Source organism: Tenrec ecaudatus, chromosome 14, assembly GCF_050624435.1.
Source record: "Tenrec ecaudatus isolate mTenEca1 chromosome 14, mTenEca1.hap1, whole genome shotgun sequence".
NCBI classification, from domain to species: Eukaryota; Metazoa; Chordata; class Mammalia; order Afrosoricida; family Tenrecidae; genus Tenrec; species Tenrec ecaudatus.
The window spans coordinates 62,168,051-62,456,408 of NC_134543.1; the positions used below are offsets into that span (position 1 = coordinate 62,168,051).

General features: G+C 37.4%; 1 long non-coding RNA gene and 1 pseudogene across 5 annotated transcripts; one reads left to right on the top strand and one right to left on the bottom strand.

Moving 5' to 3' along the window:
- Nucleotides 1-931: 931 nt before the first annotated feature.
- Nucleotides 932-4,339, bottom strand: LOC142426591 (zinc finger protein 639-like; annotated as a pseudogene).
- A 34,486-nt stretch (nt 4,340-38,825) lies between these two features.
- Nucleotides 38,826-169,963, top strand: LOC142425772 (uncharacterized). 5 transcript variants are annotated; one of them, XR_012779698.1, is made up of 7 exons: nt 38,826-39,083; nt 45,064-45,109; nt 55,902-55,967; nt 71,582-71,768; nt 74,012-74,068; nt 155,859-156,009; nt 168,661-169,963. It is a non-coding gene; the product is annotated as an uncharacterized LOC142425772 (long non-coding RNA). The 5 variants fall into 5 exon arrangements; XR_012779697.1 differs by lacking the exon at nt 168,661-169,963 and adding an exon at nt 158,758-159,112; XR_012779699.1 differs by lacking the exons at nt 74,012-74,068; nt 168,661-169,963 and adding an exon at nt 158,758-159,112.
- Nucleotides 169,964-288,358: the final 118,395 nt, after the last annotated feature.

Genomic DNA, 288,358 nt, shown 5'->3' on the forward strand with positions numbered 1-288,358 from the left:
ATTGAATTATTTCTTTTTTATTGTTCGCAGCGATGTATATTGTATTTGAGGCCAATGAGCTACTACTGCCATCTTTTTTTTATGTTTATTTCAGACATGAAACCAGTTTTGCCATTGTCAAAATAATTTATACATTATCATGGTAGCAGCCCCTTTCTTTCCAAGATCTTTTACACATTACAACAATCCTTCAGTGCATTCCAACTGATCATTTAACACCAGGAGTTTGACCCGAAGTTTGCCGTGAACACCGAACACCAAATGCTGACATGTTCTGAATGAGTTATGAAATGGCTCTTTTCCTTTACTGTCTGGGCCCTCACCATGTTCATCTCTCCACGGGGACATTTAAAATGACTCAGCACATAGATAAAGGCTTAGCAACAGTACTAACAGAAAGCTAGAATTACAGAAAACCAGAGTGTCTGACAAGAATGGGGTCTTTTCTTTCTGCAATAGCATTGACCTGTTCGTGTTACTATGTGCCCACTGATGCCATAGGGGTACATACTAGTGGGGAATGTGGAAGGGGACCAGCACCACAGGGCATCATCATATACAGTGGAGTGCTTTCAGATCGGGTTGAGTGCTGGACTTCAATGACATCCTATGTGAAGTGATTTATCACCGAAAACCAAGGTTGTCTTCTCAAGAGCAGCTATCATAACAGAAGTTGCTTCAGTATATATTTTTAGACAACTCATGGAATTGGAGCACATGCAATAGAAAGTCACCAAAGTGGTGAAAACTACCATGGAATCAAAAATACCACATTTCAGATAAATTATATGCTGGCAATAACAATGCCATAAAAACTGAAAATTAAAAACATTCTTGTTAAAGGCAATTCCCTTAAATTATCTTTAAAACCATCCATTTCAACATCCAAAAACAAACCCCAAACCCAAAATTTATTTTATACAGACATTAATCAAGTTGTCTCATGAGCTGGAAGGTGGCTAATTAATTCCCTTTCATATCCAAACCTCATCAAGCGGTCACTACATTTATGAGGTAGGTCAGCTGAGTGCTTTGCTCTGTCCTGTTGAGCATTCACAATGCTGGCATAAATAAATCCCCTCAGATAAATGTGAATTTAAATGCTTGCAATATTCTAGCATACTTGAAAAGCCTTTCCCATAGTCATCACAAACACGAGGAAAAATGTTAGTGTGTTCAATAGCAACATGCCTGTTGACATTTGTATGAAGTCTACTCTGAAACCCACATATTTGACATACAGAGACGTTTTTACATTTGTCAAAGGTAATTTTGCTTAAGAGGCTGTATTGTCCATGCTCTCCATGGTTATATTGCTTAACTCTATTAATTTACATGCGTGCTCATTTACCACGTGGTTATGAAAATCTTCCGGGCCATTCGTTTCATGTTCACAGAACTGGCACAAGTACTCCTGGTCACAGCTGTGCTCCTGGAGAAGTAAGTAGAGCTCACTGCTCGAGGAGAAGTGCACACCACACTGCTCACACCAATAGAGGTGATCGCTGAAATGGGTATCTGCGATGTGCTGGCTGAGGTTCTCAAAAATCACGGTTTTATAATCGCAGTATTTACAAATGTAGGGATCCTTCTCGTGCAGTTTGGCATGTTAGATCAGAAGCATGTGGGTCGAGAACGTTTCTTTGCACACTCGACACGCATTTGAATCAGTGCACTTATGCTTCAAGATCATGTGCTGCTTTAAGTCAGAAAAATACTTGCTGTTGAACTCACAAAGTTTGCATTTATAGAGACCCCTGCTATTAGCTCTCAGTAACGACCATTTCTGCTGGGCAGACACATTCAAAATTTGGCTCCTGTCAAGAATTTTACAAAGCTTGGCTGGTAGCTCTTCATCAGTTTGGTCCTGGAGACTCTCTGAGGAATTGTTTTCTGCCTCTAGATCATAATGACTGGAAGATGTCAGGGGAAGCCAGCCCCTAACACATCATTACTGGTACAGTAGGTGCAACTGTACAGCGATAATAAGTAAAGATTATAGTAAAGTTACAGAGAGCATGAGAGAAAGAATATTGAAATACATGGAGTCAGACACAATTCATGGTAGCATGCTCACCTCAGCCCTGCTTGGTGGTCCACGTGGAGGGAGAGAGATTGATCTTTAATGCTAGCCTAGGCTTTTATATTCTCTGGGGACATGCAAGCCCCTTAATTACAGGTGAGTACCCACATCACCGGAAGGGGCTGTGCTATAGGTTATAGAGCAATGAGAGGGGGTGGTCTAGGGAAATACACGCAATAGGAAGAGGAGGGGTTGGGGGTATACATGTGACAAGATGGGCGGATTCTAGATTTAGGATAGCAGCCTAACCTTGGTCATCCTTGGGCGGGTTTACCTCTCTGGTGTCTCCTACAAAGAAACAGACAACTACTATCCTTATCAGAAGGGAGTGGGCCCTACTTGTGGGATAAACAGTGGTGTCTGCTTGCTCTAGATGGCTGATAGCTCTTAGGGAGAATGACCCCTGATCTACTCCTGATGCCCTCCAAGTGTACAGTCATTCGCAAGCAGCTAAGTTTGGAATATATTTGGAAGAGACAGCTTGAGAGAAATCTTTCTGTTTCCCACAGGGGGACATCCATATTTGTAACTATTTCAAAGAAAGGTAATGAAACTGAGTGTTTGAATTAAAGAACAACATTATTAATATCTCATGTACATCATTTTATTTTCTGAAGATCATCCAACAATACCAATCATAGCAGTACACTGACAGGAACGGCCGAGGATTCAGGCCAGATTCAGAAGAGAAAGTGTAGCAAGGGCTAGCCTTGCTGATTTCAGATGGATCTTGGCTCAAAGCAGAAAATAACAGAAATATGCTTTTTTGTGTTTTATTGACTATGCCAATGTACTTGACTGTGTGAATCATAACCAAATATGGCTAACCTCGAGAAGAATAGGGATTGCAGAACCCGTCACTGTGCTCCTGCAATACGTGTACGTGGATCCAGAGGCAGTTCTCTGAATGGAACAAGGGAGACTGCGTAATTTAAAATCGGGAAATGTCTGATTTTGTAACTTTCCACCATCTTATCCAATCCGTATGCTGATCAAATCATCAGAGACTCTTGTATACACGTGGAAGCATGTGGCATCCAGGCTGGAGGAAGGTTTATCAACAATATAAGATGGCCCACTCTTGCTGAAAGTGAGGAAGACATGATGCACTTGCTGATGAAAATTAAGCACTGCAGCCTTCAGTATGGATTACCACTCAGTGTAACAGTGAGGAAGACTGAAGAAGAATCAATGCACTTGAATTGTGGTGCCAGCAAAGGACTTGACATTTCTAAGGATCGCCGAAAGAATAAAGAAATCTCTCCTAGAGGAAATACAGCCAGGATTCTCCTTAGACACCAGGGTAAGTAGGCTTCCTCACACATATTTTGGACAGGTTATCAGAAAAGACATGTTCCTAGAGAAAAACACTCTGCTTACTAATGTGTAACTCACTGCCTTCTAGTCGATGCTGACTCACAGCTACCCTATAAGACGTGGTAGGACGCTCCCGGCACGTTTCTGAAAATGTAGCTCTTCGTGGCATGAGAAAGCCTTATTTTTCTCCCATTGAGCAGCTGGTAGTTTTAAAGTGCTGACCTTGTGGATTACAGCACAACATATAACCTCTATGCCAACTTGCTAATGTATTAAAAAGTCAATACAAAACAAACAAGTAAAACCCCCGCACTGCCATTGAGTCAATGCTGACTCACAGTGACCCACCCGTCTGTCGATTTCTGAGACTGTAACTGTGTATGGGAATAGAAATCTCAGCTTTCTCCTGTGGAGCTGCAGGTGATTTCCAACTTCTGACGGTATGGGTATTAGCCCAACTCATAATCACTGTACCTCCATGGTTCCTCGCTAAACTATATAAGCAGATCCAAGGTCGAATATCACGATTAAAAAAACAAATTGGCATAGTGTCTGCAATAATGGCCTTAAAAATTACAATGGTGAGGATGGTGCAGAACTGGGTAATGTTTCATTCTAATATATGTGGGTCACTATGATTTGGAGCTGACTCCAGGGCACCTAACCAACAACAACAAAAAAACAATAACAACAACTTTTCCAGCACTCTAGCCCTGAACTTATACTCCATCTTCAAATTTTACATCATGATTTAATGCCTGACATTGCTGTACATCAGTTTAGTGTTAAACAAGTTTCACCTTGTCCCGGCTGCCGGTAGTCCCAACTTACAAACCTCACAGTCATTTCAGGCCAGATAAATATAGCATCATGAACTTTTCTCTAAACCTTGCCGTACCTCCTTCTCTTCTTGCTCAGTCCAGTACTCAGTTCAAACATTAGCACCACGAAGTACTTTCTGTAGCCATCCTTTACCCAGTCTCTATTATTTTTGAGTCTCAGATAGTCTTAATTTCCCTTCAATCTAGTAAAATTTTATACTTATGTTATGAATCTGAATATTAGGCTCCTCCCTCTATAAACAGCAGCAATTTGAAAGACCATTAGTTTTTCCGTTGATTTGATTTGTAGATCTGGGAGAAAGTGTCTGAATGACTGGAGCAATACACAGTTTGATTGGACGCACTACAGAAGGCAGAAGTACTCCTGGCTAAAGCAACAATGTGAGAAGAAAGGTCAACTCACTTCTCTGAGGCCTTTGTTGTATCTCCAGCCAAGCCATTACCCCATTCATTTGTGACTGCAGGATTGTGTCCTACAAACACATATTAATTGAAAAAGTTCTCATATTTTCTATATACATAATGCCCAAGTACTAAGAGGTGAAGGTTACATAAGGGCTATCAATACAGATCTTGCAAATGATGAAATATAACTATATTCCTTAGTTGAAAACTAGCAAGTGTCCTCAATTCTTTTCTTCCTAATTTTTAAAAGTTTCAACCCCTTTTCCTTTCCTTCCTATAGTTCTCCCCCACCTCCACACCCGCTTCTTTTCCTTCCTTACTAGTAATTCACTAATCTAAATACGCTACCAAAATAATTACATCTAGTGTACAAGCCAATTCTGACTTGTGGCAACCCCATGGGCTTCAGAGCAGGCTTGTATGCCCTCGGGTTAGCAGGGCTGTGGGCCTTCATAGAAGAGGAAGCCTTGATTCATGGAACTGGCGGGTAGGTTCAAACTACCAACCCTCAGAGGAATAGTAGAGAGTTTAGTCACTGGCATCACTGAAGGGCTCTTTTAAATGCATCAATTTTTATTTTATTAAAATTATACATGAGTGAAATTTAAAGAGTGAAATGGGTTTGCATAGTGTGTTGTGAAGATCGGCTGGTGCGGATAACTACATTTTTTAACCTTTTTTTAATTTGGATTTTTGCAACTTTAGATATTGGGGTTACTTTCATATCCTATCAATTAGCCAATGCAATAAGACATATTTCATTATATCTACCACTTAAGGTATTTGGTGACAAAAGGCTTTCCATAAGTCTGTTGTTTATCGTATAGCTAAAATTTGAATTAAATTTTCTTTCTAGTATTTATGTAGATTATAAGAATTTTAAAAATGATTCTAATTTCATGGGAGCTTGTATACTAAAATTTGAATTAGATATTAATGTAAAAAGTTTTTATTCTAAATATAAGCATTCATTCATGCATTGCATTCATCCAGGAAATAAAAAGTAGCTTCAAAACTTTGTGAAAATTCTATTATAATGTATTTCATTTTAAATAAAATTTTGAAGGTCCCTTGCATTTATCTATTGTCTACCATGTATTTAGAATGATTCTCCTGTGAGGTAGTTTATTGTGCCAACCTGGGCGATAAACACAAGTGGGGTTAATTGAAGGGGGGAGGGATAAATGACTCAGTGAGCCTCGCCTTATGAGTTCTTGGGTCTACTGCTTTGTGATGGTCGCACCAGAGTGCAGCTGCCTTAGCCAGTTCCCTGGTTTGGCTGGCAAGGCTTACTCCCTGCAAGACATCCCTGAGGAGAAGCCGCATAGACTTAACCCCATGAAGCCCTAGGTGTTGGAGCAGCCATGTGGAGACCCCTGCCAGCACTGAGATGTTAAAAAATTCACTGACTCAGCTTTCCTCTTGCAGTTGGCATCATTGTGTCTGTTTTGTGAGATGGAGGAGGACTTTGTGGATTGGTGTTGAACATATGGGTTAATGGGTTCATGTTGGACTTGTGGGTTTGGGAAGCACTGAATTGGGATGTTTTATTGATGCACATTTAACTTTTATATAAAACTATCTCATACATGAATTTCTGTGGATTTGTTACACTATCACATACTGTGTGTATATAATGACGTATAAAATAGCTGAACAACCAGGAAAAAGAGTTCACATACATTTTTTCCAGGCTAGAAATACTATTTGCTTTATGTGATTCTTAACAATTCATCTTTACTATTCAAAAGTTGAATGTTTTAAAGTTAAAATCTGAAACATATAAGGAATATTGTTATTTTAGTTGTTTAAAAATCACTGAAAATAAATATATTTGTTGATGGTTTTAAAGTTAATGATTGATTGTTATATTATCAATATATCAGATAGTTCATCAAATAGTGTTGATTTAATATAAAAACTAATCCTAAGCACATTTCTCTAGCATTACATCTGCATAAAATATGTAAACTGTACATCCAGATTCTACTTTTTAAAACAGAAACAATAATTTTTATTTTGGAAAAAAATGCTTGGTTTTATGTTGACATAAGTATTGCTTGTAAATTTTCATTTATAATTTTTAGATATATCTGGTGCTTATTAGTGTCATGTTTTATTCTTAAATATGAGAGTAGGTTTAAAAAGCATTGTTCCAAAATCACAGATAACTTTATTAAAGAAAAATACCAAAATGTACAGCTATTGTTTTGAGACATATTCTCTATCTGTCCTCACACCTCTGAAGGCAATGTTTTCATTTCTCTAATTCTTCTGCAAGGAATTGTACACCGTGATTTATACCACATCAAAATGGAAGTTTTGATACCTTTAAGGCACACAACTTCTATTCCTTTTAAGTATTCTTTGAATTTTGGAAGTTTAAAAAATGTGATGTGAGAAGATAGAGGTTGTAATGTGGGTAGACAAAACATCCCAATGAAATATTTTCTAGCACAAACTTTACTACCTTCCAAGAATGAGCAAACATATTGTTATGGTGGAGTGGAAATACCACAGCAAAACTTTCCCGGCCCTTTTCCCATCAACAGTTTTAAAATTTCTTAAAAGTTCTTTATAATAAGTCCCTGTGTTAGTTCTGTATCATTTGAGAAAATATTTGAAGGGAACCCTTTGAAATCTCCAAGAAGACGTTTGCTATAATCTTCTAAGCTGACCTCTCTGCTTTGGATATTACTGGCCCGGCAGATCGGAGAGTCAGCCACTGTTTTTGTGAGACCTTGCTCTCTGGATCATATAGATAAATCCAAAAGTAATTCCCACTTAAGATTTCCTACAGAAAACTGTCTTCCTTCATGTCACTCTTGCTTAAAAGACTGATGCAAAGATCTTACAGTGTTTGAACTAGTTGATCTTCACACGACGCTTTTGACATCACCTTGACAGCTTGTTGAACCCAAGATGTTCGCTTAACATTTAATATGCAGAACCATGTGAGATTCAACTTCAGCCGCTATCAAGTCAATGGTATTTCTCCAATCTTCTTTTACCAGATTCTGTGCTCCTTTATTCATCAAAAGTGAAGATAGTCTGCCCTCTCTAAGCTCATCTGTGAGGACTTCCTCACCTTCCTCAAAAGCGCGATTCATTTAAAAAGTCTTATTTCACTGTAGTCCCAGAAACTGATTGTGAAGCTTCAGTGAGTCATGGACAACACTGTAGCAAAACAAATACAAGTGTATTTCTAAGAGAATTTGTCTGCAACCAGCCACGGGACACTAGCATAAGTTTAAACAGTTTTGTATGGCATAAATTCATATATGTGATGTAGTAGTTACCAGTTGACCTTCTAACTACAAGGTCAACAGTTGGAAACCACCAGCCACTCCGCAGGAGAAATACAGGCTTTCCAATCCTGTACAGAGTTACAGTATGAGAAACCCCAGGGATGGTTCTACCCCGTCCAACAAGGTCACTCTGAGTAAGCCGACTAGACGGCAGTGAGTTTGCTTTTTTAATGTATGACTTAAAACCATAGAAACAATAGTTTTGATTCACACAAGTAATTCAATTTAGAGTTTTAGAAAATTTTCCCATTTATAAATTTGACCTTATTGACAGCAACTTTACAAAATGTAATCTTTAAAGATTAATATCTAGGAAGCATATAAATACACGTGCATAATTTTATATTCAAAGAAGTATAAATGTCACAATATAAAAATATTTCCCTCTAATTCATCTGATATGTGGTGAAATGCAAGAGTGATTGCTGTAGTAAAAGTAATATATATTAATTAATTTAGCATATTTCACACACCCTAATGTTCTATTATGACTGCAAAAAATGTTAATTGAAAAATATTTATATTGCTAATTAAGTGCTGGCACTTGAAAGGCCCTTGTTTTTAGTCTAATCAACATTATTTATTATTTGACTTAAACAGAATAATTTCATATGGCACTTTTAACTTCTCACTTATAAGTCTTTTTTGTGTCTAATATACAAAATGCTGATACATTTCCTTCTATCACATTGTCTAAAATTGAAACACTTTTCTTTTTCAAATTACTTTTTCTATAAAAATGTCATTTAACACTTTAATTCTTTACTTATATTTCTGGCTATTTTTTAACAAAGTTTACTCTAGAAATAATATATTTATCTTCACTATCTTATTAAAAACCTTGCCATTGCTTGGGTATTTATCAAAACAAAGAAAGGTGGAATACTTCTAGTGCTATATTCAATCATAAAAAATTTCTTAATTCCTGTGATGTCAGTCACTAGGTTATATATACCTAATACTCTCAGACCAATTACTATGTATTCAACGACCTGTATTCTCCACTCCTGGAAGGAGTTACAGGCTTAGAAATGCACAAGGACAGTTTTACCTTGTCCTACAGGTTGCCAGGAATCAGAATTGATCCGATGACAGTGAGTTTGAGTTTGGTTATACTAAACAAATTGGACTATCTAAGGAAGGAAGTGACACCGGGATCGGAAAGGACTCATTAATAACTTGAGACAGGCAGGTGACATACTCTTGCTTGCTGAAAGGACTTGAAGCAGTTGCATGGAATGAAGATCAAAAACTACAGATTTTAGTATGGTCAGTGATACCTCAAATTAAGTAAATACAACTGCACCCAGAATCTACATCAAAATGAAGAAAAGATTAAAGATGTCAAGAATTTCCTTTTACTTCGATCTACAATTGATACCCACGGAAGAGAGTCAGGAAACCAAACTATGCATTTTACTAGACAAGTGTAGTACAAAGATATCTTTACAGTGTTCACAAGTAAAGATGTTACATTGAGGACTAAGTTAAACCTGACCCAAATCATGGTATTTTCAATAACCTCAGATGTATACAAAAGCTAAAAAAAAAAAAAGAAAGAAAGAAAATAGAAGGCCTATTTATAACCCATGCCTTTAAATTATGGCCTTAGTGAAAAAATCTTAAATATAACATTGACAGAAGAGCAAACAGATCTTCCTTAGAAGAAGTAGAGCTAAACTCATGCTCTTCATAAAGTCGATTCTTCAGATTTCGTCTCACAGGGCTTTGTTAGTTATCCAGAGTGATCAGTGCCTAGCGAAGAACATCACACTTGGAAAGGAGAGTGTCAGCAAAGGAGTGGAAAAGCCTTATCAAGGCCGACTGACACAATAGCAGGATCAATGGGCTCCAGCACCACTAAGATATGTTGATGATGTTTGCTTCATTGTATATAGGGCTTTATGAGTCAGGCCTCCCTGAAATGAGCTTCAAAAAGTTCATTGGTAAAACTAATAGAAAGATCATGATATTCTTCCATTAAATTGTGAAACAGCCCCATATATGCATGTGTGTGCATATGCATATATGTATACATTATTGATATGTAAGCACTCACAACTACAGATAGAGATCAGTTATTTATAAAATATGCATTATCAACATATGAAAATATGTGCACAATACATATTATACTATACAGGACAAGCCATTAGCTCTCTTGGGGATTTATGCAATTTTATGTTTGAATCTAATAATTTGAAACTTAAGTAGAGATGTCTGTAACAGATAGCAATATTCAGGACACAAGTAAATTTGTTTCTTGTTGTGTAAAATCTGGAAGCTCATAACAGTAAATATGACTGAATAGAGCAATGAGAATTAGAAACCATGTTATTTCTATATTTTATTGAAGATATTATACCAATAATGTGATTAAAATTTGAAAAATTATTTTAAATAGTCAAATTCTGAGGCAGATAGTGATAAAGATACATCTATATTTCACTGTTTAAGTAAGAGATGGATATTGATTCAAATGGCTGACTTAGCAATTTGAACCTAGAGAAAATACGGGTCTGAGGAGTAGAGAAATGTCAAACCATAGGGTTTCGATATATTTTGATTATGCAGTTGTATCAGGCTGGATTCGCTAGAGAAATACAAGCAGGACACCCATATATGTATAAGAAAGAGCTTTATATCAAGGAGTAATTTTATATCAAAAAGGCACCCCAGTCCAGTCCAATTCTAATCCATCAGTACAATGAAAGCCAGGGCCCTCTTCACACTGATAACATAGAAATATGAAGTGTGATTTAAGACTGCAGACCAGTGACTGCAGACATGTGAATCCAAGGTCAATGGTAAGATGGCAGTGTAGCAACAATCCTCAGGGTCCTGGGACCTACATGAGAATTGGCAGGGAAGCAGACTCCCAGCAAGCAAGAGGGGAAGGGACAAAGCGAGAGGGGGGAAGTTCCGTTTCTCCCTTGTAAGAAGGTCACACCCTCAAGGGGGCATCAACAGGCTATGACCTGATTGCGTTGTTAGCACCCCTAGACATTCACACACAGGGTCAAGTTGACATAAAACCTAATTGTGACAGCAGTACAGCGAGGGGAAGAGCAACCTAGGGTGGTTTTTGTTGTTTTGCTTTGCTTGTTGGACCCATGGTGAGGATCTATTTTGAGGTGTGGAATAAGAACAAAGTTCAAATTTGGAAGCATGGAAATATTTGATTATTTTCAGACGTACTCCAAAACAACTAGGCATGTGGTAATGTTCGATGGATGGTAATTGCAGACTTAATAAGAGGGACCTGTAAAATGTTCGTTGAAAAAAAATGGAATTAAAATATAATGAATTTTCTCCACAAACTAAAGATCCCTCCCTCATAGCTCTAGAACTCAATCCTAACATCTGAGCTGGAAGGTAAAAGCTTGACAATCATAGATGTTTGGCAAAGGCCACACATCTACTTCCAGGAAAAAATATTGAACCCTTATGTGTTATCAATAACTTTGTCTGTATTTGCCAATCTTCATAATTCTCTTTCCTAATTATGGTGACTATTTCCTTTGCGTAAGGTTTGTGTTAAATGGCTTTCCCCCTGTTTTAACCATCAAAGCAGGGCTTTATTAAGTCTCCAGGAGAAGCTCATTGATAAGTGCAAATAAGCTTTAGTTTGTGATAATTAAACCAACAGTTCATTCTTTTCATTTTCAGTGGGAATCTGTTCAAATCAAAATTCATCTGATGTTAAATTTATTGTTTATAAGAAAATGTTGGTTGGAGATGAATCAATTGTATGAGTTAGAAGCATTTTAGAAGATAGTTTTTAATTAACACAAGGCAGACACCAATATAATGGTCTCCCATTTCTATGTACTGGTTAAAATATTGATTTCCTTTAAAATTTATTGAAACATTCTATGAAATTAAGAGAATCCATAAAAATTAAGACAGATCCTCAACTTTTACAAATATTTCTTATAAAAAGTACTGTATCCTCTTGTTTTCCTGTACACTAAAACTAAATAATGCAACAATATTTTGTTCTAGCTAATAGTGGTGGCTGCGCAGTGTTACATGAATTGTCCTATGACTGCTTTAGCTTACCATATCCTACTGAAAGCTTTTCATGTTACAATAAGTTTCCTGTAAGTCAGAAATAATTTTAAAGTGATATCTGAAAAAATAAACTAAAAAATTCATTTGTTGTCCTATTATGTTTGACCTCAGAGAATTCATGTAGGATCATTTGGTGCTATTTTATAAAGGCAGAAACTGACTTTCAAAGCTGGTAAACTAAATCTACTCCAATTAAGAGGATTCCGGAGCATGGATATGAAAATGTTCTAAGTTTACCCCACTCCATTGTGTAACTTACTTACTTGGAGCTTTCTCCAAAGGAAGGTAAAGGGCTGATTATAGTCCAGGGAAGGTGATATTTTCAAGAATGGCAAATCTGAGTTTCTTTCCTGAGACAGTACACTGCAAACTGCAAGAGAAAGGGCAGCCTTGCTCCATATGCATGGACATACAGCATGCTTATGGGTAGTTATTGGTGGTCCTAGTTCCCAAGATACAGAAATATAAGCAAAATAAAGTGGTAAGGAATAAAAAAATAAGAGAAAATGGGGGACAGATGATGTTTTCGGTGTCCTCCAGTTGATCTGAAGAAATATATTCATTTCTTTTTGAGACATATTACATTATAGTTCAGGCTTCCTGAGCTCTGATAACCAAACAATAACTTTGATATGGATTTTTATTTATGTTTACAAATTCCCTAACAAATACAGTTTTCTTTTAATACAAATTTGGAAGCAACATTTTTGATACTCTCCCAATCTTCATTTATTATAAAGGACAAAACACCTGTTGCAATATCCACTGGAATTAGATTAAGAAAAAAAAATATCACTTGCCAAAACAGACAAGTTACTATTCACAAAAGCAAATCATATAAAAACCAAAAAACAGAAAGTGAAAGGAACAAGCAAACAAAAATCAGGGTGCTAACCTCGCTAGTATCAGGTCAACCCCACTAAACTATACCACCGGGGTTCACCTGTAAAGTAATGCCTGGTTTTACAAAAAGCATTAGCAGAGCATTCCCAATAAAGAGCCCATGTGTTTAGATGTGAGGTGAGCCTAGCTATTTCTGGAAAAAAAAAGATATTAACATGTGTGTCAAATATATACCTTTATTTTTAAAAGTTTATCATGTACTTATTTTTTTATCATGTACTTATTTTAGTATGGAAAGACCTTCCCAAACATTACTTCCCATCTTTCTTACTCAACTCTATTTCACACTTATGTTCTTCTTCTGTCCGTCTGTCTTTTCATTTTATTTTCTCTCAATCCTATTTGCAGTTATTATTTGCAACATAACCACTACTCTAATCATCTAGTGGGTCAGCCCTGAAAATAATTTCTCTGCTTGTGAGGGAATAAGATAAATGAAGACCTTGTACTATCTTAGGTCTGAGGGGATAGCTACCACCAGAGTGTCAATGCTTTTTGGGGTATGAAAAATTTCACATTTTCATTATGGAAAACAGACAGGACAATCCTAAGGTAAGCACACCTCAGAATTCCTCGCCACCCCATATTATGCAGCAGCATTTACACAAGTTCAGAAGAGTTAACAAGGAGAGGTGGAATCAGAACATGGGGGGAGGAACTGGAGTAAGTGAAGTTACACTGAGGGCACTGCAATGAAAAGATGAAAGAACATGTGTGTAAGTTGTGGAGAGTGAAATTGATGAGCCGTTTTGTACACCTTCACTCAATTCACAATAAAAGTTTTAAAAACCATTACGAGTCCAGCATAAAGAAGGAGAAGTGAGGCAGGTGAAGTGGGGTGGAGAGAAAGTGGGGTGAGGGAGAAGTGGGGTGGGGAGAAACTGAGTGGATGGCATGGGGGGAACAGGGCACTAACCCACCCAGGGGAGAGTATTGGTTGTGTCCCCACAGAACTGGAACATGCATACGGACCCCACCATCACACACCAAGCCAGGAGAGCAACGTAAAGTACGGAGGATTACACAAAGAGACTGGACCATTCGCTGGCCCCATCCAGAATTAGCCCGACCCCACCATTGAAGGAAGTACCACAAAAAATGAAAATAGATCGTCTGGTGTGGGAAAGAACTGACCTACCACACCACACCCAGAAGGAAGCTGAAGCAAAGGAAGGAGGAAGAACGGAACGGAGCACACGTGGGCCCACCAAGCTCAAGGTCGATAGACCAGCTAGAAGAGCCCCTTGTACAGAGAGGACCATACAGTTGGCCACACGGCAAGATGGGACATACTGCCCATGGCCCTACAAGGGACAGCACTTGAGACACAGAGGGAGATGAGTGACTGAGCTAACCCAACCACACTGAGGCAAACACTGGGGGTGTGCAATGGAGCAGCAGGGGAAGCAGAGCAAGGAGATCATGAGGGATGGACTTTGATGCCAGGACATGGTACCCCACCAGACTCATCCGGAAAACACTCCTAAAGGCCAACAAGCAGACCTCGAACTACTAACAGAATTTTTTGTTTTGCTGTCTTTTTGTTTTGTTTTTTTCTTGTAAAATTTGTATGTGAGTGGCTTTTTTGTCTGTCAGCGTGTCGGTGTTGCTGCTGTCGATGCCATGTTTAGGTGCCACTTGGGTGCTGTCAAAGCCATCTGCATTTTATGCACATATTATTCTATCTGCAGGTCCTCCTAGATATGATAGACTGGACAAACAATGCGAGAAGAAAATAACGGGACCAACGGTCCCGGAGGGACATGAGAGCGTGGGAGTAGGGGAAGGGAGGAGGTGTTGGCCAACACAGGGACAAGGGAACAATGAGTGGTTCAAAACCAGTGCTAAGGAGAAGGGAGGACTGGTAGGGAGTGACTAAGGGTGAGATAACCAAGAGGAATTACAGAAACCAGAATGAAGGCTGAACATGGTAGTGGGACAGGAGGAAAGCGTAAGGAAATAGAGGAAAGGAATAGGAAGCAAAGGGCATATATATAAGCCTAAATACAGACATGTACATATGTAAATATATTTATGATTATGGGGGAAATAGACCTATGTGTATATATTTATAGATTCAGTAATAGGGTAGCATGTGGACACTGGGCCTCCTCACGCACACTCCCGCAATACAATAGCACCTTGCCCAGATAAACTGTCATTCCATGATACCCACCTTTCCAACATGATTACTGAAGACATAGCAAACGTGGTGAAGAAAGCTGATGGTGCCTGGCTATCAAAAAGACATAGCATCTGGGGTATTAAAGGCTTGAAGGCAAACAAGCAGTCATCTAGCTTGGAAGCAACAAAGCCCACAGAGAAGAAGCACACAGCCTAAGTGAATACAAGGTGTTGAACGGATCATGTAGCAGACACCAAAGAACAAAAACCATCTTTGCGTGATAACCCTCATCACATAAACACTGGACTAATGTGTGCATAAATAAATGTGCTGAAGAAGGCTGATGGTGCCCGGCTATTGAGATATATAGCATCTGGGACTTAAAGCTTGAAAATAAACAAGTGGCCATCTAGCCCAGAAGCAATAAAGCCCACATGGAAGCAACACACCATGTGTGATCATGAAGGGCCGAGGGGACCAGGTTTCAAGCAACAATGTCAGGGGGTGAAAAAATCACATCACCGTGAATGACGGAAGTGCATGATGGGGACCCAATGCCCATCTGTAGACAGCTGGACATCCCTTGAAGAGAGGTAATGGGGAGGAGATGGGCCACTCAGGGTTCAGTGTAGCAACAATGAAACTCAAAACCTTTCTCTAGTTCTTGAACGCTTTCTCCCCCCAATTACCATGATTCCAATTCTATCTTGCAGACCTGGTTAGACCAGAGAATGAACAGCGGTGCAGTAGGGATCTGGAAACACAGGGAATCTAGGACGGATGGAGCCCTCAGGACCAGTGGTGAGAGTGGCAACACCAGGAGGGAAGGGGCTGTAGAAAGGGAGAACCGATCTGGGGGATCTAAGTGTAACCTCCTCTCTGGGGGATGGACAACAGGAAAGTGGGTGAAGGAAGACGCCGGGCAGTGTAAGATAAGATAAAATAATAATTTATAAACTATTAAGGGTTCATGGGGGGTGGGGGAGAGGGGAGGGAGAGGAAGAGGAAGGGAAAAAAAGTAAAATGAGCTGAATCCAGGAACCCTAGTGAGAGGCCAATTTTGAGAATGACGAGGGCAACGAATGTATAACGGTGCTTTACTCAATTGATGTATGTATGGATTGTGGTAAGAGTTGCATGAGCCCCAAAAAATGATTTATTAAAAAAAACATTATGAACCTATCAGTTCATTATAGAATCACCTACATTTTATACCAAATTATATTACATTATATAACACTGACTTAGAAAGAATAAAAAGTGTAAAAATTATAAAATATTGTGTTACAACCTCATATTGTTTGATAAAGACTGAGCTTGGAGATTTTTTTCAAGAATCTCCTCTAGTGCAGAAAATTTTATATTAATAAATCTGTCTTTATACTGCAGAGCATAGATTATATAGTTATAAATGTCTAGAAGAATAAATTATTAATGTAATATACTTTAATAGAAAACAATTGTATTGTTGGCAGGTTAAACATTAGTATCCATAGAACCTCTCTAGCCTATTTTAACCATTACTAGGTAATATGTCTATTAAAAATTCATATGGACTTATGAAGACAATTATTGCCCTATTTATGCAAAATTTAACATTTATGCAATTTTACACTTTATACTCCATAGGAAAATTGTTTCCAAGATATTCTGGGTATTTTCCTTTTTAAAAAACTTTTTAATTGTTATTTTCCTGAACTCTCCTTCCTTTATTAATCTATATTAGGCTTCTATGCTGTGTGTTTTATTTTAAGAACCTTAAGTGTATCAGTACCAGGAAGTTTTCCACATTTCATGTTCATTTACTCATATTTCTGTATTTAGCAATATTTTTAAAAATTAAACTTGCCCATGCTGTGCATTTCTGCTGACACATATTGGCACTTCTGCAAAAACAGCTAAACCAAATGAAAATCTGCTTGCCTATGCAGTAAAAGCATTTTCTACACAGTTTTTCGTAAGGGGAATCCTAGAAGGAAGTATAAGGTTTGAACTTTTATTAAGATGCAATGAAGACCAGATTTTCCTCTATTGGAAACTACATACAAATGAAATGTCTTATGATCAAAGTTGGCTTCCATAATTTTGTTTTACAAGAAAGCGAGGAAGGAAGTCTAACTCTTTATTCTGTGTCTTTGCAGCCTTGTTGTAGAGGTCAGATGACCAGGAGTGAATCTGACCCACTGGGACCTTATACAAACAGAACCCCGCACTGCTCAATCCTGGACCGTCCTCACAGGGTTCCCATGTCCAGGAGTGAATCTGACCCACTGGGACCTTATACAAACAGTACCCCGCACTGCTCAATCCTGGACCGTCCTCACAGGGTTCCCATGTCCAGGAGTGAATCTGACCCACTGGGACCTTATACAAACAGTACCCCGCACTGCTCAATCCTGGACCGTCCTCACCGGGTTCCCATGTCCAGGAGTGACTCTGACCCACTGGGACCTTATACAAACAGTACCCCGCACTGCTCAATCTTGGACCGTCCTCACAGGGTTCCCATGTCCAGGAGTGAATCTGACCCACTGGGACCTTATACAAACAGTACCCCGCACTGCTCAATCCTGGACCGTCCTCACAGGGTTCCCATGTCCAGGAGTGACTCTGACCCACTGGGACCTTATACAAACAGAACCCCGCACTGCTCAATCCTGGACCGTCCTCACCGGGTTCCCATGTCCAGGAGTGAATCTGACCCACTGGGACCTTATACAAACAGTACCCCGCACTGCTCAATCTTGGACCGTCCTCACAGGGTTCCCATGCTTGAGCCCATTGCTGCAACCACTGCTGCAGTCTAGACGGTGTCCAGCTGCCCTTATAGAACACTGATCAATGACTCTACAGAAGAAGCCTCAGCAAAAGGAGAAAATTTGGAACAAAATTGCAATTCTAACGAACTCCAGACATTCTCAAGCCACAGAGGCTGAATGAACCCCTCAGACTATTTTCTTGAGATCATTTGGTAAAATTTAAATGAAATACATTTCCCTAAAAACCAAATAACAGTTTGCATTAATATTTTATAATGTATTCATTAAGCATAATGCTCTTTTAAGAACTATCTGAATGGAATCACAGGGTCAATAGCAACTCAAAAAATTAGACAGAAACCTAGGAAGAGAGTGAGCTTATGAGAATTGTGGGACAGAATCATGAAAAAAGAGGCTAAGAACATTTGCAAAACTCAAAGAATTTGATCAACATCACTAAATTGGTCATGTGAAATGGTTGCATTGATGTATGTTTTGCTGGCATATTATCAACAATAACAATAAAATACAATTTAAAGATGCGTCTTTTTTCAAATCTTGTGGGAGCAAAGTTGTTTGTTCCTTAGGCAAACAGGGCAGGACCACCACCTTCCGTGGTTCAAGGCCCATGGGAAACACTGGTGGCTCAAACATGGGAGCTGATGAAGCAGTGGCTGGCCTCTCTCTCCACCTGAGATAAAACAGACACTTACCCTTCTGCTCAATGACTAAAGCTGCAGAAGCAGCAGTGTGAAACTTAGAAGTTACCTCCTTTTTCCTTACCTCCCCTCTTGTCCATGAACAGCTTGGCTGATGTGTTAATGCTTCTTTGTGTGCCCTAAAATAATTGTCAACTGTTCCTTTGTGTAAGCCTGTCACGTGTTGAAAGCTACATGGAAGGAGTGTACTTAAACTTGCCTTGAATCAAATTCTGGGCCCTGCGGTGTCTATAATGCAGGATTCCTGGCACCCCAACTACATCTATCCCTTTTTTCTCGTATCTCAAAGTTTTCTTCAAAGATTTGTATGATACGGGCTCAACTCTGTATTTTCCTACAAAATAAGCCTTTATATGGATCACATAGCCTCATTTTGTCATCCACCACTGGCTAAGGTCCAATATTTCCCACATCACTACCATTCACTTCTTTATAGTTTTCAGTCAGAGGGAAAAATCAGCAATATGGCGATTGCATTTGACCACCACAAGGCCTCTGTTAGCTCAAAGTATTAAGAAGTAAAGTATCTGTGAGGGAAGGGAGACAACGGCCAGCGTAAGATATGAAAATAATAATAATTTATCAAGGGGTCACTAGGGTGGTGGCAGAGCAGGAGGGAAAAAAGAGGAGCTGATACCGAGGGCTCAATAGAAAATAAATGTCTAGAAATAATGATGGATGATGGCAACATATGTACAAATATGCTTGATACATTTGATGTGTGGATTGTTATAGGACCTGTAAGAGCCCCAATAAAATGATCCTTTAATAATATATTTTTTTAAAGTAAATGCTCCCTTTTCACAAACCAGCAAAGAACGGTGATTTTCAAGGTAAGAAAGTGGTCTTTGCAAAATATTCATTTAACACTAAACTAAACTGTATTTTGTCTTACACTATTATGGACTGATTTGAAAAACAAAAGAAAAACAAAACACAACCATAACGCTATTGAGTCAATACTGACTCATAGAGTCCCCATAGGCAGGTTAGACCTGCCCCTGTGGGTCTCTCAGAGGGTTATCTTTACAGGAGTAGAAATCCCAGTCTTTCTCCTGAATAGTGGCTGATGGTTTTGAACTGCTAACCTTGCAATGGTAGCTCAATTTGTAACCATGATGTGGTCATCAGGGCTCCCCTTACACACTGAGACCCTGTAAAAATATGAAGGTTATAGTGAGAAAACTAAGTTAAAAAAAAGAACAACAATGAATCAAATAACTAGTAAACTTGGAAATGAACTTTAAAAATCAATGTGACTAACATAAGGGAATTAGGAAAATGCCTTGCATGCATTAACTATTCCAGAGAGTAGAATTATTTTAATTTAGGCTTTAGAGAAATATTTTAGCATATGTTTCAGGTAAAAACTGAAATTTGGAGACTAATACTCATTAAAATATTATTTTATGAAAATATCTTTAAATATGTTGGCATTTTCAGCCAGTATTAACTACATAAAATATGTTAAACCCCCAAATTAAAAAAAAAACAAATATCTAAGCTATCTGCTATTTCTGAAATACATTTTTTGAAACATAAAATTAGACTGTAAGAAATTTCTTGCTTTCTTGCCAGCTTATAAAATTCTCTCTTTAGGATAGAAGTAACTAACTGATCTTGCAATTAATGTATAAAACATCAATAAATGGTACAGAGTAAGATTCCCTTTCACTCTTCCAGTAGGGATACATAAAAACATTGACTATTTGAATAATTTCTTTCAGTTGCATTTCATCAAGCTGATTCTAAATTGTTTTTATGTACTAAGGGTAAAAGCTTTATGAATGCCAATTCAAATGTTAAGATTAATCAAACTCATTTGATTCTTCACTGTATAATAAATATTGTAAAGTAATTGCAAAAGCAGAAATATACTCCTCATTGGAAGTCTGTGTATATTTAACATTTCTCTGTACTAAGTTTTACACAATACATTTAAGGGGAAATTTCATAAATAAGTAGAGGTTACTTCACTACTGTAAAGCAGAATGAGTCCAATATATTATACATTTAAAAAATTATTCTAATCAGGTGCCTCAAAGTATAAACTAGTCATTATATATAAGAAAACTTCTAGAAGTATTTGGCAACCCAAGTTATTGAAATTATTCTTTTTCATATTAAAATGTAAGTAATTAAGAGAACCAAGTCATCAATGACATATCTTTTGAAACACATGAGCATTATTTTTTCCTCAAAAATAAACATTTAAATGTTATTATTTCCAAAGCAATATACAAACACAAAACTCACAAAAGATAAGCTGATTTTGACTCATGAGGACCCCGTAGTACATAACAGAACTCAGGATGATTGTCTTTTCAGGAACAGACAGCTCTGCTTTCTCTCAGGGGGAATCACTGATTTTTTTTCTGAGCATCTAAATGCTTAACCCCTTAAAAACCAAACCTAAAACAACAGAGTCCAAAATAAACAGTCATTTTAGATCCTATAATTATATAAGATTGAACTATGTATTTTTAAATAAAATATTAATACATATAAATATTTCTGAGTACACTTGGTACTCAGTATCTGTTGAGTGGATTTCAACATGTAAATTCTGTTTATGTACTTCATTATTTAAATTTTATCTGACAAAATTGGTGGCTGTAAAATACGCACTTTTGATTTTTTTCATGTAATGGACATATACATGTCACAATTTGTGCTAATCTGTGAAGGACTGGATTGCTAAATACATGCTTTTATATATGAACTGCTTTTTTCACACTAATAACTTAGATCCAATTTATCTGTAATATTTGATAAATGATTAAATAGGAAAAAAACAAATTTCTCTGAAGTATATAAGCAGGTATTTGAAAAACGTGTTCATGTCCCAAACTGTTAAAAATAACTCTACAAATGAAATATTAATCGATAGTTCTATAAGTAGTGATGTGCTATTTCTATTCCTTCATTAAATAATAATAAAAATACAGAACCTAGGATGCTCTAGTGCCTTATAGCTGTAATTATTTCTCTGGTCAAGGAGTATCCAGCCCTAAATTTCCTGACCCTTTTGGCAATATGAAAACTCAACTAAATTAGGCACTTTGAGGATTAAGAGTACCTGATGAGGTAGCCCTGGTGGTGTAATGGCTATGTGTTAGGATGTGGTCTACAAGGTGGTTGGATGAAAACCACTAGATGCTCTGAAAGAGAAGAAAGACAAAAACAAACTCACTGCTAACAAGTCAATACTGACTCACAGCGACCCGATAGGACAGGGTAGCATTGGCCCTGTGAGTTTAGAAGACTGTAACTGCTTACAGTAGAGAGCCCCAACTTTTCCCCAAGAACAGCTAGTGGTTTCAAACTGGCCACCTTGCGGATCACAGCATGTGCAACCTTCTAAGCCACAAGTGTTCACTCCTGTAAACGTTACTGTCTCAGTGTATTAGTCTGGGGAGTTTAGAGAAACAAATCCACAGAAACTCATGTATAAGAGAGGTTTATATAAAGGTTAAGTGCACATCAAGAAAACATCCCAACCCAGTGCTGTCCAAGCCCACAAGTCCAACATTAACCCATATGTTCAACACCAATCCACAAAGTCCTCCTCCATCTCACAAAACAAAGGCAATGATGCAGACTGCAGGAGGAAAGCAGTGAGTGTCAGTGAATGTGTGAACATCTCAGCATTGGCAGGGGTCTCCAAAAGGTTTCTCCAGCACCCAGGGATGCATCGGGATAAATCCATGTGGCTTCTCCTCAGAGATATCTTACAGGAAGTGAGCCTTGCCAGCTGAACCAGGGAACTGGCTAAGGCAGCTGCACCCTAGTCTGACCATCAGAAAGCAAGACACCCAAGAACTAGAAAGGCGAGACTCACTGAGCCATTTATTTCTCCTCCCTTCGATTAACCCCACATGTGTTTATCGGCCAAGTTGTCAAAATAAACTGACTACCTCACTCAGAAACTCACAGAGGTCGCTGTAAGTTTACAACATCCTTGTTTACTAAAATTTCAGACTTAAAGTGACCCCTAAATTCTAAATTCTTCTTTCATGGTTAACTTGTCTTATCTACCATTAGTCCTCATGATTAAAACTTTAAACAAAGCTCAGCAAACTTTGGCCCATATGTTTTTCATGACATGTTCTTGCAAACCCTTAACACAAGTTTTTATAATTGACAAATGTCAGTCCAGTTGCAGTCAATCTTCTAAGAAGCTATTTTCAGTGTCAAATCTGGCTTAAGATATTAGGAATGAGCAGACAAAAAATGTACTATTTTGCATAAGAAAACCAAGTCAAACCTACTGGCATGAAGTCCATCCCTACCCATGACTCACTGTCAAGGCCTCAAGGTCTATTCTGACTTAGAGTGCCTGTGCACAACAGAGTAGAACTGCCCTTGTGAGTTTCCAAAGCTGTAACTCTGGGTGGGTAGAAAGACTCATCTTTCTCCCTCAGAGCATCTAGTGGTTTTGAACTGTTTGCTTTTTGAGTAGCTGTCCAATACATAGCCAGAACACTCTCAGTGCACCAATAGTCCTACTCTTAGTGACATCGAGTTGCTGAAGCCAGAAAACCTTACACAAACAGGTGCCCTCTTCTTTCTCCCTAAGAGTGACTGATGGGTTTGAACTGCAGTCAACAGTCCAGCGCTCACTGCACAGCACCACGAGAGACCCGTCATCTCAGGAAAGAGGTGAGAAAATACTGTCGGGATTTTAAGAACAGGTGGTACAGGCTTTGAGAGCAACCTTATTAACACTAGAAGGGTAATTTCAAAGTCTGCCTCTTAGTGTGCTCTGTTTAGAGAAAACACTAAATGAAGGTTGGTTAGGTTAGTGATTGACTAGCTCCCTGAGGGAGGAGGAGTAGGGCATTAAATTGAATCTTCTCTCTCAAGTGGAAAGGGTAGAGGATGATATTCTGTTAAAAAGGGTGGGTTTGCAGATTGAGAGGACTACCTTATATCCCATGTTATTAGCCACCTTATTTATTACCTGCCTAGTGTAGAAAAATCACTGAAGTAAAGCAGATGTAGGGATATGATTATTTCCTCATGTTACTCATTCCAAAGACATAGTCTAGATGTATATATGGCATATACCCCTGCCGATGGGCCTCCAGTGTAAAAGAAATTCAATTCTTTACACTTAGAGGCAAGTGCAGTAAGGATTAGAGACAAAAAAAAGAGGAAAGCAAAATAGATACATAATCACATAAATCATCTAATAAAGAATGATTCAACAATCCATCCATTGTGTCTGAAGCTAGTCCATACTAGTACAACTTCCTTTTTTCAATAGTGTTTTAGATCCTATACTCTTAGCCCAAATAATGACATTATCAATGGAGTTTCCTTATGTCCCAGGGGGATTATTTATAATGTTCTTTATCATAAAATGATAGTGATATCTCTAAAGTGAACCAAAGACCTATGTAAACCATAAATCTAACAATGATTTGGGATGTACTTAATTCTAGCACCAGTCTAAGGACACTTAGTTCTTATGAGCTGGCGCTGCCCAACTGTCACCCTCTGATGAGCTCACTGAAGATGTGGGTGCTATGGTAAGGTGTGGTGATCATGCAGGTAGTGCCGGATATCTGCAAGAACAGAGGCTAGGGTCTTACGGTTTATCTTCAAACAAGCAGCCATCTAAGTGAGTGTGGTAGTTACATCATATGATATCAACTTGCAAAGGGGCGGGGTCTAGCCTGTCAGCCATATTGCAGCTTGATGACCTCCTTGGAGGTACCACAGTCATAAGTAGCTTACTGGAGGCCAGGTACACACAGACTCTCCCTGAGAGACATTCCTGCTGACAATCCACATGGAGCTAAGCTGATATAGCCAGAGTCCTGGAGCTGGAGGAGGCAAATGGAGACCCACACCAGCACTGAGATGCTTCCACCCCACTGGATCCTCAAGACTTTCCAACGACTTGCCTGTGATCTTCTTTCATTGCATGGCTGCATGAGTCTAAAGAAGAATTTACAGGCTAGTATCAATATACGTGGTAATATCATACTTATGGACTTGATCTGGACTGGGCTGGGATGTTACCATTACATTGTCTTGTTCTATCACATAATAACTAACTGGTCTAGAACTAAATATTATTTTATAAATAATAATTGACTGGTATTTTATACAACAATAACAATACTCTGTTATCACAGACAGCAGTGTATTTCAAAATAGACCTTAGAATTTTCTTCTGGATGATGACTGTGACACCATTTCTCTTGAATGTATGCACGTTTCCTAGAATAGCAAATAATATGAATGTTAGATTCTAAATAGCCAACATCACTCTTTTTGCTGATTAATGCCTACGATATTATCTATTTCATTTCCTTTTAAAAACTTCACCTTTTCCCAGATTCAGACTTTATATATTCCACATTATGATTATTAATGGAGGTCTTCAACTCTTTCTTCTCATTTTGACTCATGCACCAGAAGCAGAAGAATGTCCCCAAAGCGTTTCCCCATTCCCATCATAAAGCCAACTTTACTTTGACAATCAGCTCACTCTCAATTATATTTTGAATGCCTTCCAAATGGAAGGACTAATCTTTGGGCACTAGATCACACAATATGCCACTGCTTTTCATAAGATTTTTAATAGATGAACTATAAGGTCAGTAGGTTGAGATTAACACCTACTCTGTAGGAGAAATATGAGATTTTCTGCTCTAGTAAAAACTTACCATCTCTGAAACCCACAGGGGCAGTTCTACTCTGCCACAAGTGTTAATTAACTCAATGTCAGTGAGTTTTGAATTAATCCCTAGTAGTGAAGTGCTATTCCCTCTTCCTGGTCTATTCTTAGCTTGTAAACTCTACTGAAATCTGTTCGCCGTGGGACAATCTGCTGGTCTTTTAAAACAGAAAGCATAGCTTCTGGCACCACAGAAAAGACGCAAGCCACCACAGCCTACAAATGCATCCATTACGAACTCAGACACTTTCTTCACATTCTTTTCTTAGACTTCTAGCATAACTTATCTCAAATGAGAATTATATCTTAACCCCCCCAGACCATGTTAATACTTTCTGCATACTTTCATTTTAGTGTGTTAAGCAATGCATTCAAATCAACATGATATATTTGTATTTATGTGCACTCAAATGAATATAAGATATCTAGAAACATGTCAAATAACTAACGTAAAAAAGTTCAATAAAAATGAAATCACTTGAGATGTTTTAAAGATATAGGCAATACCAGTTTATTGAATAATTCTAGATGCTGAATTTCCTGTGGGGAGTAAAAAGGCATTCAAACCTAAATGAGTTATGCAAAATAAATCCTAATTCTATGCAAAAGTTATAAGGAAAAATACTCCAAAATGTAGAAGCTATATTCATTAGAGTTTGATATGATATTTTAAATGAAATATTTCATCTTCTTTTGAACTCATGAAAAGGCAATGCATGGTCCATTCTGCTATTGGAAAGTATTTAGAATTAAACATATCACAAAGAATATATTTTGAAGTTCAAGATATATTTTTAATTGCTAAAATAATAGATTTATTATAGGAAAAGCAGTCTGTTGCACCATTATTAACAAGGTTGGTAACATCAGCATAGAAAAACTCTGTATTGTAATAGGTGACAAGAGAATAATTCTATCAGGGAAAGATCCTACTGACAGTTACCATTACATTAGTTTAGAAGGTTTTGTTTTATGTGTTTAGGGTGTAGGGTAGAGGGGTTAAGCGATCTTAATAGCTGATCTCAAAAAAGTGAAAAATGATAAAGATTATGCAGAAATTTTGCGAATCAAGAATGTACTTCACTCGGCAAATTATCTTTCTTCATTCTTCTCTATCAAGTAAACAGAAAATGTTCAGTTACATGAAACTGGCATGCTTGACAACATGAGCCCAATGATTTTACTCTTGTGAAAACAGAAAATGAATATTACATCATTTTTCTTCTTCCTTTTGCCATCTTTTATTGGCTTGTCACATATAGTAAGGAAAGATAAGTGTGAGAAAAATCCTAAATAGATGAAGAAAATGGTTAACACACATTGAAACATACAAGACTCAAAATAGTTTGATTAGCAGATTCTTCGCAAATGACTGCAGGTTCTGGCCATTGTATTTCCACGTTGTTGAAGTCATATGCAGACTCATATTCACTGTGTGCCAACCCTATTTTAAAAACTACACCACAGAATCGTCGTTTTGTTCTTCTGGTCTTAGCTTATAACAAAGAAAGAAAAAGAGAGTGAGATGGTATGTATATTTAGCATTTCTACATAAGCAAAGTGAAATGAAATGTAAATAAATTAACATAAGAAAGTTCAAGAGATCAAAGAGAGATGGAATGCTACAAAGTATCATTTGTTTAATGTAATAGAGCATTTATTTTTCTTATTATAAATTTATTATTTGAATGTTCTGAGCTATTGGTGAATTCAAAAACAATTCTGACACTCACTTTTCCTCTCAGAGCACTCTACTTCTCTACTGGGCTTGAGAATACATTGCAAACGCCACACAGATAATACACATGACTATGGGGTGTTTAATAGGGAAGTTACCAGGCTACCACAAGTCAAGATCAGAAAACAGTAAGGATACAGTCATTGGTTTCCAGCAGCACTCTCTCTGGTTCTCAGTCTCTCAGCTACATGATCTTTTGGCCTCTGTCTCCATGAGTCAGGAAGTCTGCCTATGGATCAGTCTTACTGCTTCACAGTCCTGACAGCACTCCTCTGCTCTATTTGGGTGTGTTTCCTTAGCTCAGTCTCAAGTTTTCATTGCCACAGCTTCCGCTGCCTCCCCCACTTCACACCAGAATCCCCTATGCACTCTGCAAGTGGATTTTCTTTATTTATTGTCCTGAGAGTCTCTCTCCTTGATTCTGATGATGGTCTTATACACAGAAAAAGGGTAATTTGACCAATTCCCTGCCTCTCTTTGTCTTTCATATACCCTATTTACATGTCCCCACCTCATTTGGTAGGAGTTACAAAGATATGTATAGACATTCCAAGAAATTTCACTTTACCCTACAATGTTCTTTCTATACCTTTTGGAGTATGCTGCTCATTTCCAGAAATTACAGTGGGAGCCACTATGCTAGTTCAGTAATTAAAAGTCTAGGGTTGTGAACTAGGTGCATTTCATCTCACCTGCATAATGCATACAATAATTTTGGGCTTGTGGAAGTCTCCTACATAGCAGAGTATATTTGAAAAATAATAAATATTTACTCTGTGGAACATGGTAAACTGAACTGGTCTAAGATGCCAGGCCTCCTAAACGAGCCTCACAAAAAAGAAAAGCAACCAGAAATCTGTATTTCAATTCACTAAGAATTCTTAAACTTAAGCAGACGATTGTTTTCTGCTGACACAAGAGAAAGGTGATTTTTAAGTGATTAGCAAAACTTTGTTTTCTATTGTTTCCCTCCTCCTTCACACAAGGTAGTCAAATGACAACTACAATAGAGGAAGATCATTGTTTGAATTCTCAGAGAAGGGACCTAATCTTTGGCTCTGGAATAAAGAGTTCAGACTGCTGAAAGACTCTTGAGTGTGTCAGTTCTCATCTTCCTAGGCGATGCATGAAGGAATGAAACTTCTGTATGAGACTCATTGAAGCTCTGACAGGCTTTGGGAGGGGCTAGAACACACTGCTAGGAACTGAATCTGCAAAGTGGCCACCTGAGAGTTTCTGGCAGAAACCAAGGCTTTTTGAAGCATTATGTGTACAAGAGAATTGAGAAAGTCACTTATCTGCAGAGTTAGTGCATTGTAATGCTCTGATTTTCTGACACTCATTTCAACAATAATCGCAAGACATATGAAAGAACTGGTAATGATGGCATTTAAAAGAAAACAATAATGGAAAAGAAATTGTTTCTTTGGAAGCCAAGTTAATAGACTAAAATGCCTTAAAACAATAATATATAAATGCACTTGAAGAACTAAAGGAAAATAAGGACTAAAACCTACAGTTGATTAGGAAAAGAAGACAAAACAAGAATACCAGTGAAAATTGACATTGCAGAAAAGAACCAAATATAATTACTATAGCTGAACAAATATAATAATTAAAATGAAAAATTAAGTGGAGGAGGTCAATAGAAAATTTTAGTTAGTGGAAAATAAAAATAATGTTCCAACTAGAGGATATGGCAACAGAATTTATTGATTGTAAAAAGCAGAGAATTTTAAAAGAACATGAAACACTGAGCAAAGAGTAATGAAAATTGTAGGACAACACATTTGAACAAATAATAGTGAAACACTTTCTACATTTGACAAAGGACATATCTACAAATCCAAGAATCTCAGTAAACACATAAAACCAGGCATCCAAAATAAGATACTTAATAATCGACTTCTCAAAAAATAGAGATAAAAGGAATCCTGAAAATACAACAGAAATAAAGAATCCTCCATAAGAGTAAGTGGCAAGAGACTAACTAATCTCACTCAAGAAGAAATAGAAAAACTCAAGAGACTAAGAAGTAGAGTAATTTACTCATCAATAAAAATCCATGGAACTTAAAGAAAGTAAGAAAGGATCTTGGACTACATGGCTCCACTGAGAATTGTATTCAACATTTAAAAATTTGGCATCAATCCTTAAAGCATACTAAAATAGAAGAGGAAAAAAACAAAACAAAACACTTTTTGACTAATTCAAGAAGCTCAGTATTATTCTGCTCCTAAAGACACAAACACCACTTATTTGTCAGTTTGTCCTACCATGGTGATTTGTGTGTTGCTGTGATGTTTGAGGCTATGCCACAAATATTCCACGTGCCATCCGGATCATCAAAAGCGAAGAGGTTTCAGCAGAGTTCCCAGATTAAGAAGAGAATACAAAGAAGAAACAGACTGACAACTTCTTAGTAGTTAGCCTTGTGAAACTTTTGGCCACAATGAAAACACTTCAGAGTCTGAAAATCTTATGAAATGTGAAAACGTTGTCAGAGATAGTGCCAGAAGATGAGTTCTTCAGATAGGAATTCACTCAAAATATGACTGAAGAAGAGCTGCCTTTTCAAACTAGATTCAACCTGTGTGACTACTCTCAGACATCTCCAGATGGAATATGCAGAAATCAAATTGACTACAACTGTGTGATGAGAGAATGGAGAAGTTCACAATCAACAGGTATAATGAGACCAGGGACAGACTGCAGAACCGACCATCAATTGCTCATATGTAACTTCAAGTTGAAGCTGAAGAAAATTAAAATCATACTACCAACGTCAAATACCATTTTAAGTCTATCCCACCTGAATTTTGAGAACATCTCAAGAACAGATTTGACATATTGCCCAGTAATGATAGAAAAACTGATGAGCTATGGGATCACATCAGACCATCATACATGAAGAGAGTAAACGATCATTAAAAAGAAAGGGAAGCGAGGAAGGATCCTCATCAGAAGAGACTCGGAAATGTCCTCTTAGAGAGAAGGTAAGGTAAATATAAGAAACGATGAAGGCCAAAAGCTGAGTAGAAAAGTTCCAAGGCAGCTCTGGAAGACAAAAGGAAATCTTGTAATGTGCAAATAACTAGAATTAGAAAACTGAAAGGGAAGAAAGAATGCGCTAAGCAAATCTTACACAACTGAAAGAACTCCAAAAAAAAATTACATCTTCAGATGCAATATTGAAAGATTCTCTGGGCAAAATGCTAAATGGTGCTGGAAGCATTAAAAGAAGATGGAAAAATATAGAAAGTCACTGTATCACAAACAAAAACCCAAACCTGGTCAACATTCAACCATTTCAAGAGGTAGCATATGAGCAAGAAACAATGACGTTGAGAAAGAAGTTTAGGTTTAACTGAAAGCATTAGCTAAATCAAGGTTCCAAGAATCATTGGAATACCTCTTGAAATGCAAACACTCATTTGTCTATGCCAAGAACTTTGGAAAACAGCAATTTGGCTAATTGTTGCATATTTGTACCTATTAGCAAAGAAAGGTGAACTAATAGAATGCTCAAATATAACAATACATTAAAATCACATGCAAGTAAAATTTTGCTGAATATCATCCAAAAATTGTTCCAACGGTACAATGACAGGGCACTGTCAGATGTTCAGGCTGGTATCAGAAGAGTAAGTGGAACAAGAGATATCATTGCTGATGTCAAACGAATCTTGGCTGAAAGTAGAGAATACCAGAAATATGCTCACGTGTGTTTTATTGAGTAAGTCAAGGCATGTGACTCTGTGGAACATAGCAAACTATGGTTACCTTTGAGAAGAATAGGGCAGAGGGTTAAAAATGGCAACCCGATAGGACTCACCCGTCCGAAGCTCCTGCTGCCACACCAGAAAATTGAGAAGTAAGGTGAAGGAAAAGGGGAGGTGGAGTCCTGAAATTAAAACTAGGGTACCAGGATCTCTCCTGAACCCCTGTTCGCATGGGATTTCCACTCACAAATCAAACCAAGTATGTTCTAAAGCAGTCTAGTTTTGGCGAGCCCTTGGGCGCCGGCTGTGCCCTAGCCAGGAGCAGCGATTTCTGCAGGCAGATGCCCGAGAGGGTTCAGAATCCCAGACACCAGGGGAATCCCATGATGGAGCTCTCTGCGCAGTGGCTGCCTTGAGCTCATGGCATGGGGAGTGGTGGCGGTGAGTAGCCATAATTTAGAGTAGAAGAAAATGCAGATTATTACCTGAGGTAGATCGCAGTGTGGGAGAAAATAGGCTTAAATTCAGGAGTCCAGGGAACAAATTTAGTTTCAATTGGTCGAGAAGGAAACACCCCTGATAAGCTGGATTTCCCCCTCTGGGGAACAGCCTGACAGCCCCAAAAACAGAGAACATCACAAACATAATAAAAAAGAGAAGATGAATATATATATATATATATATATATATATATATATATATATATATATATATATATATATATATATATATATATATATATTTGGTTTAAAACTTAAACCCAAGTGTGGTTGCTCAGCTCCAAGGAGCACATAGGCAGCAGAAGCCCTTAACGAAAATCAGCATAAGAAGAAACCTAGCTAAGGAATGCCAGAACTCAGCTATAGGGTCTGGCAGCTTTTTGCATAGCAAAGACCCACTGTAGCAAGTGTCAGCTTTAAACAGCACAGAGCTTCAGCCCATTTGTGAGACAATTTGGTTTTATTCTAGCTGGCCAGGGGGATAAATAAATAAAATCCTCTGATCTAGTAAGCACCAGCAGACTAGATAGGACAATAAGCCCAGCTTCCCTCTCAATGATTCTACACATAGCTGGAGAGGCCCTGCCTGTCTTGGGGCCCTAGAAGGGGCTGTATGAACACTCCAGTGTCCCACTCACTGCCCCTGCTACAGTGCTACATACAGCACAAGACAGGTACACCAGCGAACTCCAGCATCCAAGTGACGCCTGGCCACAGGCGTGACCTTGCTTTTGAAGTAATCCCACACAGCATCTGTGGGATTACATAAAATGGGTACACCATGCTGCTACCTTGAGGAAAAGTTGCAACTCCTCCAGCCTCACAGGCAGGTGATCAATTCTCAGTTATCTCCTTACCTACTACTCTATTTCTTCTCGCTTTATTCAGTAGCACTTCTCTCTTTCCCACCACACTCAGTCTCAACACGCTCAGATTTGTATTGGGTTTTATTTTATCTCTTTCTTCTTTTTCCCCCCTTTCTCCTCTTCTCTCCCACTCTCTCTTCTCATATGCTAGTACTGGCTTCCAGGTCACTACCCTCCGCTTAGGGTAAATCAATCCAAATAGCAGGAAGAATTCAAGCCTGCTCTCCATTGGGAGTGCTGTACACTACACAAGTCAGCTGAGACAAACATCTACACCGCGCTGCGCTGCTGAAGAAACCTCCGACAGACCTCTAAGGCAATCTTGTCAACTAAAGCAATTCTACCCAGCACCACTGGGTCGTGGCATTAAAACTACTCACCAATCTGCCATTTTGGGGCAGGGTCTAAACTACTCTGGCCACACATTCAAGCAATCAGGGATCAGCTATTTCTTTATTCCCTCCTTCTCTCCTCTCTCCTTACCATCACAGCCAATCTTAGTGAACTCTTGGGTTTATTTCCTTCTTTCTCTTTATTCTCTTTTTTTCTCTCTTCTTTCTGTCTTTGCTCTCTTCGCCTCTCTCTCTGCTTGTATGACTCTCTCTGCTCCCTCTCATTCCTTTCACAGGCCACTGTGGTTCCCAGAGCCCTGCACTCGGCCTAGGGCAACCCTGTCCTCCCAGTGGACAGCCTGACACAGTGCTGCACACAGGACGAGTCAGTGCTAACACAGACCAGCATGGGGTCAGCTATTATTTCTAGAACTATTTTGGAAATTCTCTCTCCTTCTCCCTCCTTTTCTCTTTTTTTTTTCTTTCATAGCGTTCTTCTCTTGCGTTTTCTTTTTTCTGTTCTTCTAGCTCATCTCTATTTCCTACCACAGCCTCGCCAGATTTAGTTCTCCTTTTTAGTTGTTTCCTTTTTTTTCTTTCTTTCTTTCTTTCTTTTACGGTTTTCACCTTTGTTTAAACTGTGCATTTCAGTTGTGCGTGGGTGTCAGTTTGCTTGGCACTATTGCCCCAGTCTGTATCTTCCTCTTTCTCTCTTTTTCCTCTCCTTTCACTCTCTGTCCTTTCACAAGCCACTAGCAGCCTCCAGGCCACTCTCCTCTGCCTAGGGCAACTCTGACGGCCCAACTTGGGAGCTCCTACCCGCATTTATTGGGTGGCAAGCAGCTGAGGAATTCACGCCGGTCCTCTTCCACACACCAAGCAGCAACTATGTAAATTTCAATTTATAGTGCATTCTCCCATGAGACATTGTATTGATGAATCTTCTCAGTACAATAAAAAAGAAAGAACAGAAATACAGATGTTGAAAGAAAACTATTTCTCTTTCAGGAAAATGTGAATGAAAAATGTTATAAAATTGATTGTGGGGATGATTGTACAGCTCTTCTTGATGTGACTGAACTATTATTAACTTGTATGATATGTGAATTATATGTCAATCAAACTTGAAAAAAATAAAATAAATTTAAACCTAAAAAAAGGAGAGAAGAATAGGAATCCCAGAACACTCTTTTGAGTTCAAGTGACAGCCCCCAAATCAGACACTTGTATATGGTCAAGAGGTAGTTGTGTGAACTAGTCAGAGGAATATTGCATGGTTTGCAATCAGGAAAGGTATGCATTAGGTGGGATTAGGAAAGGTAAAATGGCGTCATCTCACCATATTTATTCAATTAGTATACCAAGGAAAGCATCAGAGAGTCTAAAGTATACGAAGATGAATTGGATATCAGGATTGGAGGAAAGCTTATAAACAACCCAAATACACAGATAAGACAGCTTTGCATGACAAAGTTGAAGAGGACTTGAAACAGTGTGCATAAAGATGAAGGACTATGGCCTTCAGTATATATAATAACTCAATACAAAGAAAATAACAGTCCTCACAACTGGACAAATTGCAGTAAGCGAGGACATGAAGAAAAGATTTAAATTGTCAGGAAATTTGTCTTGCTCTAATCTACAATTAATACTCATGGAACTGAGAGATCAAATGATGCATTGCCTCATGTCAATCTGCTGCACAAGACTCAATCTTCTGCACAGGACTTCTCTAAAATGTTGAAAAGCCATGATGTTACTTTGAAGGCTAAGATGAACCTGACCCAAGTTTAGGTATTTTGTCACCTCACTTGAATGTAAAAGATGGGCATTAAATAAGGAAGACTGAAGAAGAATTAATGCATTTGAATTTGGGTACTGGTGTAGAATATTCAAAGCACCATAGACTACTAAAAGAGCAAATCAATCTGTCTTGGAAGAAGTATAACTAGGATAGTCCTTAGAGACAAGGATAGTGAGGCTTTTTCTTGCCTACTTTGGACATGTTGCCTGGATAAACTAGGTCCTGGGGAATGACATGATGCTTTATAAATCGCAGGGCAGTGACACAGGAGACTTTCAATAAGATGGCTGCTGAAACATAAGAACAATTGTGAGGAGAGCCCAGAACAGGGCCGTGACATAGGTTGTACATGGTTTCACCATTATTGGAAGTGACTCGAAGTCACCTAGAAACAAAAATAAAGCTCCAACACACACACACACACACACACACACACACACACACATAAACATTTAAAACTACATACTACTATCCTTACAGACCAATATAAATGTTAAGTCTTCAACAAAATACTAGTTATCCACATTCAGGATCATATTACAATGACTATATACCAGGACTAAGTGAAATTTATTCCAAAAATACAAAAGTGGCCTATCATTAGAAAAAATAAATATACCACATTAATATATCAAAGGAAAAGAACCACATGGCCATATCAATCAATAGAGGAAAGCAATTTGACATGACCCAATAATATTTAAATATCTTAAAAATACAAGAAACTAGAAATAAAAGGTGCATTTCTTAATCTGACAAAAGTACTTTATGAAAAACCCACCGCTATCATCACACTAAATGGAGAAAAAGAGTTTTCTCTAAAGCTGGGGCCCAGGGCAAGTATGCCTGCTTTTGCCACTGGGGCTCAGCATTGTGTGGTAGCACAATCCATGGCAATTAAATAAGAAATAGGCATCTAAACATGCAATTTGGGAAGGAAAGTAAAACTGTCCCAGTAGCAGATGACACAATCTCATATATCAAGAATCCAAAAAAGAACTCGGTGTAGTAAAGGAATTCCACAAAGTTACAAGAACAATATGCAAAACCCAGCTTGGTTTCTTTACATCAACAGCTTGAAAAGGAAATTAAGAAAACAATTGTATTTATAATAGTTCTTCAAATATTAAAATACCAATAATTAATTTAAAGGAGATGAAATTTAATGAGAAGAAACACCTAAACACTGGATGTCATACAAAGTTGGTGAAAGAAATTAAAGGAAACATTAATAATTTTAGGGGAAAATCTGTCTTCTTGGGTTGCAAGGTTTAATTTTATTAAGATTTATTATCACCCAAAATTGTATATATTCATTGTACTAACTACCAAACTCTCATTAGCCTTCTATATATCAATAGAAAAGCCAGTTCTTCAATCAATTTATAATTATTAGAGGCCTCTAAAAGTTGACCTATCTTTAAAAAAAATGTTAAATGGACTCACACCAAATACACTATTAGTTTACATTATTGAGAAAGTTTGGAACTAGTAGAAGGTTATACATATAGACCCATTAAATACGGAGTGTTCAGAAATAAATCAGTGTATGTATGGTTAAAACAATAAACATGTGAAAAAGATGTTGAATATTATTTATAATGCTTAATGATATAAAACTACAATCCATAATACGATGTCACTTCACCCCCACTAGAATGGCTACGATCATCAAAACAGAAAATAACAAGTGTACACAGGATGTGGAGAAATCGGGATCCACACCGAAGGATGACTGCATTGCAAAATGAACTGGCAGCCATAATGAAGTTTATTCATTATTCAAAAAGTTAAATACAGAACTACAGTGTGACCCAGCAATTCTACACTCGATATCCTCAACATACTTGAAAGCAGGTGTTAAAATAATTAATTGTACATGAATATTCATTTCAGCATTTTTCACAATAGTCAAAAAGTATATACAACCCAAAAGCACTTACCAGATGAATAAAAAACCAAAGCTGTAAAAAGTAGAGATACATGCAACTTGGATGGCCCAAGAAAACATTTTTCTGAGTGAAGAAAGTCAGATCCATAAGTAATATATGTTCACACTTATATGAGTTATCTGGAATAAGCTAATACATAAACCAAACATCTAAGCCTACTGCCATCAAGTTGATTCTGACTCATCACTAGAACATATACAGTTAAAACAAAAACTCTGAAACTTACTTGCATAGAATCGATTCTGACCTATAATGATCCTATAGGGCAGGGTAGAAAACCTTTGTGGGTTTCTGAGAGTACAACTCTTTAAAGAAGTAGAAAGCCTCATCTTTCTTCTGCAGATCTGCTGGTGGTTTCAAACTGTTGACCTTTCAGGTAGCAGATCAACACGTAATCACTGCCACCAGGGCAGCACATGCATTAAAAAGTTGTAATTCAGAGCAAATTAGCCTGGCCTTTGCCAAAGGATGGCACACATTTGCAAAGCATATGCTGTGTTAATAAGACTGTAAATCTCAGAGAAGCAAGCAACCTCATTTTTCACTTGCAGAACAACTGGCTGGTGGGTTTGAACAATCAACATTTAAGTAAGCAACCCAACCCAAGGTACCACCGCAAATTCTTAAGCTAAATTGATTATTAAATGTCTCTAACAAGTGAGAGAAGGGAAGAAGGAATTAATACTTGATGTGTGTTAAGAGGGAAGAAAAACTTTGGGAAAACAAATGATGATGGTAGTGCAGGATGATAAACACAATTAGTGTTCTAAATGACAAATGTTCTATTATGTATATATATATTGTCACAATAAAATAAAAGACAAGGAAATGTTAAAAAGTCAAAATCCAGAGACGGAGGAAGATGGTATCTAGTTAGATTCACCTGCCCAGAGCTCCTGCTGCCAGACCAGCAAATTGGGATGTATGGTGATGGAGACTGGGAGGCCAAGTCCTGAAATCAGGGTATAAGGGACTGTCCTGAATCCTGCTTCTTTGGATTTCCACTCACAAAGCGAACCAGGAATGCACTAAATCACTCTAGGTTCAGTGAGCTGGGCTTGTGGGTTCCGCTGAGTAGCTACCAGCACCCTAGTTCGACAGGAGTAGCGATTCGGCCAGGCTGACGCCCTAAAGGGGACGTGCTCTCAGACAGGAGAACACCTTTGAAAGCTAATTACAGTACCCCAGGCTAGAGCTCCCCATGCTGTTAGCTGCCTTGAGCTCATAGCCTGGGGATCGAGGTTGGTGGGTAGCCATTGATTTTGGAGCAATTGAAAAGATGTAAGGAAATTTACCTGAGTCAGGTCGTGTTGTGGTAGAAAATAAGTGGATGGTCATAGTCCAGGGGGTGAATTCAGTTCCATTTGGAGAGGGCAAAACAACATCTCTGATAAGCTGGATCTCCTACTCTGGGGCTCAGAGTGACAGCCCCCAAATCAGGGCACTCCATAAGCCCAATATAAAAAAGAGTGAAAAAAGATTTTCTCCGTAAAAACTGAAAATCCCAGGCTCATTGTTTAACTCCAAGGCAACTGGTAGACTGAGTCCTTTAATATACAATAGCAAAATAAAGGAGCCTGTGCAAAGGAAGGCCAAAAGTTAGCTACAGAGCCCAGAGGCTATCAACATAACAAAGACCCCTTGAGCAAGTCTCAGTTTCAGAATAACTTAATTCAATTCCAGCTGGTGGGGGGAAGGGGGGAGCCTCTGAGCTATTAGAGCATCCATGGTCCTAGGAACAAGCTAGGACAAGTCCAGCTCTGCTCTCGGTGATCCTACACGCATCTTGGGATGTCCTGCCTGTCCTGGGGCTTTACATGGGGCTGAAGGAACATCATGCTTGGTTAAGTAGAGGGTCAGCAAAAAAAGACAAGAACTTTGACAAGATGGTTTGATATGGTAGCTGAAAAAATAGGTCCATATACAGGAATAATTATGAGATGGGCCTAGGACCAGGCAGTGTTCATTTTGTTGTACAAGGTGATATGAGTTAAAGCTGACTTGTAGGCATGTAACAACACAACAAAGCATCAAGGTCTTAAAAGTACATAACTTTCAATGTTATTATCATGTTATTACAATGTGTAAAATAAAGTTCTAGAAACCAATGCTATTAAAATGTTCAGAATGCTTCAAAATCATTCTGTATTAATAAATTAGTCTTAAATGCATGTTCTCTGGATATCTCAAATAAAATTAAAAGTGTTGGTAACTGGCTTAAATATCCAGGATGGCTTATTAAAACTCTAATTCGAGAGAGAGCGAGAAGAGCGCCTCCGACCTCGGTACCTGGAGCGCCTGAGGCAGGAGAGAAAGACGCGGAGTCTGGGGAGCACCCAGGCTGCAGGCCGGCGCTCAGGCTTCGGAGCGTGAAGAGCGTGCCGCGCCTGGAAAAGGCAGGGGCGTCTGTGGTTGGACTGCACTCGGCTGAGAGGGGAGTTCGAGGCCACAACAAGGGGCTAACTACCCGACGCAAGGTGGCCAGTAAGGAGAGTAAGAGGCCCTGCAGGGCGTCGCGCGTGGGCTGCGGGGGGCCGGGGGCGCGCCGGGCCTGGCACGCGGCGGGGAAAGGCGCGAATCTGCGTGCCGAGCGGGGCGGGGCCGGCGCGAGGCGGGGCGTCGCTCGCTCAAGGGCCCTGCGCGGGACAGGCCGCCGCGCCGCGCAGAGGCCGCCGGGCACTTCCGGCGCGGGAACGGCGGCGCGAGCTCCGCGCGCGCACGCGCCCACCGCCTCCGGGTTAAGGCCCAGGGCCTCGGGGTTTCCGGCGGGAGACGGGCCTGGCGCTGCTGGGGCTGCCGCGAGCGGGCCCCTGGGTATCGGCTGCGTGCGAATTTCTCTTCCCTGACGGGTTGGCACAGGTGCGGAAAGAGGCCCAACAATTTCTCATCTCGGTCTTGGCTTGAAGGCCGGGGGAATTACCGAATTCTGTAGACGCGGACAAGGTATCGATCTCAAAACGAGTGCGTAAATAAATTTGATAAATAAAAAAAACAGAAAAGCTCTAATTCATAAAGTTAAGCATCTCAGTATGTGGTTGACTACTTCCAGGTTTAGCTTGGCTCATTAGTTACATAAATGTAGGGATAAAAGGAAAGTGTCATGTCTACAAAATAGAAAAAGCAAAAAAGTTATATTTAGTAAGGCTACATTTATTTTCTCATGGGAAACACCAATTCACGTAGTGATCTATAAGGGAATGCTATTTATTTATTTATGGTTCAGTAATTCTTGACAAAGAAGCTTAAAGTAATCATTTAAAGCCTTTCTTACGCACATTTATGTATCTCACACTTACATGGGGTCTAAGTAGTGCAATAACTCTCACTTGAATAGGATGAATTCTATTCTAGATTAAGCATAAGATAACTTTAGAATTTATGTTGAATCTAGAGATGATGTGTGGTAAAGGACTTCGTATCTTTTAGAAATGTCAGGCTATAGAGTTTAGTAGAGTTGTGCAGTCTTGCTCTCTTCCTCACAGAATAATTTGCACTCTTCCATCTAAACTATAAACTAACCAAAAGGAATTGAAAGGTAGCCCTTACCCCTGCCTTAGTAGTTAAGAATGTCCCTCTGATATATACAATGAAGTTTATCTTATTTTCAGTGGAGAATGGTTGATCTTAATTGATAATTTATGTTAAATCTTAATCTATTATTTAAGCAGCCAGAATAATAAAGAGAAGGGAAAACTGTGTTGAGCAAGTCCTGGATCATACAGTATTATAAAAATAATATAATGACATTTGGGATCAGAAATAACAAACTATCCTGCAAGTTGGTCCCTTGATTATTTATTTATAATTAAATTTTAATTTTAAATTAGAAGATTAAATAATACAGAGGAATAATCCAATTACATTTTGTTGATTTATTTAAATATCTTTTGAGAGAGGGAACATAATATTTTTATACTAATAATTCAATATGAAATAAGTTGTATTTGTATATATACCTATAGTATTTAGGCCTTCCTATTGTATGAGTCATTAAAAAATAGTGTCATAATTCTAATTTTAAGGTACCCTAAATTTAAGCAGTCCACTGTGTTAGGAATTTTCATAAGTTTTTTTTTTTTTACTTTATCTGCCCTCTTGACCAATGCTTACCATTTTTGAGCATCAGAACATATTTACCAAATTCACTCCAGATTAATTCTCTTAGCAGTATTCAATAAACTTCCAAAATATTGTTTTCCCCTTTAGAAAAAAAGCCACCTGTTTGTAATCACATTGTAATATAACCTATAGGATCAATGAGTTCTGCCTATATCCATTCTCTTATCTGTGACAGAAAAGTACCCTCTTCCCTCAGCTGGATGTCTTAGTTAGACTGCACTGTACTTGCTTGCTAACTTTTCTCAGGTGGCAGAGCACTTTAATGCTGATGCCGACAAGAAAGCTTACCTTTTTATTCCATTTCACTATTTTATTGCAAATGCATATTATCAGATACATTAGAAATTGGACCTACATCTGCTTCCCTTATATCTCCACAGCATATGGATAAAATGAATGAGTGGGTTTTCCTTTCACTTGAAATAATCAATGTATATGACTTTGGCACAGAGTTGTAGCTATGAACAGAATGCATGAAGATTCCGCATTGCTCAAAGACGATGTTATAGAAACTCGGCCTCTCACATTTAGAAAATATGTATTCTGAAAATATTCTATCTAGAACTATAGACATTTACACAACTCAGGTGATATTTATGAAAAAATATGTATGTGTATATATGGCTAAATCTGTGAAAAATATAACCTGGGTAAAGGGGAAATCTCTCAGGGAAAGAAATCTCAGATATTTTCTATTAAACAAGTTATAGAAACGTGGTAGGACTATATATTATCAGTTGGAAAACGGATGAGATTCAAAAAAACAAGGTAGTCCTGGAAGGTTCCAGTTCTCCTAAATATTACTGTATATAATACAATGATATTTCAGAATGTTCATGTAAAAATTCTATTATGTCTTAGTACAATTTTTCCACCAATTTTAAAGTCCCTTCTTATTTATACACTATCTCATACTTTTAAGAATTCATATTTTGGTCAATTAAAATAAGTATCTCTTTTGACATGAATGAAAGTGACTGGGGTGAAAAGTGAAAGAGTTTAAAAACTACAGAGCCTCGTTCTTGGTTGATTGTGATCAGACTGAGAAGATCTGACAAATGGAATACCACACATCATTAAATAATAATGTGAAACACCTAGTGATGTGCATGGATATGTGAGACATTATGTTGAATGAAACTAGTCAATCACAAAGCACAAATACTGTATCAGACAACAGTTTAAAAAATTCAAGGTAAAGATTTTCATGTTTATAAACACATACATACATCTATACACACATACAGTTATACATATGTATATAAAACACATATGTATATGTATATTTGCCATCTATCTATCTATCTATCTATCTATCTATCATACAACATCAGACTTATAGTTACAGGGATGAAGGGTGCTAACTTGGGTGAAGAAGAGGATCATACACTACAAAAAAGCAGCGTGTGGTAAAATGGTTGGGGAGGGGATAGAGAAGCCTTTGGGGAATGTGATAACTTGTATAAGTAAATGAATAAACAAGGATGATCTTATATGTAAACCCCCATCTGATTCACAAAAAAAGTAAGAAGTCTGCGAAAATCTAAAACATCTGTTTCCCCATACACCATGCCATATACAGAATATATCAAATCAATAAGCACTTAAAGCCAGCTACAGGATGGATTAGTTACAAATTTCTTCCTCTCTGTCCATTTTCTTTCTAAGACCAATTATGTTGATACACATTTTCCAGTTAATAGTCCTATAATTTTTAATAATCTTTATATCTCTCTTATTTTGTTGTTTTCTTATTTCTTCTTATTTGGCATGATGTAAAACCTACAATATATTAATGAGAAATATCATAGGCATATCCTTGCTCTCATGGGTGTGTTCTGTTCTTATGTTCTTAATTAGAGCAATTGATCTATTAACAATAATCAAGTCGCCCTACAATTCCTATAATTTTGGTTTTGGAGGAGGGGAAGAAAGACCCAAAAGAGATTAAAAGAGGTTTATATCCAGTTTTACTTTTATGGTGAGGTATAGCATACTTACAGTTTGGGGGTTCTATTATAAACAAAAATATGAAGAAAGTAAAACACTAATACAGGTTATAACATCTCAGTAAAATATTCTCAAGTAACAAAGGAATGGAAAGGAAATGTGGGGTTGTTTGTAATTAATCAAGTTCCTTTAAAGTCATCAAGTATATTTGACATCAGATCTTAATACAAGAAAACTTTAAAGGGGAAAATGGAATGAAAATATGATGGAAAAATTTCCATAAGTTTTTGGGAACTTTCCTGTATTATTTCCAAACCCTACTGAACCCATTAAAATATACATAAATGACATTAATCCCAATATAGTTTATAATTCATATAAAATAAAAAATTTCATTCAGTGAAATTACTTCTTTCCATCCAATATGGGTATTTTTATGAGTCTGGTGTATGTTTATGATAAAATCTATATTAAAGAATTATACTAGATAGCATTTAATTTTTAACTTAATAATAACCTTAATCAAGACTGGATATTGAGACATGATGTCCCTCCCTGACCTATAGTGCTACAGTGGACAACACTGGAGAAACAGTGCTGGAATTGTGTCTGGTCTGACCCAACCACACAGGGGTGTAACACTAAGGGAATAAAACAGAGCAGCAAGGGGAGCAAAGCAATGAAATCTCTATGTAATACCAAAAAGAGACTTTGGGGCCAGAGCGTGGCAACCCATCACACCGGAAAACACTCCTAAAGATCAACAAACAGACCTGGAATCATTTATAGGCTTTTCTTTTTTTCTCATTCGTTTTTGTTGTTTTGTTTTCTTTTGTTTTTGTAGTTTTTGCTCTGTATTGTTTTTGTGCTTATTATTGTCTTTGCATGTCTATCTAGATAAGATAGGTGGGATAAACCATCCAGAGGAGAAAACAAGTGGACTGACAGTTCCAGGGAGACACGGGGGAATAGGAGGTAGGGGAAAGGAAGGGAGTGTCAACAAACCCAGAGACAAGGGACCAACAGTGATCTAAAATCGATGGCGAGAAGGTCATTAGATGCCTGATGGTGCTTAATCAAAGACAATGTAGTCAAGAGGAATTACTGTAACCTGAATTAAAGCCAAACATGATAGTGGGACAAGAGGAAAGTAAAAGGAAATAGAGGAAAGAACTAGGAGGCAAAGGACTTTTATAGAGGTCTAAGTACAGGCATGTACATATATAAATATATTTATATAAAAAAATAGGGAAATAGGTTTATATACATATATTTATATGTTAAGTATTAAGGCAGCTGACGGACATTGGGCCTCTACTCAAGTACTCCCTCAATGCAAGAAGACTTTGTTCTAATAAACCGGTATTCTGTGAAGCTCAGCTTCCCAACACGATAACTGAAAACAAAATGGGTGCATAAGAAAATGTGGTGAAGAAAGTTGATGGTGCCTGGCTATCAAAAGATGTAGCAACTGGTGTCTTAAAGGCTTGAAAGTAAAAAAGTGGTCATCTAGCTGGGAAGCAACAAAATTCAAATGGAGGAAGCACACCAGCCTGCGTGATCATGAGGTTTTGATAGGATCAGATATCAAGTACCAAAGACCCAGAACAAAAAAAATCATATTAATGCAAATGAGAGGAAACACCAAGTGGATACCTAAAGCCCATCTGTAGACAATTGGACATCCTCTCACAGAAGGGTTACAAAGAAGACAGGAGCCCATCAGGGTGCAGTGTAGCACCGGTGAAACACAACTCTCCTCAAGTTCTTTAATGCTCCCCCACCTTCCCCACTCTCATGATTCCAATTTTACCTTACAAATACAGCTAGACCAGAGCATGTACACTGGTACAGAGAAGAACGCAAAACACAGGGAATGCAGGACAGATTAAACCCCTCAGGACCAATAATGAGAGTAGCAATACCAGGAGGCTAAAGTAAAGGTGGCAAGCGATCACAATGATTGACATATAACCCCCTCCTAGGGGGCCGAACAACAGAAAAGTGGGTGAAAAGAGACAGCGGTCAGTGTAAGACATGAAAAAGAATAATAATTTATAAATTATCAATGGTTCATGAGAAAGGGACTGTGGGGGAGGGGGAAATGAGCTGATACTAAGGGCTCAAGTAGAAAGAAAATGTTTTCAAAATGATGATGGCAACATATGTGCAAATGTGCTTGACACCATGGATGTATGTATAGGTTTTGGTAAGAGCTGTAACAGACCCCAATAAAATGATTTTAAAAAGACTGGACATCTACAATGTTAGCTAATAAAATGGTAAAGAAAAGCAAACATCTAATGAAATATATAATTAATGTACTTCAGGCTAAGTCATTTTTGAGTTACCAATGAAGGCTAATCATTTTGTGTTTCAAAGTACATTTTATTGCTTGAGTTATTATAGTCTATTCCCTTAAGAAGAAACTCTACTAAGCCAGTTCTTCAATAAGTGATTTTGTCATCTTGTTTTAGACAAATTAACAGTGGTTTATTTTAGTTAATAGTTTATAACAATAACTCTAACTGATCATTGTAAATCAAAATGTCTGTTAAAATATCTCATTTAAAAGGAATTCACATTCACAAATGATACGTGTCTTTGAGAGGTAATATTATAAGTAAAATAATCAAAGTTTGAAATTTCTTATTTGCTTTTAAAAGTTTTTTTTAAAGCAACCTATGGATTACATAATTAATAATGAATTGTGTTCCCTAAAAGGATCCTGGCTTTGGTCTCCAGTCAGTGTTGTACTGGTAAGCATAAGTCTGTTGAAGGAAATGTCTGTCTGTTCTTTTAAATGTTCATAAAGTGTTGGTTTCTGAAGTGGGACATATCTTTACATCTGCAGGGGCAGTTGGTGGGTTCCAGCTCTTGACCTTGCAATTATCAAACGAGTAAGTAACCCACTGTTTCACCAGGTGGCTTTAGCTAATGCTTCTGAAAAGCTCCTCATGCTTCCTTGACTTGAAGTCTCAATACCTAACATGCCAAACCCCATTTCTGGTGAATTGTGTCGACACCTAAATTAGATCATTTAGATGAAATGTCACACTGTTGTGTGTGGAATATAACTTCATGAACTGTCAGAATGGAATCCTCCATGGAATAACTGGTATCACTGTTTAAGATAATTATGTAAACTGCTTTACTAGTTCTTACTGTTGCCCTGAGTATTATTAATACTGTCTCACTTTACTCCCCTAAATGATGACTGGAGGAAAAGCTTTTGTGGTATTGATAAAAGGATAAGCAGATGGATAAATAGAACTCATGAGAGAAGTCAGTGATAGATGCAACGATATGATGTGGTCAGTTGATATTGAATCAAGGTAAAAGCATTCAATGGAGATGGCCACCAGGTAGCAAGCCTAGGTCGAACTCCTCTGTGATTCCCAGAGTGGTCCCATCGTGAGACTGTCCTTTCTTCTTGAACTTAAAGTGTCAGCTGTAAAGATAAGTGTGAGTCTGGGTGGACTAGAGAAACAAATCCATAGATAGACATGTGTGTAAGGAAGTGGTTTATATACAGAGCAATTTGTACATTGAGAAAGCATCCCAACCCTGTCCAATCCAAGGCCATAAGTCTGATATTAGCCCATATGTCCAATACCAATCTATAAAGTCCTCTTAAGACTCATGAAACACATGCAATGAAGCCAAATGAAGGACGATTACAAGCCAGTGGGTAGGAAGCCTTTGGGTCCAGTGGCGTGGCAAGCAGCTCTGTGCTGGCAGGGGTCTCTATGTGGCTTTTCCGGCTTCTGAGGTTGCGTGGTTGCATCCATGTGGCTTGTCTTGTGCTATGTCTCCCAGTGGGTAACAGAGAGAGGTGTTTTTCGCCTCCAAGGAGCAAGTACTGGATTTCCCAGAATTCTCAGGAGAAGGTCATGCCCACATAGAGGTCTCAGTGGCTATCTCCAGATTGACAGGTTAGACTCCACCCCTACACTCTTAATCCTCAAATTGACACCTGACTACCACATGCACCAAGTTGTGTGTGTGTGTGTGTGTGTGTGTATTTCCTCCTAAGGAAAAAACAATCAAGATAAAAGCATCACAGGCAGAACTTTTTGCACCCCTCTCCCAGCCCCCAATTGAAGTATGTTTGAGCCACTTCTGAGTGTTCTGGTCTTTTCTGTGGCAGGGCCAAATCCTTCTAAAACTCTCTTCCATAGGATTCAGTGAAGCCCCTCCCCTCACGGGCACCCAGGAGGCCCGCGTGGAGGGTAGACTTCCTGGGCAGCCTAGCACAGACTTCTCCACAGCTCAGGCAACAATTTCTGTCATCTTTCTAAGTTCCCTTAGATTTCCTTAAGCTGTTTACCCTCAGCATCCCTCCCCTCCCAAGCAGACTTCATGGTCACTTCTGACAGACCAGCCTAGGTGCTGACCCAGTGAAAGAAGGAAATGGTCTCCACCCAAATCACAGGTTTTTTTTTTTGCTCCTTGGCTTTTACATTTGCCTTTTATTTTTATTATAAATTAATTTACTTTTGGGGGCCCTTCTTTCATGTCTTCCAGGGCCTCACTCCCTGCAGTTGCATTTCTGCAGGCACTATGGTTCTCTCAAAAAGCTTACTGCTAACACTCTGATTACCGAGATGTTACCAGATGTGAGAATGTTGTTGTTCTTCACATTGAGTGTAAACAATACTGAAGACTGCAATCCTTGATCCTCACCAGCACGTTCTTCAAGTCCCCAGCACATGGAAATACCCAAATTCAAGCCTCTGTGGAAGGCCCAATCTAAAATTCTTATTTTTAAACTAGCAATATTGTTTAAATGCCAATCAACTCCTGTTTCTTTCTTATTCAAGTTTCCCCAATTCTCCTAACCCTAGAAAACCTAAGAACTGTAGTGATTATGTATTGGGTGGTGATCCACATGGTGGGCAGTTTGAAACCACCAGTAGCCCTGCAGGAGAAAGACTGGGCTTTCTATTCCCATAAACAGTTGCAGTCTTGGGGACGCACACAGGGTCACGAGTCAGCAGTAAGTTTGTTTTTTGGTTTGGGAGCCCTGGGGGCACAGTGGAGGGTATGCATTGGCCTCCTAGCTACAAGTCAGCAGTTCAAATGTACCAGCTGTGTTGTAGGTGAATAAGGGAGCTTTCTACCTTATCTTTCCAATGAAGAGTTACAGACTTGGAAATTCACTGGGGCAGTTTTACCCTGTGCTATAGGGTCACTATGAGTTAGACGCACCTGGATTGCAGTGAAAGAGATTGCACACACTCTTCTTTGAGGCCTTAACTCACAATTGTTAATAATAAAACCAGAGCCCTTTGCCTATGGTTTCCAATGTGCTATGTGCTCTACCATCAAAGAGCAAACTGAAAAAATTAATTTAAAATTTATCACAGAGATTAAGTACTATTCTGTTTTAATTTTTAAACTTGTGATTGTAGTTCCTGTTCAAAAATATTTTATGCACACTGAGACACACACGGGGTTAAAAATAATGCTACAAACTCTAGAAATATTTTAAACCAGTGCAAAATATTAATCTAATTTTACTGATACATTTTCCATTTAGATCTACACTTTTCTGCAGGCAATGCTACAGCTCTCTAACTCAGCTCATAAAAACTGCGATCTGATTTACACTGGCAGTTTGGGTATCCTCAGAAGACACAGACAGCTTCCTTTTCAATGTTCTTTGAATTGAGGAACAATTCAAACAAAACTATTCAAAAATAAGCCTGAAGATGCAAGATAAAAGTTTTTGTAAGGAGGATAAGGTTTTCCAAATAAATTTTCTTAGGATACCACTGCTACCTATGCAGGACAAACAGATATATTGTGATGGGGGATGGGAGTGTGGAATTCCCTTGGCCAAATTTTCTTGGTTTCTTTTTCTCTAATGTAGTTTCCAGTTTTCATAAAGCCACTGTGATGGCCCTGTGTCCCTTGAGGAAATCTATGAAGAATATTCCTTTGGAATACCCCAATACAGTTAGCATAACCTTCTGAACTGACCTCTCTTATGAATTTAACTGGCCCATCGGGTCCTCTTGGAAGTCGCTGTTTTGATAGGACCTTGCTCTCTGTATCATATTGGTAAATTAAAGACCTATCTCAAGTTACAAATCACTCCATAAAATTATCTTCATTAGCTTCTATCTTGTTTAAAGATTAACAGAAAGATCAGCTTTTTGAGCTAACTGATCTTTGGGAACCCAGCCAGTTGAAGATTTCCTAACGACACTGTGAGTAGGAATCTACCCAGGCTTCCTAGAAGAGAAGACCAGGCAACGTACTTCCTTAAAGATGGAAGTCTCAGGGCAGCTCTGGTCTGTCATCTGGGCCCATCAGGAGTCAGACTCAACTGAAAGGCAACCTGCACACCTTTAGGTGGCGGCAGCTTCAAAGAGTTTGTGGAAAAAATGGAATGAAGAGATACTAATGGAATTTCTCAAAGACACTTTGGAACCACTGTGTGTGTGTGTATGTGTGTGTGTGTGTGTGTAGCTCGTATGATATTCAGCTTAAATATTGGGCTGTTAACCTCAAGGCCAGGAATTCAAAATTAGTAGTTCCTCCAGGACAAACCTATCAGGGCATCTTCTCCCATTAAGACTTCCAGTATCTGAAGTCCGAAGGGTGGAAGGGTGAGTTCTATTCCGTCCTATATGGTCTCTATTAGTGGCAATCAATTTGATGGTGGGAGATATATATATATATATATATATATATATATATATAATCTCATACATGTAAGGTTTGGACTCAAGCAGAAGTAAAGACATCCCTAAATGGTCATATTTGTTCTAAGTATCCATTTATTATAAAAACAAACACCAGTTTCTAAATTGCTGTGAATTAACTGCTATACATGGCAACTATCTGTGTATCAAAGCAAATCCGAGTTTAAGTGAGTTTTCAAAGCCGGATTTTGATGAGTCTCCTCATCTCAGGAATATCTGGGAGAACAGGAAGTGCTAACTTTTCCGTTAGCTAAGAATGTAGGCAACAAAAATAGTAAAAATAAACTCTATTTCTATTTATTTATTTATTTGCATATTCAAAAATATCTATGAAAGGCAGCACATGATATTAGAAATGATGGTTACTTGGGTGGCCGAGATGTAGACTGGTGTTAAAGAGAAAGCAGGGGCTGATCAATTAGTCACAATATGAGCTAATTGACTCAATGGAAGTGAATTTGGTTTGGGCTTTAATCTTCTTTCATTTTCATTGTAAGAAAATGTGCTCTCAGGGAGGAGATGAGCCAGTCAGAGTGCAGTGTAGCACCAATGAAACATACAACTTTCTTCTAGTTCCTAATTGCTTGCTTCTCCCGACTATCCTGATCCCAATTCTACCTTATAAATCCAGCTAGACCAGAGGATGGACTCTGGTACAGATCACAGCTGGAAACACAGGGAACCCAGGACAGATAAACACTTCAGGACCAATACTGAGAGTTGAGATACCAGGAGGGTACCAAGAAGGTGGGGAGAAAAGGGGAACCAATCACAAGGATCTACATATAACCCCCCCCTGGGGGACGGACAACAGAAAAGTGGGTGAAGGGAGACATAGGACAGTGTAAGACATGGAAAAACAATAGTAATTTATAAATTATCAAGTGTTTGTGAGGGAGGGAGGATGGGGAAGGCTGGAGAAAAGTGAGACCCTGATACCAAGGGCTCAAGTAGAAAGAAAATGTTTTGAGAATGATGATGGCAACAAATGTACAAATGTGCTTGACCCAAAGGATGGATGGATGAATTGTGATAAGAATTGTATGAACCCCAATAAAATGATTTATATAAAATAGAAAACATTGTGATTTTTTAAATGTATTTCCTATTAAAATTAAACACTTTAAATGTGTCATTTATTCAGTTTTGACTATTTTTCTTTCACTGATATGAACATCATTTATAAATATATATCTGCATAAATTTTTCTTAGGAGTGATTAATCTAATGTAGTACTATTTAAATGTGTACTTTTCAAAAAGATAGAAATAGAAACATCTGGGAAGTTGTTAAAAATACAAATTATCACTTTCCACCCCAGGCAGACTAAATCAAAATTTGAATAGGTGAGACTCAGGGCTCTGTGTTTCACAATCTCTACAGTTGATAACGTATTCCTGCTAAGTGAAAGGAAACATTTATGTACATTACACTAAGCTCTTCTTTAAGACAAGTATTAGTTTACCCTTTTAAAGCAAAACGTTTCTCACATGGTGAAAATATTATAAATATTTGGCATTTTATAAACTAATAGTTGAAAACTTCATAGTGTAATTTTGGTGTCTATTTATACTATTAAGGTTATACCCGTGTTCATACATTTAAAAGTCGTTCGTATTTTACTTCTGGTATTCTAACTTTATAAATTAATCGATACTTTATATAACTGAAATTATATAGCACAACCACATTTACATCTGTCTGATTTGTTAAACCTTTATTGCTGTGTCTTGTTGTAGCTCATTCGTTTTTCATTTATGTGAATGTACCAACATCTATTTATCTATTCAAATGATTAATGGTAGTTTGGTGCTATTATACATGGAGTGCATTCCATCACATGTTTTTGTAAATATATTAATCCTGGTTATATTGTGGACACATCTTATCCTTGAACATTCTGTATGAATTTACTGGCCTTGGTAAGTACTGACAAATAATATTTCAAAGTGGTTATAGCAAACACACCTGGACCTATGTACCTATGTAGGGTTTGTCTGTCTTTCTTTCTTTTCTTGATTTCTTGCTTTTTTCTCTTTCCTTTTCTTTCTTCAACCATATGTTTTCTTATTGTTAGGACTAGGGCATTGATGGTTTGCCTAATTATATGGGTTGGACATGGGAGGGAAGCTCAGGGAGAAGGCTATGGGGTCAATGGCCCGGAAGGTAGAGGTGGAAAAAGGAGGTGGGGAGAAGGGTGTGGTGAGCAGACAGCCTTATGGACAGGCAATCAACTAGGGAAGTGGAACCAGCATCTAATACAGGGTGGAGATCCTGTGAGTATTCGAGCAACACCAAACTAGTGGTTAGGAAACACTAAGAGATGGAGAACTGGGAAAGTGATGGTGGGGCAGGAGGAGGCAAAAGGAAACAGAGACAAGCTCGAGGAAGCAAAGGCATAGATAGGGAGAGCAACAGGTGTGCACCTATGTAAATAAATACATTAATCCATACCAATAGTGGTATTGCCTACGTACGTATATTTAAAAGGCAATTCACTGAGGCTGCAGATGGGCCTTGGGCCTTGGCTCATACCTTCCTTCAACACAAGAACACTTTGTTCTAATTGACATTATGTGATGTTCACCACCACTCCACCCCCACTACATGATCACTGAAGACAAAGTGGGTGCATAAGCAGATGTGGTGAAGACAGAGGATAGTGTAAGTCTATTAAAATATATAGTGTCTGGGTCCTTAAAGGCTTGAAGTTAAGCAAGCGGCTATCCAACAGTGAAGCAACAAGCCCACATGGAAGAAGCACATCAGCTGGTGCAATCTTGAGGTGTCATCAAGACCTGGCAATGGGCATCAGAAGATTCACAACCAACAGCAAGCAAACAAACAAACAAACAAAAATGCATTGGTGAGAATGGAGGGGGTTGTGAGCAGAGACCTAAAGCCCCTCTATGGGCAACGGAACATCCTCTCACAGAGGGTTCACAGGGAGGGGGTGAGTCAATTATGGTGCAGTACAGCACTAATGGGTCATGTAATATACCTCTGATCCCTTCAGGCCTCCTCATGCCCCACTATCATGACCCCAGTGCAGCTTCTCCTAGATTAGACTGGAGCATGTACATAGGTACAGGCAAAAGATAAAACTCACAACACATAGAACCCAGGAAAAGGAATGGGAACAGAGATAACAAAAGGGTAGGGGGGAGGGGAGGAGAGGTGAGAAGGGAAGGGAACACCAACCACAATAAATGGCACATAACCACATCCCACCATTCAGAGGGGAGGACAGCAGAAACCAGAGGGGAAGGGAGCCAGTGGTCTGTGTGAATTTTGAAAATAATTAAAATCTAAAACCTATCAAGGGACCATGAGAGTTGGGGTTAGGGGTAAGGGAGAGAAAAAAAGAGGAACTGATCCCCAGGGCTCAATGGAAAGTAAATGTCTAGAAAAGAACGATGGAATATATGTACGAATATATTTGATACAATTGACGTATGGATTTTAACAAGAGTTGTAAGAGCCCCCAGCAAAATGATTTTTAAAATTACTATCATATTAGCAGTGCAAGCAAGTTCTTTACTGTTCCAAAGCCTTAACAGCATTTTGTGTACCAGCCTTTTTTAATTTTGGCCCTTCCTGTGATGTGTACTTATCTCTCATTTAAGTTTAATTGCATTTTGCCTATGACTAATAAAGCTGACCATTTTTTCAGGCTTGATTTTAATATCTCTTTAAATGAAGTGTTCGTTCTCCAGGGGAGGCCATACCTATAACCTATGGTTGGGTAATAGGAGGTACACTGTCACCTACCTTCATTACTGCACACTGAACACAACTCTGAGAGTGGGGGTCCAAACCCACAGGCCTCCATGGAGTGAGGAAAACCTAGGTTGTAACTAACTGCTCCCTCATTCAATGTATCCTGAAAAATCTGAACTCCATTTCTTGCACTTATCTCCAAGAGTAGGACACATTAATCATTTAAATGAAATTTTTTATTTAAAATATGCTTCTAGGAACCTCAACCTATCCACAAGCCCCAGGCACAGTCCTAACACAACCCCCAAAGTTTTGGAACTCTATGACTTAGCCATCATCTGTCATTGAAGGGTCACACTAAGTCCTAGCTCTATTTAAGAATAATTAGTCACACAGGCTGGTGTGTTTCCTCCATGTGGGCTTTGTTGCTTCTGAGCTAGATGGCCGCTTGTTTACCTGCAAGCCTTTAAGACCCCAGATGCTATATATTTTGATAGCCGGGCACCATCAGCTTTCTAATAATAAGTTAATAAATTATCAAGGGTTCATGAGGGAGGGGGGAATGAGGAGGGAGGAGAAAACAGGAGTTGATACAAAGGGCTTAAGTGAAGAACAAATATTTTGAGAATGCTGAGGTCAATAAATGTACAAATGTGCTTGACACAACTGATGTATATATGGATTGTGATAAGAGTTGTAGGAGCCCTCAATAAAAAGATTTTTAAAAAAAGAACAGTAAAACTCACATCATGACCCTGCTTGATACCCTCAGGAAGGGAACACCGAAGATAAGGTTCTATAGCACAATGTGGAAAAGGAATTAGATGGGGCCCGGCTATCAAAGTAGTGTCCGGGGTCTTAAAGACTTGTCTCCAAACAAGCAGACTTCTAAGCGAAATGTCAACTAAGTCTACATGGAAAAAGCACACCATCATCAGTCACCAAAGGATTGTAAAGAATGCAAGCTGAAATCAAAGGAGGGATTAGGATCAGCGGGACCCCAAGATTCATGTATGAGAACTACACAGGAAATAATTCTCTGATGAACTCCATCTATCCACAACAGAAGGATGGGAGGAAAGTGGTTACTAAACAGAGTGCATTGGAGAGATGAGCATAGAAGATCAAAGGCATAAATCAGACTTGAACAGGTTCAGCTCTGTCAGTCGATCCCCTTCTGATGCATGCTGAACCTGATCTGATTTTCAATATTTTCTGTATTTTTGTTTTGTTTTTGTTTGTTCAGATCTCACTGGAAAGGGCTTAGACACAAATAAATGTATGGACCATCTTACTATGTGTACATCTAGTAAAGAAAACCTAAGGGTAGATGGCTTTATAGATTTCTCTAATAAGCTCTCCAAATTATTTAGATCAAAATAACTTAATTTGTAAATCCTGAAAGATAATTTCATTTTGTAACCTAGAATTATATAATGCATATATGCAAGTTGAATGTAATATTAGGAAATAAAACAGTGTAATTCATTATGCTAATAACTGGTAACAATTGTGCAACACTGCTATATGTGATTGAACCGTGGAAGGTTATGATATCTGTAAGAGCTCCCAATAAAATGATTAATTTTATAAAAGAAAAAATACTTTTCTATTATAATTTCTATCTCTAAGAAAAATATATGAACATTTTCTTTTTAAAATTTTTGTGTGTGTGAGTGTTCATAGAACAGCTTATTAGATCATACATTTGTCATTCATGCACACTTTTCATCTCATTCATTGCAATCCCTTTAACGGACCATTCCTTATGCCGCTTCCTCCCTAACAATGTCTATGTCTTTATTTCTCTATTTTCTTTTTAACCTTTTTCAACTCTATTCTTGGGTAAATGTTGCCCTTTCAGAAGTAAATAATTATTATAAAGTTTATATACCTTGTTAATGATAATGTTCCCTGTGGTAATTACAGAATTTTATATCAAACTAAAGTTCAGGCATGGAGTCTAGCCTGCAAATCAGATCTCAGCCTGTTTGTGTCTTCTTGTGGGCATGACCTCACCGTGAGGGTCCTGGGAGTCTCCCCTATCTCTGCCTTCACCTTCCTGCTGGTGACCTGGAACCTTCCAGAACTCTGTGAGGCTTCCACTGCCATTGGATCCACAAGACCTTTCACCCAGTGGCATGTGATCTTCCTGCATTTTGCATCATTGCATGTGGCTGTGTGACTCTAAAGAGGGCCGTTTGGACAAGTGTTGGACATATGGACTTGAGTTGAACTTGGCTTGGAAATTTTATTAATGTAAATGCATCCTTGATATAAGGAGGCACAGGGAATCCAGGGTGGATGATACCTTCAGGACCAAGGGTGTGAGGGACGATGCTGGGAGAGTGGAGGGTGAGTGGGTTGGAAAGGGGGAACTGATTACAAGGATCCACATGTGACCTCCTCCCTGGGAGAGGGACAGCAGAGAAGGGGGGGGGGGGGGTAAGGAAGACTCCGGATAGGGCAAGATAAGACAAAATAACGATGTATAAATTACCAAGGGCACATGAGGGAGGGGGAGGGAGGGGAAAAAAAAGAGGACCTGATGCAAAGGGCTTAAGTGGAGAGCAAATGCTTTGAGAATGATTGGGGCAGGGAATGTACAGATGTGCTTTATACAATTGATGTATGTATATGTATGGACTGTGATAAGAGTTGTATGAGCCCCTAATAAATTGTTTTTAAAAATCTCTTTATTATACATATATGTCCTTGGCTTTGTTTCTCTAGTCAACCTGGCCTATCACACATAGAGCAGTTTGTTGGGTGATGACCTAGTGGTTAGAACACATTGGGCTGCTAATCATAAGGTCAAAGATTTGAAAACATCACCCAGCTCCTTGGGAGAAAGATGAGTCTTTCTAATCCTGTACACATTTAGTCTCAGAAATCCACAGATCCTGTTCTACCCTGTCCTATAGGGTCACTATATATTTGAATGAACATGATGGCTGTGAATATTGTTCGACTGAAAATAGAGCTGCATGCCTGAGGTTAGTCTCAGATCTGAAGGATCATTAAGGGCTATAATTTCAAGGATCCCAGCAGTCACCCATGGCCTTTTTTATAATTATGAGTTTTATCCTATAATTCTCTCATACTGTATGCAAGACCGCCTAAAGTGAACATTTTCAGAAGAGTTGTCAGTGGAAGCTGGTTACTAATTCTGGTTTCAAGGTTCTGGAGACAGGTGTTTATGTGCTCTTTAAGTCCAATTATTTCCATACATCACTTTTCATTACTCTTCTTTCTTCAGGACTAGAAAAACCCACAGTTGCCTCGTGTATACGCCACGAAAGTCATGCATGTATCTACAGCAAAGGTAAATACACATATACAAATATATTCATAGCTATGTTCCCAATCTCCTTCTGACATTCATTCAAGCTGTGTGCCTATCTACTCACCAGTCAGTTATTGCAGGATTGTGCATATAACTGTATTTGCGTCTGTTGCCTTTAGCTATTACAAACTTCCTAGTGCCTTAGCATAATGTGCTCCTGGCTCATCCATGTTATGTGCTGTTTGGCATATTTATTGTTATTCTTTAACATTGCTTAGTCTTCAATTATTTCTTTGAATAAAAGTTTACCTGATCTTATACCATTAAAGTTGTTTTCATATTTTTGATATTATTCATCGTGAATATTCTGTAATGAACATGGATCTACCTAAATCTATTTGTGTGGTAGTCCTCATTTCTCTAGGGCATATAGCAAACCACTGATAAATTTAACACTGTTATAGATTTTCTAATGATAATTTTAATTCCAGAATATAAGCTATTGTTTGCACCATGTGTTTTTATTACACTTAGCTTTCATATTTATCCTTTCGGACATTACCCATTCCCCTCACATTCTCTGGAATCATATTTCTTCTTCCTGAAGAACTTCTCTGTTTTCATTTTAGTGCAAGCTCATTAAGCTACATCAATCATTTCTCTTGTGAGGCAACTTTAGCTATTATTCTTGCTCCTTTGAAGATAATCCATAATTTTTGTCTGCATGATTGCACATATCATTATTTGACTTGTATTGCCTTCATATCAGATTCTTAAAGTTTGCATTTCTCTTTTTTTCTTCCATTGAGGTTTCTAGCAATCCTTAAATATGTATTTTGATGCTTCCTTTCATGTGTCAAAATCCTTGATGATAATCTCTTTTAGAATTGCTCATCTCCCGTACACTTTCCCCTTTTCTTTTGTGACTTAAATTTTTTTCCATATGAATATTTTAATTGCACATTGTCTCTTACTTATAAGATTTTGGTTCCCCTTTCTTTTCCTCATTCAATGTTCATATTTTAGTAAGTTGTACATCAATTATTAACCCTTCCATATTTTCAGTTTAACTTGTGGTTAAACCTACTTTTTAATTTGTTATTCTCACATTGCTGCTTTATTCTATAGTTTCCATCTGAGGTGTTAAATTTCATTTCTTACATAAAATACTATATCTTGCTATTTCTGACTTTGACCATATCAGTCGAGGATATTTTAGGTCATGTGTGAAACCTTGTGATTTATATCTTCGGAAATTCATATCTCTTTCTATGTTTCCCCTCTTTGTGCATATACCTCAGGAGGCACTGTGAATGCCAGTAGCTATTGTGTATTTGAATGGCACTTGCTATTAAAATTTTTCTCCTTTATCATCTATTGTTTCTGCTACAACAAATACTCATGATAGAATATATTTAAACAATAGTGTATTAGGTTTGAGCTTATTTGAAGCTAATACAGTTTTTGTAAAATCTGGTCTATTGATAATATGTCCTTACTCCCTTTGCACAGTATTTCAGCAATTCCAAGTGGATGTATGGGTTTTACCAGAGTCATTGATATTTTTGGTATGTTCTAAAATCCAAAATTTTTAGCTTACCATTATGAGTTAATCAAAAACTTTGCTTCACTTCTCAGATTCTTATCATTTGCTAACAAAGAAAGCAAATCTATCAAGGTGAAAATCGGCTTTCAATCTCAAGGTCACTTCTCTGTGCTTGTTTTTTCTTTCTTTAAAACTGTCCGACAGTGTATGACAACACAAAACAATAATGATTTACAGGTTATCAAGGGTTCACGAGGGAGGGGGGAGGGAGGGGAAAATAGAGGAGCTGATACGAAGGGCTCAAGTGGAAAGCAAATAAAATGAGTATGACAATGGTGACAAATGTACAAAGGTGCTTGACATAATGGATGTGTGTATGGACTGTGATAAGCGTTGGATGAGCTCCCAATAAAATGAATAAAATAAAAAAGAAAGAAAAAAAAACTGTTCTCTCTAGTTAGATCCCTTGGGATTTCAATTTCAACTTCATTTCTCTAGTTACATGACATAAGAAACTGTTTAGTTTCCCCATGTTATGTCACTGCTTTCTTGCAGGTTTTTAAAAAAATCTTGATAACTACCTAGTTATATACACATGTACATACACATATGCTTGGGCCCATTGTTCTAGCCACTGAATCCATTCATCTCATGAGGACCCCTCTCCCTATTTTGCTGACCCTCTGTTTACCAATCATGATGTCCTTCTCCAGGGACTGGTCTCTCCAGACAACATGTCCAAAGTACACAAACAAAGTCTCACCCTTACTTCTAAAGAGCACTCTGGCCTTACTTCTCCCAAGACAGATTTGTTTGTGTATTTAGCAGTTTATAGTGCTTCCAACATTCTTTACCAGGACCACAGTTTAATGCATCAATTCTTTTTCAGTATTCCTTATTCAATATCAGTATTTCACATGCATAGGGAGCAATGCAAAATACCATGGTTTGGGTCAGGTGTAGCTTAGACCTCCAAGTAAGATCCTTGCTTTTCAACACTAAAGAGATCAAGTGCAGCACGTGTACCCAAATCTGTGCAGCAGATTTACCCAAACCTCTTGACTCCTTAATTGATTTCTTGTCTACTGCTTCCATGAGCATTGATTGTGAATCCAAGCAAGACAAAATCCTTGACAACGTCAACCTTTTTTCCTCTTAGCATGGTGTTACCTACTGGCCCAGTTGTAAGGTGTTAGGTCTCCTTTAAGATGAGTTGTAGTCCACACTGAAGGCTGTGATTCCTGACTTCATCAGTAAGTGCTTCAAGTTCTCCTGACCCACAGCAAGCAAGGCTGTGTCATCTGAATACCCCGGGCTGTTAATACGGCTTCTTCTAATCCTGATGTCACACATTTCTTCATATAAACTAGCTTCTCTGATAATTTGCTCAGCATACAAGTGGAATAAATATGGCAAGAAGACACAACCTTGATGCACACATTTCCTGATTTAAACCACGCGATATTCATTTACTCTATTTGCACAACTGCTTCTTAATATAGTCAAAAGTTTCAAATAAGCCCAATGAAGTGTTTGGGCATTCTTACTCTTCTCAAGTCTATCCATATTTTATAATGATCTACATAGTCGAATGCCTTTCGATAGCCTATAAAACACAAGTAAACATCATTCTGTATTCTCTGCTTTCAGCCAAGATGCATCTAACATCAGCAATGATATCTCTTATTCCATGTCCTCTTCAAAATATGGCCTGAATCGCTGGAAACTCCGTTAATGGATTGCTGCAACCATTGTTGGATGATCTTCAGCATAATTTTACTGATGTGATATCAGTGATATTGTTCAATAATTTGAGAATTTTGTGGGGTCAACTTTGTTTGGAATTGATATAATTATGGCTCTTTTCCAGTCAGTCAGACAAGAAGCTGTCTTCCAAATTTCTTCCCATCGATAAGTCAGTGCTTCCAAGCGCGTCATTAGCTTGTTGGAACATTTCATTTGACAATTCCTGAAGCCTTGTTTATGGCTAATGCTTTCAGAGCAGCTTGAACTTCTTCCTTCAGCACCATTGGCTTTGCTCTAATCCTGTCACCTGAAATGTTTGAATGTTGACCAGTTAATTCATTTTTTTTTGCCCTAATCATTTTCTTTCTTTCTTTTTTTTTTTAACAATTTATTAGGGGCTCTTACAACTCTTCACAGTTCACACATATACATACATCAATTGTATAAAGCACATCTGTACATTATTTGCCCTAATCATTTTTTTCTCCTCTTTTCTTTTTTTACATTTTATTAGGGACTCATACAACTCTTATCACAATCCATACATATACATACATCAATTGTATAAAGCACATCCATACATTCCCTGCCCCAATCATTCTCAAAGCATTTGCTCTCCACTTAAGCCCTTTGCATCAGGTCCTCTTTTTTTCCCCTCCCTCCCCCTCCCTCATGTGCCCTTGGTAATTTATACATCATTATTTTGTCTTATCTTGCCCTATCCGGAGTCTCCCTTACCCCGCCCCCTTCTCTGCTGTCCCTCTCCCAGGGAAGAGGTCACATGTGGATCCTTGTAATCAGTTCCCCCTTTCCAACCCACTCACCCTCCACTCTCCCAGCATCGTCCCTCACACCCTTGGTCCTGAAGGTATCATCCACCCTGGATTCCCTGTGCCTCCAGCCCTCATATGTACCAGTGTACAGCCTCTGTCCTATCCAGGCCTGCAAGGTAGAATTCGGATCATGGTAGTTGGGGGGAGGAAGCATCCAGAATCTGGGGGAAAGCTGTGTTCTTCATTGGTACTACCTTGCACCCTAATTAACCCATCTCCTCTCCTAAACCCCTCTATGAGGGGATCTCCAGTGGCCGACACTTGGGCCTTGGGTCTCCACTCTGCACTTCCCCCTTCATTTAATATGGTATATATATATATATATATATATATATATATACATACACACACACACATATATATACACACATATATATACATATATATACACACATATATATACACACATATATATGTACATATATATATGTACATATATATATACACATATATATATATATACACATACATACATACACACAGATATATCTTTTTTTTTTTGCATGGTGCCTTATACCTGGACCCTTGGCACCTCGTGATCGCACTGGCCGGTGTGCGACCAGTTAATTCTTGTTGGTACCGGTGATTCTTTCCATGTGCATATGTGTGTGTACATCATATATACTGTAGAAAAAAAATTAACCAAATCCATGATTAGTCACAATATATTCTCTCTCTCCACAGCATTTTGCTCAAGGTCTTCACAGTTGTTTTAATAATTCTCCAGTGTTTTCAAATACATGCTTTTGGGTATTTTTCCAAGTCTTTGCTTTTCAGTGATAATTTTCCTTAGATCAGTTTATAAATCCGTGGTTGTTACATAATCCAGTGTGAATTTGAGGATTAAGAGTGTAGGAGTGGAGTCTAGTCTGTCAATACAGAGATAGCCATTGAGGTTTCTGTATGGGAATGGCCTTATCCTGAGAATTCTGGGAACTCCTGTATAATTTCATTCTTGGAGGTGGAAGACACTTCTCTCTGTCTGCTCACTACCTTGGACCTTGGAGACATTTTATTGACAAGCCACATGGCACTAAGCTGATAGACCCCATGCCCCGGGAAAGGGAAGAGACACACATGGAGACCCCTAACAGCACTGAGATGCTTACAACACTACTAGATCCACAAGACTTTCTACCCACTGGCCTTTGATCATTCTGCAGTTGGCATCATTGCATGTGTTTTCTGAGTCTGAAGAGGACTTTAAAGTTCAGTATCAGATATATGGCTAATATCAGACATATGGGCTTTTACTGGACTGGGTTGGGATGCTTTTTTAATGTACAATTACCCTTTATGTAACACTCTCTCTTATACACATGTGAGTGTCAATGAATTTGTTTCTGTAGTGTGCTTGGATGGACTAACATAATATCATAACCAGATGTTTTATTTATTGCTGAACAATCTTTACTTATCTATTGTTGAGATTTTTTTTTTAACATCTCTTACTACTTCCTATGCTCCACCTCATCCTACTAATCCCAAATTCAAAACCTACTGCCTTCAAGGTGATCTTTACTGGTACTAACACGATAGAACAGCATACAGCTACTCCTTGGCTTTCCAAGACTGTAAATCTTTTGTAGAGCAGAGAGCCTCATCCTTTTACCTTGGATAGACTGGTAGATTTGAACAGCCAACCTTGCAGTTAGCAGTCAAATGCTTATCCTACAGCACCATTAGGGGCTCTTTTTTCCCTACTAATTCTGCTTTAATTTGTATTAAATTTGACACTCTGATGTATTTTTTGAATCTCAGGATTATATTCTCTTCATTTCCCTGAAAATGGTATATAATTAACTTTGTGTAATTTTCTTTATTGCTTTTTCATCTCTTTTGGTGAGAATAATAGAAAATGTTATTTTAAACCACCATCATTCTAGAAGTCTTCAGCTATACTTTACGGTGGTTCATATATTTCTCATTATATACAATACTATTATTGACTGGGATGAGAAAAACAAACATAACAATTCCAAAAATATCTAATATGACTTTCAGTTAGATGGAAACAGTGATGCAAAAGGTATCTAATACTTGAATCTTATTTATTAAGCATTTATTGCTTGCTAGATTCTGTGAAAACAAGCATGATACAACTTTACCTTAAAGAAATGTAATGTGAGACATATATAAATACAAACATATTTACATTGTGTATCTTACAATATCTACTAGGTATCAATACAACAAAGGTGAAGTTATTTAACGTAGGAATTTGACTTCAAATATATTGAGATTCTGACACCATATTATCATGTTCTAGGTTTGTAACTTTCAGCCTTGTATTTTTCCTAAGCCAAGATTTTATAATCTGTAAAATTAGGTTTGTATCATTAACATTTGAAATACTTAGAATAGAATATTTTTATTATTTAAAATATAATTTTATTGGGGGTTCTTACAGGTCTTATAATATTCCACACATAAATTTTATCAAGCACATTTTACATAGGTTGCCATCATCATTTCCAAAACATTTTCTATTTGAGACCTTAGTATAACTCCTCTTTTTTCCCCTCCCCACCCTCCTACCATCATGACTACTTAATCAATTACACAATGCCATTATTTTATATCTTACACTGTCTGTTGTCTTCTTTCACCCATGTTTATGTTATCTGTCCCATTCAGTGGGGCACCTATATATCCAACCTTGTGATGGGATCTACCTTTCTCCCAATTCCCATTCCCAGACTATCCCCTGATCCTCATGATTTCACTACTTCAACTGCTGCTCCTGAGGGTTTTATCTGTCCTGAATTCCATGTGTCAAGAGCTCTTATCTGTACCAATGTGTGTTCTTTGGTCTAGCCAGATTTGTAAGGTAGATCTGGGTCATGGTAATGGGGGGCTGGGGGAGGAAACATCAAGGAACTGGAGGAATGATGTATGATTCTTCATTGCTATACTACAGCTTGGTTGAATCATCCATTCCTTATACCCCTTCTGTGGGGGAATATCCGAATGTGTATAGATGAGCTTTGGGTCTCCACTCCAACCCCCCTCATTCACATTGATATAGTTGTTTGTTTTGAATCTCTTGATTCCTGATACCTCCTAATCCCATCAACACCTCATGATCACACAAGCTGGTGTGCATTTTCTATGTCAGCTTATTTGCATCCTTGTTGCATGGATACTTGTTTAACTTCTAGTCTTTAAGACCCCAGACACTATATCTTTACATAGCCAAACACCATCTTCTCTCTTCACCACATTTGCCTATACACCCATTTTTATCTTCAGCAATAGTGTTCGGAAGGTGAGTGTAAAAGAGTGCCAGGTTATCAGAACAAAATGTTCTTCTGTCACAGAAGACCTTAAGTCTGTCTGCTATTTTAATACTTAATATATAAATATCTGTACTTTGGCCTCTATTACTTTCATTACAATTTTATATATATATGGCCATATTCTGTAAATAGCCTTTGCCTCTTAGTTCTTTACCCTATTTCCTTTCACCTTACTCCTATCCCACTATCATGCTCACCCTCCATCCTGCTCTTGGTAATTCCTCTAGGATACATTGCATTTGATTAAACCAAAGCAGGCATTATACATTCCCCCTGTTAATTTTAGATCTCTTGTTGTTCCCTTATCTCTCAGTTTGTTGGCTCCCCACTCCACCTTCCCACCCTCTCCTCTCCCATGATCCCCCAGAACCACTGATCCCGTTGTTTTCTCCTCAGAATAGTTCATCCTGCCTATCTTTTATAGATAGATATAGGGTGAAAGAGTAAGAAAAACAAAAGCAATATTAAAACTCAGAATTTTCTTTCTGTTATTGTTATCAGTTAAGCAATTTCTTTCATGATATGAAGAATATGTGTGCATTGTGGTGATTAATTTGATATGATTCTTCCAGCTATAGTTTTTGTAACTACAATGAAAATGTCCAAGAGGTTTGGATAGCTTACTAATAATGTAAACGAGGTTTGGGGGACATCTGTGGGGTGGTTTGGGGCATGTAAATGACGCATAGACAACCCCAACCAGGAGACTGGTTAGCTTTGCCATTTTAACATGATCCCTGCCAGAGGGGGAGGAAGGCTCTTAAACGATCAAGAAAGAATAACTGGGAATGGATTACACAATTTAGCCACCTTGTTTCCTTCCCTCAACCACACTGCTACCGAAGAACTCTAACATCAGAGGACTGAGAAGTGGCAGAGCCATGGCAGAGACCTGGAAGCACTAAAGGAAACTGAGCCAAGAGACAGAGCGGTGTGCTCCCTGGCCTGTGGAGTGGAGAAGCTGAGTACCTTTAGTGAGCAGGCTTGCTAGTAAAGTGCTTTGATCCCAGACACTTACAGCAGTTTGGGGTGGGCCAAGGTGTAACATTTGCTGACAATGGAGCATGGAGCTAGAGCTGAGTACCTTCAGGTGAAAGCAGAGATAGCCTTACTAATGCTGGGGTGATATCCTAGGGCAATAGGGCTGCAAGGTCAAGAGCAAATAGGGTTTTTAATCACTTGTCCTTTTAGGTCACAAAGTCTAGGGCCTAAACATGTCTGTGAGCTCAGTTAACAGGAGGCTAACCAGCTTGAAGAACTGCATCCTGAGTATTCCTGATCTTGAATTATATGCTTTTCCCATAATAAACCTCTTAAATTTGAGTATAGTCTATGAATTATGTGTGGTCATGGCAATGAATTGTTGAACCCAGAAGAGAAGTAGAACAATGCATTGGTAAGACAGTGTCAAAATTAGAAAGTGTTCAGAGGGTAGAAGCATGTTTGACTTCTGCCTCAAAAAAATCTGCCTTGGACTGATATATAGGGTATTTATTTTGCTTGCCCCAATCCTGAATTAGAGTCAGATATTATTTCTGTCACCTTGTGGATCTTCAATTCATGTCTTTGTAACTCCAAGGAGATGATTGGATGGGTCCATGCAGATAGCATATGTGAAGTACTAAATGAGGGGTTCAGCCATTTTTGCCACTCTGCTGGGTATGAGTGAGTCATCTCAGATGTAAGCACCCACAATCATCACAAAAGAAGACACACATGTAAGGTCCCTGCCTGATGTGTCAGAGGCAACACAGGCACCAGACACCTCACCAGGCTGACACTATAAAATAGAGCAGAGGACCTGTGCTGAGATGATGGGCAGAACATAGGAGCAGCACTCAGATTCTGAGGCAGACTGATGTCCTTCCTCACCCTCAGAATAATGCAGAAAGAGGTGGAAGGACCACATGGCCAAGAGACTGGGGACAAGAAGTACAAGGCTGATGGCTGAGAAGAGGTACTTTTGTTGATGGAAGTCTGTATCTTTAATTTAATTATGTAACCTGGCATGGAAGTGGAGTTTTGTGGGAGGAAAGGTCAGCGTTGGAATAGGGGAAAGAAGGACAGGAAGAAGGTCTGACCTCTGATCTGGAAATCAGCTTTGGGCAGCTGTGGACTTAGATTCTCCTTCTCCCGACTAAAGCCAGAAGAAATTAAATATGTCCACCATGCTTATTTGCTCATACCCTCGCACCATTTTTAAAAAATTCATAAAAACAATAGTTGTGGCATTGAGGTCTGAATAATGAGTAAGCATCCTGCAAATATAAAAATAAGAGCTAAAAGAATAACAGTGGGAACAAAATATGCCAAATCTTTATAGCCTGGGCTTCTGTGGAGTTTGAAGAACTATTCAGTCAGACTGAGACATGGGTTGCTGTATAAGAATGACAGATGTCCTTCCAACAAACTTCACTGCCGCCAAGTTAATCCTGACTCACATTGATCCTGTCGGACAAAGGGGGGCTGCTTCTGTGGTTTCTAAGGCTGTACGTCTTAACCAGATCAAAAAGCCTCATCTTTCTCCTGGAGACTGGATGGTGGACTTGAACTGCTACCCTTGTCCTTAACAGCCCAATCCACTGTGGCAGCACTCACAAACTGTCACTGAGTTAATGCCAACCCATGCAACAAGCAAAGACGGGAGCATTACCCCAGAGACTGTAATTCACTATAGGAATAGAAAGCCTTTTCTTTCTCCTGCAGAGTAGCTGGGGATTTGGAACTGGCAACCTTGGATCCAGCAGTTCAACGTGTAACCCACTAGGCCACCAGGTGCATGCAATTGGATCAGATAATGAAGAAATGCAAAGATTATCCTAATGCATTAAAGTTTTACCTTGTTCTTTGATGAGACATAAGAAATCTTTTTGGTAAAGTGTTTGAGTGATCATATTACCATTTAAGAAAAGAATTTCTAGGTCAAATTTAAATGATAAAGTTTAGTTACATTTCATGCTGCTCACATTAACCGCTAGCAGTGTAGAGCATTTAAAAATTATTATTTGGAATTGATTTGAACGTTTACAATAAGCCTGATGTTAGCCACACTCGTTCTCACTAGTTTGACTTACTTTAAAATAATTCTGAGTTAGTAGAATGGTTGCTCTACTTTCACAATTATGTTAGCACACCAAAATAAAAGTTGTGTATTTTGCTTTATAAATAGATTAACAGCATTTAACCCAAATATGCAATAATCTATGTAGTTCTTTGATATTTATGGTTCACCCCCAAATTTGCTTAAAATGTCTTGCATTTATCAGCCACTTTGTCATTATTACTACAAGTAACCTTTCCCTCTGACTCTGAAGAAGTATTATGGTTAGTGTGAAAATTACACACACACTCACGCACACACACACAGAGAGAGCTTGGTTTAGTGAATTTACTAATCAGTTTATTAATGCGATCTTGCAGAAGCAAGAAAAAGTAGGCAAGTGGATTTTACTAATGTTTATGAACTTTATTGCTTTAGTGGAGAAAAAGGAGCTACTTTTTGTGAATTCCATTTTAAAAAATCATTTAATTGGGGGCTCGTACCAGTCTTATCACAATCTATACATCCATTCATTGTGTCAAGCACATTTGTTGCCATCATCATTCTCAAAACATTTGCTTTCTGCTTGAGCCCTTCGTATCAGCTCCTCATTTCCCCTCCCTCCCTGCTCCCCCTAACCATGAACCCTTGATAATTTATCAATTATTATTATTTTGTCACGTCATACACTGCATGATGTCTCCCTTCACCTACCTTACCATTGTCCATCCCCCAGGGAGGAGGTTATCCTTGTAATCAGTTTCCCTTTTCTCCCTCACCTTCCATCCACCCTCCCGGTATTGCCACTCTCACCACTGGTCCTGAGGGGTTTATCTGTCCTGAATTCCCTGTGTTTCTAGTTCCTATCTGTACCAGTGTACCTCCTCCAGTCCAGACAGATTTGTAAAGTAGAATTGGAATCATGATACTGGTGGGGAGGAAGCATTTAAGAACTAGAGGAAACGTGTAAGTTTCATCATTGCTACTGTACACCCTGACTGGCATGTCTCCTCCCCGTGACCCTTCTGCAAGGAGATGTCCAATTTCCCACCAATGAGCCATGGGTCTCCACTCTGCACTCTCCTATCATTCACAATGCTTTGCTTTATTTTTTGGTCTTTAATGCCTTAAACCTGATCCCTTTGACATCTTGTGATCTCACAGGCTTGTGTGCATCTTCCATGTGGCCTTTGTTGTTTCTCAGTTAGAGGGGCCACTTGTTTATCTTCCAGCCTATAGGATCCCAGCTTCTATATCTTTTGATAGTCGGGCACCATCAGCTTTCTTCACCACATTTGCTTATGCACCCGCTTTATCCTCAATGATCAAGTCGAGACAGGCTGGTATGCTTCTTCCATGTGGGTTTTGTTGTTTCTCAGCTAGATGGCCACTTGTCTGTCTTCAGGCCTTTAAGACCTCAGATGCTATTTGTGGTAGCAATATGTCCATGTGGATATGCCTTGGGCTGCTAAACACAATTTCAGTAGTTTGAAGCACTGGTTACTCTGTTAGAGAAAGATAGGCTTTTTACTCCTGCAAAGAGTTACAGTCTCAGAAACCCACATGGGCACCACTACCCTTGTCCTACAGGGATGCTATGGGTCAGACTCAATTAGCAGACAGTGTGTTTAGTTTTATTGTTGTTTCTTTGGGTTTTGGTTTATGTAAAAGCAATTGATTAGATAGGAACTAAGCCACTGAGTCCAAAACTCATTAGGTATAGTATAAAATTGATCCAATTGTTTACTACATTTTCCTAAAGACTAATTGTTCATATCATTAATGTTGAAACTTCTAAGGAGGTATATCATTTATTTAAAATATTTAGGTATATAAAAGACACTACCATTGAATCAATTCTGACTCATAGATCCCTATCCAAGGACTCTGGGGCTGTAAATCAGAGCAGTAAATACTTTCACTATTTCCCCATGGAGCAACTGATAGGTTCGATTAAGACTTTATGGTTAGCAGTCCAAAGCTTACTCAGCAGTGCCACTGGAGCAATATAAACCATTAAGTGGAATTTTGAAGTATTTGGCTTATTGTTATTCTATAAGTAGCTCTATTTCTAAAGAGCAAGGTATATGTTATTGACATTGTTAGGCACCATCAAGTCAATTATGACTCATCGTGACCCCCATGTACAACAAAACAAAACAGTGCCCCGTTCTGCATCATCCTCCCCTTTGTTCTTCTGTTGAACCCATTGTTGCAGGCATCGTGTCAATCCGTCTAACAGAGGATCTTCTTTACCACCATCCCTCTAATTTACCGAGCATCATGCCCTTTTCCCAGGGATTGGTCCCTCCTGATAACATGTCTACAATATAGGAGCGGAAGCCTGCCATCCTTGCCTCTAAGGAGCATTCTGGTTTTCCTTCTTCCAAGACAGATTTGTTTGTTCTTTTGGCAGACCTTGGGACTTTCAATATTCTTCACCAGCCACGTAATTCAAATGCAGCAATTCTTCTTGGTCTTCCTTATGCAATGTCCCATTTTCACATGCATGGGAAGCAACTGGAAATACCATGATTTAGGTCATGTGTACCTTAGCCCTTCACTGTAATTTTCTTGCTTTCCAACACGTTCAGGCGGACTATGCAGCATATTTATCCAGTGTGATGTATCATTTGATTTATTGACTGCTCCTTCAGGGGTCCTTGGTTAGGGATCTAAGGAAGAGGGATAACTTGAGCTTGATGCCATTCTTTTCCTTCTTTATCTTGATGTTACCTCTTGGTCCCAGTACGTAACCTTTTTGTTTTGCCCCTATAGTAATCTACATTGAGGGCTGCACTTCTTGACCTTACAGTAAAGTATGTAATCCAAAGAAACATAATTACCAACTTTTATTTTCTTATTTTAGAGAGAAATGTTACATTTTAGACTAAAGGATACACACCTTTTAAATTAATTTGTATATTACCATGAAATAGGCTCTTTTATTATATGCAAATTGTTCCCAGATTAAAAATATGATCAAGCATAATTTTAGAATCAGATTCTTACTCTGAATGAATCAAACACTAGCCAAGTTTTGAATATTTCATATATTGTTTTCTTTGTTTTTTTAAGGTGTATAGTTGATAATATCCATTAGCAATATCATTTTCATAATTTGTAAACTTAATATTCTCACTGTAACAATGCACTACTCTAAGGATTCCTGTTGGTTAATTTCCAGTGACAGAGTTTAGAGTATGTGAAAATTAAAATATCACATGATAACAAGAACTAGTGTACAAAAATCTGAAAAGGGGGCAGGCCTATATAGTAATGAAAGTGAAGTTTTTGAAATCTTGAAGCAATCTCAAAACAGTTATTTAGTGTTACAGCTGTACAGAGTAATAAAAGTAATCAAGCATGCTTAGAAGCCATTCTGGAATTCAATGTCCATGTCACACAAAATAAGGCATTTCAAGCCCTGACGATCAGGTGGGCCAAGCAATTAAAACAAAGGCAAAACTACTAAGCAATTATGATAATGTGAAATGAGTTCAATGATCTGCTTTTGTTCTCACTAAATATTATCCAGTGGAAATAGTTTATTATTAAATAGACCTTACAACTCTTCAAAATGATTACCAACTCATTATATTTTTAGGTGTGCTTTAGTCCGGATGTGTGAAAATGAGTATGAAAAGAGAGAGGTTTATCTCAGCTGATGTGAAGTAAGATAAAGAGCAAGACACATAAAGAAGTAATTGGGGCAATCAAAGAATGAGGAAGTAAGTCCCCACTCCCCCCAAAAAAGAATGCACTACCTACATATGTAGATGGAGATAGGGGAGTGGTGATTGTAGGTGAGGATGGGCTACTCCTTTCTAGGGGCTCTGATGGCTTAGTGGTTATGCTTTGGGTTGCTAACTGGCTGCAAGACCAGCAGTTTAAACTTCCCAGCTGCTCTGGAGGAGACAGAGGACGTTTGCTCTTCTTATAAAGAATTACTCTTTGGGAAACCTGCAGGGCCCTTCTACCCTCACTTAGGGCAACTGCAAGACGGAAATGATTTAGCAGCAGTGAGTTTTAGCTTTGTTATATTTTAATTATTTTGAGGTGGTGTAAATCGTTAATTCACTGGGCTACTAGCTGAAATACTGAAAAATCTTGAATCTACCCAGGAGTGTCTCAGATGAAAGGCCTGGTGAACTACTTTTAAGAAAATAACAAAAGAAAACTCTCTGGACAATGATTGAATTTAAACATATTTAGCGTTCCCATAAATTGGAGTTCTCACCAGGAAAAAAACACATTTATTTATTTATATTTATTTATTTTAATTGATCATTTTATTGAGAACTCTTTTGGTTATTCTAACAATTCACACATCAATTGTATCAAGCACATCTCTACATATGCTGCCATCATAATATCTAAAACATTTTCTTTCTACTTGATCCTCTTTTTGCCTCTTCCTCCCCAACCCTCCCACCTTCGTGAACACTTCATAATTTATAAATATTTTTTATTTTAATGTTTTGCACCATTTGCTGTCTCCCTTTACCCACGTTTCTGTTGTTCATCCCCCTGGAGTGGGGGTGGGGGTGGGGGTTTTATATCAATCATTGCAAAACCCAGTATATATTGAACCTACCTTTGCTTTTTAAGCTTGCAGTTGGTGTTTTTAACAGCTCACTCCCACTTTCATAGGATCTGCTGCATGAAGCTGGTCAGAAAGAGACTGAAGGATGGGCATATTGCACAGAATAATATGATTTTTCTGCATTGATGCCTGTGTGATTAATGATGGCAAAGTTGTTGGTGATTTGCTTTACACCCCAAAGAAAACAAGAAAAAAATACCCATTTCACTGCCACCCAGTTGATTCTCCCTCACGGTGATTTTATGTATCAATAGTTTTACTTTACGTATAGATGTCATACTTTATTTAATTTTATATGTGTGTGAATAATTACTTAAATTTTCTGTTATAGATATGAAAGTTCAGTTTATGTTTTAGCATTTGCCTTTATGTTCCCAAAGAATGAGAAAAAGATGGAACAAGCTGCCATTAAGATAGTTTTAAAAAAATAATTTAGTTATTTGTTCTTTATTGCTTTTTTAATCTAGAGGAGCTCTCATATTATTTTTATAAATGCAAAAAAGTGACATTTATATTTAAAAGACTGTGGGCTAATTGTATCTTACAACTTTTCATATTACTTTTTTTTGGACTTTTTTATTAGGAGGAGCACTAATGGTGTAGTGTTTATGAGGTGGGCTGCTTACAGCAAGGTCAGGAGTTTGAAACCATCTGCTGCTCCATGGGAGAAAGACCAAGCTTTCTACTCACAGAGTTAGTCTCAGAAATGCGAACGGGCAGTTCTACTGCATTCAACCGAGTCACTATGAATCGGCATCGATTGGATAGCAGTAAGTGAACGAGCATTTTAAATTTGTTACAGTCATATTTCATTCTTAAGTTTTTTTATTGTTTGTTTTTTATATGTTGGAATGTCCCTTGATCTGGTTCCGCAGTTCACAGAATTTTCATAGAATTAGGTTTTGTAATTTTGTTTTATTGAGATATAGTTGACATAAGTTGCAATTCACCCATTTAAAGTGTAAAGTTTGGTGGGCTTTAGAATATTCATATATCTAATTTTACAACATTTTTTTCACCCTGAAATAAACTCCATAGCAATCAACAGTCACAGCCCATGTTCATTTATCCTTATACACTGGTAATCTGCTGACTCTCAAAACACGGCATTGTGCTCATGGGGGACGTGTTCATGGCTCAAGAGGTCATGTGAGAACAAAGAAGAGAACGCTCCATGGTTTAAAACCAAGCAAGGTGTGTGTCAGGGTTGCATTCTGTCGCCATGCTTTTATAAACTGGATTATGAGCAAACAGTCAGAGAAGAGGTATATATGAGGGGATACCACCACAAAGTGGAATTTTTAATTTCAAAGCTATGTATTTAATTTTTTTAACAAAACTACATTGTCACCTTCAAAATGCTCTCATTTACATAATACATTTGTCTAGTCTGCAATTGTATTTTTGGATACATTTTTCAAACTCATCTGTTTGGATGCATGACAGACCTTCCTTGTTTTTTTCCTTCACCTCTTCTACTTTGTTAAGTCACAGTCCCTCCATGTCCCTGTTCTTTCACAGAACCAAAAAGAGGTTGCATGGAGTGAGGTCAGGTGAGTAAATTGTGTGGGGCCAGAAAGATATGTTGCTTTTTTGCCAAAAACTAGTGCACTGTGATGGCTACATGAGCAGGTTCATTGTCATGGTGGCAAAGCCAGTTCCCACTCTGCCTTTTTTTGTCACAAACTGTTATGCAATCTTTTTAGAACCTCTAAACAGAAAGCTTGATTAACAGTCTGACCTGGGAGAATGAGCTCCAGATGCACTATCCCCCCTGGCCTTTCTAGTTCTCGGGTCTCTTGCTTTCTGATGGTCAGACCAGGGTGCCTCTGCCTTAGCCAGTTCCCTGCTTCAGCTGGCAAGCCTCCACTTCCTGCAAGACATTCCTGAGGAGAAGCCACATGGACCTAACCCGATTCAGCCCTGGGTGCTGGAGCAGCCATATGGAGACCCCTGCCAGCGCTGAGAAGCTTACACATTCACTGACTCAGCTTTCCTCCTGCAGTCGGCATTATAGTGTGTGATAGTGAAATGCAAGTTAAGCACATCAGTATATTATTTATTGAAAGAAAGGTGCACTCAATTAATCTGTAAATATTGCATTTGAATATATTTGTGTGGATTCAGTAATATTCATTAGTTCATATTTGTTAAAATATCTCAATATATTGTACATGTATTTTTGGTGAGACATCTCTGCATTTGAAGAAAAGTATGTAAATGCATCACAGTGAAAATTCCTTAATTACTTTTCTGGATATTTTAGAATTAAAATGATGATCCTTCTGTTAGGTTATGTTCCTGCACTTAATGTGTTTGTTTCCTGTGTTCTGCATGTTGGTGTCAGGTTACAGTCATGGAGCATAGTTACAGTCATGTTTAGCAAAATATACACAGGTACTATATTTGTTCATTTCCATAATCTTTCAAAAAATATTTGGAGCTGTAGTACTATAACAGTAAATCAAAATACTGTTTATGAAAATATGAGGGAGCTTCAAAATTACCTGGGAAAATTACCTGTCAATTCCACCTTCCATGAATGTTTGTACATTCCCAATGGATTATGTCATTTGTTTTTGATGTCTTGAAAAAATTAAGGTGTCATAGGTGAATGAATTTCAGAATGTACCTCCGTGATTTTTTTTTCAGAATCGATGAGATTTCATGGAAAAAGTAACGTTGAGAATTGTCAAATAAATCTTATGCTGAGGATGCACTATAGATAAGATAGAAATATAAAGAAAACATATAGCTATAGAAAACAGTGGGGGACAAGTATTTATGCTACTATTGCTTACAACTAGTTATTTAGGAAAATGAACAAATTCTGTAAGCAATTACAGTGTAATTAATTATAACTTACTTATATTACAACTAGTATCCCATTTTTTGAACATCAGATATTCATATGGTTAAAATACAATCTTGAGATCATTTATTTTAGGTGATTTGTAGCTAAATATTGCTTCATGTCCCCAGCCATCTTTCTTTTAATTTTTGAACTCTCAAGGAAAACTTGAAGAAGCTGTGAATGGCTCAGCAGCTCTCCTCTACAGAAGCAGCCCAGGTAAAGTAACAGTGTACAGCTGACCTTTAAAATGTAATTCTCCAGTGCCTGCCAAAAGGCCAGTTCGATGCTTTACTGCACTGCTGCTCTTTCACATGTAATACTAAAGAAGTGACATTTATAAAACTGCTGGTGTACTCCGGTGACATCCTGATATCTGAGGTGTTATATGAATTAAACTTTATCACGATAATGGATGTGTAAGTGTGCAAGAGAACTTCTATAAGAGATGAAATATTTTGTCATTTTGTAAATTGGCTAATTTAAGTATATGTATAATTTATGAAAGTTATGATTTGCTTTGAAAATGCAAAATCATTTTCATTTTACCAAGATAAAAATCTTATTCACAGAAACCTACAAGAAATATCTCGTGCAAAAATATCAATAGGAAGGGTAAAATATTTTTATAATCTCCCCCTCAATATTATTCTTCACTTTTTTGTAATTCCATATTGCTAAAAATATTGACTTAGCAGCAAATTTATAAAGAAAGTCAAAAGAGAAATACATTTTTGTATGCTATAAACAAACTACCACCAACAAAAAGCAGCTAAAACAAAATCCAGAAAATACTAAAGTAATTTTGCCAGTTGTGTGGAACTCATACTTTAACAAAGGAGAATATAAGTAAATATCATTTGAAATTATAATAAAGATTTACAGTGAAATATTATATTAAACTCCAGGGAATTTTTCATTATTAAAGAGATTGACTTATCCATCTTATAATAATTCCTCAATATTACAATTTTCATAATTTTAACTTTGATAAAATTATTTTTTACAATTTAAATATATACTTCAATGTGTTATTTTTAATTAGAAAAACTGTTTCCATGTATTAGTATTATAATGATATTTCTTATATCTTTAAACCTCAATGCACTTAATCCCCAGGTATTGCTGTGCGTCAGTATTAATTCAATAGCAGTGAGTTACTTTATGGTGGGAGGCATGTTTTGACAGTGAATATTAGCTAGGCAATAGTCATTGAACTTGGACATTTGCACAGTCTTGTCCAAATGGTGCTGTTTGCTGACATAATAAAATTCAAAGAACTGAACAATAAAAGTATTCACTTAACTAAATATAAATAATTTGAAATGAAAAATGGAAAAATCAAACATACATCATCATTTCAAATAAGATCTGGCAAATGGTAAGTGCTCAATATAATCCAGTTTATTGATTGTGATTTTATAAAATGAATAAAATAGATATAATTTTTAAATAATTTGAAAAATTATAACAATTGCGATAAAATTTACTTCACTGTTTCTTACTACTTAAAAAGCATTCTTCGTGAGATCCAAGTTTAACATAAAAAGATGGTTTCTCTTATGTGCATTTTAATGTAGTAATTGAATAAAACCACATTATGCATTGCTCCAGGCATACAATCTATCATTAGCATAAAACCAGTTTAAAATCTATCAAAATAGAATATTTTCAGTAATGTTCAATGAATATTGCATACAATCTTCTTCAGTTATCTTTATTAGAAACAGGGGTCTCCTACCTTTGCAATAGTCTATTAATTTTAGACCTAATTTTAGATGAATAGTTATAATTAAGTCATAATGTTGCTACAAGAACTCACTTATGAATTAATTGTAAAAGTAATTGAATATCATTTATAATAGCATCATAAGCCACAGTCAGTACATTTCAGTCTCTGAATGAAAACCGATAGCAAATCATGTTAGATTTTTATTTTGGCCCTTTAACTGAGAAAACAATGATCAAGTTTCTCCAGGAAGATTTCTTCCATCTCCCTCCCCACCACTTTTAGTCCTATTTTTCCTTTATATACCATTTTACGTGTATTTTTCCATGTGTAGCTCACATTTCTCATAATGGATGAAACTTTACTATCTGATATCTTTGAAACAGAATATCTACATATATTCTTCCACAGCATGGAAAATGTTACTATTCTTTTTTCATTCAGTATGGAGATGCACATGTTTATTATATATCTTGATTTCCAGTCCAATGTTATTTGGTCCATATTTGACTCATGCCAGTGTCTCTTTGACATGTCCCTATTGTTGCTGGTTTTCTTTTAGACGGTACTTTGATCTGTCATAGGTCCTCTTCCTGGCGCTACAAATTATTCTGGCTTCTGTGTGTTTCTAGTCGCTTCTCTAACTGTCTCTGCTAACTTTCATTCTGGTTAGAAACTAAGATCCCTTGTGCGTATTGCCACTGATCACGTTAGGCTGTCTAGTGAAGAAACTGTAAGTAAGTGCACTTATAGGCTCTTGTATATGCATATCCTTGGAAACATTTGTATATGTGTCCTTCAGCATTCATTCTCCACTTTTACAAATTTCACTTCATGCCACCTTGCTTTTACAAAAGACTTGTATTACTATGTTGGGTTTTGTTTTTTTTTGCTTTACTATGCAATACTGTGTATTTTTGCTAGCTGTAAGAAATTCAAAGATGTAACTTTTCCTCCCTCAAAAAGTAAACAGAGGAATGAATGTTCAAGGCTAGCTTTGCAGCGGGCCTTTGGACCGCACGCTGAACACAAGAAGGGGATCCTCAGGCTGCTTTCGGGGAACTGAGCTCAGAGCCATTATAACTTTATACTATGTCTGTGATGACTATTTGTTAAAGCGTTATTTTAGGTTTGATGTGTAATTTATGAGTTGATAGGTTACTTTTTTGCTTGATAATGATAAAAATCACATACAAATTAATGGTAATCATTTCCTTGTGTTCTTCCATGTCTACTTACAGAAGATTTCACAGGAACTTATGACTTTCAAATAGCAGGAGAGAGCTGTATTAAGTAAATGAGAATGCATACTGATGTTTATGACTGTACCCGTATCATGTGGATCATTCCAACCAGCGTCCCTCATTCAAGCTTATTTATAGCCTCTCATTAGCCCAATGAGAAACCTGACTCTAACTATTCGACACCTATTTATTTAATTGTTCAGATGTAGTCGATGTATACAATAATTTCAGGGTTATATATGGTGCCTCCATGAGTAAAAACAACAACACACACACAGCAGAATACAGTACATTTGCCCATTGTTTCTCCTTTCGTCTCCTGTATTCCCATCATTCCCCAAACTATTAAAGCCTTCCTCCTCTTTCTGTGACATTGATGCAGTGATGAAGTACAGCCAATTAGTGGTTGGTGCATATGTTATTCTGGGTACAATAGAGGAAAAAGTCCACAGACACTCATATATATAAGACAGTTTTATATAAAGGGTAAGTGTACATTAACAAAACTACCCTACCCAGTGCTGCCCAAGCCCACATGTCCAACATTAACCCATATGTCTGACATCAATCCACAGTCTTCCTCCACCTCACAAAACAGATGTAATGATGCTGAGTGCAGTAGGAAAGCCGAGTCAGTGAGTGTGTAAGCATCTAAGCACTGGAAGGGTCTCCACATGGCTGCTCCAGCACCTAGGACTCCACTGGGGTAGGTCCGTATGGCTTCTCCTTGAGGATACCCTTCCTGCAGGAAGTGAGCCTTGCCAGAGGAAGCAGGGAACTAGCTAAGGCAGCTGCGCCCTGGTCTGACCATCACAAACCAAGGGAAGCGAGAACTAGAAAGGCGAGGCTCACAGAGCCATTTATCCCTTTACCCTTCAATTAACCCCACATGTGTTTATAGATCAGGTTGGCACAATAACCTTTAACTATCTCAGTGCATACATTTGAGTAATAGTTGTATTGACTGGATTTCCTTGTATTCAGATAGATATTATTTAATCACAGACAGCATTGTACTAGCTAGCTAGCTCTTAAACTGTCCTTAATGACGATGAATGTACCACCATTCCTCTTAAATTGATCATTCCTAGCAAAGTAAACCATAGAACTGTTTTCATCAGAATGCCAATATGAGTCGATTTCAGCTCACTAAAGCCTAGGATACTGATCTTTATGCATTCCATTTTGGATGTCTTCCAATTTTCCAGGTTGGCATCAGTATTGGAGGAAGGTTTATTCACCTACATACACAAAAACACCACTTTGCCTGCTGAATATGAGGTCTTGAAGCATGTGCTGAGGAAGATCACAGATTTCAGACTTTAGGTTAGATCACAACTCAATGTAAAGAAGACCAAAATCTCACTTGAGCAGTAGGTAACATGATCAACTAAGAGGCTGAAATTGACCAAGACTTTGTTTTGCTGGGCTCAACTGTCAACACTCACGGAAGTACCAATCAAGAGATCAAAAGACATGTTGCTTCATGGAAATCTTCGGGACAAAATCTCTTGTATTGAAGAGCAGTGGTGTTCCTTTGAGGACGAAGGAAAATCTGACCGAAGCCATGATATCTCCAATTGGCTTATAAGAATGCAAAAGATAGACATTGCATAAATAAAACCAAAGAAAAATCAATCACTTGAATTGCAGTCCAGGTAAAAATATTTAAAATACTATGGACTGCTAAACAAATCTGTCTTGGAAGAAGTACAGCCAGAGTGCTCCTTAGAGGCAAGCATGGTAAGACTTTCATGTTGTCTTGAAAGACCAGGCCCTGGAGAAGGGTATCATGCTTGGTAATGTTGAGGGGGCAGGCAGAAAAAAAAGAGGACTGCCCCAAGGAGATAGATCGACACAGTGGCTGCAACCATGGGCTCAAGTGTAAGAACAATTGTAAAGATGGTACAGGACCAGACAGTACTTTTCTCTCTTGTGCATAGAGTCACCATGGTTTGGAATGGAACCTATCCAGTGGAAGCTTACAACAACTCATGCACATCAACATCAGACATTGAATAAGAAATACTGAAGAAAATGTGTTACATTTGAACTATGGTGCTGGCAAGGAATATGGAAATACCAGATATTGGCAGAAGTACAGTGGAAGACATCCATTCAGAATGCTCATTAGAAGCAAGGAATAGTGAGACTTTGCCTCCATTCTATAGGGTATGTTATCAGGAGACACCAGTTCCCGGAAAAGGCCATCATGTTCGGTAAAGTAGGGGCAGAAAAAACAAGGAGACCCTCTACAAGGGGGATTAATCAGTGGATGCAAGGATGGACTCAAACATAACAATTGATGGCACTGGAAATGGCAATGCTTCTTTCTTTGTACATGGATATAAAGACCCATGAACACCAACAATAATCTCTTTATATGAGGTTATTTTACGCATCAATTGTATTATATTCTTTAGTCACGGTCTGCTTTCCATCTTGAGACACCCCTGAAATTATTTTTAAACATTTTCTTATACCAATGTCACTTACTCTGGTAAGTTATGTGAGTTTCAAAATATCCAGTTTCTCATAAATCCATCATTATAGTATTATACAAATTCTTCCAGCAGGAAGATTTTTCTTTGTTTCAACCACCAAGCAATTTCTCCCTAACACTTGGAAAACATTCAGCTGTTTATGGTCTCTAAAATTGCAAAGAAAAATATGAAACCGTTTGCGTCTTGAAGCTTTATTCCCCAAACCCTATATGGTCATTATATATGAGGATCAACTCAGTGGATGTGCTTTTGTTTAGTTATGGTCCTACAATTAGGTATTTTCAAAAATCTTTTAAAAATTAAAAACACTGTATATATTATTTTCAGTATGGCATCTTTCAGTAAGCAATCTTCACTGAGCTCCATTCATGTATTTGTATGATTTAATAGCTTATATTTTATCACTGTGTATTATTTTTATTATTGGAATATATGAGTTTATTCATTTCTATTTAAGGATGTCTTGTTACATTTAAATTTTGACAAGCATAAACATTCATGTGCAGGTTTTGTGTTTACACAAGCTTACAAATTAAGTAAAATTTCTAGAATACACTTCATTAACAATATGTAATACTTAGTGTTAAATTTTTATAACGTTAAAATATATATTCATCTTGACATTTCTTGCAATAGAATTGTTATAATTTCTAAATTGTTCTTAATTTTCTATTTAACTTTTTGTTTTTAATGTATAGTTTACTTAATTTTTAATTATACTTGAGAAAATAATTTGTATGGTTTATATATTTTAATATTTTCTAAGGTGAAGTGTAGCCTTAAGTATAGCTTCTCTTTTGAGTTCTTCATGCGAACTTGAGAAGAGTGTATGAAGCTGCAGTTGGGATCTTCTGTAATTATCAATAAATCAACTTCATTGGTCGTGATGTCAAGGTACTCACATCCTTGCTCAATATCCAACTTCTAATCTGTATATAGCTTCTGTTAGGTTCAGTTAGTTCTTCTTTTATTAATATAGCAAAGGTTTTATAAACAATAGTATAGTCAATGTCTTAGTAATTATTACCCTCCATTACCATATTTTTATCATGATTATTATTACTGATTTATCACGACCAGAACAAAAATCAAATGTTATGCAGCAGACACTAAAACAACCACATTTTTGAAGTTACTTTTCACCACATAATTCTAAGTTTTAAGTTATGCACATTGAGACCATAAGATTGATTGATTTAGGGTGAGCCCAGAGCTCATTCCTGGAGCTGTGCTTTTTTCTTTCCATTTAATTTGCTATAACTTGGTGTGGCAGTTACATAATCTGGTGTCAATTTGGGACTTGAGAGGAGTAAGAGTGAAGGAGTGGAGTTTAGTCTGCCAATCTGGTCATAGCCAATGAGGCTTCTGTGTGGGCATGGCCTTCTCCAGAGAATTCTGGGAGTTCCTGTATTTCCTCCATGGAGATGGGACATAATCTCCCTCTGCTCGCTCCCTGGGAGACATTGTAGCTGACAAGACGCATGGAACTGTGCTAGCGCCCTGAGCTGGAGAAGCCACATGGCCCTACCCTGATGCAACCAGACCCTTGCCAGCTCTGAGATGCTTACAACGCCACTGGATCCAGAGACCTCCAACCCACTGGCCTGTGATCTTCCTGCATTCAGCTTCATTGCATGTTTCCATGAGTCTGAAGAGGACTTTGTAGATTGGTATCAGATATATGGACTAATATTGGACTTATGGGCTTGGACTGGATCGGGTTGAGATACTTTCTTAATGTACAATTACCCTTTATATAAAACTCTCTCTTATAAACGTATGAGTTTCCTTGGATTTGTTTCTCTAGTCTACCCAGACTAACACACTTGGGAATTAATATATATGTCACATCATTCCATAGTACAATCATATCAAACGTAATTATACAATTGCTTCCATAATCTGTTCTCTGCAGAGTATCTAGTCAGACCCAGCCACTGGCAGATATACTCTAGCCAAAGGCAAGAGCCCCAAAGAGCTTCACTGTCAGGCAGAGACCTTTGTAATCTTGATTATACTGCGTTGTACCATACTTTATATTTGGTTGGTTGAATTCCCTCTAGACATGACCTGAATTTGTTCTGGGTGCAAGTATTTCTTAGTTGTTCCATCGCAGAAATTGCTTCCCTGGCATTTTGAATGTTGATGGGGTCTTCTCCCTCTCATGCATTATTTGTATTATTGTCTTTATACTAATATGATTTTATCCTTACCACCTTAGTGCAATTTGTTTTTCATTGTTTTCTGTTGGGTTTCCCAGGTGTGAAGCTAGGAGGAGTGGATGTATAATGTTGATAACCGACACAAGGTGTTATAAGGAATGCAGGGGTGGTGGTGAGTTATAGGGAGGGAAAGGGGATTTCGGTATTAAATAATGAAGGCAGGAGGTGGCAAGGAGCCCTAGAACTGGTCATGATTGCACAACTCATTTAAATGTGATTTAACCATGGCGGGAAGATAGGGAATGCTCTAGAATAGATATAGTGCTGATTGTAAGATTCCCCTTGAGATGATTGAACAATTGAACTATTCAATTGTATGATACATGAATCATGTACTAATAAAACGTTTGCGGGACTGATTACAAGGATCTATATGTGACCTCCTCCCTGGGGGATGGACAACAGAAAAGTGGGTGAAGGGAGACTTCGAACAGGGCAAGATAGGACAAAATAATAATTTATAAATTATCTAGGGCTCATGAAGGAGGGGGGAGTGGGGAGGGAGGGGAAAAAAGAGGATCTGATGCAAAGGGCTTAAGTGGAGAGCAAATGCTTTGAAAATGATGAGGGCAAGGAATGTACAGATGTGCTTTACACAAGTGATGTATGTATGGATTGTGATAAGAGTTGTATGAGTCCCAATAAAATGTTTGAAAGAAAGAAAGAAAGAAAGAAAGAAAGAAAGAAAGAAAGAAAGAAAGAAAGAAAGAAAGAAAGAAAGAAAGAAAGAGGAAGAAAGAAAGAAGGAAAGAAAGAAGGAAAGAATTAAGAAAAACTGTTGGGGGGGAAAAGATGAATTGATTATAGCAAAAATTTTCATAGCTATTTGATTCTTGACCTGTTGTTTAAGAATACAAACCCAGGCTAGGGGCATGCCAAAGATCAGCCTATGTCAACAAATCTGTTTTCATATGCGAAGCACGAATATTTTCCTTAGATGTTGCATTTACTCTTCACAGAAGCCATATTTTTCTATATAATTTTTGCTTACTCATCCTCATAATCATAATTCTCTCTATGTATTCTTGTTTAGCCAAAATATTTCAATTTGGAAATAAAATGCACAAAATGAATCAGCTCTAAAGAAGTTTGAAATATACTAGAATTTGGGGGGTAACATTCATTTGTAAAGTTCATCTACAAAAATTTGCAGTTCCTAAGTTTTGGTGAATGCCTGGATGTGGGTTCTTTAAGATTCCAAACCAAAAAAGCCAACAACTATTGCCATAGAGTTTATGCCTACTCGTGCTGTTGTTCCGTGCTATGGAGTCAGTTCCCAGTGACAGTGACTCTATACGCAACAGAAGGGAACACTGCCCAACCGTGTGCCCTGCTCACAGTTGCCTTAAGGTTTGTGCCCATTATTGCAGCCACTGTGTCAATCCATCTGCCAAGAGTCTTCCTTTTTATTGCCTTTTCACTCTTCCAAGCTTGATGTGCTGTTCCTGGGAGTGGTCTCTCCTTTCAACATATCTGAAGTACAGGAGATAAGTCTCACTTACCCTTGCCTCCAAGAAGCATTCAGGTTGTACTTCTCCTGAGACAGATGGTTTGTGTTTGGGGGCAGTCCATGGCACAGGGGAGGCAGGACAGGAAACCCTGAGTTTATTCTGCAGTTATCTATTTACTTTTGAGATTTTTTGTTCACTATTGACAGTTATGCATGTAGGTTGGTTAGTAAATCAGCTTATTTCTGAATTCAGTATTAAAACTGCTGCTTTAGCTAATATAGGATTTGGTACAATTAACTTCAAATATGTTTTTATTTATCTTGACATTTCAATAGTATTTAAAAATTTTAAGATCCATTTAAAAGAGCTTCTATTCATGGAACTCGTTGAATATATAAATATTTTAAGACAATTTTCTAATTTGAAATCCATTCAATAAATAAATTAAGGTTATTATAATATTATACCTGTGGTATAGTTTTAGTTGTTCAAAAATATCATAATTTAGACCAATATCCACTGTAATCAGGTCACTTCACACAAATGAATGATAACCTGTCATGTAAAGTTGATATTTGGAACATAAGAATATTGTGATAAAATATTCAATTAAAATTTTAACTAAGACTTTCATGCCTAAGTAGATAATAAATGAATAGCCAAGTTCTCAAATATTATTGCTACTTGAAGACACGCAAAAAAGTAGTCAGCTCAAAAACCTTACAAATTATAGTAAGATTGAGGCTTCCATGAGAAGACTATGGAACTAAAGTACTCATTGACTGATTTTCCTGGGGACTTTTATAATTTATTTCCTGATTGAAGTTATTATTTCCTATAGATTAAAAGGAGGGCTTCCAAAATTCCAATGGACCTTTCTACATTATAAAGCTAGAATTTTGGTCATTTATGAACACTTCTTTGGAAATTTTTAATGTAAAGGTTGATCAAATCCACTTTTAATCGGATTTCAATTAAGATTTATTAGAGTTTGCTTATGGTGAGGCATATTAAGGATTTGCTGATACAAGCAAATGATTTCTATGTTGACATACCTGCATGGCATATATGTGCTTGTAGCTGTTGGGGAGAGTTATTTAAGGAGCTAATCTGCTCAGCAGGGTATAGAGAGAGCTTGGCAATGGGTGGCTTCAAAGTCACCAGCCACATTCTGGCAGAATGTCGGTGACTATTGCATTATCAATGCCTTTACCCAAAAGGTGGCACTAATAGTTATCTCTATTATGAATGTAGGAGGGGTATATTTCCTTGTGACTGGTAAAAGCTTCTAGAAGTGTTGAGACTCTATAATTTAACCACATCAGTCACTCTGCTTTTCTCAATATTTAGACTATCGAGCGATATCTTACTATATACAAAGTTGAGCATACAAGCAGAGATTAAGATTCAGATTTAAGACAACTTGACGTCAAGGATACTTGCATAAAGATGAAGAATAGATAAAATTCTGAAGAAATGATCCAGGCAGAAGGGATTAAACTCAAAGTGGAGACTGACTTATTGGGACTCTTCAAACTCATCATAGAGCATGCTGCCTATTACATGAGCAACTTCCAGGATCAGAATCTTGGATGATTCTGTGCCTTCTAGAGAATGAAAAGGCACTGCTCAGATTCTGCAGAACCAGGACAAAGTTTATCACGTTTTTAAATTCTCTCAAAGCAAAAAAACCAAAGTACAGCAGCATGAGTCTCGTCCTCTCACCTGAGTCTTCAATGTGGTGTCAGTAGTAGCTCAGGAGGGAACTGTGGTGTAAAGCAGGAGTAATCATGTGTAACAGAAGAAGGAGAGAAGCAAGATGGCCTACCACCTGCCAGATTCTGACAGCCTTGAAGTAATCAGTTAAGAAGTGACAGCTTCTTTGTTCTCTACTACAGAGCAGCAACCACATACAGTAAGAACGCTGTCATAAGAGCGATTTCCAAGGTCCACTTAGATGAGACAAAAACAGCAGCATCTGTAAATCACCCTTCAGGAAGTCTTGGGTGCACTTTGAGATGACTTCTAAGAAAGCTCAGAACCAGGATTTTTAAATTGGAGACAGGAGTCAATGACAATTTGCTCATGTTTCTTTCGAATGGGTAAGTGCAAAAGAAATTCAAGATATGTATATAAATACTATGTAGTTTATCAACAATGAATGAAACTGAAGAAAACATTCACAGTGTATTATTTATTGTAATTATAATATTATCCTCTCATATTCTTTTACATTAATGATTTAGTAAAGACAATAAAATAATTGTCTCATGTGAACTCACCTCATCTTTTTATCCCCTCCTCCCCCACAAATATGCATATATCTCCTTTCCAGTTAACACTAGAAGAGTTCCGGCAATCAATTAGACTGGGCACTCCAGAGTAGCTAAACCAATTCTCCGCACCCCCCACCCTTTGCTCTCTCTCTCTCTTTCTTTATCTATGTACAAAACCACCCAAAATATATATGTATTTTTGTCAAGGAAGTGGCTTAGACAATTCTGGAAGAAGGTAAATCCAGTCCAGTTCAAGTCCTTGGGGTTAGGTGTTAACTTGAAAACCTTCCCTGACTCTTATAGTTGTTGGGGCTGATAAACCAGAAAGCAAAAAGATAAACCAGGAATCAGGAAACCACCGGTTGATGAATTCAGAGACAGATTAACGCCAGGCCGGCAGTCTAGGCTCATGGCTACAGAACCAATTGCATCCCAGGTTAGGAGACAGTATGGAAAGCCACTGATAGCCCCTAGCTGCAGCAGGCCCTTGGTCAAGTCTAAAGAATGAGAGGTTGGTGAAACAGATGCAGGATTCAGACCACGAAGAGATAAGCCTTCCCACAGGGTCTGCTGAAATGGGAGTAGGTCACATTGCCGAAGAAATTTTGCAACAGTATAATGGCTGTGACCGGAGTAAGGAGGCCACCCTCTTCTCTAACCCTCTTTCAGCTGCTTTGCTGTCCACAGCAAGTCCCATCTTGGACATGATTACACATTAGGTCACATAATGTGTAATTTCCAGCCTCTGACTACCAAACCACTGAGAATCCCGAGAATCCTGGCAGAGCCAAATTGACACAAATTCAATTATCACACAGGAATGTGATGAGATTATATTAAATTGAAATTTCACCAATTTGAATTATTATGTTATCACCATGTACAGAATTTTCAGGTCAGCTCACATCTGCTCACTGATATCTCCAGGAGTTTGACAATCATCAACAATTACCAAAGGCCAAGCTCACCACGACTGAGTTAAATCTTCTATGGATTTCTAAAATAAACTGTTTTTCAGAAATTAAATAATATATCCAGAATACTTGTAAGATGAACCAACAAATGAAAGTAAGTCCAAAAGTGCTGTTAAAAAAATGACACAAAACTTAAACTCATTGCCCTCAGTTGATGCAGACTCATAGTGGCCTTATGTAGCTAACTAGAAATGCCCCTGTGGGCTTTTGAAGGTGTAAACTTGTAAGAGAATGATTCATTGTTCCATTTCACAGTGGCTGGTGAATTTGACCTACTTATTTTCCAATTAGACACCCATCCGGTAACCGAAATGGCTGTGCACCACAAAGGCTCACACAATCATATAGAAATATTTGTTAAAGAAAATTATAACCTAAGAAGTTAGTTTTTGACATGTTATTCATCTAGGTCAGAGTTTTTGAATGTAGGAAATATCCCTCTGTCGGGGTGAGAAAACAATCCGGGGAGCTGAAAAAGAAGATACCAAGATTATGGGCTATCATACTAAATGTTTAATTGGGGAGGGGGTACTGAGTAATTTTTTTTGAAAAGAGGTGGTAGGTCAATAAGTTTGGGGACTTTTTATATGCTTCTGATAATGGTTTTCTATCTCTAATCATTTGCAAAGAAATTATGTGTTCTTCAATTTATACTACATCCATAGCACAGATTTAGCATGCTTAAGGAAGTAAATCATCTTTCTTTTAAAAGTTTTTTGAGTTTTGAGAACAGCAACAATCCAAAGCAAAATCCATAGGGCTAAGATCAGGATTGTGTTATGGTTTCCCAACAAAGTTCTCATGGAGCTGAATGGACTACACTAGAAGGATAAGCAGGTGGCTTGTCATGATAGAAAAATCTAATTGCTCAGCAAAACTCTCCTGGTCTCTTTCTCATTAATGAAATATTTGATTTTCTAAAAACTTCAGCATCCTAAATTTCAACTATTATCCTATATCATGTGAGAAATTTTATCAAGATTACCATTTTCAAATTTCCCAAAATAGTTTTCCAAACCTTCTGCACTGACTTCTTTGGTTTGAATCTCACTGTTCAAAAAGATCCCCATAGACTTTACTGTTTTGATTCAATCTTACTCTTTGGGCCATTTGGTAAAAAGATGTGTCCTTGGCTAGCATTTGTTTAATAAAATAATCTTCATTAGATTTATTCTTGCTTAAAAGACTAATGAAAAGATCAGGTTGTCGAGCTAGTGGATCGCCAGGCAATTCTTTTGGAATTCATGCAGATGTAGCTTGCCGAGGACAAGATGTTCACTTAAAACTGGAAATTCCACACCAGGGGAAGTCTTAACCTCGGCAGCTCCTGTAGCAGTGAAGATTCTAACGTCTAAGAAAGCCAAGCGCACTCTCTTTCAGTCTTTGATACCTTATAAAACTCATAGACATCGTAGAGCTACTTCCCTGAGAGTTTCTGAGACTTTAACTGTTTGCTGGGGTAGAAAGCCTGGTCTAGCCAATCTCTCAACTTCAGAGAGTTTCTTTAATAACAAGGGTATTTTTTTTTTCTTCCCTCATCTTTGAGGTCTACCAGACCTTGAAAATGGTCTTTCTACAGCTGTCTATGTTTTGTTTTACATGGGATAGCGTTTCTATAAATTTGTTGTCAAGCTTCAATAATTTGGAAACATGTAGGCTTAAGTTTTGTTAAAATTATATCAGTTCTGACTTCAATATAATGTTGTTGTCGGTTTCCCTTTCCAAATGGCATACTTTACTCTAAAGTCACCATCTGCAGAAAGCTACTGATCCATCATGATTAAACACATTTTGTTTGGAATAAACCTGTGTGTGTATGAACTGGAATCTAAGTAGCAAATTTTTTTTGACTTAACCTTATATATTCAGTTCTTGAAGTATGAGGAGTTTAATGTCTTGCACTGGAGAATTTGCAATGGGTTCACTTTCTGACTTTTTATATTTGAAGCAACCAGAATATGAAACAACCCATACATGTTTCAAATACATTTTTGAATACTGGAACTAATAACCTTGCAAAATAGATTGAATATAAAATAGTCTATGTTAAAACATAGTGCCATAACATAACATTTTCAATAATTTAATTCTCCTTTTTCCCCTTGCTTCACGGTATAGGAATTTGTTTCTTTTGATTATTCTCTCACATATCTTTCAATATTGAGATACTATCAAACATATATTTAGTGGATATTATGTGCTAGATAATGTCGTAAACAACACATGTAAATGTGTGTGTGTGTGTGTGTGTATAACACGGAGAGACTTTGATAAAATCCTGCGGCAATCCAAAGAAATTTTGTAATATTTTAAATTCTATTGCACAAAAAAGAAATGATAGACAGAAAGGTTAAGCAACTAGTTTGGGGTCAGCAAGCAGTTAAATGGAAATATAGAAATTTTAGCCCTGATTTGTTTTTTGCTCTGGTGAGCTTGTTCTTAGCCATTACACTATGCTGCTTTCCGTAAAATGTTAACTTAGGCCTTACAATTTCTTTTGCCAGTTGCCATTGATACAATTCTAATTCAAGATGATGCAATGTATGTTGAAGAAGAACTGTGCCCTGTAGGGTTTTAATGGCTGATTTTATAGAAGGAGATTATCAGGTCTTTGTTGCTAGGTACATTTGGATACTCTTGAGTGGGTGTCAGTGATTTCTCTTGTTTCCTGTTACTGTTTGTTTGAGGTAGAAATATGGCCTTGGTTAGAGAAATGACAGTGGATATTGTGTGCTAGAATTTTTCAAGACCAACAATATATTCACGGAAAAAATCTTTTAACAAAATAAATGATGACTCTATGCATGGGCATGACCATGATGGAATATACAGGAGTAAAAAATGACACTATCTTTGAGAAGAAACAATGGAGAAGCGTTAACATTTGTAGTGAAAATGAGTCCAGGAGCCAACTGTGGAACAAATGATCATTTGCTCATTTGTAAGTTCTGGTTAAAGGTGAAGAAAATAGAAACAACTCCACAGACCCAAAAAAAGACCAACGTGGGTAGAATCCGTGACAAGTTTTTAGAACATCTCAAGAGCAGATTTGACACATGGAATAGTAATGACAAAACCTGACAAGTTGTGGATGACAACCAGAACAGTGTAATGATGAAACCAAAGTTTGTTAAATGACAAGAAAGAGAGAAAAGATAAAAGTGGTTGACAGAAGAAAATTGAAACGTGCTCTTGAACCTAGAGCAGAGAAATAAATGGAAGAAATGATTAAATAACAGGACTGAACATATACTTTCAAAGGGCAGCTTCGAGATGACAAAGTAAAGTAATATAATGAAATGTGCAAAGACCTGAAGTTACCAAATCATGTTAGCATGTTTCTGGAATAACTAAAGAAACAGATCAAGTCTTAGGTTGAAATGTTAAAGGATTCCATGGGAAAAACATGGAATGGTGGAGGAGGACACATTAAAAATCAATGAAAGGAAATCACAGAATCACTATCCCCAAAAGATCTATTCAACATTCAGCCATTTCAAGATGTATCATATGAACAAGAACCAAGAATATCGGAGAATTTGAGATGTGCCAAAAGTTATAGTGAAAAAAGGCAGGAGTTGAGAGAATATCAACTGAAATGTTTCAACAAGCTGGGGAATAAATGGGAGCACACACGTGTCTATGCTAAACAAATTGTTAAACAACTACCGAGTGCATAGATTGTAAAAAATCCATGTTGTCACACATACCAAAAAAAAAAAGTAACCCAACAATTCAGAAATTATGTAAAAATATCATTAATCCCAAATGCAAGTAAAAATTTGCTTAACCCCATTCAACAACAGTGTCAGCAGCACATAAACAGGGAGCTACCAAAAATTAAAGGTGAATTCAGAAGGAAGTGGCATCAGATTTAGGATTGCCACCATCAGATGGATCTCAGCTAAAAGCAGGGTCACCAGAAAGATGTGTGCTTGTGTTTTACTGACAATGAAAATACATTTGACTGTGTAGATCCCGACGAGCTAAGCACGACATTGAGGAGAATGAGTATTTCAGAGCACTTCATTATGCTTACACAGAACTTGTTCAAAAAGAGAAATTAAACAAACAGAACCATGGAATTTGAATTGTTTAAGATCAAGGAAGGTATATTTCATGGTTTTATTCTTTGAGCATACTTATTCAATCTTTATGCTAATCAAATAAGTCAATATTTTGTCTCTAGGAAGAGCATGGTATAGGGTTTGAAGTACAGTTATTAACATGCAGATGCCATAGGGTTACTTGTTGAAAGCCAGGACGACTTGAAGTACTTTTGGATGAAGAGCCAAAACCTCAGCCTTCTGTATGGATTACAACTCAATGTAAAGAAAGCCAAAATCCTCACAACTGGACCAATCAAAAACATGATGATAAATGGAGAAAAGATTGAAGTTTCAAGGATTTGATTTTGCCTATTTCCCAGTTAATGCTCATTGAGCACACATCAAGAAATCAAATGACATGTTGCCTTAGGTAAACATATCACTCAAGACCATTTTTTAAGTATTGAAAAGCCAAGATATTACTTTGAGGACTATAGTGCACTTGATCCAAGCCATGGTATTTTCAATTGCCTTATATACCTGTGAGAGTTGGACATTGAATAAGCAAGACCCAAGAATACTCGATGTATATAAATTATGAGGTTGATGGATAATATTGAAAATACTGCCGACTGTGAGAAGAATGAATAAATCTGTCTTGAAAGAAATATAGCTAATATGTCCCATAGAAGAAAGGATGGTGAGACTTTGTCTCATGAATTTTGGACATTTTATCAGAAGTAAATAGTCTCTGGAAAAGGGTATCACACTTGTTAAAGTGAAAAGGCAGTGAAAACATGGATGACCTTGAAGCAGTGGAATGACACAGTGGCTTAACAATGGGTTGAATCTTAATGATTGTAAGGATGGCACAGGACTTAGAAGAGCAAAGTTACTACGTGTCAGAATGGACTCAACAGCACCTAATCACCACCACCACCTAAGTCAACTGATCCTAAGGAACTGCTTGTGTAGCCATAGCACAGACTGGGAGAGGGAAGGGAATGTGACAGAAATGAATGTCACAGCCTTTACAAATACATTCTTATGAAATTAGCTTGCTGTCTGATCTGATCCCACCACAAAGAGACAAAAACACTAAGGGCAGGCAACAGAACAGCAAGGGGAACAGAGCAATGAAGTCCCCAGGGAATACCAAAAATAGACTTTGGGGACAGGGCTTGGTGCCCCATCAGACGCAACCAGAAAACACCCCTAAACCTAAAGGCCAACAAATAGTCCTTGAACTAACTACTAGCTTTCCTGTCTTGCAGTTGTGTTTTGTTTGGGGGTTGTTGGGTGTTTTTTTTTGGTTTTTTTTTGCCATTGACTTGTTGGTTTTGTTGCTTGGTTTTGCTCTGTCTTGTTTTTGTACATGTAATTATATCCGCAGGTCTGTATAAATAAGATAGGCTGGATGAACAATCTGGAGGAAAAATCAATTGACAGTTCCGTGGAGTCATGGGACGTGGGGGGTAAGGAAGTGGTGTTCACAAACCCAGGGACAAGGGAACAACAAGTGATCCAAATCAGTGGTGAGGAGGGTGTAGGAGACCTGATAGGGTGTGACCAAGTGTAATTTAACTGAGAAGAATTACTGAAACCCAAATGAAGGCTGAACATGATAGCGGGACAAGAGGAAAATAAAAGGAAAAAGAGGAAAGAGATATGAGTCAAAGGTCCTATATAGAGGTCTAAATAAAGGCATGTAGGTAAATATATTTATATAAGAGGATGTGGAAATACATCTATGTGCATATAATTATAGGTTCAGTATTAAGGTAGCAGATGGATATTGGGCCTCTACTCAAGTACTCCCTCAATGCAAGAATACTTTCTTCTATTAAACTGGCATTCTATGTTGCTCACCTTCGTGACACAATTGCTGAAGAAAAAGTGGGTGCATAAGCAAATGTGGTGAAGAAAGCTGAAGGTGCCCAGTTATCAAAAGATATAGTGTCTGGGGTCTTAAAGTCTTGAAGGTCAATAAGCGGTCATCTAGCTCAGAAGCAACAAAGCTCACATGGAAGAAGCACACCAGCCTGTGTGATCATGAGGTGTCGACGGGATCAGGTATCAGGCATCATCAGAACAAAAGAATCACATCATTGTGAATGAGGGGGAGTGCAGAGTGGAGAACTAAAGCCCTTTTGTAGCCAATTGGACATCCCCTTATGGAAGGGTCGTAGGGAGGAGACGAGCCAGTCAGGGTGCAGTGTAGCAATGATGAAACCGACAACTTTCCTCTAGTTTCTGACTTCTCCTCCCCGCCCCCACCCATAAATTCTACCTTACAAATCTGGCTAGACCGGGGGATGTACACTGGCACAGATAGGAACTGGAAACACATGGAATCCAGGGCAGATGATTCCTTCAGGACCAGGGGTGAGGGTAGAGATGCTGGGAGGGTTCAGGGAGGGTGGGGCCAAGAGGGGGAACTGATTACAAGGATCTACATAAAACTTCCTCCCTGGGGGATGGACAACAGAAAAGTGGCAGTGCAAGGTATGACAAGATAATAATTTATATATTATCAAGGGTTCGTGGTGGGGGGAGCAGAGAGGGAGGGGGAGAAATGAGGAGCTGATGCCAGGGGCTTAGGTGGAGATCAAATATTTTGAGAATGATGAGGACAATGGATGTATAAATGTACTTTACACAATTGATGTGTATATGGATTGATATGAGAGTTGTAAATGCCCCTAATAGACTGATTAAGAAAATATTAGCTTGTGCCTTCAGATTTTGCTTGAATTTGATCTTGTATATACCATGTCCATTTAATGACATTGTGCTATTATGCATGTCCAAATTTATGATCCTGTGGGGCAGGAGCACCCAGTAATGATTTCCTAATCAGCCCCATTATGACGGACATCACTCACATTTTGGTGATCAGTCTCTGGTAAAGTCCAGCAGCAAGTCAAAAGCTATTTATCAAATGGAATCTCAAATTGCCTCAAAGCAAATAATAATTTATATTTAACTAGTATTTTTCATCAGTAACATACATGTAGAAAGTTCATAGCATCACATCTTCAAATCATTGAAAACAATTGTCAACCTAAATTTCTACTCTTGTTAGTGCATTTTGTCTTAAAGAAAACTAAAGTGAATCTGTAAAGGTCAACCAAAATTTTAAAACAATACACATTATGATTATAACTGGCAGTATAATTAACTCCAATCAATTAAGAAGTCCAGCGATTAGAGCGTATAACATTCTTTTATAGTTTACATTTTAAGGTGCAAATATTTGGTAATGACCAAGATTTTTTGGATAGGTTTCTTTTGCTGAATTGCCTTTGGCAAGAGGACATAGTTTAAAAACTCAAAATAAGTAATTCTCTTTTAAAATATAAAAGGATAGCATATTAGAATGCTTGTCTGTTTTCTATATTTGCTATGAATTTTTAAATATATTTTAGAATACACAGGGCACAGTGAAATGTTACTCCTTTTCTTTACTTTTGAAACTTGCAATTGTTGATTTACAAACATTGCCAGCTTTGGACAGGTCTAGTATATCTTCGCTGAGGCACAGCAGAGCTGAACCGTTTTCTTAGGTAAATTTATAGGTGTTTTGTCCCAGTTTATCTGCAGAATGAAGTATATTAACTCAGCTAACTAGATTTTTATAGAGATGTGAGTTAACTGCAGGGCAATGTAGGAAGATTGTGTAAAATGGTTGCAAATAGAGATAATGTGATCAGATGTCACTTGGATATGATTTACAAAGACATCTCTGTAGGGATTTAGGTGTTGTAATTATTTGTAGACATAGAAGAGTGATAGATATTTAATCTCATTACAACCAAGTAGATGTTGACTCATAATGACTCTATAGGACAGGGTAGAAATGCCCCTGTAGATTTCTGAGACTAATTTTTTAAGGGTATGGAAAACCCCTCTTTCTCCCTCTGAGCGCATGGTGGACTTAACTGCTGCCACTGTGGTTAACAGCTCAATAATAACCACTATGCTACCAGGGATCCCCAGATAATTCATAGAATCTTTAAAAAAATTAGATTAAAGGGATTGTGTCTTCAAAATAGTATTATAAAAATATTTCCTGAAAAAATAAGGTGAAAGAGATATAGACACATCTGGATTCCATTGCATAGATTCCTTTGTGAATCACATTTATTCCATTCTAAGTAATGTTAAAAATTATTTTTCAGAAATATTAGTTTAGTCAATTTACCTAAAAGAAGTATTGTGTAGGTTGATTTCAGAACATCCCATTTCTTAGAATGGTACAGCAAGAAGTTTAAAAACTTTTTTTCCTTATGAAAAGTTAGCATTATTTTTTTAATCCTTCTCATCATTCTCCCAATGCCTTCATATATCTGATATCAAACTTATGTCTAAATAACAGACTGCCTTATAAACCTTTATATCATTTCACATACTTTTAATTATGTATGCTTATCAAAGGTATTTTATTGTGACATTTTTAGTTAATTACTACTATCTTAGGCATATTACAAATAAAATAGCACGTTCCAGTGTGTTAGGCTATAGTAAAAGCATAAATAACCTAAAAACATGTGGAACTTTCTGTAAATTTAAAAGCCAAATAATGTGAAGTCATTTTAGTATTACTTTTATAGTGAGTGTCCTAATTACACAAAAGTTTTTAACTTGATATTTCTCTTAATAAAATGATTCATTGATAATTAGTTTTTGTTTCATAAATACATTCCTTTAAATCCCAAATTCAAAGAAATAATTTAGCACGTGCTAAAAATCTAGTTCTATAGGTTCACCATAAAATATCACCACTCTATATTTGAACAGAAGCACTGACAACATGAAAAGTTTGTGACAGTGTAGAGTCACAAGAACTCATCAATTCTTAGTGGAAATGCAAAATTATGTAGTCACTTTGAAAAATATTTTGGCAGTTTCCATACGATATCTCACTTTACTGATTTCAAACCATGCAGTATTCCCTTGTTCAGTGCTCACAACTGTCTCTTGATACATGCCCAAGTTCCACATGAGCCCAATTAAGTGTTCTGGAATTCCCCTTCTTCTCAAGACTACCCATACTTTGTTATGAAACACACAGCTGAATGCCTTGGCATAGTCAAGAAAACACAAGAAACATCTTGCTGGTGTTGTCTACTTTAATCTAAGATCCATCTGACATCCCTTGTTCCATGTCCTTTCCTGGATCTGGCCTGAAACTCTGGCAGCTTCCTGTCAATGTATTGCTTCATTCATTGTTGGATAATCTTTATCAAAATTTTACTTTCATGTGATATTAATGATATTTTTGTGTAATTTAAGGGTTATCTTGAGTCACCTTTATTTAAAATGTGTAAAAATATGTATATCTTCTAATGTGTTGGTCATGTAGCTCTCTTCCAAATTTCTGAGCATTGACGAATGAGTGCTTTCAGTGTTTTATTTGCTTGTTCGCACATTACAGTTGATATTCAGAGAGTTCCTGGAACCTTATTTTTTGTCTAGTGTTTTCTATGCACCTTGAACTTCTTACTTCAGCATCATTGGTTCTTGCTAATGGTGGAACGTCAACTACTTCACATTGGTGCAGTGACTGGGTTAGCTATCAATCTTGTTGTGATGCTTGCTGCATAATTCAATTTTTTGCTAATAGAATCTTTCTAAATTGCAACTGGAGGCTTGGGTTTGTTGGTGGTGATGTTCTTACTTCTTTCAGTTGAATATACGCTGAGCTTGTCCTTCCTTTTTGCTTTTCTAACCTTAGGGTTGTGCACATTTCATTACAGTATTTTCATTTGTCTTTTTGAGCTGCCATTTAAATTTTTCTGTTCTGTTCTTTGATTTAATCATTTCTTTCATGTCCTTACGTACTCTGTTACTAATGAGTTCCTCCATCTTTTCTGACATCAACTTTGATATTTTTTTCTTTCTTGTCTTTTAAATGACCATTTGCTTTCTCCATGAATGATGTTCCTGATGACATTTAATGGCTCTTCCAATTTTCTTTCACTAGTGTTCAATGCATCACATTTGTCTTTGAGATGTTCTAGAAATTCTGGTTTCATTCACTGAAGGGCATATTTGTTTCAAGTGATTGCATTTTAATATGCATTATCTCCTATCTGAATTTACATCCGATTAGTTGATTACCTGTTCTGTAGTCATTCCCTAGCTTGGTCTTAGGTGCTGATATTGACCTTCCCCATCACCTCACCCTATAGAGGTAGTCAGCTTGATTTCTGTGTATTCTGTACGGAGAAATAGGTTTTATAGTTGCCATTGGTATTTTTGAAAAATATATTTGCTATGGAACAAGTTGTTGATCTTGAAAATTTTAATAAAATTATCAATGTCTGCATCTCTACCTTTCGTGATTGGTGCATAAACTTGAATACTACTTATATTGATTGGATTTCCTTGAAGAGGGGTAAAAAAAATTCTATCACAGACAAAATTGTACTTTAAGATAGTCCTTGAGAGATGTATTTTGATAATGAATTCAACCCTATTTCTCTTGATTCTGCCATTTCTAACAGAATAAAGCATGTAATTTTCTTAGCTCACTACTGCCTAAAAATTGATTTTTATGTGCGCCATTTCACTTTTGCTGACTTCCAATTTTCTTATATTCATAATTTGTGCATTCCATTGTATTAATTGATGTTTGTAGCTGTTTCTTCTTAGTTTTAGTTGTGCCTGATTAGAAAATGAAGATCCTGAATGCTTTAGTCCCACTGACTTTCCTCTGTTCATATCATTGTAGAGGATTGTACTATGAGAAGGCAGCTCTTCCTCAGTCACATAAATATCCTCTGACCCAAGACACTCAAGGTCTGGCATTATTTCAGAAAATATTTTGCTTCCATTCATTGGGCTTTCAGTGTCTGACATTGTTTCTAATTTATACATAAGCTTTTCAGCCACTATTTCTACTAAAGTGGACAGCCAATTCCTTCTTCATAGTCTGTTCTTATTATGGAAGTTCCACTGAAACCTGTTCACCAAAAGTGAACAGGTTTGGCATTTGAAATATCAATGACAATACCTGTTGGCATATGAAATACCAAAAACATTGCTTCCACCACCACAAAAACACACAAGCCACAACAGTGTGACATACTGGTAGACAAGTGGGCATAATTTCTAAGATAAACTTTAGTAATTCTAATGACTTGGATAGTCTTGAAAAAAATGGGAATTTACTGCACTCTGCTGGAAATTGTACTTAGCTCAAGATGCAGTTGTAAGCTCTGAACAAGGGAGTATAACATGCTTTAAAATCAAGAAAAGTGTGTATCAGGGTTGTATCTTCTCCCAGTATTTATTCAATCTGTACACCAAGAAAATAGAGAAGTAGAATTATAAGAAAAATAATGCAGCATCAGAATTACAGGAAAGCTTAATAACAACCTGTGATGTGCAGATTACACAGACTTGCTTGCTAAATGTGTGGAGGACTTGAAATACTTGCTGGTGAAATCAAGGACTGCAGCTTTCATTACAGGTGGCAACTTGTTATAAAGACCAAGGTCCTCAAGATTGTAATATTAAAACTATAAATTACTCTATCATCCTTCACATGAGCACTGTGAAGGATCATAGGACCAATAGGTAACATCATGTAAATAGAGAAAACATGGGAGTTGTCAAGGATTTCATAGTCCTTGGCTCTACAATCAGTGCTCATGGAAGCAGCAGTCAAGAGGGCAAAGGGCGCACAGAGTAAATCTACTCCACAACTTATCTTTAAAGTGTTGAAAAGCAAGGCTGTCCCTTTGAAAACCATGGTTGACCTGATCCAAACCATTACTTCTCTGTTACTTCTTATGCCTGTGACAGTTGGACATTGAATAAGGAAAATGTAAGAAAAACTGATTCCTTTGAATCACGCTGGCACAGAATACTGAAAGTCCCATGGATGCCCTAAAGAACAAACATATTTGTCTTAGAATAAGTGAGGCCAGAATGCTTCTGAGAGGCAAGAATAGTGAGCCTTCATCTCAAGTTCTTTACACATGTTGTCAGGAGCAACCAGTCCTGGAGAAGAAAACTGAACTTATTAAAATAGAGGGTACATGAAAATTGAAAATCTCTTGAAAAAATGGAATGACATAGTGGGTGCAAAAATGGGCAAAAACATAGGAACAAGTGTGAAGGTGCACAGGTCTGCGCAGTGTTTCCTCTGTTGTGCATACGGTCACTACAAGTCACAAACAACTCAATGGCACCTGCAAGCAACTTAACAACTGACTTTAAAGTTAAACAATCCTTTGGAAATTAGATAGTTGAGAATGCTTTGTCAATAACCAATTTATTGATTTCATTCCACTAGCGTATCATTAAAAATAAAAGGAGAGAAAGAAATTCAATGCAATCCAGTGGATTTCAGTTGATAGTGACCTTTAGGACAAGATATAATAGCCCTGGCAGTTTTCTGAGACTCTAACGCATTATGAGAGTAGAAAGCTCTCTGTTTCTCCCACAGAGCGGCTGGTTGTTTTGAACTGCCAACCTTGTAGTTAGAAGCCAGTGTGTAACCACTGCACCAAGCCGGCTAGTTAGGTATCATTCACTTTGCTCAAGTGGAACTTGTACATGTTTCAAGAGCAGTTGTGAGCTCTAAACAAGGGAATATTGCATGATATTAAGTTTAGATTATTGAAAATAAATAGCCAAATGTAAAAAATAATCCAACCTAAACAATTCTAAGCTTGATTTTCCATATGCTATCTCTTTTAGCTTTTTTCAATATTTACACTGAAGATGAGAACAATAAAAATAAATGAAGAGCAATTATTTAATAGGAAAAGTTAGAATTATGCTCCGTTTATGTGCATATATAGATTGTACTACTAAAACTATAAATTCCTCTATCATCCTTGACATGAGCACTGTATATGTATATTTGAAGATAATACAGAAGGAGAGAAATTGTGGAAGAATAAAAATTTGGAAATTTCTCACAGGTTTTTTAAGTGCTAATATATATAAGTGCTAATATATATTTACAATAGTATATATATATATATACTATTGTAAATCATAAATTGAAATTAAATTAGATTCATCACATTTACCAAAAATGCCCTTACTTTGGCATTAAATGCACTTTATTGTGCCTATACACTAAATAAGGAACTAAGGATACTGCAATTTGTTAAGCACCACCATTTGGCAACACTGCCTTCAAATGTGGTGGTTCAACTCACCAATAAACAAACAGACTGGTGATCTCTTTCTGAAGGCTGCAAGCTTGTAAGCAGATCTACACAGCAGACTTCTCCTCTCTAGACATGGGTTCCCTGAGTTTGAATCAACTGAATGGCATTAACAGCCTTCACTGAATAGACCTTAGTATTTGTAGTTATGCTTACATTAATTTATATGTGTGTGTGCTAATAAATGATGTTGGTTCATGTATGTTGAAGGGATATGTGTAGAGAGATGGAGAGAAAAAGAAAGGCAGGGGGAGAAAGTCTTCTCTAAGGTAGAAGTTCCACTGAATTCAATCCTATTTTCTTTGGGAAGGAAAAACATAAAAAGCATGAAAATAATGCATAATTCTGCTTCATTTCTGGAATCAACGTGTATAAGGACAATGTGAATGATTTCATGCCTTAAATGAGATTCTGGGTGTTACCATACAATTTAATTGTTTTAAATATGTATAGACTTTATGCATTGCTTTATTAAATAACATTTCTTACATTAAGCTTACCTCATTTTATAATAGTAAAAACTGCTTATTTAAATCTATATTTGTGATGATTTACTCGTTTTTATTTCCAAATATTGGTAACAGGACATTTATTCTTATAGCTGGCTTTATTCCAAGCTACTTTCCCGGTTGTCTCTGTCCCTTGAGACATTTACTTGATGGATATTTGAGAAGTCGATAAGGAACTGTAGAGGTTATTGAATTTAATAGTCAATCACCTGATGGGGCTTGATCACTATGACCTTCTCACTCCAATATTCTTCTCGCAACAGGAGACATTTTGTGGTGCTTATCTTTTCCCTGGAGACACTCAGGAATTTATCTGATTCACTTTTTCTCACCTACACTGTATTGCTCTGATCAGAGTTCAACATTGTGTGAAATGATTTTCATTTGAGAAAGACTAAGCTATTCAACTGCTTGTGACTTTTACTTGCTAAACATGTCGGATGGCAGGTATTTCTGGTTTTTACATTGTTGTTTGGTGACATCATGGTAATAGTTATGTATTGCAATATTATTTGCAAACTATTTGAAAAAGAAATTGATGATTTAATTTAGAAGTGTTTTTAAATCAATGGTACCATTACACATTTATTGATATAATTTAGTTGTCAGGTACTAAAGAATAATATTTAACTACTAATTTACTTACTGTTACATAAGAATACTTCTTAAAGATGTTTTTTAATAAATAATTAGATTTCAATAGATTTAAGAGGCAAAACCAGAAGAATTTTCATATTTCTGAGACCCAAATCTATTGAAAAACAGCATTAAAAGGCTATGATGTAAACACTTTTCTAAAAATTCATAAAGGAATGAGCAGCAAATTCTCCTTAAAAGTTTATGTATTATTCTCCAGGTATCCTGAGGAAATGTGACTCATAAGCTATATTCACACGATATTTAAGAAATCCCAAAGAAGTTGGTCTTTTTGAGTTCAAGTCTTTCACTTAGCACAGTGTTTCCAAGGTTCTTCCATGTTTGTGCAAAAGTCGGGAATTGAATTGTTGAGTGTTAACTTGCTTAAAGATATTATGCTTCTTATTAAAAAGATGACAATCATGTTATTATTTCCTGTTTTTAGATATTATTTTTATTTTTTAATCATTTTATTGGGGCTCATACAACTCTTATCACAATCCATACATGCATCAATTGAGTAAAGCATCCTTATACATTCGTTGCCCTCGTCATTCTCAAAATTCACCTTCTGCTTGGGTTCCTCACTCAGCTCATTTTCATTTTTTCCCTCCCCGTCCCTCCCTGCTCCCCCCTCCCTAATGAACCCTTAATAATTTATAAATTAGTATTTTATCTTATCTTACACTGCCGGCATCTTCCCTCACCCACTTTCTGGTTGCTCATCCCCAAGAGAGGAGGTTATATGTAGATCCCTCAGATCAGTTCCCCCTTTCTACTCCCCCTTCCCTCCTGGTATGGCCACTCTCACCGTTGGTCCTGAGGGGTTCATCTGTCCTAGATTCCCTGTGTTTCCACTTCCCATCTGTACTGCTGTGCATCCTCTGGTCTAACCAGTTTGCAAGGTAGAATTGGGATCATGATAGTTGGGAGGGAGGAAGTGCTTAAGAACTAGAGGAAGGTTGTGAGTTTCATTATTGCTACACTGAACCCTGAGTGACTCATCTCCTCCCCACTACCCCTCTGCAAGGGATTTCTAGTTGTCTACAGATGGGCACTGGGTCCCAATCATGCACTTCCCTCATTCACGATGATATGATTTTTTTTCCCCTCCACCTTTGTTTCTTAAAACCTGGTCCCCTCGGCCCTTCATGATCACACATGGTGGTGTGCTGCTTCCATGTGGGCTTTGTTGCTTCTGGGCTAGATGGCTACTTGTTTACTTTCAAGCCTATAAGTCTCCAGATGCTATAACTCTCTATACCCAGGCACCATCAGCCTTCTTCTCCACACTTACTTATGCACACATTTGTCTTCAGTGTTTATGTGGGGAAGGTGATCACACAATGATGGTTTTTTTTTCTTTAGTGTCTGCTACCTGACCCCTTCAACACCTTGTGTTCACTTAGGCTTGTGTGCTTCTTCCCTGTGGGTTTTGTTGCTTCTGAGCTAGATGGCTGCTTGTTTGCCTTTAAGCCTTTAAAACCCAAGATGCTATATCTTTTTGATAGCCAGGCACCATCAGTTTTCTTCACCACATTTGCTTATGCACATGTCTGTCCTCAGCGATCATGTCAGGAAGATGGGTATCATGGAATGACCGTTTAGCTGAGCAAGGTGCTATTGTATTAAGGGAGTCATGAGAGGAGGGCCAATGTCCACTTGCTACCCTACTACTGAATCTATAAATATATGCACAAAGATCAATTTCCCCAGAATCATAAATCTATTTACATATGTACATGTCTGTATTTAGGCTCCTATGTATGTTCCCCATAATCATAAATGTATTTACATATGTACATGTCTGTATTTAGGCTCCTATGTATGCCCTTTGCCTCCTACTCCTTTCCTCTATTTTCTTACTCTTTCCTCCTGTCCCACTACCATGTTCAGCCTTCATTCTGGTTTCAGTAATTCCTCTCAGTTACCTTGCCCTTGGTCACTCCTTACCAGTCCTCCCATCCCCTTCCTCCACTGGTTTTGAACCACTCATTGTTCCCTTGTCCCTGTGTTGGCCAACACCTCCTCCCTTCCCCTACCTCCCACATGCTCATGTCCCTCCGGAACAGTTGGTCCCATTATTTTCTTCTCACATTGTTTGTCCAGCCTATCTTATCTAGGTGGACCTGCAGATATAGAAATATGTGCATAAAAATGCAGATGGCTTTGACAGCACCAAAGTGGCACATAAGAATATGGCGTCGACAGCAACAACACTGACATGGCTAACAAACAAAAAAGCCATTGACATTCAAAATTTAAAAGAAAAGAAAAAAAAGACAGCAAAATTAAAAACAAACAACCCGTTAGTAGTTCGAGGTCTGTTTGTTGAGCTTTAGGAGTGTTTTCCGGATGAGTCTGATGGGGTGCCACGTCCTGGCCCCAAAGTCCATCCTTTATATTCCCTCAGGACCTCCTTGCTCTGCTTTCACCTCTGCTCCATTGCACGCCCCCAGTGTTTTGCCTCAGTGTGGTAGGGTTAGCTCAGTTGCACATCCCCCTCTGTGTCTCAAGTGCTATTCCATGCAGGGCCATGGGTCAGTGCAGGATGTTGCATCTCACCTGGGGCTGTCCCTTCGAGCTGGGCTATCGTCTTCTGAGCTTGGTGGGCCCAGGTGTGCTCCACTCCGTTCTTCCTCCTTCCTTTGCTTCAGCTTCCTTCTGGGTGTGGTGTGGTTGTTCAGTTCCTTTCCCACACCAGACGATCTATTTTCATTTTCTGTGGTATTCCCTTCGATGTTGGGGGTCGGGCTAATTCTGGTTAGGGGTGGCATATGGTCCAGTCTCTTTGTGTAATCCTCTGTGCTTTACGTTGCCCTCCTGGTTTGGCGTGTCATGGTAGGGTCCGTATGCATGTTCCAGTTCTGTGGGGACACAATCAATACTCTCCCACGGGTGGGTTAGTGCCCTGTTTCCCCCATGCCATCCAGTTGGTTTCTCCCCACCCTGCTTCTCCCTCCACCTGCCCCACTTCCCCTTCTTTATGCTGGGCTCTCATGTACCTCCCTAGGTGTGGCCTGCCCTCCTCCCAACTATCTATGCTTTCACCCGTTTATTGCGAGATAGATGTTTATTCATCTATTCCTGGCATATTTAGATATTATTTATAATATTGTTAACATCATTGATATATGTCATTGTATGAATATGACCTTATATGTATTTTGGATAGATGCCTAAGAGTAGAATAATTGAGTCATTTAATAGTTGCATGATTACGTTCATAGGAAATTTCCAAAGTGGATGTACTATTTACACTTCAGTAATGCACAAAATCCCAGTTTTTGCACATCTTTGACAAAACAGTATTATTTAGTTTATTAACCCTTTTATCATAACACTTTTTAATATAATGAAAATTAAACTATTTTGTTCATATGTATGGTTTAAAAGGTGCTTACTGGTTAAGATCAATGACTGCAGTCTTTGATAAGAATTATATCTCAAAGTAAAGAAAACAAAAATCCTTGCCACTGGACCAATACAGGTAACATTAAGGTAAACAGGGAAAAGATTTTAGTTGCCAAAGTTCTCAGTTTGCTTGGATCTACAATCAATGCTCCTGGTAGCAGCAGTCAAGAAATAAATGATACATTCTACAAGTAGACAGATGCACAAGATACCTGTAAAGTACTCAAGATCAAGTATGTAACTTTGAGGACTAAAGTGCACCTGACCCCACCCAAGGGATTTTCAGTGGCCACAACTGAATCTGAAAGTTAAATAAGGAAGACTGCAATATAACAGCTGCTTTAAAGTATGATGCTGGTGGAAAATATTGAAAGTTCTATGAATTGCCAAAAGAACAAACAAATCGGTCTAGAAAGAATTACAACAAGAATAATCCTTAAAAGTAAGAATGTGGAGACTTTGTGCTCTTTATTTTGGACTTGTTGTCAAGAGATACCAGTGCCTACAAAAGACCATAGTGTTGTTTAAAGTTCAAGGTTACAGTGAAAAAGAAGATGACTTTCAACAAGGATTACTGGGCTGCAAAAAGGGGCTAAAATATAACAATTAAGGATGTGTCAAGACCTGACAGTATTACTCTCTGTTCATAGGAACCATCTCCAAGGCACCTAACAACAACATGGTTGTTGAAAAACAAATATTTTCTTATAGGTTGTGGCATATTATTTTTTGTGCTTTTTTAATATACTTCTCAGATAAATTATTTTAAATGCTCATGATATTGAAGAACTGTTTTATGTATTTTGCTTTTGCTGTTGTTTCTAAGGAATATTTCTTAACCAAGATCACATAGATGAGTTCTGTGTTTCTGAAATCTTATCATTTTAATACCTAAATATCAGTCTTAATGACCTAATAGGTGGAATAATTTCAGATGTTCCTCTAAGCCAAATTATCCAGACACCATCCCTGTCTTACAGCAAGGTAAAAATCATTACAATATAATTCCAAGAATGATGGGGAGAGGAACAAAGCAAAACATGGCATGTAGTTAGGATAAATGCCAGAGCATCAGCTTTTTCTGAGACCAGTTGGTATGGTGGATCTGATCCTCCTTATATGGAGAAATCAGATCATTCCAAGATCGAATTCAATTTCAAAACCAGTATTAAAAAACTTTATTTTTCTTTATGGTAGAAACTTATTTCTTTGTTAATACTGATAATTAAACTTTCTGTCAGTTAGGAAAATGAACTCACTACATAGCAGATTATATATACATATATTTACATATATGACTCCAATAATAGCAAACATTTATTTACTTAATTTTAATATTAGCAAATCACTTAAAAGATTTTAAAATTATTTACGAACTACAGCCGCTACTGAAAGATAGTTCAATCAATGTTAAACTTCTTAGTTTTTCTAAATTTAGCTTTCTTAGATTCTTTGTAATTTCTATATTTTGGTTTAAAATGAGCCTGGTCGGAAAAATGATTTTAATTCATAGGTAGTGAGATCATAGGATAGGGCAGACATTGCTCTCCCGGATTTCTGAGGTTGCAAAATTCAAATGAATACAGATTTGTTTCTTTTTCTTTTTTTTCTTGCTCATCGTGGATGGCAGTTCAACTCGAGACACACTGTGACCCTTGGCTTTTCCTATTTAGAATTCATTACAATTAATCTTATTCACATGTATACCTGACTCAGCTCAGGCTTAACAAATAGAAAACCTATTTTTTTCCATCTAATATCCACCCCCCTGTTTTTTGGAGGTACCTGTGATTCCTAAATTAGGGCACTTGCAAAAATCTAGATTTTGAGTTTGATGTACACACAAAAAAATCTATGGAAGTGAACTAGTTTATTAATTTTTATAACACTAAAACAATTCAATCACAAGCATGTGTGCACAGTAAAATAAAAACTGAAACAAAGGGATGGAAGGAAACAAAAGGAACAATGCATTTACCTTCTTCCCTGTATCCTTGTTACAGAGCCTTAAAAGCTTGTGTGTGAGGAATGTAATTCACCTGCTCTTCTGAAAAACAATTCCAACTATACAATCGTATGATAATTTTGAGAACCACTGAGGAGACCTCTCTCCCTTGAAATCAGACTATACAAAGATCAAGTGTTGTTGCAGTAGGACTATATGTTTGGGAAGCACCTGGGCAGAACGCACCCTCGCACATGTTTCTCCCAGGCACCCAAGTGTGGAGCAGCGCTGGCAGAGCCTTCGAGAGTTAGGAACATCTTCGCTCAGAGTTTGGAAGACCAGCTGGACAGTGTGCCCTCGTGGGCTTTTCTCCTGAACGGAGAATTTGGACACTATATTTCCAGATTCCAGACAACACCTGATAGGTACAGGCAAGTGTCGGTCCTACGTGGTGTAACTTTCAAGAGGTGCCTTGCACTGTGCCCTTCACAAATGTGGTCAGACCAGGGATTTATAATTTTCTAACACAAAGTGCAGGTGGAAGGGTGAGGTGGGCATGGGGAGAGGGGGTGAACAGAAGCCCTGGCATCTCAAAGGTCAAGGACCATCAGTGATTACTATGGGGGGGGGGTGTGTGTCTCCAGGGAACCTCTAGTCCAGGCAATCCATGGGGGCCTCAGCAAGGAAGGTTCTCTACATGGGTTTTTTTGGCTTACCAGAAGGCTTCAATAAATTCCAGTTTGTGGTCGCCAAAATGTTCATGGTTGTCAAGTGTCAGGGAGAATGACACTGCTTTAGCCACCGAAAGAGACCAGGTTCGTTTGAGAAATCCTGCAAGCGCTTGCAGAAGGAAACTGTGGGGTTTCTACTGAAAGGGTTTCTAAGTTCAGTCAGAATCAAGCATGTTATATGCGTTGTACTCTGTGACAAGAAACAGGTTTCGTAATAGTCCCAGGAGGTAGTTAGAAAGTTTTACAAAGATCAGAAGTCTTTCAGGAAATGGCACAAAAAGGAGCAAGGTCCAGAGGCAACCTGTACATTTCTCCAAAAGATTATCCGACCATAATTTGTATGTAGGATTCCATCCTCCAGGCCTCTCTAAATAGCCATGCATCCCCTTTCCGAATTAAAGCATCTTTGAATAATTCACAGGTTGTCAACAGGCCCAGTTTTTGAATGATAAACAGGTCTGAAGGGAACTTTCTTTATTATAGGGGAAGGGGCTGTTCCATCCTGGTTTCCTTGTAACTCAGTGGACCAAATCATAAACTATGTTACACACCAAGTGTTTGATTAGTAGCAGCCTCACTCATTCAACCCCTTCAATCAGCCTGACTCTACAAATCAGATGGTGGTGTCCTGTGACCTCAATTTTCTGAGGACACTAAGAAAAGACATGGATTTTAGTTTATTTCGTTATCTTCTAGCATGGCAGTAACTTCCATTTTCTGCACACGTCACAGCTGCAACCAAAACTTTCCATTATATTTTAATCCTAAATAAGTAGTTTACATGTGGACTACAGTATAAAGAGAATATCTTTAACTTGGTATGGTGTAGCACACATGTAACCGATATATGGAATATGTAACAAATCAACTTTATAAAGTGATATTCATGTATTTTTAAATCAATTAATTGATCGGAGTTGGTTCAGATTAATTGTTCATTCCTTGATTGTGTGGATTTTTCAACAGTCCTTAGCACAAATATGATGACAACCCCCATGTCAAGCAGCCTGGCACAGGGTGGTATTGCAATGGGCAACTGCAGCTTTGTGACAGATACTGGCTTATGAGAAAGAGAGGCTTGGTTTTCCAAATACATGATGTGAATATTTCACTCATTAAGTCAAATTTAGGGCTTTTAAAATAGAGTTGGTTTCTCAAGTATTGGAACTGATATTCCTGAGAGTATTCGGAATATAATAGCATACAAATTTTCATAATTGTAAATTTTCATAATTGTAAATTTTCATAATTGTAAATTTTCATAATTGTAAATTTTCTGCACAACCTACTGCTAAAAAGACAAATGTGGTTCCCTCTCTATTTGTATTCAATTCTAAACCTTCATGGATCTTCTGAAAGGTGTTATTGAACGCACATGCATTGCATAATAATCATCAGTTCATATTTGCTAGGCCTTATGATTTGTTTGAGTTCACTACTTGAAATTATGATTCCTATAGTTTTGAAAATTGGTGTCTACAATGATGAATTCTAGAATAAAGTTAATTGGGAAATGTAACAAGGATGTCCTGACATGAATTGAAGTATAATATAAGATAGCAATGAGATTCTAATAACAATGACATGACCATGAACATGAAGAACTTGTTCAGTGCTCCTTTATCATGACTTTTCTTTTCATCAGAGATAGAGCAATAACTTCATTATTAAAAGGCATGACTTAGTTGTCAGTACAATCTCACTTACAGATGTAAGCTTTTAAAATTAATACTTTACATTTTAATAAATGCATCAAACGCAATATATTCAGACTCAAGGGCTCTAAATGTCATCTCTCTTAAAAACCAACATTTCTAATTATTTTATCTTCATAGCTTATTACTCTCACAGGATTCTGCCCTGGTAATTTGCATAGTATTTTATCACTTCCACACCATTATCAAGTGTGCGGGGCACAAACTAGACTCTTTGAAAATACAAAGTAACCTTTTATATAAGTGAATTTCACAGGGAATTTATTGATTTATTTTGTATTAATGTATGGATTCTAATATTTAACAAGTCTTTTTAAGATTTTCGTGGTTATCTATGTAAAACTTTAATATTAATTTGGTCAACTGGCATTAATTAAATTATTTAATCACAGTTAAATTATTTTAGATTAAGAACTATAAATTAGGGACTTTGAAAGCTATATTTGTTGGAAATTATTTATATAAGCAAAATGCTCTAGTTCGTTTTCATCTACTAGTTAATTTTTCACACATTGTTTTTAAATGTCTATTTGATTAATTTTCTCTAGTAATAGAATACTTTAAAATTATTACCATTATCTGAGAGAGAAAAGGTCTTCACCTAAATATGGAAGGTGTTTGGTAGAGATCCTGTGGATTTTAACGATATATAAATGAGTAATTATTCAAGTTTGATTATTTATAAAACTGAATATTTCACCACAGATGATTTTAATTAAGTCCACAGAATCTACAACTTATCACAGCCCTCACAATAAATATAAAAAGAAGAAAAAACGGTTTTTAGTGTTTATTCAGTACATTATATCTTCCTTAAACACTTGCAAGACATTTTTACTTGAATGCTATTTTCTTTATTTCTAATCAAAGATGCTGGGATATTTTATATGCTCTAGCCAATTAAAAAGGAGTCCTTACTTAATTGAGGAGCTATAGTGGCTATGTAACCATCAGTTCGAAACCACCAGCTGCTTTGCCGGAAAACATGGGCTTTCTACTCCCATAAGGACTTACAGTCTCAGAGACTCGCAGGGGTAGTTCAACCCTCTCCAACAGTATTGCTATGAGTCAGAATTGCCAGGATGGCAATGAGTATAGTTTTTCATTAGAGCTAAGTAGATGGAAACGCCCTTATAAAAGTGAATGTAATTAACAATGAGTTGGTGTTTACTCCATACTGTCCTAAATAATTAAGAGTCTGAATTGAAGTAATGGAAAAATCATATGCACAACTCAGTTAATATTGTTTTGCACATTACTACTAATTTTTACAGAGTCCTACTGTAATAGGGAAAGCACTCAAATGCTGACTAAAGGATTGTTGCCTCAAACCCACCAGCCACTTCATGGGAAGAAGATGCAGCAGTTTGCTCCCATAAAGACTCTGTTCCACATGCTCACCATGAAGCTGAATTGACACCAATTGGTTTGGCTTTATTTATTACTTTTTTATTTCCTACATATATAAACTTTATATATTTTACTATATTAATAGTTTCTAACATTTGTATGGATGGTATCTGATAACCTATAAGGTTAAGTAGAATATTTCTAAAAGAAAAATTGACTATAAACATGTATGTTTAAGTTATTGTGTCTACTATTTTTATTAAATAAACAGCAGAGCAATGCTATACCATTTATGTTTTATAAAATCCTACCCACCACTGCAATTGACCCAAGTGAAACTGCGACATAGCTTTTCTGAGGCTGCAAACTTTATATATACATATACATATATATAATATTATTTATTTATTTATTTTGCCCTTGCATTAATTTATTCAATTCCTATTCATGGTGAAATCCATGTGTTGCATGGTAGTACTTCGTAGGACTTTTTAAAGTCATTGTATTGGGGGCGCATGCACCTCTTATCACAATCCATACATGCATCCTTTGTGGAAAGCACATCTGTGCATTCACTGCCCTCCTCACTCTCCTAGCCTGTAAACGTTTAAGCGAGCAGAAACTTTCATCTTCTCCCCGGAGCAGCTGTTGGATTTGAAGTGGGATGTAGTGCTTAACCTACTGTGCCACCAGAGTTTTCTGTTATAATGAATAGTAACAAGCAAATAGCTTATCGATTCTATTATTGCCTTTTTTCTTAATCTAATGATGATGACTTTGATACATTAGTATATTATGGTCTCCTGACTCCTGCTCATTCTTCATATAGACTCATCCACACATAGAAGTCAAAATGCTCAACAATCAATTAATTAATTACTAAGATACATTCTCTTTAGTTTTAACTTGTACCTGCTTTATTATAGACATGTTCTTTTATACCTTTAAATGTTAGGTTAAATGATTGAAGTATGAGTATGATGATTAGAGAGAAAAAGAAGATAGGTAATTTCATCCAATTTATATAACCTAGATTTTTAATTTGTAGTCATTACTCATATACTGTTTCATAAACTATTTAACTTTTGTTACTATCCAATATGAAAGTTATATAGAGTTAAAGCCATTGAATGCAGTATGGTAAATAATTAAAATACTACCCAATGTAATGTGGTGCATGAGAAATGTTATGTCTAAATCTATGAAATATCATTTTAATATCATTGATTAAATTTTGAAGTACAAGCTTCATATCAATAAACGATACAGCATAGATTTTATGTACAGTTATCAGAAAATCATTGAAATGTATAAATATATTAAAGATAGTATATATATTAACTTAGTTTTAAATAGAATTCAGTATTGACTATTGAAAAAAAAAACCCAATTCTACTAAAATATAATCTCTCATAAATGTCTTCTTGCCATTTGTTAAATGTTTGACTCTGCTAGTTCACATATTTTTGCAGGAATAGGATGATCTATTTTTTTAATTTAGACATTTGTTGGCTGGTTAAATGTTAGCATTCGGTTTCCTCTGGTACTACACTGCAATAGCAAGGACTGACTAATTTTTGTTAAAATGACAAATGTAAAAGGAAAATAAAGTACCTTGTTGTCATTTCTCATATTCCATTGCCATTCACAATTACCAAGCTGAAAGGGATATGGAATTACTCTTCTACTACAAAAATCAATAGTAACAGTCTTCCTTTTAGAGTAGAAAAGGCTTTAAGGATATGTGAGCATGTCAATTACTATATTTTACTCTAATTTTTTTCAGTGTGTTGCATGTTGAATGAAATGTCACAGTGTAAGAAATGACCATTCCATAAATAATGCAAGTTCATTCACCTTTTATTTTTTGGAAAATAATTGAGGTCACTTTTCCCTGTGACCAATCCGTCTTTTAGAGTGAGGATTAAAATGTTATTCCGTTGTTCCCTAGCAAGAAAGCGGTTGTCGGGCACATTGATAGCAAGTGCCTGAAAGGAAATGCAATATTTCAGAACCACAGAGAAGCTAGTACTCTGAAGAGAGCCATTAACTAGAACATTATGTGAGCAATTCTACTTTCCTTTAAAAATCTTCTGGAAAGTATGATGCATCGTTTTATTATATCATTAAAGAGTCATGAAAACATATTTGCTACAATTGTTTTTTATAGAATAAACTCGAAGACAATAGAACCAAAATTGCTACTCGAAAGACACATAATACTTAAAGAAAAACTTAATTATTCAGTCAATCATCATAAGTAAAACTAAAAAGGTATAAGGTAATATACAAAAATGCGTTTATACTTAGCATTTGAAAAATGTTTGCGATTTAAATCATCTGGTGACATGTAAAGACATACAGATATAAACCAGAATAAAAGAAACTAGAAATCCATAAGAGGGCACTAAAAGGAAAGCAAACGGGATATACTTTTTCCGTAGGATAAAAATAGCATGCCCTATATACCATAAAAGCAATCCCTTAAGTTATTTCACACTCCCAACTGTTAAACTGTAGTGATCCATTTAAAAATCATTTCACATGTCACTAATTGACTCTAATTCTATTCTATCACACCCGACAATTTTAGTAATAGATATTTAATTATTAACTGATTAGATTATTAACGTATATGATGATTTCAATTTATGTCTTATATGATTCAAATCTATGTAAAAGAAAAAGTGTAATGTATTCATGCTTTATATGTGTTGGTGGTATCATGGTTGCGCGTTGGGCTGTGATTCGCACGGTCACAGCGCGAGCCCACCAGTAGCGCCACAGGACAGACTGGCTTTCTACTCTGATAAACATGAAACATTTAGAGTAGCAGGATCCCACAGGGTTGTCGTCATGTGTCAGCATTGACTGGATGGCAGTGAGCTTGTTATTATTAAAATTATTGCTTGATACATTATGCTACCATCTATTAATGTCATATCTGACTTCTTTTCTGTAATTTAATGCTTTTATATTGTGATAGGTCATTGCTGTTAGGTGCCTTTGAGTCAATTCCCGTTTACAGCCACACTCTTACAACAAAGTGAAGAGAACCAGCTCCTTGGCCTCCCGCACAGTGGCTGCTAAGTTGGAGTCTGTTGTTGAAGCCACTGTGTCAGTTCATCGTCTAGAGGTTATTGCTCTTCGGGGCTGCCCCTATCCTTTCCCCAGCATGATGTCTTGCTCCACATCCATCACTCCTGACAAAATGTCCAAAGTTGATGAAACAAGGTCTCAATACCTTGCCTTAAGGAGCATTCTGGATGTACTTCTGAGACAGATACATATCTTCTTTTGGCAGTCCATGATACTTTCAATATTCTTTGCCAACATCATAGTTCAAATGTGTCGAGTTTTCTTTGGTCTTCCTTATTCAATGTTGAACTTAAATATGCATATAAGATCAATGAAAAATGTCATGGTTTGGGTGTTATCAGAAGACTCATATTATTGATGTCTACAACAGTACAAAGAGCATTACTTCTTAATGCCATTGATGATGACTCATTCTGAGTTTGGTGTTTACTTATCATCAAATATTTTTACCACATAATTTTCCAGTGTCATAGCGGCTCCTCCATAGCTGTATGCACTAGCATTTATGAAAATAGCTAGAATTCTTACAATAGTCCTCAGTGGGAGACTAGTTTTTCTAGGAAAGTTTGGTATTTATAAAGACACATTTTTTATTGGCTACTGACCTAAATACTCAGTTTTTGTTTGGGGGTGGGGGAATCACAAAATTTTAAAACAAATTTATATTCAAGTCAGAGTTTCTCTACTAACTTTTCTATATCCTTGGCAAAGTTAGTGAAACTCTCTAAACCTCAGGGGGGAAATGTTTGAAAATAGCTCTATCTTTATTCTGCTAGTTTTCCTCTTAGCCCACAAAGTCCAACCTGTTTTCATTGGGATAAGGAAGTACAACTCAACACAGAGGCAATATTGGTAGATAGTAGCAGCAAAAGTTCCATATAATTTTGATGATTAAATGTAATTTAATAGCTTTGGAACAGAAAATTTTTGAAATAAGCATGCCTCTATAGTTGAAAAATTATCTTTTTTGTATATGGGATGTTTGTTTATGTTACTGATGGACATATTGGAAGGTGGGTTCTAATCCTAATAATTTCTGGGTCATAAAAATAAGCATAATAGACCCAGAGACACATAGGGAGAAGACAGACATCAGGAATCATAAATAACATTAAGGAATACAAAGGATTTCTGGAGGACACGAAAACCAGGAGAAAGCTGTGTTGTTCGGTGCCATCAAGTCAGTTCCAAATCACAGTGGCCCTATGTACAACAAGACAAACCCAGCCCTAACCTAGGCCATCCTCACCATGGTAGTGTCTGAGGAAATTGTTGCAGGCATGTGAGAAGCTGTCATATTAGGTATTTTACTTTTTGGGGGGATGCCTTTCTATTTTATCAAGCATTATGTTCTTTTCCAAAGACTCTACTGATAAGATGTCCAAAGTATATGAGATGGAGCCTTGCCATTCTTGCTTCTGAGGACCATTCTGGCCATAATTCTTCTAAGACAGACTTGTTTGTTTTATTGGCAGTCTATGGCACTTTCACTGTTCTTTGCCTGTACCATAATCCAAATGCATAAATTGTTCTCTAATCTTTTGTCATGATCAATGCCCGAGTTCACATGCATACATGCTGTGATAGGTAGGTTTATTGTGCCCACTGGCCAATAGAAACCTATGGGATTAATAAAGTTGAAGTTTGATTGGAGTTCAAAGAGATAAATGGCTCAGCAAGACCTGCCCCCCTCTCTCTCTTGCTCTCTGGTGATTGGATGAGCATGCAGCTGTTAGTTCTCTGCCTCAACTTGTGAGCTACACTACCTGTAGGCCAGCCAACCCGTGGAATGTGTTGCTAGAGCTTAAGGTTCCTTTGAGACCTGCTTCACCATGCTGCTGGTGTTTGCTTGAGCTAGAGGCTGCTGGATTCAGTTGTCTTTCATAGCTTGAGTTCAATATCCCATCCGGGCTTGCTTGGCTAAACATCTGAGCTGCTTACTATTGGTGTCCTGCCTGCTGCTTACTGCTTGTGACTGTAAAGCCTGCATGGTCCTGGGGAAGACTCAGCTGTCTGCTTCCTTGACCTTGCATCTACAAGCCCCCATTAGCTGTTTTATTCCTTCATGCTCTATCTATCTATCTATCTATCTATCTATCTATCTATCTATCTATCTATCTATCTATCTAACATCTATCTATCTAATTATAAGTGTTCTGGTTTTGTTTCTCTATTAGAACCCCGCCTAACACAATTGGTATGAGGAGTGGGGCTAGAGAAACAAGATCATAAATACGGACTTCTCAAATTGGCTCTCCAGCCTGATTAGGCTTGACAGCACGGATAATGCTCTCTCTACTCCTAAAGGCACTCTGACTAGAGCGGGTGGTGTTCATCCATGGTGTGAAGTAGCAAAGCTAATTGCCACAGTAACACGAATAATAGACGAAGTGCTGCTGAGAGGAGAGGCTGGGGTTGATCGTGTGTTTGATATTTCCCAGTGGTTTTGTCAGAATGAGAAGTAAAGGGAAGCTGGTTGGCTGGTCCTCCTTACAACAGAAACCGTGATGAAGGAAAGGGATAAACTCCGAACCCCAGAAGCACGCCTCAAGAGCTGAATAACAGAACTAAAAGCTCCTTCGTGTGCTACAAAGGAGAGTCTTCCTTCCTCTAGTAAAAGAGCTGACATTGCCAAAAACCAAATAGAGATTTCATCATACAAATAGCTTAATTGTAGTGTTAGCTGAATTGCAGGTCTAAAATAGTGTCTGATATTAAAGTAAGGCCATTAATTTGAAAGAACTGGGACCCTGAAACATGGGATGGGAAAATATTGGCTGATATTCCAGAAGAGGAGTATATTGAAACCCTAGAGTCAATTGGGCCACCCCAATCAATAAATCCATGCCACCCACCTGAGGGTATTCATCCACTATCAGTAAAGCAACTCATACCGGAGCAGATTAACCAAACCATTCAAAATGAAATGCCAGGTATAGCTGCATCTGTAGCATTTCCTGGGGGAGATTCATTACAAGATATTGCTGTAGGCCCCAAGGAAACACCCCCATCACCCATTATTTCCTGTTAACCTATAACTAGAATTAAGTCTCAGAAAGTTCCTAAAGGTGAGATTCAGTTGATAACTCAGGAAGAAGTGTGCTATACTCATAAATATCTGCTCAAGTTTTCCAATACGTATAAGCCTGAGTACTATCTCTGGGAATGGTTACTAAGGGTGTGGGGTACTGGTACAAGGTATGTAACATTAATCCAGTCTGAGTTTCTTGATATGGGGCCTTATCTCAGCAAGAGAGTTTAAGAGAGGTCCTAATTGCTTATTTGGTTGGTTCACTAAAGCAGGGGCTGCTAGATTAGATCAACTGGAGGTACCTGAGATTCCTTGGTACATTGAAAAAGAAGGAATCCCAAAGCTTAGGGAAATTGGTGTGTTGGAATGGATCTATCAGAATAATCCCATAACCCCAAAAAGGAATGCCCCGAGGACATACCTTTCACCACAACCATAAGGAACAAGTTTGTGAAGGGAGTCCCATCATCTCTGAAGACTCCTGTGGTTGCTATTTTATATGCACCAGGATTAACAGTGGGAACTGCCCCAAGTGAATGCTGACATTTGCCCACAATGTGACTCATTGGGCCGCGTGGTGGTAGAGGATGGGTGTCAGCATGGAATCAACAGAGACAGGGTGGACATGGTTATCATAATGGACAGCAAGTTTTCTGTAATAACCAAAGCAACCTGTCTCATGTGGACTTATGGCATTGGCTACTTAGCTACGGTGTCCCTAGGAGTGAAATAGATGGGAAACCTACTAAATATTTATGTGATTTATACAGTCATAAGAATGCTAGATCAGGCAAACCGCAGAAGACAATTACGATCACTCAATCAATTTCCAAACCTGAGCCAGTTTACAGACCTACAACCCCTTGGGCCCCAAAGACCCTTTGAAGGAGAACCCTGCTACATCACCGAAGGTCTATACTGTTAGTCTTTCTTCTAGCCTTCCCCAAAGGGACCTGCGACCTTTAACAAGAGTGATTGTTCATTGGGAGAAAGGAAATAATCATACTTTTCAGAGATTACTATCCATTGGCTCTGAATTGACACTTATTCCAGGAGACCCAAAATGTTTACAAGGCCTGCCAGTCTGAGTGGGGGCATATGTAAGTCAAGTTATCAATGGAGTTTTAGCTCAGGTACACCTCACCATGGTTCAGTGGCCCCCTGTGGTTATTTCCCCAGTTCCAGAAAGCATCATTGGAATAGACATACTGAGTAACTGGCAGAATCTACATATTGGATCCCTGAAATGTGGAATAAGGGCTATCATGGGATGAAAGGCCAAGTGGACACCATTAGAACTGCCATTGCCTAGGAAAATAGTAAACCAAAAGCAGTACCACACTCCTGGAGGGATTGCAGAGATCAGTGCCACCATCAAAGACTTGAAAGATGCAGGAGTGGTGATTCCTAACACATCTAGATTTAACTCACCTATTTAGCCTGTAAAGAAGACAGATCATCCTGGAGAATGATAGTGGGTTATCATAAACTTAACCATGTGGTTACTCCAATTGTAGCTGCCATTCCAGATGTAATTTCATTGCTTGAGTAAATTTATACTTCTCCTGGTACTTGGTATGCAGCTATTGATCTGGCCAATGCCTTCTTCACAAAACCAGTCTAAAAGGACCACCAGAAGCATTTGCTTTCAGTTGGCAGGGACAACAATATATTTTCACAACTCTCTCCCAGAAGTACATCAACCTTTCCACCCTGAGTCATAATTTAGTCTGAAGGGAACTTGATCGCCTGTCTATTCCACACAATATCACACTAGTCCATTATATTGATGAAGTTATGCTGATTGGACCCACTAAGAAGGATGTATCAAAGGCTCTAGATTCATTGGTCCATCATCTGCGTGCAAGAGGTTGGGAAATCAACCCAACGAAGATTAGGCAAATTCCATCTCATTAAAATGCCTAAGGGTCCAGTGGTATGAGTCATGTCAAGGCATTTCTACTAAAGTTAAGAATAAGCTATTGCATCTGGACCCCCCCCCCAACAACTAAACAGGAGGCACAACGCCTAGTGGCCTCTTCAGATTGTGGAGGCAACATACCCCTCATTTGGGTGTTCTACTGAGACATACTTATCAAGTGACATGAAAGGACTCCAATTTTGAGTGTGTCTCAGAACCAAAACAAGAAAAGGCTCTTCAATATGTGCAGGCTGCCATGCAAGTTGCTTTGCCACTGGGACCATATAGTCTGGCTGACCCAATGATACTAGAGGTGTCACTTGTAGATAGAGATGCCATGTGGACTCGTTCTCAGGTCCCTTTTGGTGTAACCATTGGGATTATGGAGTAAAATCTTGTCACCCTCTGCAGACAACTACTCCCCCTTTGAAAAACAGCTGTTGGCCTATTACTGGGCCTTGGTGGAGACTGAACGCCTCACTATGGGCAACCAAATTGCCATCATACCTGAGCTGCCCATCATGAACTGAGTATTTTCTGAACCACAGAGTCATAAAGTTGGACGTGCTTAGCAACACTCAGTTGTTACATTAGGTGGTGTATAAGAAATCAGGCTTGAACAGGACCTGAAGGTACAGGTAAACTGCATGAAGAAATATTGCAAATGCCCACAGTCTCCACTCCTGTCATAGTACCTCCCTTCTCTCCGTCTGCATCTATGGCCTCCTGTGAAGTTCCTTTTGATAATTTAAATGAGGACCAAGAAATTCATGTTTGGTTTACTGATGGCTCTGCACGAAATGCAGGTGCCACTCATAAGCGCCACTCACCCACACAGCAGCAGCTCTACACCCCCTTTCTGGGATCTCCCTAAAGTACAGCAGTGAAAGGAAATCCTCCCAATGGGCAGAACTTTAAGCAGTGCACCTGGCCATTCAGTTTACCTGGAAGTAGAAATGGCCAAGTGTGAGATTGTATATTGATTCATGCACTGTGGCGAATGGCTTGGCTGGATGGTCAAGAAATTGGAAGAAACATGATTGGAAAATTGGTGACAAGGAGGTGTGGGAAAGAGGTGCTAAATGTCCAAAAAGAGTCAAGACAACCATGTCTCGTGTGAACATTCACCAAAGGGTTACCTCTGAAGAGGACTTTAACAATCAAGTGGATGAGATGACACGCAGTATGGAGACTGGTCCTCCTCTTTCCTCTGTCACTCCTGTTATCACCCAATGGGCACATGAACAAAATAGGCATGGTGGCAAGGATTGAGGTTATGAATGGGCACAGCAACATGGACTTCCACTCACCAAACCTGACTTGGCCACTGCCACTGCTGAGTGCCCCATCTGCCAGCAACAGAAGCCAACATTGGGACTACAATAGGAGACCATTCCTTGGGAGATCAACTGGCAACCTGGTGGCAGGTTGATTTTATAGGACTACTTCCATCATGGAGGGAGTAGCATTTTGTTGTTACTGGAATAGACACCTACTCTGTGTATGGATTTGCCTCCCTGCATTCAATGCTTCCACCAAAACTACCATTCATGGACTTCCACCCACCAGTATGGTGTCCCACATAGCATTGTTTCAGATCAAAGAACTCACTTCACAGCAAATGAAGTGCAGAAATTGGCCTATGCACATGGAATCCACTGCTTGTGTCATGTTCTTCATCATCCTGAAGCAGCTGGCTTGATAGAGTAATGGAATGTCCTCCTAAAGACTCAAATACTGTGCCAGCTAGGTGGCAACAACTTGCGGGTCTAGGTCGATGTTCTCCAGGAGACTGTATGCACTCTAAACCAGCAGCCAAAATATGATGCTGTGTCTCCAATAGCCAGGATTCATAGGTCCAGGAATCAAAGAGTGGAAGCTGGTGTGGCACCACTCACTATTACTCCTATTGATTCTCTAGCAGCATTTTTGCTTTCTGTTCCTGCAACCCTATGTGCTTCAGGCCTAGAGGTCCTAATTCTAAAGTAAGGAACTCTCCCAACTGGAAACACAGCCCTGGTTCCACTGAACTGGTGGCTGAGAATTCCCCCTGGCAACTTTGGGAATTTCATGCCTTTGGATCAACATGTCAAGGTGTAACCGTACCAAGTGGTGTGATTGATCCTGATTACCAAGGAGACCTGTTTTGTCATGCTGCTGGTGTGTACATCACTTGCACTTAAGGTTGTCTGATCCTGTTGTCTTGCATTGTTGAGTTCAGCATCCCATCTGGGGCTGCTTTGCTAGACCCCTTAGCTGTTTACTGTTGGTGACCCACCCTGCTGTTTGCTGCCTGTGGCCAGACTGCCTGCATCTCTCTAGGGAAGATTAAGCTCTCTGCTTCCTTGAACTTGGTCCCAGTAGCCCTCCTGAGTTGAAGGACTTCCAATATATTAACTGTTCCATTGAAGTGAGTTGAAATGAGCCCTCTGTACAGCCATGCGGACTAATTAGCCATTATATTCCTTTGCTGTATATATCTCTATTTCTATATCTATCAAATCACAAGTGTCCTGGTTTTGTTTCTCTAGAGCACCCTGTCTAACATACAAGGCTATTGAAAATACCATCGCTTGAGTGAAGCTATGGTAGGGATGAACATGATTGACACCCTGATTAGGACATTTAGCTTCTAGAACTCTGAGAAAGTGAACTTACAGATTCTTTGTCTTTTTCTTAATCAGTCAATTTGTGGCATTTCTTCCATGGTGACACTAAGAAACCAATAGTGGACATGGACCAAACAAGAAGGCAAAAGACTTACTGAATTGGATAAAAGCAATGCAAAAGACCACTTTTAGAGTGTTACAGGGAAAAGATGTCACTTTGAGTATGAAGGCTCACCTATTCCAAGCTACGGTGCTTTTAATACCCTATTGTGCCTGCAAAAGCCAGACAGTGATAGAGTTAAAATAGTAGAGATAAATTGATGCACTTGAAATATGGTGCTGGTGAAGAGTAGTCAATCTACCAGGGCTACTAGTAAAACAAAAACAAAAATATGTCTTGGAAAAAGTACAGTCAGAATTTTCCTTAGAAATGAGGATGGTGGAATTTTGTCTCATACTTTGGACATGCTATGAGAAGAGACCAGTCATTTTAAAAGGTATCACTCTTGGTAGAAGACCATCAAAAAAGACAAAAATCCTTGACAAGCTAGATTGCCACAGTGGAGCTCAAACATAATATTGTACAGAAGACACAGGACCAGGCAGTATTTCATTGTTTTACATAGGATCGCTTTGGGCCATGAGATGTAGTTAATTGATGTGGTACTTGCAGCCATAATTCCTTATGTAATGTGTTACAATTCTTAGTTTTATGCGTGTGGTTGTAACACCATTTTGAAATGAGTTCTCTCCTATATTAATGGGAAGGACTACAGATGGATTAAGTCCTGGATTTAGAATAAATGGTAAACTGAGTTACAGCCTTCATGTCCTTGGGAGTATGGTTGACCGAAAGACAAAAACCACACATCTATCAAAGTCATTTCTCTGTGTTTAAGACTTACTGGGGACACAGAGAAATGTGGTATTAACATTAGAAGAAGAGAATCTTTGAGCTCTCTATCTGATACAATGGGGCCTGGGACCAGAGGTTATGGCATGGAGATTATGAATCTGAGAGACCAGAGGCTAAGGCAGGAATACTATGAGAGAGTTCAGAGGAGTGTTGCCTAAACTATGAGGTTATGAAGCAGAACAGGTGGTATTCCTGTCCATGGTGGCTGCTGCCAAGGGACCAGATGGCTGAGAGATTTGCCTACAGCCTGAGGATATGTGTTGCTGTGGATGAGAGACTGTATTCGTATTGTTTACTGATCCAGATTCATAGTATTCTATTAATTTCTCTAATAAACTTCCATAGTTGTGAATTTTGTCTGTGAGTTATTTGTGGCCATGGCATTGAATTATATAACCCCACATACAGGTAGAGTACAGCTGGTATCAACACAGGTGAAAAACTGGAAGGTCGAGGCCTGGCTGACCTGTGTCTCATAACAATAGGGTAGTGAGAGGAGGTCAGATATGGCCACTTCTATGCCATATTCACAGGCTGGAACCAACTTGAAAACTAGCAACAACCACCTTGACTTGAAGGCAGTCAACAACAACCCGAAAGGCTGTCAATAATGCACCAGGGATGTTCACTTAATATGTATTATAAAACTTAAAAATTCAATCTGGGGAAAAATGCAGTTTCTGAAAATTACAATTAAGAGTATGTGTATATGTGGTGCTGGTATGTTAGGAGTCATTTTAATAATTAACTCAATTTTAAAAGGATGATTGTTGCAATGCATTCATTTGCATAACAATGGAAGTAGAAGGAACATTTGGAGTGATAATTAGAAGGCTGCCTGCATTGATAAGAATTCCTGAGCAACTTGATAGAAGTCATGAAGGGGGAAGATTGTTTAATCACTTTTACACATTTTACTGTAAATAGTTGTTATCTTCAGTCAAAAAGTATCCTTGGAAAAGTAAAATATTCGAAAAGGGGTTGAGAGCAATGAGCATATTCTGTAATGCAAACTAAGTATGCATACTCTAAAAGAAAATGTTCAGTAGATCATTAGTTATATATGCGTGTCAATATTATATTGCTAATTTGGAAAAATGACTGAACCAGAGAAGGACATTTAGGATTATTTGTATTAATATTTATTTATAGCACCAATGGTCATTTTTTGGAAGCATGTATGTACATTATTCTTGAGCCCATCTGAATGGGAAGAATGAAAATGCTAAAGACATCAAACTCACTGCTAGTCAATTTGAGTAAGTTCTGCATCTCGTTGTTGTTAAGTGCTATTGAGTCTGTTCTGTGCCTTGATGACCTTATGCATAACAGAGGGAAGTGCTGCACAATCCAGCACCATCCTTGCAATCATTCCTATGCCTGAGCCCAATGTTGCAGATATAGTTCCCTCTAGTTGAGGAGCGTCCTCTTTTTCACTGCTCCTCCTCCTTATCAAGCATGAGGTTTTTTCTCTAGGAATTAGTCTTTCCTGACAAATTGTCCAAAGTATATAAGATGAAAACTTGCCATCCATGCCTCTAAAGAGAACTCTTGCCATACTTCTTCCAAGACAGATTGATTTATCCTTTAGCAGTCCGTGATATTTTCAATATTCTTCTCAAGCACCATAAGTCAATATATATATTGGGTCACTCAATAGTGGGCCTGAGTTATAGTGACCCAACATATATTTTCTGTGGCTGTAATCCTAACAGAAACAAATCGCCTATGGTTCTTCTTCAGAATGCCTGATGGTTTGGGGCAACTAACTTTGCTGTCAGGAATTCAGTGTTTACCTGATAATACCATCAGTGCTCCTCACTAAAGAGACAGAGGAGGGAAAAAACCAAAACCAAAAAACTACAGGAAAGCAAAAAATATAAAACAATATTATTTTATAGATGAAGAATGATCAAAAATACTGCCCGAAGCATAGGAAACTTAAAAAGTCAAATGTTTTGCCAGATATAACAAAAATATATATTTGCATTTTTAGCTAGTATGATTGGATCAATTTGTGAATCTATGTACTCATTCTGGTTCAAATAAATTAAAGTAATGGAAAATACACTAAATTTAGATAAAATGAGATATAATGTAATTAGTTTAAAAGAAAATATAAGCATTTTATAGAAGATAAATTAGATATGAAAAAGGGCAGTGCACAGTACTTTTAATCAGAAAATGCTCCAATTTCTAAAGTAATAATTCATCAAATGTATTTTATGCCTTTTAAGTTTTGGAATTTTATGTACTAAACGTTTACATTTGTCAACATTTTAAGTAATAAGAATTAAAATAAAATTAATTTGCTTTCTTATCAATTAGAATAGAACTGCTAGAATAAGGGCATTCCGGTGCATTTGCATTTAAGTCAAATAATGAATAATTACATAGTGCAAGCATATCCCAAGCAATAATTTAGGATTACTTATACTAAAATGTGTTCCTTATTTATCTAAAATTGAATTTACCTCGGAAATATGAATTTCTTTTGTAAGAATCTCAGAGGGATGTGTGATAAAATTTATTATCACATGAGGTAGTTAGTTTATTGTGCCAATCTGGCCGATAAACACATGGATGGTTTATTGAACGGCGGAGGGACAAATGGCTCAGTGAGCCTTGCCTTCCTAGTTCTCCAGTCTCTTGCTTTGTGATGGTTACACCTGGGTGTGGCTGCCTTAGCAGTTTCCTGATTTAGCTGGCAAGGTTCACTTCCTGCAAGACATTCCTGAGGAGATGCCACATGGACCTACTCTGATGTAGCCCTGGGTGCTGGAGCAGCCATGTGGAGACCGCTGCCCGTGCTGAGATGTTTACATATTCAGTGACTTCTCTTTCCTCCTGCAGTTGCATCATTGTGTCTGTTTTGTGAGATGGAGGAGGACTTTGTGGATTAGTGTTGGACATATGGGTTAATGTTGGATTTGTGGGCTTGGGCAGCACTGGATTGGGATAAAACTGTCTCTTTTATAAAAAACCTTTATATAAAACTGAGTTTCTGTGGATTTGTTTCTCTAAAGTACCCAGACTAAAACATTACAGTTCACTAAAGTAAGTAATTCAAAAGTAAATTTAAGTAATGAAATATAAATAGCATATGCAAAATGATTATAGTCCCATTTATTGAAATTGATGAGACAATGATAGCATAATGGGCCAACCCATGAAGTGGTTCAATAGAAAGGAATATCCATGGAAATGCAAACTCCTATAGATCCCTAGATCCATGGGAAATGCAAACCCCTAGATCCATGGGAAATGCAAACCCCTATAATCAAGAGACCAATGGAAAACATTTTAGTCAGTGTAAGACATAAAAGTATAATTATTTATAACTTATCACGGGCTCGTAAAGAAGGGAAGTTGGACGAGGGAGGGGGGAAAATGACAAGCTGATTCCAAGGGCTCATTGAAATAAAATGTTTTGGGAATGATGAAGGCAACAAATGTACAAATGTGCTTCACACAATGTATATATGTAAGTATTGTGAAAAGAGCTGCATGAACCTCCAATAAAATTATTTTATAAATAAAAAACTAATATTAAATAAAATAATATAAAGCCCTCAAATGTGATATCATTAAAGTAAAAATGTCTGTCCATGTCATTTATAATGACAATGGAGATCCTGTTACAAGAACATAAATTGATAGCATCATTTAGAACTCATTTTAGGAACATCTTGTAAAACAAGTGTGTCTATGTTTTTGTTTGATCTAGCTATTCATGTTTTTTTTAAAACATTTTATTAGGGGCTCATACAACTCTTATTACAATCCATACATACATCAATTGTGTAAAGCACATCTGTACACTCTTTGCCCTCATCATTTTCAAAGCATTTGCTCTCCACTTAAGCCCTTGGCATCAGGTCCTCTTTTTTTCCCCATCCTTCCCTGCTCTCCCCTCCCTCATTAGCCCTTGATAATTTATAACTAATTATTTTGTCATATCTTGCCCTGTCTGATATCTCCCTTCACCACCTTTTCTGTTGTCTGTCCCCCATGGAAGAGGTCACATACAAATCCTTGTAATCGGTTCCCTCTGTCTAGCCCACTTTCCCTCTACCCTCCCTGTATCGCCACGCACACCCCTGGTCCTGAAGGTATCATCTTCCCTGGATTCCCTGTGCCTCCTGCTCCGATCTGCACCAGTGTACATCCTCTGGTCCAGCCAGACTTGCAAGGCAGAATTCAGATCATAATAGTTTGGGGTAGGGGGCTAGGGGATAGGAAGCATTTAGGAACTAGAGGAACACTGTATTATTCATCAGTGCTACATCACACCCTGGCTGACTCATCTCTTCCCCTAGACCCCTCTGCAAGGGGAGATCCAGTGGCTGACAAATGGGCTTTGGGTCTCCACTCTGCACTTCCCCCTTCATTCACTATGGTAAGATTTTTTTGGTCTGATGATACCTTATACCTGATCCCTTCAATACCTCATGATCGCACAGGCTGGTGTGCTTCTTCCATGTGGGCTTTGTTACTTCTGAGCTAGATGGCCGCTTATTTACCTTCAAGCCTTTAAGACCCCAGATGCTATACCTTTTGATAGCCGTGCACCATCAGCTTCCTTCACCACATTTGCTTATGCACCTGTTTGTCCTCAGCAATCACATCATGGATGTGTGCATTCAATGTATTTTTTTTGTTCTTTGATGCTTGATAACTGATCCAACCTTGTGATCACACAGGCTGGTGTTTTCTTCTATGTGGGCTTTGTTACTTCTGAGATTGATGGCCACTTATTTATCTTCAAGCCTTTAAGACCCCAGATACTATATCTTTTGAAAGCCAGGCACCATCAGCTTTTTCCACCACATTTGCTTAGGCACCCACTTTTTCTTCAGTAGTTGTGTCAGGAGGGTTAGCATCATAGAATGCCAATTTAATAGAAGAAAGTATCTTGCATTGAGGGAGTACTTGAGTGGAGGCCCAATGTTCTTCCACCACCTTAATACTAAACCTATAAATATAGGCACATAGAACTATTTCCCCATCCTCATATATAAATAAATTTTTTTAAAAAACTTTTTATTTTTAATGAATCGTTTTATTGGAGGCTCTTACAGCTCTTATACCAATCCATACATCAATTTTATCAAGCACATTTGTACATATGTTGCTATCCTCATTTTCAAACCTTTTTTTTGGGTTATAACTTTTTATTTTGTTTAAATCTGTTATGATCTCTAATTCTACATAGTTCATCTCTAGTGTTACATATCTGTATCTTATTTTTTTTAATTTTAACAATTTATTAGGGGCTCATACAATTCTTATCACTATATAAATAAATTTGCATATATACATGTCTTTATCTAGAATTGTATAAATGCCCAACCAGGCCTCCCACACCCACCTTCACACCAATTTGGATGACTTGTTGTTCCCTTGTGCCTGGGTTTGTTAACACCACTTCCTTACTCCCCCCCCACCTCCCCCTATCCCATCCCCCCCAAAAAAAAACTGTCAGTCCTGTTGTTTTCCTCCAGCTTGTTCATCCAGCCTATCTTATTTAGGCAGACCTGCGGAGATAATAACATGCACAAAAACAAGACAGAGCAAAACCAAGCAACAATATACAACAAAAATAACCACTGACAAAGAACAAAATAAAGCACAACAAGGAAGAAAAGCTTTTAGTTAGTTCAAAGATATTTTGTTGACCTTTAGGAGTGTTTTCCAGTCCAGTCCGTTGGGGCACCATGACCTGGCCCCAAAGTTCACCTTCCGCATTCTCTGGGGACCTTGCCGCTCCATTCCCTTGCTGTTCCGCTGCACTCCCCCAGTGCTTTGCCTTGGTGTGGTGGGATCAGGTCAGGTGCAATTCCCATGCTGTGTCTCTGGTGCTGTCCCCCACAGGGTCATGGGTCAGTGAGGGGCGTCATGTCTCATAGTGTGGCTGGCCATGAGGTCCTCTCTGTGGACTGGCTGCTCTATTTGGGGTCATCATCCTCAAGGCCTGGTGGGCCAGGATGTGCTGCACTCTCTCCTCCTCCCCCTTCATCTGCTCCCGTGTGCTCAAATAAGATATTCATGTTTTATCTCCACATTAGAAAGAATCCTAGCAGAGGCAAAAATAGTTTGAGAAGAATGCATGTTACTACATTGTCTTCTGATAGTAATAGATTACTGGGGTTAACTTAAATTTAAATGACCATTAAATAGTAAAATAAATTGCAGTGATGTAGGAATTATGTAGCATTTTAGTTAATATGTTAGTAATAAATGATTCATCGTTCAAAAATCACAAAAATGATTATACAAGTTAAAAATATTTTAGATGACATATAATTTCTTCCAGTACTCTCACAATTTGTCATACTGTGAAGCTTGTGTGTTGCTTTGATGTCAGAAATTTTGCCACCTATATTTTAAATACCAGTGGGGTCATCCCTCCTTGAAGGTTTGGAAGAACTCTCAGACTATGAACAGACCACAAAGTGGCCATAGAATGGTCACTTCTGAGGTTTTAGCAAATAAACCTATATGGAGAACAGTGGCACATTGGCAGTTAAAATGCCAGAAAATAAATCCCTCAGGTTGGCAAGCAATCAGGACACTACTGGGGAAAAGCTGCCTTCTCAAAGTTGAATCACCTTAATAATTTGTTTGAAGAAAAGCTTTCTAGACCATTTTGTAATGCGGCATGACTCAAAATGAGATGAAACAGGTGCAAACATTTGTTAATGATTGTATTGTGAAATATATAAAATATGAATCTAGGAAAATGAGAAGTCATTAAGAATGTAGTAGCACACTTTTAGATTGATATCCTTGGCATAAGGGAGCTGAAATAGACTGATATTGGCCATTGCTAATCTGACAATCACAATCTTTACCATGAATGATAAATTTATGAGAAAGGGCATCAGATTCATTGTCAAAAAGAATACTTCAAGAGATTTCTTGAAATGCATGATGCAATAGGATAATATTTATATGATGACAAGTAAGTCCATTTGTACTATAAATAATAAGATTATTACTAACATTTATCCCCCAATCACTAAAACAGGCAACAGAACAATTAGAGAATTCTAAAAACTTTTTAGGCTGAAATTGACCATGCATGGGCTCAAGATACACTGATAATAATAGGTGATTTAAATGCAAAACTTGGGAACAGGAGAACAGATCAGTTGAAAAATGTGCCCACAGTGATAAAAATGAAGCTAAAGGTCATATGATGGTGTATTGAAAGATAAAGGGCTTCTTCTCAGAAAATGCCTATTTTCCATGCTATAAATGGTAATGTTACATGAGTTTCACCAGATAGAATACTGTAATAAGGGTATCAAATGGAATCTATCTGTGAGAAGAGACAATGGAGAAGCTCAATATCAGCAACTAACACAGGAGATGGGACTAAGGGTGGAACAGACTAACGATGGCTTGCATGCAAATCAGGTTGAACCTTGAAAATATTTTTAAAAGTTCAAGAGACTAAAATACAACTTTGAGTACATATCAACTGATTTTTAGAAAATAACTCAAGAGCAGTTTTGCTACACTGAACATTAATGACTGAAAACCTGAGGGGTGACATCAAGAAAATCATATACGAAGCAAGAAAAAGGTCACATAAAAAGGCAGGAAAAGGAAAAAAAACCCAAAGTGGATGACAGGGGAGGTTCCATAACTCGCTGTGGAAAGTAAAGTAGCTAAAACAAAGGGGGAAAATTATAAAGAAAAAGAACTGAAAGGAAAATTTCAAAGGGCATTGCAAAAAAGACAAAAGAGAGTATTATAAGACATATGCAAGGACCTGGACTAGAAAGCCAAATAGGAAGAACATGCTCAGAATATCTCAAATTAAGAGAAATGGGAGGGGGGAAACAAGCATCACATTTCCAGATTAAAGAACTTCATGGGCAAAATATTGAGCAATGCAGAAAGCATCAGAAGATAATGGAGAGAATATACAGTCAATAAACCAAAGAATTGGTTGAAATTAAACTATTTCAGGAGGCAGCATATGATCAAGTGCCTCTGAAAATGAAGAAAGAAACGCAAACTGCACTGAAGATATTTGAGATCAAGGAGACTAAAAGAATGGGTGGAACATGAAATGTTTCAGTAAGATGATGAGGCCCTGGAAGCACTCACTTGGCTATGCCAGGAAATTTGGAAGACGGCTGTCTGGCTGGAAGAGACCCATACAGGTACTCAGGAGAAAGAAAGGTGATCCAACAGAAAGCAGCCATTAGGGAACAAGATCACCAACGTCACATGCTAGTAAAATTTTGTAGAGGATAATTTCAATAAAAGGTTGAAACAATATAGTAATGAGAATCTGATGCATACTCAAGCCAGATTAAGAATTGGATGTGGCAAAGCCATAGAGCTATAAAACAAAAAACAAAACAAAAGAACATGATCAGAATATCTTAAATTGAAAGAAGTAAAAATAAATTAAAACTTATTTTCACAATATCAATATTGGTTGATTGTTACAGGAAACATTAAAAAATGGAAAGAGTACACTGAATCACTGTTTCAAAAAGAATTGGTTGACAATCACCCATTTGAGGAGGTAGCGTATGATCAAGAATCAATGGTACTGAAGGAAGAAGTTCAAGCTGCATTGAAAATATTAGCCAAAAACAAGGCAGCAGTAATTGATTGAATATCAATTGAAATGTTTCAACAATCTGAAGCGTCCTGGAATCATTCAGTCCTCTCTGTCGAGAAATATGGAAGAGAGTTCCTTGGTTACCAGGACGGAAGAGATCCATATTTATACTCATTCCAAAGAAAGGTGACTGAACAGAATGCTCAAACTAAAGACCAATACCATGAATATTACATGTAAATAAAATTATGCTGAAGCTCATCCAATAATGCTTACATTAGTGTATTGACAGGGAGCAGTCACAGGTCTAGGCCAGATTCATAAGAAGACTTAAAGCAATGAATGTCATTTCTGATGTCAGATAGATCCCTGCTGGAAGCAGAAAAATGTTTACTTGTATAATAGTGACTAAATAAAAGCATCTGAATGTGTGGATCTTAACAAACTATGAACATTTCTTAGAAGAATGGCAATTCTAGAGCACTAACGTGCTCGTGTGGAACTTGTACAACAAACAAAAGGGAATTGCATGAACCAAACAAGGGGACACATTGCATGGTTTACAATCAGGAAAGACAAGACAGATAACCCCTCAGAAACAGTAATGAAGTAGTGTTTCCCTAAGAGAGGTGGGGGGAAGGGGAACTGATAGTACAGATGACTGCATAGCCCCATTAAAGGGGAAAGAATAACAGAATTGCAGGTGAATGGATACATTGAATTGGGTAAGACTGGAAATATAAGAGAGGATACCCTCCCCCCCGCACCATCCCGCAAAAAAAGAAAACGGCACCACTGATATGAGTGGGATAGTGATTTTGGAATTTGTTCCACCAGGTTAGACTGTTAATCATGCCTTCTATTTAGAGGTTCTGAAATGATTGTGTAACAGTGTGCGGTAAGAAAGGCTTGATTTGTGGCAGATAGGGGACTGGTTTGCTACCACGACAATGCACCTGCTCATGCAGTCTTATTAGTACACCAGCTTTTTGCTAAAAACATCATGCCTCTCTTGTCCAATGCACCTTACTCACCTGACCTCACTTTGCGGGACTTCTTTTTGTTTCTGGGAATGGGAAGGGGACATGAAAGGACAGCAATTTCATGACATAGAAGAGGTGAAGAAAACTAAGAGATAGGTGCTGACAGCCATCCAAACAGATGAGTTTGAAAAATGTTTCCAAGAATGGAATCACGGATTTGACAAATGTATTAAGTGTAATGGAGAGTACTTTGAAGGTAAGGTTGTTTTGTAAAATAATTTGAACACATAACTTTGAAAAACAATTCTGGTTGTTTTTTGTTTTTGGTAACTGTGTGTGTGTGTGTGTGTGTGTACAATAAGGTTTTCTGGGTAGTAGATGAGGTGGGAGGGGTTAAAGGAGAGCTGATAGTAAACAGTTCAGAAAGAACAAAAATGTTTTGCGATTGGTTGTGGTAGTAATTGTACAATTGTTCTTGACCTAATTGAACTGTGTACTGTTATAATATCTGTAAGTGCTTCCAATAAAATGATTGAAAATAAATATATATATTTTTAATCAAGAAATGTGTTTGTCAGCATTATATTATCTCACCCATACTTATTCAGTTTGTATGCTGAGCAAATTATCAGATTAATTGGATTGTATGAAGAAGAATGTGGGCTCAGATTTGGAGGAGGGCTTATTAATGACCTGCAATATGCAGATGACACATCCTCACTTGCTGATATTGAGGACTTGAAGCACTTGCTGATGAAGATCAAGGATTGGAGCTTTCAGTATGGATGACAACTCAATGTAATGAAAACCAAAATCTTTGCACATGAACCAATAGTTAACATCATTATAAATTGGAGAAAAGATTGAAATTTGTATGTTCAATTAATGGTCATGGCAGTGGCAGTTGAGATCAAAGGATGCATTGCACTGGATAACTGCCGCACAAGTCCTCTTTAAAGATTTGAAAATCAAGGAGGTTACTTTGAGAACTAAGGTATGCCTGACCCAAGCTATCACATTTTCAATGGCCTCATATGCATGTGAAATTTGGAAATTGAATAAGGAAAACTGAAGAAGAATTGATGCATCTGAATTATATTGCTGACAAAGAGTATTGAAAGTGCCAGCGGCTACCAAAAGGCGAAACAAATCTGTCGTGGGGGAAGCAAGGCCGACTGTTCCTTTGAGGCCAGGACGGTAAGACTTGGTTTTGCATACTTTGGATGTGTTTTCAGGAGAGACTAGTCTGCGGAGAAGGACATCATGCTTGGTAAAGTAGCGGTGCAGTCAAAAGAAAGTGGAGGACCCTGGAAAGATGGATCGACACAGTGGCTGCAAAAACTGTAACATTGGATTCAAACATAAGGACAATATTAAAGATGGGGCAGGACCTGGCAGTATTTTGTTCTGTTGTACATAAGGTTGCTATGAGTCAGAATGGAGTAAATGGTACCTAACAACGACAACAATAACAAGGATGGGTATCATTGCAAGTTCAGATGGATCTTATATGAATGGACATAACACCAGAGACCTCTTTACATGTGTGTTCTTGAGATTGGAAACACATTTACTGTGATGATCATAAAGATTTAAGAATAATATTGAGAAGAATGAGAATTATAGACTTCAATGTGCTCAAGCAAAACAAGGAAATTCTACACGATCTAAAATCAGAAAAGGTATTCCTGAGGGTTACAACTTTCACCATACTTCTTCAATCACTATCCTGAGCAAATAATTCACGAAGCTGGATGACATGATATATAACAAAGCACCGGGATTAAAGGAAGTTATTATGCTACATGTACATGACACCATCTTGATTGCTAAAAACAAGGAGGTCTAGAATTATTTGCTGTTGAAAATCAAAGAAAGCAGACTTCAGGATGGATTATAACTCAATTAAAGAACAACACAAATTCTTACAAATGATCTAATCTACAGCATCAATGTAAATGAAGAAAAGATTAAAGTTGTTAATGATTTCATTTTGCTTGGATCCACAACCAATGGTCCCTGAAATAGCAGTCACCAAATCAAAGGTGCATTGCATTTGCATATATGTTTACCAAGACTTTTGAATTTGTTTAAGAATAAGAATGCCACCTTGAGGATTAAAGCGTAACTCACCCCAACCATGACAGTTTCAATCTCCCCCTATAAACATAAAAGCTGGACAAGGGAGAAATGATGCACTTGAATTCTGGTATTGGTGGAGAATACCGAAAGCATTATACAAGACCAACAATTTGAAAATACTAGCAGGCCTCAGGAAAAAAGAGGACGCTTTTTAGTCCTATTTTAAAAAATCTAGGAAACCCACAGGTGACGGCAATGAGTTTCATGATTCGTTTTTGCGGACTTCTAGAAAAAGAAACTAGTCTTATCTAGGAAATAAAACAGCCAGAATTCCCTATAGAAGCAAGGATGGAAATGATGATGGCATGTACATATGTGCTTGATAAAATTGACGTATGGATTGTTATGAGGGCTATAAGAGCCACCAATAAAACAATTTACTAAAGTTTTTTTTAAAGAAGCAAGGATGGAGAGACTTTGTCTCATGTGTTTTGCAGATGCCACGAGGAGAGACCAGTCTCTGGAAAGAGATTCACACTTGGTAAAGTAGATGGTCAGGGAAAATAATGCAGCCTGCTTATCAGAGGAAGTCGCACAGTACCTTCAATAATGTACTCAGAGAATAGTTGGGAGGTTGATGCAGAAATGGGCACTGCTTTGTTCTGGTTCATGTGGAGTCATTCTGAGATGGCTGCTCTCAATGGGACTTAAGGGCAGCATAAATACACAGTATTTATGTAATGACCAATAGTGTCCAGCCATGAAAGGTGTGGTAAGAATTATATTCAGGATAGTGTTTGAAACGAGCGGAAGAAATTTCCATTCATTTGTGTTTGATACACTGTTGAAATTTTCAATGCAATGAAACACGTGCTATCAAATACTAAGTTTAAGAAGCAGCTGAAACTCTATGTAGACTCCCTGGGACAGGATGCTCTGCTGAAATCTTGGCTCTATGACTCACTATGATGCAGCACATAAAACCTTTGCCTTTCCGACATGGTTCTCAACCTTCCTAATGCGGCGACCCTTTAATCCAGTTCCTCATGCTGTGGTGATGCCTTAACCATAAAATTATTTTCGTTGCTACTTCATAGCTGTAATTGTGCTTCTGTTATGAGTCAGACGACCTCTGTGAAATGGTCGTTTGACCCCCCAAATGGGTCGCCACCCACAGGTTAAGAACTGCTGATATAAAGGGTGATGATAATAGTATTTACTTCATTGGAATGATACGAAGATCATATGAATTAAGATTATGAAGAGTTTAGAAAATAACAAACATGGAGGCCTTTTTTTGCAAAATAAGATAAAGTTAATAAAGCTCATGCTTAGTTTAAAACTAAGTTTTCTTTATACAAATATTTTAAATGGAACGAGTGATGTTTATGTTCACAGTGTTAAAGCAATGCCATGGCTAAGAGAAGACAAATAAGCAAAGTATAATTTATTTTTTTAATCTTGTCTATAAATAATAGCGGAGAAAAGTGGTCACTTAAAGGTAGTGGTTTCTTTGGAAAATGAAGAGAGGGAAGTTCAAAGGAACTGTTGAACTTTTTATCCCTATTTTGTTTTTCAGTCGGACAATGTTACATATAAAGAATGTTGTAGCAATTGTTGGAAATAGTCCCTTTTTTTCAGCGCCTATAATGTGGCTAGCACTGGCCTAAGACGTTGAATGCATACCTTTGTTCGTTAGTTTTTAAATCCTATATTTTGTATATATTCTTCATCTAATCAATAGTTAACATGAACACCCTTTTTTAAAAGCATGTGATGAAACAACACAAGGGAAATGTTTCAAAAATATTTTTGAGCAAGATTCATATGTTGCACTGTTTGTCACTCTGAACTGTGAGCAAAGTGCTTGGCAGCATTCACGGATCCTGAGAGCTTGCATCCTGGATCCCTGGCCTGCTGCGTGCTCCTGAGATTGTAATAACAGGCAGAGGGTAGGGTGGAGAAGGAGTGAAAGACTTGCTATCCCTACCTTATTGGAAAGAGTGAGGTCTTTTACAATTAAAGTGTTCACGGACACTTTAGAAAATATTGCTTCTCCAATTAGAGTTTCAAGGGGAAACACAATCTGAATTAGGGAAAAATCATATTATTTATCAATTACGTTATTTCCATTATTTTGATACAACCAGCCACTATTATGGCCACTAAAGTTTTCTCTAGAAGTTGTTTAAGAAACTCTTCCAAATGTGATTTCGTGCAGCTGAACCCTGTTAAAAAGATTTGCATTTTGATGCACTTTAAACCAATATTAATGCAATATAGCTTTTTCCTTATACAGTTATTTGATTACATTAGGAGGAGATTTGATATCCTTAGGAGAAGTTTTACAATTTTTACTAATTTGGGTAAATAAAATAATTACTAAAGTTTATTGAGGTCATCTAATGTATCTGAAATTCCACCAGTACATTATGCAAGTTAACACTAATCTTCACAAAAGCCCTTAGAACAGGTGTTTTTAGCACATTTCATGTATAAGAAAACTCAGGATCAGCTAGCAAATCACTGCTATATAGTTGGAAGAGATGTCAGTTGCCGATCTCTCTCTTTCAGTCAATTATATTTACCACTACTTTTCATTGGCAGTCATTTTCTTTTTTTACAAAAAAAGCTCTAATTAGTGGGACTAAAATACATGGCATTTAATTCAAAAGTATACCGTTTGTGTAAATTTTCCTAAATGCTGCCTCTCACAGATGCTGCACAATGTCACTTTTTCTAAGAATACCACCCTAAAAGATGTTTAACAGTTTTTCCAAATACTCTGAGAGCTAACTTTCTTGGTGTTTTTCTCCTCACAAGAACCCTAAGAGGAATGTGTGCTTTGTATAAGTATTATATAAAACAAGTAGGGTTTATGAAGAAATGTGGAAATATGCTTGGCTTACCCAAAGTCACGAAGTTAATGTGTTTGGACTTGAACCCAGAGCTTTCAGTTATAAGACTGATTCAGTTCTTGTAATTGTCAGTTTTCTACTAATATAAAAGGGTCATAATATATACTTAGTATTTGGCATTGTCGCTGATATTGCATTACCTACTTGATCATTTTAAATCTATGCCTCCTCCCACACTTTAGATAAAAAGCTTCATGAATATGTATGCAGATTCAAATTGACAACAGAGAGGGAAAAAGTTGGAAAAGAAATATGTGGACAGTGAGGCTCCGAAAAGAAAGGTGAGAATGATGTGGAGCTTAAAGAATGCAATCAATGTCATTGACTTACACGTGCAGAAATCATCAAATGGTATATGTTTTGCTGTATAAAATTTTAACTAAAACAGCTCTTATATTTATTGATTTCTCATCTATTTTTCAAAGGTCGAATTTTGTGTTGTTATAACAAAAACAATTCATACACTTCGGCCTTGTTGATAGTAAATGTGAAATTTGACAGAAAATATAACTTCAACCCTATCATCCAAAAAGTAAAAATAAAAAATGAAATAAGAGTAAGAAGATAATTTGGAAGATTGGGTGGAGTTTCACAGGACGAGTCATAAAATATAGAGGATAACTTTCAGTAAAAGTACAATTAATTATGCTTTGTGTATTTAAGTAGAACAAAAAAAATGCCTTTTTCTTATTCCCAAATTTCTCCTGGCCAATTGGCTGTGTGTGTGTGTGTGTGTGTGTGTGTGTGTGTGTGTGATCACTGGTGGGGTGGAGGACAGCAATCTGCTGGAGAAAGATGAGGTTTTCTACTCCTGTAAAGATGAGCCTTGGGAACTCAGGAGAAGTTCTTATTAGAAGGTCACTATGAATCAGCATCAACGCCATGGGAGCGGGCATCCCCATTCACCTCCGGCAGCAAGCAAATCCGAACACCGACTCCTTTAGCAGAGTTGAAGTTTCATTTCCATGGACAGTCAGTATTTCAGCATAACTAAAAGACAAGAAGATTTTTACCAAGCAGTGATAATTTTAAAGGAAAAAGAAGAAAATACATAATTTCCATAAAAACAAATCTTTTAAAATCATATTTCTCCCTAGCACTAAAAAGATAATATTATCTCTATAGTGATTTAAAAATATATAATAGTAAAAATTGTTCCATAATTAGAGTGCAGATCATTTTTCAATACCAAATTCTTTTAAGTGCGACATATGCATTAACATTTAAATAGAAGTACAACAATCATTGGATCATACTTGAAGTTTTGCTTTTCTTAAATTAGTTTCATACCATTATTTTATTCACTAGACTAACAGATGTAATTATAACGTTTTCATTTATGCTGAAGTTGATATTTCATGACTATTAAGATAATATTTCTTTTTTTCGGTGCCATAATGCATTGAACTGCTCAAAGCAAGGTCAGTAGTTAAAGACCACCAGCTGCTTCTCAGGAGAAAGACAAAACTTTCTTCTCTCATAAAGATTGACAGCGTTGGAAACCCAGAGAGTATTTCCAAGGTCACTGTGAGCTGGAATTGGCTTGATGGCAGTGAGTTATCAGTTATTTCTTTATCCTAGGATTTTTAAAATGTGTGAAATTATTAAGAAATATAGAGGTGATATCATACATATATTCTGTGGCATTTAATTTGAAATCTAATCTGGCAAAATGTTTTAGGCTATAAATATCTTTTGAACTGTGTAACAGTATTTAGCCATAACTAGGAGTCTTGTGGAACTTTGGGTTAGGTGTTAGGCTGCCAACTACAAGGTCAGTAGTTCAAAAACTCCAGTCATTCAAGAGGGGCGGTAAAGTAGTTTACTCCCATAAAGATTTTACAGCCTCAGGAAAGAAATATCAGGTCAATATGAGTACTGGGAATGTGAATTTATATATTTCTCACTATATCTTGCTAAAATATATTTTGAATTATACTAAAATATCTATTTAGAAGAATATAAAAATAATGATAATCACCCAGTGGTTTTCTCAACTGTATAGGGTTGCTATGAATCAGAATCAACAGCATAGTAGTGAGTTTAGTTTATGGTCTATTATTTGATACATTTTTAAGTAAGCAGTTACTTTAGCATAATTTTATATTCAATACAAAATTCAAGATTGGGATGAGAGACAAATACCATACACATATTTATGAAAATGTCAATATTAAGTTGTTTTCTTTCCCATATGTTATCAGTTAATGACTCAGCCATTACTGCTTCAAAGGGAAATAAGACTCAGTTCCACTACAGCCTTAAAACCTACTGGAATACACTTTAGAACAGATGATAAAGTTTTGATATAAATAGTCAAAATAAATAAAGCAAATAAAACATTTCTTGCTTTATTAAGACCTGATAATATCAATATCAATTGTCAATATAATATATATAGTTTAGGGTTAAAATCACAAATAGTATGAACTAAGACATTATATAATAATACAATAAATACTAGAATCTGAATTATATTACTTCATGTAAAAATATTGGACAAGTTTTCTTGTATTACCATAATAATGTGCATTAGGTGCAAAGTGGCACATTGAAAGCATAGAAATTGATTGACTTGTCATTCTGGGAGCTGAAAGTCTTAAATCAACAGGCCATCAATGCCATATTCTTTTCACTAAATTTCTAGAGGAAGATACTTTCTGGTCCCCCGCAGCTCCTCATGTCCCCAGATGTACTTTTGCAACATAATTTCATCTTTGCCTCCATCATCATATGCCAGTTCTTCCACTGTGTGTGGCTCTATCTCTCTTATTTTATGATACTGCTCTGAGTAGGAATTTAGCATAACTTCTCATTAACAGATTACATCTTCAAAGATGTTATTTCCAAAAGAAGGTATAGTTACAAATATAGAGACAGAATTTCAACATATCTTCTATAAAGGACACAATTCAATTTGTTAATAAACTTACACCATGTGGGGTGAGAGGTCAGATGCTCACAGGCATCCTCCCTGAGGTCGATCAGTTGCCAGACTGCAGTGGGCCCTCTACCTGCTGTTTAGGACAATGAACAGGTCTACAATCATTCATTTGCTTCTGGTAGGTGGGATTTACATCCTACTGATAATGTAATGGTTCCTATGGAGACCCAGAGAACAGGTCAAAGCTAAGCTGCCACCCTAATTCAGATCTGCCCATTTTGTCACCTGTATACCCCCAATCCCACCTCTTCCTATTGCATGTTTGCCCCTAGAGCACCCCCTTCCATTACTGTATAACCTATAGTGCAACCCCTTCCTGTGACGTATGTCTTTACCTGTAATTAGTGGGCTTGCATGCCCCTGAAAAGGAATATAAGCCTGGGTTAGCAATAGAGGCCTCTCTCGCTGGTCTGTCCCCCACCTTCTCTCCTTGGCTCCCTCTCCCCTATTTCCCTTTCCCCTTGCCCTCCTTCCCCCTCTCTCCACGTGGACCACCAAGAGGGGCTGAGGTGAGCATGCTACCATGAAATGTGGCTGGCTCCATTACTTCTATCTCTCATGCTCTCGATGACTTGTTTAATATAATATATAGATTATATTGTATTGTATGGTATATATATATATATATGTATATATATATAATTTTGCTTACTGAACCTGTGATTCGTGGTGGGACTGGCTTCCCCCAATTCATACCCCAATGGCGCCCAAGGGGTTGCACTATAGGTATACAGCAGTACAGAGGGAGTGCTCTAGGGACATACACGCAACAGGAAGAAGAGGGATTGGGGTACATATGTCACAAGATAAGTGGATCCTGGAATTAGGATGGCAGCTTAACTTTGGATGTCACTGAGCTGGTTTGACCTGTTCCTGTCTCAACTGATAGAGGCCATTATCAGTAGGGGGTGAACACCACCTAGGAGCATTCCCATTGTCCTTGGACAGCTGGAAGTGGTCCCACCCCTGTGGTGAGGGTGGGGGAACAGCAGTTTGGCAGTGATTGCCTTCAGGGAGGATCTGACCTCACCCCACAACAAGAGAAAGTGTTACAACAAACAGCATGCCAGTGAAAGTCTGACCTCTCAGGTTTCCCCATTATGAGGCAGGGGTCAGACTTACCTCTGGGCATGCTCCATCTTCATGACCTATTCAGACAACAGTTCCTCCCATGCCTTTCTGCATCCTTGCTGGTTTCCACAGTTCATTGCAGTGACTACTCAGAACTCACAGACAATTCTCAAAAGGAAGAGTATGCATTCAGGAAGCCAATAGATTACCATAAATCAGGCTTATCAACAGTCTCCTCAGCCAACAGACAAGTCTCTTTCTCTGCAGTCCTCAGTCTTCCAGTCACATGATACCATGGTTTTACCTCCAGAGGCCAGGAAGGCAGCCTACCTGTTGCTCTGTCCCACGGTTCCATAGTCTCAGGCCAGAGAAGGATAAATTACCCCATTGTCTAGGAGCTGCTCTTCTGAATATCCAGGCCACAGTCTCGGGTCTGCCTGGCCTTCGTGGCCTCTGCTAGTTCAAATTTCAGATTTTGGACACATTTTTCCAAAACATTCCTGTGATTTCTCTGCTTTCACTTCAAAGGTGTTAAGGAAAACTGACTAATCTCTTCTACCAGGGTTACACACAGTCTGTTTGCATAGTCCCACCCCATCATTTGGTGGGAATTATGAGACGTGGGTAGAACAGTCATATGAAGGAATTTCACTCCACCACACGTAAGTACCAAGCATATAGAATGAGACGCAGAATGATTATTTCTAAGAAATATGAAAGTCAAAAACAAATGGGTATATCACTTTACCTATCAATACTCAAAACATGATTAAAGTTTTTCAATGGTTAATATAGGTGAGAATGTGAAGTAACAGAAACTTTGGTGTTAGTGTTGGGGTCTAACACAGTACACTCTTGCCTATTTTGTATAAATGTAATAATATACTAGACATTAATAGGCTGTAACCTGATTGATAGTTTGGACTCCACCCCTATCTTCAGTTGCACCAATATGACATATCTACCCTATGATCCAACCCTTTTAATCTTAATAGTTCAAATAATCTTGGAAAAACCTTCAAAAGCAGAGTTAAAAGGATAATCTAGGACCCTCGTTTAATCCTTGAACTTGACATCATCATCCGTTTCCTGTACCACTCATTTTGGATGTCTAACATTTGTGCGTACCATTTTCGTAATCACCCAGACTGTCATGCCTGGGAGCTGTGAGTCCTTCATTGTAATGAATTTCCAGATCCTAATGGTTATACTTGTCTATTTGCTGATGGAATTTGTTGAGATTAACAAGAGCGATCTAAGTACTATCATCTAGACGGTGCTTGAGCCCACTGTATTACTAACTCAATTTCTTCATTGTGGTCATGTCCCATGACCTATGCCTATATAGTCATTCTTTTCTTTCCCTATCATTTTATTTTCTTCCTAAACAAAGAGCTCAAAACAACAAGGTGACAGCACAGTCTTAAGCAGAATATCCTGGTATCCCTTGTTGGAAGAGTAGGTAACTTGTTGATAACCAAAAATGTAGAGATTTGTATTTATTGACTCGGTCTTTCAGTGCCTCCCCTTCTGTGGGTATTTGTGGAAAGTAACTTTGGGCTACATATTCATTTCCTAATCTTTATGTTGCATATATTCCAATCGTCCTCTTTCCAAATCAAAGATAATCTCTGGAAATCTTCAACATTACCCATGAGAATGTGTACTATTTTACTTCAAGCAACTTTGTCACAAGTGTAGGGCCAAATACCGATCTGAAAGTCTGACAAATGGAAGCATTTTGCTTCACCATGTTCTTTTCAGAATTTCCTTAAATCTGGAAAAAATATACCTGCAATCCACTTTGACCTGCCCAACATGGCAAGCTAACCCAAACTTGGAGGCTGTTTTTTTTTTAATTGCTTGTTTGTTTTTTGTTTCAGCTGGTCAGAGTGAATTCCCAGGACTATATTTATAAAATGTGATGGGTTATCAGCACTGGAATAGACTATGGTCTGGGCCATCCACCTGTTTGTATAGCTTATTATTTTAGTTTGAACCTGTGTGGACCAATCTTGGATGCAGTACTTCCATGTTCCATTCAATTGCTTTTGAACTCATGAAAGTTTTTGACTTCATGTATCATTCGACAACCACAGTAGGCAGTTTCCACGGTATGGTCACTAGATATTCCATAATCGGAGCCTAGATACATGCCAGGAACTGTTTTTCAACTGGGTGATCATTTATCCTACTGATGACATGACTTTGCTTGAGCATAAGAATTGACACACACTGTCCTATGGGAAAAACAGCCCACTGTCTGGTTTTGGAAATGATGCTTTACTGAAAGTAATGATGCTGCTTCATACGTGTGCTAGTTAGGTTTTTTGTCAAGTTAGCTGGGCCAGTGTTCTCTCATGATGTGGTCAATTTCATGATGGGATCTGCGTGAAGCCACAAAGCAGTTACAGGGTGAACTACTACTTCCTCAGTCTGGTCACAGCATTGATACAATTGAGGGTAGGTTTCATTTGTGATGTGGCCTGTTTGTAGTAAGGATTGACACTGTAGGAAAGCTAATATTTCTGCTAGATCTGGACCTTGATCCTGGTTTGTTGACCTCCTTATGCCAGAATCCATCAACAGACTGCCATTCAGCTGTGCATTCACCAACCTTGGGTCTACCTGCGTCATCTTTCTCCCTCCCATTTGTCAGTTCCTGTGGCTACATGAGTTGGGAGATTCCTTCAGTTTACCATGTAACCTATGAACTTGAGCCTGATTGGATTTATCCACTTTTACAGCAAGGTGAGCCATTTCTTGACTAGATATCTATACATGCACATATAAACCTTACTGGTTTGGGTAATCATGATCAAGAAAGCATCCCATCCCAGTCCGACTCAAGTCCATAAACCAATGCTCATCCATAAGTCCCTCTTCAGACTCGCACAGCTCCAGGCCAGTGACACAAAAGAGTGAAGCAGGAAGCTGGTGGGCACAGAGCTGCATGGATTCAAGGGCAGAGAAAATATGGCAGGTTGCCAACGGCTCTCAGGTTCAGGTGGCCCACAGGGGCCACACCTGGAGGCAGAGTTCTAGTCAGTAGGAAGGCAAAGTGGCAGAGAAAGCAGCATTTCTATTGCTCTCACTGTTCTAAGAAGGCCCCGTATCAGAGGTTTCATTGAGCTACCACTTGCTTGACAAGTCGAATCCTGCCCCTAGTCAAGAGTACTTGATTGACATAATATCTACTGTCATACATGTAACTGTATCTGCTTTGGCTCTAGAATTCCAGAGTCGAAATATTTCAACAGAGATCATATGCATTGAAAAACCTAAATTTTCTCCTACCTGGTATTTTATAGAAAGTCTGCTGACCCCTTCTCTAGTTTTCTAGGTATTTAACCTTTGAATATACTTTGAGTGTCTGACAAGAGCTCTTTCTTATCTACCATAGAAATCATTACTTCAGCAGCATGCACAGGTATGTTCCAGATTAATGGATCCTTCAGTTCATTTTACAATTCTGGAGATAATTTTTATTGTAACCACAAAATCCCTCAAACATGTGAAATGCTTGATACTTCTTGCTCATTTAGTTCCATTAAAATCTAGCCCCTATGAAATATATGAAAATGCTTCAAAGAGTTTCTGGAAAATGTGATGAATAGATAACAACGTGCTCCCATGAACATTTTGTAGGTCCCTCAGGAGAATAGGAGAGTTAAAATAGACCTGGTTGAAAGTTGTTATGATAAATAATTATGTATCCCACATAAATGTGAATTATGTCTCTTCATCTGGTATATGTTTTAAAAAATTACATATTTGAAAGTTCGACTGCTACCTTATATGTGCCAGAGTCTGTGTTAATCATTCTACTACATATATAGCATCCACTAGCTCCCTGCCATTGAGCCAATTCTGACTCTCAGCCACCCTATAGGACAGAGTAGAACCGCCCCTGTAGGTTTTCAAGACTGTAAGTCTTTCCAGAAGCAGGAAGCCATGGAAAGATGGAAGAATTGCTCACCTTTCAGTTAGCAGCTGCTAAGCCGACACATAACCCACTGCTCCACCTTCACAATACCCAGGAGAGTAATTGTAAGCAGACCACTACTTGGTTAGATTTATAGCAATCAGTATTATTAGTAATTACACGTTCGCCTTCTGGAGGGCATAGATTGTTGAGTTGATTGGGATATCGTTACAGCCAACATTCAAATTGTGACCAGAGGAGTCCGTTACAAGGATTGACATTTGGTCTTGGACCGAACAAATGTTTTTATTCCTTTATATTAAAGGATCATGATTTTCCTAGTTGAAAATCATTTAGTTTGCTGAATTTAGCAAAGATATTCATTAAGTTATTAATCGTGAAATTTTATATGTTAAATAAATTTTTATAAAAACTTTCAAGAATGGAAGGAAATAAATCATATAGCTTATAAATACATAGGAAAATGCACTAGAAAATTATTTATATATTATAATTATTTTCAGTTCAGTTTTTTTTGTGAATTAAGTGGGGATTCACATAACATATGATCATTTTTGCATTAAACAACTTATGAGACCTCTTTCTGGCTCTCTCTGTCCCCCCTTTTTTGTAAGACAGAATCTTCCCCTTTATCCAAATGAACACTTGTCTAGCCGCTGGTCCATTATTTTCCCTTCCCTTCCTTTCTTACCGCCTCTGGTTACCATCAAAGCCTGAATTTATTTGCTACAAAACCTTTAATTTGATCTTTTTTACCAAAATGTTTTATACAATATTTGCCCTGTTGTGATTGACTAACTTCACTCAGCACTCAGCCCTCCAAATCCATCCATGTCACGAGGTGCTTCGTGGTTTCATCATTATTTTTAGATGCGTTACAGTAATCTAATTTGTAAAAGTAAAACCTTTTGTGTGTGCACCACACTTTATTGAGCCATTTAATCATTCCTCCAACTGTTGGCAATCAGGTTGTTTCCAGCTCTGGCTAATGTGAACAGTGCTGTGATGAACAGGCATGCTCCTTCTATGCTCTTTATTCATTTATTTATGGTCTATTACAAGGAGATGAACTTGGGGGTCATAATGGACTTTGATTCCTGATTCCTGAGTGTTTGAGGAAACACCATACCACTTTTCATATTGTACCCTTTTACAGTCCCATCAGCAGTCTATCAGAGCTCTAATATACCTGCACCCTCTCCAGCTTTGGTTATTTTATATGTTTATTTTTTAAGAATTTTCTATTAATACTGGTGTGGGCTGGTGTCTCACCATTGTTTGGATAGGAAAATCTGTGTCTCACTCAGCTAGTGATTGCAAACATTTCTTTTTCCTTTTTTTTTTTGGTATTTCTTCACATGATGGTTTGCCGCATGCATGTCCTCTTTGGTAAACCCTTTATGTCTTCTCCCATTATAAAAAGTTCATTTTTCCTCTTTTTTCTTGTTGGAGTGCTGACACTTTCTATAGATTTTTGAGGAATGTTGGTGCATTTTGTAGGGTTTACATTTAGGTCTCCAAGCCAGCTTGAGCTTGTTTTTATAGAGAGACTGGAGTGTGAGTATTGTTTCATTCTTCTACAAATAGAAATCCAATTTTGCCAGCACGCTGTTGGAGCTGCAGTTGATGGCGTAATTGGGGTATGTTAGCATTGTAATCTAGAGTGAGCAATGAGTAATCAACGTGAAATAAAATTAAAGAAAAACAAGAACACACAAAAAAACGACATCACCAATCAAATGCATGGAAAACACCCACACTCACATATACCTAAGGATTAAAAAACCCTGAAACTGGAGCCGGCAGTTATTTTATCATTCACCTTCTCACTCATCCTTGAAGGCTTATCAAGGCCCTGCCTAAAGTGTGCATGATAGGAGTGAAGCTACGGATGTGTGAGCGTGGGCATTGATGAATTTCCTGGTCAATTGAAGGTTGTAGGAAGTTCGAGATTATTATTCCCCCTTTTTTTGTTCCTGTGTTCTCTACCGGTGGTTTAACACATCAAATTAAAGAAATGAAACACACATAAACACCACCCAAAAAGTAAACAAGCAAACAAATAAAGTCCAAACACAATGCCTGACACAGCTGTTTCGGCCTCAGAGCATTCCAGAAAGTAGGAAGCTCCCCCAGAATCAATGCTGGCCCTAGATGGGTGACCCAACATCTACCACTTGTGAAGCACAAATGTGAAGGCTACCATCACATCTGAGCACTGAGAGGGGTGGAGAATTGAGGATGACTCAGGATGATCAACTGGCCGGCCCTTCTTTGAGACAGTGCTTGTAGTCCTGGGGAGGTGGTGTATATCTGATCACTAACTAACACTATAAAAATCATTGCCCTCAGACAGAGTGTGCTGAAAATGGATTGTTATAACTCTAACCAGCCCAGGGTGAGGCAGCCTTGCTATCGGGCATTTGTCTGGGAATGCCTACACTGTAAATTGTGGTCAGGAGTTATATACACCAACCCAGTGATCAGAGGGCCCCGAGCCAACATTTTCTAATCTGTAATAGTGCACATATTCCAATCAGTGTCTCTTTCCCACTTGCATGGGCCTGCTCCAATGGTGATGAATTGATCTGCTATCAATCATGAGTTTATACTGAATTTCTTAATTTACTATCCTCTGTAATAAGAACATGGCATGAAGTCTTTAGATGCCACGATGGCCACATAATTACAGTAGCCTTCACCTGGATGATTGTTCTTTGTATTTCTTTGCCCTTTTTCAAACTTAATAAATGTGTCCTTATAAAAATATATGAATTTGGTGTCTTTTCCCCCTAGAATACAATAAAATTGGATGCAAATTAAGGAGATACTTAGGTGAATGAGAGTATCTGCTTTCCCTTTGGGGGGAAGGGTGAGCGTGTCTTCCTCAGTAAAAAGGGGCATTAATATTACTGGGCAGAAGTATGCAGCTATACAACCTTAGCTTAGAAGGATGGGTGAGAATGAAAATGAAAACCAGGACAGTGCTGAAGGGTTGATGGCATCTCAGCAGTATTCTTACTCACTTCTGAGCTCCCTCAGTCCAATAAAGGCTGACAACTTAGACGCTAAATTGTCAGGGCTCCCCAGCCAAAATATTTCCACTTGAAGCCTTTCCAATAAGAAATGTGTGTGTGATGTGGAATGTAGAAGATAAAGAGAAATCATTCTAACTCCAGCAGTGATAGTCCAGGGTAATGAACTTTGGCAGATGGTAGAACAAAGGTTTTGCCAGCAGACTCTGGACCATCATCCTGTAAATTACATATCTTTGTGCTATAGGCATCTGGGACCATTGGCAGCAGCTCCCAGCAATTCTCGTATCTTCTGATGTCCTGAAAATGAGCAGCTGTTTCTCCATCTTCCATGCCTCTAATCCTTTCAACAGTGAGCCACTAATTCACTATATGAAATCCTGTTCTGGTGAAAATTCCCATATTGTTTAGTGTATATGTGTGTTTTTGAAGAAAAAAAAAAAGCACAACTCAGTACTACATAAAGTTAGAAAGAGAGACGGGGATTTTAAAGCTGGCTTACCTTGAAGGAGGCTGTGTTGCTCTTGAAAAAAGTTTCCTTGTGATCCTGCTTCCCCCACCCCCCGCAGCAGTTGTTCACTGGACTCTGAAGCACTGGTCACAGTGGACTCTGCCTTACTGACTCTCTGGCCTATTTGTCTAGCTTTCTAATTGCTGAGCATTTAGAATTATCCTTTGGGAAAAAATGAACATAATTCAGGATTTTCCACTTTCTCAGTCTTCAGAGACCCTTAGAGCTTTGCTGGTTGTTCTTTACTCTAGCAGATGTCCAGTGGTCTCCAAGTGGTGTTGACAAGTGCCCAAAGTAACTTTGCTTCCCGTGTGTAAATCTTTTGTGATATTTTTTATATAAAATGTGAACATTTTTAAAAATTTGTGTGATTCTCAGTCCTTCGGTAGCTCTCAGATGCCTTTAAAATACTGCTTAGCTTTTGTTATGTCTGGCTTCCTCCCCTCTCTGCTGACTCTGGGAACACTGGCTAATAATGGAATTCACTGCTCTAGTGAAGCGAATTGTTTGATATGTTCTTTTATCCATACATTTTGTAACTTCAACCAAATTATTGGGTTAGACCAGGAATATAAAGTGTATGCAACACTAATGAAGGGGATTAGTCAGTTTTGCCATTCTTCTAGGTATGAGATAGCTTTCTCAAAAGTAAAGAGAGAGTACTATGGGATCATCAAGAAAGCCACAGTGCCCTGGAGCTGAAGGAGCCACATAGAGACCCTTCCCAGTGCTGAGCTGCTTCCACTGCCACAGGATCCACAAGGCTTTCCACCCACTGGGCTGTAATAGTTCTGCATTTAGCTTCATTGCTTGTGTTTTGTGAGTCTGAAGAGGAATTTAGAGGAATTCATAGATTGGTGTCGGACATATTGGCTAATATTGGACTCATGAACTTGATGTGGACTGGGCTCGGATGTCGTCTCAATATTCAAATGCCCTTATATATAAAGCGCTTTTTTGTACACATGTGAGTATCTATGAATTTGTTTCTCTAGCCTACACTGACTAACACAGAGGACCAGAGTTACACGCCTGCCATCAAGGCTGAGAAAAGGTACTATGGAAAATGGGGACAGCCTTGCTTGTAGCTTTCATAATAAAGTTGATTGATTTAGGTATCCCTTACCATTTCCTTTCTTGGTAAATGATATAGGTTGTCTAATTTCTCTAGAATAATGAATGGTGTGAGTGCATGGTTGAGGATTTGAAGAGCATCTGTGGGCTGAAGAAGACTGTGGTCCCCAAATTTGAGCTTGCAGAAGAAGCGCCTGGAGGGCTTGCTAGCGGGCTGCTAATCCTACCCAAGAGTAAACAGAGTAGAGCCTGAGAGTCTGCACTTCTAACAAGTTCATGACACTAAGACTACTTCCCAGAAACCACATTTTGAGTTATCACTAATATAAAGAATTTTTTAAGTACATGGTTTTATTTCCATTATTTTTATGCTTATGTTAACCTGAAACAAGGAAAGTTTGAGGGAAGAATGGCCCCAATAGTCTACAGATCTGATATATAATTTGCACTTACAAATGGCCTGTCAAGTCAGTTCTAGGATCAGCTATTTAAATATTGATGAGACACTTTTTTCTCCCCCTTCTGCTGTCCTCAGCTAAGCCAGCCTGGAACTGTAAGCAAATCATTCTGTCAGTCCACGTGGAATGCACATTGCTTTTCCTTTCTCTCCCTCACTGTGTCGTCCTCCAATATTTTCCTATAAACTTCGCTGCTTTTCTCTGATGGGAATAACGGCAGCTCAGGTCATCTATCAAAATGACATTGCATGTCAGCAGCTTCTCAAGTGATAGAAGGTGATTCTTATAAGGCATAACCATCAAAAACTACAAAGAAGAAGTCACAGCTATCAGCTGGGTCATAAACCACAGGAAATCTCAATGAGCCTTCTAGTACCTGCCAAGGCTAGTATTAAAGAGACAGGAGGAGGGAAAGATGACACTGCTATAAATGGCAGCTAAATGTCTCTCAGTGGAAAAATGCATACAGGACCATGACAATATGTTGCTGTGTTGCCATCAGCGATTCGGCTCGAAGGCAGTGAGAACACCATAATATAAACACTCTTATTAGGATTATGTAACTATTCTCTGACTTTTAGAGTTAGGATTTATATCAAGCACAGCGTGCTCATACATAACTCATAAATGGAAAATATTTTGGAAATGAAAATACTTATTTAATTATAAATGATCACTTAGGTAGTATACTCCTTTCTGTAAAGCATTTTCAGTTTGAAATTGCCAACTCAATGTTTTGGTAAATTTTCTGTTCAAGTAACTTTTTGTACTTGCAAGTTATTAGAAGATTTTAAGAGAATGGGGTATTTATGTTGCATTTTCTTACTTTTTCTTACCTTTTTTTTTTTCATTAAAAAAGTTGGCACCATTTCCAAACTAATAAAAGATAGATGAAAGGATACCTTGAGGACTTTATTTGTTTTAGGGGGAAAATGTTTCTTATGTTTGTAAACACAAATTACATGCTCTATAAACAAACAGGATACAAATTGGTAATAACAATAAAATAACAGCTCAAAAATAAAATACTCTTCTGGACAAGATCTGAATTGTTAACTGTGAAATGTGCATAACTTTGCTCTGAAATACAATTTCCACATGAAACAGGTTCTGGATCAGAGTTCATCATATGATCATAATTCTCAAATGAGAGAATTGAAGCACACTAAACACTTGAATAAAACTCCAAACTTGCATATCTGGAAAATATACAGAGTATAATAAAATAAATCTACTCTATATAACATCATGGTGCAAATAATGTCCTTTTTAACATTAACATATTTTTCTCAATTTTCCCAATAGTTATTCTAGTACTTTAGAATTAGGGGCCTAGAAAAATGACATTTTAAAAAGTTATAACAAATAAAATGTAAGTTAAGATATGTTAAATTAATATTTTATAGTGTACTCTACTTTTGGAGTCTTTCATTTACATTATTCTCAAATATGTGCATACTATATAAAAACTAAGAGCACAAAGTGAAACAAATAGTGTTTTCATTTTTTCCACAAGCTTCATTTCACACCCCTGAGACAACCTGGTTTTATGACACTTTTTTTTCCCCCTTCATGTTTCTAGGATTTGTTCCTGTCGTTGTTAATAATAGGACAAAACTTGAGTTCTTAATATATGAAATGTATCCATCAACTATTCATTCAGCTTATTATATCACCTTCCTTATGCAATCCGTCACAATTTATAACTATATTATGAAAACTTTAGTTCCCTTTATTGATTGCCTTCTTGCCTCAGTAATGTCAAGTATTTTATTTCACTAATTTTATCACTTAATAATATTTATCCTCATTTTATTAAAAATAATGTGCTTCTTTGGTTATTTCTCCTTCATTGGTTCCACTATTACTCTCAACTTCTTTACCTAAGTGGTCTTTTGAGATTTGCCTCTGTGCAGGTTCTATAAGTTAGAAACAATGTTATATGTGCAAAATAAAACAAACTATGAACAAGCTAGAAAAGTTTTAAAAGAGCATTCATTATTTTAAAATAATTGTAAGAAATGAAGATGAATTCAAAAGTGAATTCAATATGCACAACAAATTCTCAGCATCGTGTTCTTAAAACAAACAAAATGTGAGTTTATTAAAAGGGAATAGAAAATTAAAGTAACCTTTAAATATTGTGTTAGTCTGGATAGACTAGAGAAACAAATTCATAGACACAGATATGCATTTAAGAAAGAGGTTTATATACAAGAGCAATTGAATATTGAGAAAACGTCCCAGCCCAGTCCCGATCAAGTCCCTACGTCCAATATTAGCCAATATCCAATACCAATCTTCAAAGTCCTCTTCAGACTCACAAAATACATGCCATGATGCTAAATGCATGAGGATCACAGGCCAGTGGATTGAAAGTCTTTGGATCCAGTGGCATTGTAAGCATCTCAGTGCTGGCAGGGGTTTCTATGTGGTTTCTCTGGCTCCAGAGGTCTGATTGCATCAGGGTAGGTCCATGTGGGTTCTCCTGCTCCCAGGGTGTAGTGCCACGTGTCTTGTCAGTAGAGCATCTCCAAGGGTATAAGCATAGAGAGACAATTGTCTCCTTCCTCCAAGGAAGAAATACAGGAGTTCCCAGAATTCTCAGAAGGCCATGCACACACAGAGGCCTCATTGGTTATGTCTTTACTGACAAGCCAGGCTCCACCCCTTTACTCACAATCCTCCAAATTGACACCAGATTATGTAACTACCACAAAGATTAAAACTGCAACCACAAAAGCAATACATTTAGGAGCATTGCATATAATGTTGAGATAATTTTACAGACTGTGCTTCCAAATACAGGAATATGTATGTATATGTAACTAGAAAATTGGGTACGTGAAAGTCAATAACCTTAGAGGAAGGTCACTTATATAATAGGATAAGACAGTTCATTTTTTCACATTTAATGTGTTATGCCTTGTACCTAAATGGAAACAGGAAAAATAATTGTAGAAATAAAACTGGAGATACTCTTTTTTCCCTAAAATTTACTGACCTGCAAGCAATCTAGCTGCCTCTCATGCACTGTGGGAATCTATTTCTTTCTTATTCATTCTGGTTTCCTAGAAAATTGGATGTGATCTACATGGCCTGTCTTAACATTTATATTCCTCTTGGCAAATATGTTCAGTGTGCACATTACTACACTAGAAGTACGACTTCTGATATATATGAATGTGATTTTACCTTTTGCAGCTTTTTTGTTTGTGATATTATCTCTCCTTCACTGAAGATTTCCTCAGTGTATAAAAAGGAGTTTGCTCTTTCAAGGATAAGGAAGAAATGTTGAGGAATTAGAATTATTATTAAAAATAGAAAGATTCAGACTGCAAACTTTAATTCTTTATTTTGAAGCAATTTAATAGCCTAGAAAGTCACATCTTATTTTTAAAGCAAAAGAAAATGTATTAATCCTTTAATATGTATTATATCAAGAAGGAAGTTTTAAAAGACAGGACTATGATATATTTTAAAGTATAGAAAGATATTCAAAGACTCATATAACGATAAAAATCTTATTGACATTGAATGACAAAAAGCAAGTCATCAAAGAGTTCATTTTGATTCAACACTTAACATTTGCATTTCCACTCCAAAGATATTGAGTCTTAATGTACATTCGAAAAGGATACCCAGATGATTCGTTAAAAAAAAACAAGAACAAGTTTATTGACATTTAATTCACTTATTAGACAATTATATTGTTTATTCATATTAAACTAGAATAAACCAGACTAAGAGCACACTCTGAAGAAGGAATAGACTGTCCACAATCACTTTTAGAACCTTTTCTTTATTCTAGTATCTATCATTTGTGACCCATTTCCTGACCAATCTGCCATTCATAATCTTAAAAAAAAAAGCTTACTGTCATCGAGTTGATACCAACTCATAGCTTCCGTATAGGACAGGGTAGAATTGCCCCTGTGGGTTTCTGAGACTGTAACTCTTTACTGGAATAGAAAAGCCCGCCTTTCTCCCATGGAGAAGTGAGTGGCTTCCAACCACTGACCTTGGGGCTAACCACCCGGGGAGTAACAACTATGTTAACAGGACACACAAGCTAACAAAACTATTAATTTTAAAAAATAAATATACTCATCTTGAATTTCATTCAAATAAAATGATGTCCAAAAAATTAATAAATCACCAGAAAGCCTCAATCCAAAAGAGAGTAATAAAAAGAAAAATAGAACAAGTTAAACATAAGTCAAAAAGGGGAAAACAAATGGCAAAGTGTTAAATTTTAGCTTAACTATTTGTAAAAATACACTTTCTCGTTCACTTCAGTAGATAAAAGAATATTCACAGCCTTGGTCAATGGACCAAGCGAGTTCAATGAAGGCTTAATCTATGTGGGGCTTAATCTATGTGGGACATTCACACTGAGCTTTTACAATGAGCTTGTCTTTTGCAAAGTAGGTTCTCAGAATGTAAAATCTAGCAGTTTCCCCCTCTGCTCTTGAATTTTATTATTGAATCTTTGATCACACTGGCATGCTTCTGTGTGGTTACTTGACATGTAACTTAGATGGCTGCTTGTTTTAAGACAACCCTTGAAGACACAAGAGGGTATTCTTTCTGATAGCCAGGCACCATCTAGTTTCTTCACCACACTTGGCTTTAGCACACATATCTTCAAAGATCACTTCATGAGATCAAGTGATCCCTTCATGAAGTCAAGTATTGAGTAGAGCTACAAAATAAGAATGAATATTCTTAGATCGGGGCTTACAATTAAGTTAGAGCTCAAAATCCATTATTATAATTATTGTTTTATATCCGTCATCTAATTTGGAGATATAATATTATCAGTTTGTGGAAAAATAACTTAAACTATCCCCATGAAACATTTAGTAATTCTGGAAATAATATTCCACAATTGTCTGTGAGTTTTTCATTTTTTGGTGGCTTGTGCTGCCGTGAGGCTGGAACCTGTATCACTGGTATTTAAAATCCCAGTAGGATGTTCAAAAGGAACAGGTCTCAACAGGGCTTCCAGACCAAGAACACACTATGAAGAAGGGACAGTCAACTTCAGCAGAATTAGCCCTCAAAACCTTAAGAACAGCAGGGGTAATTGTCAGATATTGAAAACCTCATAATAAATAGAACCAAAACATTTTCAAAGACAGGGCCAGAAGATGATCCACTGATTCAAACATGATTCAAACTTATGCATCAAACATTACAATTTTTGATGAAGAAATACAAGAATTTTACCAAAGTCTTCCATCTGAAATTCATCAAACATGCAAATAAGATGAACTGGTATTTATTGGTCATAATACCAATATACCATTAATACCAATACCAGAATACCAAAACTGAAAACAAAGTGGAAAAGAAAAGTAGTTGGAAAAGGTTGTTGTTAGGTGCCATTGAGTTGGCTCCAACCCATAGTAGCTCTATGAAAAGCAGAATGAACAATACACAGTCCTGAGACATTCTCACAATTGTTCCTAAGCTTAAGCCCACTGTTAAAGCCACTGTGTCAATCCATCTCCTTAAAGATCTTTCTCTTTTTTTGCCACTCCTCCACTTTGCCAAGCACGATGTTCTTCTTGAGGTACTGGGTACTCCTGAAAATGTGTCTGCAGGATGTAAGGTGAAGTCTTGAATTCTGGCCTTTCTTCTTCCAATACAGGTCAGTTTTGCCTTTTAGCAGTCCATGGCATTTTCCATGTACTTCTCTTGTACCAAAATCCCAATGTATCTCATCTCCTACTACCTTCTTAATTTAATGTCCAGTTTTCACATGCATATGACAAAATTCAGAATACTGTGACTTGATTAGGCATACCTTATTCCTCAAAGGAACAATTTTGCTCTTCATCACTATAAACATTGCATGTTATATCAGTGGTATTGTTCTTTAATTAGAGAATTATGTGTTCTGATCCAATTTTTTAATTTCCATTTTTTTCATTCATACTTTGTGCATTTCAAGTTCTGATTGTTAATTGATGTTTACAGCTGTTACTTCTCATTTTCAGTAGTGCTCCCTCAGCAAATGAAGTTCCCAAGGGGTTTACTCACAAAGGCTTTAGTCCATCCAAATCAACATGATTGACTCTACTACTTTGAGACAGATGTTCTCCCGCAGTCATTGTGGTAGTTACATAATCTCCTGGCAATTTGTGAAGGGGTGGAGTCTACCTTGTCAATCAGATCACAGCTTGATGACTTCATTTGGGTGTCACAAACAGAGATAAATAGCTCACTCGAGGTCAGTTACACCCATACTCCCTGTGTGACATTCCTGTTGACAAGCCTCATGGAGCAACATTGAGAGTGGCAGAGCCCTGGAGCTGGAGGAGCCTCGTGGAGACCCAAGTCAACACTGAGACGCTTCTACCACCACTGGATCCACAAGACTTTGCACCAACTAGCTTGTGACCTTCTTGAATTCGGCACCATTGCATGGCTGTGGAGTCTAGAGAGGAATTTATGGACTAGTATCAACATATGGAGTAATAGTGGACCGATGGACTTGATTTGGACCGGGATGGGATATTTTCTTCATCTACAATTCCTCTTTTATGTAAAGCTTGTTCTTGTACACATATGAGTCTCCCTGGGCTTGTTTCTCTAGTCAACCCAGAATAACACAGTCCTATTTTGTGTGCCTTCTAACCTGAGGGGTTCATCTTTTGGCACGATTATGATAAATGTATAAAATATTGAAGTTATCGAGGACTTTTCCTTGATGGAATCCAGAATCAACATTCATGGCAGAAGCAGTCAAGAGAGCAAATGGTGCATTACACGGGGTGAATCTATTGCACAAGACACTTCAATTGTTGAATATCAAAGATTTTACTTGAGGCATGAGGTTCGCCTAACCTAATTCATTTTATTTTCAATTGTTTCAGGCATGTAAAAGTTGAATGCATTGAATAAGGAAGACCAACAAAGAATCTATGCATTTAAATTATAGTGATAAGAAGAAATATTGAAAATGCCATGGACTTCCAAAGGAACAAACAAATCTTTTTGGAAGTCCCACCAGAATCATCCTGACAGGTAAGGATCGCGAGTCTGGCTCTCGCATCCTTTGGGCATGTTATTTGGAGAGGCCAGTCCCTCGGAAAGGACTTTGTTCTTTGTATAATAGAGAGACCTTGAAAAAGTGCATGATCCTTGACAAGAAGCATTTCCACAATGTCTACAAAAATGGCCTCAAGCATAACAATACTTATTCGGTTGCATGTAAGGTTGCTATGAGCTGTCCCATATTGGATTGTACTTAACAACAACATAAGTAATAATATCTTTAATTTAGTAAGTGGTATAGAATTTAAAATCTTATTAAGAAAGGGAAATAATATATATGTAGAGAGAGAAGAAAAATTTAGACTAAAATATTTCAATTGTTAACATGTACAGATTAATAATTTAAGTGACTGAACACTTTAGAATGGAATGAGGGTCTGCCCATAGTGTCCATACCCAAGGCAAAATTATGTCTGCAAGAATAAGATGTCATAAAAATTGAAGAGGATATGAATATTGCAAATATATGATAGTCTGGAGTGGCCAGCCTCCACAAGAGCAAGCTATTTGGATCCAAGTCCAATGACTCTCAAATGTCATTTGTTTCTTCGCACACGAGGGTATTTCAAACTTAAATCCAAAGGAGTAAATCCATTCCTTAATCAGCTACAGGTGTGTTTAAAATCTGGCTCACTTACTGGTATTTTCAAATGGTATGCTTCTTTTGTGGCCTATGAAAAATTGTTGTGCATTCCAATCAAGTAAAACTGTGAATTCCAATCAGGTAAAATGAAAAATTGTTGTGCATTCCAATCAGGTAAAATGTAAATTTAAGTTTGTGTATAGCAAATGGCCTGAGTCATCAAGGGCTTACCAGAAACTCAGAGGAAAAATTATCATCAGGAACATAGCACAGGGGAGATTTTCTATTGCGGATCTATATAAATGACGTTGAGTTTTCCCCAAGACCTAGCTGCTTCTCCTGGGTTACCCATCCGCAGAAGTGAAATCACTTTATCAGAGCAGACATGCCTATCCCCCTGCTGGTGCAGAATGTCCATTAACACATTGAACATCCATGTAGGAGTATATGGGACCATGTCATGTAGCATGAACAATTTGTCCCGCTCGCTCTCCACCTACATTACAAACAGACCTCAGATGAGTTGAAAACTCATCTGAGGAAGGGGTTTTGAATATGTACAAGTTAGGGAATGATCAATGGAGCAGAAGATAAGGCACGCCAACTCATTGCTTGCTACCCTTGTTAATAGATTAAATAACCCCAGGTGAATCTTATCAAAGCTAATAGAAGGTATACATACCAATCGCCTGGTGTTTTTGTTTAAGCATCGGTTCTTATGCTGCATAGCTGAAGTAGACATGCAAAATTCTCTGCAGAGAATGAAATGAGGACGCACCAGTTAGGAGTCCTGATAAAAGAAGAATGAGGACAAAGAGTATGAAGTGGAGAACTAATATTGAAAACTCACTCTCCTGGTAAATTTGGGGAGACTTGTGGAACACTGGATCTAAAAACAAAACTCTATGCCATAAAATAGAATCTGATGGTTAGTGGCCCTATGGGTCCATAATTGTTCCCATTCAAAAAGAGAAATATAACCCAACACAATTCCCAAAGTAGGATCAGCCTTAGCCAAGCCACCCAGAGAGCATCTCTAGCCATTCAACAGAAGAAACAAGGTAGAATTGGGATCATGAGAGTGGGGGGATTGGGAGGAAGGAAGCATTTAGGATTGTTGCTACATTGTACCCTGACTGTCTCACCTCCTTCCCGAGACCCTTCTGTAAGGGGATGTCCAGTGGCCTACAAATGGGCTTTGGGTCTCCACTCCAAACTCCCCCACCCCCATTCACTATGGTAAGATTTTTTGTTCTGATGATGTCTGATCCATGATCCTTTCTATACCTCATGATAACACAGGTTGGTGTGCTTCTTCTATGTGGGCTTTGTTGCTTCTGAGCTAGATGGCCACTTGTTTACCTTCAAACCTTTAAGATCCCAGACGCTATATCCCAATTCTACCTTGCAAGTCTAGCTAGACCAGAGGATAAACACTGGTACAGATAGGAACTGGAAACACAGGGAATCCAGGGAGGATGACCCCTTTAGGACCAGTGGTGTGAGTGGCGATACTGGGAGGGCATAAGGAGGATGGGTTGGAAAAGGGGAACCAATTACAAGGATCTACATGTGACCTCCTCCCCGGGGGAGTGAAGGGAGATGTCGGACAGTACAAGATACAACAAAATAATAATTTATAAATTATCAAGGGTTCACGAGGGAGGGTGAGTGGGGAAGGAGGGGAAAAATGAGGACCTGATGCCAGGGGATTAAGTTGAGAACAAATGTTTTGAGAATGATGAGGGCAATAAATGTACAAATTTGCTTTACATGATTGATTTATGTGTAGATTGTGATAAGAGTTGTATGAGCCCAAATAAAATGATTTTAAAAAAAAGAAATAATGAATAACCAATGGAGAGAAAAATCAATCCCTGGGTCCTGTCCTCTTGTTTACTGCTAAAATGTTGTGAAAAGTCAGAGTTTTCTTCATGCTTGGGATGTAGAGTGGTTAATGAAATCAAATCACCAACAATTAGAGCCAAAATAGTTTATAATGTAGAAGAAATAGTCACTATATCACAATACTTTGCTTTTTATTTACCCAATGTAAATTTAAAAAAGCAATCTGGGTATGTCAAACATGAAAAACTCATTCCTATGTAGAAAACTCTGTGTCTTATTTGTTTTAGGTTCCATTTGTCTTCTTACTCTCAAGACACAGAGGGCTGCTAAACCCAGGAGCAGCAGTTTGAAAGCCCCCGCCCCTCCTTGGGAGAAAGCTGGGACTTTCCAACCCTATTAAAAGTGACAGTCTCAAAAACCCACGGGAGCTGTCCCACTTTGCCATCTAGGTTCGTTATGAGTTGGAATTGACTTAAAGAGCAGTGAACTTAGAATTTCACTCCTGTGAAATTTAAAGTAAAAATATTAATTTTAATTGCATGTGTTAATTATATATATTTAGATAATTTTTATTAATTATAAAAACTATACATCTCACCATGTATATTGTGATCCTGATTATGTGTTCTAAAATGTGGGTTAGTAAACATTTGGGTACAGAAGCAAAATAAAAGTTTTTTTATGTTTTAAAAGTTAAAATAATTTTAATTGGGAAAATTACATAAAATACAATATTGAACAATTGCATTGTTTGCCATTGGTCATTCCTCCTTTGTTAGAGAAGATGGTATTATTTTACATTGACACTGATACAGTTTGTGAAAGAACAAAAGCAATAGACATAACAAGAGTGAAAGGAAAAAACAAGTACAAATAATGAGTGATCTTATACAGTATTATTTTTTAGGGGCTCTGGAGGTGTAGTGGTTACTTATGTGTTGGGCTGCATCCACATAGTCGAAAATTCAAAACCATGAGTAGCTCTGGGAGAAAGACTGGGCTTTCTACTAATTTCAGTCTTGGAAAATCCATAAGGGGTCGCCGACTATGAGTCAGCATTGACTCGATGGCAGTGAGCGTATACTTTGACTTGCAGTTTAGAGTGTGGTTGAATATTATACAATTGATGCTTGTACTCAACTAATTACGGAAGAAAACTGCTGTTACTTGATGGACAAGATTTTAGTCTAATGAAATGGGCACCTGCTTTTTAATTTTTCCCTCTCTTTAAAAGTATAAAAGCCAACTGACTGTTATAATTATTCTGAGAACTTTTCCCTCTAATTTTAATCATCCAGCCTTTACTTCAATCCTACTTTTAGCCCATCATAATGAGATTTTCTTTAAAACTTCTTTGATCATGAAGAAAACGACGTTCACTTAAAAAGTCCCAGCCATATGAGCAGCACACCAGCACCTGTTTGGCAGTAGTTCCCTGTAGGTGGCTACAGCACAAATAAAAAGAATCTCTAACATTTGTTAGTTAAAACTGGCAACTTCTATAAGGAAATGAACACAGGACAGAACATTATATCTAGGCCCCAAATAAATCACGTCTCTGGCTTCACCTGTGTTCTGCGTGCACTGGAGTGGGGTTTGCATTGATGCGGTATTGCCGAGACCAGAGCGCTGCTGTTGTTGGGCCTTGGAGTCAGTTCTAACCGCAGTGAGTGACTCTAGTGCGACAAACACAGCTCTCCTCAGTCTTGCACCATTCTCACAATCGTTGCTCCATTGACCCTGGGTTTGCAGCCACTGTGTCAGTCCATCTCATTAGAAGCTTCTCTTTTTTGTTTCATTTTTCTCCTACTGACCCTCGACTTTCCCAAGTGTGACATCTTTCCCCAGGGTTTGTTCATTCCGATGACATGTCCAAAATATGTGAGATGAAATGCCACCATCTGGATTCTAAGCAGCATTCTAACTATGTCATTCAAGACACATTCCATTGTTTTCTACCATACCATGGTATAGTTAATATTTTTCACCAACACCATAGTTTACGAGCTTAAATTCTTCTTAGGTCTTCTGTATATATTATTCATCATTTGCATGTATGTGAAGCAATTGGACATACCATTGCCTTGGTCAGGTGCATCTTAGTCTTCAAAGTCATATGTTTACTATTTAAAGAGTTGAATGGCAGGAGATTGCATAGTGGGATGCATCATTTGATTTCTTCATTACAGAAGCCATGAACATTGTCGATCGAACAAAATCGAAATATTTTATATATAAATGAAATATAGAAGAACATATTTAAGTTAATTGATTCCGTTTCATGAACTAGAAAGTTTTAAGTTTTAGTTAATCTTTTATCTAATCATTTATCTATCTATGTATCTATATTTATTTTTGAAAAGGAGAAAAAAAATAATTGTGGAATAGACTCGAACTACTACTCACTTAAAATAACTTGAACCATGGAGGTAAAATTCAGAATCCTTAGAGATTTTAGGGTACACTAGAAGTTATCAAGGCACAAATATCGCAAGTGAATTTGTTCTAACTAAGGGTTCCTTGTTGCTAGAAAAGTGCTAGTGCTGACAGGCAGGAACTTTCAGTTAATTGTAGTTCTGCAGTTCATACAGTTCATAAATTGGACCTTTCTTGAAGGGAAATCTGAATATCATTTCTCTTTGTATCTGCAGATTTGACCATAAAACATACAATAGGTAAGTAAGCTGTTTTGTTAGTTTCTGATAGCCCCCACCTTCTCTACACAATGAAACTCATATGATCATAATAGCTAAAAGAATGATTTCTGTTTGGGATTGATATATACCCTATTCTTAATTTTACCAGCTACGATGAAAATCTGACCCTAGGATTCTGTATGTAGTACACTTAAACCTAAAAAAAATCAGTAAAAACAACAGGGTGCATGGAGAAAATGTAACATTGTCTGGAGAAAACGTAACATTGTCATGGGTTTCATTCTTATTGTGCAGACAAGTAATGCACTTAGTAGTAGCAATCAAGACATCAAACAATATATTGCAATGGGAAAATTTGTTTCAAGACGTATTTAAAGTTTTAAAAAGGAAAATATTACTTTGATGATTAAGGTACCTCTGGCCCAAGGCATGTGCATTCCATTGCTTCATATGCATGTGAAAGTAAGAAAAATGAACAAAGATCCCAGACCCAAACTACATGATCTCGAATTATGATGTTGGCAGAGACTATTGAATATCTCATACTCTTCTAGGAAAGAGAACAAATCAATCTTGCAGAAACTATAGTCAATATGGTCCTTAGCAATGAGAAGGGAAAGTTTCCTCATATTACCTTGGACGTCTGTATCATCAGGAACACTCAGTGACTGGAGACACATGCCGTGGTTGGTAAACGACTGGGTCGGGGAAAAGAAGACCGTTCACAGTTAGATGGATGTACTCCCCAGATGGGATCAACATAGCCACAATTGTGAGAATGCGAGGAACAGGGTGGTTTCTTCTGTTGTGCATGGGAACTTGAGGAGCTGGAGCCAACTAGAAAGCACACAGCAACAGCGAACACCATCAGTCCTTTTTTTCATCCTACTTTGTAATCATATTAGTTTAGATTAGAATTCTCCTTCCCTTGTCCAAGATTGTTGCTATCTATATAGTTGCTTAACATTTGCAAGTGCTAGACATCTGCATATTGGATTTTTCATTACCTATTATGGAGAAGTGTGTTTCCACTAAACCTTCACACGATGCTGTTTTTCCTTTTTCAAATTCAGTTTCCATCTTATTTTTCTTTTGTTCTTCTTTCTATACTTTCCTATTTTGAAGGTGAAATTTTTGATACATTTTGTTGTTGAAAGAGTTAATGTAAACTTCTTTATTAATACTCTTGCAAACTTAAATAGAAATACTTAGCTGCAAATGGTTTCAAATATCTTTAAGGTAATTATTTTGAGATCTGTTATCAGTTGCATAGACTATTATTAAGTGACTTAATACATGAAAATAAATTCACTAAACTCAAATCACTGTCATCAAGCTGACTCCATCTCACAAGAACCCTAAAATACAGAGGAAAACTGCTTCTGAGCATGCATATTTTAGTGGGATAGCAAACCTCAGCTTTCTCCTACAAGGAGGTTGGTGGGTTTGAACTGCAAGCAGGCTAGCATGTAATCCAGCTAGGCTACCAGGGTATCTTGAAATATAAATTCTTACTAAATGATTTCTAAAGAGTAAAAGTGAAGATAATTTTATTGTAATATTCAAGGTATAAATCCAACTACAAAATATTTGTATATATTATTGTATACAAATCTTTGATGAAATATAAAATAAATCAGTTAATATATATTCTTTTAAAATTCACTCAAATTGAAATACATGTGAAATGAAAACAAAGAGGAATTCAAAATTAGATTATCTTGAAAATTAATCAGGGATCTAGAAGCATTTAATGAAGAAGGGATAACATCCTTAATTATTATGACAAATGCCATACAGCAGACATAGTCAAATTAATGTTGTGGTATAAGAAATAGTGAAGACTAAAGCTTGAGAATTATGAAGGCGCAGACTAGGGGTCAATTTAAGAAATGAATATGCTGGACATGAATTTAAATAGAATTGTGTGTTTGTTTACCAGAGATTTTCTAATATAGAGGTGACCCCTTTCAATTATGCTACAATATATCTATATTTATTAGCATTAAATGTAGTATTCTGATTTCTACAAAATGAAATATTCTACTATTATATAGTTCTATTGATAAATATATAAATGTGTTACTTTACTCAACAATTAAATATTTACCTAATAATTTAGATTCAGAGATCAATTTAACCAGTCATTGGATATTCTTGAGTTCTTCATAAAATAATATAACCTAAAGTAATTTACTTTATGTTAATTTTTTATTATTCAAACATAGCAGAAGGATAATTTTTTACCATCATGGAAAATATTTCATTCTTCTAGCTAGAAAATAACTAATATTATGAAGCATTGCAACTTTACATTTTAGTGCTTCTTTTTGTTCTTATTTACTTTTTATGAAAATAAACTACATACTGATTATTTCTAAGTAAAATCTCCTAAAGAAAGGAAAATAATGTTCTTAATAAGCAACTTGTATTTCACCTTTGTAATTGAAATAATCTCAAAATAGCTAGCTTCTAATGAGTAGAACATTAAAACTGAACATCACTAGCTTATAAATGGTAACCTTTTATTTTAATATCTTAAAGTAATGTGGATGTAACAAGTCTAACAAATCTACATCATCACTTTATGTCAATTCTGTTGTAATGGATAGCAATTATGCTGAACTTTCTGCTGAAAGTTACAGTTAAAATTTTTCTTTTTCTGAAATAAAATTCGGTGCTGTGACAGCTGCAAGGGTGAATCATTTCCATTTTCATAATGCTTGACTATTGTGCAATAGACTTCATAATGTTTCAAAATATTCATATTGATGCTGGAAACAAGTACTTTATTGACTTTTATTGAATGATGACATTCTCTCTCCTCTCCTCCTCCTCTTTTTGGTTGGAATTACCTTTATGAGCTGGGTTTGCCCCTTTCCCAATACCTATTTTTATTATAAAAGTATAGTCATCTAACCATACATCTTCTTAGCAATTAAAGTATTAAAAGATAAAAATTAAGTTAAAGAAATAAAAATATTTCTCAAACATTTAGCTTTACATAAATGATGTATTTCATCATTTAGTATAGGTGTAAATAAGCTGATAAATACTCTACTGGGCTCTGTGTTTGTTTATTTTAAATGCATGGCACCTATATTCATACTATAGGTTTTGCTCATCTTAATCAACTATAGCCACACAGATGGTATTTTTACTCATCTGGGGGCATTCAGATGAACCTAAATTACATTGCTAGTGATTCCATTTTCTGAACATTTATTTCACTGATACAAATACAAGCACCCAATTTCAACAAAACTTTCATAACACTTGCACAGTATTCTTACTATATTAAATTTTAGTTGTATAGGTGGGCGGGGTTCAGGGGACGGATGGAGAGAAAAAGAATTTAGTTGTATTAAATCACAGTTACGTGAGCTTTACTTAAATATATATATATATATATATAAAATATATATATCAAGTGTGAACAAAAACAATATACTTATAATATTATAATTCAAGACTTGTAGTGATCTGCAATATTTTCTTACCATAGCTTTTAGTTTCTGATTACACTCTGTTATTTCTCAATGTAATTTACATTTCCTTTTCAAAAGTATTCTTATTATTAGTAGTACACAAGTAGTACACAGGATGATACTTTAATTCCATTACTTCTTTTCCCTAAGAAAAGTATTTAATGTAAGACATGTGATATTTTCTCTGACAGCTTAATGCATTGATTTTTACATGATCAAATAATTTAAGAGAAAATTGTAATATACCATCACAATTACATAATCTTCTGTCAACTTGAGCAAAGGGGTGGAGTCTAGCCTGTAAATCAGGTTGCAGCTTGATGACCTCATTTGGAGGCATGACAGAAATACATAGTTCACTGGAGGCCAGACCCAGACTCTCTCTGCCTTCCCTTTGCTGAGACACTCAGAGCGCTGGAGAAGACATATTGGGACCTGGACAAGTGTTTATATGCTTCCACTGCTACTGGGTCCACAAGATCTTTTATCCACTGGCATGTGATCTTCCTGCATTTGGCATCATTGCAAGCTTTGTGACTCTCAAGAGGAATTTAAGACTGGTATCGGATATATGGGCTAATAATGGACTTATCTGGACTGGGCTGGCTGTTTTTCTGAATATACAATTGCTCTTTTATATAAAACACTTTCTTACCCACATGAGTTTCTATGAATTTGTTTCTCTAGTCAACCTGGACTAACACATATACATAATTAGCAATTAATTTATAATGTGTTGTAGTAAGCCTTCTAGAAAACATACTGTAAATATTTGCATTGTGTGTTCTGCCTTGTTTTTATGTGCATGTGCCAATCTTATTCTCTTAATGGACAAAAACAGGAACATATGCAAAATTTCACATAGACATGTAATACCAACTCGTTTGCTCACATGCATAATTTATTTAAAAGTATCCTTAATATACTTAAACCAAGAATTTCCTCTACATCTAAATAGCTAGAGTCATGCTTGTTAGAAGTGTCCCCGGAGGTCTCCAAGGACACAGGTTTTTAGGGAACCTAACTGCTCCATGTTTCCCCTGGGAACAAATGCTGGGTTCCAGCTGCCGACCTTACAGAAAGCAGCGGCGCACTTAACCATTACAAAAGCAGGACTCTTCCATTATAGACATCCATTTATGTCTACCTGAGCATTAACTGTTACATGCATGCACTTGGCATGGGCAAGATATGTCATGCAGAATCTCTTAAAGCAAGAGATTTTAGGACAAAAATATAAGATGGTAGTAATTTCCACTCTTAAACTTAACTTTGAAGGTTGTATATAGTGACTACTGATACATTAGACTCCTCCTATTTTTGATGTGGAATTTTTTTCTCCTTATAGAAAATAATTTTTAAAAAAACAACCCAGAAGAATATAATGAATCCCACTTAGAAAAAAGCACTATATCCCTGAGGAACTATTGAGGAGCAAAACCAGGTGCTGGCAGTCTTCTTCAGGAGTCTAGGCCAGGAGTTCCTTGTCTTCTCTCCCTGCTCAGCTCGGGAAGAATAGCCCTTATCGCTAGATTTGGGGAGAGATTATTTTACTTTTTATCATCTTCTATATGAGAATCATAATAAAAACTAATATGCAATGGAAAGCTCACCTCCCTTCCAATGAAGACTCAGGTAGATTAAGTAATAAAACTTTGAAGCAAAACATGAAAATTCCCTGTAAAAATGGCAAAGCTTTATTTTTTTAATTCAGAATCGCTAATAGTGTATCACATGCTATTTAAAATTTGTCAGCACTGCAGTGATCCTGATGAAATTACAATATATGTCAGTGGGAGAATTTTATTAAGTAAAATCACTTTTGTGTTAAGTATATTTTCCATCCCCTCCAGAATTTTACCACCTGCAAAAACAGCATATTATTTTATCTTGGAATAAAAGAGTTCTATTTGTCCGAAGGTGACAAGGCACTTGGGTGGTAGAATTATTATTTAAAGTACCAGCTTGACATTAGCATAAGACACAAAGAAGAGAAAAAAGTTAACTTAAATAATATAACCAAGAGAGTTGGAAAGTTAGCTGCTGTTGTTGAGCTGATTCAGACTCATAGTCACCCAGTAGGACTGAGGACAACATGGCTCATTCCCTCCCACACCATCCTCCCCACTGTTGCTGATTTTGAACCAGTGTTGGAAGCCACTGTGTCAATCTAGCTCATCAAAGATCATCCTCTTTTTCACTGCCACTAGACTTTACCAAAAATGGTGACCTTTTCCAAGGTCTGGTGTCCTAACAATATATCCAAAATACACGAGAATCTCATCATCCTGGTTCTTAGGAGCCTTCTCTCTGTACTTCTTCCAAGAAAGATTGGTTTGGTCTTCCGGCAGTTTATGGAACTTTCAGTGTTCTTTGGCAGCACACTAATTCAAATACAGTCTTCCTTATTCAATGTCCAACTTTCATATACATATGAGGTGATTGAAAATAGCATGGCTAGGGTAGGGGCATCTTATTCCTCAAAGTGATGTTCTTGCTCTTCAACACTTTACAGATCTTTTGCAGCAAATTTACCCAATGCATTTCATCATTTGATCTTGACTGCTTCTTCCATGAGCAATAATTGAGGCCCTAAGCAAGACATCATTTTTGACAATTCGTTCCCTGGCCCCCATTCTGTTTTTCATGGTTTTACAATGAGGTCCAGTTTTAAGGAGTGGTTCATATCCTCTGGGTGTATGCTGGCCATGTTCATGATGCTCATTAAGCCTCTTATTTGGATATTAGAAAATATTTTAAAATAATTCCTTGTTTAGTCGTTTTTATCAAATCTCTATAAGGGAACCATTTGTGTCTATGAAATAGGATTATTTAAAACTGAAGACATATACTTACCTATCCCATAATAAAGGGATATCATTGGTGGTGCCAAATACACTTTGGCCAAGAGCAGAGAATATTAGAAAAATATTTACATGTGTTATATTAAGTATGCAAAAGCATTTAACCGTGAGAATCACAACAAACTGTGGATAACATTGTGAATAATGGGAATTCCAGAACACTACATTGTGCCCATGAGAAAACCAGTACATAGACCAAGAGGCAGTTAGAATGAAAAACAAGAATAATGCATGGCCCCCAAATCGTGAAAGATGCATGCCAGGGTTGCATGTTTTACCATATTTACCCAATCTCTATGCCGAGTAAATAAGCTGATAAACTGATTACTAAAGAAAATGCAGCAACAGAATTGGAGGAAGGCTCATTAAAAACCTGTGATAAAAGATGACAAAATCTTGCGTGCTGAAAGCCAGGCTTTATAGCACTTGCTCATGAATATCCAAGATTGTAGCCTTCAATGTGGATTACAACACATGGCAAAGAAAACCAAAATTCTCATAACTGAAACAATAGACAACATCATGATGAACAAAGAAAATTTTGAACTTGTGAAGATTTCATTTTGCTGAGATCTATGATCAATGCCAATAGAAACATCATTCAAAAATCAAAGGTGTATTGCATTGGGTTAATCCATTGCACAAGACCTAATTTAGAGTGTTAAAGACTATGCTATTGCTCTGAGGACTGAGATATCCCCAACTAGGCATGTTTTTTTAATCTCTTAATGTGCAAATAAAAGATGGACGGTGACTAAAGAAGACTAGAATTAGTGCACTTAAACTGTGTCATTGGAGAAGAATATTGAATATACAGGTGTACCTTGGTTGTTGAATTCAATTTGTTCCAAATTGGTGTTTGAAAATAAAAAGTTTGAGAACTGAACATATTTTCCCATGAGAAATAATGGAAAACCAAATAGTACGGAGTCATGATAATGATATTTTATGCAAATAAAACACACACTAAAGCTGATGAACAATGATGAGCATTTTAATTCACTGCCACAAGCACTATATGCTGTGTGAGCAATAGTAGGATTCAGATGGTCACTCTGTTGTGTCCACGATATTTACTCTTGGCCCATACAGGTTTTATCAATTTAGAATTTTGGTTTGATTATTGATCAAAGTTACTAACTGAGCTGGGTTTTTTTTTTAATATTATTTTGTTGTTCCAGAAGTGAAAAATTCTACCGTGGAGCCATTTGACAGTCAAGATATTAGCAGAAGAACAAACAAATCTATCTTGTAGGAAGTACAACCACAATGTTGGTTAAGCAAAAATGGTGAGACTTTGTTTCATGTACTTCGCATACATATTATTATGGGAATATCAATCCCTGGAAGAAGATATAAAGTTTGGTAAAGCAGAGATCAGTGGAAGAGTAAGACCCTCCATGAGATCACTTGGCACAGTTATGGCAATCACAGGCTCAAGCAATTACGAGAAGAGTGTAGGGCCATGTAGTGTTTGCTGTGCACTGGGGAACTATGAGTAAGAGCCATCACCTCAGCACTTCACAACAAGAACAACTACTCTCTGAGGTTAAATACTTCAACCATAAACAAAGCATATTGACTTTCTAAAAAGATTCAAACAATTTCATTCATTAGCCTTGGAGAGGAAATATATTTTGTTTCCTTTTTGCACTCATTAACTACTAATGCTTAAAATCTTGCAGTTTTTATATATTGATTAATAATAAATCACTCCAAATCTTAAAACTAAAAGCTCACTGCCATCAACTTGATTCCAACTCATGGTAACCCTACAGAACAGAGTAGGACTGTCTTTTTTGGTTTCTGAGACTGTAAATCTTTCTCCCATGAAGAAGCTGGTGTTTTGAACTGCTGACCTTGTGGTTAGCAGCCCAGCATATAGTCCACTTTTTCACCAGGACTCGTTTCCAAATTTTATGTAGGTGAAATACAACTAGCATTTATTATCTCACACAGTTTCTGTGGCCCAGGTAGTGAGAAGTACTAAAGTGACACAGGGTCTTGCATGAGGTGGCAATCTAGATGCCCACTGAAGCTTCCGGCATCTCAAGACTTGACTTACGTCAGATAATCTGTATTCAAGAAGTTTTACACACAATTATTACCCGAGTGTGTCTGTTCAACTCCGATTCTTGGATGTCTCAACTCTCTATGTAAGACTCTCTACAGGGTTGCTTGAGGCTCTTCATGTAAACTCACCAAGTGAATAATTCCACAGAGCACAAAGTGGCCATAGCCTTTGACTAACAAGACTCAGACTAACATAACATTATTTATATAATACCCTGTTGGTTATACACATGAGCTTTGGGGGGAGGGGAATGTTTATAAAATAGCACAAATGCCAGATGATACAGTTTATTAAATGTCCCCATTGGAAGATATGTTCAATTTTCACCATGAAACTAATATCAGTGTAATTTCAAAATACTCTAGACTATTAAAGTGCTCTTCATTTCTATCAGAATTTTCCAGATTACACCCTTCAGATAATTATTTTAAGGGATTTCAAAATACCCTTTCAACAATTCTTTCCCATAATTTCTAAATAAAATGATTCAGTTAGTCAGTTGATTTATCACACATACATCACTCTTTTTCTCTTTGCTGAGGAATTATTTTAATCTACTATTACACATACACACTAATCCTCTAGCATTTGAATCATTTCTATATTCTTAAATCCAGCTTGTTTTGCTCATTAAATACCACCAAGTAAACTAATGATCTCTACCAATTTGTACGCATAACATATTTTTTTCAGTATGACTACGTGTCTTATATTTTTTCTCAGAAGAATGTAATCTTTTAGAATTCATCATATCTGATACTCTTTTGTACCTCTCATTAAAGCACGAATGGTAGTATTGAGCTTATGAGGTACACAATAATATGTATATATATATGCAGCTGAATTACTTATGCAAAAATAACTGTCTACAACATATCAGATAATGCTCTGTTCCAAAAAAAAAAAATAAAAGCATCCAACTTATTTTCCCGTGAGGGAGAAATAATTCTTCAGATGCATTATTATGCTTTCCTTTCACTATTTAACCTATATTATTCCAATTATTCCATTATCTCCAGCCAAATCATGATGAAAAATCTTTAAAATTTCAGGTTGATCACAGTATCTTAGAAAAATTAAGTTCTGTAATATATATTTTTAAAACTCCTTTTCCACTCAATTTTACTTTGTTCTTAACAGGTTTCTTTTAAACTTGAGCTGCTATTTTCAAAAAGCCTTCATTCTGGGGATGTTGTCATAACTCAATTAGAAGTGACAGCCCATTTGAAATTCCAATTCAACTTTAGCAAATTACTCTACCGAACTTCCTTCAGGCTGCACTTTGATATTAATTAGCACACATATCATGCAACTAAAGGAAGATGAGCGTTTCATGGTAAAGATTTTTCTTCAAATTCAGTGTAACACTTTATTCATTTTCAGTGACTTTGAGGTTAACTTTAAAAATGGTTTTAAACTATTACTTTATTTTCTTAGTTGCATGACATAAACGTCTGATTTTGCCTTTAGTTAGTGGTCAATATTATTACTACCCCGAGTCTAAATTATTATTTCATTCTCAGAAAAACAATGTCATAGAGTTTAATGTGTTTCAAGCTCGTTACTCAATTCAGTGCTTGGTGTCAAGTATATAATACTGTAGAGTATTGAAAACATCAGTAACATTTTTGAATTCTGGAGAAAAAAGTCTGTTAAACCTTTCTAGAAATTTATCGGAGCAGATGTATTTCCAAGATGGACAAATGCTTAAGTACGAACCTTTTAGTGACAAAGTAAGTGGTTAAAGAAAATTCTCACAATCAACGTCCAAAACCTCACTCCCTGGGACTATATGAAGCCCAGTAGCTACTCTGACAAACATGGAACTGCTGTGTGTCAGATCAACTTGACAGCAATTGGCTTAGTTTGAGTTATTGGAGATGATACATCATGTGAATTAACTACTGTGGAATCATATGACTTGCCTTTAATTGATCGGTAATGGATGTCTTTTACTATGCCATCTTGAGCTCCAAAGTATATTTGCTGATGATTTCCTTACTAAATATAGTTTAATCAATACCTTGCAACTCTGTTTGCAATATGATTTCAGAACAAGACCTATCCTGAGATTATCCTATCATCAACCCATCTGTTAGTACATATACCCTGTAGTTCCATCACAGAAAAATACCACTATGAGGAAATTCACCATAATTTTTTAATGTGGGAATCTCTGTTCTGTTTAATTATTGTGCCTTGGGTTCTCTGTGGTTTGGTTATATTGGACCAGAGAGTCCCAAATTGAATAATTCTTCCCTTTGAAAAACTACTTCAAGTTTAGTTAGAGCTGATTTATGTGCTTGTTTTCACTACAACAATTCTGTCATTGCTGTTATGTGGGGTCCAGATCCCCCCGAGAACAATGTTATGGAGCACTCCCCAGTTCTTCGCTGCACCGTTATTATGTTTGAACCCTCTGTTGTAGTCTCTGTGTCGATCCATGTCCATGAGGGTCTTTCTCTTTGCCACTGACCTTCTACTTTACCAATTATCCTAAGATCTTTTCCTAGGGACTGGTCCCTCCTGATGACATGTCCAAAGCAAAGGCTCCCTTTCTCATAGCTATGTATGTATATCCATACACACACGTATATGTATGTATGGATATATATATATATAATATATATGGAGAGCGTGCATGTTTTACTGAAAATTCTAGGCACATGTTAAAATTCAATAAATACAGCTTCTGAGGAAGATTACTTGATAGAGCCATGGGAATCAAGATTTTGAGGGGACTTGTTGAGAATTGATAGCACCCTTCCAGATAAAAACATTACTTTTACAGTCATAAACATAATGTTTATAGTAGGTAAATCCAATGGCAAGGAAACAAGTTACAAATGTTTTAAAGAGTGAAAATTATGTCTAAGGGGCTCTTCTAGAATTCAAAATATAATCCCTTTGAATCATGCTCTGCATAAAATGCTAAAATAGTGACTCTGGGACCTGTGGAAACAAATTCTCTTCTGGTAGATTAGCTCCGCTACTCCCGGTTTATCTTCCTCGGGCTTTGGTACGTGTACTTTGACAGACAGAACCCTGTTACTTTGGCTCTCAAGGAGCTCAGGTTATTTTGCTTCAGGGGGTTGCTCCCTGAGGCGATTTTCAATTTGCAATCTAGAGGTGCACAGAGTGCCCTCCTTAAAATAAAGCAGACTTTTATGTATAAATTCAACTCTTATAATAAAGTCCAAAACTCTATTGCTGGATCTCAGGTATCATAAGCAATAATACCTTTAGGTTAATTAAATATTTCAAACAATGAATATAAATTATACTTGATCTTTCCATAGACATATTTCTATATAGTGATATATTTATGAACAAATTATTTACAGGGACATTAGGAATTCCATATACCCAATATTTTCTGCATTTGTTCACTACTAGAAGCTAGATGTTATAAACCAGTGATTTTTTTTCCCAACAGTTTTATTGGCAAATAATTTACATATCATAGAATTGAATAGTTCAACCATTTACACATATCAAGGGGGGATTGAACAGTCACCACCACATCATCTTGGAGAATTCCATCCTTCTATGGGTGGTTTGCCTCCAAAGTGAGCTGTTCATTCATTCACTATCAGCTCCTGTGCTCCCTCCTCCCTTCTCCTGCCTTCATCATTTACTCCCAAACTCTCTGCCCCTTACATTTCCTGTAAAAATGTGTATCAGTTATTATCATTGTACATCCATTCCTCCTGTGCTTTACAGCTGGGCAACCCCCACAGAAAACAGAAAAAAAATCTCACTAAGGTGGTAAAGAAAACATCGCATTATTTAATAAATCAAATATACTATAATACACAAGAGGGAGAAGAACCCCATCAACATTCCAGAAACCAGAGAAGAAGTTTTTGTCATGGAACCTCTAAGAGATTCTTGCCCCCAGAACAGATGCAGGATGTTTCTATGGGGAGGCCAACTGGCCAAATATTGAATTCTATGCAGCATTATAAAGGCTACCATGGTCTCTACCTGCTAGTAGGTCTGTTCAGAACTCTTGCCTTTGGCTGCAGTGGATCTGTTAACCAGATTTCATCGCTTATGGGCTATAATTATAACATAAATTTGAAGAGCAATGGAACACAAGCAAAAAGTGAATTTACAAGACAGATATGTTAGATCGATCTTAGTCAGCTGCACTCCTGGCTAGGGGTGCTGTTCAACCTGTTGATCACGTGTGTGACCTTTTTCTACCATCGAGATTGAGCAAAGATGATTTCTCTTCCTCCTTGCTGGGATGTCACTGTCTGTCTGCAGCCCCCGTGTGGGCTGCCCGCTCCTGAGAGCTGTCTCAGGACGTGTTTCCATCAACCATGGATCCACTTGGTTCTGCCCCCACAAGCCTCTGATACCTCTGCATCCTTTCACGTTTTGCATCGTCAGCGTGCAGCTCTGTGAGTCTGAAGAGGGCCCCAGCTAACATCAGATTTATACACTGGAGTTGGACAGGGCTGGGATGCCTTCTGGATATGAAATTTCTTCTTGATAAAAATCTATTTACTGTGCATAGATGTACGCCCCTCATTTGTCTCCTTAGAGAACCAGACTACTGCAAGATATATTATAAATTATTTTTTGATTATACCACATGCTAATTGAGAAGACTGAAGCGTATATAATCTTATAACATCATAGGAGTGCTTTACCAGAAAGGACAACAAAGTTTCTTTGCTAAATTATTTCAATATTTAGTTATTTGAAGATTATGAGTGTATGAAATAATGATGACAATGAAAAAACATGTCGGATTTGTTTGTAGATGCAGATACTTTCTACTCTCAACCTCCTTTAAAGAGAACTTCCTGACAATAAATGATGGCCCACTGTATAATATTAATTTATCATTCATTTATATTGTCTACAATTATACCAGTCACTTTGATAATGGCTAAACAAGTTTCCAAGGATAAATATAATTTTATTGGCCCAAAGCTAAAACTAGTACTATAAAATTAGTACTTGCCTTTTTTGTTTGTTATCATAAGTGTTGTATTGTTTTCCCAATAATTAATTTTAATAAACTACCATGCAGATATGGTAAAATGCAGGGATGATTCTATAGCCCAATAAATTTTGACAAGTGCCATGAGCTTACAACCTTATCAAAATAAAGACTTTTCAATATCCCCTTATACTTCTTCCAAATCAATCCTCACCAACCCACATACTATTTCTGTCATCAAATACATGCATTACCTATTTTAGAAATTTCTTTTATTCACATATATTTCACAATAATGTGACACTCATAAATATTTCAATAATTTTATTTATTGAGTATATAAATAGTGTGTTTCGTTCTGGTTTCTGAGTTTTCATTTTACATTATGAATTCACCACAGTTAGTTTTTCCATTCTTCTTTTAATGACTATTTCCAGATTTTTTTTCTACTGCAAATAAACTACTATGGAAATTTATACCTAAGGTGCTCTGGTGTTGTTTTTATTCCTCATAGATAAGTATTTAGAGGTGGAATTAATATGTCATCATTGCTCAATAACATTGACTCAGCTCAAACTCATCGTCGACAAAACACAATAGAACAAAGTACTACTTTGTCCTAGGCCGTGCTCTCAACTGTTACATGTGAGTCATTTTTGAGGCCACTGTGTCAACTAACTTTGTGGAAAGTCTTCTTATTTTCTGACCTTCTACTTTGTCATACATGATATTCTTTTTCTATGACTGATCTCATTGGGATAACATGCCCAATGTATGTGCAACTTTTCATGAATTTTCCCAGATCTGTACATTTTACTTGGATCCACAATTCACCTTCATAGAGGGAACATCAAGAAGTTATAAGAAGTATTATTACATTGGGCAAAGCTGCTACAAAATAACTCTTTAAAATGTTAAAATGAAAAAGATGTCATTTAAAATATGAAGCTGCACCTGATCCAAGCCATGATCTATTCAATTGCATCACATACACATGAAAGCTGGACAGTGAATATAGAGAACCAAAGAAGAATGGATGCAATCGAATTGTGGTGTTGAGAAAGAATGTTGGAAGGACCCTGGACTGACAGAGCACCTAAATCTACTTGAAGCAAGTAGAACCCAATCGCTGGAGGATGATGAGCACAATCTCACATATTTTAAGACATCATCTGGAGAGACCAGTCCCTAGAAGTGATAGCATCCTGACCAGAGAGCCAGAAAAATACAAGAGAAGGATCTTCAACAAGATGAATTGACACCGTCGCTGCAACAATGGGCTCAAACATCATAACAATTCTGACATTATATAGGACCCAATGGTGCAGTGTTTTGTATATATGGGTTCACTCTGTGTAGGAACCAAATTAATGGTGGCACTTGCGAGCAAAACAGTTTTAAGAAAGTATCAGGTAGTTTATCACCCAAACCAAAAAGCAAACTTATTTCCATTGATTCTGACTGGTGACAAAATAATTTGTTTTATAAACTTGTTATTATTTAGTATTGTCAATATTTTTGAAGTATACATTTGCATATGTGGGTATGCATGGTGTATTATATCATTGAGATTTAATTTTACATTTTCTCATTACTAATATTGAGTGTTTTACAAGCTCTCATTATATTTTGAACTTAGTATTTGCAGATCTAAGCAAGATAAAATCCTTCACAACATCAATGTGTTCCTCATTTATCATGATGTTATGTATTGGTCCAGTTGTGAAGCTTTTAGTCTTCTTGGCATTGCCATTTGGTCGTCTGTGACATTTGGTCTTTTGTGATATTTCAGTGACACAAAAGGTAACTATCCACATAGATTTCTCCAGATGGAATACATATTAATCAAATTAATTACATTTGTGGCAAGAGAAATGGAGACGCTCCATATTAGTGGCTAAAACCAGGTCGGGGCTGACTGTGGAATATAACGTCAATGTGGAAGTTCAAGAAACAGCTGATGAAAAAGTAAATCAAATCCACAAGAGCGAAAATACGACCTTGATTCAATCCCTCCTGAATACTGAGAACAACTCAAGAACAGATTTGATGCATTGAACACTAATGACAGAAGACCTGATGAGCTGTGGGATGCCATCAAGACCATCACTCATGAAGAAAACAGAAATGTCATTAAAAGTATTTAATTCATAAATCATACTTCATTAATAAATTACCTTCTCCAAGTTGCCTTCCTAATCAATGTTGATCTTGTAGTTATTATTTTTGTAGATGTAGGTCCGTCAGTCTTGAACCTTAGTGAATGACTCCATGGAGGAAACACTATTTATCTCTGCAACATTCTCACAATTGTGACGTTTGAGACCATCGTTGAAGGCATTGTATCAATCCACCTTGTTAAGGAAGCCCTTAACCAAACCTCTTTCTCACCAATGATTACACATTTGAATTTGGTATCTTTGGTTTTATAACTAAAATTAAATATCATCATTCTGTAATGAATACTGCATAAAAATAATTAATGAATTGAAAATGTGCTGTTTCTTTGATTCTTGAAAGTTGACATTTGCTGATTTAATTATTATTTTTGTCTAAAATTCTTTTTTTTAATTAAATACTTTCATTGGGGGTTCTTGCATCTCTTATCACAATCCATATATTCATCCATTGTGTCAAGGGCATTTATACATATGCTGCCATCATCATTTTCAAAGCATTTCCTTTCTACTTGAGCCCTTGATATCAGCTCCTCATTTTCCCATTCCAGACCCGCCCTCTCTTAGGAACCCTTGATAAGTTATAGATTATTATTTTCATATCTTACATCATTCTCTGTCGCCCTTCACCCACTTTTCTGTTGTTCATCCCCCTGGGAGGGGGTTATATGTTCATCCTTGTGATCCATTCCCTCTTTTCCCCCCACTTCCCATTATCCTCCTGGTATCTCTCTTCTCATTATTGGCCCAGAGGGGGTTTATCTGTCCTGAATTCCTTGTGGCTTTTATTTGTATCAGTGTGCATGCTCTGGTCTAATCCAATTTATAAGGTAGGATTGAAGTCATGATAGTGGGGGGAAGGAAGCATTAAAGAACAAGAGGAAAGTTGCATTTTTCATCAGTGCTATACTACACCCTGACTGCCTTATATCTTCCTTGCAACCCATCTGTGACAGTATGTCCAATTGTCTACATATGGGCTTTGGGTCTCCACTCCACACACACACTCACTCATTCACATTGGTCATGATTTTGTTCTGGGTTTTAGATGCCGGATATCTGATCCAATTGACACCTCATGATCACATGGGCTGGTGTGCTTTTTTCATGTAGGCTTTGTTGCTTCTCAGCTAGATGGCCGCTTGATTATCTTCAAGCTTTTAAGACCCAATACACTATATCTTTTGATAGCCGGGCACCATCAACTTTCTTCATCACATTTGCTTATGCACCCATTTTGTCTTCAGATATCATGTTGGGAAGGTGAGCATCACAGAATGCCAGATTATTAGAACAAAGTGTTCTTGTGTTGAAGGAGTACTTGAATTGAGGCCCAATGTCCATCTGCAAACTTAACTCTTACCATTTAGTTATAAGTACATAGATCTATTCCCCTCTTGTTATATATAAATATATCTACATGTGTATATACCTGTATTTAGACCTCTATAAATGTCATTTGCCCACTGGTTACTTCCTATATTTCCTTTTTACTCCCCTCAGTGACCAGATTTTAACATTAGTAAAGTGGGACACCTATGATAAAACTCATATCCTGGCGAAATAGCCACATGGCAGCCGAAAACTGTATACCCTAGCTTGTCATGCATTCTTTCAAAAAATCGGGAATTTTAAAAAACATTGCGGGATGTGGAAAAAACTTGTTAAAAATCAGGACTATCCTGCCAAAAGCGAGATGTCTGGTCCCACCATGATGTTCGGTCTTCATTTGGTTTTTGTGATTCCTCGCTGCTTCATTGCCCTTGATTAAGTCCCACTAGGTGTACTACACCCTTCTCTCCATTGATTTTAGTTTACTTGTTCCCTGGTTCCAGGTTGATGACCCCTCCCCCCTTCCTGTTTCTCACCTCCCCTTCTCCTGTATCCCGCCCCCAGAGCCATTGATTCAGTTCTTATCATCTCCAAATTGTTTATATTACCTATCTTATCTAGATAGACATGCAGATACATTAATAAGCACACACAAAAAACCCAGGCAACACCAAACAAAATAACAAAGGAAGTCAAAACCAACAAAACAATACAGCATCAACAACAAAATAACAACAAAAGAAAGCCACTTACAAAAATGGAAAAGCCTACAAATAGTTCAAGGTCTGTTTGTTGGCCTTTGCAAGTGTTTTGCAGTCGAGTCTGATAGGGTGCCACACTCTGTCTCCAAAGTCTATTTTTAGTATTCCCCATAATTTCATCACTTTGCCTCCCTTGCTGCTCTATTGCATGCCCTGAGTGTTTTGTTCCAGTATGATGGGGTCAGATCAGGTGCAATTCCCACACTATGTCTCCAGTGTTGCCCCCATAGCGCTATGGTTCAGTGAGGGACATCATATCTCCTGGTAGGCTGGCCCTATGGTCCTCTCCATGCATTGTCTGCTGTGAGCAGGAATATCGTCCTCAGGGCTTGGTGGGCCAGGATGTGTTCCCCTCTCTCTCCATCCCTCTTCATTTCTCCTGTGTGCTTTAATCAGACGTGCCCCTATCCCCAAGCCATTGCTTCAGTTCTGTCCTATGAAATGCATTCTTCTGGGCGGGGGTGGGGGAGGAGGAGTGAGGGAGGGTATGTGTGTCAACATAGTTGGGATTGGGGCCAGCCCCTCAGACCTCTCTATTATTTTCCTGGTACATGCCAGTATGTTGTATTCACATCTTAGCACATTGGTTGGAAGCCTGGTCTGTCTTTCCCACACCAGTGGAGATATAAACAATACCTCCCCTTGGATGGATTAGTTCCCTGCTCGCCCCCAGCATGTGTTTTTTTCTCTCTCTCTTTGTTTCCCCCTCCTATTTAGTTGACTGCCTTTTGTATCCCTGGATTGGGTTTGGCCCTGCCATAGTTGCTGGACCTCACCCCAAGGATGTACGTGTATAGTAGCTTTTCCCCTACTCCCATTTTGTTTTAAGCTTAGCTCTGTGGACTCATGTTGTACTGTCCACCAACAGTGGATGAGAGTTCCTATCTCCCCACAGCACCTCCAACACTTGTTGCTTTCTGATTTTTTGAATTGGGCTATCTTTGAGGGTGTTAGGTGGTATCTCATAGTTGTTTTAATTTGCATTTCTCTTATGGCTAATGATTGGGAACATTTTCTCGTATGTTTATTGGCCATTCGGATTTCTGCTCCTGTGAAAATTCTGTTCAGGTCCTTTGCCCACCTCCTTAGTGAGCGGTTAGTTTTTCCCTAATTTTAAGCTTGTAAAGTATTGTAGATTTTAGTAATAAGGCCTTTGTCTGTGTGTCATTGTTAAAGATGTTTCCCCAGTCGGTGGCTCTCTTATTACTCTCATAGTCATCTAGACTAGCTTCTTGACAGGGTGGTTTCTTCGAAACCAGCAGCCCCTCCCCAGAAAGATGAGGGGAAAGTTATAGTCTTGAAAACCCTCTGTTGACAGATCTACTTTGTGTTAAAGGGTTACCATGAGATGAAATCTACTAAGCGGCAGAAAAATGGTGTATAGTCAGAGCAGTAAATACGTTTGTGAATTTTTATGTAGATTCAGTCTCCATTTACTTCTTTCTGACTAGCAATGTGAAAAACCTTGCCCTCAGGCAGGGTCTGTGTGAAAGTTGATTGCTGCTTCTTCTCAAACCAATCCACTGATGGGACAGGCTTATGATGGAAATTACAGTACTAGTGTTGAAGCAGCCTGAATAACATAAAAGATTTCATCAGCTACAATTAAGTTTGAAAACCAAAGTTCTTATTTAACAGATTATTTTGCCTTCATAAATAAATGATAATAATTTTCTTTTGTTTTTATGACATTTAATGTTTTGTTGTGAATTAGGTAAAGTTCCTAGAACAGGTAGATCAGGTTTACATTTTTAAATTACTTATATTATGTTTCATCTCATTCTTTGCAAAATAATCAATGTGGCATCATTTATCCCACTTCTTGTGTTTCCATTTCCATTCCTCCTTCCCTTGTATATCACAGTTTTATTTAAAAATAAACATATTTAATATAAAATTAAATATTATGTGATGTGGTTATTTTATCTCTAATAAAAAGTTAAAAATCACCTTTTACATTCAAATACTGTATTATGGAATTTTTGTTGTTGCTGTATATTTTTATGATTTGAATGCCATAGATTAAAAGGAAATTTCAACAGATGGTCATATATTTCACTGTGGAATAAGACTTGGGTTTTTCATCTTTTTTTTTTTTTTTTTACTGAATTTGCTCTTCCTCATCATTTTCAACACGTGAGTCTGGCTGGCATCCTTTCATCTGCTTTGACTTCATTCCAGAGATTTATTTTTCTGTTTCTTGATAGTTGACATAGGAGGAGCAGATTTTCTAGAAACTATTAGATAATTTCTAAGCTCTAATACTTCTTTTGTCCAACCTTACAGTCTTCCCAGATCTTCTCCTTTCAGATGTCAGGGTTACTTCTCAAATCCGTGCTTACCTTTGTTCTTGTTTTAATTATTGAAAACTTATCATAGACTTTAGATGAGGTTAGAATAAGTGGGCTCAAGATGAGTCCCTGCTGTGCTAACATCAATTTTAATAACTTGCAACATTTAATGATCATTAATAAACAAAAAAGCTGAACTGCCACATAGCTGGTTCCTAAGCATTGGAAATGCTGTAAATCACACATCCTTACAGCGTAAAGGTTTTGTCTTTATTTGTTTGTTCTTTTGAGTAAAGCAATTGTGAATTCAGCTTCTGGAATATTTTTTATAGCATTTTAAGAAAGATATATTATATATTAAGAGAAAACTTCCAATTATGACCTTCAAAATATGTCTTTCTTTTTATTAGCTGTATTTCTTGATTAGGCCTGCTTTTTAAACATATTTTATTGACATAATTCAAGAACTACACAATCAATGGCTTGAATGTATTAAAAAGTATTGTGCAATCACCCCATGAATTGTAGAACATTTTGTTCATTTTTGCACTCACTGTTTTTAACTCTACCTGCCCCTAGGCTCTCCTGTCATAATGCTACAAAATTATTAATCTAGTAACTCCCTCTATAGATTTATCTATCCTATTTTTCATTTAAGGAAATTCATATTTAAAAATGTCCAACAACAATAACAAAATAAAATATAGAAAAACGTCAATCCAAAATAAAGCAGAACGTTATAAAAAGTAGAATGCATTTCAAATAGGTCAAAAAGGAAAATAAGATTTTCAATTTTAATCTTACTATAGCTATATTACTTCACTTTCTGTTACACTCTGTTGGAAGTCAAGGTTTTTCACATCGCTGGTCAGTGATCTAAGGGCGCTCAACAGAAGCCTGCTTACTTTTTCTTCTAGCCTCACCAGGTACTAAAAGGGTGATTATGAGCAACTTTCTCAACTAATTCATCTACATTTTTCCAAAGAAAGAAATAATAACATTCACAACTTCTACGTACACATTTGTTGTTTTCTAACTTATTTTAGAAATTCCCGCATGCCTCCCAAATGACTGAAGCAGGGTTAGCATAAATCCTGCAAAAAATCTTATTATTATAATTACTTTTAATAAGAATTTTAATTCTAAAGTGTCAAATCAATTTATAGAATAGCAAACATAGTAATATTTCTTTTAATTAATAAAATTACTGTATTTAATATGAATTTAATTATAAAATTCAATAGAAATGTTGCAATTAAATTTGTTAAACATTTCAAGCACATTTTAGCAGTAAAATTATATATATATTTTTACATTCATAATTTAAAGTTGTCAGTATTTTGAGAGGCTAATTATTCTTCTCCTGGGTAGAAGGAGAGAAAATCAGTAAAGGAAATTTTTATTGATGTTAGACAACTAGTAGAAGAGGGAAGTCTCATATCTGCCAATACACTGCTCTCTCATTCCTCTAACAGATAAAAATAAAAGTATTACTTTTCCAATAAAGTATGACCTTTTCAATAAAAATCATCTAATGATGTTTGTGTCTTCTGAATATCAGAGATCATGGCTGACAATATCATAAACCACAGGTTTGAGATCTCTTCTATGGTCTTATGCTATAATTATTAATGATAGTTTAATTTTTTGTAAATAGCAGGTACTAGGTGATTTGATCAACAAAAAAGAATTATGTTGAATAAAGAATTTAATGAATAAAGAATTTTATTATAAAGGATGATATTTATATGTATATGTATATATAATTTTGTGTCAAGTTGACACGTCATCATCATGTCTTTGTACTGGTAGCTGGATACTCGGAGATCCTAGATAGGAAGAACACCTAGTGGTTCTTGGGGGATTTAAGTGGCAATATATCCCTCATTTGGGTGAGCTGTTTTGACCTATTTTTTTCAAATGACTCAAAAATTGACTAGCTTTTGGGGGGCGGGGTCCAAGCAACAGAAGCTTCTGCAAGAGGTTCAGGCTACAGGGCAAGCTGCTCTGCCACTTGAGCCTTATGATCTGGCACACAGGTTCTCAAACGTATTTTGCCTTTTCAGCAAACAATAATAACAATCACTCAGCACCTTTGGTAATTAAAAAATGTGTACTATAACCCATAGTCTAGAATTAACTCTAGGTTTCTTTTTTTGCAACCCCTGGATCACTAAGCCAGAAATGACTTGATGCGACAGTGAAGTTGGGTTATTCCAGCACTCTCCAGGGACCGGTAGCAGCCACTTTGGGAAGTCCTGCTCCCGTTTACCCAAAGGTGCTTAAAGTAGCAGTCCCAGTAGTGACAGATAGATATGCAGTGTGGCCTGCTTGGTAGGCTGCTATTGGTGAGTCAAAGTGCAAGCACTAAAGATTTTGGAGCCAATCTCTGCCATTCTTTGCAGGCAAGTACTTGCCTTTAAAGAACCCCCCTTTGGCTTCTTATTGGACCTTAGTGCAAACTGAATTCAGTACTTTGGACCAGCACGTCACCACATGACCAGAGCTTCCCATCATGACTTGGGCATGATGTGGCCCAGAGAGTCATAGTTTCACATGTGCAGCAGCACTCCCCCATTAAACATGAGATCAGGCTAGAGCAGGGCCTGGGATGCTGCTGCAATCCTGCCAGAAGGAGGCTGTGAGAAGAAATGGCCCAAATGTCTAGGGCAGTGGTTCTCCACCTTCCGAATGCTACAGCCCTTTCATACAGCTCCTCATGTGGGGGTGACCTCCAACCATAACATTATGTTCATGGCTACTTCATAACTGTCATTTTGTTACTGTTATAAATCAGGTGACCCCTGTGAAACGGTCTTTCGACCCCCAAAGGAGTTGCCACCCACAGGTTGAGAACCACTGGTCTAGAATCTCCACTACTTTTTTACAGAATCATCCTCCTAATTTACACTGATAACCTAATAAAGGAATATTCCTTATGATCAGTTTACCGAGGAAGACAAACTCATGCCTGGGATGCAAATGATTCTGCACGACATCTGCAGAGCATGTGAAAAAAGGGTACAGCAGCAACACTGCAGCCCCCTTTGGGGACCCTCTGGTGGACAGTGCTGAAGTGAAATCCTTGCAATGGGCAGAACTTTGCTTGGAAGGAGAAATTGCCAGACGCTTGACTGTATACTTATTGAGGGGCTATGGCCAATGGCTTGGCTACATAGTTAGGGACTTGGAAGGAGCATGCTTGGAAAATTAGTGACAATTATGTGTAGGGAAGAGGTATGTGGATAGACTTCTCTGAAAAATCAAAAAAAGAGAATATTCATGTACATCTTGATAGCACTGGATATGTAGACTCAGATAAGGGTTTATCCCACTAGGAAGCAAAATAATTATTGGGGAAAAATACATTGGATACCAAATACTACATTATTTTCACATTTATGCTGGAAAAAAGCAGGGAAAATTGACAGGGTCCCTGAGTGACATAAATGGTTACATGGAAAGATTTGTGATTCAATCTCACCCAGATACCCCTGAAAAGACAGGCCTATCCACTTCTGAAAGGCAACAGCTAGAAAAGTCTAGCAGGACACTAGAGGTCACCATGACTCAAAATCACTCAATGGCAACTAGCAATAGCATATTCTAAACGTGCAAGAAGAGGGAGGATTTAATAGATTAGATCAAACAACTTCTCCATTGGCTCTGTTTAATAAAGCCCTCGAGGGTAAAGTGTTAATATCCAGTTGCTTTCCTCGAACCCAGTTATGCAGGTGGCATAAAACAATGAGATCCCAGATATTTCTGGTATGATATATCACTGTTCACTTTTATTGTCCGTAGTGATCAATAATGGCACTGTTTCACCACAGGCAAAGCTGATAGTTTAGTGATAAATAGAATTTGGCCTGCATGTTTTCTTCAGAGTGGGCCCAGTGGGTAGGGGAAACCAAGGATTAGCTCAGAATCCTGGCCTCCTTAGCAAAAGAGAGCAATGAAAGCAATAGCGCATCCCTGGAGAGATTCCCGTAATGAATGCTACCATGAAAGATTAGAACCCCTCAGGATGGTTATTCCTGGTGCCACTCCATTTAACTTGAGTATTTGCCCTGGAAAGATCAAACATACCATATAGAATCTGAGAGCGACTTCAATTTCTCTTCCAGATGTGGTCTCTTTATAGGAGCAATTAGCACCACCCCTGGCACCAACTGTGCAGTTATCAAACTGCCAGGAAAGTTCTCTCTATTCAGAAGTAGAAAATACCTGCATCGCTTGGCTTTTAATGTGCTATGATAGCACTAAAATTCCATAGTCCCTTTTAACTTTACAGATTTCTGTCAAAATTTAGTTTGAGGGAATGTAGGAAACTCAATATCTCAAAGATATTGACCATTGATGATGCTGAGGTCCACTGCTCATATGACTTGGAGAGTCACATATTCTTTAATACTTGGCAAGACACAAGATTGTTAAAGAGACATAAAAGCCTATCAGCTAATTGCAAGATCCTTCTGCCTTTCTTACGATTGCTTAGATTTCATTGGTTGGATCAAAAAATTAAAAGTAAATTTGGTGTACACTGCATGCCTGAGGCCTAAGAAAGGAACATATTGATTCATTTGACTTCTTTTAATTTGTAAAGTAATATCTAGTAAATTAAAGACTTTTCTTTTGCCAAATACATTTTTAATTACTTAAATGGCTCCTTAAGAGCTGCCCTAATTGCTTTGACTGCAGCTCTGCCAAATGATCCCTGTCTTGGCAGATCCAACTCCACTCAAAATTCCTGTAGCAGATTCACATGTACGTGGGGTCAGAGGGTAGCTCTCAAAGAGAACTTCAGTGTAAGCCCTGAGGATTTAGAGAAGAATCCGGTGGCAAAACTAGTCATCTTTTGAGATTTTTTTTTTAGTTTACCTCAGGGCTATTGGGGAGACTAAGTAACACTTGCTAATAAGTGAGCATTTAAATTGAACTGGCCATAATATAAATTGAACACTAGTCAATCAAGTCCTTAGTATGTGTACAATACTCCTGCACCATCAGATGGAGATGCTATATTTGAGAATGGGTTTTAGCCTCTCCTGAAAACAAAACAAAACATATTCCTAAGCAAGGGGTTTATACTTCTAGAGTATCTACTCCCGTGCAATACTCCTTACTATAAAATCACCACCATAGCCTCACGGACATGTTCTATTACTAGTTAACTGAGGGAGAAAATAGTATAGTCTACTCTAAAGATTCAATATGCCCACTAGCTGGAAATGGAAAACTATAGCATTAGAATTATGTCAGAAGATTCAGACGCCAAATGTAAAGTGAAACATTCCAAACAATTGAATGATGGGAAGGGGTTTCACTTTATTTCCTCTATGCCCAAGCTATCAGCAAAAATCAGCCTATGTGAGTCTGGGTGCTTTAGAGAAACAAATCCACCACAGAAACTCATGTGTAAGAGAGAGTTTTATAGAAAGGTTAAGTGCACATCAAGAACACATTCCAACCCAGTGCTGCCCAAACGTACAAGTGCAACATTAACCACTATGTCCAACACCAATCCACAAAGTCCTCCTACATCTCTCAAAACACACACTATGATGCCAATTGCAGGAGGAAAGCTGAGTCAGTGAACGTGTAAGCGTGTCAACGCTGGCGGGGTCTCCACACGGTTGCTCCAGCACCCAGGGCTGCATCAGGGTAGTCAATGCAGCTTCTCTTTGGGATGTCTCTCAGGAAGTGAGCCTTGCCAGCTGGAGCAGGGAACTGGCTAAGGCAGCTGCACCTGGTCCGACCATCACAAAGCAAGAGTCCTGAGAACTCACTGAGCCATTTATCTCCCCACCTTGCAATAAACCCTTCATGTGTTTATCAGCCAGGTTGGCACAATAAACTAACTCAAGGCCTTCTGGAATATTAGAATGGACTGTTGAAAAATACAGTGTGTGCACCCTGAGGATTTATTTATTCATATATAAAGAGCACTTTTCACATTTATTTTCACATTTATTCATTCACATATAAAGAGCACTAGTATCATTGCCAGGTAAGCATTGAACTGCTAACTGCTAGCTGCAAGGCCAATGGTTCTAACCCACCAGTGGCTCTGCAGTAGAATTATGACTATCAACAGAAAAGTGGGTGAAGAGAGATATTGGACAGTGTAAAACATGACAAAACAATAATAATTTATAAATTATCAAGGGTTCATGAGGGAGGGGAAAAATGAGGAGCTGATACCAAGAAACCAAGTAGAAAGCAAATGTTTTGAGAATGATGATGGCAACAAATGTACAAACATGCTGGACACAATGAATGTATGTATGGATTTTGATGAGTTGTAAAAGCCCCCAATAAAATGATTTTAAAAAATAAATATGACTATATACTCCTACAAAGATTTAGTGTCTTGAAAACCCTATATAGGGTGGCAATAAATAGGAATTGGCTTTGAGGCGATTAACCATTTTTATTCCTTTCTATAAGAAATTGAGCTTGGATCTTTAGCCACTGAGTTATCAAAGAGCATTTCTATCAGAAACTACTAGTGGACATATTGTTTTGAACAAGCTGCATAACATATGACTTATAGAAAATTATGTAATTCCACAATGTCCAATGTATTCATCCAAGAGAATATCGAATCAATAAATGAATCCACAGAGTCGTATGGTCCTATAAGTTAGTTAGAAGGAAGGATGGCAGGCATGGGGCAGTTCTATTATTAATAATTCAGACTTAGAATACACAAAGTGAAAGCAAGCTTCCATGGTTTTGATGTCTGTCTGGGCAATCACAGGCACGGTTCCCCCTTCGGTGACTCTGAACTACCGGTGAACTAGTTCCAAGAAATACAACACTGTGAAGCAAGGGAGTGCTCATCTCAACCTCCAACAGCCATGAGTGTACCCTCAGGTGACCCAGTCCTTAACTCTCAGAACCCCCAAAGGGGTTTTTTTTCCAGGCTGTTAGCACTACCATGGCTCTCCGAGGTAAGCAAAGACTACTTCCTGGCTGTCTCTTTTAATAATATGAAAACAGTACTTTTTATGTGAGTGAGTACATTAGGTCTTTTTCCTTATCTAACTAACACATATGTTCATGTCTAATTACAGGTTTTATTTCTAAACAAGTTTCGCTTTAAAACGAAAACAAATATTTAATTCAAAATAAAAACAAGTTTTACTTGAAAACAAGTTTCTTATCTACAGAATACATATGTTCATACCTGACTGGGTTTCTCAAAATAAAGTTGTTGATATATTTTAAATTCTTCACAAATACTGGAATGGATATTGAAATTACTACTAGCAGTTCAACATGTCAATGAACAATAAGCACAATTGCTTATCAATGGGGCTGGAGTGAATGATTCCCCAACAAAGGAGGAATATAGCATGAACCACCAGCTTAGCAGCCCAAATCTTTGAGCCAGTCCTCAGGGGACAGACATAACACTCTGCTTCCATAAAGATTTACAGTCTTAGAAATGTTATGGGGTAGTTCTACTCTGTCCAATGAATTAACATGAGTTGCCATGAACAGATTTGATTTCTGTTCATCATGATGAATGTGAAAATGTGTCTCTGGTTACAGGATGTCAAGGCCAGACTAGATTGTGACAAATAAACCTCACCCAGCTATTGATGAGATTTCTAAGTTAATGTTATTAAGTCAGTGCTCATAGTAGAAAATATATCTTTGTCTGATATTTCTGATTATTTCCCTAGATCTATGAATACAAGGCACACAATTTCATCACTAGTCTCTGAAGTAGTGTCAATTTACTGTTATTTGGGGGAAATAGTTTGTAATTTAAGAATAAAGATTTTTCCCATTTGTCTTCAAAAAGATTCTATGTACTTATGTATTGTGGGAGTTAATAAGGGGGAAAAAGTCCAAGAATGAATATTTCTTCTTTTTTTAAAACACTTTATTAGGGACTCATACAACTCTTATTACAATCCATACATACATCAATTGTATAAGGCATAACTGTACATTCTTTGCCCTCATCATTTTCAAAGCATTTGCTCTCCACTTAAGCCCTTTGCATCAAGTCCTCTTTTTTCCCCTCCCTCCCTTCTACTCCCTCCCTCATGAGCCCTTGATAATTTATAAATTATTATTTTGTCCTAGCTTGCTCTGTCCAGCGTCACCCTTCACCCACTTTCCTGTTGTCTGTCCCCCGGGGAGGAGGTCACATGTATATCCTTGTAATTGGTTCCCTCTTTTCAACCCACTCACACTCTACCCTCCCAGTATCGCCCCCTCACACCCCTGGTCCTGAGGTATCATCCGCCCTGGATTCCCTGTGCCTCCAGCTCCTATCTGCACCAGTGTTCATCCTCTGCTCTATTCAGACTTGCAAGGTAGAATTTGGATCATGGTAGTTGGTGGGGAGGAAGTATTTAGGAACTGGAGGAAAGCTGTATTCTTCATCACTGCTAAATCGCACCTTGACTGACTCATTTCCGCCCCTAGACTTCTCTGCGAGGGGATCTTCAGCGACCGACAAATGGGCTTTGGGTCTCCACTCTGCACTTCCCCCTTCATTCACTATGGTAAGATTTTTTTTTCTGATGATGCCTTATACCTGTTCCCTTCGACACCTCATGATCACACAGGCTGGTGTGCTTCTTCCATGTGGGCTTTGTTGCTTCTGAGCTAGATGGCTGCTTGTTCACCTTCAAGCCTTTAAGACCCCAGACACTATCTCTTTTGATAGTCGGGCACTATCAGCTTTCTTCCCCACATTTGCTTATGCACCCGTTTGTCCTTGCCGATTGTATCATGGAGGTGTGCACCCAATGATATGAATTTTTTGTTCTTTGATGCCTGATAACTGATCCCTTCGGAACCACATGATCACACAGGCTGTGTGTTCTTCCATGTAGACTTTGTTGCTTCTGAGCTAGATGACCTCTTGTTTATCTTCAAGCCTTTATGACCTCAGACGCTATCTCTTTTGATAGCCAGGCACCATCAGCTTTCTTCACCACATTTGCTTGTTCACCCGGCTTCAGTGGTTGTGTCAGGAGGGTGAGCATCATAGAATGCCAATTTAATAGAAGAAAGTATTCATGCATTGAGGGAGTGCTTGAGTAGAGGCCCAAGGTCCTTCTGCCACCTTAATACTAAACTATAAATATAGGCACATAGATCTATTTTCCTTTCCTCATATAAATACTTGCATATGTACATGTCTTTGTCTAGACCTCTATAAATGCCCTTTGCTTCCTAGCTCTCTCCTCTATTTCCCTTGACTTTCCTCCATCCCCACCTAGGTTACAGCTATACCTCTTCTTTACCTTACCCTTGGTCATTCCCTACCAGGCCTGCCACTCCCACCTCACCACCAATTGGATCCCTTGTTGTTCCCTTGTCCCTGGGTTTGTTAACACCACTTCCTTACCCCCCACCTCCCCTATCCCATCTCCCCCTGGAACTGTTAGTCCTGTTGTTTTTCCTCCAGATAATTCATCCAGGCTGTCTTATTTAGACAGACTTGTGGAGATAATAACCTGCACAAAAACAAGACAGAAGAAAACAAAGCAACAGTATACAAGAAAACAACAACAAGCCACTGACAAAGAACAAAACACATCAAGAAAGAAAAGTTTGTAGTTAGTTCAAGGATTATTTGTAAGAATGAATACTTCTCTTTCTTTACTTGAACCATAACTTTAAAATGGATCAACTCATTTTTCATGTTTCTGTAGTTAAAAAAAGAATTGCACACCAGAAAAGAAATTGAGCTATCGTAAAATCTTATTATCAAAGGCCCATCAATAAACCACTGTTGGGAATATATTGTTCAGATGATCATATATGCCCTTATGATATCTTCATGAGAAGGTAGAGGCTATTTAATATGGTGATAAACACTACAGCACTTCTAAAAGGCAGCTTTTACAGAGATCTTCATTTAACTTTAATATAGCTGACAGGAAATATGGCAGACACTGTACATGCTTGAAACCTGGAAAATGCCAGACATACCCACCCCCTTTTACTTTTTCTGGGTTAAAAATGTCGTCCCTTTCTTGATTTCCTTCATAGACTTCAATTATGAACAGTTATTATGCTTTCTTGGTTCCCTAAAAGCTTTAAATTGTAATTTCTATATTATTATTTTCCTGAGATGCTACAGTTTATATTTTATAGCTTTTTAATAAGTTTCTGTAGAGGCATAAGAAATAAAGCCAGGTGCAATCTTTGGTTTACAAGATAAAAAATATATATGTCATTTTTTTGCCTCAAAGATGTGTCTATGTAAGTCAGAATTTCTGGATAGCATTCTTAAAATAATAATAGTCCAAGCCCACCAGTTCCAACATTTTAATACAGCAATATTGAAGCAAAGAAAAGTGACAAGAAGCAAAACCAGGTTATTTTGACATTCATTTGGCTGTTTCCTTAAATTATATATTAATCGTTTTATTTAATTTAATGTTGAACAATAAAAATAAGCAATTGCAAGCAGTAACCAATTGTAGTAACCATGCAGTAGCCAGATTCCTTGAATGAATTTTAATGTGAAAACTTTTAAAACATATAATGACCACAGCGGTTGTCCAGTGTTACAGTTCCATCAGCAGTTTATAATGGTTCCAGTTTCATCACACCCTCTTTGGTATTTGCTATTTTCAATTTTTTAACTATGCTATTGATGAGGGTGTTAGGTGGTATCTTATCATTGTTCTGATTTACATCTCTTGAATGGCCAGCACTTCTTTATATGCTTGTTATGGTGCTTCTCAAATACTGGCAATGAACACGCCATATAATCCAGCAATCACTCTACTCAGTATGTATCTCCTTAAAAAGAAAAAAAACACATGAGCAGCTTTTTTAATGCCCATGTTCACTGCCGCATTATTCACAAAAAGCAAGATGTCCATCAGTGGAAGAATAGATAACTTTGATACATATACACATACTATGAATTTCTAAAGACTAATAATGAAGTGCTAGACACTTCACAACATGGATGAATTTAGAGGACTCACGCTGAGTGAGCTTATCCAGTCACAAAAGGATAACTAATGGGTGAGTTCGCTGTGATGGGAGGAAGCATTTAAGATAAACATTTCCACACGAAGAGAAACAGGTAGCGATGGTTACCAGAGTGGGAAGGAAAAGTAGGAAAGGGGAAGCAATAGGCAACAGGAGAAACAGGTTTTAATTAGGTGAAACAGAAGATAACATCCTATGTGTGTGTGGCGGGGGGGTGGGGTGGGGTGGGGGGTGGGGCCAGGACAAGCCATTGATTGGGTGTATACGTTTTTTAATTGGAAAATGATTATCTGAAATGTAAACTCTCACCTAATTCATATTAAAAGCATAATACCATCACAGTATACTCATTTCTCAATTGTTGGTATGAAGTTGCAGATTTAGAGTGATAAAAGAAATAAACATTTTCTGGAAAATATTCTCAAAAACTATATGAAAAAGATTCATTTAGACAGGAAAGAATACATATCCTGAAACTACTTTTATCAAATGTATTGCACATTCTTTTTTAAAATGCATTTTAGAATTTATGTAATTTCTATATGGGGGTAAGCAAAAATCTGCTATGAAGATTCCATTGTTAATCGATCTCTGTGATCAGTAGATATCTGCAGCTATGTTATAGCAGTAAGACACTTGTCTTACTCTGGTTAGGATGTCTTAAAAATTTAAAAAAAATTACATTCACTCAAAACAGTGATTTCTAAAGACACCTGCAGGGCCAGTTAAATTCAAGGCAAGAGAGGGAAACTCAGAAGGTTATGGTGACTGGTTTGTTGGATCCCAAAAGATAATCTCCATAGGTTTTCTCTAGTGACACAGGAAGATCATATGGTCTTAGTAAGAAGTTGTAAGAAAAATGTAAACTTCTTTGATAAGCAAAGCCCAGGAAAGTTCCATTGAGGAATTATTTTAAATCCACCATGTCCTGCTCATTGGCTAAAGAGAGTAAATTCTGTCTTATGAGAATTTCATTCAGAAACCTTCCCCCATCTACCCTCCAGCCCTGGTCTTGCCCCTCGGGCTTCGTTATTTTCATTGCCCAAATGCCAAGAATACATACATGGCACACAGTTGAGTCCCTGGAGAACACTAAAATCGCTGTTTTATGGAGGTGCTAGTTAAAGAGTACAGAATTCTTTGGACAAGAAGAACAAAACTGGGAGCATTGTCTTCAGAAGTGTGTAGGTGGAGGATATGTTGAGAAAAAAAAATGCTCCATATTTTGATAATCTTGTTTAATGAAACTGTCTATGATTTTATACCAATAATCTTTTACTTATCCTCATATAATCTGGTATATAAGTGTATATATATTTAAAATAATTTAATTATTTGTATATTTTCTTTTGTAATTCTGAAAATTTTCAATTAAAATTAATTTTCTTACACTTTTCATAACAATTTATTATTATTTAGTTATTTGATTATGCATGTTCTTTTGCAATTCTATAAAAGTTTGATGTTTCTTAAAATTTAATATGTCTTATTGTATTCATAAGAGCTATTTTTAGTTTCTCATCAAGTTTAGGACAGTTAAACTTGCATAGATTATAAACATATCAATGGTATATTTATTTTAAAATATGATCATAGTTGTGAATTTAAAATGTTTCATTAGTTTGCTTCATTTTAAATCATTTATATATTTCCTTAAAAATAGAATTCAATAGTTACTGTTTTAAATTAGTAATAATTTAATTATCACGGAGACCATTGTATTTGAAAGAAGGCCATTTTAAAAACCTTAGTGAAGTGTCCAAAAAATTGGGGCATCTTAGAGATGTATCCAAAAGAAGCAATTATTTTGCTTTTTTCAACTATGCACCTGTGTAGTCAATGTAAGGTGGTCATTGTGATAATTGCTGATGTGTCAACTTCAGAAAATGGTGTTCTCTGAGTTGAAATATAGTCTGACCTTTCTACTCCTGTGAAAAGTGACAGTCTAGGATACCCACGGGGAGTTGCTAAGAGTCAGCATTGATTCAATGACAGTGAGTTTGTTTTTGTTTTCTTTATGTTGACATGAGAAGGAATCAATACAATGAAACCTGCTTCTTAACTGGATGTCTCACATTATCTAAAATTTATATAGAATAGTAAAAATCTTCAAGTAAATGCAGTTTGAAAATTAAAAGTAAAGTGGTTGGCAATTAGCCTACTAGTTATAAAATGGTATTGAATTTTATCTGTTTCCAAGAATACGGTTGTTTAACCTACAGTTTATACTAATATAAACTCATTAGATGACTAAAATGAAAAAAGGAGACAATACCAAGTGCTTGCCAGAATATCACGTCATGAGAGGTGTTTTATCGTTTCATCATACCCATTCAAAATGTCTGTTGAGTAAATAATGGACCGTGGGAAGACGAATCCAGAATAGAGAAAAATTCACTAGCCACCTACAATATACAAATGAAAATTCTCACCAGCTGACATGATGAAGATTGTAATTGATACAACCAATTTTGAAAAGAATCAGCATTTGCTGAAGCTTCATATACATGGCATATAATTGAGTATCTATACATCTAGATATATATCTAATTTAAATGTGAAATTGTCCGTACTAACACTATTTCCATTAGATAACAATTTGCAATTACTCAAATGCACATTGACCATAAAATAAATGAATATATGGTGGTACTTTCATAAAATGTATAATGTACAATAAACCATGACATCACCACATATGTTATTGCTCTATTTCAAAAAATATAATTGGAATTAAAAATATTTGTTTTGTACACTCTGTTTATGTAACAAATGCAAGTAATTCCTAAGCTAGTCTTTTCAAGACAGTGTTTATCCTGGGGGTTAAACTGAATCGGAGCAGGAGGCAGTGTGGACAAACTAGGTTGTTGGTGAAGTGCAGTTGAGATTCAAACTCAGAGGGAGCATTTATGAAACAAAATTGCACACTGCCTGGTCTTCTCCACCCTCACAATGTCCCTGCTCATTGTTCCAGCCACTGGGCCCATCCATCTTTTTGATAGTCTTTGTTTTTTTGACCTTCTGTTTTACCATAAATGATGTCTTTGTTAGGCTGGATTTTCTAAAGAAACAACAAAAAAGTGACATTTGTATGTGTGTGTAAAGAAAGATCTGTATATCAAAAATGGCTCATGTAGTTGTAGAAGTGGGTCAAAGCGTGTGTCATATGTCAGCTTGAGGCTTCGCCTAATTCATGTAGCTCGGAACTGACCAACAGGAAGCAGGAGAGTGACATAGGAAGACCGCAGGCTAGTAAATGTTGAGCTGAGTGAAACTGGGGTCCACCCAATAAATTCAAAGTTGGCAGTTCGCTGTTGGCTCCTTGCATCTGCTCAAAATACAACAGGTAAATAAACCAGATGCAGGAACCCAATCCAGCAAAAGTGCGCTAGTTTCCACAAATTATCCTTCTATATGAAGAGTAGACCACACCCTTAGTGAAAGCTTCCTCTGTTGGATCAAGTCTGTGATCAGATTAAGGAAGTGGTATTATTATGCCCTCTGTTTTTCCTTCAATGGCTTGCCTGCTTCACTGAGGATCCCTTCACGCCGACCACACTGGGAGATCTATTGTTGGAGAAACCTGGTCCCATCCAATTAAGATACAATCTAATGATCCCAATGTCCTTTTAGAGGGGCTTATTTCGCCTGATAGCATGTTCAAAATATGTGAGCTAACATGTCACCACCCTCACTTCTAAAAGGCATTCTGGCTCTTTATCTTCAAGTGTGTATTTGTTCATTCATTTGGAAGCCCTGGTTATATAAAAAAAATTCTTTTCCAACACCGTAATTTAAAGGTATCGACTTTTTCTTTTATTATTCCATATTCATTCTATAGTTCTCACATGTGTAAGAGTTGTTTTGCAGCATTTTTGCCCAATGCAAGATGTCATTTGATTTCTTGACTGATGCTTCCATGGGAACTGCGGATCTAAGTAAAATGGCATCAATTGTAAATTTAATATGTTCTCTGCTTTTTATGATGTTACTTATTCATCCAGCTGTGAGGATTTTTGTTTTCCGTATTTTCATATCATTTCTGATAGTCGAGGATTCTCAGCTGAAACAGAGTTTTACTGCATCTAATGACAATGCATAAGAATCTAATCATAGCAAATTAGTGAAAGCACTGGGAAGAAGGGAAATTCTAGAACATTTCAGTGTATTCATAGGGAATCTATACTAAGAACAAAAGGCAATATTTCAAGCACACAGAGGAAATACACGTCAATTTAAAGTATAGCATCCCCACCCCCAGCCAGTCCTGGGGCTCAAGGGGAGTCCCTCGGAGACATGGGGGTACAATGAATGGTGTGACACTTTGCTGGGCATGCCTACACAGTAGGGTTTGCTGGAACCCTCTATGGTTTCCCGTATGGGCTCCAATAAATTTATTCCCTTTTGCTTCAAAAAAAAAAGGGAATAAATAAAATGTAGAGCAATGAGTCCCAGTTGCATCCTTTCTCTCTTCATATTTATTGAATTTACATACTGAGCAACTGGTCTGAGAAGCTATAAGTATGCAGAAGACTTGGGATTAAAAGGAGGTTTGGTGTAGTGCTGCTGACTTGTTGGCCTGTGATGCCCATGGTCTGCAGCCCGTGGAGAAAGACTGGGTTTTCTACCCCTGTAAGCAGTTTTGGAAACCCACAAGGAGGACGCAAGGAGTCAACATTGACTCGATGGCAATGAGTTTGGTAAAGAGTATTAAGAACCCACAATATGCAAATGAGAAAGCTTGCTTGCTGGCAGTAAAGCAGAGTCAAAGTACTTACTGGTGAAGATGAAATTCAAGAGTCTTTAGTACACATTAAGAAAACAAAAATCCTCACAACCAACCAAAGTAGAATAAACCACTTCCACAATATGACTCTAACTTGTTAAGCGCTGTCCAGTGTGTGTCTTCTGATCCACAGCAACCTTAGGCTCAACAGAAGAAAACATAGCTCAGGCCTGCACCAACCGATAATTATTCCTATTCTTGAGCCCATTGTTGCAGCCACTCTGTTAACCCATCTCCTTGATGGCCTTCCTCTTTTCCTCTGCCCGTTTACCAAATATGATGTCTGTCCTTCTCTAGGGACTGGCCTTGCCTGACAACATGTCCAAAATATGTAAGACACACCAACCTTGCCTTGAAGAAGCACTCTGGCCATAAATTTTCCAAGATAGATCAGTTTGGCCTTCTAGCAGTTATGCTAATTTCAACGTTCTTCTCTAGCACCACAATTCAAATGCATCAATTCTTCCTCAGCAGTATTTATTCAATATCTGTCTTTCACACACTTATTAGACTTTTGAAAATATCACGGAGAGAGCCAGGCACATCTTAGTTCCTCATAGTAACATCCTTGCTATTCCACACTTTTGCAGCAGATTTATCTAATACAACTCTTATTTTGATCTCTTGACCACTGTTTCCAGGAGCATTAATTGTGTAGGACAAAATCTTTGACAACTTCAATCGTTCCTCCATTTATCATGATGTTACCTATTGGTCCAGTTGTGAGATTTTGGTCTTGCTTACATTGAGTTGCAATCCACACTGAAGGCTGCAGCCCTTGGTCTTCTTTGGCAAGTGCTTCATGTCCTCCTCACATCCAGCCAGCAAAGTGGTGTCATCTGCATATCCTGGCGATGTATTCTTCTTCTTATAAGCCAGTTTCTCTGATGAGTTTCTCAGCACACATATTGAACAAGTATGATAAGAAGTGAAAATCCTGGTGCACCTCTTACCTAGTTTTAAACCACGAAGCATCCCCTTGTCCTGTTCCCAAATGGATGCATGATCCATGTATAAATTCCACATGAGCACAATGAATTGTTCTAGAATTCACGTTTTTCTCAAGGTTATCCAAAGTGTGCTATGAGCCACATAGTCAGATGCCTTGACATAGTTAATAAAACACAAGGAAACATCTTTTTGTTTTTCTCTGAATACAGCCAAGATCTATCTGAATTCAGCCTGAATCTCTGGCAGCTCCCTGTCAATATACTATTTGACCAATTGTTTTATGGCTTTCAGTAAAATTTTCCTAGCATGTAAGATCAGTTATATTGTTCTATATATTGGGTCACCTTTATTTGAATTGGGTACAAATGTAGATCTCTTCCTGTTAGTTGACTAAGTAGCTATCTTCCAAGTTTCCTGGCATAAACCAGTGAGTCCTGCCAGTGCCTTATCAGCTTGCTGAAAGATTTCACTTGATATTCAGTCAATTCCTAGAGTCTGGTTTTGGCTAATGCTTTCTGTGCAGATTGAACTTCTTCCTTCAGTATCATTGGTTCTTGCTCGTTTGCTGCCTCCTGAAATAGTGGACTGTGGAATAGTTCTTTGTGGTAGAGTGATTGTGAATTCTTTCAATTTTCTTTGGATGCTTCTTAAACAATTCAACATTTTGTTTACATAATCTTTCAATATTGCAACTTGAGACTTAATTTCTTTTTCTTGAGTTATTTCAGTTTAATATATACTCAATTTGAACTTCGCTTTTTTGTTTTCTAATTCTAGGTCTTTGTACATTTCTTTATGTCATTTGTCTTTGTACCCATGACCTAATCTTTGAAATTTTCTATTCAGCTCCTTCACTGTATCCTTTCTTCCATTTTCTGTAGCTATTCTATGATTAATAGCAAGTTTCAGTGTTCCTTCTGATATCCACTTTGATATTTCTTTCTGTCTTTTTAATGAATGACTTTCTGGATTTCCTTGTACAGCTCATCAGGTTTTCTCACATTAGTGTTCAATGTATCAAATCTGTTCTTCTGATGTTCTCTACATTCAGGTGGGCATGCTCAAGTTTGTATTTCATCCCTCTTTGCTTTGTTTTAAATATTTTCTATTTTATCCTAAACGTGCATTTGAGCAAGTGATGGTCTGTTCCACAGTCTACCCCAGGCTAGGATTTAGCTGCTGATATTGAACTTCTCCATCGTGTCTTCCCAAAGATGTAGTAATTTTATATTTCTGTATTTCTTTTGGATAAGTCCATATGTATATACTACTTAATGTGAAAAGTTATTTGCTAAGAACAGTCTTTGGTTTTGCAAAATTTTATCATGCAATCTCCCACTTCACTTCTATTACCATGTCCATATATTCCAACTACTACTCCTTTCTCTTTGTTTCCAACAAATTTGGCATCCAAATTCCCAATAATGATCAATGCATTTTGTTTACATGTTTGATAAACTCACAACTGAAGTAGTTCATATATATAATTCTTCAATTTCTTCCTCACCAGCTATTAGGGTTGATACATAATTTATTTCTATAATAATCACTTTATTATCATACCTAATACTATTTAGTTGTATTGATTGGATTTCTTGAAGGTGATAGATGTAATCCTATCACAGACAGCATTGCACATCGTGATTGATTTTGTGATATCCCTTTTGACAATGAATGCCACACCATTCTCCCTGATTGTGTTATTCCAGGCAGAGTAAATCCTATGACTTCCTGATTCAAAATGGCGGTTACCAGTCCATTTCAGCTCCATGATGCCTAGGATATCCATTTTTTATGCATTGCATTTCAATTTAACAACTTCCAATGTTCCTATATTCATATTTTGTACATTTTGAGTTCCCATTATTAAGAGATGCTTACAGGTGTCTCCTCGTTTTGAGGTATACACTATCAGCAAATGATGGTCCTGAAAGTTTTATTCCACCTATGTTGTTAGGGTCGACTCTGCTTTGAGAAATCAGCCCTTTTTAAGTCATACCTTGGAGTCTATTCCGATCTGAGGGGATCATCTTTAGGCACCATATCTGACAATGTTATGCTTTTCAATGTTCGATTCATGAAGTTTTCAGTATCGAAAAATATGTGGCTGCTATCCATAAGGTTTTCAGTCACTAATTCCGCAGAAATGGACTGCCAATTCCTTCTTCATAGTCTATTCTTAATTTGGAAGTTCTGCTAAAACCTGTTTTCCTTGAGTGACCCTGCTGGTGTTTGAAATAGTAGAGACATAGATCCCAGAACCATAGCATCACGCATGCCACCACAGGACAACACATTGACAGAAAAGTGGTGATGGCTACATACCAGTGGTTCTCAACCTCCCAAGGCCGCGACCCTTTCATACAGTTCCTCATGTGGTGGTGACCCCCCAACCATGAAATTATTTTCATTGATACTTTATAACTGTAATTTTGCTACTGTTATGAATTGGGAAACCCCTGTGATAGGGTCATTTGACACCCAAAGGGGTCGCAACCCACAGGTTGAGAACTTATGCCATAGTAATTTTAAGTTTAATTTCCTTTTCTCAGCTATATTGTCATTGCTTTATGCATTTATGTAGGTTCCAACTCATAGTTATCCTTCATATAACAGAACAAAACACTACCTGGTTTCATGCCATCTTCATAATTGTTAGGTTTGAGCTCATGGTTGAAGTCACGGTGACAATTCATCTCCTTGATGGTTTTCTTTTTGATGCCCTTCTACTTTACCAAACATGATGTTCTTTTTCAGCATTGTTCTCTCCTGATCACATGTCTACACTACATGAGACGAAGACTCATTACACTTGCTTATTAATCTCCCAAAGGACTACTAACCTGTCATTATATGTAAAAATACATGAGTTTCCCATTCTGGGCTTGTTCAGATCAATACCAAAAAATTCTGAAAGCTCTTTTATTTTTAAGGAAACAAACCTAAGTAACAACTGAAGAGCTATTTTATGATATAAAGAGGCAATTTCACCCTAATAGATGTAGTGGCAGTGTGATTACATCAAGGGAAGCATTTCTAATCTGAAATAATTGTATGTATGTTATATTTTATATGTATACATTATATATAAATAACTTAAACTTAACCAGGTTTTTACATCTTAGATATCAGAACTATTAGTGTAGTAGCTAATTAAAGTGGTCTCCAGAATACACTTCTTATATCTTGGGTTATATAAAACAATGGGAAATTATGAAGAAATGCTATTGGAAGAAATGATTAGACTGGAAGGAATAAAATAGAAGAAAATGGGAAGTAAACTAAATAAAATGAAACCTTTCTCTCTTAGTAAAACTCACAGCAGGGTAAAATTTTTCTGACCATTTAAAATTCAGAGGAAAACTTTCATTTCTTTTTTTGACCATTGTCAGTCACCACTGAATACAATAAAATGACTTGCAATTTTTAAAAATGACAAGAAAAGTAAAGCAAGATGATGAACTGAGTGGATGCCCCCACTTACACCCCTAGTGTGAGGAATGACTGGGAGAAAGCGTCTGACTCCCTCTTGTTTCAAGAGGGAAGTAGAAGAATCGCCATCATCAGCAACAGCTGCCCAACGTTTATTCCTCTAAGTCGTAGACATGGATCAGACCCGGGAAGCTTTCTTACCAATTCAAATACCGGCCATCCATCCTAAAGTTTGTTGCAGTGGCCACAAATACACATAAGCCATAGTTATGTTTGTGGGATTAGTGGAGTTAGCAGGTTAAAGTCAGGGGCGTAAATGTTCAGGCTACAGTTCTTTGGGCAAGAAAACCGTTTTGGGATTGTTTTCAAACAAGTAGCCTCAGCTGAGTCCAGATGGAGGGAGCATCCCTCCAAGGATTGTGAACAATTTAATCCAAATCTAAAGGAGGGAATGGTAGCAGAACTGAAATTGTGAACACCTGGTTTACAGAGGGTGTGGGTGACAGTAGAAGCCCAAAATCCACTTTCAGGGTTCACAGGTATATTAAGCTCCCAGTGAATTCCTTCTAAATCAAAATTAGGTATATTAATAGCCCTGTTACCAGACAGAGAACATTGTAAAATTGAAAAAGGCAGGTGTGGTTAGGTCAAAATCTTATCATTTGAAATCCATTTTGACCAATAATAAAGCGGTTTCAATTTTTTAAATAAAGGGGAAGTACATATGGCATATAATTCTGGTGATTCCCCTTGGCCATGGACCATGGATGTGAAGAACCTTGGTGTCATGCAGTATGCATTGGAGTGGATTATTGCAGAGTAAATTAAGCTAAAATTTAGAATCTTATCATTTTATCTCCCTTTTGGTACATTTAAATTTATTCCAGTTTTTCCTGCTTTCTTTTCCATTGTGATTTTTATGTGTTATACTTTGTTATTGCTAATTTTGTTTTTGTTTTCTAAGGTTTTTCTGTACATGAAATCCAGGCTAGGTAAATCTATAGAGATAGTAACTAGATTCTGGTTCCATGGGCAATGGCAAGGAGTTTGAAGGGGAATGGAGAGCTAAGAACCATGAGTAAAAGAATGAAGAAAATGTTCTAAAACTGATTGTAGTGATGATTGTACAATATTTCTTGATGTGACTAAACTAATGAATTGTATTATATGTGAATTATGTGACAATAAAGCTGCTGTCAAAAGCAAGATAAAGGAAGAAAGGAAGGAAGGACGACCCAACCTCTTGTCTCCCATATCTGCAGAAACCTTTCAGGTCTCTGGCTTTTTAGTTACCACAAAGCCCCCAAGCTTCTACCATACACAGTGTTACAAAGTTATTTTAGCACAACTTATAAATTCCCAAGTAAATTCCACTCTACCATAAGCCTAAACAAAAGGACAATCAGCTCTATTCCCCTTTTGTGTTAATACGGGTAGACTAGAGAAACAAATTCATAAACTCTCCTATGTGTATAAAAAAGAGTTTTATATACAATAGTAATTGAATATTGAGAAAACATCCCAGGCCCTATCACAGGGGTCACCTGATTCAAAGCAGAAGTAAAATTACAGTTATGAAGGAGCAACAAAAATAATTTTATTGCTGGGGGGTCACCACAACATGAGGAACTGTGTTAAAGGGTTGCTGCATTAGGGAGGTTGAGAACCACTGTTCTAAGTTAAACCTTTAGTGGCCCCGGGGATCTGCCCTCTGGTTCCAAGGTGTGGGTCTTTCAGAGGAGCCCTAGAGCATGGATCTTTCATGGCAGGTCCAGGCATGGAAATCACGTGCTGTCAATGTTTTATCAGAAAATTCTTCCACCATTAACAGAATGAAAAGTAGAAGCAGGAGGAAAAAAAGATAAAGAAATGGTGTAAGTTTAACAAAAATTAGTAAAACACACAAAATCATAAGAGATAAGGAATAATAAAATCAAAATATGAAGACAAAGAAATATCTCCTGCAGAAGCCTCAACAATGAAAAAACAAACCCATATCTTTCAGTCTATGTTGTTAAATATGTTTTGAAAATCAAAGTGCATAAGAAAAACAAAACAGTGGAGGTTAGGACACAAATTATGGAGGAAAATCATAGACTTTAGTAAGAAACTGAACACAGTAAGAGAGAATCTCCCTTATGATCATTTTGAATTTATTCTAGTTTTTTAATATTTCCTGGTTTCTTTTCAATTGAATTACTTACATGTTTTACTGTGTTAGTGTTGTTAGTTGTTTTAGTGTTTTATATTTATCTGCATATGAAATCTAGGATAGCCAAATCTATAGAGACCATTTTAACACTAAAATTGTGACTCGCGAATGACTTGTAGAACTTGAAAGGGGCCCAGAGGAACTAGCATTCTGGAAAATTTGGGACCTGAATGGCAGTGGGTGTTTCTTTTAGAGTTGTTTGCATGAACCAAGTCACGGGGTGGAATTGGCAGGGATTTCTAGAGCAGATATGGTTCTTAGTAAAGGAGGAAGTGGGGTCAGGGGATAGGTCCTTCTGGGAATGAGAAAGTACATGGGGTGAGGTAGTTACTGTGTAAGGAAAATCCTAAGAAGGTTTCTTTTCCAAGGGATAAAATTCCTATAATGTAGCCAAGAGGCGCCAGAGACCAAATCGGTAGAATTAGAGCAAACAGGCTTTATTGGGGAGAAAAATCCATCCTGGGCGAAGTTCCACAGTCCACAGTGTCTGGGCTGGGGGAGTGGCTCCCCAGGCTACAGGGGTGGTGCTTATATGGCCAGAGAACATGTGACTGGGCTGTTTTGAGTCCATATAAGTTAAAGTAGTCAGGGATTGAGAGATACAGGTATGTCCGGGTTTCTGGAATGTAAGGTGTTTTCCTGGTGCCGGGTGCAGAGCAGTGAGCAAGAACAAAGCAGGCACTGAGCCAAATGGGCCATGAATAAAATCAGCCATGAGTAAAAGAAAGAGAAAAAAAACCTTGCAAAGCTGCTGACAGGTTACATAGCCAGCTCTGGTCCACTACGTAGGTGTGTGTGGGAGATTCAAGGCCACTTGCTGCTAGAAGCCAGCCTGGCATTGATCCGGCCATACAATTCCCTATCAGGATTTTTCTATCACAGTAATTGAATTAATGGTTCCTTGAGATATGGTAGAGGAGGTAAGGGGAAATGGGTTACTAAGAACCATGAGTAAAGATTGAAGAAAATTTTCTAAAACTGACTGTGGTACATATACAACTCTTCTTGATATGATTGAACTTCTGAATTGCACAATATGTGAATTCATGCCAATCAATCTGGAATGAAAGGAAGGAAGGAAAGAAGGAAGGAAGGAAGGAAGGAAGGAAGGAAGGAAGGAAGGAAGGAAGGAAGGAAGGAAGGAAGGAAGGAAAGAAACCCTTTTCTCTTCCATGCCTGTTGCACACCTCTCTGAAGTCACTGGCTTTTCATTCACCAAGAGGCTTCTTGGCTTCTGTCACATACATTGTTACAAAGCCTTTTAACACTGCTTATCAATGTCCCAAGGAGTTCTACTTCATCATAAGCCTCGGTCGAAAGACATTCACCCCTGTTCCTGATGTTTCCTCCAACCTACTCCTGGGGGTGCTTGGTTATACCCCACTCGTTATGTCAACGTCTTGCTTGAAGCTATCAGCTTGACCCGTACCATGGGCCTGGAAGCCTGCTACTCTGCCTTTTACTTTCACTTGGTCCTTCTGCTGCCCTACCCCTGACAATTTTCTGGAATGTGATATACGAATTTATGCCAATCTGGATCACAGACTCTGTCCTTTTATCAAGACAGTTCAGTGTGCAAAGATTGCAAAGCTCAAAGGACACACTCCCCTCCTCGCTCTATATTGTTTAGAGTAGTGAACTCCCTACACAGGATTATTTTAAAAGCAGCACGATAGCAGAAGTGACCATATTTCTGGTAGAGTTCCGAGATTTTAAAATCACAATTACCTTGTTCACAATCTCTCACAACTCAATCCTGTCAGGGTCCACCTCTCCCTTCTCTTGGTGAGAGCTGCAAAGACTATGTCTAAAAGGCACCTATTAAGTGCTCACTGAACTTTACCTACCAATAAACTCATTGAACAACTCAGGGCTTCATAGCTGGGACATTTTGGAGTTCTTATTTGGGTTCAGAACTCTTTTTAAAAAAGGGAGAGAGTGAAATATAAAGCTAAAGGATCGAAGATCAGAGTTACAAAAAAAATTTCAGAAATATTCCTTAGTGAAGTCAAACTGAAGTACAATTAATAAAATTTTAAATGACTGAAATTATTGCCTCAGGAGAAATTTTTTTAAAGCATGCATATCCAAAAGGAAATATTGTGTTTGATTTGTAAATTTAACATTAGAATAATGGAATCATATTATACCGCTACAACAAGAAAGCCACAGAAATAATTTCCCAAGCAATCAGCTCCACAACACATCCTAATAGAATCCTCTAAAACTCAAGACAAGGAAAGAATTCTGGAAGCATTTGTCTCTTCAAATCTATAGTCTAAAAGAAAGTGGAGCGAAATGCAAGGGCATTTCAAAAAGATTGTGGGGGGGGGAAATGAAATAAAAAAATAATTAAATATTTAATGAATTCATTGAAATTCCCTCGTCTATGACATGCTGAACCCAAACAGTAGCCAACAGTATCATTCAGAAGAAAGGGCAATCATGGTATTTGACACAAACAGAAGCTCTTGGATTTTCAACTGTGCAAGTTTTATTCAAGCGTTTGAATGCCTCAAACTGAATGACAGAAGAGTTCATAGTTAAATGCAAAGCTAATTGCCTCTGTAAAGTTTGCAGTCTTATCGAATATAGACTTACGTTGATATTAATGGAGACACAGAAATGGGGGAGAGAGGGACTATATCGGAAGTTTATTTCATATGTTAACATTGTACATTAATTGCGGTTTATATTTGAACGTTGTTGTGATGCTGTTACATAATCTGGTTCCAATTTGGGACTTGAGCGGGTTAAGCATGAAGTTTGGTCTGTCAATCTGACCATAGTCAATGAGACCTTTGTGTGGGCATGGCTTTCTCCTGAGAAATCTGGTAAATATGGTTTTTCCTCCTTGGAGGTGGGAGATACTCTCTGCTCACTCCCTGGGAGACATTGCAGCTAAACAGACAAATGGAACTGGAGAAGCCACATGTATATACCCTGATGCAGACCCCTGCCAGTGCTGAGATGCTTACAATGACACTGGATCTACAAGACTTCCCACCCACTGACCTGTGATCCTCCTGCATTCTGCATCATTGCATGTATTTTGTGAGTCTGAAGAGGACTTTATAGATTGGTAACAGACATATGGGCTAATATTGTACTTATGGGCTTGGACTGGACTGGATTGGGATGCTTTCTTAATGTACTATTAACCTTTATATAAAACTCGGTCTTATGGACATTTGAGTGTCTATGAATATCTTTCTCTTGTCTACCCAGACTAAAACAGATGCCCAATGTCTCCTTGATGGCTGTTTGTGTGGTATGTATCCATTGTTTCTGTGAAAAATATGGCTTCTAAAACCAATTCTGTGGTCAAAGCAATCCCTCAAAGAGGAACTTAGGAGAGACCATAAAGTGCTATTTACATAGCACTTATATAATACTATAAATAATCTAGTCATGATTTGAAGTATACGGGGGGATTATCGTTAAATATATACAAATACTCTCCTATCTTATATAGAGAATTTGCACATCTGCAGATTTTGTATCTGCAAGGATCCTAGATCCAACACCTCATACATATCAAAGATTAAATGTATATCAGTTTTCAATCACCTTCAAATAGGATATGAGTGACAAGGAACAGGAGCCAACTGAGGTTTTTCTTTTGCTTTTTTATGAATAAGTGGATACTATATTTAGAAATCTAGCTGACACTGACAAACTAGATGTGGTACTGACACAGAAAAGAGACAAACATTTTAACATTTCAGTAGTCTACACCCATTGTAAGTGTCAAATAATAAGTGCAAATTGAAAAAGTAGAAAAAGTATTAAAGTAGAATATATGAAGTTCAAATACAAATATTTTACAATAAGAGCTTTCTAAAAATGAATTCTCAGCTATTTAAATATTGTTAGAAGGAAAGAGGATGTGAATGAATTGGCCAGAATTTTTTTGTTAAAAATTAATATAGTTGTATGAGTTCACTATTTAAAAAGTCAAGAAAAGTTTTCCCAGTACAAGTAACACTACTGGAAGTGAACCAAATGTGGGAGGGCAGATAGTAAATTACTAGCAAGAAGATAAATATATTTTAATTACAAAGGAGGTATGACAAAATTCAATACGGTGGAGTACAGTCAAAAATGGTAAATGCCGGGGAAGACCCTAGGTGGTACATGTTATTATAAACATAATCCTGCATTAATGATGATGTACATGTAAATATGTATGTAGATATAGGCTAACTTGGAGGAGGGAGAGTGAAATTGTTGTTAGGTGCCATCCAGTTGGCTCTGACCCAAAGGGACCCATTGGACACTAGAATGGAACCCCATAACATCTTCATCAGGGTTCCTATGCCTGAGCCCATTCATGCAGCCACTGTGTCAATCATCTTGAGGGCCTTCCACTTGCTCACCAACCCTGTTTTGTTTTTTTTTACCCACCATGATATCTTTTTCCAGGGACTAGTCTCTCCTGATAATATGTCCAAAGTATGTAAGACAAAGTCTTTTCATCCTTGCCTCTACAGAGCCCTCTATTTTATTTTTCCAATAAAGATCGGTTTGTTCTTTTAGCAGTTCATAGTACATTCATAATTCTCCTCGAACACAAAAAATCAAATGCATCTATTCGTTTATGGTCTTCTTTATTCACTGTCTAAATTTCACATGCATATGATATAATGGAGAATACCATGACTTAGGTCAGGCACACCTTTGTCCTCAAAGAAACATCCTTGCGCATAAATTATTTAAAGAAGTTTGTGCAGTGGACTTACCAAACATGATAAATCTTTTGATTTTTTGGCTGCTGCTTCCATTAGCAATGATTGTGGATCCAAGTAAGATAAAATCCTTGAACATTTCAACCTTTTCTCTACTTATCATGATGTTATCTATTGACCCAGTTGTGAGAATTTTAGTCATCCTTTAATTGAATTGTAATCTGTACTGCTGGCTGAAAACCTTAACGTTCATCAGTAAGTGCTTCAAATCCTCCACTTTCAGCAAGTAAGGTTATATCATCAGCATACCACAAGTTTATAAACCTTCCTCCAATCCTGATGTTTCACTCTTCTTCATATAATGCAATTTCTCTCATGCTTTGCTCAGCATATAGACTGAGCAATTATGGTGAGAGGATACAACCCTGTTGCACATCTTTTAAGATTTTAAACCACGCAGTATTGCATTGTTCTGCTCACACAACTGCCTCTTGAGCAATGTACAAGTTCCTCATGAGCACAATGAAGTATCTGGGAATTCCCTTTTATTCAGGGTATTCCGTAGATGTTTTTTTTTATGGCCCATACAGTCTAATGCCTTTGCATATTCAATAAAATGCAAGTAAACACCTATCTAGTACTATGTGGTTGGAACCAAGATCCACCAGACATCATAAATGATACCCTTCTTGATAGGTTTGTTATGCTAACCAGGATTCCATAAGAACATGTGGGGAAAGTTTAATCAGGTCGCAACTTGATTGAAGGGCAACTGAGATAAAAACTTTCCATGGCCAGCATCCTGTCTCTCTTCCTCCCTGGTGATGAGACTAGTGTGGTGCTGCTTGAGCTAGTTCTTTTCCTCAACTGTGTGCTACACTTCCTGTGGGCCAACCTAACTTGTGGATTGTGTCACTAGAGCTTGAGGCTCTTTCGAGACTTGCTTCACTACGCTGCTGGTGCGCTGGTGCATATATCACTTAATCTGGAGGCTGGTGGATTTTGTTGCCACGCATTGCTTGATTTCAGGCCCATTGGGACCTGCTTCATTCACTAAGCTACCATGCTATTGACTATTGCAATCCCACCCTACTGCCTGTAGGTGACTCCTCTGTTTGCTTCCTTGACCTTGGACCAGCAGTCTGGGTGAGTTGAAGGACCTTCAATATATTACCTCTTTCACAAAAGTGAGTTGAACTGAGCCCTCTGTACTGCTGTGTGGACTGATTAGCTGCTGAATTGCTTCTCACTGTATAAATCTATCCATTTAGCTATATATAATCCTAAATGTCCTGGTTTTGTTTTTCTAGAGAAACTCTCCTAATCACCTTTTTTCCATGTCTTCTTCTGAATCCAACCTGAACTTCTGGTACCTCCCTGTCACTGTACTGCTGTACTGGACATAAGACTATACATCATTGGTGGATGATTTAAGCAAACTTTTATTTGTCTATAATAACATTTATAACGTTCTGTAGTTTGAGCATTCTGCTGGGTCATTTTTCTTTAGAATGGACACAAATATGGATCTTTATTAGGCCCAATATTTGTCTTCCATATTTCCTTTCATAGATGAGAGTGTTTCCGATGTTTCTTCCACTTTTTGAAATATTCCGGTGAGTATTTATTTCATCAACTCCATCCAATAATGGAGCCTTTAAAAAAAATTTTGAACTAATGCATTGAGGACAGTTTGAACTTCCTACAACAGCATTGGTTCTTGCTCATGTTATCCACTGAAACAGTGAAGTTTTAACCAGTTCTTTTTGGGACGGCGATTCTGTGTATTCTTACCATCTTCTCTTGATGTCTCCTTGCTCATTCAATATTTTGCCCATGGGTTCGTTCAAAATTGCAATACAAAGCTTGATTTTGTTTTTAAGTTCTTTCAGTTTCAGACATGGTGAGTGTGTTCTTCCCTTTTGATTTTGTAGTTCTAGTCCTTGCACATTTTATTATACTATTTTGCTTTGTCTTCATGAGCTGCCCTTTGAAATTTTTTATTCAGATCTTTGACTTCATCCTTTCTTCCATTTTCATTTCCACTGTGGTTTTTCACAGTACTTATAAAATCCACAACTAGCTAGTTGATGCCAACAAAGAACCAATCTAAATAAGTTTGCTGAATTGGAACGTCTTTATAGGAGTAGGCATGCTCACCTTGCTTCTGTGGGGAAGCTTTTAAGTTTGAACTTGAATGTTTATGCTAGTGGCCTCATTTTATAAAAAGTGCTTATATAAAAATGTTCTTTAATTTATTGTTTACTACCCTTGATCTAATGCCACTTGTCTGTCAGTTTGTTGTATTGTTATGTCTTTTGCATTGCTCTCATGCTAAAAGATACGTCACTGGAATTTCAAAGTCCAATAAGGTCAGCTCTCATGTGCTTGTGTTCATAGACATGTATTTGGGAGATGTAAATCACTAGAAAAGAATATCATGCTTCTTAAAGTTGTACAGGAGTGAAAAAGAAGAATGTATTTAACAATATGAGTTGGCACAGTGGCTTCGTTGATGGGTTCGACAGAGTGACATTCCGCGGATGGTAATGAACTGGACAGTGCTTCTTTTGGTTGCTGTGTATTCCCAGAAAGCATGGAAGGTTCTCCTGCATCGATAGATTGAGTCTGCTTTACGATTGGGGGTATCTTTTTGGTTCCCTACATGCAATAAAATTTTTATGTACCAGTTTGAAATAAAATACTTGAGTTCCTTGTGAAAAGTATTGAGACTGGCACATGGAAGTATCTCAAAAATGTCACACATGAATGATGTTTTCAAGAAACTTTGAGACTGCAGAAAGTATTTTTTAACATTTGTTTGTAAATTATATCAATTTGGATTAGGGAAAGGAAGTGGTGTGAAAACTTATTTCAGTTCACATATGGCAATGTTCCTCTACAGATGGCTTCCTTAATCAAAGAAGTACCAAGGTCATTTCAATGTTTAGCATTCTTAAAACAAGTATACTTTGAATCATTATATGTCATGAATCAAATGTAATTTAGGGTTGGTCAAGAGGACCATAGCAGAGAACACATTTCTGCTTATTAAATTCATCAAAATGATATTAACTCCCACTCACCAGCCAGTTTTCATACTCTAATATATAGAGCATTGCTTTGACTCTGCCAACTCTATAGGCATTATTTTACATGGCAGTAGCATTACCCATGGTGGACAGGTTTTAGCAGAGCTTCTAGACTGAGACAGAATGTGAAGAAGAAACTAGAAAGCTCCTTTTGGGGGAAGTAATAGGCAAGTGTGGTAGTTATATGATCATTTGTCAATTTGCGGATTAAGAGTATAAGGGTGGAGTCTAGGCTGTTAATCAAGATATAGCCAATAAAATCTCTGTTTGTAGGCATGGATTTCCCCTAAGGATTCTCGGAATTGCTGAAATTTCCTCCTTGGAGGAGGGAGACTCTCTTCTCACAACCTGGGAGCCATAGCAGCTGACAAGACACATGGACCCACCTTGATGCAGCCCTGCATGCTGGAAAAGCCATGCACAGACCCCTGTCAGACCTGAGATGTTTCCAACGCCACTGGATCCAAAGACTTTTTAACCACTTGCCTGTGATCTTCTGCATTCATTGTCATTGCATGTGTTTTGTGAGTCTGAAGAGGAATTTATAGATTGGAATTGAACATATAGGCTAATATCGGACTTATGAGCTTGATCTGGAGTGGGCGGGCTGGGATGTTTTCTCAATGTTCAATAGCTCTTGTATATAAATACATTTCTTATACATATGTGTGTCCATGGATTTGTTTCTCTAGTTTACACAGTCTACACAGCAAGTAAAAGACTAGTGTAAGGAAATGTAATCTTGTCTAATACAATATTATAGTACAGATGAGCCCCTCATATTGGAAGGCACTCATAAAATGACAGAGGAGGAACAGACTCCTCAAAGCAGACTCAACCTTACCAATGTAAACGAAGTAAAGCTCCTAGGACATTTATTTGATGAGGTAGCAGGATTCAAAAGGAAACAATGGGGGAAAAGGGAAAAACTACAAACATTTCATAGTAATTGGAGTGTGGAATGTATGAAGTGCAAATCTCGGAAAGTTGGAATATGTCAAAATTCAATGGAAACAATTAAAGAGCAAAATTCTAGGTATCAGTCATCAGAAATGGATGGATATTGGCTATTTTGAATTAACCAATCATATGATCTATTATGTTTCAAATGACATTTTAAAGCAACTGTTTTACATTATTGTCAACAAGAGTATTTCAAGATATATTTTGAAGTAAAATGCTTACAGAAGTTAAGTTGAAACCATAGAATAACATACAATATATGTGGTGAGCTGCAATTGTTTACCATATATACTTGAATGTAAGTTGACCCGAGTATATGCCTAGGTACCTAATTATTACCTGGGAAACCAGAAAAACTGATTGACTTGAGTATAAGCCTAGGGTGGAAAATGCAGAAGCTATTGGTGAGTTTGAATAATCAAAACAAATGAAAATAAAATTACTAAAAATTGAGACATCAGTGGGGTAATGTATTTAAATATTTATTTTAAATAAAAGGAAAAGTCAAGGGTGTGAGGGGCGATGCTGGGAGAGTGGAGGGTGAGTGGGTTGGAAAGGGGGAACTGATTACAAGGATCCACATGTGACCTCCTCCCTGGGAGATGGACGGCAGAGAAGGGGGAGAAGGGAGACTCCGGATAGGGCAAGACATGACAAAATAACAATGTATAAATTACCAAGGGCACATGAGGGAGGGGAGAGCGGGGAGGGAGGGGAAAAAAAAGAGGACCTGATGCAAAGGGCTTAAGTGGAGAGCAAATGTTTTGAGAATGATTGGGGCAGGGAATGTGCAGATGTGCTTTATACAATTGATGTATGTATATGTATGGATTGTGATAAGAGTTGTATGAGCCTCTAATAAAATGTTAAAAAATAAAACTAAAAAAAAATAAAAGGACAAGTCATTTAACATTAATAAACCAGCACAGTAAGTGGAAAATAGGTTCAACAAAAACCATAAGGTATCAACAATGATACCTTAAGAGTACTATTCCCTGAGCTCAATCAGCAATCAAGCTAAAATGTAAAGAGTTAAAATTCTTCACAACTGGATTCCTCATCATCATCCATATCCCAATGCAGAGCTTCATCTGGTGTGAGGTCATCATAGACGCTGTTCTCACTGAGATCAGCATCATCACCATCACTGTTGTCATTTTCATACAAAGCGCCGTCTTCATTGCCATCCATAGCATTACTAATACTACATTTCTGGAAGGCATGTCACACCATGTCTTCTGGAATGTCTTCCCAAGCATCTTGAACCCACTTTGCTATTAACTCTATGTCGGGCTTCCTGAGATTTCCTCCTTTTGTTAGTCGACCTTGACCAGATGACATCCATTCATGCCACATCCTTCGCAAACAGTCTTTAAAAGGCTTATTCAAAGATACATCCAGAGGCTGCAGTACAGATGTAAGCCCACCTGGAATAACGGCTACAGTAACTTTACTAGATTTTGTGATTTTTTTTGTGTGTCATCCAATAGGTGTACTCTGACCATATCCCAAACAAGTAACGATGACTTTTTCTTTAAGGCTGCTCCTGGTAGTCGGTTCCAAATTTCTTCCAGTCATTTTTTTGTTCCATCTTCATTCATTCAGCCTTTAACATGTGCACACACAGTAATTCTTGGTGGGAAATTGATCTTTTTAGGCAAGGTCTTTCTTTTAAAAATAATGACAGGACACAGCTTAGTTCCATTACATGATAGAACAACTGTAAAGTGTTTTCTTTTTCATTTCCTGTGGTTTTGAGAAAAATGTTTTTTTCTCCTAAACTTGCCACAGTTCTGTTGCTTGGAAGATCAAAAGTCATGGTAGTTTCATCCATATTCCCAGTATCTGCCAGGTCATAATTATAAATCCTTTTTTGTTTTATGATAAATGACTAGAATATCATAATTTTTTCTTCAAGGTCTTGTAGCAATTTCTGGGAAATCTTTGTTCTTGGTCTCAAACATAGTAGACCAAACCTATTCATGTAGTGGGTACACCATCCTGCTGACGCAGCAAAGTTTTCTATGCCTGGTGCTTTGTATTCGTCATCCTTAGCCATTTGTAGAGCACGTATGTGGATTCCCATGCATGTTACGCAGTAACCATTTTGAAGACACTCCATAACCCTCTTATGCAATTCACTCTCTAGAGCCCCATAAAAAGAAGTTAAACCACGACACGCTTTTTTAGCTTTTGGAATATGTTCCAAGTCAGGCTTCACTTTCTGCCACTCCCTCACTTGCTTTTTGTCAGCACAGAATTCCCTACTTGCAGTACTGTTATTTCTCTCTTCTGCTCTTGACACAACCTTCATTTTGAAACCAGCCTCGTATGACCTGCATTTTTGTTTTGGTTCAAGAGTATCCATTTCTAATAGGATAAAAAAAACAAGACTTTGAAAAAAAACTTTCATGGTAATAGGCCCCCCCACCCCCTCCACCCCACAATGTGTTTGCCGGGAGGAAGGGGGAGTCCGTGTGGGCAGAGGATGCAGGATGTGAATTAACACAGAGACCAGAGGGGAGAGAAGTAGCTCAGCCACAGACACATCCTTACCAGTTTAGCTGTAGGCGTAAGTGAATCACTACTGGTGCTTCTGTCAATTGGAGCCATCTACGTCATAGCATGGCTCTGATTGGTTGGATACGATTAAACAAACATTCAAAGCCCTGCAGTGTCAGCGGGGCTTTGAATGAACAGTGGAGAAATAGCAATTACCCGTGAGATAACAGGCCCTTATCCCATTACCTCAGTGGAGAAGGAGGGGACAGCAAGATGCTACACCTCACTGGGGTACTACTGACCCGTGTATAAGCGGAACCCCAGTTTTTCAGCACATTTCCAGCTCTTCAATTCACATCTCTGTACTTCCCATCAAATAATTGGGTGGGGTCTTGAAAAAAGGCTTGTAAAATACTAATAGATGGAATTGATCAGCTTCATTATGGAATTGATTGGCTTTGTTATTCTCCTATGTATATATAGGAAAGCCATCTTAGAAACAGGTAGAGAGTTTCCAGGACTATCAAGAAAAACACCTATGGGTGGAGCACATTGAAGATCCCTTTCTGAAGTGGTAGAGGCAGTCGAGGCTCTGTCAGTGTGAGACACAAAACATCAGAGTAGAAGATCCTTGTCTCAGAGACCATGCAGCACTGGGACAAAGTGACAGATGGGCTTCTTAGCAGAGGGAAGCAGAGGCCAAGATGCATGATTGACAAACTGAAGACAAGAGAGATATGAATGTTGGCTGAAAAGCTACACTGCCAATATTGTACTTTTAATGTTTTCTGCATATTTGGTTATCTGTTAATTTCCCAATAAAGTCCCATGGTTATGAGTACCATGTGGATTCTGTGTGGCCATTTCAGTGGGTTATCTCTCTATACCAAAGAAGTGAAGTGAATGGGAAAAATGGGGGGGGGATGATTGATATTAGAATAGGGAAAAGAAGATGGGTGGTGAAGGCATGCCTGCCCTCTGTATTATGGCAATTGGCCCTTGGCTATTGGAATTAGATTATCCACATTACTTCGAATCCAGAACATGCCAAATGTAAGCCTCATGTCATTTTCTCATTAAGATTATAATTCTATTTTTTTCACCAATCACGAATGACAAAAAGGAATACATTTTGACATCATTACCTACTTCTCCAGTCTGAAATTAATCACAGATGAAAGTCAAGTTGTTACTTACAACTGATAATTACTTCTAAATGTAATGAGAAATTTGGGAATAAGAACAAATCATATGATAAATATAAAATAAATATTATCAATAATAATATTTGAGTCGGAATGATAGAATTTTGCAAGATCACTGACACATTAATTGGAAGAGCCTATTTACATCATACATGATAATGCATGATGGACCTAGCCAGATGGAAAACACAAAAGTCAAATTTTGAAAGAGGAAATGAAGACTTGTATATATATGTACGTATGTTGGAACAAGACCAGAAGCCAACTGAAGCGAAAATCATAGATTGTTCATATGCAAAAAGAGAAAGACCCTTGATGAGATGGATTGACATTGTGGTTGCAACATTGGTATGAAGATATTACAGTATTGGACAGTGTCTTTTTTCTTTTGTACATTGGGTCACTATGACTCACAAATGATTCAGTGGCATCTAACCACAACTACTACATCCTGAATATTTTCTCTCTTCCGTTGATTATTATTTGGAAATATATTTTTTTAAATAGGAAAATCATTCCATTAACCAATATTCCTAGAAAATAGCTAGTGACATTAATGAAAAATATATGCAACTCAGAAAAACATAAATACTGATTTTGATGCAACATAGGCAATTAGTTCAAATGTTTGATCTTTATCCAAAAATGGGATTACGGCACTGACAAAAACACAAACTATTAATCTTTTATATTTAACGCTAATAGTGTTTCTATAACAACCCCTGGTTACAGAAGAGTTAAAATTATGTACCAGAGAACTTCCATTGCAAGGAAGAATATTGTATGAGACTCTTGTATCCTTTCAGAATGAAAAATCGCTATCCTGGAAATGGGTAAGGACTCTTACTGTGTTTCCGTTTTCTGTTTAAACATAAATATCTAAGCTACTTTTCCTTTTTTAAGTGCCGTGTGTTAAATGGCGCTTAACCTATTTAACCACAGGAGTATTTCAATAGTTTGCCTATAAATTATTGCAGTTAACACAGAAAATTCATTCTGAACACCTGAGGATTTGCATGCTTCAATTTTATGTGTTAACTGTGAATAAAACTCATGAGATTAGAGTCCATTTATGGTTGTATTTGAGAGTGCCTTCCTGAGATTTAATGACAGCTTTTAAATATTCCCTGAGCTTTGTTGAAACTCTTCTTAGAAAGCCAGTGCCTTAAATGACCCCTAACGAAAACTATATTTCTTTACAGATACTGGCAGCTAGACAAGACAGCATAAAATAGTATAATGACATATGCAAAAACCTAGAGTTAGCAAACCAAAGAGACAGAACACTCTCAGCGTATCTTAAATTGAAAGAACTCGTGAAAAAAAAATCAAAGCTGTGAGTTGCAATATTGAAAGTTTCTAAGGACAAAATATTGAAGGATGCAGAAAGCATCAAAAGAAGATGGAAAGACTCACAGTCACTGTTTCAAGAAGAACTATAGACATTGAAACGTTTCAAGAATTAACGTAGGAGCAAGAACCAATGGTACTAAAAGTAGAATCAATTTGCACTGAAATCATTAGCCAAAAACAAGGGTCCAGGATTTGATGCAATGCCAAGTGAAATGTTTCAACAATTTGATCAAATGCTGGAAGCACTCACTCAGCTATGCCAGGAAATCTGGGAGACTCTTATTTGGCCAGTTGACTGGAAGAAACCTGTATGTGTACCCATTCCAAACACAGGTGGGTGAACTGCATGTTCGCATTATATAACAATATCATTGATATCACATACAAGTAATATTTTGCTGAAGAACATTCAGCAATGACTGCAGCAGCACATCGACATGGAGCTGCCAGAGGTTCCGGAGGGAATCCGAAGAGGACATGAAACGAGGGGTAATATGGCTGATGTCAGAGGAAACAGCTGGCAGACAGAATATCAGAATGATAAATACTTTTGTTTCATTGATGATGCAAAAGCATTTGGCTGTGTGTATCATAGCAAACTTAATTGTACTTATGTGGAACTTGTACAGGGATCCAGAAGCATTTGTGTAAACAACTCCATGTAAAGAGGAGCAAAATCCTCACAACTGGACCAATAGTTCACATCGCGACAAATGGAGAAAAGATTGGAGTTGTTCAAGATTCCGCTCACTTGGATCTATTATCAATGTTCACGGAAGCAATGCTGAAGAGATCAAACAACACATTACATTGGCTAAGCCTACAAAACAAGGCCTTTTTAGAGTATAGAAAAGCAAGTGTGATATTTTGTGGACTAAGGTATGCCTGACCCTAGCCATGGTATTTTCAATTGTTTCTTATACATGTGAAAGTTAGATATTGACAAGAAAAAAACACAGAAAAATGGATGCATTTGAACTAAGGTTTTGGTGAAGAATGTGGAAAGTGCCACAGATTATCAAAACAGCAAACAGATTGTGGGAAACGGAACTGGAAAGAGAGTGTACGCAGACAAATTCTCCATGTTAATTGGTGAAGGAGTCTTGGAGACTGGGGTTCTCATGGGGGGAGACCTTCATGTTTGTAGATTGAAGATGCTATCCAGACACATTCTCCTATGTAAAAATTGGTTCTCTCAATGTCGCCCCCCACCCCATAATAATGCCAATTTTGTAGTGTTCTTTGCAAGCACATGGTTGCTTACTGTACTCTTGAAAGTCAACTACTTAAATCCAATCTGACTAAAGGTTATCTGCCATCAAAAGCAGTCAAACCATCTAACCCAGTGTTTATCAACCTTCCTAATGCTGTGGCCCTTTAATACAGTTCCTTGCGTTGTCATGACCCCCAATCATAAAATTATTGTTGTTGCTACTTAGTAATTGTAATTGTGCAACTGTTATGAATCAGGTGACCTCTGTGAAAGGGTTGTTAGATCCCAAAGGGTCAGGACCCATAGGTTGAGAACTGCTCATCTCACCCTAAGTACTGCCCACTCCCTTCTGATAAGAATCATAGATTATTCCCCTGGGGAAGAGTTCAAAGACACCTAAGGTCAAACCAGTTCAGATGCAACCAAATTTAGGCTGCCATCTTGACTCTAAAACCTGCCCATCTTGTTAAGTATGTACTTTCCTGTCACGTGGATGCCTTAAGCACCTCCCCTTCCTATTGCATATGCACGCCTACCTCATCCCTCTCCTGTTATGTGCATGCCTCTAATACAACCCACCCCTGTGATGTATGTACTTATCGTGACTTCCATGAGATTATATAAGACCATTATAGGATATCTTTCTGCTTCCTTCTGGTTATGATCACAATCAGAAGTGAGTCATTGTATTTCTTGTCTTATGTCTCTTTAATTTACTCCTCAATTATACAACCACTCCCTTAGGACCCATCCTGGATGAAGAATAGCCAGAATGCTCCTAAGAGGCAAGGATGGTGAGAATTTGCCTCATGCATTTTGGACATGTTATCAGGAAAGACCAGTCCTTGGAGAAGGACATTATGATCGGTAAGATGGAGGTATAGCATTCTACACACTTATCAGATGATCCCTAGTGAGACTACTAGACATTTTGAAGCATAGTTATCTTATGAACACATTCTCTGGTCCTACTTTTGCCTTGTCTGGCTTTTGCTATTTCTCCACTTTAGCTCCCTGAAATATTCTCCCAAGTATACCATATGTACTCAAGTATAAGCTGACCCAAACATCAGCTAAAATTTTTTTTTCTTATAAAAATGTGAACAGTTTTTTTTTTGGAATTTAAAAAAAAATTTTAACAATGTATTGGGGCTCATACAATTCTTTTCACAGTTCATACATATACATACATCAATTGTATAAAGCACATCTGTACAGTCTTTGCCCTAAACATTTTTTTCTCTTTTCTTCTTTTACATTTTATTAGGGACTCATACAACTCTTACCACAATCCATACATATACATACATCAATTGTATAAAGCACATCCATACATTCCCTGCCCCAATCATTCTCAAGGCATTTGCTCTCCACTTAAGCCCCTTGCATCAGGTCCTCTTTTTTTCCCCCCCCTCCCTCCCCATTCCCCCCTCCCTCATATGCCCTTGGTAATTTATACATCGTTATTTTGTCATATCTTGCCCTATCCGGAGTCTCCCTTCCCCACCCTCTCTGCTGTCCCTCTCCCAAGGAAGAGGTCACATGTGGATCCCTGCAATCAGTTCCCCCCTTCCAACCCACTCACCCTCCACTCCCCCAGCATCGTCCCTCACACCCTTGGTCCCGAAGGTATCATCGACCCTGGATTCCCTGTACCTCCAACCCTCATATGCACCAGTGTACAGCCTCTGTCCTATCCAGCCCTGCAAGGTAGAATTCGGATCCTGGTAGTTGTGGGAAGGAAGCATCCAGGATCTGGGGGAAAGCTGTGTTCTTCATCGATACTACCTCACACCCTAATTAACCCATCTCCTCTCCTAAACCCCTCTATGAGGGGATCTCCATTGGTCGACACTTGGGCCTTGGGTCTCCACTCTGCACTTCCCCCTTCATTTAACATGATATATATATACATATATACATATATACATATACACATGTATACACATACATACACACATATCTTTTTTTTTTTTTGCATGATGCCTTATACCTGGTCCCTTGGGCACCTTGTGATCACACTGGCCGGTGTGCTTCTTCCATGTGGGCTTATTTGCTTCTGAGCTAGATGGCCGCTTGTTCACCTTCAAGCCTTTAAGACCCCAGACACTATCTCTTTTGATAGCCGGGCACCATCAGCTTTCTTCACCACATTTGCTTATGCACCCATTTGTCTTCAGCGATCCTATCATGGAGGTGTGCAGTCAATGATATGATTTTTTGTTCTTTGATGCCTGGTAACTGATCCCTTTGGGACCACTCGATCACACAGGCTGGTGTGTTCTTCCATGTGGACTTTGTTGCTTCTGAGCTAGATGGCTGCTTGTTTATCTTCAAGCCTTTAAGACCCCAGTCACTATCTCTTTTGATAGCCGGGCACCATCAGCTTTCTTCACCACATTTACTTGTTCACCCCAGCCAAAATTTTACCACAAAAACTGCATAAAAAAAAATGTGCTGACAAACTCGGCTTGTAAATGTGTATATACAGTAATCACCTTGTGCTCAAATACTTGATTTACATAAACTTAAATTTCTTCCCAGGATCAGAGGAAGGCTTATTAATAACCTTCAATATACAGATGGCAAAACCTGACTTCCTAAAAGTGTGGACAACTTGAAGCATTTGTTGACAAAGATCACGGATTGCAATCTTCAACGTGAAATACAACTCCATGTAAACAAAACGAAAACCTTCACACTGGATCAATAGGTAACATCATGATAAATGGAGAAAAGATTGAATTTGCCAAGGATTTCACCTTGCTTGGATCCATATTTAATGCTTCTGGAAGTAGCAGTTGTCACGAAATCAAGAGATGCATTGCATTGGGTAAATTTGCTGCAAAAATATCTCTAAAGAGTTGAAAAGGAAGGGTGTTAGTTGACAACTAAGGTGCACTGATCATCAAAATAGGACATTGAGTATGGAAAACTGAAGAAGAAGCGATGCATTTGAATTTTGGTGCCCTTGGAGAATATTTAAAGTACCATGGGCAACCACAAATAGGTCTCGAAAGAAGTACAATGGAAGCAAGATGGTGAGATTTCATCTCATGCCTTTGGACATATTGTCAGGAGAAACTGGCTCCTGGATGAAGCCATCATGAATGGTAACATAGAGGGGCGGTAAAAGAAAGCGAGACGTTTGACAAAGTGGATTGACACAGTGGCTGCACAAATGGGCTTGAAAATAACAATCATTGTGAGCACGCTGCTGGACCAGGCAGTGTTTCATTGTGTTGTCCATAGAGTTGCTGTAAGTAAGAATCAACTTGACGGCACCTGACAGCAATAACATTGGATTCTTTAACAATGCAGTCACAAAGGATTATACTGAAGGATGATTACATTGAAATATAATGTATTTCAAATATTTGGTTGAAATAAATAGCTAGAAACTAAATAAAGAAGTAAAGTTTAATAAAATTTTTTATTCAACAATTTAACTTAGAATTTAGCCATTCATGTTGTGTAAGCTGAGAACAAGAGAGGTAATGTGGCTTACCTCTATTTCAGCAGCAAGGGACTTTTACAATATAAACTATGATTGTTAACACTTACCTTTGATAAAAGGGAGGAACCCATGAACATACATTTAAGACAATAAAGTTACATATACAATCTCAGAATAAGAAACAGCACTTTGTATATATCAACTGTTTTTAATCACCAAGGGGATATAACAGATTGTCTATAAAACCCCATACTTATTCTCCACACTTTTTAATTTTATATTTGGAAGCATTAGAAAAGAAAGCTGTGCTCATTGCTACGGTTTAATATTGGTAACTGTACAATGACGTTACTTATAATAGGTAGAATAAGGCACAAGAGAAAAATATATATTTGTAGTCTGCTGGATAAACTACAGCAGGCCAAAAAATTACATTGAGAGATAGCAGACACAAAATAATGCTTTTGAAAAAAAATAATGCCTAGGAGATGGTGCTATATGCTAGGCACCATGCACAGTATTATACATTCTTATTGTCGCCACACAGACACTATAGTTCCCACTCTACAGATAAAGAGCCAAATGCTTAGCAAAGCAGACTTGCTGTGAGTGAGAAGGTCAGAAATACAGCTCAGATTTCTGATTCAGAGAACACATTCTGTTGAATGGAAGACTTTTCTGCCTCCTAGAAAATAATTACAATATAGAGTTGAATTAATTTGCTGCAATAATATTTTAATCTTAGGTTTTAGCCTTAGATGTGCTGCAGTGGAGACCAAATTCAGCACCCATTTATTTTAATTAGAAAAAAAAAGGATTGGGAGTAGATTTTTTTTGTCTTGTCATATAAAAATATATGATTTAATTAGCATAATCTATATTTTGAAATTATTAATATTGGAGAAGATTAATTCATATTAGCAAGATTACCCAACATAATTATAATATAATGACTTGAATTTTATATCCTACACCTGTAATTTATTCTCTTTTACATACTTGTTTCATGACTGCTACACATATACTTGGTTTTATCTCAACAGTTTTATATTTTTAATTCCTATGGCTTAGAAAAAAGCAATTTTAGTCATTCAGGAGGTTTAGACTAAAACAAAACAAAAACAAACAAACAAAAAATCAGGACATCTCAGATGTCACAGAGTTCTAATTTGTGGTCATGCTTCTCTTTTGAGAATGTATTTCTTTCTGACTATCTAGGTAATTGTACATGTCATGTTTGATTTCCTTTTTGAGCTTACAGATAAACAATGTTTTACTAAGGGGAAGTCTTTCAGGCCTAAGAAAATGAATAGACTGAAACATGTTGACACAAAAGATGAATTCTCTTCTGTCAGCACTTCTGTCCAGTCTCCAATCTTGCTCTATAATTAATTAACTGTCAGATCTACTAAACTTTCATGAAAAGACTACACAGATGTCATTGCAAATTGTTCCTGAAATTAAGATCTGAACTGGGACTGTTCTTCATCCTGACCTTACAATGCTCTTTATTGATTTTGCTGTCATTTTCACCTTAAGATTAGAAGATAAATGGAAATGGTACTTATCTGTTTTCAAGAAGTAATTGCCATATAATATTTGAAGAAACCGTGTTTATCAAGAAAGTTAAATGTGTATATTATATGATTATATTTATATAAAATACTCTGGTATATACATACAATGGAATACTATGCATCCCTCAAAGACAGTGATGAAACATCTCAAGATGTGAAGGGAAATGGATGAGATTATGCTGAGCTAAGGTAGTCATTCACAAAAAGACAAATATAGAGTGAGTTCCCTGCTGTGGGAACAAGCAACAGAATGGGCATAAACTCAGGCTTGTAGCGCATCCATGCTGCTGACTAGGGAGGTAGACAGCCTTGTAGAGAGTGCAATCAATGCCAATGAACCATATACCGTCTGCTCTAGGTAAGTATTTTAAAGGTCACTTGGGTGAAGGGTGCCTCATATCTGCAGGGATCAAGTGATCAAGAGAGGGGAAGGGGATGTTGTCTACTGAGTGGCTGCCATGTAAACTTATGATGAAACTTCCTCTGGACAGGTAGACAGTGCTGTCAGAGCCATGCAGGATTCTGATGAGAAAGACAAGACAGGAGAAGGGAAAGGGCACAAAGAATTTTGGAGAACATTAATGCATGCCTGTTGGTAGCTGGGGGGTGAAAATGGACTGAAAATGCTTTTGGGGACCTAAGATCGAGAGTGTCTTTGGTGGCATGTACCAAATGGGCCACATTGACTCAGTCTCCTGGATGCATCTTAGGATGTAGGCTGGGCGCTGAGGAACATTGGGCCAATGGATCTTCAGAGCACCCAGCATGATGCATAGGTTTCACCAGTGAGATCCAATGTGGAAACTCCAGTGGATGAACTGGACTCTACCTCAGATATAGTTAAAACCTAAGGACTTAATTTGGAACATTCATGGTGTCAGAGGAAGCAGAAAACATCTATACCAAGATGGATGAGCTGTTGGTAGAAGGGCAAACATAGTTTTGCTACATCAATGCCCAATAGACTGAATTACGGTATTTATTCTTTCAGCAAACCTGTGACAGACATTCTCAGTAATAATTCTTACAAATATCCCTGACAAATAACACCTATTTCTTATGTAAAAATATCCTGCCAAAGAACGGATTCAGTAAAAGTGAAGAATTCAGGTATTGTAATATGTAGTAAGCCTATTGGCCCAGTATCTCTCTCTGAATAGGTCTTTAAAATTAGTAAAAGGAGTTAATCAAGGACACTATTAATGGAAGATTGTTATGCTCTGGGGATTATCAATAAGACCGTCTACCATAAATCAACAAAGAGGTTTTGAAAGAGAGCCAAAGGCAAATTAGAAACAAACAAACAAATGTATCCAGGAATGGGTTTGGAGCTTACACTAAATCCTAGCTCCAATTTAAGATAAATTAGTTCTTACATCATGACCCTACTGGATATTCACTGTCAGGAAGGGAGCACAGAAGATACGGGAGATATAGCAAAAAGCATGGCTAATAAATTGGATGATGCCTAGATAGCAGATAAAATAGTACTGAGGTCTTAAAGGCTTGTCTCCATAAAAGCAGTCATGTAAGTGAGATTTCAACTAAGTCTACATGGAAGAAGCGTACCATCATCAATCACTGGATTATATTTAAATCATATAATCCAAAATTGGAAGAGGGATTAGTATCAAAGCCTAAATTGTGAGAATCTGGTTTCCAGAATGCTATGGATGACAGTGGGAGGCCAAGATGCATTTGTGGGAACAGCACAGGAATTAAGCCTCTGGTGATCTCCCAACATCCATCATAGAGGGATGGGAGAAAAGGGGTTACTAAAAAGAGTGCATTGGAGAGATGATTATAGAAGACCAAAGGGATAAATCTGACTTCAGCGGTTATAATTTTGTCAATTGATGCACACTGGACCTGATCTGTTTTTCAACATTTTTGTACTTTTGTTTGTTCATATAAGGGTTTATCTCAGAGGTGTTATGTCACTGAGGGTCACTCTCTTGAAGTTGTGTTATATGTCTTTCTGTTTTATGGTATATGAAACCCAGGATTGATGAACCTATAGGTACAGCAAGTAGAATGAAGGTGGTAGGGAGGGGGTTACAGTAGTGGTGGGGGACAGGGGTTGGAATAAAAAGGGGTAAAAGGGAGAAGATATTAAGGAGTCCAGGAAGAAAAAGAATGTATAGAAACTAATTGTGATAGCATTTGGACAATATTGTTTGACATGACTGGACTACAGAATGATATGTGTATGAACTCCCAATTAATAATGTATATTTTTAAAAAGAGTCATTCATTACTGAGGTTCAGCTAGAAATGTTTATCTTCAGTGAAACCAGCAATCCTTGAAGTTTTTAAGTGATAAATTCTATTCTACTTTAAGTAAATAAATAGATAAATTAATATATATATATGATTTAAAATAATAACTCACATTTGTTTGCTTAGTGAGCTACCTGGAATTTTTTTTAAAGTCTGTATTCTTCATTATTTATGACAATTGAAACCCCTGGTTATTGGTTTGGAGAGTTTCTTATGGTTGACAAGTAGTTCTTTAAAAACCTTGACTCAATAAGGTTCCCACCCTTTCATACGTGACTGTGTCTATGTTTGGGAATAAATCTAATATTGTGGCAGATTTAGCTCTGCTTTAATCTTCATGTCTTACCAGTAGAACATCTTAAAACCAACTAAAGGTGAAATATTAGGGACTTCTCAATTATTTCCTTGGGGTGTTCAAAACACTCTATATCTGCATTGTTGTCTGTATGCTATGAAATACTCTGGTTGTTTTCCAAGGTTGTTTTCTATGGATATCTTATTAGCTCCTTTTTTCTTTATTTCTTTTCAGTTATTTTCCCATTCTCTTGTTTGTTCCAATTGGTACTATTGTCTAAAGCAGGAATGTGAAGTTAACTAACTGTCAACAATGACGGTTAAGAAAGCATCTTGAAGATGGGTGTTTCCTACAGTGTGAGCACTGAGTAAAGACCAGCTCTGTGAATCGGGCATATCCAGGCAGCTGTCAGATGAGTTGGGTGGAAATGATGGCTCAGACAAGGAGGATTTTGCAATCTCCAACCACCTACCTTCCTGGAGCATCATGAGGCTGATTATTTTGAAGACTGATGTGGAGCTGGGAACAAGAGACTGGGAAAAGGGCAAACGATCACAAAGTCCATGATTCAACTCCCAAACCAGACATTTTTCTTGAACAAATGGTCTCCACAGGGTAGGGAAAGTTTGATAACTTTACAGAGAAGGCAAAAAAAATGATACCGATGAATTTTCTAATTTTTTTTTGTTTTGTTATAAAGAAACAGAGCCTTGGAACTTTTACAGAAGCAGAGCCTTGGAACTTTTACTTCCCTTGAAGGTCTGATAAGAGAGTGGGCTACACATCAAGCTGCTAAGCACAAGGTCAGGAACCGGAGGAGAAAGGAGGAGAGAAAGGAGGATTTCTGCTCCTGTAGTGATTGCAGCCTTAGAAATACCCAAAGAGGCAGTTCTACTCTGTCCTACAGCGTCACCACTAGTCAAGATCAACTTAATAGAAATCTATTTATTTCACCATTCCAGAAGTTGTTCTCATTTGATTTTATTTGTGTATATTTAATACATTAAGAAGCAGAAATACTGAATTGAATGTAATATATCATTCTCAGTTTTGCATTTTTAATTTCAGGAGCAAAGAGTACATATTGGGATTGACTTGCGTATTTGATTTTATTTCATATGAAATAAATCACCAACATAAAGTTCAGTGATCCTAGATCAACAAATCTTGCTGTATTGACACAGAAAATATGAAAGTCTCATATTTGGATTACAATTAATTTCAGTTTGTTTCAGAGATAAAGAAGAATTTAAAAGTTAACGTGCTCTTAACTCTATTTTTAGCTGAGAAAGAACCCTGATATACACTTATTTATTCATTTCTGCTGAAAATGCTGTGACAATTTTATTAGACTCTAAAACTCCTGAAGGAAAACAATAGATATGTAATGAATGCATAAATATTCAAACAACTCTACTAAACAGATGAAATATTGGTGTAATTTAAATATCAAAAGCAAGCAGAGTCTATATATAGTACAAGAACAACAAAGAAATCATTATAATTACATGACTGAAAAAACACTAAGAGTACTAAAAGTTTTCTTTATGCAATAAATTTTAATCTTTATGTTTATAATGTGAATTTAACATGAACATAAATGTGGAAATGTTATAATATCAAATTGTCAATAAATTAACATGCACTTGAAGGAATATTAACAATAGAGATAATCTAGATTGTTGTGAAATGAAATCCTGTGAAAGTAGGTTATATTTTGTAAGGTAATTTTTTTTCTAATACTAAATTTTGTAACAGCATAGATTTACTGAACTCTGCCAAGACATTGGATATGTCCCCTTACTGTTACTGCTACAGGTACCCTCGAGCTAGTTCCCAAACAGATGTATGTACAGTAGGAAACATGAGCTGCTATCGAACCATTCTCAGTGAGATTGCTTTATGTAAGTGCATTGTTGCGGTCAGGGTATCAATCTGTCTCATTGATGGTCTTCCTCTCCCCACCCCACACCCCTGGCCCTCTATTATTCCATGAATGACATCTTTCTCCAGAAGGAACTTCTCCCTTCTGATCATATATCCAAAGAATGTAAGACAAGACAGAGTCTCATTGTCCTTGTTTCTAAGTAACATCTGGCTGTGCTTCTTCCAAGAAAAGATTTGTTTGTTCTTCAGGCAGTCCATGATATAGTCAAGTCTTCTCCAACCCATAATTCAAGTGTATTAATTATTTTTAGGTCTTTCTTAGCCACTGCGTAACTCTCAAATGTGGATGAGGCAATTGAAAATTCCATGGTTGGGTTCAGGTACACTAAAGTGTGCAAAATGTCACCCTTTGCTTCGTAACAATGTATTGAACTATTTCGTAGCGACCCTGTAGGGTAGAACAGAACTGCTTCCTGGGGTCCCTGAAGCTGGACATCTTCACCGCATGTTCCCCTCAGAGCAGCTGCTCGGGTTGAATTGCTCAACTTGCAGTCCGTAGCCCAATGTGTCACCAAGTACAGCCTCTGAATCAGAACTCACTTGATGGCAGTGAGTTAAAGATATTTTGCAGCAAACCTATTTGTCTGTTTGGGCTGAAACTCAAAAGAGGAAAAAGTGCTCCTATACACAGGGACCAAAGACGTAACGTGAAACCAATTAAGGTCAGGTGGTCTATTTGTGTTGGGAAACTTACAGACAGGGGAAGCGATGGTGCATGCTGTGACGGCTGAGTGGACAGGAAAGGACTCACCAAGGGGGCAGTAGCGAGGGCTCTTTCTACACCAGTTAGTGAACGACTTTGGATGAGGTGAGCGATTGCAGCTATTTGCACTGTGCTGACAAGTACCTGACACTCAGTGTTGCATCACTGTTATTGGGGGGGGTGGGCTGCAACTTTGTGATAAACATCCACAATGTCTGGCAGGAGGCTGGCCTAAGTGCAGAGGAGGTGTAAAGGTGAGTCACAGGACACACTGGACATTAGCTAAAGTGCAGCCATTTGGGATCATTTGCTAGTGTCCCTACACTGTGCTGTACGTAATTCTTAATGGCTGCTTGCATGGACATTTATTATGGAAACAAGTAAATGAAAATCAAAGTTTTATTGTTTTGTTTTATGTGAAGTTGCATATTGATCCATAAGGAATACTTTTTGTTTTCTTCATGTTATACTGATGGTATTAATTAGTCTTTGATCTAGTCTGCCTAACCTAAAAGAAATTCTGAATTTATTAAATCACAGAAAGTATTGAAAAATTGTCTCCAAAAATCAATTTAAAAAATACATCACAGAATAGGTTCAACTCTTCAGGAGCCAACCTTATTATAAATATATTTATATATCCAGATTATGTCTTTATCTGATACCTGAGGGTGCATATTTGTGTGCTTTGATGTAGAAAAATAACATGTTTAATTCTGAAGATCTGTCAGAGATAACTGCTGAGAAAGTTTCATAATAAAGAATAGTCACATGTTAAGCACAGAAGAAAATCAAGCTGAAATCCATCGCCTCCCAGTTGATTCTTACTCTTAACAATGCTACAGAAGAAAAAAAGAATTGTCCACAGCATTTCGAAAAATACAAATTTTATGAAAGTAGTCTCTCTCATTGCCATGTATTTCTTGAGTGAAGAGGCTGGCGGCTTCAAACTGATGACCTTTTGGTAGCAGCTGAGCACTTCTAACACTAGCACCGGTGTTCTGGCACGTATATTCCGCACGGCCATTGAGTCGATTCTGGTTCATAGCAACCCCATAAATGTTTTCTAAAAAGACGCAAATCTTTACAGAAGCGGATAGCCTGTCTTTCTCCCTGACAGTGACTAGAGGATTTGAATTGCTAACTTATGGTTAGCAGCCCAATGCCCAAGTCACAGGAACACCAGGTCTTTCCTTACAAATATTATCTTTCTCAAATGAAAACAGTTCTGCACTCAGAAATACCTGTCTCTCGATGTTTTAGTTTAAATTCCAAGCAGCAGATGATGTGTGTGTAAAATAAATACTTTAAACATTTTAAGAGTTAAAATATATATTTGGATAGATAGATAGATAGATATAGGTAGATATGAGAGATTTTAGAGGCATGCACATATACTAGGGACGCTTGGTGGTACCAGGAGTTAGTCTCCGGCTGCTAACTCCAGAGATGGTGGCTTACACACACCAGCTGCTTCTCAGGAGACAGGTGAGGAGGCTGTGTGCTCCCTCAGAGTTAGTCTAGTGAACTCTGTATGTAGTGTCAGAAACCGTTCCGTGGACGTGGGTTTGGTGTTCGATTTTAGTTTTATATATTAACTTGGATAAAAATATCTAACTTTTTCCAACCTAATTTAAGAAAAATCATTTTATTGGGGGCTCATACAACCCTTATCACAATCCATACACACATCCATTTTCTCGGGCACATTTGTACATATGTTGCCATATCGTTTTCAAAACATTTTCTTTTTAATAGTGTTTCAAAGAATTTTCTTGATAATTCATAAATTATTATTATTTTTTTATGTCTTGCACTGTCTGTTGTCCCTTTACCCCTTGTATGTTGTCCATCCCCCTCAGAGGGGGTTTTGGTAGGTCATTGTGATCTGTTCCCCCTTTCTTCTCCCACCTTCACCTTCCCCTCCTGGTATGGCTACTCTCAATATTGGTCCTGAGCAGTTTATCTGTCCTATATTCCCTGTTTCCAGCTCTTATCTATACCCAGGTACATGCTCTGGTCTAGCAGGATTTGTATGGTAGAATTAGGGTCATGAAGTGTCTGATAGTCAAAACTCCCAAATGAGAAAGCCTTTGAAATCACATGTGACTGCTTTCAACCTCTCCATTCTTTGCTCAATATTTATCATCTGGGAAAGAAGGACGGTGTTGACATGGTGGTTCGTTGGTTAAGTTCCTGGGTACTGAGTAAAGGTTGGAGGTTCGCAGTCACCAGTGGTTCTGCAGTGAAATGGTACGGCACTCAGTGTCCATGAGGCTGTCAGTCTCAGAAACCCTAGAGGACCTTTTGCTCTTGCCTGTAGGGCTGATATGGGGAGTAATAGGTCACACAGCAGCGCATTTCTTTTGGTCTGTTTTTTCTTAGATTGGAGTAGGAAAATACTATAAAAATCTTAAATAAAAAATGATACTCTAAATCTGAAATAACAAATTTAGAAAACATCCTAAGTGATTTAAAGTAACTAATTATATACACATGGTGTTTATATATGCTCATGTTGATTTTTAAACCCAGGCTAGAAGTATTTCTAATTTTTGTGCCAACAGTAAGCCACAATAAAGACAATACACGTTTAACAATATAGTTTTGGTACAGATGTTATTTTTTCCCCTTTTAAATTTAATTTAATTTGTGTCATTAAGACTGCTAATCTTTGCTGTTAATTCTCTGCTAGACAAAACATTAAAAAGATGAAGAATTTAAAATATCAATGTAGTAAGTTTTGACGTTAAGAATCCTTAATATGAAAAGTTAACATTTTAGTATATTGTGAAAACCTAAAAAAGAGGATGCACGGCAAGTCCACTTTTTATCTTGGTGTCTTGTCTCCACAGTCACACTTTGGATTCATTTCAAAAGAAATCACTTTTTCTCTTCACATCAGGGAAAGAGTAAATTACTGTATTACAAGAAGTTGCGATTTCTTTTTATCATCTTTGATAAAGTGAATACACTAAGAAGGGAGATAGTGTTCAGAAAATATTATATGAATACATAAGTAATGCATGAGAAATTTCAAAGCTCTTTATAAAAATACAGAAATGTGAACTATTTTCATAAAATTAACCATGATATGCATTTCATCTGAAAAATGTTATGGAAGATTATAAGTTGAGATAATACATCTGAATTTTGTTTCTTTTTCCATACAGTTTATAGGATGTTTGCCTTTAGACACACCAATTTGGAAAGATAAACTTTTAACTAATTTGTACAAAGAAGCATAATTTCATGGCAATTTTGCATAATATTGGAAACATTGGTTATCCATTTTCCAGTGGTGTGATTCAAATAATTTAACAGCCAGTACACTACCCTAAAGCCATTTTAAGTATAAAAAAATGATGTACCTGAAGGTCACTTATTACTTCATACAGTTAACACTTAAATAAGAACAATAGAGTCACTCACACTGTCATAAAATCAATGCTGGCACATAACGACTTCCTGTGGGCTTCTGACACTGTGTGTTTACTAGAGTAGAAAGCCTCCTCTTTTTCTGAAGAGCTGTTCACGGTTTTGAACTGCTGCCTATTGGGATCACAGCCCAACGCATAACCTCTACACCATGAGGGTAACATAAAAACAATAAAAGAGGTATACAGAACTAGATTTTGTTATAAAGAGAGTTTTAAAATATTAATAATACCTGGCAAGAACGCTGTTATTTAAGATCTTTCCATATTGCTTCTTAATTAGTGACTGCACTTGTGAAAATCTTCACTGGTATCCATGCCTGTGAGATGTCGTTGACTTCCGTTGGCTGCAGGATCCATCTGTGCCCATCGTTTTACTGCAGAAGGAGCCCATTCCTTGAGAGGGCGGCTAATTAGACAACAGTCGATGTGTTTGACATCAGAGACCGGCTACTTCTCCTCTCTGAACACATTATGTTCATCTTTGTAAAACCCCTTCTCACTTCTGCTCAACCTACAGCAATTGTTGGGACAATATTTTTAGCTTTTAGAACATTTTAAAGAATTGCATTATTCACTCAAAATGTCTTGTGGAAATTTGGGACACAACATGAAGCTGAAGTGAATGGCAACTTGTCACCCTCTGCTGAGGGAAATTAGTCATTCATAAAAAGGACAAGTATCGTATCAGACCACTCATAATGAAATCAAACTTTAGACATCTTTTTTTGTTTCATACCAAAGAGACTAGCTTTTGGAGGTTACCAAAGCAGGGAAGGGGAGGAAATGGTGATGCAATGATAGAGCGTAGACAGTATTAACTTGGGTGAAGGGGGAGAGTAATCCACAAGAGAGAAAAGAAAAATCAAAGGAAAATGATAGGATAAGCTGAATTGCGGGTGGTGGGGAGAGGGTGTTGATAAATAGTTTAAACTGTTGAATTCAAAATTGTTCATCTGAAATGTAAACCCTCACCTAATTCCCAGTAACATAATTGTAAATAAATGACAACAAGAGAGCAAAATGAGCAGAATGGTGCGTTGCCTATGGGCTGACCCTATGGTTGAAGTCTCAAGGATGCTCACCTGCCTGAACAGGGCCGAGGCTGAGGGCATATATGATTGAGAAGTTGAGGTTAGAGCTAAGGAGATGTACTCTACAAGAACTATATCCTGATTATTTCTGATCCTGCAATTTTCCCCAATAAACCATGTAATCATGAATATTGCCTGTGAGACATTGTTTACAGACATTATTCAGACATTGCAATGAGTTCTCCCACAGGCAGAGAAATATTGAGTGCGTTAGAAGTATCAGTTAGTGTCAGAATTGCTAAAGAAAGACAGGAATGGAGACCTGCTTCAGGTCTGCTTATAGAATCAGTCAAGGGCTGGTGCTGTTGGTGACTCTCTTCCTTTTTGTGAATTTAGAGAAGTCATATATCACATCCTATCTCATTTTTGCAATTACACACGTTGAAAATACATAAATCTGTAAAACTCATTGCTGATAAGTAGATTCTGACTCTAGAATCTAGAAGTGACCCTAGAAGATGGTGTAGAATTTCCTTGTTTAGTTACCAATGTTGCAAGTCTTTGCAGAAGTGAATTATCACGTATTTCTCCCAAAGGGCTGCTGGTGGGTTCAAACTGCTTACTTCTCTCTTAGCAACTGAACCCTTTAACCACTTCCCCAAAAGGCTCATTTGAAAACACAGAGCATCATTTAATGCATTATGGAAAGACTTTAAAAATGTCTATTTTTACTTATTACACATACTTCACTATATAATTTTAAGATGGATTTGCAGTATATTTTCTGTGGTACTCTTCATTCTCAAAATGTTTTCAATATGACTCTGACATATATCATTTCCATGATCTGATAATTTTCTGTATACATAATTTTAACCTTGAATTTAACCAAGTTCTTTATAAGATAATTTTATCTTATCCTCTTGATCATCCCCTCTATCATGAGTTCTATTCTCTGCTTCCCCTGAGCCCTATTCCATGCTGTGCCTCTATTCTATTTTATACAGGGCATATTTTATTTGCTTTAAAATACTAAACTCTTCTGAATGTGCAAGTTTTCTAATCTTATTTTCCCAGACCATAAGCCTCTCATAATGCAAATTTAACTAATTGCCGTATACTCATCTTAGGTCATCCATTTCCTCAGTGAGAGGCCTTCTCTATAACTAAAATCTGTCATAAGTCCATCCAGTGACATCACCCTTAACCTAATTATTTATGTGGGTAACCTTTTTGTGGAAAATATATTCTTCTTTCTATTTTGCTTTGAGTCTTCAAGACGGTTGTTGTTATTGCTGCCAAGATGATTTCTTTTTTTTTTTACTTCATATAAATCTTGCTTTTGTTCCTTTATTGGGTTTTCTTATCAAGACCCTTCTAGAAAGAGAGATTATAAAGTGATAACAATGGTGAACCAGGAAGTAGTTTTGGTGAGGAGCTGCTTGTGAGTCAGCCCAGCTGATGGTGGTGCAGTGCCCCACAGAGTTTTCTTTCTTTTTTTAAAAAAACATTTTATTAGGGGCTCATACAACTCTTTTCACAATCCACACATATACATACATCAATTGTATAAAGCACATCCCACATTCTTTGCCCTAATCACTCTCAAAGCATTTGCTCTCCACTAAGCCCTCTGCATCAGGTCCTCTTTTTTTTTCCCCTCCCTCCCCGCTCCCCCCTCCCTCATGAGCCCTTGATAATCCACAGATTGTTATTTTCTCATATCTTGCTCTATTCGGAGTCTCCCTTCCCCGCCTTCTCTGCCATCCATCTCCCAGGGAGGAGGTCACATGTGGATCCTTGTAATCAGTTCCCCCTTTCCAACCCCCTCACCCTCCACTCTCCCAGCCTCGCCCCTCACACCCCTGGTCCTGAAGGTATCATCCACCCTGGATTACCTGTGCCTCCAGCTCCCATATGCACCAGTGTACAATCTCTGCCCTCTCTGGTCCTGGAAGGTAGAATTGAGATCATGGTAGTTGGGGGGAGGAAGCATCCAGGATCTGGGGGAAAGCTGTGTTCTTCATTGGTACTACATCGCACCCTGACTGACCCGTCTCTTCTCCTAAACCCCTCTGTGAGGGGATCTCCAGTGGTTGACACTTGGGCCTCGGGTCTCCACTCTGCACTTTCCCCTTCATTCACTATGGGATATATATATATATATAATACACATATATGGTATACACACAAACATACATACATATATGTGGCATACACACATATATGCTATATACACATCATATATGTATATACCTATATGTACCATATGTATACCACATATATATGGCACACACATATATATGGTATATACACACACATATATACATACACACATATACATATATATTCTTTTTTTTTGCATGATGCCTTATACCTGGTCGCTTTGGCACCTCGTGATCACACAGGCTGGTGTGCTTCTTCCATGTGGGCTTTATTGCTTCTGAGCTAGATGGCCACTTGTTTATCTTCAAGCCTTTAAGACCCCAGTCACTATCTCTTTTGATAGCCGGGCACCATCAGCTTTCTTCACCACATTTACTTGTTCACCCGCTTTGGCTTCAGCAGTTGTGTTGGGAGAGTGAGCATCATAGAGTGCAAATTTAATAAAAGAAAATATTCATGCATTGAGGGAGTGCTTGAGCAGAGGCCCAAGGTCTTCCGCCACCTTAATACTAAACCTATAAATATAGACACATAGATCTATTTCCCCATCCATATGTATATATATATATTTGTGTATATATGTATATACATGTATATATATACATTTATATATATATGTATATATGTATATATATATATTTCCCCATCCATATGTGTGTGTGTATATATATATATATATATGCATGTACATGTCTTTGTCTAGACCTCCATAAATGCCCCTTGACTCCCAGCTCCTTCCTCTATCTCCCTTGACTTTCCTCCTGCCCCACCACCATGCTCCGTCCGCACCTGGGCTACAGCTATACCTCTTCTCTACGCACCTTACCCTTGGTCATTCCCCACTAGGCCTGCCACTCACCCCTCACTACCATTTTGGGGCCCATGTTGTTCCCTTGTCCCTGTGTTTGTTAACACCACTTCCTTACCCCCCCTCCCCCACCCCAAGTCCCCACAGAACTGTCAGTCCCGTTGTTTTTCCTCCAGATAGTTCATCCAGCCTGTCCTATTCAGACAGACCTGTGGAGACACTAACATGCATGAAAACAAGACAGAGGAAAACAAAGCAACAGTATACAACGAGACAACAAAACAGCAAAAACAAACCACTGACAAAGAACAAAACAAAACACTTCACAAAAGAAAAGCTTGTAGTTAGGTCAAGGATTGTTTGCTGGCCCTTAGGAGTGTTTTCCAGTCCAGTCTGTTGGGGCACCACGCCCTGGCCCCAAAGTCCACTTTCAGCATTCCCTGCGGACCTTGCCACTCCATTCCCTTGCTGTTCCGCTGCACTCCCCCAGTGCTTTGCCTCAGTGTGGTGGGATCAGGTCAGGTGCAATTCCCACACTGTGTCTCTGGTGCTGTCCTCTGTATCGCCCTTAGTCACTGAGGGGTATCATGTCTCATAGTGGGGCCAGCCATGTTGCCCTCTCTGTGGACTGACTGCTCTACTCAGGAACATCATCCTCATGGCCTCGTGGGCCAGGCTGTGCTCCACTCTCTCCTCCTGCCCCTTCATCTGCTCCCGTGTGCTCTGATCAGTTATGTCCATCTCCTGGAGCTGCAGAATCAATGTCGTCCTTTGAAACAAATTCTTTTTGGGGGAGGGGCAAGAATCCACTTAATTTTTGGTGTTGGGGCCAGCCTCCCAGACCTCTCCACTGGTTCCCTACTCCATGCCGGGATATTGCATTCACACCTTGTGGAACTGGGTTGAAGTCTGGTCCCACTTTCCCTGGGGAGATATAAACAATACCCTCCCCTTGGGTGGATTTCTTGACACCTACTGACTCCTTCTTTCAGACTAAAGCTGCCCTGTGGGGATTTCTAGGCTGTCAGGGGTATGGAAGATGATGACCGATTTTCTCACAGCGCTTCTTGGTAGGCTCAAGTTATTATACTTTTTGTTATCAACTGATCACATAACTGTTGTCTTGTCATGGTTTTCTCCAAGAGAGATAGACTGTGAATGTTTTGTTTACCTTTGTTATCGGACAATTGGATGGGTACTTACAATCTTCAAGGATAAATAGGTGACTATAAATCCATGAGTAGTTTATAGCCCAAAACTATTTGAACAGTGAATGAAAAACAATCTCCTGAGCCAATTCAAGGTCTACTGCTCAAGGGGGCATGACGAGAATAAGACAGTACAAATGATGTTCTAAGTCTGAAAAAAAGTGTCCTCTGTAAATTAGTGTAATATTAATTAAATATGAATTAATTATGTAGTTCTTATTTAATAACTGAGAAGCAATAGAAACTTGTTTCTTTTCCAAATTTTGTTTCTTAGTAATCGGGAAATAGCAGCTAATTTTTTAGTACATTTCAAAAGCTTTCTCTAAATTATACACAGAAAAAAGAAAAATCTAACAAGTTCATAAAATGTCTTGGCTCTAAATTTTCAGGAAATACTCAAGTAATCCCTGGGTACCATCCATCGGCCAAATAAAATACTTATATTCCTACCAATATGTGGGCACTTAATTCTGCATGGCAAAAATCTAGTTTCATTATTCTTTTCTCATTATGTCATAAAATATAGTTTAGACTTTTTAAAAGGGGACATGGGGGGAAAGCAGAAACCAGCAGCACCACAATTGCTTAGGATTTAGAGTGCGATCTACATGGCATGTGTTTGTGTGCTCATGCACACTGTTACTGCTTCTGCTGCTGACGCTTCTTCTTCCTCCTTAAATGCTTCAAAGGATATTCGTTTGAGGTTATATTTTAAACATCTGACATATGTAGAACAGAAGTTTATAAGTCACTGGTTCAAAATGTGATGAAAAATAGAGATGTATGACAATTTGGTTTGCACATTGAAAACTGATCTATGATAACACACATTAACACCCTGAAGTATGAGATTGTTTAATGTTCAGCATTTAAAAACTTTACACAGATCATTAGTTCCCCCGTTCAGAAGATAATGGGTCTGTGTATTGCTTTGCATTGTCAAACATGGAAATAGAATGAAAAATTGTCGATTTTTTCAGCCTAATAATCTTTTATTCACTGCAGGCAGTTAGAAACTTCCTTTGGGTAAATATGATGAACTATTTCTAGACAGTATACAACAGCAAGTGTAGATGTATAATTTACTACCAGAGTTCCAATTGTATATATGACTAATCTGAAGTTTTAAGTCTGTTAATAAAATTAAAGTGTGCTAGCCCTTTACATTAGCTATCAGTACACAATTTTTAGTTATGTTTCAACATTTATTTATGTGTAATAAATGCATATGATAATGTTTATAAATGAAAATAAGGAAGTTAATCAGTAAAGGGGATAAATGATAACTAAAAATGAACCTCACTGACATTGAATAGATGTTGACTCATAACAACCTTGTAGGACAGGATAGAAGTCCCCTGTGAGGTTTTGTTTTTGTTTTTACAGGAAGAAAGTCCTGTTTATATTATGCTAGGTATGAACTACTGGGGGTCCTGGTCCACACAAAATAATACATTATTGGAAGTAGTCTTATTTATAATCTCTTATGTGATCTAATAATAATGTAACTGACGTAATTGGAAGAAACACTCCTCAGGCATGTTACCTGTTCCTTTTTAAGCTATCATTTCTGCTGGATCTGGATTGTGCATCAGTTTTATAGATATCCTGCCAATTTGCCTGCTGATCCCAGGAGCCATCAGCAACCTGCTGAGCTTGGATTCACTCCAGTTTGCATCTAAAAGCCTGTGAGGGTCTGGCTTTGTTCCTATTTCTTGATTCATCACCTTCCTCAGGTACATGAGTCAGAGTAAACCTCAGCCTTACCATGTATCAGCTTGTGAATGTACTGTTGCAACTATTTCAGATTATCTTCAGAAAAAAATTACTCGCATGTGATATTAATGCTATTAATCCATCAGCTGTTGAAGCATTTCACTTGTGTTTTATAAATTCTTGATCCTTGTTCATTCTTTCCATGTTCTTTTGATGCTTCCTGAATTATTCATAAGCTTGTACATAGAATATTTTACATTTTTTAACTCAAATTTGAATAATTTCTATAGTTTTTCAATTAAAAATAAGCTAAACATGGGTTTTGTTTGTTTGTTTGTTTGGGGGTTTGCTAACTCAAAGTCTTTGCACATTTCATTATATTAATCTACTTTGATGTCTCAAGCAGCCATTTGAAATATTCTCCTCTCTTCTTTGACCTCATCATGTCTTTAATTTCCCTGAGCTACTCAACAATTAAAAGCAAATTTCAGAGTCCCTTCGGGCATCCACTTTGATCTTTTCTTTCTTTCTTGTTTCTATATTGACCTTTCTCTTTGTTGTATATATTCTAGATGTCATCCAACAGCTTTGGCTTTCTTCACATGTGGTCTTCTTGATATCATCCAGATCATCTGTCATTAGAGTTTTAATGAGTCAATGCTGTTCTTGAAATGTAAAAATTCAAGTGGGAAATAGTACTATGTTAGGATCTCATGAATTTGTTTTCATTTCTTCAGTTTCAATTTGTACTGATGTTTGAGCAACTGATGGTCTCCCACATTTGGATCCTACCCTCATCCAAGCTTCTGCTATTGAGAATCTCAATCATCTCTTCCCACAGATGTAATCAATTACACTTCAGTGTATTACATATAGAGAAGTCGATGTGTTGTTGTTTGTATTATTGAAAAGTATTTTTTTGAGAAGAAGTTGTTGGTCTCTTTAAATTATATGATGTGATCTCCAACTTCATTTCTATCACCAATGCTATGTTTTCCAACTACTGTTCCTTCTTCTTTGTTTCTAAGTTTCTCATTCTAATCATCAGTAATAATGCATCTCAATTATGTGTATAGTTAATTCCTTACTGGGATATTGGTTAAAAAAAACTTAATAAGATAGAAGGAGAAACGTGTTATATATATTAAAGTTACATTTAAAATTTAAATATAAATAAATAAAATGTTTTGGAATATATTATAAAAACAAAAATGTAATCTCTTAAAATTAAAATATACAAAAAGTAAACCTGAACACATACTAGTAATAGATAACTTTCCACACCATTGTATGGTATAAAATTGCAATATGCTTACACCTATTTTTGTGAATATATATAGATTTACAATATAGCATGATCTGTATATCCTTTTCTTTAGCTCTGTTTTTAGCACTTAAGAATATGAAATGAAGATACATAGTCTGAGCACGTAGAGAGAGGTATAATTAGAAATAATGTGCTTGAATCTTTCTAAAACATTTATAATACGTGTTTCCATTAATTAACTAGGATAGTTCTAGGAAATATCAGAGATTATGTAATGTATATCAACAGAAATGTGTTACCTCACAGTTCTTGAGGGTAGTGCTGTATTTTCACTCAAAGAGCACATACCTTCTATGTTTGTCAACTGTTCCTTTTCCCAGTAGGTTTTTTTAAAATATACTATGTTTATATATTTGGTATGGCTATGTGTTTTAAAAAATGGCATGATGGCACTGAGGAAAATACCTCTGGGTTTGTGGGGGAAAATGGTATGCAGGCAAAGGCAGAAGGTCTGTATTATTTGAACAAAATTATTGTACTACCAACGCAGGATATCAACAGTGCATATGATAGTGGTCTCAAAAAGTTTGCTGGAAATTTCCACTATCTTCTAGTTCCATTTTCCAAAATACTTTTGAAGCCCCATCATATTGTCTTTGAAATCTTTAGGGGAAGACCCTTTCTTGTCATTCCATACTTTTGTGTTAGCAAGCCTGCCTTGGCATTAAAGCCATTTCTCTCTGTGTTTTGTTTTCCTTTTTATAAGGAGATCACTTAGGATTAAGCCCTTTTGTCTTGGTTCTGACTTACATTGATTTAACATATAACATCTTAAAATACCTTATATTCAAACAACAGCACATAAATAGGCTCTGAGATTTAATATTTTAGCATACTTTTTGAATGTCGTTGGAGGCAATTACGCCTAAAACATTATTAATTATATATTCTTATTGCCTTCCCACTTTTTTCTTAAAGACATGGATATCTTAGATAGATTACTGTTTTCTTTTACTCTGCTTTTCCATCAATTTAAATTTGAATTTACTTTTTCCTCTCTACATACTATAGTGATATCATGAATTTGATCTCTAAAAACTGTACTTTTCCGTAGAATATGTGGCAGTATAGAATGAATATATTTCTATATGTTGTGAGAAAATTGATATTGTGTTTAAATATGCAATCTTCAATAATTTAAAATACTGGTAGATACCTTCAAATTTTGGCAAATTATATTCCTTTTGAATTATATTAAATTTCTTTTTTTCTCTGATTAAAAACAAGTTTGTGTATTGAATTTGATAATTAAATAAAGGGTTTCTATGAAACCTTTCAGTGTCATCTAAACTTAATATCTTTTAAATTATAAATTAACTATTACTATATGTTTTCATTATACCTCCTTAAAAGCATATGCCTTAAAATTTTCCAGCGTCCTATTTCAGAGTAAAGAATATGATAAACATTCAATACACATTTTTTAGAAAATGCATAATGGATGACTTGCATTTATAAGTCATTCAAAGACTTCCATTTTTCTTATATACTATTAGCAAATACAACTCATTTTGCTGGAGATTTATATTTTTTACAAAAGTATTAGTGCTAAAGACTTGAGTGCTTCATCTTGTATAATACAAAACAATAAATTAAAAAATGAATGATTTTACTCACTTCAGTTAAACTCAAGTAACAAAATATAAAAAATACATCATCATATTTTGATATTAAAATTATTCTATCAACAATATTGATATGTTTGTTAATGGTACTTATTTGCAGGTGAAATTTGGTATTTTAATTAATAAAACTATATAATTTCAGCATTTGATATTCCAGAGTTATGGATTATTTCTTGAGTTTATACTTGGAATATATATTTGAGTCTAATAACTGGCTAAAATATATGTTAAGACAAAGGATACATAAATATAAATTTCAGAAATATATAAGTATAATTAAATATTTCTTCTTAATTCAAAATATTTTCCATAGACTTGTGGAGAAACATTAAAATGTTACAATGTTTGGGTGTGCATATATGTACACACTTATAAACACATGCAATTGAATAAATGACTGTGTTCACATTCTCTTTGAAAGATATCCTTAAATAATGGGAATACCTCTATCTTATTTCAAAAGAGTCAGTGAAAGTATTATTTGACCAAACAATGTTAAAAGAAACTGCTTCTGATAATTTAGCTTCATGACTTCACAAATGATTGATGAAAAACTGACTCACTAATTTAAACTCCAAAACATGGCACATTTTGAGTGATTTATTTGAGTATTTGCATATGTTGATCAAATAAGTGTCAGTTATACAATATGGGAAATTCATAGAGCTTTTTCTGTTTTGTATTTTTAATGAGTGTGTCAATTTTGTTGGCATCACATATCACCATGGTTAGTTCAACACATTTAATTAATTGGACTTTTCAAAAATATTAACTATAACTGTCATATCAAAACAAAATTGACTTACATTTTGCAAATATGTCTTCATTAAGCAAATAAGTATTAAAGAGACCAATATTCTAAATATTTGTTTTATATTTTAGATTCCTTCTTGTGCTAGAGAATAGTGTTCCTCAAGTCTGCTTTTGATCAGCTAGAGAAACCAACCTGGCTATTTTTCTGTGTTGTCCCAATTCAAGAGGTAATTTTCTTGGATTTCATGGAGTTTCCGAACTGAAGTTGCTTCTCTCTGGAAATTCTACATTTAAAATATGTTACTTTGCCCCTCAATATGCAATCCACTCTTCAATTGAGAAAGAAGAAAAAAGGAGAAAGAAAATAAACAAAATACCAGAGTTTTCAATAATGTTAACTATTTTGTTATTTTTACTTTCTTATAATCCATTTAGCACTACAAGATCTTAAATTTATTAGTATATTCCTTCATAATGTATTTCCCATTTACAATCTCTCTGTCATTTCAATATTTTCCCTGTCTTAATAGTGAGTTTCTGTCCCACCTCCAAAACCTCTGAATAGACTGGCTTTATTCAAGCCTAATATGACAACTTGTGTCTTGGGACACAGAGTGAATTCATTTATTCCCATCAATAGAACGAAGGCAGTTTTTTGTATCTAGAGAAGTAGAAAACAAACTAATGAGCTGATCTCTCTAATTTTTTTCATCTGCCATACACTAAGGTTCTTAGATTTGCAATTATTTTTTACTACAGTATACATAATACTATAGTATGCATGATGTAAACTGAAGGAGAATTTTCAAGCATAGGAGAGAAGTTGATGGGAGATATGGATAAAAGAATACCAGATGTTAAGGTCCTATGATAAAATAAAGAAGGAGAGAAAAAAACTAAAAAATGATATGGGTGTGTCGGCCATGGCTTGGTATTAAACTACAAATGCTTGTTTCTAACAAATTTCAATGCTAGATTTGCAGAAATGCAAACTTCTTCAATTTTATTTCCCAATATCTGAATGTGTAGCCTCCCTGGATTTCATATATAGAAAAAGTAGAAATTTGAACAGAAGTTAGTTTTTATCTAAAAATGGTACCAGATCTATTCAAATCTCATTCCTGAAGGTAGTTAAGTGGCTTTTCCTAACTGCGAGTGATCTAGAAGTAACATCATGGAAAAACACCCACTGCTGTGGACAAATTACTCTTGTTTGTAAGTATTAAAAACCAATCTTAATACCAAAAGTTGGAAGGCGAAAAGTCCCCTAAATCTAACTCTTGCAAGATGATAGTTCGCTTCATCCTATCCCTCTACCCTCTCTGTCCATCCCTCCCTTGAGTATATTAGGAAATACTCAAAAACAAAAAACTGGAATTGAGCTGGGCAGAGCATGGAGTAACTCTTGAGTTAGTGCACCCAGTGACATCACCTGGGAAGGTTCTCTCTCATCACAGTGAATTTTTTCCTGACAGTAGTTTCACAAGAACCTAATTTTTTGTGATGGACAGTTTAAGAGTACAGTGTGTAGCTATAAAATTTTATTTCCTGCTCAGGAAAAATGCCAAGGAAACTTGTGATGTTGATCACAGCTTACAAGACCAGCACTATAGAAAAAAACAAAAACAAAACTCAAGTGTAGGAGTGGTTTTCTTGTTTCAAAAGAGGTGAAATGTTGATTGATGACACACTTCATTCTGGATGTTCATCAACTTCCCAAACAGATGAAAATGTCAACTTGTAGTGCATTTGGAGTTTGTTCTACCAAGTCAGAATGTTAATTGAGCTTTTAATTTAGAGTTCGTAAAAAGATTGCATAAGACTGTGTGACAAAAAGGCAAAAACAGTTATACCACAGGGACTCCTCAGAATTCAGCCCAGGAGAGTTGCTTAGAGGGAAATTTAACACAGGAGTAGCATCATAAAGATAATTAGGCACAGACCCATGAGGTTTTGAGGAGCTGGAGGCTTTGGGTTACCTCAGTGAAAGCCAGCTGGGGCTTGACCTTGGCCCCGTCACTGTCCCTGCTGGAGCCAGGACCATTTGGAGACCCTAGGGGGCTTAGTATCGACAAAACTGCAGTTGGTCCCCTCCTGCCTCGGGGCAGAGACTGGACCCTCAAAGTTCCACGAGGACAGGTTGCAGCTATATTGTTGCTTTTGTTTCCATCTCTGCTCTCTGTCCCCAGCAGTCCTGGAGATCTATGCGGGGACTTTTTATCAGTTTAGCTGCCATGGCCTCGGGGCAGGGATTGAACCCTTGCAACTCCATGAGAGGGGATTGGGACTCAGCTACATTGTTGTTTTTGTTTCCCTCTTCTCCGCAGTGTCTAAGCAGTCTTCCATTTTACTTTTTTTCTCCTCTGTGTCTCCTGTTCTTTCACACTCCACTGCTGACCTCCAGACCACTCCCCTTAGGCTAGGGAATATACACCTGCACCACACCCAGCTAGGTGAGTTCCACACTGTGTAGCTAGCCTGAGGCAGGAGAAAGCCCTGTTTTCCCTCCAGGGGATACTCTGCTCAACTTCTTAATGGGGAATTCCTGCCTGTGTACCCGGGGGCATAAGGCAGCTTGGCCAACAGTAGTCAACATTCCAAGTTGTTGCAGTAACCTCTGGCCAACATCTGGAACACCAAAGCAGGCAACCCATCAGTCTTCTGGGCCACTCTCCTGAGAGGGAAGCCACAGGAGGATAAAGTGGTAGGTTAATTCCATAGTGAAATTATCTATAGGCAGTTTGAGGAAGCATTGCTATAAGTTTCCCAGAGAGAGCCAGTGCTCTCCGACTCCCTTTTAAATGGAACTCGGCACCTGTAAAGCAATGCAACACAAACAACCATCAGCCCCAATGACCTCAATAAAAAACAGGAGAAACAAAAGGCAATGGCAGAAGATGTCCTGAACATAATGACATGCATCGAAGAAGCAGACATTGAGCTGCCACAGAAATTTTCAGAAAGCTGCTTGGGTTCATACAGGATATGAGGGAAACAATTCAGAAAAAGGATGAATTGATGGAGGGGGAAAAGGCCATACACCAAAGGGAAATGCAGGAGTTTAGAGAGGAGATAACAAAATCCAGTAGCAGAAACACAGACCTCGAGAATCGACTGGAGGAAGCAGAAAACCATGTCAATGACTTGGAGGACAGCCAAGCAGACTTTAATAAATGCAAAAAACTCTAATAAGATAACAGAGAAGCTGAAGAAAACCTAAGAGCTATGTCTGATACTATTAAGTGGAACAGCATTAGAATTATTGGTTTACCGAGGAAGACACAACAAAGTCATCTGCAATAATAGTGAGAGAATACTTGGAGGAAAAATTCCCCAGCTTAATGAATGAAAACCAGGCAACCACTCAGGTGACTGAAGGAATACCAGCTAAACTGGAAGAAGTCACCAAGGCACATAATAGTTAAATTATCCAACTTGGAGGAAAAAGAGAAAACCATGAGAGCAGCTAGGGAAAAACAAGCAATCACATATAAAGACTCCCAAATAAGAATATGCTCAGACCTATCAGCAGAAACTATGAAGAAGAGGAGAGTGGAGTAACATATTCCAAAAACTGAAGGAAAACCATGCAATCCCAAGAGTACTCTACCCAGCCAAATTATCGTTCAAGATAGCTGGAGAAGTAAGAGTCTTCTCAGACGAGGAAAATCTCAAATACATTAGAAGAAACCCAGCTCTACAAAAGATCTTTGCCGACCCAGTATGGGCAGAAGAACAACAATCACCAAGCAGAAATAAGAGACCGCAACATAGAACAACTTCACCAAGAGGGAAATAAAGAGAAAGCAGACCCCAAGATAGCATTGGCTTCAGGATGGATAGAACTCAAGAATGATACACACACATGCACACCAGACTAATGAAAGAGAAAGTAGGAAAACACCCAACACAAAAGGTATAATATGACATCACAGAGTCCGCAGATGGAGATAATAACCCTGAATATCAATAGCCAGGACTCAGGCATTAAAAGACTGAGACTAGCAGACTGGCTTAGAAAACAAAATTCATCAATCTGCTGCCTACAAGAGACACGTCTTAAGGATACAGACAAAAATAGGCTGAGAATCAAAGGCTGGATAAAGACATACCAAGCAAACAAAATTGCTAAAGAAGCAGGGTTTGCAATCCTAATCTCAGATAAAATTGAACTCAAAGTGGAATCTATAAAAAGAGATAAGTTGGGACACTATATAGTGCTCAAAAGAATAGTAGACAAAGAACCACAAAGCATTTAAAACATATATTCCCCGAATGAGCGACCCACTGAATATGTCAACCAAGCACTCTAAAAAATGAAAAAGGAAATCACAGCCTCAACAACTATAGTGGGTGACTTCAACACACCACTCTCTGAGAAAGATAGATTACAGGGAAAGAAACTCAACAAGGAGGCTAGAGATCTAAACTCTACAATTACACAATTTGACCTGATAGATATTTACAGACCTTTTCATCCCAAAACAAAAAAAGTCACATTATGCTCAAGCCCCCATGGCACATATTAGAAGATAGGCCACATGCTGGGGCATAAGGTGAATCTACATAAATTTAAGCACATTGATATCATACAAACCTTTCTCTTACCACTGTGCCATAAGGGTGGAACTCAACTAAAGGAAAATGAAGAAAAGAAGAGCAAACAATTGGAGGATGAATAACTCTCCATTGCCAAAGGAGTGCGTACTGGCACAGATCAGAGATGAAATTAGGAATTTTCGAGAAACCAACGAGAATGAGCACACGATGTACCAAAATTTATGGGATACAAAAAAGGCAGGTATCAGAGGAAGTTTCATAGCAGTACATGCATACCTGAGAAAGGAAGAGAGACTCATGATTGATATGCTGGCACAAAATTTATAACAACTAGTGCGAAGTCAGCAGGACAATCCTCCTAATAGCAAAAGAAAAGAAATTATGAAAAACAGGGCTGAGATTCAAGAGGGAAAATTAGAAAACTGTGGGGAAATTTAATGCTGCTAAAAATTGGTTCTTTGAAATGATAAACAGAATTTACAGATCACTGGGAAACCTAAACAAATAAAGGAGGGAACAAATTTCAATAGCAAGAGTAACGGATAAAAGATGGGACATTACAACAGACCCTAATGAAATGAAAGGATAATTACATAGTACTATGAAGGATTGTGCTCCAATGAATTCAACAATTTGGAAGACATGGACAAATTCTTGGAAAAACAATCCCTCCCTAGATTATCCTTGATGGACACCAAGAATCTCAACAGACCCACAGCAATAGAAGAAATAGACAAGGTTATTAAGAGATTACCAACAACAAAATCCCCTGGACCAGACTTCACTAGAGAATTCTATGAAGCATTTGGGAAGAACTAACACCAATTCTACAAAAACTCTTCCAGAACATAGAAAAAGACAAAACCCCCCAATCTCTTTCTATGAAGCTAGTATAACTGTGATACCAATACCAGGCAGGGATCCCACAAGAATTGACAACTACAGAACAATATCCCTAATGAACATTGATGCAAAAATCCTTAACATAATACCTGCCAACAGAATCCAAAAGTATATAAAACAAATCATTCACCATGACAAAGTGGGATTCATAACAGGGATGGTACAACATATGAAAGACCATTAGTATTATTCATCACATAGACATGAAAAACTATAAGAACCACATTATAATATTGATAGGTGCAGAAAAAGCATTTATCAACATCCAACACCAATTCCTGTTTAAGACACTTGAGAAGTTAGGAATGGAAGGAAAATTCCTCAAGACAATACAAGCTATATATGAAAAACCAACAGCCAACATGGCAGTCAATGAAGAAAAGACTAACACAATCCCACTGAAAAAGGGACCAGACAAGGATGCCCCTTGTCCACACTCTTATTTAATATCGTGCTGGAGGTTTTAGTTAACATAAGGCAAAGAACAGACATCAAATGTATTCATCTGGGGAAGGCAGAGGTGAAACTATCGTTATTTGCTGATGATATGATTTTATATATGGACAATCCCAAAAGTTCCACAAGGGGAGTACTGGAAGCAAGAGAGCAGTTTGGCAGATTGGCTGGATAAAAGATCAACAAACAGAAGTCCATCGGACTGTTATACACATTGGATAAGACCACAGAAGAGGAGATAAAAAGGTGGTACCCTTCACAATTGCCAAGAACAAATTGAAATATCTAGGGATATACCTGACTAAAAGAACAGATTACCTATATGGGGAAAACTACAGAACACTATTACAAGAAACCAAGAGTGACCCCAACAAATGGACGAATATTCCATGCTTGTGGATTAGAAGACTCAATATAGTCAAGATATCATTTCTGCCCAAGGCACTATATAACTTTAATCCAATCCCAATACAATTACCTTCATCTTTCTTCAAATAAATGGAAAAACTGAATACCAACTTCATATGGAGAGACAAGAAGACCAGAATTAGCAGAGAACTCCTCAAGAAGAAGGGCACAGTGGGAGGGCTTGCTTTACCTGACTTAAGCACATACTCTACATACACAGTTGTCAAAAGTGCATGGTATTGGTACAATGATAGAAACTCAGACCAATGGAAAAGAACTGAAAACCCAGAAATAAAATCATCAGTATACAGACAACTGATGTTTGATAAGGGCTACAAAAATATCAAATGGGAAGCAGTGGTGCTGGAAAAAAAATGGATATTTACCTGCAGAAAAATGAAGCAAGCCCCTTATCTCATTCCATTCACAAGCATAAACTCAAGGTGGATCACAGACCTTGAAATTAAACCACAAACTATTCGGGCCATCAATGAGGGAATTAGGACCAACTTGAGAACTTTGGCACAGGGAATACACAGGCTATCAGAAATAGGGACAGACACACACACACACAGAGGAGGCACAAATTGACAAATGGGGTATACTGAAGATAAAACAGCCGTGTACATTGAAATAATTCACCAAGAGAGTAATAAGAAAGTCCATGGACTGGGACAATATCTTTAGCAATGACACATCAGACAAAGGCCTTATTACTAAAATCTATAATACTCTGCTACTTTCCAAAAGGAAAAAAATCCAATTGCTCACTTGAGAGGTGTGCAAAGGACATGAACAGAAGTTTTACAGGGACAGACATCTGAATGGTCAACAAACATGAGAAAATGTTCCTAATCTTTAGCAATAAGAGAAATGCGAATTAAAACAATGAGGTACCACCTAACACCCTCAAAGTCTGCCCAATTCAAAAAATCATAAAGCAACAAATGTTGGAAGAGCTGTGGGGAGACAGGTACTCTCATCCACTGCTGGTGAACTTGTAAATATGTACAACCACTATGGAAATCGATCTGGTGATATCTAAAACAGATGGAAATTGAGTTACCAGACGACACCACCATTCCTCTACTGAGCATATTCCTAGAAGAGGCAAGAAACAGACCAAGGCCAGACATCTGGACTCCACTGTTCACAATTGCAAGGAGGTGGAAACAACCCAAATATCCATCAACTGATGATTGGATTAAAAAACTGTGGTATATACAAACAATGGAGTACTACTCATCTCTAAAAAGCAGTGATGAACTTATGAAGTACATCACTGCATGAGAAAAACTGGAGGAAACATGCAAAGTGAGGTAAGTCAAGGACAAAAGGACAAGTACAATATGAGTCCGCTGAGGTAAGCTTTAAAAAATATATGCAAAAGGGGCATAGGGAAAAAGCTACTGTATACAAACATCCCTGGGGTGAGGACCAGGTAATGTGGCAGGGACCAGATCAAATACAGGGATACATATGGTAGACAACTAAAAAAATGGTGGGGAAAGGAAAAAAATTATATAAATGAAATGGGGAGCGGGGTACAGGGAACGAACCCACCCAAGGGAAGGGCATTGTTTATATCTCACAGAGAAAGAGGGACCAGACTTCAACCCAGTGCACCAGATGTGAATGTAACATGCCGGCATGTAGTAGAGAACCAGTGGAGAGGTCTGGGGGGCCGGCCCCAATCCCAACTACTAAGTGGACACCAGTCCCTCCCCCCAGAAGAATTTATCCTGCAGCTCCAGGAGAAGGACATATCTGATTGGAGCACATGGGAGCAGATGAAGGAGTCTGAGGAGAAAGTGGAGCACATCCTGGCCCATCAGGCCTTGAGGATGATGAGCAGTCAGTCCACAGAGAGGACTATATGGCCAGCCCCACTGCGAGACTTGATGCCCCTCACTGACTCATAGCCCTACAGGGGACAACACCGGAGACACAGTGTGGGAATTGCACCTGATCTGATCCCGCCACACTGAGGCAAAACACTAAGGGGATGCAACAGAACAGCAAGGGAATGGAATGGAGAGGTCCCCAGGGAATGCTGAAGGTGGACTTTGGGGCCAGGGCGTGGTGCCCCAACAGACTGGACTAGAAAAAACTCCTAAAGGACAACAAGTAGTCCTTGAACTAACTACAAGCTTTTCTTTCTTTCTCGTTTTGTTTGTCATTGGTTTATTGTTGTTTTGTTGCATATTGTTACTTGCTTTTGCTCTGTCTTGTTTTTGTCCATATATTTATGTCTGCAGGGCTGTCTAAATAATATAGACTGGATGAACAATCTGGAGGAGAAAACAATGGGACCGACAGTTCTGGGGGGACATGTGAGAGGGGGAGGGAAAAAAGGAAGGTTTGTTATAAAATCCAGGGACAAGGGAACAACAAGTGATCCAAATTGGTGGTGATTAGGGTGTGGAAGGCCTGGTAGGGCATGATCAAGGGTATTGCTGAAACCCTAGTGAGGATTGAGCATGATAGTGGGACAGGAGGAAGGTCAAGGGAAATAGCAGAAAGAACTGGGAGGCAAAGGGCATTTATAGAGTTGTAGATAAAAACATGTACATATGCAAATGTATTTAGGTATGAGGAAGGGGAACTAGATCTATGTGCCTATATTTATAGATACAGTATTAAGGAAGCAGAAAGACATTGGGCCTACACTCAAGTATTCCCTGAATGCAAGAACACTTTCTTCTATTAAATTGGCATTCTGTGATACTCACCTTCCTGACACAACCACTGAAGACAAAGCACGTGAATAGCAAATGTGGTGAAGAAAGCTGATGGTGCCCCACTATCAAAGAGATAGCGTCTGGGGTCTTAAAAGCTTGAAGGTAAACAAGCGGCCATCTAGCTCAGATGCAACAAAGCCCACATGGAGGAAGCACACCAGCCTGTAAGATCACGAGGTGCCGAAGGGATCAGTTATCAGGTATCAAAAAAGAAAAATCATATAATTGTGTGCTCACCTTCATAATATGATCCCTGAAGAAAAATGGGCACATAAGCAAATGTGGCGAAGAAAGCTGATGGTTTCCGGCTATCAAAAGAGATAGTGTCTGGGGTCTTAAAGGCTTGAAGGTAAACAAGTGGCCATTCAGCTCAGAAGCAACAAAGCCCACATGGGAGAAGCACACTGGCCTGTGTGAGCACGAGATGTCAAAGGGATTAGATATCAGACCTCATCAGAACAAAAAAGAATGTACCATAATGAATAGGAGCGGGAGGGAGTGCGGAGTGGAGACCCAAAGCCCATTTGTAGGCCACTGGATATCCCCTTGCATAGGGATCTTGGGGAGGAGATGAGCCAGATAGGGTGTGATGTACAACAATGAAAAATACAAAGTTCCTCTCGCTCCTAAATGCTACCTCCCTCTTCACTATCATGATCCCACTTCTACCTTGCAAGTTTGACTAGACCAGAGGATGTACACTGGTACAGATAGGAACTGGAAACACAGGGAATCCAGGGAAGATGATCCCTTCAGGACCAGGGGTGTGAGTGGCGATACTGGGAGGGTAGATGGAGGGTGAGTTGGAAAGGGGGAACAGATTACAAGGATCTACATGTGACCTCCTCCCTGGGGGAGAGACAACAGAAAAGTGGGTGAATGGAGATGTCGGACAGGGCAAGATATGACAAAATAATAATTTATAAATTACCAAGGGTTCATGAGGGAGGGGGGAGCGGGGAGGGAGCGGAAAAAGTGAGAACTTGATGCCATTGGCTTAAGTGGAGAGCAAATGTTTTGAGAATGATGAGGGCAAGGAATGTACAAATCTGCTTTACACAATTGGTGTTATGTATGGATTATTCTAAGAGTTATATGAGCCCCTAATAAAGTGATTGAAAAAAGGGGGGACAAAAACAGGTGTTTTTGTCACCATGACAGTGCACCTGCTCACACAGTCATCTCACTGTGACAGTTTTTGGCAAAAAGTAGCACACCTCTTGGCCCAAGCACCGTATTCACCTGACCTTGCTACCTGTGACTTCTTTACGTTTCCGTGACTAAAGAGGGACATGAAAGAAGAGTGATTTGAAGATGTAGAAGAGGTGAAGAAAAAAAATGAGAGAGGTGCTCTCAGCCATAAAAAAATACGAGTTTGAAAAATGTTTCCAACAATGGAATCACAGATTTGACAAATCTATCAAGTGAAGTGGAGAGTACTTTGAAGTTGTCACAACTCTAGTGTAAAAAAAATTTAAATACATAGCTTGGAAATACATTTTTCAGTTTATCTGCGTGCCCCCTCATATTTCCTCACATTTCTTGGTTCTCACAGAACTTCTGAAAGCTCTAGAAAATGTCTCTTTAAACAGTGAGCGCTGTTCAGCCCGAGACCTAAACGTCAGACATGGGTAAAACAGAGGCTGAAGCCAGAGGACACACTCTTGTCCTGATGACATCGCCTCTCCTGCTTGTCAGTGGGCTCATTTTATGTGCAACAAGGCATCATATCAGGGAATCTTCTGCAAAATTACAGGCATAGCTTATCAGTGTCTTCATCCACATTCTTACCAGACTAATGTAGGGAAAGGTTGTTTGGTGGTAGTTACATGGTGAAATAAAATGTTACCTAAATACAATACTCTATTCTCCATCCATGGCCTATAGCTTTTTATGTATGCATATCCAGGGACTGTGGTGGGATGGCTCCCGAAGGCACTGGCTCCTATCAATCTTGATCAGCCTGCCTTTCCCCACAGGCTCGCCAGAAGTGTCTGTTCGCTTCTCAGCTGCAGCATATCACTTCTTATATCCATTGCAATTAATAGTAACCAGTTAGCCATTCTAAAATCCAAATACTTTACTCCCCATATCTTTTTAATTCTGTATCTTAAAAATCTTCATGCTTCTATAAGTCTGTAGTCATTGGAATGAATCCTACTTCTAAGGCCAATTGTAAGGTCTTGGCTAATGTTCTCTAAGTTATCTCTTAATGTTCTAATATTCGTTGCAGTGGCTTGTTGTTGTTGCTGGGTGCCATGGAACTGACTCTGACCCATAGTGTCGCTGTGCATAACACAACGAACCCTGCTCATCGAGCCCACTGGTACATTCACCATGTCAAGTCATCTCCTTGTGGCCTGTGTTCATTGCCCTTGTACTTTACCAAATATATTCTTCTCCATTTCCAAAGTATGTAGGATGAAGTGTCCTCATCCTTGCCTCTAAGGGACATTCTGGTCGTACTTCTTCCTAGACGGATTGGTATGTGCTTTTACTTCCAGTATTCTTCTCCAGCATCACAATCCAAATGCATCAATTTCTCTTTGGTCTTCTTTATTCAATGTCCAACTTTCACTTGCATTTGAAGCAAGTGAAAATACCATGGCTTGGTTCAAGCGCATCTTAGTCCTCAAAGTAACATGTTTGCTCTTCAATATTCTAAAAGGACTTGTGCAACAGATTTACCTCATGCAACTCGTTCCATGAGCACTGATCATGGATCCAGGCAAGACAAAATCCTTGACAACTTTAACCTTTTCTGCATGGATCATGATGTTACTTATTGGTCCAGTTGTGAGAATTTTGACTTCTTTATATTGAGAATGCATACCTTGAAATCCCCCTGAATGACCAAGGACATATTTGGCTAACATTTCATTTTAATTTTACTAAATATTATTATTTCTGAATATTTTAAATCATTTATGTGTGTGTTTTCATTTATACATGTCTAAATATAATCTCTTAATTTAATTACTTGTTCTTTATATATTCAGGGTTCTAAAATTGATATTATTACCTTTCTTCACTCATGTAACATATTAATATGCGAATTATTTTGGAAACAAAATTTTACCCTTAAATTTGTACATAATATATCCTGGTATGATGTGAGAAAGGACTAAAGGTTCTTACCTCTGAAACATTTTGATTTCTTCTACATGAATTGAGAGTTTTATCAATATTTTAAAAATTGGTAAAAGGTAGAAAAAATTTCAAACCTTCTATCCAAACTCAAAGCAAACCGGCTCCCACTGAGTCAACTGTAACTTCTAGCAATCATCTAAGACAGTACAACTGTCCTGTTAGGTTTCTGAAGCTATATACATCTATATGGGCGCAGAAAGCCCCATCTTTCTCTTGGTGTAGCAGCTAGTAGGTTCAATATGCTGACCTAGTGTTTACTAAAATACAATCTTCAATAAAAATAAGAATTTAAAAACATATAAAATATAAAGGAAGCTTGTGATGCTGACTTTCTAAGCAGCTAGCAATAACAGAAGTTTCTTTGCAATTAACTAATTACATAGAAAATTAACCTGCCCACCTGAGGAGATGAGAAGACTTAGATTTGACGCATTAAGATCATCATGTTTTTCTGATGGAAATTATACTGCAGAGCTTATGGGAAGAACAAGTTTTACTGAATAATTTACTAATAACTATTATGTTCCTATCAAATGAACTCCCTCAGTAACTTAATTGCTCCTTCCTGACTGTATTGAATGTAACATTTGAGTTGTATACAGAACAGCATAGCTGCAGATGTCAGTGGAAACACATCATATATGAACGTCAATAAGAGTGAAATGAAACATATTTAAAGCAGTTCAGGTGAACATATTGCACTATATGAATGAGTTTTATTTTTTTATCACGTCTAAAGAGAACTGCAAAGAAGCTGCAAACCTGAGTTTTTCCATCGATGACCATATTTGTGGTGTTATCTTTAGAATTGCTCTCAGAGTATGCAGATAATATAACTCAGTGTGACAGAGCCTTAAAAATGCTGGTCATATTAAGGTTTTTGAAGCACTGTTTTCTCCACAAACTATGTGTGCGAGTCAATTACAATGTCAATTAGTATCGACAGAACTTGGGAATTTTATCATGCCATCAATAGAACTTAATCATGGAAATGACAATTATCAGAAATTTCTGTCTTTTTCCAGAAGATACAATTCTGTTTTAACGCAAGCTTTATTCTCATTAGGTGTTGTTGAGTCAGGTCCATCCCACAGCAACCCTGTGCAAGTACAGGGAGATAGCACATCATTTTCAGCTCTTGGCACTGCTACGATTATTCTTAATTTTATCATCTTTTATAAAAGAGATCACCACAAATTACTAAAATCAAACTCTCCATAATTTGTATTTGTGATAAACATTACATGAGAATGTAATGCTCATAATTATGGGTCTGGAAACTGGTGGGGAAGACCCCCACAGTTGTGAGACATAAGTAAATCTTAATACACATTCTCATGACTGGACACAGTTTCTCATAAAAGGACTGTCATAAAGGAGTTACCACATAAGAGGAAATAATCGTGCTGTCTGGCTGTTCCATGTACCTGGAGGTTATATCTAGACAACTGCAATCAGGTTCTATAAGAGAACCAACGATAACATGCAGCAAACCCCTGGGAAGGACTCAAGGGCAATCCAGATCAACCAACACTAGGTCAAGATAACAATTCACTTCATTGCTGGTTTGTTATGCTGCCCGCTTATGCTATTCCCCATTGACTATATGTTTGCTCTATGATGTGCATGCCTTTGGAAAGATCTGTACTCCCATTATATAAACCCACTAGAAAATATGTTCACGCTCTTGGTCCTGAAATAGGGACAAGGAGCCGATGTGCCCCGCTGTCTGTCTTTATCATTTTCCACAATCGTGAAGTCGCTCCCGAGGATTGTTTCACTGTGAGGACCCTGCATCTCCAATAATATTGACCTGGCAAATTGATTCTAACATAGGATTATTAAAATCATATCCTTCATATTTCTTACCTGATATGGAGTTCTAAGATTTATTGTATATTACCTCCAATACATGATTTGATATATAGTCTATACTGTGACACTTATCCCTAAGTCAGTAATAATGCATTCTGTTAATTCACATTTAATTTATAATTAAGAGATTTCTAAGCCCGCAAAAATATATTTTAAAGTTATAAATTTTTTCTAAATTGCTTGTTAATTTCTTACATGTTATTGTAGCAAAAGTTGCAAAAAGTACCGGATTTGTCATCCTAAAGGTATTTGAATTTATAATTTAGTGTAATTAATTTCATAATGGTGAACCATCCTCACTGTTTATTAAAAACCTTTTCATCACCTCACATGAAAATTATATACTTATTAAACAAATAACATAACTCTCCTCTGTTCTCAGTCCCTGGTAACCACTAATTAGCTGTCTCTTATGTATATGCTTATTATAGATATTTTGTATAAATGAAAGCATACGATATTTGTTCTTGTTTATCAGACTTTTTTTACTTAGTATAATGTTTCCATATTTCATTCAGATACCTTAAAGGATACAAATTCCTAAAGAATTAACCCTATGTTTTCTTCTAAGTGTTTTATAATTTCAATTCTATATTTAGATAATTAGTCTATTTTGAGTTAACTTTTATATACTGTGCAAGGTATCAATCCACCCTTATTTTTATTTTTTGCATAAGAAAATAATTACCCAGTACTACTATTGATGAGTCTTCTTTCTTCATTGACTTCTCACCCTTGTCAAACAACCATAGATGTGTGAGTTTTATCTCTGGACTCCAAGTTCAATCCTATTGATCTTGTTTTCAATCCTTGAAATAGTATCACACTGGTAATTGCTGTCATTTTTAGTAAGTTCTAAAATCATAAAGAGTGACTTCATATTCTATTTTAAAGACATTTTGCTTACTCAAACCCTTTGATATTTCTTATATGTGGAAGTATTGTAATTTTCACTTTTGGAGAAAATGGTTATTGGAATTTTGAAAATAACATTTTATCTTTATATCTTTTTGTGTATTTACATTTTAACAACAGACATGAAATATATATATCACTGTTTATTTGGGTCCTCTTTATTTCAGCACTGTTTTTCAGTTTCCAATGTATTGGTCTTTCAACCTCTTGGTTATTTTTAGCTTAAATAATTCGATACTTCCAGGTGCTATTATAAATAGATATTTAAAATTTTCATTTTCAAATTGTTCACTGCTGGCGTGTTTTCTTTGAAAGTTGCTGAATTTATTTATTAGTCCTAAAATTCTATATCTGTGTGAATTTGTATATACTTTGAGAGTTTCTATCTGCAGAACAATGGCATCTGAAAATAAAGGTAGGCTTACTTCTTGCTTCTCTAATTAATTTTTCACCTAAATACTCAGGCCAGAAATTCTAGTGGAACTTTGGAATGTACTGCTGAATGCAAATACTCCTTCCTTGTGTCTGATTGTAGGGAGAAACTACACGTCTTCCCTATTGACTCGATAGCAGTGAATTTGGTTTGGTTTGTTATGAATGCTATATTTTGTTTTGTTTGTTATGTATGCTATATTAATTGTAGGTTTCATCTGAATGTTTCTGAATAATTTATAGGGGTTTCCTTCAATTCACCATTTACTCTGAGGTTTTGTTTTGATTTTTAATCATAAAAAGGTATTCAATTTTTTAAACGTCTTTTCTGTATTGGTTGAAATAATTGTGATTTCTTCTCCTTTGTTCTACAAACAGGATATTAAACTGATTTTTTCAGTTATCTTTGCATTCCTTTAACAAGTACCAATTGCTCATGGCATATAGCACTTTCGATATGCTTTTGTTTTATTATATATTTAAAGATTTCAGCATCTGTATTCATAAGGCATTTTACCAAACGAACCTATTGCCCCTGAGTGATGGCAACACACGACAGGCCTGTAAAGCAAATTAAAACTGATTCCTTGCATTTCGGAGACTATAAATATTTTGGGGAAGAGAGCCTCATCTTGTTCCCATGGAGCCCTGCTGGGTTCAAACTTCTTACTTCATGGGTAATAGGTTAAAGTATAACCAACTACATTAGCACGGTTAATGTTTTTGTTATGGCCATTTTATCTGGCTTTTGTAGGAGGGTGATGCTGGCTTATTGGTTGAATCTTGCATAAATATTCACCCAGCCTGCTGATTGTTTACAGTAACATCTATATTTTTATTAGAATATGCATTGTATATAGATTTATTTAGGTCACCAACATCTACAGATTGGAATTTTTATCTAAATATTGGTATTTTAATTTCCTCATGATTTTGTTAAAATTTCTGTGACCTCTATTTTTTTACATAATTAGTTCTCATTTCTTAATATTTTTAAATAGTTTAATAATTTGTTCTTTCAACAAGTACTTCCATATTTTTAAATAATGAAGTTATTATTCCTTTAATATATTGGTTCTGTCCATAATACTACTTTTATTTTCTGGTAATATTTTTAATGTTCTCTTAAAAAAAAAAGAAAATCCACTCTCCTCATGTTTATTCTGACTCAAAGTAGCCCTATGCATGGTTTCTGCAGATGCAAATATTTGTGCTGCAAAAAGGCTCATCTTTTACCCTTGGAGCAGCTGCTAGGTTTGAACTACTGATCTTGCCCTCAGCCCAGTGTGTTACCTATTAACCAGCAGGGCTCCTTACAGCCCCTTCTTGGCTCCAGAAAACAAAGATGTCAATTACTGGTAACTGAAAGTAAGCATCAAGAGAAAATGCGAATGTATAAACAAATAATTATTTGTGTTGTTACGTTCTATCGAGTTAGTGCAGAGGCAGCAACCTTTCAGGACAAAACTTTCTGAAGAGAAGCCAAGGCTGTAATCTTTAAGGAAGCAGATTCCCACAACTTTTTTCTGTGTGGTGGCTTATATATTTAAAACAAAACCTTTTATTTGTCTGCAGTCAATATTTAACCACTTCACCAACAATGCTACTCTAAGCAACAAATACATAAATGATTTAAATTCTGATAAATTTCTTGCAGAGAATAAATTTAAATGATTATCACAACAATTTAATGAACTACAAGAACCTATCATATAAAGTATCCTAAAAGAAAACTCTAGAAGACCATATTCTTTCTATCCTTTCATACTTTGGACATAGTATACCTGTTCAAATATTGTCAAGAAAGCTAAATTGTTCAAACATACATATGTGAGCAAAACAAGAAAATCTAAATCTCAGGAAAGAGTATACAATCAGAATAAGATGTTGCATATTATTTGGGTGTGTTGTTTTTATCCCAGGAACTGTCAAACAATGTAAATTTAATCTTACAAGTTTATGTATTTAATATTACATAAGAATAGTTACATCTAAAGGGCTAATACATGCGATGGGTCTGGCAGAATTAAGGATTCAGAAAATAGGTAGGTACAATCAGATAAGAAAAGGGAAAATGTGGCTGAAACTTAAGAAATGCACCACTATTTAACAAGTTACCAGTGAATTGTCAATTTTAAGACAATTAATATTAAAAAAATCTCTGGGAAATATCTTTGATTAGCACTCTATGTTTCTAATAACAGACTGTGCTTATAGCTATGTTGATACAATTTATAGTTTTATAGTTGCAAGATTAATTGATTATATTTAAAATTTTATATATGAAAACAAAAACAGTTTACTTTCCAGGTGCAATATTCCTACTATTATTATATGGGATAATTTTTGTTAATAGAATTAAGTTTAACAAAATTGAACTGAAGCATATTTGCAAATAGTTTTGAAGTTCTAAAATTTTCACAAAGGTGGAAGGATACTTCAATTCTCTATAAAAGTTTGGTGACAAAGTAATTTAATAGTTAGGATTTTTCTGAGTGATTTGGTTATCAGTCCTGTAATTAAAAAAAAGTTCAATCAAAATTGTATTGAGCAAAGACATATAACAGCAATAAATCTTAAGAATGCAGGGCCAGTGCTTTATTATAAGTTAAAAACATCACCTCATAAGCAAGATAAAAATACATTAAAATTAGAGAATTCTTTGTCTCTTCTTAATATTTAAAAATGCAGCTTCACAGAAAACAAAAAATATATATCTTGAGTCATCAAAATAAACCTATTATGAATATTTGTTCACAGTGATAAAATATTAAATGTCGGTATTTATTTTTAACATAAATTAAAATTATACAAGGAAAGTGTATGTTTGAATTTTACCTATCCCATCATTAATATTAGTAATTATTAGAATCAATTTATTTGCCTTATAATTTTAATCTGTTTTACTGATATATAATACAAACATTTAGTTTAATAAATGTTAAAGTACATTTTGGTGAGATTAGTAAAATAAACTCATATAATCACTGATATAATTATAGATAAAGAACATCATCTCTCAAATTGATCTTATCTCTCTGGCAGTCAATGCCCACTCTTAAGACCTGGGCTATGGCAATCACTGATATATTTTATTTCCCTTTACAGTTTCATATAGCATGTCATATAAATAATTGATGTATTTTACAGTATTTTATTTCTACAATCTTTTATTTTATAGAATTCTTTTGAAATGCCCCCAAATTTCTGCTTAAATCAGTCTCTTGTTACTTTTAATGCTTAAATACAATTAGATTACCTGAATAAACCAAAATTAGTTTATCCATGTACTACTAGGCGAAAACTTGGCTATTTAGAGTTTGGGTTATAATTAATGAAGTCATAGGTCCTCTGTGAAGATGATATTTGCTTTTGAGGAGAGCCAGCTATTGTTCATAGGTCCCCACAGAAGGAAACACAGCCCAGGCCTGCATTTTCCTCAGAATTACCACGTTTGAGGCCTCTGTTGGAGTCACTGTGTCAACCTACATCCTTGAAGGCTTTCCCGTTTTTTGCTGACTTTCTAATTTACCACATAGGATATCTTTTGTGGGCCCAGGCTCTTCTGACAACATGTCTAAAGCATGTGAGCTGAAGTCCAAGTGGCATTCTTGCTATGTACTTCCTCCATGACAGATTTGTTTTTTAATCTGGCCATCCATGGTACTTTGAATATTCTCCAGCAATACTATAAAGTGGATGCATCAATTATTCTTCAGTCTTTATTCATTGTCTGTCTTTCACCTTCATAGCCGGCAATTGAAAGTACCATGGCTTGGATCAATTTGCCTTGCTCCTCAAAGTTATATCCTTGTCTTAAAGGCTTAAAAATGGCTCTGCGCAGCAGATTTTCCCAATGTTATATATTATTTGATTCCTGTTTCCCTGACCATTGATTATGGATCCAAGAAAAATGTAATCCTCCTAGTTATGAATTATTCTGCATGTGTTGATTTTAAGTGGACATAGTTCCAATATTAAACCTTCCCTTAATCCATGATCATCTCTGGGGGATATATTACTGGAAATTTTCTGCTATCTCTTGGGTACATACCCTTGTTATTGAATTAGAATTTAATTTATATAAAGGTTGTAATTATTCCCAAAGTTTGGGGAATATTATTTACTATACCGTACCATGGACTGCCAAGAAATGAGCGAATCTGTCTTGGAGGAATGGCGGCCAGAATGGAGACTATCTTGCATATTTCACATATGCCATCAGGAGGGCGCATTCCCTGGAGAATAGCATCTTGGTTGGTAAATTAGAGGGCTAGTAGAAAAAGTGGAAAGCTTTCTATCAGCCTGACTGACACATGGTGACAACAGTGAGGTCTCCCACAGCAACTACCCAGGCAATGTTTTGTTCCGTTGTACCCTTTGAGTTTGAACAGACTTTATGGCAAATGACAACCAACAACAATATAGTTTCCTTATCATCTGTTCACATCGCTCATCAATGCATCGGGCTTGTCAATGACATTCATTCCAGAGCAAGCACTCCCTAAAATATTTAATGCATCAGAATTTTGCCATAATTATGAGAAGATTATTATTTGAAAATTCTAATGATATTGGTCTGTCTCAATTTATTTTATTTTATAGTGTTCACATTTTCTGAATCTTAATATTTGTCTTATATGTCTGATAGATACTGGAACCCTGATGTGTCATAGAACTGATATGTAATAGAACTCTGGTGCCTTGTAGGTCCACGCTGGGCCTGCTAACGGAAAAATCAGCAGTTGGAAACCACCAGTCACTCTGTGGCTGAAAGATGGGGTTTTCTACTTCTTAAAGAGCTACAGTTTCAGAAATCCACAGGGGGCAGTTCTACCTTGTCTTCTACGGTTTCTATGTTGTAGTCAACTCAATGACCATGAATATGATCTTAATATATATTAAATAACAGTGTAGAATTTATTTTTATTTGCCTCTTAGATTGTTCACACCTATAAATGTCAGAATATTTGTTTGAGAATTGATTGAGTGCAATACATTAATCTGATCATGTAATTAAGCTAGATTTGTCATGACTTCATTTGTATTCAGTTGAGCACTGGGGTGGCACACTATTAGAAAAGGATGTGGACCATCTAAGGACCCTGAATGCCATAGTGGGTTACTTGTTGGGCTGCTAACCGTAAGCTCACCAACAACTCTGCAGGAGGAAGGTGAGGTGTCCCACTGTGGTAAATAGTTACCGTCTAGGAAAGTCAGGGGTGTAGTCCTGTAGGGTCACTATCAGCATTGATTTGATGGCGGTGAGAGTTTGACTATTTTAAGCAGGAATTTGAGTCTTGTTCAATGATGAATTTCAAGAGAGTTCTTTATTATTTACACTCAGATTTCAATTTTATGAAACTCAGAATAGCTCTCTCTTTTAAAAACATGATAATTAAATTTTAAGTATCTTGGGCAATTTTCATTGCGAAATAGCCACATATTGTCATGTTTAAGCCCTGGGAGAGTTCTTCTCTCTTTACTTCATGTGTTTATCTCATCACGGCTGTATTCTTGGTGGAACCCCAGTACCCTTTCAGAGACTATCTCTTAGTTCTTCCCACTAATTCTTTGCTCCAGATGAGCTTGCAGAGAGAGATTCTCTCTCTCTATCAAAATGGTACTATGTACTTTGAAGGAGAAATCTTTTTCAGCTCTTCCAAGAAGTCTCCAAAGTACAAAGACTTCACAGCACTTTTCCAAGTTACAATGGAAAAGAGGTCAGAAGTGAGGACAAGGTCACTGTGTGACAATGGCTTTTTGAGTTTCCAAGTAATCCACCTAGCCCACATACAATTGTTAGATTTTGAAGTGATTTCCTACCTTCCTTTAGGCTGTCTTCTCTGCTCTTCCTGTCCTCTGTCCGATTTGTGAATGGTCATTTGGTGTCTCTTGTCCTGGGAAGAGTTTGTAATATTCAAGATTTGAATTCCATTCCTTTCCTTTGAGGTATCACTAAAACTTATTTTTCCTCTTTCCTTCTCTCTCTTGTTTGTCTCTCGCTCTTTCTTTCTTTCCCCTTCTCTTTTAATTTTTAGTCTCTGTGGTTAACCTGGCTTGTCCTCATGCGGAACCGAATGAAGTGCTTGCCATCAATGAAGCACATTCAATTGAAAGTGGAAATGAAAATGACAGCAATTTTTAATTTTTTAAATTAGATTTTATTGTTACATAGACAGAAAAGATGATCCTTCCGAGTTACCCAAAAGAGAAGAACATTCACTTCACTGCCCTCTGTTTAATGATATGAGTAATGGTCAATTCACTCACTCATGCACATCAAACGCAATACAATAAAACCACGCTGCCTACTGCACATATGAGGCCTCTTTAAATGATGGATTTCCAATTCAATAGCATGCAAACTCAACTTTACTCATGATGAGATTATAAAATATCCATTAATTATATTTTGTATAACAGTTGCCTAAGGGGCTTTATCAAAAACCTTTATACATGTATATCTAAGGGAGAAAATAAAGTTCCTACCACCTACCACATATATAGAGTGTGTAGCTCCTTAAAGATTACAGGTACTTCAAAATCTGACATGTTTTGGAAGACTGGTCTTTGAAATTTAGCAATGATCTTTATATTTATTAAAGAATGGTGAGATATTCTATATTTAAATTATATTTATCTTTTAGATAGTTTGCTATGGTAAGCTAGGAAGTGCTGTTGACAAGGAAATAAAAATTACCTAGAAGAACAGAGAAACTTTGAGCCTTTCATAAATTGATCTGAAATCAAATTATTTCAAAGGGGATCATAAATATGCCTAAAGCACTTCTTGTGCACTCGGTAGATGTTACTATGACTAGTAGGTGCTTTGTTTCTGAAATAGGATCATGTGTCTTCAGTTATTAATTAGCAAAAAAAAGTTTCATTTCAGTGATTATAAAATGACATTATAAATATTTTCCTTACAAACTTAGTCTTGAATTTCTTTTATTTGTTTTCTATTATTATTAGAATAATAAATATAATTGAGCTAATAGATCAATTTACTGACGATTATTTTAAACTGAAGATTATTTTAAACTAATTACTTTTGTAAAACATCAACAAAATATTCTTTATGCCTTCTAAAAGTAAACTCAAATTACATATTTAGATTTTGTATAAGAGTTGGAAATAACTATTCATCCAGTAACTATTATTATATAATTATAACGAATAATAATATTATTGAAACATATATTATTTACATGTTAATATGTTATATGTAATTGTTTCTTTTTGATTTTTATATTATATACACATGAATCTCTCTCTCTCTCTCTCTCTATATATATATATATATATATATATACATATATATATATATACATACATATATATATATGCATGTATATTTGTTTTGTTTTGTTTTCCTGGTCATCCAAGTTGTGTATTGGAAAATTAAATTAAATTAACTAGTGAAGATGAATTTAATAGTTTTATGAAAATTGCAGAATTCCTGGACTGGAATTATTCCTTAAATATAGCACAATGTTTTCCATTTCAAACAAATCTTATTGAGCATATTATGAAAAACACCCACTTTGAAGCTATCCCTCACTGCGATAGTTAGATTGGCCGGCCAGAGTTCTCCGCGGTTTGGCAGTCAGGTCCCTGTCATCTTCCGTGCTATGCTCTAGCACAATGTACTCCACTCCATGATGACATCTGTTGAGGGCAGCCAGGCAAGTGGAAAACATAGGGGAGTGTAACTGAAGGGAAGTTTCCTTGGCACCAACTCTTATGTAAGTAGGCACTGTGGAGGGTTTCTTCACTTCTTGGTGGTCTGTGTCCTGCATCTGGCTTATCTACCTGAGGTTCTTTGAACTTGAGTCAACCACCTGCCAAACTTCCAGATTTCGTTCTCACCCGGGGAGCCATCAGAGCCTAGCATGTGAGCAGCTGAACATGGATTAATCTATCACTGCATCTGCCACTGTGGTCTTCCTACTTGTCTTCCTGCTTCTCGCTTCATCTTCCTGTTTCCTGGTTTATCAGCCCCAGCAGGTAGATGAATCAGGAAAAACCTCCAGGGTAGACAAGATTTATCTACTTTCACCAAGGTGTGAGCCACCGAACAGAAATGCCATAAATTAATATGGGTTTTCTAGTCATAATCCTCTATGTAATGTCCTATCAATTCTGCCCCTACTTCTGTGGCCATAAACTCCTCTTGGAGGGAGTTCTCTGCTATGCTAATGGACACGGCTATGTTGGGATTAAGTCTCCACCTTAGTGGAGGGTATGAACCATGTCACCTCCCTTTGTTTTCTTGGGGGTATGGGTCGGCTGAAAGACAAAAACCACACCTCAATCAAAGCTAATGAAAGCTATTCCTCTGTGTAATAAGCGCCGTCTCAAAAGCAGAGAGAGAAATCACCAGACCATTGAAGAGCACGGGTAGACGAGCTACCAGTGAAGCATATTTGAAATCTCTGCGGGACGTGTTGGAGGCCAAGACCAGAAGAATCTGGCCTGTGCCACTGAGACTATGAGACAGAACAAAAGACCCAGGCTGAGACCACAAGCCCAAACAGGGAGACTATGAACCAAAACAGAGCAGCAGCGATAGGCTATAGGACTGGAGGAAAAGTAGCAGGTGGGTCCACAGAAGCAGAGATCAAAGGACCACAGGGTGGAGAAGCTGTGGACCAGAAGTAGACATGGCTGCTGTCTGAGAAGCAGCCCTGCTATGGGTCAATGACTGTACCTTTACTGTTTACCGATTCTGACACTGGGAACCCCTGATCTCCCAAACAAATCTCCATCATTGTGAGTTTTATCTGTGAGATCTGTGTGCCTATTGCAGGGAATTATGGAGCCTAAGCAGAAAAGAGATTTACTGGGAGGAATGTTTGGTGTGAGAATAGGATAAAGGAAGATGAAAAGTGAAGAACATCTGTCTGTACCTCATAAAAACAGGGAAGCCAGAGGAAGTCAGGTGTACTCTCCAAGACATTTTCGCAGCCACTTTCTTAATATAAATTTATCTCTTTATTATATATAATATTTATATAGTATTTGTATATATAAACTTCATTGGTTTTGATTATTCAAAGAATCCAGTGTGACACTTTTAAAGGCACGTTTCCAAAATGACACTGTCCAACATCCATTTTAGTGCCTCAATGTTAGACTTGTTTCTGAGTATTTGGGGCCTGCTGATTCCAAAAGTGACACCAGTTTTTCCTATCGACTCTAGTTTCTGAGATACAGAATATATGTTGTTTGCCATTTTTCATTCTGCTCACCCATAATAAACACAACTGGACATTGTAATTTAGTATTTGCTAGCTCGAGACAGAGGAAGTGCACATTGGCTTTATTTGAAGCAGTTTGTGTGCTAAATATTTAGGTCACATTGTACTTCACACAGCTCCTTTGAACCAAAGCTATATTTGAACAGTGCACATTGCATGAACTGGAATTTTCCCTAAGTACCACTTCCCCTTCATTAGGAACTGCATAGGAGGCAGTTCCAACATGTTATATTAAAAAGGGACTAAAAAGAGGTGTTACTGTACAATAAGGATGCACATTAGATTATGTTTTTCACTGCTAACCATAACAAGGTATTCAAGCCCACCAGCTTCTCTCCAAGAGAAAGATGAGACTTTTCGCTCCTATAAAGATTTACAGCCTCCAAAACAAACAAGAGATGTTCCACTCTGTCAGATAGACTTGCTATGAATTGTAAACCACCGACCATTAATGAGTTTGGTAGAATAAATAGATATCCCAATGTTCTGAAACCTAAAATTGGTCTTTTAGAGCTTAAACTCCTTTATTAAAATTAGAATGTTTCAGAGTTGTTATAAGACAGCACAACGTCTCCCCCTATGCACAGACACTCTTAAAAATAAAAGTTAGAATTCTTCTTCTAAACAGGCATGGAGCAAACCTCACCTCTGAAATATTTATCACGAATTACCCATGGGCTTCTATATATTAAAATGTGTTCTGAAATGTTTACTGCATAATTTGAAGAAGAAACAATTGGATCTTCAAAATATGTATGAATACTGTCATGAAGTCTTACATGTTCAGCACCCTAAGTTGCCATCACACCTTCCATGCATGTGCCTTATTTTTTCTTTTCTACTTTTCTCAAATTGTATGCTGAGTTCGTAGTATCCAACTTGTCTCTGTATGCACTCGCAGCCTCCCATACCAAAGGAAAAAGCTACTACCATCTAATCAATTTTAATTTATAATAACCATATAGAACAGAGAAGGATGTCCTGTTTGAGTTTCCAGAACTTTAAATCATTTGAAATCTGCAGTGACTGGCGGGGTGTATTGGCTGCTCACTGTGTAACCTTTTGACTAGCAGCTCAACGTGAAACAAACTAGCCACCATGGGTATATTATATAGCTTCCAACACAAGCACCTTAATACGTAATTATATTTCAAATATTTCTTACATTTTGTCTTATTCTGTAATTTGTGGTTCTGAATTCTTGGTATATCTAAAACTATTATTATAAATTAATCAATTATTATGATTCATTAGCTAAAATATAGTAGAATATCATGTTTTAGAAACCAGAACTGATATGGTCTATTCAGTATAATTTTTCAAAATAACCACACAAACAGGTCTAAAACCAAGACACCAAGAAAACCAAAGGTTTTGGTGTAGGAAGTATTATTTTCCATATTATTAAGTGCCATCTAATCGGTTCCACTTCAAAGTGCACTTGCCTACAAAAGAATGAAACTGTCCAATTGAGTGCCATCCTCACAAATGCTGTGTTTGAACCCATAGTTACAGTCCCTGGGTCAATTTTTCTTGTCCATAGTCTTCCTCTTTTATGCTGTGCTTCTGCTTTACCAAACATGATGTATGTATCCACGGATTTGTTACTTCTGACAACATGTACAAAGTATGTGGGCACAGTTGAAAAAGTGCTTCCAGTCTTTCATCAGTTTGTTGTTGAAACATGTCAATTTGAATTCTATCAATTCTTGGAGCCATGTTTTTAGTGCAACTTCAACTTCTTCTTTGAATATCATTGACACTTGTTCATATGTTACCTCCTGAAGTAGTGTAATGTCAACTAGTTCTCATTGGTCTAGTGATTCTGTATTTTCTTTCCCCCCTCTTTTGATGCTTCCTGCATCATTCAATATTTGTGCATAAAATATTTCAATTTTGCAACTCAAGGGTGGGATTTTCTTTTTTTAGTTCTTTCCATTTAAGATATGCTGAACATTTATTTCTTTTTGATTTTTCTAACTCTACAGAACAAACTATAACTGTCCTTACTGGTTTCCAGGACTGTAAATATTTACAAGCATAGAAAACATCATCTCTCTCCCATGGAACAGCTGGTGGTATCAAACTGCTGAATTTGCAGTTAGCAACCCAACAAGAAAACCACTATTCCATCAGAGCTCCTTCAGTATATACTCAATGGTAGTGAGCGCCCCCCCTTCCCCAGGGGTGTGTGTGTGTGTGTGTGTGTGTGTGTATGTGGTGGGGTATCATACCTTAGAAATGTCTGGCAAATTTAGTTCAACAAAATGTAAACATAAAGACTGACTTATGTCAATGTTGTCCCATCTTTGGCAAGTATATAACTAAAACACTGGAGTATAAATGAGAGAGTGTGAATTACTACCATGCTTCCAATCCATACAAGGTTCCAATTCATGGTTCCAATGAAAATAGTGGGCTATTTCAAAAAAAAATATGTTTAAACATGCCTCTTCAATCGGTAGATGATTACAGAGTTCTATCAGTATTACCCTTGTCTCAGTCTCATGAGAGTATCTTTTTAAAAGTACTTTGGGGCCATTGTAAAAAAAAAAAAAAGAAACATTATGAGGTTAGGGATAAATTAAACTTTTTCACAAAAATCAGCTGGACATCTTCCTAAATCTTTTATGTTTTGCAACAAATTTCAGGAACCTAATCCCACATAAAGCAGTAGATTTTATCTGGAGAACATAGTTTCAATAATTTCAGTAAGACCACAAACAGGAATTAAGAGAAGGCACCTTTGATGAATGGGGGACCTGGGTGGGCCAAGTTCCCCCAAAACTGGGGAATGCAGATCGTGGAAATTCAATGGACTCATAGCAACTGAAATTGGAATTTCAATGGTTTGGAATTTTCAGTTTTAAGAAGAGATCTTGACCTCAACAAGCTGTCTGTTCAATAATTCCATGAAGACACTAGATGGTGCCCGGCAATCAGAAGGAATATCATCTGGGGTCTTAAAGATTTGTCTTAATTAGTCATCTAAGTTTGGTGTGAACTAATTCTACATGAAAGAAGCACACCAGACTGTGTGATCCAAGGACTTTTAATAATAAAATTCCAATCTGAATTAGGGAATGGTGTCAGAGCTTAAATTGTGAACACCTCTTTGTAGAACCTTATATAGTGGAAGCTTTCAATCCTTTTCCAGGGTCCACACATGGAACATCTCTGATCATAGTTGAAGGATATAAATAGTCTTGTTATCAGACAAAGAGCATTGTAAGGTCTACTATGGCAAACATCTTTAGGTTAAAAATGTAATATCTTAAATAATCTCCCTTTTGACCAATTTTCAAGTGGTTTCAGTTTTTAAAAATGGGAGGGCAGTGATACCTGTGGATTGTCATTTGATTTTGTCATTTGATCTACCTCTTCATCCATTTTTAATTTGCTTTAGTTTTTAAAATATTTTCTGCTTTCTGTTCATTGATTTCTTTATTTTACTTTGTTTTGTTGTTAGTTTATTTAAAAATATATTTTTCTTGATATGAAATCCAAGATAGGTAAATCTATGGAGATAGTAACTTTGTTAATCATCCCTTGAGGGTATGACAAGGGAGGTTTGGGGAAATAGATATCTAATAACAACGAGTGCAATAACAAAGAAAATGTTCTCAGACTAATTATGGAGATAATTATCCAACTCTTCTTGATGTGATTGAACTATTGAATAGCATTGTATGTGAGTTATAAACCACTAACACTGTTAAGAAAAAAAATGAATTTGGCAAAGATCAGCTAGCTCACAGAACTATTTTCATCAATCTTTTAAGCAAGATCTACCTTAGTAAAGATCATTTTATTGTATGAATTATAACAAGGGATGAGTCTTGGATTTATCTATATGATCCAGCGAGTAAGATATAGTTAAATCAGTAGATTCTGAGGATATCTGAGGGACCAATTAAATGCAATGCCACATTAAATGTTCATGAAAAATTGTTGATTCTTTTTCTGTTTGTTTTAAATTCTAAAATGTATATCCTAATAGATTTTCATGAAGGCTCTAGAAAATACGAGGAGCTTTTTAGAAATAATGTTTAATAAAATGTAAAATGCATGCGTGTAAACAAGCAAAAACAAGGAAGTTGCACTAAGATATATTATCCCATCACGATAATTCACCTGATCGTTCATCAACATTATCAAAGGTTAGCTGAGGAGACAAACTTTGAGAAATCTTATCTCGTCCATCCTGTGGCTCAAATCTTGCTTTTTCAGATTCTGTTTTGTTCCCAAACTGAACAAAAGGAACCAGATTTGAGAACACAGAGGACGCTAAAACTGCCTCGAGATGTGGTAGAAATAGAGGAGAGCAAAAGTCTTCCTGGGAAGAATCAGGAGGACGGAAGCGCAGGCTCTAGACGTGCACACAACTAGATGGATGGAATGTCAAGAAAGAACAGCTTCCCCTTTGTTTTTGTCTGACTCACAGTAATACTTTTTAACTTGTCTTTTTGCTCCTGTATCCGCTCCATAAGGTTTTCATTTTTTTAAACAATTTATTGGGGCTCATACAATTCTTATCACAGTTCATACATATACATACATCAATTGTATAAAGCACATCTGTACAGTCTTTGCCCTAATCATTTTTTTCTCTTTTCTTTTTTTTACATTTTATTAGGGACTCATACAACTCTTACCACAATCCATACATATACATACATCAATTGTATAAAGCACATCCATACATTCCCTGCCCCAATCATTCTCAAGGCATTTGCTCTCAACTTAAGCCCCTCGCATTAGGTCCTCTTTTTTTTCCCCCTCTCTCCCCTTTCCCCCCTCCCTCATGTGCCCTTGGTAATTTATACATTGCTATTTTGTCATATCTTGCCCTATCCGGAGTCTCCCTTACCCCCTTCTCTGCTGTCCCTCTCCCAGGGAAGAGGTCACATGTGGATCCTTATAATCAGTGCCCCCTTTCCAACCCACTCACCCTCCACTCTCCCAGCATCATCCCTCACACCCTTGGTCCTGAAGATATCATCCACCCTGGATTCCCTGTACCTCCAGCCCTCATATGTACCAGTGTACAGCCTCTGTCCTATCCAGCCCTGCAAGGTAGAATTTGGATCCTGGTAGTTGGGGGAGGAAGCATCCAGGATCTGGGGGAAAGCTGTGTTCTTCATCGATACTACCTCACACCCTAATTAACCCATCTCCTCTCCTAAACCCCTCTATGAGGGGATCTCCATTGGCCGACACTTGGGCCTTGGGTCTCCACTCTGCACTTCCCCCTTCATTTAATATGATATATATACATATATACATATACATATACACATACATACACACACATATCTTTTTTTTGCAAATTGTCAAGACAGCTCTTGTGAGGTCTGAGCTAGTAATGGAGACCAGTAGTTGAGCACTTAACGATTTGTGTCACAAAAGAACTCCACATATATACGTGTAGTATAAATTTGTGTATATCATGTTAAGATGTGATAATTTTTACGGAAATTTTTCTTTGCACTCCATACATGTCAGTATGTAGCTTAATTTTATATTTGTATGATAAAAATTATGAAAAGCAAGCTAGCATAAGGAAAAGGAATGTATTTCATCAAGGAAACAGTTAATACTTATAATTAAAAAGATAATATTTTGCCTATGACTAGACATATGAAGCATTATGTAATTATAGATTGCATTGTATCTATTCTGTAATATGTGGACAAGCCTAATTAGTGTTGAAAAAACTTGAAAAAATTTAGCATAAATTAGTCCCCTAAATTAAGTCATATTGAAAAAGTTAAACTTTTATCCATAATTTAAATTAGAAATCAATAAAATAAGATTACTATCTGAGAAAAATACTATTACATACTTTAGAAGAAACCAATTTACTATTTATAACAAGTCAAGATATATGAAGATCTTTTACACTATGAATTACTTAATCTCCCTTTAAAAATTATGTAATAGAAGAAATTTATTTTAAAGTTAGCACTTACCTATAATATCAAAGTATATTTCCTAAACATAGAAATGTACTATCATTTAAATTATACCTAATTAGTGTACATTGGTAAAATAGGGCGAATGAAACAATTAATAAATAAAATAATACCGACATCCTATGCTAATGCCAAAAGTAATTAATCATTTGAATAATAGACATTTCTATAATTGAATCTTTTAAAAATAAGTTTAATATTTATAATCAATTTGTAGTACAATATTCAAAGTGAAATTATGAACTATACCCAATAAACTTTCTTAAAAAAAGTAATAGAAAATGTATAAATGTATCTGTGACCTTGAACAAGTTAACTTTTCTTGACATATATTCCTTCATTTGCAGAAAAATAAGTCAAGCCAATAGTTTTGATCACACACAGTCATTACAAGGTTTCAGAAACTAATGGTGAGTTTACTCTCATTGACTTAGCTGAGCTCACAGCTGGCAATCACATGAAAGAACACAAGCCAATTCAGAATAGGAAACTCACACTTGCAACAAATTAATTTTACCTTTAAGATATAATAAATAGATATATATACACATATAAGTAAACATATAGAAGTCAAAACACCAAAATTCAAACCATGCTTTGTTTTTACTTCTGCCTTTTCCAAATATAGAGCATGCAATATAGAATGTCATCATATACAAATATTTTACCAGTTAATTAACAAGAAAAATATCACACTGCAAAATAAATGACTTCCAGGCAATGGTTCATTGAAGTCACCATACACAAAGTAATCAAAACCACAATATATACTTCTAATCCTTATCAAAATTGTAATAGTATGACAGTTAGGGGTTTATTTTACCAAACTTTCCATCATATAATTAAGTAGAGAACATATAACAAGTTGCATTTTCAAACACTAAATATATAATTGTATTAATGTGTGTTATGAAATAAAATAAAAATGTTAAGATAAACATTTTTTTCCAAGGACACTGAAAGTTTATTCTGAAGAGATTAAATCCAAAGTATTCTAGTTTTGTTTATTTTTTTTTCTGTCAGAACAAAATTATATTCTTTTAAGAATAATAGGTTTGACAATGTATTTTTTAATATGAGGGTACGTTCTGGTCAACGCATGCGCAGGTGTATTCCAAAGACAGTGTGTTTCAATGCCCCTCTGCAATCAGTGGGTGCCTGTAGAGATGGTCTGTTCACAGCACACATGTTTTCATCTCATTGGGGCACCTTCAAAAATGATCCAATCAGCACAGAGGCTACTGAAGCTACCTGACAGAGTAACTTTAAGGTCGATTAACTCAGAAGGTGTGGCAACTGATTTTAGGAGATCCCAAAAGGGAAATCAGGAAAGATGTTCACAAATAAACCAGGACAATTATAGGAGATGATTAGGAAGAATATTGAAAACTGTGCTGGTGAAAAAAGGCCAGAAAAGTTGAACCAAGATTCTTTATTTTTCCTGTCACCATAATACATCTGATCATTCTTCATGGTCACATGTGGTGGATGATAATTTCTTTGTGAAATGTTACTGTCCAACCCACAGCTCTGGTATTACCTCTTCTGGGTTCCTTTTATTTCTAAAACTTGAAACACCAAAACAAAAGACATTTAAAAGATACGATTACTTGAATTCTTCAAGGATGCTCAACTTTCTGTTCTGTACAGGTTCAAACTGAAGAGTTCTGGATTATTCAGGGAAGGGGTAGAGCATTGGAAAGGCCTCCTTCAGAGGTAGATAAACCTAGATGGAAGAAAGGCAGAAAATACAGCTTTGTATAATGATATTTTAATTTAACAAAAGTTTCTGTAATTTTGGTAACAGTACTCTGACTTATTCTTGTACCTGTGAAAGATGATAACTACTTATACAGCCATTCTTATTGTGTTCAGGAAAATTATTCACAAATTGTTTCAGCTCTGAGTTGAATCCTGCTTTTGTTAATAAAGCATTAGTTTGGGAACATTAATGGTAAACTAAACATATTTACATCTGGAATTTTGCAAGTAACTTCTAAGTATGAGTGAAATATATCACCTCAAGCAAAACAAGTTTTCACTATTTGCAACCATTAAAATTGGAAATTTCTAGAAAAAAAATCTGAAAAAAGTATGCAATAATTTTCTTGAGTTTATCAATTCTTAAAATTCTTTTAAAATACAATTATCCATAATTCTAACTCATTTTTAAAAATTTTTGAAATATATTGTCAATGTCGATATTTGCTTGAGTTCGCCAATGGTTTTAAAATGATGAACACTAATTATACATAATATTGAATCAGTAAAAGACCCATTCATAGACAAATTAGTTATAAATACATGTTATTAAAGTTTAATCAATATAGTTCAGATTGACTACAGTCAACTTTTATAAATGACTACTTGTCAGAACTTATATAATAGTAACAATGCCCACTCTTCTCTAGAAACACTAATAAAATTAATCATTCACAACTCCAGAACAATGTGATGCCCGATTTACTCCATACACTTCAAAAATGCGTCATAGCAATTATACAAGAGAAGGTTCTCTGAGCATTTAGTGATTTCTTATTAATGATTCATTGAGATTTATAAAATAAATAAATATACCATATTCTCATTGTTATCTTTTGTTTGAAAAAATACTTTTTACTAAATAAGTAAACATTAGTTCTTTCATTTTAAATATAATCATAGTAAATATTTTAGCAGGTAATGGATTTTTATTACTATGTAAGAAATTGATTTTAAAATCTTAGTTTTATTACTAATTTAGTAAATCTTATGCCATATGCTAAATATGTAAAACTTTTTGGAGAAGGTGGGAATCACATCACCGTGAATGAGGGGGAGTGCGTGATGGGGACCCAATGCCCATCTGTAGACAGCTTGACATCCCTTCCAGAGGGGTATTGGGGAGGAGATGAGTCACTCAGGGTTCAGTGTAGCAACAATAAAACTCAAAACCTTCCTCTAGTTCCTGAACGCTTCCTCCCCCCCCCCAATTATCATGGCCCCAATTCTACCTTGCGGACCTGGTTAGACCAGAGTATGTACAACGGTGCAGTAGGGAGCTGGAAACACAGGGAATCTAGGATGGACGAAACCCTCAACACCCGCGGTGGGAGTGGTGACACCAGGAGGGAAGGGGGTGTAGAAAGGGAGAACCGATCTCGGAGATCTATGTGTAACCTCCTCTCTGGGAGATGGGCAATGGGAAGGGGGTGAGGGTACACGCCAGGCAGTGTAAGATAAGATATAATAATTACTTATAAACTATTAAGGGACCAGAGGGAAGGGGGGAGCGGGGAGGGAGAGGGAGGGAATAAAAGGAAACCGAGCTGATTCCAGGAACCCAAAAAGTGGAAGGCAAATTTTGAGAATGATGAGTGCAAGGAATGTATAAGGGTGCTTTGCTCAATTGATGTATGTATGGATTGTGATAAGAGTTGTATGAGCCCCAATAAAAAGATTTATTAATAAAAAAGGAAAAAAAGAACTTTTTGGAGATTGTGATAACATTTATGCCTAGAGAAAAGTAAAAATTATTTGAGAACATCTGAAATAATAAAAGTTACAGCCAAACTACAAGAAGAAAATAATGTGTTAAAGAATAAATAAATAGATGAATAAAAATAGAAATATAACCAGATCTAGTGATCTATCACCTATGTTAGCACTCTGGAGCCCAGGAAGAAGGGGCGCTAAACAGAGACACGTTCTAATAAAGAAAACAGAGTGCCATACAGTTTTTTCAGAAAGGAAGAAAGAAAGAAGAAGGGTGGAGGGGGCAGTGTGAAAGGGAGAAATGAACACTCATAGCTTTACATTACAATGAAGTGCTCTGTGGCTTTTTGGCTCCCCTTTAACTCTAGTTTGAGTCTAACAGTTAATTATTATGACGTGGCCCTGCTCAATGGTTGGCCCCAGGAAAGATCACTGAAGATCTGGGTACGATAACAAAGTGTGAATAAGAAACCATGTGATGCCCAGCCATCACAAAGCATGGTGTCCAAAGCCTTAAAGGCTTGTCTTCAAACAAGCAGCCATCTAGATGAGACATCAACTATGTCCGCATGGAAGAAGCACACCAAGTCTGTGTGATTGAAGGATCGTGAATAATAAATTACAAATCTGAAGGAGGGCTTGGTATATCAGAACTTATATTGGGAAAACTCCATTTGTAGAAGGCTATGGGTGACAGTGGAAGGCCAAACCCCATTGGCAAGGTCCTCCAGTGAATCCCCTCTGAACGCAGTCCAGGGCTGTATAGGCCTGCTAGCAGACAGAAGGCGTTGTAAACTCAATTGTGGCAGATACAGTTAGGTTAAAATGTAATATTTTATCACTTGATCTTCCTTTAGACCCACTTTAAAGTTGCTTTAGTTTTTAATATTTTGTGCTTTTCGATTGAAGTCTCTCTCTTTTGTCAAGACACTGTTGTTGGACTCTTTGCTTGCTCCATGTTTGTGTTTTATATCACCCTTTGTACATGAAATCCAGGAGAGGTAGGTGTCTATAGACAATCACTGATTGATAATTATTTTGGGGTGTGTCAGGGAAGCACGGGAGGAAATGCGGAAGTCAAAAAGAGTACGGGACAAAATGAGAATAAAATGAAATTGTGATGATGGTACACATCTTTTTACTATTAATGAACAATTAAATTATATGATATGTGAAGCCAATGCCAATAACATTATTTTTAAAAAATAGAACTCTACCAATCTCTAAAAATGAACTTTTCTTCAAATCCAACTATTTTTCTCTTAGATATCCAGTTCTGCTATAGCAGAAATCCTGTAATACAGGCCTTTAATAAAAACCGGCAACACATTCTTTCACAGTTTAAAAGCCCAAAATTCTGATATCAGGGCACCAGCTCTAGGAAAACAGACACAAAGACTTTTCCATTAAAAAGGGAGGTATTTCAGGGGAAAATATTTAATAGTCTCCAAACAAATATAAACTCTAGTACAACAAATTCATACTCTCTTCTCTGAGATCTTATGGGCAATAGCCCCATCTTCTAGCCAAACTCAACCCATCTTTTTATTGCTCCACCTCTCCCATTTGCATTCATCTGGAGATTTCAGCAGCCATATGTTCATCACCAACAAGGTGTGGTAGTTATACAATCTGTTGTCAATTTCAGAGGATTATGAGTGAAGGAGTAGTCTAGTCTGACAATCATTGTATAGTCAATGAAATCTCTGTGTGAGCATGGCCTACCCTTGAGGATTCTGGGAATTCCTGTATTTCCTCCTTGGTGGTAGGCGGCACTCTCTCTGCTCACTCCCTGAGAGACGCTGTACTGACAAGACACATAGCACTACGTTGATAGACCCCGTGATCTTGGGTGAAAAACCTTGCCTAGTTTTCATATCTGTCAAGGGGCTTCACATCCTCAAACTGAGTTTCCTTACACGACTTTCTTGGAATAGCCCATCTTTAGTTCAGCCTTCTGAAATGGTTGCTTGAATCTATAGATAGCAGCACTGACAGAATTTCTGCAATAAGAACTGAATAAAATCAACAGAGGCAAAAATCCTGAAGCTCTGGAAATCTGAAGAAAGAGTACAGGCAAGTGAGCCAAAGGCATGCACACAAATGACTAGTGGCATGGTGGATTTTCTACATTGGATGGGCTATGAGAGCAGACCTGAGAAAGCTTGGGTTGGTGATTAGGTTCTCTGTGCTACACAGGACGCCCTTGCCCTTGAAGGAAACGGACCCCTCTTCCTTTCATTAAAGTGGTGGAACAAGGCAGTGAGGCAGGGCTTAAGCACCTCCGCTCTCACTGTGTCTATCACCAGGACCTAAGCCTGCCAGAAGGAGCATGGGGTTATTCCCCCTCTCCATCTTTTTAATTTTTATTTTATTCTATTTATTTATTTTTTAATCTTTTTATTGGGGGCTCATACAATTCTTATCACAATCCATACATACATCCATTGTGTCAAGAACATATGTACATTTGTTGCCATCATCATTCTCAAAACATTTGCCTTCTACTTGAGTCCTTAATATTTGCTGTTCATTTCCCCCTCCCTCCCCACTCCCCCCTAACTTGTGAACCCTTCATCATCCATATATTATTATTATTTTGTCATATATTACACTGTCTGACATCTACCCCTGCCCTCTTCTCTGCTGTCCCTCCTCCAGGGATGAGGCTATATGTAGATTCCTCTAATCAATTCCCCCTTTCTACCCCACATTCTCTCCACCCTCCAAGCATCGCCACTCTCATCACTGGTTCTGGAGGAGTCGTCTGTCCTGGATTCCTTGTGTTTCCAGTTGCTATCTGTACCAACGTACATCTCTAGTCTAGCCAGATTTGCAAGGTAGTATTGGGATCATGATAGAGGGGAGAGGAAGTATTTAAGAACTAGAGGGAAATTATATGTTTCATCTCCTCCCCACAAATCCTCAGCAAGGGGTGCCCAGTTGGCTACCATTGGGCTTTGAGTCTCCACTCTGCACTCACCAACCTTTTCAATGATATGATTTTATGTTCTTTGATGCTTAATACCTGATCCCTTCAACAGCTCGCGGTCACACAGGCTGGTGTGTTTAGCATTCAAAACCAAAGACACTGCTCCTACATATGACACTCTCATCGCCCAGTTTAGTAAAAGCTCCTCAGGACTCTGACTATCCCAGTCTACAAACTGAAAACTGAAGTAGCACCTGTACGTCTTCTGCTCATTAGTCTCTCATAGTTCAGCATAAATGGCATGGAGAAACAAGGTCACACCATTAATTTTCTTAAAAATTTTGCCTAAAATGTTGCCTAAATATATAAGATCTACAATATATTTATTCTGTTGAACATTAAATACCAATTCAATTATATACCATGATATTATAAGTTCCTTCTTACATTATGCACGTTGGTGGCATAGTGGTTGCATGTTAGTTTTAATCGGCAAGTTTAGTAGTTCAAAACAAGCAGCCTCTCTGCTGGAGGAAGATGAAGCGTTCTACTCCAATAAATAATTGGTCTTGGAGACCCACAGAGGCAGTTCCACACTGTCCTATCGGGTTTTCATGATTAGGAATCGACTTGATGAAACTGTGTGTTTTCTTCCAATATCCAATAACATGCCCCTATTTTCTTCTGTGGTAGCAATAGCATCATTAATTTGTAGCAACGTCGACAAAATGATGAGCTGTGTGTTCCTCAGAATGATAGAAACTTTTTCTGTATGTCTCACCTTTTAGAATATTCACAGTTTAGTTTTTAAAGTCTAAATGTCTACTAGCAATTTTCCAAAGAAATCTAGGCCTTTTTGTCAAGTGCCTCAGAATTCTGGCATCAGGTACATTTAAAAGTTATAGCAGTGGACTCCTGTTTAAAGCTCCATGGAAGAATCCTCTAGATTAAGTTTTGGATCTATGACTTTCTTTCCCTTCCATTTCTCTTTTACAATGGGACTATCTACCTCGTCTGCATTTTCATAAGATGGCCATTATTCTAGTACGATGAATTGAATTTTGTCATCTCAATATATGTATTGACTTGGGTGAGCCATGATTCTCAGTGGTTTGACAGTTTAGTAATGATGCAATTTTTCAGTTATATAATGATGTAATAACCTCCAATGATGTGATCTGATGTCTCCCAGTCAATCAATTGTGAGGTAATTGGGGTGTTACTGAACTCACTACCATCAAGGTTATTCTGACTCATAGTGACCCTACAGGACTGAGTAAAACTGCCCTTTTGAATTTCAGAGACATATAAGAATTTTTAGGGAAATAGTCAGCTTCGTCGTTTGCCCTCGGAGTTGCTGGTTCATTTAAACCATTAACAGTATGGTTACTAGCTCAATGAGGAACCCTTAATTAGCTCACAGCCCTAATCTAATATAAGGGGAGTTACCCTGGAGTGTGGCCTAAATCACTTTTTATATTACAAGAGATAAAAGGAGAGAAAAGCAAGCACAGATCAGAAAGACATCCTCCAAATAAATTCATTGTCCAATGACTAATGAATCAATCTATGCTAATTAATAGTGACACCATAAATTACATAGTACAACCACAGGGTTTCTGAGGCTGCAAACCTACATGGAATCATACTGCCAGATCTTTCCTTTATGAAGCAGATTTTGTTTATTATTATTCAAATTGCTAACTGTTGGATTAGTATACCAAGTTACCACTAGAGACATGTTCCTCCAAAATAGAAAAGGCAGGAGTGGTGTTTATCTTTTGGACTGGGGTCCCTGTGCTGAGAAACTCCTAGACCCAAGGGAAGATTACTGGAAAGGATCTTTACCCAGCACCCTCAAAAAGAAAGGAAGTTTCCCCCAATTAGTAGGGCCCTTAATTTCAGCTTTGAGCCTCCTACATTTGAAAGAACATATTTCTGCTTGGTAAAGATATCCACTTACAATCTTTCTGTTATAACAGCACTAGAAAATAAAGACATTAGCTTTCATGGTTGACAGTTTTTTTTTTATTAACAAATCATTTTATTGGGGCTTTTACAGTTCTTTTTTTTAACAATATATTGGGGCTCATACAATTCTTATCACAGTTCATACATATACATACATCAATTGTATAAAGCACATCTGTACAGTCTTTGCCCTGATCACTTTTTTCTCCTCTTTTCTTTTTTACATTTTATTAGGGACTCATACAACTCTTATCACCATCCATACATATACATACATCAATTGTATAAAGCACATCCATACATTCCCTGCCCCAATCATTCTCAAGGCATTTTCTCTCCACTTAAGCCCCTCGCATCAGGTCCTCTTTTTTTTTCCCCTCTCTCCCCTTTCCCCCCTCCCTCATGTGCCCTTGGTAATTTATACATCGTTATTTTGTCATATCTTGCCCTATCCAGAGTCTCCCTTCCCCACTTCTCTGCTGTCCCTCTCCCAGGGAAGAGGTCACATGTGGATCCTTGTAATCAGTTCCCCCTTTCCAACCCACTCACCCTCCACTCTCCCAGCATCGTTCCTCACACCCTTGGTCCTGAAGGTATCATCCACCCTGGATTCCCTGTACCTCCAGCCCTCATATGTACCAGTGTACAGCCTCTGTCCTGTCCAGGCCTGCAAGGTAGAATTCGGATTATGGTAGTTTGGGGGAGGAAGCATCCAGGATCTGGGGGAAAGCTGTGTTCTTCATTGGTACTACCTCACACCCCTAATTAACCCATCTCCTCTCCTAAACCCCTCTATGAGGGGATCTCCATTGGCCAACACTTGGGCCTTGGGTCTCCACTCTGCACTTCCCCCTTCATTTAATATGGTATATATATACATATACATATACACATATATACACATACATACACACACTTATATCGTTTTTTTTTTTTTTTTTTGCATGATGCCTTATACCTGGTCCCTTGGCACCTCGTGATCGCACTGGCCGGTGTGCTTCTTCCATGTGGGCTTTTTTGCTTCTGAGCTAGATGGCCGCTTGTTCACCTTCAAGCCTTTAAGACCCCAGACACTATCTCTTTTGATAGCCGGGCACCATCAGCTTTCTTCACCACATTTGCTTATGCACCCATTTTTCTTCAGCGATCCTGTCATGGAGGTGTGCAGTCAATGATATGATTTTTTGTTCTTTGATGCCTGGTAACTGATCCCTTTGGGACCACTTAATCACACAGGCTGGTGTGTTCTTCCATGTGGACTTTGTTGCTTCTGAGCTAGATGGCCGCTTGTTTATCTTCAAGCCTTTAAGACCCCAGTCACTATCTCTTTTGATAGCCGGGCACCATCAGCTTTCTTCACCACATTTACTTGTTCACCCACTTTGGCTCCAGCCGTTGTGTCGGGAGAGTGAGCATCATAGAGTTCCAATTTAATAAAAGAAGTATTCATGCATTGAGGGAGTGTTTGAGTAGAGGCCCAAGGTCCTTCCGCCACCTTAATACTTGACCTATAAATATAGACACATAGATCTATTTCCCCATCCTCCTATATATATTTGCATGTACATGTCTTTGTCTAGACCTCCATGAATGCCCTTTGACTCCTAGCTCTTTCCTCCATCTCCCTTGACTTTCCTCCTGCCCTACTACCATGCTTCGTCGCCACCTGGGCTAGAGTATACCTCTTCTCTAAGCAACCTTACCCTTGATTATTTCCCACCAGGCCTGCCACTCCCCCTTCTCTACCATTTGGGGTCCCATGTTTTTCCTTTGTCCCTGGATTTGTTAACACCACTTCCTTACCCCACTACCCCCCACCCCAAGTCACCCCGGAACTGTCGGTCCCGTTGTTTTTCCTCCAGATAGTTCATCCAGCCTGTCCTATTCAGACAGACCTGTGGAGACACTAACATGCACGAAAACAAGACAGAGGAAAACAAAGCAACAGTATGCAACATAGTTGACAGTTTTTCCTCAGGTTGGAACATACCTAGGCAATTACCAAGGCTTGATTCATGTGATTTAGAAGATGAGGTATTGAATTTAGAGTTGATGTTTAAATATATAAAGTTTGGGGAGATGGTGGGATGGGATGAACATATTTTGCGCTTGAGTAGGATGTGTACTTTGGGAAGAAATGGTGGACTCTTATGGATTGAATTTGCTTCCTAGCATCTATGTTTAAGTTTTAAACCCAGTATCTGTTTGAACTTGTTTGAAAATAAGGCAATTGAAGATGTTAGCACTTAACAGATAATTTCATTGGCGTAGAATGAATTCTGTTCTAGCTTCAATAATATTGTACACTTTGGAGAAGAGAGACAGAAAGACCAAAGGAAATAACAACTTATGGAAATCCATTTTCCAATCGGTGGATACCAATGACCACCAGGATTTTCCCCTAAAAAGTTAAGACACACCCAGAGGACACTCATATATGTGTAAGAGAGAGCTTCATATCAAAGAGTGATTATATATTAATAAAAATTTCAGTTAGTCCAGTTCAAGTACATAAGTCCAATATTAGTCCATATGTTTCATACTAGTCTATAAATCCCTCTTCAGACTCAGGCAACACATGCAATGATACTGAATGTAGGAAGGTCACAGGCCAGTGGGTGGAAAGTCTTGTGGCTCACTGGCAGTGGAAGCATCTCAGCACTGGCAAGGGTCTCTATGTTGCTCCTCCAGCTCCAGGGCTCCAGCACTATCAACATAGCTCCACGTATCTTGTCACCAGGAAGTCAAAGCAGAGAAAGTGTGTGTCCCACCTCCAGGATGGATGACAGGAGTTCCCATAATCCTTAGGAGAAGACCATGCCCACACAGAGGCCTCATTGGCTATGGCCTGATTGGCAAGCTAGACTCCACCCCTTCCCTTAAGTTGACAGGAGCTAATATAACTGCTACATTATGCTAGGTCTTTAACACTTTTGTTATCACAAACTATGTAGTTTACAGGATTTTATAATAGCAGGCAGGCTATTAATGCAGCAACACAAATCTTTTCAAACAAGATCACATTCATAGATGCTGCAGATTAAGATTTGAACCTGCTAGGGAGGTTCAAAAATTTTTTGAACATTTTTTCATTATATTTTAATTATATTTTTCCCCAAATATTTTGAAGCTTCCAAGTATCTTATTTTTTTTGAGACACAATTTAACCTATAACATGAATGTAAGATGTTATCGTGATGAATCTAGGATTAAAGATTCCCAGAAAATTCTGTGCTGTTCTGTAACATTTAATGAATAAAAAACTCTTCTCAGAAAAAAACTAATAAAAATATTATTAGTCAATTATTTTAAATACCTAGAACATTTTCTAAGTGCAGTGAAAAAATACATTACTGGAAAGTGTCTATAATTCGAATCTTATGGGATTGTCATTAATACTAATTGTAGAATATATAAAAATTCTAATAAAATATATTATTTTATGCAATATATTATAATAAAATAGCATTAGCTTGTTGCTTTATTTTCTTGAAGAATTAATATCTGTTACACAACTTCACAAAAGCATTCACAGTGCTGAAAAGTCCAGGCAATAACTTTTAGCAAGGTTTTATTCTCAATAGCCAAGCCTTATAAATCCCATTTGGGATTCTCAAATCATTTCTATAAACCTTTAATATGAGCAAAATTGATTTTATAATCACAGTTTTATCCATAATCAGGATTTATTTTCTGCTTCATTTGGACCTTTCTGGTAGAAATGGGTCTCATACAGCCATTTAAGATAAAAACCAGACAGCTCAATAGTACAGTATCTCTTATCTTTTGAAGCTATTACTTGATTGCAGATTCCTGAATACTTTCCAAAGAAAAAATAAAGAGTGGCTGGCCAAAACATGTATTTAATATTTACTAACTCTTTTCAAATGCAGTGCCTTGAACGTACAATCTTCTGTCTACCGACCTTGTCAAAATAGCAGTGCCAAAATCTCCTTTCATGAAAACCAAAATGACTTAAATAATTCTAAATAATTTCAAAGTGAAAAAACGTTCTACTTTTTATGCAAAATAGTAGAGAATAATGGTTAAAAACATAGATGTTGAAAATCAGATTATCTATACCAACATACTCAGTAAGTGATAGTTGTTGTTGCTTCCTTTATTTAATTTTTTGTGTGTAAGTACTTGGCGAGCTGCTGGTAATATACCAGTTATGTTTTCCTACTAGTAAAGGAACTATTACCACTTATTGATAGCATACAACATTATTCTTTATCTCTAGCCAATTAAATTATCCATATTAATGTCTCCAACATTTATATTTAAATAAGTACTTGTGTGATGGATATCTGTTCAATAATGCATGCAAAGAAGAAAGCATGAAAAGCAGGACGTGTGAAATCACAAATCATCATGAAAGACGTAAGCTACTTACTGGACGCCAACAGGACTTGAAATAGTTACGGGTGAAGATCAAAGTTAGATTCTTCAGTGTGATTATAACTCAATGTCAGGAAAAGATTACTATTCACAAATGGACACCATCATGATCAGAGTTGTCAAGGATTTTCTTTCATTCAGAAGAAATCAGGTGATGGGAAATATTGCTGCAGAGACATTTTTAAAATGTTAAAGAGCAAAGATACCAGAGGAATAATGTACTAAGGTGTAAATACCCAAGCCATTCAATCACTTCATATGCATGTGAAATCTGGTTAATGAATAGGAATATCCAGGATAATGGATGCATTTAAATTATGCTCTTAGTGAAGAACATTGGAAATGGCATAGACTTCCAGAAAAACAAACTATTTGGGGTCGGGTGTGGGGTGGGGGAGAAGTACAGGATAGTGAGATTTGTCTCATAAGCCAAGAGAAGCAAATCCCTAGGAATGACATGATGTTAGGTAGAGAGTCTTCGAAAAAGAAAACTCAAGAGGTATATTGACACCTTGACTGTAACAATGGGCTCAGCTATAACAACTATTATGAGGATGCTCTTGTACTTGACCGAGTATGATGTCCTTCTTCAGAGACTAGTCTCTACTGACAACATGTCCAAAGTATGTCAGATGAAATCTTACCATCCCTTCCTCTAAGCAGCACTCTGATGGAACTTCTTCCAAGACACATTTGCTTTAGAAGATCATGGGGCTTTCAATATGCTTCTCTCACACCACAATTTAGACCTTCATTACCAAACATCCAACCTTCACACACATGGGAGGCCACTGAAAATACTCTGTCTTGAGTCAGGCACATGAAGGCAAGGAGAAATTTGACTTATTTAGTTAAACAATTGAAGTAGGATGGGTGGAGGGGGAGTTAATTATTCATTTAAAAAGGCAATAGAACATTTTATTCTACTGATTTTAATAATTTTTAAAGTTATGATTTCCCAATTAGACTCATTTTTCACTTCCTTTTGAGTAACATCAACTCATCTCTTAATAACTGGTTTCTACACTTTGGGAAGCACCCATTGAACACGGCTGTTGTTGAGACAATTTCAACGTACGGCAGCCTGACAGTACGGAGTAGAACTCCCCCACAGGAATTTCTTGGCTATACTATTTATGCAAGCATATCACAAAGTTTAACATTTTTAATCCATATTGAGAAAATTTGAACAAAGACAAGTTTTTAAAATACAATTTATCCTGTTTAAATCAATTTTAATAAAAATAAAACGAAATTCTCTCTCCCAAACATTCTTTTCAGCTTTTCACACACACCTACTGTCTTTTTAAAAACTGGTCGGGTTTTTTTTGACCTTTTGAGCAGCATACTTGACACATATATTGGAAAATCAATATTTCTTTTCCATTTAAGCAAAAAGACTTACTGGAAATTGCATTAAACCCTGAAAGTCACTGAAGCACTTTAAAATTGTACACTTTAAAGTGACGGGCTTTATCCACCTAGCAAATGACAAGATATTTCATGACTCCAGTTACCCAGCAGGAAAAGTGGCTAGGGTGGCTTATACTATATTAATGCTAAAATAAGGAAAACAAATAAAAATGCAAAAAGAAAGAGTATCATATTCCATCTATATCTTAAATTGTTCATACAGAGAAAAAGAAATAATCATCATATATTTTTTAGACAAAGTAGCTATTCTTGATTTAATTTTATAGTAATAGGATACTACTACACAAATACAATCTATGCTACAAAGAGCAATGTTATAATATGTTCAAATTGCAGTGAAACTTATTTCTTAGCTATTAAAACAGAGTACTAAATTTAGTTTCATTTATTCATTTACTTATTCAATAATTGTCAAATATGTAATCATCATGGGGTATTTAAGGTGTTTTCAACTTCACTAGACCATATTTTCTCAGTTATTTAACAATTAGCGAGCCATCCCCCATAATACAATCTAATGTTAGGCAAACTCTCCATGATGGGATCTGCAGCAAGCAGTCAATTAGTCGATAGAGCTTCCTGGAGGGTAAAGCCCGCCTCTAGGATATTCAGGTCAAGCTCTTTCTTCTTGGCGGCTCTGGAGCTCACATCTGGTTGACCATTACCTGACCTCCCCTTCATTGT